The sequence below is a fragment of the Passer montanus genome, unplaced genomic scaffold (assembly GCF_014805655.1).
Source record: "Passer montanus isolate IOZ18808 unplaced genomic scaffold, ASM1480565v1 scaffold3, whole genome shotgun sequence".
Lineage (NCBI taxonomy): Eukaryota > Metazoa > Chordata > Aves > Passeriformes > Passeridae > Passer > Passer montanus.
The window spans coordinates 10,665,004-10,953,361 of record NW_024367707.1 but is presented as its reverse complement, the minus strand read 5'-3'; the positions used below and the strand labels follow the sequence as shown (position 1 = coordinate 10,953,361).

Sequence of the window (288,358 nt, the reverse complement as noted above, 5' to 3'; positions counted from 1 at the left end):
TTCTAAGATGCAAAAAGAAGGAAAGAAAGCAGGGTTTGGGAACAGAGAGCAATAGAGTGACTGTTCCCTTTGATTCAGAAAAGAAAGCTGTAAGAGGCATTTTTCATCTACGAGATGAAGCAGAAGGAACTTTCACCTAAGCATAGCCAAAGGTTTGGGTGAGGACTTTCCCATCTATTGCTGCCAGCAAAAGCCACAGAAGGAGTAACTTTTTTCTGAAATTGAAAATGAAACATACAAGAGAGAGAAAATGCCCTGTATCTGTCTTCACATATGCACAAACCCTCTCCATTTCATGGCTGAGTATGGCTTCTTTCCAGGACTGTCTTTTATCATTGCTTTAGAGAAACTATAAACCATAAAGCTATGTGAATTCCAACCATGTCCACTGAATAGCTCTCATGAATAGCTACTCATCTTACGTGAATATTTCTTTAAAAACTTGAATCTGATCAATCTTCTTTGCTTGTCAACTTCATTTTCTCTCACCGTCCCCACAGGTACATTTCTGAACACCACATCTTACCCAGCTGAGGATTTGTCTCGCTTCTGCAAACACCAAGTCTATCTGGAACAGTCTGCTGGGAGGCCTCCTGCTTCAAAACCACCACCACTTGTCACCTGGACATGAGAAAACAAAGCACTGATTTAACTGTTTCTGTGCATCTCCTGCACCTACACACAATTTCCAGCTGGTAGGAAGGGGATGAAGAGAAGGAAGAATTGCTGAAGTACTGCTTAGGTTACAAAACATGTGGCAGCACGCCTGCCACACACCTCAAGTACAGAGAGGAACTGGGTTTGTTTTGGGAAGAAAAATTTAGGAGAAACCAAATCACTGTACATATACCAACCTATAAATTCAGGCAAAGAATTTTTCACACTTCCAGGAACACAGGTAAATAAATGCAGCTGTACAGTAAAGCCATATTCACACCAGAATGAAAATATTTTGGATAACCGAAATATGTAATTCTGTTTTTAAATCTATCTTTACAGTATAGTACCTGCTCTATTCCTAGAATTTATAAAAAGGCAGAAATTTGTTTCTTTTATTCACCAAGGGACTGCAGTAGCTTTGCATTTGGGAAAAGGAAGGGCGATAGCTACTTTTGTTTGTACCTGTATTCAGATTATTATGTGTGTATTTTTACACCATATTGGTGATGCCCATTTCCCACCTCCCACCTCTGCCCATCTCTTTTCAGTCCACAAAGCTTGGGAGAATATTCTAAAATAACCATCTCAAATGAAACTTCCAGGCCTCTGTGTATGCTCTAGCATTCTATCCTGCAAAACAAGAAAAATATTTTTAAAAAGAAAAAAAGGATAAAAAACCCTAAACCCAGAGGTTTCATGTAACACTGTTGCTTGCTTTCTTGGAAAAAAAATCTGGTTCCTTAAGCTCCCTGACTGCACCGAGAGGGCCCACTGCATCTGTTAAACTCATTGACTGTGACTACTGCCTTCATATGAAGCAGAATTTCAGTTTTATGAACTTTAGTTTGTGTGAAACCCAGCAATAATGTCATCAGAGCCCTGTGGGTATGGCAGGGAGGGCTGACAACAACATGCTGTAGAGTTTGTGGTACCAGCTCCAACAGGGCTTCTGGCTGCATCTGGAACATTGCTGAGCCTCAGCATGATCCAAAATACTTGAGCTGCCAACCACTGGTAAATTTATTAACTGTCAGGCAAAAAAACCCACAGAGAAGTTAGCCATTTATTTTATTATACTTATAGATGTCCATTGTGATGTCAAAACATAGTAGTAGGAAAAAAAATATCTTCCCTTCTCTCTTGAGAGATATTTCCAGATTAGTACAATGGCTTGACTGCTCTTATTTGATAATTTTCATAGTGTGCATGGAGCCACACAGTATATCACATATGAAAACACAGCACGGATTTATGGATTTTTGCATTGGAGGTCTGCTTCAAAAACTCCCCTTGGTCTCCACACAAAAATACAGGGAAAATAAATAATTTCTTCTTTGCTTTTACTACCTCAAGCCCAGAAGATAACTAGTTAATGCATAATTACAGAACCCTACCAGGAAAAATTATGATCCTCTGAGAACCTGATTTTAATTATGCTTCAGCCAATGACTGTTTCCAGCACTGACCTCAGGTGGAGAAGGCACATGACTTGCAGGCTGCATTACCCACACAGATTTTAAGACTAAGATGGGACCTGGAGTGTAGTTAAAGTTCTACCCTTTATTTTTCCAATTAATTCACAATTGTGAATACTAACCTGAAGGGACATTAGATACGTTCATTCTAAATGGCATTTGGATTTTTTCATGATTTGCATGATGAAATTCCAGCAATGAAAGTGATTATCACCTTAAAACAATTTGGTGTGCACTGCTTGGCACACCAAATTGTAAAATCTCTAATTATAGGTCTCAATAAAGAGCTAAATGCTGCTGTAGCAACACAGCCTCCTTTTTGAAAGGTGTAAATATAAAAAACAGACTTTTGTCTGAGCTGTACACAGTGATTGTAAGTGACCAGTGCATTGGGTTTTTGTTTTGTTCTCTAAATCTGTTCACCCAGAGGGCCAAATTCTCCAGTGATTGACACCACTACAACTTAACCAACTTCAAGAGCTCAGGTCCCCTTATTCACATGTGAGAGCAAAACCCGAACAATGGAGGGGTTCAGCTTTCCACACAGAAGAAGCTATCTCTCTCTCATCATCCAGCAGATCTCTTTCTAGCACACTCTAGAAAAGCTTGATCTGCTTCTGATGTACATTTTCATCTAGGTCAGAAAGCTGTCTGGTTCACCAAGCTCAATGAGGTCAATCAAAGCCATTGCTTTTCTGTGTGCTGTAAGCAGGAAATCAGAACATTCAGCTTTAAAAAATATATTCAAGGAAGTATAAACTTCATAGATGAGCAAATTCACACTCCTCCTTTCACTGTTTTTAGATGAGGCAAACCTGAGGCAAATTTTAGGCTCACAGAATTATTTCCCAGAATAACTTCAGTTAAAAAATTCCAACAAGTCTTGCGTTCAGGAAGACAGTAGAAAATGCCTCCTATCTTGGGACCAGCCAAAAAAATTATCTACAAGGCTAATTTTCTTCAGGGTTGAGCTACACGGGACCAAATTTTCTGAAGATTTCTCTTTTCTTCTTTGCATTGTAAGAACTGAATTTTCTGGAGCGTATTGGTTTTTATTCCTTTATGCGATATCCTTCTTGCGGCTGAACTTTCCAGACATCACATTTAAAAATGCCTTTCAGAACCTCCCAGGTAGCCCTGGGCCTTTTGTCCATTTTCTTGCTTTTGCTTTTCTTCTTCTTGTTCAGTGTTCCATGTAGTTTCACATTTGTGCAAATAAAGAAGTTATCTGTGAGGAAAACAGGCAGTGTATTGGGTTTCTGTGGCCACATCTTGGTAGCAGGGTGGGTATAGAGGTGGCTTCCATGAGAAGCTGCCAGGAGGTTCTCCCATATCCAGCAGAGCCAATGGCAGCTGGCTTCAAGACTGATGTGCCAGTGGCCAGTCAGGAATGATGGTAACACCTCTGCGATAACACGCTTAAGAAAGCAAGAAGAGTTATTGCACAGAGGAAATTGTGCTCACAGAAGAGAGAAGGGAGTATGTGAGAGGGACAGCTCTGCAGACACCAATGTCAGTGGGGAAGTAGGGGCAGGAGGTGCTCCAGACACCAGAGCAAAGATTCCTCTGCTGCCTGTGGTGAAGGCCATGGGGAGGCAGCTGTGCTCCTGCAGCACGTGGAGGACCATGCAGAGATCCACCTGCAGCCCATGGAGGAGACCATGCTGGAGCAAGATGCCTAAGAGGTGGCTGTGAGCCCATGGGAAGCCTTTTCTGGAGCAGTGTCCTGGCAGGACCCACAGAGCCATGTAAAGGGGATCCCAAACAGAAGCAGGTTTCCCGGTTACCCTTGTGACCCTTTGGGAGACCCACACTGGAGCAGCCGGTTCTTGGAGGACTGCACCCCTTGGAAAAGACCTGTGTTGGAGCAGATGGTGAAGAACTGCAGCCCTTGGGAAGGATCCATGTTGGAGAAGGTCATGGAGAACTGTCTTCCATGGGAGGAACTACAGCAGCAGGGGAAGGATTCTTCTCCCTGAGCAGTGGCAGAAACAATTTGTGATGAACTGACCATAACCTCCATTCCCCATCTCCTTCCACTGCTGGGGAGAGGAGGTAGAGTTGGGAAGGAGGGAGAGGTGTAGGGAAGACGTTTCTAAGATTTGTTTTACTTCTCATTATCCTGCTTTGATTTTGTTAGTGATAAATTCAATTAATATTCCCAAGTTGAATCTGTTTTGACTGTGATGGTATTCAGTGAGTGATGTCTCCCCACCCTTATCTCAACTCATGAGCCTTTAATTGTATTTTTTCTGCCCTGTCCAGTTGTGGAGGGGGGTGATAGAGTGGCTTCAGTGGGCACTGAGCATCCAGCCAGGGTGAACCCTCCCCAGACAAGAACAGCTGTACAAATCCTGCAAGATATTCACAGAACCTCGATGAAAATTTTGCCCCACGACTCTCTTGACTCAACTACAGTCTCCTGAAACTGAAAATCAAATAACAAATGGGTGCGGACTGATGATCCCTTTCCTACAGTATGATCTTGGGTAATACATGGTTCTCAGATGCAAAACTTTTTACACATATATTTTATTGATTAATATTTTAACAACCACAGATGCCTAAATACTGACTCTTGAATTTTAAGATATTTAGACATACTTTTCAAGCTTTTACTTAGAATAAGTTTTGCTCTGTTTTGATGCGAACAACTAGAACTACAGCAACTGTAAAATCTCTATAAAATGCTTACTTGTCTGTTTTCTTTATAACAGTTAAATTCTGTATTCTGCATTGTAAAATGTAAACCAAGGGAAATATATTTCTTAATCAGACAAATGCATGTATTTTCAGCTTTCAGCCTTCAGACATTGAGCTCTTGACTTGGGCTCTACAGACATAAAAAAGTACTAAATCTGTGCCTAGAAATTGTATATGTCTCTTGCCTTGCTTAAATTAATATTCTAAGATGCTTTTTCAGGCAAAATTCTGCATTTTATAGATGTTATTATGCCACTGGATTTGGTATGCTTCACACAGGATCACTTAGGTTCACTGCAACTTTTGCTTGTGGTTAAGGTAATGCTGTAGTAGCAGAGATCATGAAAGATGTAAGTAGTAACAGAAGAACATGGATTTTTTTTCACCTAACATAAGAGAAAAGAGAAAGAAACAGCGCTAGGGTCTCTGCACCACAGTATGGTCTGAAATGTTCAGCTTTGAAAACAAAATGTGATTTGGTTTCCATACTCATCTTCTTTGGGTCAGTTAGGGATATCTCCTGAGGTTGTTCCTCAGAAGTCTATTCATTTCCAAGAAATTGTAACAGAGAGAATAAATGTTCTGAAATGTACTAAGTCAATATACACAAGTGAAACTGGCTCCAACGTCATCAACTAACAGATTCAGGACTCTGCAAACTCATTTCTTGGGAAGCAACTAGTATGTCCTACAACAGCTATGCATTGATTGTAAAAACGGAACTGAAACTGATGCCTAGCAAGGGAAACCTCAAAACTTAACCAGGACCTGTACAAAGAAGCATGCCACTGCAGAGAAAAAGAATCAGCCATTTCTAAACTTGGCATAACTCAATTAATTTGTCTTGCTTTGGCCTTATACTTTCTCATTCCCACTCACTGCAGCTAGCTCGAGCATTTTTCTTGTCAGATAAGAGCAATAACATTACATGCATTTCAAAGCTTTCAGAAGACTTACTGGTGTGAAGTATCAATCACAAAGTTTGGACAAAAAGCTCGTGTCTCAAGCAAGAAAGGCTCGGTTAGCATAAGCAGAGATTGTCAAACAGTCTCTATGCCATTTAGATACCAGATTCTCAGCCATTACTGTGGTAAAGGATGAAAGTTAAATAATTTAGAATTAAAAAGTTCAATATCCTATCATCAAACTCTTTAGCCAGCACACTATGACACAAGGCTATCCTAAATTCAGCAGCAAACAACTTGCTGCCTTTGTCTGAAAAATAATAAAAGCAAGGAACATAGATTATTTCTATTTAAAAGAGCAAAATCAGCTGATTAAGTCTCAAATATGACTGGCTCAATTACTTTGCGTAAAGGACCTGAAAATCTTTCATTCCCTTTTAAGGTAAACCCCATTTGAATACACATAGCAGTTAAAATGCCTAACAAGATTTATGATCAAAGCAAATGTGAAGTAATTGCTACTGGTTTGTGCAGCAAAGTGCCTCATACAAATAAAGGCAACAATATAAATAGAATCTAATTTGGTGCAAAGTGTAAGGAAACAGACCTTATGGAGGGGAGGGAATAAAAAATGTATACATTCATGTTATTAGATCACAGTTATTTTTAAACTTTCACTGTGAAATGACAGCACCAGCAGAAATTAGCTTTCCTGAACAACTGTGTGCTACTCATAAATGTGATCTGTGTAATCAGGATTTCAGATTCTCTTGGACATATATACAATCCTATAGATGAGTAGAGGACCTAGGGAGGGGTGAGGTTGGGTGCCAGACATGAATACCTGAAAACAAAACGAGGACGTTCACTTCTGGAAGTTAATGTCTAAATTAAAATAAGTCACCTAACTCACCTTAAGTGGCATCACCATTTCTACAAGTTCCCGCTATTGTGATGAAAATGTCTATCTGTTCAAGAAGATGGAATGGCAGGAATTGAATCACCTTATAGTCATGGCCCTTACATGTCTAGAATAACAGCTTCTACATGATTGTCATTTTAGCTTTCTGAAATGCTCTAAACAATGCAAATAATTTCACGATAATGAGAGCAAGATTTGTTTTCCAAAGGTTTGTAGTATTTAATGGATCACATATCTTGAGAGATTCACAGCACAACATTCTCCTTTCTACATTGGAGACAAGGATTTGATGGTTGGACTCTTCAATGGATGAGAAATTGGTTGCACCCAGAAGGTAGAGGTCAATGGCAAAATACCCAGATGCAGATCAGTGACAAGTGTTATCCCTCAGGGGTCCATGCTGGGACCAGCACTGTTTAATATCTTCATGGATGACACAGCAGGACAGAGCACACCCTCAGAAAGTTTGCAGGTGACACCAAGCTGAACGGTGCCACTGACATGCCTGAGGGTTGAGATGCCACCCAGAGGGACCTGGACAGGTAGGCCCATGAGAATCACATGAGGTTCAACAAGGCCAAGAGCAAAGTGCTGCACTTTTGAAGATTTCAGTAAATTTATTGGGGAGGTCATAAATATTTTGCAAGGAAACACAAATGGAAGAACTCATTGTTTGTAAAACTTTGAAAAATTATCTGTACTTCAGGCATCACCTGGATTTAAAGACCAAAGTGTTATAATCTTCATTATTTACATCACAGCATTCACATCTACCAGACCTGAGACACAAAATAGGGTAAAGATCTTTCCTTCACCAAAATTCTTGCCCTCCAACAAATTCCATATAAAGAGTGGTAATTGTGAACATTACTCCATCTACAGGATGAGGGTGAAAGAAATCATGATTCATTGTCACTGACCACTGAACATTCATAGCTTCGCTACTAAGATGGTTCTTCATTACTGACTATCTACTTTTTGGTTCTCTGCTATCCTGTGCAGGAGGAATGATGACCACTGAAATGCTGAGAGTCCTTGAAACACTCAACATGGACAAAAAGAATCATAGCAGATTTCTAAACCCCTGCTTCCTACCCAAAGAGAACAGCCATGTTAGCTTTACTGCAGCGAAAAGCTCACACTTGCTGGCAACTCATAGCCATTCTATACACATCCACTGAAATTTATTACTAAATTTCACAGCATTTACTCACCATAAAAAAAGTCTATCTTTAGGACTCAATTCCATCTATGCATTTTCTAACCTGTGACAGCTGGGAATAACTCCAAACCACACACTTCAATCCCTGAGAAACCACTTCTGGACACCAACTCCCTCCTCTCCAACCTGCCATACCATTCCTAAACGAGCTTGTAGCATAACTAAACAAAGGCCAGCTACAACCTCATCTAACTGATGCTCAAATTCTAAAATTGGAACAGTCTGAAATCATGCCAGAAAACAGAATGGAGCCTTCTTAGCAGCACAGATGATCCCCTATCCACAGAGGGAACACAGAAGATGGTTTCTCATCTGGGGCATATCTGCAGCATTTGACTGTGAGTTACATGGTCTTATGGAGATTATGAGACATTTGCTAAAAGAGATGACAGGAGCAAAAGGTAATTTGCTAAAATGTTTTGAGTCTTTCTGGACTGTATCCATCAAAACCTGATGGGAAAACCTCACTTTTATCTGACATCTATTACTTTGGTGTACCATATGATGGGTTTTCTTTACTAGCTATTATATGGGCTATTTAAATGCTAATAATGTAAATGCCCATAATCTATAATGACACACAGAGATATTGTTCACACATACAACTGTGCTCTTTTGCATAGGGTGAAGTGCTTCAAGGGCAAAGCATGTAGCTGAAGATGAGCCTTAGCACAAAACAAATAGGTAGTGAACAAAAAATGGATGGACATTTTTAAGATTTTTTGGTTCTTCTTAGCCAGTCAGTGAACAAATATAAGTGGGATTTATCTGTCCTAAATAATGCACAGGAGAGAATGGCAGATGTCATTTAAGGATGAGAGTGTCATTCTAAATTCCCTTTACTTATCAATAGTGAGAGGTTCTCGCCTCCTGAGAGCAATTTATTTCATCTACAGGTCACATAAATCATTCTGTGTGTTTCTCTCTTCATAGATTACACCAAAAGAACTTCATTATTAGCCTTGGCTGTGATTTACAATTCAGTAATTTGGGATTTCTCACTAATACTGAAGTGTGTGGTGATGCCATGCTCAAACAAGAGTGTTGTATCAAGTTGTCAAGAAAACTGTGGATCTTTCTAGTGCATGAGACAATTGCAGTAACTCAGCAACACACAACATATCCCAGCACAGAACCCTGGTGCCTGTGGAAATCCATCTAAAACAAAGTGCTGGAGCATGTCTTCAACCACTTAAAACACTATAAACATACAAAACTTTATTCCTCTGTCTATTTTAGCTACCCAGAATATTTGGAATCACAGCTATCTTTGTGGTTGTTGTTGTAAGGATTCTCTAGGTTGCAGGTAACCAGAAAAAAAACACACCTAAAGTTTCAGGATAATTATTTAATATTTCCTCCTTTGCCATAGAAGAATTATCTGTAGCAGAGGCACACAACTCCAGATCTGTGCCACTAGTTAGGTTTACAGCAGAATTGACAGTTTCATGTTCCTCTGGCAGTGACTGTACTCTTGGTCACTGACAAGAAGTAATCCCTTGCTCCCAGAGACAAGTTCTGCCTCTGTAAATGTGGAAGCAATCCTTCTCTTTCTACTCTGTGACTCTCACGAAAATTACTAAGCAGACCTCTGTGGAAGCCAGCAAGCCTCAGAAAGTAACTAATTATTTGTTAGAAAGAATTTAGTAGCTGTGCTCTACAAGGAGGGAAAAGACCATTTCAGGACCTTGTCTATAGTTGTGGATTTTTAAGCAATTATGCACATTCACAACCCCTAGTGCCTTGCAAGCACGAGGCATATTTCTTTGACTTTGCCCTCGCTAACAGTAATGCATAACATACATGTTAAAAAAACACCAGAGATCTTACAAGTACTTCTCTGCCCCACCCAAGGAGCAGATGAGTGCATGACAGATGTGAGTCTTGTTCTTAAGGTGCTACTGGGACTCACTCACATACTATAGTAATGAGCATGGTAGTAGTCATACTCAGAAAAATAAAGCTACCAATTTCAATGCATGTTTTCCACATGCTTTCTATTTCTTATTTCTCATGTCTTGATGGGAGATGAACAGTTAAAAAATGTTCCCAAAGCTCATCGTGTTTAAGCAGCAGAAGTGAAGTAGAAAGAGTAAGGTTGTTATAGAGAGGCCAAGACCTGCCTCATCCCGTAAGGCTTTCTCTTAAGATAAATGAGCCACAAAGGTAAATAAATTATTCCTTGTATTTCAAGGAGCTACAGATCCATACCTACTCCCCACATGTCCTTCGCTGACATAAAATAATGAATTTTTGGTGAAATTATACAAGGAGAAAACTACTAGTTTTTTTTTTGTATCTTCCACTTTTGGACCACAAGAAAGAGTCCAGATTTAGTGAGCAGAAAAAAAAAAATATGTATAAGGTTAAGCTGAGGAACAGCACATGGAAACTTGGAGAAAGACTATTTACAAGGGATGTAGTGACAGGACAAGGGAAATGGCTTCAAACTGAAAAAGAGTAGGTTTAGATTAGGTATTAGGAAGAAATTCTTCACTGTGAGGCACTGGAACAGGTTTCTCAGAGAAGCTGTGGATGCCCCATCTCTGGCACTGTTCAAGGCCAGGCTGGATGGAGTTCTGAATAACCTGGTCCAGGGGAAGGAGTCCCTGTCCACAACAGGTGGGGTGGAAATAGATGATCTTTAAGGTTCCTTTCAATCAAAACCATTCTGTTTTTCTATTATGAAATTATGCCATTTACAGGCTACAGTACTCCATGCTATGGAAAAATAAGTAACAGAAATAAAGTTTTAAGGTTTCTAGGAATTAATTTGAGAAAAGTAACACTGAACAATTCTCCACTTCTGGAAGGAAAATGACACCAGTGATAGTGTTCTGAAGAGGGACTGGGACCAGATAATCTCCAGAAATTGCTTCCAGCCTGAATGATTCCACAACTTTACGTAACAAACTATAAGACAGTCCTAACTAAAGTGAAGGTTGTATTTTTGGTGCAAGGGACCTCTGTAAAACCCTACATAAACCTGTAATTTCATTTCCGTAATACTACTTTTTTTTTTTAATGACAACTTACATTTCCCCAAATTTTTAACAGTCTGAATATTTATTTGAGTTGTCAGGTAACTGTACACCTCTCTACAGTGTGCACGTGTGGTTTTTTTGATGGCATTTTTTGTGCAATTTTTAGAAGCATCTCCTGATTTTCGGGTTTTGTGCTTTTCCTCTCCACTCAATACTAATGTAAAAATGTGCTAGCAAAGTGTTACTTTTAACATTGCCATAATGGAACTTTTTTTTTATTTTATCACTAAGCTACTATGTTGAGGAAAGGTGCTAAAGTCCTGTGAAAAATGTATGCAATAGCTTAAGAAAAAATCTGACATCCAAACTTGTAGTGACAGCTTCTGGAGAATAGATAAGAGTTCATGTTATCTTTGCCTCAAGGGCTCAGAAATATTTATCTTTGGACCTGCTAGCCTTAATGTTAAAATTTGGACAAAGAAACTGGAATGGTCTATTATCGCTCTGACTTAGATCACTGTATTTTCTCAGCTTTCCGCTCCAAACAACATTCTATCCTCTCCTTGGAAGGTATTCAGCATACCTATCTTACATGCACATAATCCTCCCCTGGACCAGTGTAAAAGCACTATCAGTAACAATAGATTTCCCTATTCAAAGGACTGATTTAAGGTATAGTTAATTTCAGATATTTGCCTTCTCATCCTTGCTAGTCTCTAGTAATGAAATTGTTTCCAAATAAAGCAGGTTGCAGACATTATTTTAAGAAAAAGTAATCTAATTTTTCTAAGACTTCATGTGAGTAAACTCAAATTCCATATGGTGATTATTTTTCAGACACAAAGGTTATTGATCTGCAGCAACGCAAGCCTCTGGAACAGTGTGTGCTCATGGCTGCACTGCAGAATGACAAACCAGTCATCTACAGTCTAGGCTTCTGTGTCTTGAATCCTAAGCAGCACCAAATCTGCACATTTTTATGTAACCAGCACTTGCCACAGATTCAAAAATCATCTGTAAAGCACCACTACTCTTGTTGTGCAGAATCTTTATGCTGGTGTGTCTCAGCTAACAGACCTGCTAGAGAATCCAGCAATAAATAAACATGGTAATAAGCTGAGATCTTTGTAAATGTTTCTGAACCAGCACACTGAGAGCTGTCTCTATGAAGTGTCATCTTATACACATCACTCCAGACTGATCAAAGAAAAACATTTTGGCCTGTAAATTTTAAAGTACTGCAAAATGTTTAAAACTGAGATAATGTTTAGCACTTTGCAAACAGTGTTACACAAGATGGTAATGCTTTGAGTCCTTTCACATTGCAATGTACAGAACTTTTCTGAAATGTGAACTTGACACCAGCCATAATTTAGGTGTTTCCTTCTATTTCATACAACCAGCAGAGTGGTTGTGTATCTGGAAGAGGGTTGATTTGAAAAGATTCCATTTGTTTTCAAAGATTCACATCCCTCTGACATGAAGCCTCTGGTTATTTTCTGTCTGTGATTTCTGGAAAGTACATTCACTGTTATGTTTTCCCATTTCTTTGACATAGTCTTTACATTCACTTGGCTTTTCATTTCTTTGAAGAAGACTGGTGGGAGGTTTTTTTCTCTGATATATGAAGGTTCTTGGGTGTCCCTCAGGTATTTCCAGATTTGCTTTAATCAACTGTTATGGAATACACAGCTTTTTATCTGGAAACAACACAATTATTTTTTCAGACAGCATTTTATCTCCTTTTTGATCCTAAGAGTAAAAAGGTTTTTTTCTGCTCTGTAGGTAGAGGTCTCCATGACTGTGCCTATCTTGAGAATTTCAGAGGGCCTGACACAGCAGAGGGAGAAGTTCATGAAGAGCACTGAGATACCATGCTGTGAGACAGACACAGTCTCTCTGTTCCACACCAACCCAGTACCTGGGCATTTATGTATGAACACATATCTACATATATGCATGCACATGCATGTGTGTGTGAATATATGCACATTAGCATGTAGTCTGCTTCCATATTCTGGGGAAAACTTTAGTACAGGCAGATCCAATTTTGAGGCACTAATCTTCTAGCAATTAGCTACACAAGTGCATGTCTTAAGGCTGATGTGTGGTCATTTGCAGTGAGACTTCTGGCATTTAGCTGTCTCCCTCCCAAGCCACTGATGAATAGAGATGCTGGGACTCTTTTTTGATCTTAAGAACAGAGACAGCCTTCATGTCACCCATCACCAGTGGCATCTGCTGATCACTCAGAAGCACAATAACAGAAGGGAGACTTGCAACCAAACATTCTGTGCAATTGCCATCCTCATCGACATCATTGCAAGCAAATCTGTGCTTTCGTCTCTATTTAATTCCTCTTCACTCTCATGTAAATTTATTCCAGAAGCAGCTCCAATGTATTTTCCACCAAATGACACTGTAAGACTGCCAGATTTCCTCCTGCTGTCACAGTGCCTAATATAGATCTCTAGTCCTACCATTAATGTCTAAGAGAGCTCTAGAGAATGAGGCCAGCATTACAGAGAGCCATTCATTTATGATTACAATTATGGCTTTACCAGGATTTCCTAAAAACCTCTGGTTTGGGAGTGGGCAACACAATAGGAAATCTAAACAAGTACATGAGCTGTTTCTAGATACTTTTCTGAGCTGAAATTTTGTATTTTGTATCAAATATTTCACTATGGATAAGGAGTATATAATGTAGCTCAGAATGTAATAAAGACGTGCCAAATTTTCCACAGCTGGATTCTGCATAAAATTGTTGGACCACACTTCCTTGCACAAATAGCACAAGGAGGAGCAGTAGGAGCTAATAGCCTACATGTGCCATGGCCGGCTGCTTTGTGCTGGCCATTTGATGCAGAGTCATTTGCCCTACAACAGAGGACTGGACTCTGCTGTTCTGAATGGGTTTGAAATGCTCACATGTCCCAGGAGACCAGAATGGAGCGTTCCAGTCCATAATGCAGCCTCAGACCTGTGTGCCCCTGGAAACAGCCCCAGTTCAGCAACTGGCTTAGCTGAACTGAAAGGAGGACAACACAAGTGGTTCCAGTATACAAAGGTGTACAAGCAGAGGGAGTATTTCATATATGTATGTAACTATTGTTCTGCATACATCACTCTGCTCTGTACTTTTCACTGAAATGGTGCAAGGTGGGGCTTTTTCCCATATATCTGAAGCCAAGCCTGAACTATATTTTGTATAGCCACTGACTAGGTCTTTTCTGCTATTACAAGGCATATCGAATCTTTGTCAGACATTTACTTAATAAGGGGAACTGTTACAGTTAATAGGGGTTAACTCTGGTAGGAATGGCCACTGGAATTTTTACCAGAATTTGAATATGCACTTTTGTCACCACCAGCCTTAATTTTTAACTACAATGGTAGGACAGATGGGACTTTTGACTCTAAATCATGTCTTCGCACAGGCCATTTGAAAACAAATTAAAAAGTGTTTGAACTTCTCTTCAAATATACCTATTTGAAGACACAACTCAACTGAAAATTTTAAAAGAGAATTGCTTATTTTGTCTCCATTTGCATTTTCATCCTATCACATTTGCACCATACATGCAATAAGAAAAGAGCTATACACTTTCCCAAAAAGGATTTATTATTTCCCAAAATAGATTTAATTATTTAAACACACAGTAGTTCCTCTTTCTATTGAATTCATCCACTGCCTCACAGAAATTTAGGAGCACAAATTCTGCAAATGAGTCGCCTTCAATGCCTGTCTCCTTTTTCCCTGGAGTTTGATGGATGAACTCCAGTATTGATGACTCAACTCTGCTGCACCAGCACTTCCTGCTGAGGGCATGATGGTATCACAGAAAATGACCTTGTCTTTCTCCTGTCACATACATTGTTCACACTGTTACTTTCCATCCTATCGCAGCAAGTCAACATAACATCACCTCAGCATTTACTTATCAGACAACCTGTCAACAGTTTAAAGGAAACATTTCTGTCTGCCAATCCACTATCTGAACCAAATTGTGGTAGGCTGGTGGTGGATCATGCATATCTACAGAAGCAAGTAATTGAAATGATCCATGGGTCAATACTCAGACATGGGAAATTCGAAATTGCAGTGGCTTGTGCAGCACATGTTTTATAGATTAGCCTTTTTTTTCACCTTTGCATGATAAGATTATCATCAAGATGCAGCAGCAATGTCGACATAGTTAAGGATATCCCCGGAGCTTTTTATTTCTGATTGAAAGTAGCTTTTGAAGTTTATTAATATTTCAAGTGGAAGATAGAAAGACCACATTTTGAAGATAACACAATGTCAGTGCTAATGTTAAGACCCATTCTTGTCTAGTACTACACTACTAAGTCAGACAGTCTGTGAAAAGCTGTGTGCAGGAGAAATGTGAAGAAAACCCTCTCATAAAACCCTAAGTACAGAGTGAACAAAAAATGGGAGCTGCAAGTTTAGATGGGTGAATGCAACAGCTGAACTCCAGTCAAGATTACCCTCTCTTCCTAAGTACAAAAATTCTTCTGCTTCTGCAGTTACAAGAAATAACAAAAGAACTCTTTACCTCTATTCATTTTGTTTATAACTCCACTGGGGAGCAACAGCTCTGTAAATAATATCCATACAGGAAGAAAACCTTCTGTCTCTTTTTTCCCCTGACTACATTGTCTCATTTAAGACAAAGAGCCAAGAGGGGTTCAGTTGTCTATGTTATACGTATTTCCAAGTACATACATTCATTTGTTTTATACTTTCAGAGAATTCCAGAAAAGCTTACATTTTGGCCATAAGCCCGCAAGTAAATTCTGGCATTTTTTCTGTCCAAACTGCTGTCACTGAAATTCTTGCAGGCATGAACCTAATTTTAAATTAAGTCTTCTGGGATTTTAGTCAAGATAGAGATGACTTTTCAGTTGCTCAACAATTCACTCAGTTTCTCAGGTGGATTTGCAGCCCAAGATATATCCCACAGAACACATCTAATAGCATTTGTCCAGCTTACTGGGAAAGGACCACTGAAGAAGGAAAATCATTAGACAAGTATCCCAGGCACTAAGCCATAGCTTGGTTCTCTGTCTGAGACTTATAAATTACATAAAGCCAACTGAGAAAGTCCCTCTTGCTTGCAATTCATTTACACACACACACACACATGCCCAGTATGCCATTGGGAAATGAATGACAATCCCTTCTACAGCATTCTGTACTTCTCCCCCACTTTCACTGATGATCCTCCTCTGCTCCCAAGGAAAAGAATACCAAAGAAAACCTTCAATTCACTGTTCTCATGACAACCACTCTGCCTCTGCTTCCCCTTTTCCACAGACCAGACATGAACCTGGACGCATACACGTTGATCTCATATATGGAGGGGGACATGCTGCTCACAAAGCTGTGCCCACCATCACAGTAAACTATGTGATGTAAAGGAAACAACATGAAAGTATCTCTGTTTCTTCCAGTCACTAGGGTTAGCAAAGAGTGCCTTGGCATTTGGGAACAGCTAAGAAGAATTAATATAACCAAAAGTTTGCATGGAAAGGATGTTTTCAACCATACGGAGCTACAATCTCTGTAGACCTCTCCTGCTACACCTACACATTTCAATTTCTAAATTTTTCTACTCTATTTCTAAACCAGCTCTTGCTTCTTGCTTGTAGGAACATGCCAAGAGCATTTCCCCACAGGACACTCACAGTCAGGTACAACCCATTCTGTACCAACAAAACTGCAGTCTCTCTAAGCTACTCTTGAATTTGTTGCAATTTCTGTGATTTGGCTGTCATACCATCAATTACTCCCCGCTCTGTATCTGTGTTTAATTTCATCCTCCTAAATAGAGCTTTTGAGGAGTTTACCTAACTCCATTGCAGTGACTTGAGCCATCTCCCCTATTTTCCAGACATGGTTTTAAATTTGATCTTTCTTCTAAACTGATAATTTAATCTAAGAAATTTACATATTTTAAATATGTGAATTGTTCAATCATGTGTGTTATTAATGTACTTCTTTTTAAAATAACTTATTCCAGAGAAAACTCTGGCAAGATCTCATGCTAAGGATTGATCAGTATTTGTGATAGCACTTCGATAACTCTGCAGAGTAATCTTTTTCCAGCCTGTCTCTCCAAGACTAATTTTCACGAAATCACAGACAAAAATTTCAAGCTGGAATTATCAATAGTCTTCCTGAAGACATGAACCAAACAGACCTATCACAGAATGAAACCAAATTCAACAGACAGGCTCAGAATAGTATCATGAACATATTAAAAGGCAGGTCTACATGATAACATCCAACTGTATCTTGTCAAAATAGTAATCTTCACCTTTCCATGTTTCCCTGTCTCATTCATAACACTCTAATACTGACAATAAATGGGGCTGGCCAGAAGCTTCCTCCAACTCCTTCCCAGTCTTCTGATCTCTCTGCCTCTTCTTTCTCTCACCGTGCATGACAGGCTAACTGGGTATCTTTACCTGATCTCAAAAGTTCATAAATTGTCTGCAATGGCAACCAACAGAACAACACCAAAAGGCTTCATTGTTCTTATCAGGGCTGAAGGGCAGATTTTTTATTTTTTTTTTTTCTGATTCATTCAGTTATAGTGTCTGCCTAAGCCTGGATCTTACACTGAATGGATCATTAATCCACCTAATGCTGCACAGGGGATCTGTTGTTTCCCAGCTGTCTTTAGCTATGCCCATTTCTCCACTCTGTTCTTATAAATAAATGAACCACACTGAGCAAGACAAGAACTGGCACTACAAGCCCTGTATCAACATACTGAGATAAGAATAGATTCAAAGATTAAGCTAACTAAAAGTATGGACAAGTACAACAGATTTTTTTTTAATGTTAAACCCAAAACAATGAGAAACTCTGAGGACAATATGGCAGAAGAAGACCTAACTGGGTGTACCATAGGGCAATGTGATAATTATAGTACTGATTTACATGAACTCCTTATTATAAATTATGTTTGCTTTGTAAGAATGACAGATATAGACTCCACATACAGGCACATAAGCACACACACATAAAGGTCTCCTAAAGCCATTCTGAAAACTGAAAATCAACAGTTAAAAAATTATAATAAATACATGGAGAGAAGTTAGCCCAAATACATACATAATGTATTTGCTATACTCTGAGGGAAAAAACCTTCCCAAATCAATTTTGAAAGCCAAGTCTAAACAATATGAAAGCCTCCAGCAAAGGGGCATTCATCCAAAATCAATCAAATCAAAACACACATAGTTTTAAAAAGTAAGTTAAGAATTTGGCTATCCCAAGATTACCTTATTGTGTGGTTCCTTAAAGAAAATTCATTATTTAATACATCCAAAGAACACTTAGGATTTCATTGCTTCCCGGTCTCCCCACAGATTTCCTTGTTACAAGGTAAATTCTTTCTCAAAACAAAATCTCCACAGTACAAAGGAACCTCACAATTCAATTTCCAAATGAGTCAGTTCAGACAGAAACAGTCTAAGTTAAAAACAAACAATCCAACACAGGAAAAAAAAAAAGGTGTTAAGACTCAAAACTCTCCTGCTGCTGAAAAAGGTTTTTTTCCAAAGCAATAAACAGTCTCAGCTCAAAGAAACCATTAATTCTTAGAGCTATTTAATGGTCTCCAGTGTCATAGGATTAATCAGTCTCTCTGCACACTTATTCTAAAGCCAGTTCTCCAAGTTTGACTGTCTTCCAAAAACAGTTCCTCACTTGAACTGTATTTGCAATAAACATTTCCCCTTCCAGGGTGCACTTCCAACAGATTACTAGGAAATATCCCTGATGTCATTCCAGCAGTTTTGCCACATTGCAAGCCAAATGGATCTTGTACAAACTTGTCAATTCATGAGTGTGAAGCCCTAGGTAATTCAGAAGCAGTGTAATGATCCTTCATAGCATGGGAGGTAAACTGCTGTAGCTCCAATTCCTGCATGGTTTGGGCATGGCCACACTGCTGCCAGGCCAGCAAAGCCTTTACCTACTTGGCAGGTAAGAGCTGCTGTCCATGCAGATTAAAACAAGCTCATGAGTCAGAAAATATGTCATGTCTCCTAAGTCTTTTTACCTGTTCCCTGATCTTGGAAATACCTTCATATGAATATAAAAAAGGCAAGTATTTTAAGCTACCTTTCTTTTTCTTTCCTATAGGAAGCATTTCTATGTAGCAGCAGAATTCCACTCCAGCCATATTCTCAGGCATGAGAGTTTTGCATACCTTGCAAGATTTAAATAAGCTAATATTGCTGTCTATTACAGTTAATATCAATATACCTTTTCTAATATACATAATAGAGACACACCAAAATAATAGAGCTTCAACAGTTGAAGTCTAAGCAGCCCAGCTAGCCAGCTGGCAAATTGTTAATGATTCTGCCCATTTGTAAACACCTTTATGCTTGGATGAGGTGATGCAAAATGGTAGCCAGTATGTGCCTGTCAGGAAGAATCATATCAGATTAAATTAATTCATTTCCTTAAGACCAAAAATAGATTTGTGCTCTCTTCCTCTTCTCACAGTAATTCATTTCCACTCAGTAGCATGATGGAAATCAAATGAATACTTAGGTGAATCTGAAGAGGAAATAGAAAGCAATGAGACTACATTCTCCATTAAATCTGCAGTAGGAGTCAGGTTTATGGGGGAGGATTGTTGTGAAGGGCTGGAACTGTAAAAAATTTAATGGGTCAGAGTGGACAGACTCCTCTTTGCTAATCACGCAGCACATTGTTATTTGCTTACAGACACACAAAGGCTTTTTCTCTGACAGCATGCGCAGGGTCCACAGCTCCACACAGCTGGGATGATCCCAGGAAACTCACTGCAAGCACCAGCTCTTGCCTTCTGCACTGCACGGAACTATCCAGCTCTGCCACAGCAAGGAACATGGACTGCTTGGCTCAGGAGGAAGTTCTTCCAAACCAGATGATTCTCTGATTGTGTCTAAAAATACCTCAAATTGTCATCAAAACACTTCAAGGAATTCCATCATGGTATTTCTTGCAATAACATTATAATTTCATGTAAACTTCTTTTCTCTTGAGTCATTTGGAATATCTGTATACCAGAAGAACATTCAGTGAGCAATACTCCAGTGAGCAAATAATTGCAAATCTTGAACTTGAATACTCACAATCAATGGTTTGCAAAGAAAATAAATGTTATTATCCTTGCTAGGGCATAAGTATCCTTCAGGAATGCTTCAATACTGTGAAGTTTTCAGTCTCAGGAAAATGAAAATGAGCCTATTTTCCTAAACTGTTCCCTTTAAGTGCAAGTAGGGTCATCATGAAATAGTCCTTAGGTCTGGATTTCAAAGTCCAGGTCCATACCTCCATTTTAAATTTCTGTTTCCAAAACCTAAATTTTTGGGTGGTGTTTAAATAAAGTATAGGGTTCCATTTTTTTCTCTACTGACAGAATTATTCAAGTAAGAAAGAATGCTTTATAAAACTGCATTTCTGTTGGGCTATATTGTAAGTAGCTCTAAACTATCCTGAATGTGTATCTGGCTGGCTTGTGTTGTTAAATCTACCTATTTGTTGTTACCAATCTGTGACATACTGCCACTTCCTGAGGGAAAGTCCAAAACTGCACAAAGAGTAGTAAACAAGAAGAAATGTACTGTCAGACAATGCAGGACAGTTGAATATAGGAGATGAAAAAGGAAATTGAATTTTTATATTCTCAAAACATGAAACTCCTGTCGGCACTCAGAGGATACATTCACCTGATAGGAAAAGCTGTTCCCAAGTCAGCATATAGGAAAGACAATGCAGGTGTACCCTTCATCATCCTGCAGCAAAATATAGCAACAAAATTGGGAAAGAAAACTCTTAAAAACTACAGCCAACTACTACTATGAACAGGTTGTGCATTTTCATGTTCAATATAACATTTTCAAAAACCTCTAACAATTTTCAAGCTACCACACTGTAACTAAAATGTAACAACTGAGAAAATTATAATACCCAGATTTTCTTTGAAAATTTTAAGTATTTTTTATTTGCTTGCATTGAAGACAGTGTTGATAAGTCTTCCTGAACACCCTTTAACACCAGTTACATTTTTTTCACTACCCAGAAAATGTGCATTCACATCTTCATGCACATTTAGTCCTTGGCTCAAAAATGAAAAGGCTGCTCATTATTCACTTTGCAATAAGTCTTCCAGCCAGTACAACTGGCAGAGCTATGAGCACAAATGCATAGGATTGCCACTTCCTCTAAAACTCTTAGAAAACAGCAGCACAGCTAAAGAAAATGAGGCCATGGTTAAATGGCACAGAAAACCCCATTTAAGGGTTTGAACACATGTGACATGAAAAGCGCCAAGACAGAATTGCAGACTCATGCAGATTGGGAGTCACCTGGTCCAAGTCCCTGCTCCAAGCAGAGCCAGTTACAACAGCTGATCCAATCCCCTGTCCACCCTTCACTGGACTCACTCCAGTATATCAGTGTTCATTGTACTGGTACAGCCAAAAAGGGACACTGCTCTCCAAGGATGGTTTCAAAAATGTTGAATGGAGGGAAAAAATCACTTGACCTTCTGGCTAAGTTCCTGCAGCCCACAGTGAGGCTGCTCACCTTCTTTCACAAAGTGAACTCATCCAATGAACTTGATACCACCAGGACCATCAAGTCATTTTTTGCAAAGCTGCTCTCAGCCAAACAGTCCCCAGCCAGTACTAGTTCATGAGACTGCTTCATTCCAGACACAGGATTTTCCACTTGGCTTTGTGGAACTTCATTCAGGTCCTCTCAGACCAGACTGACAGGATGTCTCTGAATAGCAACTCCCACTCTCCAGTGTACCAGTGTTAGGAAGTGTTTTCACTCCACACTAAGAAGAAGAGGAGCCTTACAATTTTTAGTACAGAAGGCAGAATAATACAACAAAATAGTGAGAAGTGAAGAAACATAAATTTTCATATAAGTACTACAGCCATCAAGCTATCAGCTATTCCAGCTGTTATGATCAGCAATCCATCGTAGGAAAAAAAAAAAAGAAAACATCTTCAAAAAGACCAATGTATTTCCAGGAAACCATGGATTTCTGCCAAGTGCATTACTGGACAAAACATCATTCACAACTGATGATACTTTATTCTTCAGTGATTATTTAAATGCAAAGTTCTGGAAACCACAATATCCTGGAAATACCTCCTCTTGTGTATGCTACAGCTGTAGAACTCTGTGTGCCACAGGGACCCAGTCTTTATGGTGAAGGAGTTAAACCTGACATATCAGATCTCTCTCTAATGTTACATAGCCTCCCTTAACACAGCCTCTGTTCTGTAAAACTGAATGGGTTTGAGGTCAAAATTCCTATGGAAGTCATCTCATTTTTTTAAAGTACTTGTTTTCTCCTCAGTAAACACAGAGGCATAAATTGTGTTTGCAGCACAATTTATATGCTTTTTTATTAACAAAACAAAAAAACCTTTTGTTTATGCCAACCTCATCCAAAGTGTTTGCAGCACAATTTATATGCTTTTTATTAACAAAACAAAAAAACCTTTTGTTTATGCCAACCTCATCCAAAGTTGCTTTCTGTGACATGACTTGATACACTGGCAGATTCTTTGGAATACCATTTCTTCTTCTATTTTTCTTTTACTGTGTTAGTAAGTTTCCTTTACTATTTCAGTAGGTTTTCTCATGTATTGATTTTTTTTTCCATTTTCAATAGAGCACATTACTAATATTTTTCTACGTGCTTTTTTTCCTTTGGACTCAATGGACAGTATTTTTATTCAGCTTTGCAGGTAATTTTATTGTGTCTTTTTGGCTTGAAAATAAAAAGAGAGAGACAGAGAGAAATCTCTCATCTCTTTTTTAGCTGGCATGCCCAAGAAACATGCCCAGTGTTCCAGACTGCCAGTAGCACTAACATCATAAAAGTATTTCATGTTCATTAATAATTCATCATATTCTGCCTTAAGAGAGTTCAAAAATTCACTAAGTCACAGTTCAGTAAGCTTGTTCCCAAAGCTTCTGGGAAGATTAAAATGCTTATCATAATTATATGAATATAATGTGCAAAAAGGCTCCATGAAGTTGCACAGAATGTTAAATGTGCTAACCTCTTTACATCAAGACATTAACATCTGTATGTTCACACATTGACATATTGCCTTGTATCAAATCATGCAGAGTTTGTAAAGTCTCAGACTTTAGCTCAGGTCTTGCAGCAGGGTCTTGTGGATCTTCTATAAGTACCACTCTAAAAAATTCAGTTTCTGGAATCAGACCAGGTAGCCCATTACAGAGCAAGAGTGATGACAATCTATTTGCATTTCATATGCATTTTCCTAACATATACATTTGAACAATTTGCTTTGACCTATTTTTCTGTTTTTCTAACAGAGGGTATGCTGCTGCTCACACTCTCTTCAGGCAGGGGAGGGAGCATTTTGGAATTGCCACTACTGAGGCAGACCATGCTGCAAATCTCAAGGTTAGCAATTGCATGAGTTTTATCATAACAAAACCCACCGTCTTTGAGCCTCCATGCACGCCTTCCCTTCCTCTTCCAGGCTGTCTGGGGCTTTCTCCAGCAGCAGGGCTGCAGACAGAGCTGGCTCTGTGGCAGAGATGACCTCATCCCACACCACACAGCTGCAGAGGCAAGCTGTGTGCCCCCCATTCCAAACAACAGCTTTCTGGGGAATTTATTTGTTCACACATGAACAGTAAATCAGCGTTCAGCATTTCTACGTTGCAGAGAGGTTTTGCTTTGTGGGAAATGCCTAAGTGTGAGGTTTATATTTCACTGTTAGGAATGAGATATAAAATGCATAATCCATCTAACAAAGATATGTCAGAAACAGCTTAGAGAATCCTGGAATATAAACAGCTCTGCCTGCAGAGTCAGATACTCCACACAGCAGATCATGTACTAGACCTACACATTACAGTTAAAGGGACAAACTTCAGTTCACATAAATAAATGATTTAACTAAAATGACTAAATAAGCTATTATATATTAAAAGCCCTCTGAGACGTGCTATTTTCTCTGTCTCTCTGCTACCCTAAGCCTATCACTAGATCAGCTACAGGACACAACCACATCATCCACCTGCCTGTTTTGAATCACGTCCCTGCGTGCAATGCAAGCCTCCCAGGGCTCACCCCATCCTGCCTAGGGTCCAGGACCCCACACCCATCCCCATGGCCATCAGCCCCTGTCCCAGATCCCCATGGTGGGTGATGGCAGGGCCAGGCAGCCAGGGCCTGTCCCAGCCCAGCCAGCAGCAGGGCATCTGGGGGCATCAAAGCAGCCCCAGCCCCAGCATCAGGCTGGGGACAGGGGCATGCCAAGCCCAGGCTGGAATAAGTGGGCTAAAATTTTTCCTAGGATTAAAGGCAGCCACATATTCCAGAGGATGTGTGGTCCTCCAGAGCTGATTGTGGGAACAGGGTACATGTGGCGTGCCTGCAATGGGAGATCCCACTGGCCCTGGTCCTCTGGGCTCATGTGCCAGCTTCAGCATGCCTGGGCAGCACAGGCAGTCTCAAATCACCCTTTTTCTGAAGCAACCTCTGAACAGAGCAGGAATGACACAGCTATTTCTTGGTTTTCTGTGTAGGAGACACGTCTGAGAGGAAAAAGCTGTTGTAACCTGGCTTTTGTAGATACAAAAAGACAATTTTCCGATTCAGGGAACAGCCCTATGTCAAAATTGCAGCACACAAGACTGAAAAAACTACAGTTGTCCTCCCAGCTGGAGCCTGTCCATCCTCCTGCTGCATGTTAGCTCATACACAGTGTTTTATCAACCCCTCTTCTACATTCGTATTGAAATTTGTTCTTGCTGGAATGTGAGATTTGGGAACTAGACTGCCACTTCAAGTCTCTGCTAGTGATGAAATTACAGAGAGATGAAAATAAGCACTTTCCTACAGTTCTTCCCAACACTGCTTTCCAGTGAGCAGATTCTGGGCCTTTCACATCATGAAGCTGTGATGAATCACCTTTTGTGGAGTTTAATGCACGTACAAAGAACCCTTTTCCTGCTTTTTTTCATTATCATAAACTGCTTTTGATTGCACAATGGCTCTGCTGTGTGGCACAGCCATGCAGGGAACCTGCAGCAGACCTGTGCTTGCTTTGATGAACAGCTGAGCTGCAATTGTTACACCTGCTGTGTAGAAATGGGGAGCAAGGCTAAGGTACCTCCAGCCCCTGACATCACCCCTCACCTCTAACAGCTCTGCACAAGCCCTGCATTGGGGGATGGAAAGAGTAAGAAAACAGTCCTTGAACTATGAAATAAGCTTCAGGTGCTTCAAACACTGACTGGAAAGAGACCTCTGATATTCTGGAGGCACCATCCCAGCACTGCTGACTTTATGAAATGTGGGGAAATTTGCCAAGAAACAGCAGAGTTCACAGCAGGCAGTAGCCTTGAGAATGTACAGTAAAACCTAAACTGATGAAAACGAGTTATACCAACAGAGTTTTCTCCAACTCTGTCACTTGATATAGAGAAAGGGTACAGGTGTTTCAGTGTGATGGAGGTAAGAGAGATGACTGGCAATCATGAAAGTTTTGAAAATCAATGTTTGAGAAGCGTGGGATAGCTGTAGAAATGGCACAGTGCAAAGGGAAAGAGCTGTGAAATAGAGTAGTCAGACACAGATCTACAAATATGATGGATATTTTTAGTTGATGGCAAATCCACTGTGGGAGGAGAAGGGAACGAGGACAGAAAAAGCAGTTGTCACTGAACTGAAAATCCTCTCACTGTTGCACACATCATTTCAATTTTGACTTGGTTTTTTGTTGTTGTTGTTTTTTTTTTTTACTGAAAGCAGAGTTCTAGGCAAGAAATACATTTGAAATAAAAAACCAGGAGTTACATTTTGAAAGTTGAGGGAAAGTATTCAGATTATTTTGGCATGTGTTGGATTTTCTTCAACATGAAATTCAACAAAGTCTCGCAAGTCCATAGACTATTTTCATGCCACTGAATCTGCATCTTTCCATGGAAAATGTTTCAGCTTTAAATATTTATCCAACATCATCAGTAAGAGAGATTTTTTCATGACAGGAATTGCAGCAGAAAGTGTTTGGTATTCTTAACGTCCACCCTTCACAACACATTTTGCATAATACAGATTTTCTTCTGCTATATACTACTACAGTACCATGTGTCTTCACCACAATATAATAAATTTCAAAATAAAGATTACTTGCTGGATCTAATACAGCATAATATTATTTTTTTACCATTCTAGATAAATCAATAGACAGGACCTAAATATTGTGTAGAAAGCATTTGAAAATTAAAGGTTAGGTTCCCTCCAGAGATGCATGCAACTCTAACTGCATCCCAATAGCAACACTGCATTTTTAAACAAAGGCAAATATTAACTCATTTTATTTGAATCACATACTTCCTAACTCCGCATACTGTTGCAGCAATCACAAAATATGCTTGTCTATTTGACAAGATATAAAGTAGTTATGTGAATACAGATAAATTCTGAAACTGTAATGGATTTTTACAGTGTGAGCTGCTCTAAATAAAGACACTCTTACAGGAGAGTAGAAAACCAGGGATACAATGCAGCCAGAGCAGCCCAGTGAGAGGCCTTTGATCTCATTCCTGGAAAAGACTGTGGGCAAGAAAAAACTGTAACCCTCAACTATCAAAAAATAACATCTCAAAGTACCCTGGGATTACTGGATGCCTAGGAAGGTGTCAACATGAAAAAATCATGGCCTGCCCTTTGACATGCTTAAACAGGGTCCTGTAACTGGGAGAAAAGCTCATGGGCTGTCTTGGACCTACAGCAAGACCCTGTCACAGGCAAATGACCACAAAACGTGCCTATCTAGCACAGCCTTCCACAGACACCCAACAAAATTCCAGATTCATCCCTGCTGACTGGCGTGTGTCCTATACAGCAGCCAGAAGCACCTCACTACACGTGTACAGGTGTTCTAGCCCTCACTGCCAATCCAGCTGAAAGCAGGTAGACAGAACAGAGCAGAAGAGAGTGAAACCTGCCCATGATGAAGAATCTCCTACAGCTCTGGTGGTGCGTGTGCCTGCACACACAGGAACAGCCTTGGTTCCTCCAGCCTTTACCCTTCCCTCCAAGAAAGGTCCAAAAGTCAGTCTCATGGGCCTGCTCAGGCCTGACTCTCCTAATTTCAAAAAGGTCCACAGCAGGTTGAAGAAGGGTCTTTCCAAAAGACTTCCTTATGAATTTAATGAACAATCATCTCAGTCTACACAAACCCCAACCTAAAGGGGAGGAAGCAATAATTGGTCTGGCAGGTGGATACACCTCTGTACACAAAGGCACCCACGTAAGTACACATGCAAATATTCATGAGGGGATTTTTGGAAGTCTTTCCAAGGAAGTTTTTCCTCCAGCAAAAATGGAGCAAAAGACATATATAAATAGGGAATTTTAATTCTTATTCTCAATAATATTTTTCTTGAAGCTTGCATTTAATAAGCAGGCTGCAAATATTGAACTACTGACATTAAATAGTGCCCATGCCTATGCTTGTTCATAAAAGTTTTAAAAGCCAAAAAGCCTTTATAAACCTACATCAGTCACCCCACCACCACTAGCGACAAAACAACATCAATGCTGGCACAAAAAAATGAAGCCTCTTCAGAAGACAAGCAAAAACAAACAAACAAAAATCGCCCACAGACATAATCCAGATCTTCATCACCACTTGCTAATGATTTTAACATGCTGCTATATGGATGATGATTGCCCAGCATTCCACTCTCTTTGTTGAGCCCAGTGATTCAGACAACATTGCAAAATTCATTGACCACTACTGACCACCACTGTCTTTTCTGCTAATTGCCAGCTGCCACCCAGCTTGCAGGACAAAGTGCAAGCAGAGACCAACCCTGGAGGAGTCCTGCTGGCCCACCTCTAAGCACTTCTAGAACCTAAAGCAAAGCTGACGTGCTAAACGTGACAGAGGCCACTGCCACCAAGCCACACCATTTGGATCAACTTCCAAATCTGTGGGCATGATGATCAAAAGCAGCAATGGGTTGGTGAGGGCTCACCTGCTCCTGACAGCACAAGACCAGCAAAATGTGTTGCTCTACTTCTACCTCTGCTCACTTATGTCTCCCATTTTTGGACTTGTCCTAACATCTGTCAGTGGAACCCCATTTAACCAATCTTGTGCCTGTGGATGCTTTGCAGAAAACAAGGCAACATCTCTTCCCTCAAAACCAGCCTTGCATCATGCTGAGTGCTGGATGACTGCAGGAAAATTAATTCCCCTTCTGTCAACTTCATCTCATGAGCACTAAGCATAAAGAAGAAAAAACATAGTGCCATTCAAAATGCTGCTTCTTTAGAAGCATAACAGATCCTCTGTGGAGAAAAATTACCAAATTGGTTGATTTGTTCAGAGGGTCATAATGCATACAGAAATGTAAAAAAAGTGTGTGTGTACTATTTTTTGCATTCTTTTCTCAAAGCTGCTGATCGTTTGTATGTGTGTAAATAAAATTTTCACATTCATAACCAACCACCTTCTTTTGCTTCCCTCCTCTCCTGTCTTATTCTTTTCATACTGCTTCAATCATTTGTTAGTAGCAGTAGTTACACAATGAGATTTGCCTGAGAAATTTCAGGAGAATCAAAATGAAAAAAAAAATATTTTCCTCATATTTTCATGAAAGTGTAACATTTCAGGCTCTTTTCCCTCTATGACTGCACACAAATTCACTCTTCTGAAAAATATACATTTAAAATATTGAGGCAAAGGAAATTGGAATGTTTTCCCCAACTATATGAAAATGATAGTAATATTGCAAAGAACAGACTGTAAAACCTCCAAAAGATAAAGAAGAGTGACACAACACTTCCTTTGTATCTCCAAAAGAACTGGGTAACGAACAATTGAAACACAGAAAATATCCAGAGTCAATCATTTTAAAACATTCATAGCTGTTAAAATATCACATGCCTTTTATTTTTCCCTCAGGAAAGATGGTTTAGGAATTAAAAGAGTCCCCAGATCACTCAGTTCTCAGCTGGTAGAGTTCACTGCAGGAATAGCTTGACTCTGCTCCTTCCCCTGTCATCTGTTCACCTATCATCTATATTGTATCCATTAATGTCTAAAACAATCTTTTACTGGTCTTGATTTAGGTCAGACAGGAAGAAGGGTATACTTCTGTTTACATAAAAAGCAGCTTTTTCACTTCTGGTGAAGAAAAACAGAAACAGGAAAGAGGAAAGGAAAATCATAAGGGGGAGGGGGAAATGAAGAAAAATTGGAAGGGACAGAATATGGAGAGCTCCTTTTTTTTTTTTTTGATTTAGCGATACTTCAGATTGGCTTGAAGACTGATGGAAGGCAGAGCTATCTTATAAAATAGAAGTCTTTCCATCAAGCTTTACCAATGTCTTTCAAACTCCAAATCATACTGCAGCCCTCATAACTCATAGTAATTTATGCTCACAAGGTCATAAGGCATTTTTCAGGATATTTAACTTTAGCCTGACTTGAGACTGACAGACTGCAAGTACATAATTGTTCTTTAGATACCCACCAAAGCTGATGTTGAATCAACAATTTTTTTTATGCTAACTTGATTTGTCTTCACAGGCCCCCTAATAAATTTTGAATTAAACTGTGGCATGCAATACATTAAGCATCTCTAGACCTAGAAAAGCCTCAACAACAAACCTTTTAAGTATAATCATGCACTGGTTAAGAGTAATTCAGTTGGATAACTGAATTACATAATAAGATGGCATTTTTAAAGCAAAACTAAAAAGTGATATATTTTCTCCCCAGTCATGGAAAGGTATTTAGACTCATCAATCCCAAATTCACGAGGAATTCTAGAAACTGTGGTTTGGCTAAAAACAGGATTAAATTTTCTGAAACATGATTGGATTACACACTGTTTGTAAAACAAAAGAATCCAGATGTCACTGACCTGGACAACTCATTACTAACACTGCACACAAATTAAGTACATTTTGTGAAACCTTCTTGATAGAATAGTGTGCTTGTGTTTATTGCTATAAGAATTTGTAATCATTATCTGTTAGGCATTTTCCTCCATGCACTTTCCAAACAGTTTCATAGCACAAAAAATCAAAACTAAACCTTTTCCTTGTAATGATTTCATAACTACTACAAGATTTATACATTACCTTAACCCAGAGTGCAGCAGATGGATTGCTAGCAGGAAACCATGAAATTGTCAGGGAGACAGTAAGAAAAGGAAAAAAGGAAAAAATTTCAAAAGCTCTATATACAGCCTTTGAACTTCCATACTACTCATCTGTCATCCTTGTGAATGCTTATTCTCCTGGAAAAGTATATTCTTATCCTAGCAGGAAAGTATAAGGGCTCACACGGCTTCCTTCCCAAACTATGAATAATGGACCTGCAGCAATGCATTGACTCTGACGTGCCTTAATTTTTATTATAGTGCATTAACGTTAACTGAGGTACATCACTATGACCAGAGTAAAAGACAAGCAAGGTAATAGTTCTGTAATTTTTTTTTATTTATTTCCTATTTTTCCATCTTTAGACATGCAGGAAAATATCTACATTGTGCCATGACATAAGAATTTAGCACATTTCCCACAGTATATCCAAGGATTTCTGACAAACTTTTAAGACCCGGACTTACTCTTTTTATATGATTTAGCTAAATCATTCCATTGATGGTACTTATTCTGTGGGAAAAAAACCCATACTGGCTAAATTTTTTTAAAACCCTTCCTGTCTATACTGCTACAAAATAGTAACAAGTAATTACTCCTACCAAACATCAACACAGGGTATGGAGAATACCATTCATTATGAAAAAAGTCCAGACATATAGGGAGGCCATATAAGGGAACAATGAGTAACCGAGAGATGAATCATTAAAAAAAAAAAAAAAAAATAATTAAAATGCTTATTTTGAGAGATGAATCATTGAAAAAAAAAAAAAAAAAAAAAAGAAAGAAAAGAAAGAAAGAAAAGAAAGAAAGAAAAAAAAAGAGTTGACAAGAATTTACAGAAAGAACAGGCTACTTTTTAGAAATATATTAACAGGTGGAGACAAATTATTTTTTTATTGTAGGAATTTTTTTAAGAGAATGAATGGTTTGCATGTTTTATACTGATGGCAAAATATTTTAGTGCATAGTAAAACTATGCACTGCTTCTAACCATTCTGAAGACCTGGTATTCCCATCAGCAATGGTAGAGGTTTCTACACATTATAAACAGCTTATTCTCTCCTGTTATTAAGCATTTGGATGCTTTGCAGGTATAAAAACATATGGCACCTGTGACAACAGCTACAATTGGGCAATTAGGGCAGAATCTCCTCCAGGGCTCCTCACCCTCCCTGACCACACTCAGGAAGGAAGCTGAGGAACAGCAGAAGCCCAGGAGACAGCCAGAGGAAAAGTCGGAGGCACACAGACACCATGACTGTGTCGAGCAGAAGCAGAACAAGTTGCAGAAAGTAAGGGATGATGAGCACTGGCAGAGCCTCCTGACAGCGACAGGAGCGGCAGGAGAAAGCCACAAGTGAGCATGGTTCTTTATGAAACACACAAATGACAAAAGCTCTGCTCCAAAAGGAGCTCAATCTCCTCATTCCTTTCCAACCAGCCAAGCCCAGCTCCTGGAGCCAGATCAGACACCACGCCACATCTCACTGCACCACCTCGGTGTGCTGTTTTCCAAGAGGTAATCTATTTGCCAACTTCTATTTTTGTCAGACCAACCTGTTCCCTGAAGCATAATGAAAACTCCTTGCCAGATCAATTTGTTTCTGAAGTTTCCTGGTTGCCAGCTCCACTCTGAGCTATTTCATTTTGTCTGCATGTCAGAACCATTAGTCTGGCGACTGCTTAAATCTTTCCTTATTGTCAAAGGTTGAGGGGGAGGTACTGGATACTCAAAACAAAGCAAAATGTCTGTCCTGCAGAGACAGCACTCCAAGTGATGTGGCAGCATTAAAAAGTACTAGCAGTGGGTGCTTTCACGGCCCAGTGGGGGAGGTGACGGGTTTGGGGCATTTCTCTGCAGCAGTGCAGGTGGCACAGTGCCGAAGGAAGTGGGAAGGAGCTTTCAGCAGGGCTGGAGCAAGCAAGCAGCTCTTGTAGAGGGCCCTGGGAGACATGGCCGGGACGTACCAGCTCCTGGCTGAAACCTGCCTCTGAGCTGGCGTTGTAATTAGCTGAGTAATCGTACACCAATCTTGGCCTTGAGTGGATTTTTTTTTTTTTGACCCATTGTGATACTTTGTTCTGTCAGGAAGTGAGTGGCAAAGGCCAGTGTCCAAGAAGAGATGAGTCAGGTTATGCAGACAGACAAAGGCATCAGATTTGCAGCTCTGCAAGAGGAGTGTGAGGCTGTCAGCATGTTCAAGAGAGGAACAGGGGGTTTTATGAAAGGCGGTGCTGAGTCATGAATGACAGCGAGGAGACAAAGGGAGATGGAAGGTGAAACAGAGTATACACAGAGAGGATTACCAGGAAAAAGCCTGCATTTCATATTATCCTTTCCATTCTTTAGGGCTTCACAGGAAATTATGTGCCTCGGTTTTTCAAAACAGCTTGCTGCAGAAGCTGTGCGTGCTCTGCTCTTGGTTCATTCTGCATGCTTTGCTGTGAACTAGGGCAGTGCTGATTAGATAGACAGCTCATAACCCTATTCAAGATTTTTCCCCTTAGGAAGGGGAAAAAAAAAAAGAGAGAGAGAAAAAAAAAAAAAAAAGCTGATGTAATTCCCCAGGGCTCCTTCTCTGGCTTTGCAATTGCATAGCTACACAGTCTCCCAGAGTAATTGTCTTGAACAACATCCCAGCCCCCATCTACACTGAGGGACCTTCTGGCTGCGTTTCCTTGCCTGTGTTTTCTGCTTTATGTAAGGAATGAAAGAGGGAGAGTGAAATCAGAAGAATGAAAAAGGTGATGAAATTTTCAGTTCAGACACAGAAGGTACATTCAGTACTGGATGTCAGAGGGAAATCTGAGAAAGAGGCTTCTGCGTTCCAGACTCTGACTTCCCTACGGATGGGGTGACACTGAAGTGGGAGGCAGGGAGCACAGACAGGCTGCTGATCCTCTGCAGCAGAGGCCTTTCCAAACGGCATCAGCCATGCAGACTCCGCTCAGATCTCTGCCTCCCTTTCCAGCACACCACGGCACTGGTTAATTGATTCTGAAAACCTGCTCCTCGATCACACCCACAGGTCTCATAAATGTGCTACGGTGAAAATCATCGTGGCCTGAAGGCTGAAGGATCACATATATAAGCTCTTGTCTGAACCCCCAAAATACAAGACCACAGAAACAACAAAAAATCTGCTTTCAAACAAGAAGGAAAAAAAGGATACGTGAAGGTCTGTTTAAAAGAAGTAAATGCTGCATTCCCCTTAGTCTGTGACCACTCATTCTAAAAATCAACATCTGAGGAATCAAAGGAGATTCTCGGATTTGGAAGGCCAGTCACATTTGAATGTAAATAAGTGTTTATATACTTGTGGAAGGAAATAATTTTACAGTATATTGCAAACCAGCTTGCTGCCTCCGTGTCTCTTTTTCCCACCTGAAAAGTAGGTCAACAATCCTTATGGCTTTGAAAAGCTAAAATGAGGAATTCTTGTTGAAAACAAGCAGGGTTTGTGTTATAAACACAAAGAAATACTAGTTTTATCTTTTGTATGTAAGACTTAAGGATACAGTTAGAAGTCAGGCACCACTGCATGTTGTCTGGCATTCATCCTAAGAGCCCACTGCACCCCAATTTTTCTATACTCTGCTTCATTATCCACACAAGTGGATGAGTTGCAATATACTGCCTGCAGCAACATAAATCAGCACCCCTCTCATAAAGAACAATGGCAAAAAGGGAAAGATGTTCAAAGATGTTTAAAAACAAGGAGTTATTTGGGTAAAGGAAGATGGCAGGGTGGCCAAAGGATCAGATGATTCAGCATATCCCACCATAATTACCAAGAACATTACAGAATAAATGGGATATTAAACTATTTATGGATGCTCACATCATCACAACAAAACCCAAAGGAAAAACAGTAATTACATTTCTTGCCGTCTCTTGGAATAAATATCCACCAAGGTCACTATGGATTTTATGGTCCCAAACCCAGGAAATATAAAAGAACTTGTATTTCCCCCATGACAAAAACATTTCTCAATTAAAAGGAGTAGGAATTGACATAGTTTTAAAAGTGACTGGGAAGGCTTTTGTTTTCTGCTGTCAGGGAATTTTAGCACCCAAAAGTGAAGCACTTGCCTCCTATGGTGTAGCAGGAAAGCTCTCTAGAGACCTAAACATGCTGCACTTAGGCCAGTACATGCTCACATACACATGCATACAAACACAGTTTCATCTGTAACCATGACTGCTGCAGTTGCATATTTTTCTTTTTAGTTCTCCTGACAGCCTACTGAGAGCACTTTATTTTACTTAAACAGAAGAGAACGCCTGAGACCATGTGGTTCTGGCTGCCTCACTTCATTCCATTACACAGTAACTGTTCAGAAAAAAATCCTGGGCAAAAGATGAAGCTTATTGATATTCTAGCTTAAATAAACATGACTGCATATGCATTAGTGAGGCAAACTGAATAATAAAATCCCAAACAACACAGGATGGAATAATTGCATTTTGTTTAGCTATACAATGAATTTTCAATAGCCCTTTAAAAAAAAAAAAGTTATTTTATGACTTAGGTTGAAATTCTAAGCATTGCTGGTGTTTGTAATGTGTCCAGTAATTCTGGTGGATCCTTGTCAAATTGCAGCAGGCTTTCCATTTGGATTCTCTCCATCATTAGGTCTTATTTTCCTGTCAATTTGCCCATTTTGTCATGAGTTTCTTTCAGACAACAGACTGGGAAACATACCTTCAGCAGCAAAGAAATCAAACAATCTATAAAAATAAAAATATGTTTTAATAATTATTTCCAGAAAGATGGTTTATCAAAATGTATAATATGAATGCTAGATTCATAGTAGTCATTTCAAGTCTCTCAAGCATACACAAAACCTTAGCTTTTCCTTATTTTCTTCTAAAACATAGTGGATACACTTGGATTCTATTTAGGACTCTTGAAATCAGCCCAAAAAATGCTAAGTGGTCAAACTCAGCTATGTTGAGAGTTGGGGTTTAAGCTTCATAGCAAGTTCAAGTTAGTGAGAAAAGGGGTAGATGTTAACATTTTTCCACTGGTGCCAGTCTAACAGTCAAAGCTGATTCCAAAAGCTTTTAAATCATACTGGAAACTTCTCAAAGGCAGAACTGATCTTATGTTTATTATGGACACTACTGTAGATTTAAGTAAACATCAGCTTACACCAAGCCTAAACTCTACTGTCCCCTTTACTTGCTTCTGCTGAAATCCTGCTCTTATCGTTCCAGGATCCAAGTCACTTCTTGCATTAATCAGTGTAATTTTCTGAGATTACTGGAAAGGCATTAGATAAAGTCAGCAGAGAAACTGGCTCTCTGCATGTATCCTAATTTTACATCCCCATGAAACACCACATCACTCACACCAATCTGGCGTTCACACTTGGAATGAGTTTCACAGTGCTCTCTCGCAGCACAGCTTCATGCCGTCACTGACTTGGCTGTTTAATCTGTCCCAGGATCCCCAGAGAGACCTCCTGGAGCCTGTTATTTGACACAGCTTTTGTCAGACTGGGGCCTTTTCTTCTTACTTTTCTTTTTACAGTTTGGTGGACATTCAGAAACAGCTTCAAGAAAGAAGAGAGGTGATGTATTGGTATCATTTTGACCAACACTGCAGAGAAGGCTGCAGCTGCATCACTCCCGGGACGTTCTGTGATGCTGGGCAGCTCACTACGCTGCTTCTTCTGCCCTCTCCGTCTGGGCTGACATGGAAGGTCGTGGCACAGACAAGCTGGAGAGGGGTTCGCAGATTTTGGTACCACTGAGCGTAACCCACACAGGAAGGGCAGGTGTTGGTTTGCTGTTCCACACCTCTGTGTCAGGAGTCACCTCAGAGGGTAGTGAGCTACAATCCTTGCCATCACCTAGTCAGGGAAGGACGGAAACTCAACTTGTCCAAATGCTTTTACACTCCCACTGCCTAAAATCCCCAAAATGATCCAGGCAGAACATTCCTGTGAGGGATCTTCCCTGGTAGTGCGAAACTGCAGTCCCTATACACTGGTTGCCATCTAGCATTTGTGGGTTAAGACCTTCCACACCTTCCCTTCCATCCAATGTAGATGCTTAGTTTCAGAGGAGCAGAAAAAGCTGCAAGATACAGAAACACCCAATTCTTTGGTTTGTGTTTGAACCAAAGTAATTCCCAACAGGACAAGAGGACAGTCTTAAGCTGCACCAGGGGAGGCTTAAGTTAGACATTAAGAATTTCTTCACAAGAAGGGTGACTGGGCATTGGAATGGGCTGTCCAGGGAGGCAGTGGAGTCACCGTCCCTAGAGGTGTTTGAGGAAAACCTGGATGTGGCACTTAGTGCTATGGTCTGGTTGACAGGCTGGTGTTCAGCCAAAGGGTGGAGTCCATGATCTCACAGGTCTTTTCCTATCTAATGGATTGTGTGGTTTACAAGGATACAGTAAATCCTTTAAAGCCTGGAGAAGCACCTGGGCTGTGACAAGCCTCTGGGCCCAAACAGCCCCTTTGGTCCCGACAGGCCCAAAGCCTGCGGGGTTTTACAGAAGTAAAGGTTTTCTCCTTTACTGCTGTAAAACCAACCCGGCGGTGCGGGGGTCGCGGGGACACGGGGTTCTGGCCAGCAGTTCCTGGGTTGATGTTGGTGAGATCCCCACTCCGGCCGCAGGAGCGGGAGGGGATCGCTCCCGCCGGGCCGAGCGGGCCCGGGCCCTGTGGGGCCATGGCGGCGGCCGCCCCTCCCGGCCGGGGAACCCGCGCTTTGTGGCGGGGTCAGCTCGGGCCCCGCGCCGCTACCGCCAAGCCTGGAAGAGAGGGGCACTCCGGCCGGGAAGTGTGCGGGCCAGGCCCCGCGTCTGCCCGTGGGAGGCACAGGGGCTCGGCCTCCCCCCTGCGAGGCCTTGGGGGACGGGTGTCACGGCTGCTCAGCAAAACGCCTTGGAGCGAGCGGGACAGCTGCCCCCCGCCCCTGAGGGCATTGCCCCCTTCGCCTTTCTTCTCCTCCTCTGCCTCTGCAGCCCTTCCAGAACTGAAACTGAGGGGGCTTCAAAGTGTAAGCAGAGCGCAGGTAATTGTGTGGCTTCTGTAAGGGAAGGCAGGTAAGGTGAATTCCCCTGGCAGAGGATTCTCCCTGCCCATCTTCCCGGAGAGCAGCACCAGTCAAATGGGATCTCTCGAGGCAGTGCTAAGACCTGACCCACTGGAACCAGCGGAGAAAAAACGCTGTTATATCGATACACAAAGTGCCCTAGTCCCTAATGCTTTCTTTCCCTGTAAGAAAACTTTCTTAGATTTTTCTCTCCTTGCCAGGCTTAATGATCAATTAAATAAATACCAGCTTCAAGTCACCTTTCCTACACCTCCTTTCCCCTCCCGGCCCCAGCCCTCTGGTTGCAGACATCTGTTTGTGGCTGCCAGGGCGAAACCCTTCCCTGGGAGCCAGGAGCCGGGCAGGGAGAGGCGGAGGGGGCGAGAGCCGGGTTCTTGTCCTTTGACCTCTGTTGGGATAAGAAAAGCAGGTTAAAAGGTCAAGGAAAACAATTGCAAGGCTCCTATTGCTTGAATAGCATGCCAAATAAACTTATCCTGGGGATTTGGAATGATCCTTTTATGGGAATTTCTACCTCCCTCGGGACTGTGCAGGCTGATTTTATGGGGCATGCTCAATTATTTTGGGGGAGGGGGTGGCAGTGCTGGAGCTCTGCAGCACCCTTGTTTAAGGACGAAGAAGTACAAGGGAGGAGGAGGAGGGCACTGCAGGCTGGTTTAACTCTTCTTGGGCTGCCCTGAAATTTGTCAGCCGATACATTGACTTCTTCCTTTCTGAATTATTTCTAATCTATAACATCAGCGTATACAACCAAGGAGAAAATACAGGCCTGCTGCGCTTTTTACACAAAGTGCACTACTGTGACTCCATTTACTAATGAAGTTACTGCTGTGTATGAGAGAAGACCTTTTCCTAAGTCTGGATAAAAGAACACTTTGTTATCAATAGCTGCCTGGTAGTCGTGGGGCTAGAATTTTGTTTGAATGGCTTTCTATAGGTAAATTTGGTTGGTTGTGTACTGGTCAAATTTTAGCTGAGTTAAATGGCAAGGTAACCTTCCTTTGAGAAATCAGTTTATTGGAATAAACTTTTTCACATGCCTAGAAATTCTTCAGAGCTTTTAAAATAAAAATAAAGAAAAAATGTATTTAAGAAAAATTAAACAAAATATTTCCCATGTTTAATTTTTTAGAATTTTCTGGCAAGGGACATTCTTCAAAAAACTACAGTTTCTGAGAGTAGAAAGTCATAGGATTTTTTCCAATCAGTTTTTCATCTGAATCTCTATTCTTTTTTCTGTAAGAAATTGTGGACAAACCCTCAAAACCCTGAGGAAACCACTCGTCATTGCAAGGCATTTCCAAGAGACAGCAAGAGTCTTTGATGTCCAACAACAGGGGGAGTGCTGGTGAAAGGGAAGCCCCAGAGCCCCGGCTCTCTCCTTGCTGTGCCATCGCCTTTGCACATGGGTCAGGGCCTCATCTACCACTTGCACTGGTTAGTGGTGGAAAAAGCCCAGCCCATGTGGGCAAGGCTTTGCGTAGGCACAGTTATAGCCCCAAGTCAAAATAGGCAAGTATTCACCAGTCTGGCACATGGAATGTGCCTCTCACATCCTACCACCAGGGATTTCCTGCATTTGCATGTGTAAGGAGTCATACTGGGGTTGTGGGCAATTCCAAAGGGCTGGTAACCCAACAAAGGAAGTCCTTTTGATGTAGGGAATTGCTTAGAAGTCTTGGATGAGAAAAGAACTGGAAAATATTATATATTAAGAAAAAACTGTGCTTAGTTAATGAAAAGGTTTATTAAATCAATGATCTTTTTGGGTAACAGGGAGAATGAAGCAGAAAGTATTTCACTGTATTGGGTGCTGAAGACACCTCTATAGGTGCAGTATAGAGACAGAGCATAGAGGTTACATAAATTGTAATAGATACATTGGTGTTTTTTAGTGAATTTTCCTCTTAAGAAGATAGTTGTTTGCTTGCAAGTGTCAGTACACAGTTTGTGGTAATTGGGGGTGGGGCTGCTTCGGATCCTCATCCCTATGAGCTACAGCTGTGAAAAGCAGGTGACCAATATTGAAAGCAGTGAGACATGGAGTGCAGAGGGGCACTGACCAACCACCAAAGGGACACACAGGTGCAATGCATGAACATTAAGGGTATAAAAGGTTGGGCTAAAGAACAAGAGGTATAGGTGCTTGGGGTCTTCTGAGGTGACGTTGCTCTGTATGGGCAGGTGCTTGAAGCATTCTGAAATTGTGTGGTGATGCTCTGTGTATCATAGCTGTCTCAACGCTGACCTATGTTGTGCCATGTAAGTACTGTGAGATCCTGAGGTATGAGTGGACACACTTTCCTGAAGTGTGGCTCCACAAATTGCTGGTTCTCTGGTTTTAGTTCTTAATGTGTCTGTGTTATAAAATGTTGCTGCACTTGTGTAAAAACCTGTTTTATGTAAAGCTTTCATGATAGCCAGAGAAGTGTGCTAAGCTCTGGGTTGTGCTCATGACTTTTGAAGGCCTGTGATCAGCCATCACAAGGCAACTAAGAAAGATTAGACCAGGGTAGGTCCAGAGAGGTCCAAGTGAGCCATTTCACTTCACCTCTATCCTGGTCCATCATTACTGTTTTTCTATAAAAGCCCATGCACTGCAGGTCTCTGGGGAAGCTGCACACTGCTGACCACAGCAGCAGCGGGGCGGGCTGTGGGATACCCCTGAGTCCCTGCAGAGATATGAAACTCCCTGGGAATATTCTAGTGGCTGGGAGCAAAACTGGTGCTTGTGGGCAGGAGTGAACCCCACCTGGTTAGGCAGGGTTCTGAGGGAGTTTCTATGGGAAGGTAGTCATCAAGCCTCACTGCTGGCCCTATTTGCAATCTAGGATGTATGTGCAGGCAGGCTGTTGTTTCATCATTCTTGTCCCTGAGGGTAAATAGAGCCTCTGTGCCTCTAAAAGAGAAAATAATGTAATAATTTTAGCAGAAAAGTCAGTTATCTCTTTTTGGGGGGCAATAAAATTATTGCTCTTTTGTGAGAAATTGAAAAACAGAGTGGGTTTGCCCAGCACAGCTACCACAGTTGTGTGTCATTGCTGTTCACACAGGGCTGGTAGAAAAATAGTCCCATCTCCTTGCTGTTGCTATGGGAACTTTTTCGGAGTTTTCACAACTCTTCTTTCAAGGCTGTTGGAACAATGAGGAATATTGAGCAAAGAGTATCAACCATCATCCAAAGCACTTTAACAAATACCAAGTTTTATTTAAAACTGCACCACCATCAGCTCTTGCCAACTCTTGCCTAATTACTGTTGTACAAATACAGTGGCTTTCCAAGAACTCTGCTGCAGCTCCCCACAGCTCTGTTGCTCATCCTTTTGGGTCACCTACCAAGTTGCATTTTGCCTTGTGGTAAAGCAAATTCTGTATACATTTTCTTGTGATAGTGTGATTAATTTATTTATTCAAGCAGTTCTCTGAAATATTAGAGTAGAAAGGCATATGGTGTGGCCTACTTGCACAAGTCAGAGTCAATTTGTTATTTTCAGCACTGGTAACTTAATACATTTGATACTTCTCAGTTGATTCACTTTTGGGCCAACTCTGATCTTAATGCAGTAACCTTAAGAAACCTGGATTTTAAGCATATGCATATGTTCTGAAACACCACAATTGACTTCTTGATGCAGCTATCCCTTTACCATAATTTATATTGTGTGGGCCACGTTTTCAACAGCCTGTGTCCAGGAACCTGTTACAGCACAAAAGTCACGATGTCCCTGCGGATAAAAGCTATTAATTTCCGAATATTAATCAGTCACACATTAAAGTCAGGGCATTTCTTAACTTTCACTCAAGGGAAAATTAAAAATTTTTAAAATTATTTTTCCAGGGTCTACCCTGTATGATAGGTCTATGAAAACTTTTTTTGTACAACTGTTTCTTAAGGTTAGAATTACTAATTACATCTAATTTTACGCAACATCATGAACATGCCTAGTGACATTACAGTAGTGACCTGTTGCATTGAAATAGAACTAACTTTCTCTACTACAATTTGGGCATAGGAAAAAGGAAGGGATTTTCTTTAATTTTAACCTCTCTTTAAGGGTGCTTTCTTTTATTAGAAAATGGTGGGAAAAGGAACTAAATCATTATACAAATTGTAAAATAAATAATTAGAGAAGTATTGAAATTGTGGTGCTGCTAACCAGTTTTAGGTGTGCAGGTGAGAAAAAGTTATCAGAATTAAGATGTGTGTGATTATTCTTTAGAAAAATTAGTAAAAATGGAAAACTCTGTATGAAACCATTTCTGTGAGTTTGACCTTAATATTATATGTGGCTTTATGTTGGTGAGTACCTGAGAAAACCGACCTGGTGGGCTACACTCTCTAGGCTCATGTGAAGGGCTGCTGTGAAGATTAGAAAATTACATCCTTTGGCTTTAGTTTGCATAGGTGCACACTCTGTGCACTATTCCTTGGCTTTCTGCCATTCTTAAATCTAGGCAAGGAGTGAAAATATGAGACTCTTCCCTCCCATTGGTTAAGAGGAATAAAGCCCTTAACCCTCACCACATCTGTCTGCTCTGGAGCTGGGAGCTGAATGCCTGCCTGCAGCATGGTGACATAATCCTGTTTGGAGGGAAAATAAAGCTGAAGTTCATGAGGGGATCTTCTATAGCTGAATGAACCAAGAGCTGTTGCAATGTGGAGATGTGTGGTAAGGGTGGGTGGTGTTTGGCTTCAGAGAGCTCCCACAGTGTGGGAAATTGTCTATGGCCACAATGATTCAAGGTGTTCAGGTTGCTCTCCCACCACCCCATACAGCTGATGTGTGTTTCAAACAAACCTTTCTGGTGTACCATGACATAAACAAGGATTTCCTCAGTGCTCTAGCTTCCCGTGAATCCTCATCTCTGGCACCCCCAGTTCTTTTCCCACACTGAGGGATGTGCTGGGTGATAACTGCACACACTTTTAATTACACTTGTGGATGGAGTCAGGCAAACAGCTTGGTTGCTTTTGGTTTGGGATGGGAAGATCAAAATCCTAACAGTTCCCATTCCCACCAAAAATAAAAAGTTGTATGGTTGTAACCATGGCCACAGCTCTACAAGCATGGCTCCCCTCAACAGCCCACCTGCCTCCCTTCTGCTGGGACCCCAGATGTAAGTGGGCAGCAGCTGGCTTTGCCTAAGGAGCCACCTCATGGCTGAGGCGAGGAGAGAAACAGGGACTGCCTGGCACCCTGAGGGGATGAGGTCAAGTCAGAGCTAGCTTAGGGGTGCCAAGCAAAGAGAAAATGAGACTTGATTCACAGTTTCAGCTCAGCTGCATGCATTTTGTGTTGTCAGAGGTGAATATGTGTTCAGTCCAGAGTCTCAGCCTGATGGGCTCTGCTCACAGGGTTTTGCTGAAATGAAGTGAAATGTGTCGTCTGAGGGGCAGGGAGGGAATGACCTGTGAAGCCGAGTTCTAAAAAAAACTCACTCTTGTATCAGAGCAATTGCTGCTGCAAGGTCACACAGCAAAGGAACATTTTCCATCCTGTAGTTTTTATTGTAGAGATGATGTGGATGTTTTCCAGAATCAAGGAGCAGGAGAGGTAAGGGTGATTTCAGGGCACTGTTTTCAGAAGCATGGCTTCAGCTAATCCCACCAGCAAAAGTCCTATCCACTGCAGCAGAAATAAAATTCACCCAGTGCCAAGTGCCTTTGTAAATCCCACTTAAGATGGCATTAATTTCTGTCAGTGTTGATAGTAGCTGCCTGCATATTGATTTTTTTATTTTTTTTTAATTGCAAAATCCTCCTTTGGTCTCTGCTTACTGCTTTTTTTACCAGCAGTCAGTGCTCCCCACCTCATCTAATCCTGCTCTAATTTTCATAGCAATGAATTGAATTTATACAAGCTCAGTGTATTTTTCAGAGTTCATCTATATTTATTGTCACTAGACTTTTTCATCTCTGTTTAAAAAAATGTTTTGAAATGTATTCAAAATTCAATTGGAAAACATCTTGGGAAATGTAGGCATACTCTCAGAATGACATTTTAAAATGCAGTAACTTATAAAAATATTCCTGCAAATTCCATGAAAATGAAAAGCCACAAATTTTTCCATTAATTCTTCACTAGCCACATTGTGGTATCCAGTTCTTGAGCACGTTACATCCCTGCAGGGCATTATTTTTCATAATGTAACTCTGTTTCCAGCAGTAGTGGAGAACAATTTCAAAATTCTCATTTTTTCCAAGGTGAAGAAACTTCTTGCTTTGAGGCTCTGGAGCTCCAGAATAGCTCAGATTACTTGTATTTCTTTTTCCACTCACTGTTAGTACTTTGAGTCAGCAAAACAGGAAACGTCAAGGGATTGCTGAGGTATGCTCCAGGTATAATAAATGGGTAGAAACATATTGTCATCTGTTCTGTGTATTAGGAAATCTCTGCTGGAGTCAGGATACTGCTAAAACTGAAGGACATTTCAGGTGTTGTTGAGATAAAAGAGAGGTCAGAGAGGAAACTAACTCAAGGGCAGACTGATGTTTTCTAAAAGTAAAATACATAGAGGAACATCTTCCCCCGACTGCCAGACTGTGCTTTAGCTGGACTTGAGTTTGCAAAGAGCTCTTTTTTATGATGATCTAAATGCACAAGAAGTCACTAGGCAAAGCAGCTTTTCCAGATGTATCTGTGCTTTGGAGTTGCCGGGTACTGTAGATCTCACAGAAAAGAGTTTAGTTTCTGGTTTTGGCTCAGATTCTCTCATACAGTTATCTCAGAATTAATGTGAAGTCTGTCTACCAGAGGCAAACAAAGCAGACTTACATTGGACTGAGGTCATAATTTGGCTTGTAGTCCCCTATTTAGACTAGTCTGAGGTTTGCTTTAAATAAGAAATGAGGAATTATTAAAGAGAACAGAAAGCATGATCAACAATAACCATAATAAAAATTACTATATTTTCAGGAATGTTTTTAGGAAGCAGAAGGGTTTACAGCACTCATAGCCCTGGAGTATAATTAATGAAGTTATATATCTGCATGTGAATAAGATTTTACAAAAACATAGTATCCAATCTGCACTGTCTGTAGTCATCTGGGCTATAGATCAGCTGTCCATTGTCTGTACCTGATACCATTTTTTACACAACTTTGTATTTGAGGGAAAAGCTGTACCTCAGCTGGGCAGGTCTCTAAAGATTTGAAATATTAGTGGTTATTAAGAATTCATAAAAACAGAAGTTTTCATTTTCTTGTTTACAAGTAAATGTTTACTTAAAATTTGCTGGTTGATTCAAGTGCAGATGGAGATCCAGTTTCATTAAAATCTCTCAATTTTTGTTACATGAATTTGGTAGTATAATGGTGTTTGCTCTGGTCAGCAAGCACTGCAAAAGATGTCTTCTCTTTCTCAGATTTTGTTTTGGTGCCATAATATTAAATATTGACAGTTTTGAAGTTAAAAAGGAAAGGGAAATTATTCTAACTGCTTTTTCCCCACTTTTCTGTTTAGGAGCCTGCAAGCACAGAAGGTAACACCTAGGAGCCAGTCTTGAACTGCAGAAAAGCTGTTCTCTATTCCTGTAGCCATCCTACTGGGTCATCATCCTCAAAGAGCGAAGGTAAAGTGTCTACAGGTTGGTTATCATGCTTCCCTGCATTCACAGAAGACATTCAGGAGCTTCCTCTGCCACTCATTGCCTGTGAGACCTGTAAAGAATTTAACCTTAGCTTCCAGACCTCCTTAGGCATATATATTTCATTTCTTTCAGGGTATGTGTTAAAACAGAAGTACAGAATAAAAATTCCTTTCCAAAGGGACATTTAGACACCAAGGCACAGGCTGTGAATGCTAATGCTACCCTGGCACCTAACTCAGGCCTATACAGAGAGGCTTAAATTCAAGGAGAGGCAGAAAGGACTTCAGTATGTCCTGCTGGGCACCTACCATGTGGTCCGAGTGACTCTTACTCCCAGGCCCTAAGCCATTCAGAAAGACTGTGAGATTCTCACTTTTTATTTATGTTCTGAGTCACCTAAGAATCGTCGTAACTGAATCTTTGAGAACTGAGTTGGAGCATCTCCAGGTTGCATCTAAACTCTACAGCAGATTCATGCCATACAAGAATCGTCATAACTGAATCTTTTTGAGAACTGAGTTGGAGCATCTCCAGGTTGCATCTAAACTCTAGAGCAGATTCATGCCATATGATATGACCTGAAGTTATGCCTTGCAACACTTCCAGACTCATGGATTTGTTGGAGTACTCCATAACTATCTCCCCAGCTAAGCATTCAGAGTTCCTTCCAGTTGGGGGAGGGGAGTTGGAACGGGAAAGAGAATAATGTGTGTTCAAGTCTCAGAGCATTATGTTTTGGGAAGCATCTGAATGGGGAACTGAGAAACTATTCTAGGTTCTTAGTTATACATCCTATTTCTATCTTCTGTGTCTGAAATGAAGAAAATACCATTTTGAATGTGTTCAAACAGAAATTTATCTTATTTATTATATGAGTGTAATTCCTGTGAATACTGCAAAGAAGTCACATGCTGTGAAGTTGGCGTCTATGACTTAGTCTTGAGTGCCATACCAAATTTTGACAGCTTAAATGTGAAGCATAAGGCCTCTTGTCCTGCTTTTCTTCCACCTGCCTGATCTAAGCTAAAGCTGTCACAGGATCCTGTAGACAACTTGTATGCGAAGGAAAGACCTGTAAATCCAGTTCTTCCTTTCAGACCCTTTATCTGATTATTTGGGAATTACTTTTGCTAATAAGTTAATTTTTTTTATACTTTCCAAGTGTAACATTCAGCACAGGAGCAGGATAGCTATCCTCGCATCAGTGGGATTATGTCTTTGTTCAAAATTATAGCTTTTGATTCAGATTTACTGTCAAGATATTTGTCAACTCAAGAGTCTGTATCCCAGTTTAGGCCCATAGGAGCCCAAGAACCAGTCAGTCTGCAAATATACAGCTAAACTGAACAGCAGATACTTTCTGTTGTGTACCTGCAGTCCCATATCATGCCATCTGCAACAGCTGTTGGAGCATGCATAGAAGGAGAGAACAAGGAAGCAGAATGGGGTGGTAAGAGTGCTGGCCCCTTCCAGCGGCCCCTTCCAGTGTGCACACAGGATGCTCACATGCCTGAGCAGTTGGGATCTTTTTATGAGTTCCACAGTTCAGTTGTAGCCTAAGTGTCTCAACACAGGAGGGTTTCTTGTTGAGGTCTTCAGTCTGATGTTCACAATCCTCTCCCGTATGTGAATGTATCCTGTCAAAGGCCAGGAAAACCTGAGAAGAGATGTAAATGAGGAAAACAAGAATCACACATCACTAGAAGTGCTCGTTGCCTTGTCTTACCTTTGGTGGCCCTCTTGTTTTCTTTTTCCATTCTTGTAAGAGGGAGTTGCTCTCTGCCATTTTCACTGTCCTACTGTGTGAGTATCTAGCATATATGTGTCTGCCTCTGCTTGATAATACTGTTCTGAATCTTCCTGGACATCTCCAGCCCGAGTGTGGGATTAAGATTTCCTAGCACATGCAATAGAGAAATACAACTGAAGTGATGACATTCACTCACCTACAGCAATTTAGCTCAAAATGAAAATTTCAAATATGCTTGTAGAAAAGTCTGTCACTTGAAGACTTAGTAAGCTAAAAGCTTACTTGATTTTTTTGAAAAGATCTGTATTTGCAGTGCTTTTCAGCAAACAGCTCAGATCATCCGATTTTCTTTACTTCACTTCAACAAAATGCCACAGGTCAATTACAACATTTCTTTAGGAAGGAAGGCAATAATTCCACAGACTATCTACCTTAATTACGTGGTTTCTGAGCTGCAACACTATGGCTTATAGTTCAGTGCTTGCATAAACTCCCCAGTGGGGAATCTGAACAATATTTAATTAGCCAGGTCCTGCTGTGTGGTATTCCAAACACCTTGTTTACCCAATTAAGAAAAAGGTTGTGTGATCTTAGAGTTAGTAAAGAGTCTCCATATAATTGCAGCTGGAAACTGGAAATGTAGAACATCTCCCTTTGTAACTTTTATTTGTGCCATGTCTAAATAACACAAAGCAGCTAGAGAATAAGAGAGTGAGGAATCCTTTCCAAAACATCTGGTTTAAACATCTGCATGATGCACAGGAGGCTCAGCTAGCAATAGGATTCCGGTTCATGGCATGTTCTGTTGTAATAAAATAAGACAGAGGACATTTGAGATGACAGTTTGAGTCTCTAGGAATATGCCTTTAGAAAGGGATCTTCAAAAACAGTACACTCTGTACCAAAATGCACATGAAGAACTACTGTATATTGAATGTGCTGGAAGCACATGGTGCTAGGAGAGAGAAAGGAAGGAATACACTTGGTGTTCATGTTCTCAGCTTGTTCCAATAAAGTGTTTTTGTCCAAAATTGAATGAGAACATAGAGAATACTCAAATGACATGATGCAGCTTTTGCAAAAACTTCCATTTTATCAATGGTGAAATAATTGCCTCATTCACAAGATAGTCTTCAAAAAGTCTCTACCCTGGGGATCTTCTCATCCAGAAGGGAGGCTGCAGAATGTTGCATTGCCTTGAAGAGCACTGCAAAGTGCAGACTTGCTCTTCTGGCTCTGGTAGACTCTACTGCAGTCTAGTTCCCTGTTGCCAAGGGAGGGTTTTGTTTTCAGCCTCCATCTTGATATTATTATTCCAACTGTGGGCTCCTGATAGCCTCACAAAAATCTAACAATAACCTTCTCTAATGGTTGTTTTAAAGTATGCTTTTCAATATTTAACTCCATAATAAAGTACAGTCTTCATTTTCATACATTGCTTCTAAAATGATGTGAAAGCGGAAAATCTGGGTCCATTTGATTTTTCCAATGAAAAATCAAATTTAAAAAGTCATCAACGTGTAAAATTTCACTTTCCATTAAAAACCTATTTCAAATCAACTCTGATTCTAACACACACACTAGAAATAAAAAGTACGGGGTTTTCTTTAGGTCACAGTGAATTGTGCTTCATCAACACTTACATGGAAGAAAATCTTAAAGGAAAATCCTTGTCCTTTCAGTAAAATGAAAGAGATTTTATGCCTTCAAATTTAATAGGGAAATAGGTAGAAAGTTTTCAAAACAATGTTACAAGCAAAGAATATTTCACAAACTGTATACTTTACCTTTTACTTATTCATGCCAGAAGATACCTGTGATTTTATTCTTTACTTCCCAAGATTTTTCTTAATGTAGATATCTATGGTTAGTTGTGTTTCGTCCCAGAAGTTGCTCTTTTCCAGTGATGGAGAGCAGGTACCATTGTCTGTGTACGTGCATATGTACGTGGGTGGGAACTGTAGTCATTGTTGTCTCGTCACACTAGTTGAAGTCATTTGTAGGAGGTGGAAAGACAGCTAAAACTTAGGTGTTGCCATGGCCATAAGCAACACACATATATTGCTCCAGTCCTTCCTGTGTTGTAATTTCCTTTCATCACACCTTTCATCACAATATTTTGTCTCTAGAATTGCTTTTACATTAAGCTAGAAGCACTCTGGAAGCATTGAAGAGGTTGGGAGTAAGAGCTGAGGCAAGGAGGGGGCTCATTGTCACCAGCATTTGTGGTCTGCAAAAATTGTTTGGCTGGTATTTACCATTTTTATAAGAGAAACTTAAAACTGTCTCTACTAGGTGGGTGTAACACTAGTGATGTGTACAAGGATTGATGACTAAACTAGGAGGATGCAGTAATCCCTAATTTTCATCAAGTAGCCTGAAGTGAAGAAGAGCTAACCAGATTATAAAATCTTGATCCTTTTAAGAATTCAAATGTAAGTACTTTTTAAAGATTTCATTATGCTTTGCATTCTGTAATTGCATATCTAGCACTTACCTGCATAATAGATGAGGAAAACTATGTGAAAAAGATGACTGAAAATTAGTCATTAATCTGTAGGGGTGAAATGATCAGCAAATCTCAAATAGTAGGAGGCAAACCAAAATCATGCTGGCAATAACTTTTACAACCTCACACCAAATCTATCCAAAGAACTTGTAGGAAATCTATTACAGCCTTTTGGGGTTAAATTCAAGATGTGCTGTTAAGCACTGGTTTCCCTTTAAGACATCTAAGGCCGGTATTTAGGCAAAGCCAGCAGTGACAAACTCCAGGCTCAGCTGCTGTCTACCTGGATGCATATGACCACATCCATACAAATAACTTTAACTGTGCCAGGGAAGGATTCCAGGTACTGGAGCTCAAATCTTTTCTTCTTGACATAATCAGCAATCTTCAGCTTCTTCTGGGTTTGGATCCACCATCATCATCCTGAGCATTTCCCTGGCTTAGTTCAGGACTTTGCACAAACCACAGACTGTCTCCACTTGACTTGATGTGGGTGCCCTACTTGGAGGCTAAAAGAGCTTAATGATGTGGATTTGGGTATGGCTGTAGTGTCAAAGGAGGGGTCAGGGAATGTTTAACTTCCTTTTCAGGACACACCCCAGGAATAGAGACAGGAAATTCAGCTGGAAGTGGCCCATCAGTTTCTGTTTCAAGGCATGCGTAAATTTGCACCCAATTCCTGGCAATATTGATCTGGTGAAGAAATGCATGTCCCAGTCCTAGATCAAATATTTTTCTAGGAAAGGAAGAGATTTGGGTCTTTATGCCCTGTAATGCATGTTCTGAAGGTTCTGGCCATCTCAAAGAGCTGACTGCTGGTTGAAGGGATATCAGGCCTCAAACTAGCTGGCTTATCACAGCACAAAGGCTGTAAGTGAAAAGTAAGATTTGAATATGTTTTCAGTTAGATTTCACTTTCCAAACTCAAAATTTATATTAATTGATACTTGAAAATTGTTTTTGCTTTGTTAGTATCTTGATATGTATAGTCAAGACAAAGAAAAGATGTCTCACAGACAGCTCAGAGCATACAGAACATTTATATTCTTTTTCTAAAGGTGGTCTTTTTTCTGCATTTTGGCTTCTGAGGCCACATTTAGTTACAAAAATAAATTGTTTTCCTTTCAAAAATGTTGAGTGCTCTTGAATCCTATGCAGTCATGTTCCCACATATTAAAAATGCTAGGCTGGAAGAATTTCTAAGCACTGCTTAGTAGACAAAAGCCTAAAGGTTTTGTTTACAGACTCTTTCACAAAAGAATAATCAAACTCTGTAGAGAGCTGCTACTCCACTTACTCGCTAGCCTTATTTTGACAGCCATTGCTGTTCTGCACTACTTTGTAAAGGGAGGGTTCATGTGGAAGCCAAAAAAGTGAAATCATATTTACTGTCAAAAAAACCCCCGTGTTTTAATCTTTCATCTGCCACTAGCAAGCAATCAAAGATGGCAGTGGTAGCAGCCCTTGTAGTTAACCCAGTGCGTGTTCATTAAACGGCAGGGGGTACCCAGAGTGTTTATTTCAGTAAAAACAATTAAGCATATATACATTTATTTTTCAGTGTTAATGATTCCCTGTTGACAGAGCTGAAAGGCGAGTGCTTCTTGAGTATCCAGAAGTGATTATTGAAGAGAAATGACTGTCAGTCTTCTAATTTGGGTGAATGCCAAGTAGACCAAAGGTGACAAAAAGGGGAAAAAGAAAAGAAAGAATATTCAAGGCTCATTATCAACATGCTCTGTCTTTTTTATTTTTTTACTTTGTCACAAATGAGCTTCACAGCTTTCACTTCATTATCAAACTGCTGGCCATAATACAGTCACATTTTTTCAATTGCATCATAATGTGGTTCCATATATGCCTGAGACAATTTCTGCTTCTTAATTTCTTTCTTGGAATCATTCATCATTTTCTTTATAAAATATTACCTCTCCTACTGCTGCTTGTCAAACTCATCCCCCATCTGTGGAGAATTTTGCTTGCGCTCAAGTGAGCCATTTCATGGGGGGCGGGGGGGGGGGGGGGGAAGGAATTTTTAAGCTCTCCAAAGCTGTAGAGGGGAAAAAAAAATCAAACCCTGTCATGGTGCCAGCAAAACATACTCTCTGGAAACCATGGTTGTTAGAACCCAGGCTATGAATTGGGTATACAAAAGACAAGAAAAAAGAGGTCATGCTCTCAGCATTGTTCTATAAAGCAAAAATATGGAATGAATAAGTTCAGAGCCCTAAAAAGGTGTGGTGTTCCTAGTAGGTTGGCTCATCCTGTTATTGAGAGTTAGCAAATGTTCATACTCCGTGTCTTTCATATTGCTGCAGACCAAGTTCTGCTGGCTCATCACGATTGTTATCTCTACTGGAAAGCAAGCAAACCTCTCATCTGTGTGAGATCTGATGTGACATTCTGCATTTTAGTCAATTCCAGCTGGCTGCTCCAAAAAAGCAAGCAATGTTTCATAGGTACCACAGCTATTTCTTTCTTCAATCCCCTGAAGCAGTAGCTGTGGGGCTGTACTTACTGTGAGGTAAGGAACTGCAAATTCATATTCTATTATGTATAGATTTTTTTTATCACCTCTTTCACCATCTTTGTAGTAATCCAGCTGCTTTAGGTGATGTGACTAAATGACTCCTTTTTTTATCTGTTTGACAGTCTCCCATTTTTGATACATCTCTGACTGCATTGTATCTCTCTGTTTTAGACTCTAAAACAGACTTCATAATCTGTTTTAGAGCCTAAATTACACACTCCAGCCATACAAACACCATTCCTCTCTGTCTTATTAATTTGTAACTTAGTTAAGACAAGTTAATGAAAGTTTTCATGTGATCATTTTAGGCAGAAATGGGAAGGCAATGCAGAGTAAAAATCCTCTGCTAGCATAAATTCCAACTGCAGTCTGTTTATTTCAGTAGAATTATGGCTGAGGATCAGCTTCCTGGTAGATCATGTTCATTATGTTCATTTATCCTTTCAGGCAGGTGTGTTAGACATATATCTTCCATGAGCACCCTATGATGTAGTGACTATACTATAACCTTTATCAGAAGCCAAAATAGGCTCAGGAATGTACCCTCCACTGAGTCCTATCCAACAGAAAAGAGTGTAAATTTGAAGACAAATTAACATAAGGAGCTAGCCTGAGAAGGAACAAATCAAAAGTGAACGCTTATTTAGTTTGGTTACATGCAGTCATTGGGTAAAAACTAAAGGATTTAGGGTTAAAATAAGTTAATAAGCTCTTTAATGGGGGATGAAAACTTTGGACTGACATGTAACAGCCATGGATTGCCTGTAAATTACAAAGGTGGTTTATTTAACTTGTACAGTATAAAGTGTATTTTATGATATAAAATTTTATAACTTCTGCATTAAATTATTTCTTTGGTTCATAGAAATTAGTCCAGTTGCCATTGCCACACGCTCTGTTGGTGGTAGTGTTGACAAGTCAGTTCAAGGGATATGTTTTGGTCATAGCAGTAAATGTGATGTCCCATGGAAACAGAGACTACCGTCTCATTCAAAATACACAACTTCATAAAATAGTTCTAAGCTGGTCATTTGTTGCTTATCTGAGTCACCAAGAGCTGAAAAGGTTCAGTTTGATGTTATTTGGACCAAGACAGACACACAGAGCTGTTACATAGCCATTCTTCACTAAAGATCAGCAGTAAATTATTCTACCTCTGTGGCCTCCTGGAGAGCAAGGAGGCCCCTGCAAGGTTGCTGCAGCAATCTGTTGGAGCAGCGCAAACAGGTAAGCCAGGTGTCTGGGGATGTTTCTCCATCACCATTTCCTGGCTTTCCCCTCCTTACCTGGCATGCCTCCTCCTAAGCAAAAGCTGTGTTGCCATATGGTTTTGTTTTGCTGAAAAGGAATCCGTCAAACCTACCCACGTTAAGATAACAATTTCCTCCCTGCCAGTCATCACCTCAAGGCTGGCACCACGGAGATGTGGAAAGCCATCGCCCAGTTGGTGAAAACAGCCTCACTGTGTGCAAATCCCCAGCTGAGCTGCAATTGAGCCATAAAAAGGTGAAGGTTGTTCTGTGACTTGGCTGAGAAAAGAACCTGCTACTGCCTGGAACATGTTAATAAGGGGTTTAATGTCCTAATATGGTTGTAATTCTTTCCAGTCTTTTCAGTCTGGAAATTTGAATCTGAGCTTTTAGAATGCATAAATTCCTTAAATGCTTGCATTATAGGATAAATCTCCACACACCTACACATTGGGCCAAATTCCAATGCCATGATGACATTATTTCATAGTAAATCTATTTATGTCAGTAATGACTTCAGAGTTTTATCAGCTTTGCAATAGCTCTGAATTTTGTAAGTGCTTTTTAATTTTTCTTTTATTTAAAAAAATCTTTTATTCAAAACTGATGTTTTTGCATGGGCAGACAGTGATAGGACAAGGGGGAACATATTAAAACTGAAAAGGGAGAGATTTCAATTATCAGAAAATAATTTTTTACTCAGAGGGTGGTGGGTACTGGAAGAGTTTGCCAGTGGATGCCCCATCCCTGAAAGCATTCAGGGCTGGGCTGGATGGGGGGTTGAGTAGTGGAAGATGTCCCTGCCCATGTCAGGGAGGCTGGAAGTACATCTTAAAGTTCTCTTCCAAACCAAACCATTCTGGTTCTACCACAAGATCAGAAATATATAGTTACAGTTAAAATGGAATAGAACTGATCTAAATAAAATGTAAAAGCTATTTTATTAAACTCTGACATATTCTGGCTACAATAGAAACAATGGTACTTGCATTCAAAAAGAAAAACCAAACAGTACTGACCCTTGCTTTTCCTTTTAATTTTTGGGTTAACATTCTACATGCAGTGAAAAACCCCAGGAGTACTTACTTCAAAGTATTACCTTGAAAAGCAGTAGTTACAGATTAACAGATTCCATCCCTTTGTATTTTATCGACTGTGCTGCTTTTTACTGTAGTTTACAATTGAATGAGCTAAATTTAGTGAGCAATGCACTAGTAAAAAAAATAATTATTAACAAAAAATGGCCTTCAGCTGAAGCTGGAATTCTTTGTACTAGTGAAACAAGATATGTTAAATGCTGTAGATGAGGTAGGCTTACTTTTTACTATTGTTATTTGCTTAAGACTGGAATAAAATTTAATATACTCTGAAGATAATGGGAAGTTTCCTCTTTTTGATTGTTACTATTGGATGTTTGATTTCCAGTTTAGTATATGAGACATTACTCATATCTCATGATTGAGCCTCTTGCTTAATGAATAAAATTTTGTCTTCTTTACTTTACATTTTCCTGAGCTGCCCTGCTCTGCTATCCAGAGCGGGTTCAGATGATACAGCTTTGGGCCAGCCTGCACTATGGCAAGATAGTACCATATTTTGGCCATTCATATATTCTTCCCTGGGACCCTGCTGTAGGCTGCTGTCACTGGATACAGTGAAGTTTGTGTCTGATCTTGTCTGCCTATTCCTACCTTCTCTTGAATCCTCTGTTTTTAAACAAGGGAGACCACCTGGCAATCCACCTATGGGCGAGCACTGCAATGCCTCTGTAAGGAGGTAGGATCTCAGAAGAGCACTTATTCCTCTGCTCACAAGGGGTAAATTGCTTTTGTAGGGAAGCACTCTTCAGTTACTCTAGGTTTGCCTAAGAATTTGTTCACAAGTTGTCAGAACTACGTGCAGCTCAAAATGCTAATTAAAGGAGTCTCTGATATCAAAAAATTAAGACTTGAATTTTTGCAGTTTTTTACAGTGCCCTCAGGGAGTCACAATAAACTTTCAGAACAATAGTTTACACTGAGTGTAAAGATTTTTCTTTTAGCTCTATTCTTCCTCTTTTATGGAAAGTAATGTTTTCTCACATTGCACAGACCCTGCAAGTAGGATTGGTTTTAGTCATAGAATCATAGAATGGATTCGGTTGGAAGGGACTTAGAGATCCTCCAGTTCCAATGCCACTGCCGTGGGCAGGGACACCTTCCACCAGACCAAGCTGCTCAAAGCCCTAGCCAACCTGGCCTTCAGATTGTTAATGAGATAATGTCCTTAGTTCTTAACTGATCCAAGACATTTGTTTTATTAGACCTGTCTCCAGAAGGTGCTTGTCCTTTTCTTGTCTAAGACAAAATTTTGCTCCCCTCCTTAAATCGCCTTGCTCTACTTTTTAGCTGCTCTACTTCTTAGACAGTTTGATTTACTAAGTCTCAAGCTTTCCTACTTTGTTTTTCTTTTTGCCTTATTTTTTGCCTCTTACTTTATTCTTTTATATTGTATTAGTAAAAGCACAGAGCCAAACCTGACCTGAAAATTAAACAGAGAAACTTCCAAACATGTTGAGTCTGACTGTGGAAAGTCTCCTGTGCAGGGCTATACTGCAGCAAGGAAATTCTTCAAAGTGTGTTCAGTTTTCACTCTCCTCTAGTGCTGAGTGTTAAGCATTTCTTTTTTCTCTTTTATTTTTTTTTCCCTTTCCCTGTGCTGTGTCATTAGTACTGGCTCTGTTTGATCCGTGAGGAGAGCAAATTTCCTGCTTCTGTCTACAATGCACTTGAGAACCTTTTTACTAGAGCCAGTAAGAATGCTCTTGCAGTAAGGAGAAGAAAGAGGAGCCAGAATAAGAATGCAATTTGTTTCTTCTCAGCACTTTGATATATAAAGTGTAGCAAGCCAAAGCTGCATACCAGGAGGTGTCACAGCAGATTCCTCTCACTGTTTCCCCAGAGGTCACAGCTCAGAGTTGAGAGCTGTGCAGAAACAAGTGCTAAAATTCTGCTACTGCCTTGTGTGAGTTGGTCTCACAAGTTGGTCCCTCTGAAGCTGGTCCATATGTGGTGGTGATGTAAAGGATAGTTTGTATTTTCTCTCTGTTGAGACCTATTGATTTTTCCAAAAAGAGGGGACATGGGCAGTGCAGATGTGTTCTTTGATTTCAGGATGTAAGTCTGTAATTCTTCAGTATTTGGGGGCCTCCTATGAAGTGTGTCTATATCTGAACATTCAAAAACTGTAGCTGACTTCTATTGCATGGTGTTCCCTTAGCCCAGTTTCATGATTCCTGTGTGTTTGCAGAGAGTGTAAGTAAGTCATCTTCTAGCTTGAACCACTGCATTGTGGATGGAGGGTGTAGGTCTACCTCCTTTCACTTCAGGTGTCTACACTTGAGCTAGGCATGGTGGCCTTCCTTTAAAGTCAGTTTTAAAATATAGGCAGGTCTTGGCTGATGTTGATATCTACAGTAGGATGAGATGAGTCACACTGTAGAAATGATAATATTTCTCACTAACCATAAAGGGAATCTGTACAGCAGCTCAGTCATAAATACATGCACTTGGTCACATAACCTTACCTGCAGTGTCCTGAGCTATACTTAATAATGTTCACAAAGAAGCAATTTATAATGTATAGTTGAACAAAGATTTTTGGTTTTGAGGACTCATCATATCAGGAAGCAAGGAGTTTAAGTCCTGGCAGTTCTGCTTCTGCCACCAAAACAGTCTGAGCTGTCTAAACTCACCTCTGAGCACTGCCCTGGGCAGCACCAGCATCCCTTTCATTGCAGGACATGCACACAGGTAATGCACCATTTCATGCGTTAGCATTTCTGCAAAAACACTAGTAGAACTTTATTTCAGTTAAATTTGCTTGGAAAGTTTCACCTAACACAACTCCTTTCTCAAGAATGAAATATGAAGAAATTTATATATATATATATATATATATATAATATGTTTTGACCTCAGTTTCATTGAAAACTGTTGCACTGCTATGCTGTGAAGTGAGTTTAAAAAGTAATGGAAATAGGTGACTGTGACATCTCTGATTGTTTCAATAAAAATGCTGATCTAGCTTGGCTCCATGAAAATTCCCAAACTTTCACTGTAGAAGGTGTGTGTTACAGAGGAGTGTAGCATAAGCACGTTCCCAGAAACTAATTTTTTTTAGCTGTCAACAGGTAATACCACTACTGTGATGCCTAAAGTTGAAACTAAGAGTTGTCTGTTGTGCTTATCAGACCTCTCTGCTTCCGGCAAGTGACTCAGTGGAGGGAGGTGGTGACTTGATTGAATGCAGAGGGAGAGAAACACAGAGTTAAGAACAAAGGAAAAGAATGATGAGGGGCAATGAGAAACTCTGAAGTGGCATCCGGGACAGATATAGGCAGATAACAAGATGAGAGTTAATAGAAGGTTTGTTGGATGCACAAGCCAGATCAAAATGGTGGTGGGGGGGAGAAAGTGAAAAATGAAAGTAGTATGTAGTAGGCTAAGGCAGGAGGCAGAAAAGAAAGCAAGAGTGGCAGGTCCTAAGCAGAAGAGAGAATCATCTCAGATTTCTAGAGCCACAGAACTCGGCATGTGCTGGCCACCAAGCATTTAGGCACACCCTAACATTTTTCTAAGGGATGATTCAGGTTCTTAATAAGTTCTCATCATTTAATACCATTCACTTAAACTTGGTTATCTTGGGCTAACATTGCAATCTCTAGTTTTTTGTGAATAAGTAGTTAACATATAAATGTCTCAGATTTCATTTTCCTTGTGTGTTATTTGATGTAGGAGAATGCAGCCACCAAAACCCTCATCAGCACACAGAACAAGAGCAAACAGGTTTTGTGTGCATTTAAAAGCAGAGAAGTGAGACAAATTCACATATATTAGATGGAAAAGAGGTATAGAAACCTGTGAATAGAAACTGAGATTACATTGGAATTGTGAAACCATAGGTTATTTTATATATTAAGGAGAAATGGAGAAGCTACAAAAGTTTTATCTTTCATTCTCTTTGTAAAGTTCCAGTGCTGCCCTTCACAAGTCTCACTTAATATTTTATTCAAGTGAAAGTAAATTCAGCTTTACTTTACCAGACTATGATGTCTTTGAAAACTGTCTCAGTCCTTCCATACGAAGAGTACATCACCAACAGAGCCAAACTCTTAATAATACATTGCATGACCCCAGACAAAGCACCTATCTTTGATCAAAAATATATATATATATATAATGGCACTCACTAGCTAAGCTCTACTCAAAAATAGAAAATAGCATTTTCTTTCTTCTTGTGCAGTTTCATGTGATCCTGAATGTTTTCTTGTTCCAATATAGCTTCTTCCCTCTGCTTCCTGGAATAAAATCTGAAAAAAAAAAATAGCAACCTGCCTTTTACCTTTCTCCAGCATTCAAACAAAAACACTACAAAGCTCTCCCCTCTCTCAGATGAAAGCTTAGCTTATATTTCCATTTTCTTCTCCCACCATAAAAGATACCCCTCTTGCCTTTTTCCTTTGCACACCTTGCAGCTGAGCTCCAGATGCATCAGTTCAGTAACCTGTTCTTTCCTAACCTGAAGGCTTGCTATGAGAAAGGGGTTATGTTTCCTAACTGAACATCACTTTAGTATTGTCTGGAGAGTTCACTATGACTAGAACTGCTACAGAACTGCTCTGATTTTACAGAAAGCTCCTCGTAGGGAAACGGTGTATCCATAGCTTGTGCTCCACCATCCGGAGTGCAGCCTGCAGACTGTCCTAAGGGGCTTGAACTGTGCAGGGTGTATTCTGCAGAATGGCAGAATACATCACATATCTGGAATCTTGGCAAGGTCTAAAGAAACTATTTGGAGTCTAGATACAGATTGGTCTTCCTAATTCAAGAGTAGTCACATGATTGCATGCCCTACTTAGTAGGGTTGATGTTGAGCAGTGCACAGTAGTATCTCAGTAGTGTTTTGAAATGTGTTGCTAGAGAGATGCCAGAAGTATAATTTAGTAGGTCATTCTTCCACTTAAGTTACTATCCATCTTCTGTTCAGTTCTTGTGTGGGTTGATGCGCAGAGACTATTAAGTGTGTCCAAATTTTGGAGTTTAGGATATCAGGCCTTAAAATTAGTGCCTATCCTCTTTCAAGTGCCCAGTGTGGAAATGACCCCAGCAGCACGTAAGGCCATGGCGGAACTAAAGATCAGGCTGGGGTGGGACGTGGCCCTCGGTGCCCCATGGAGGGGTGGGATGCCTCGGGGTGCTCACAAGTGAAGCTGAGACACAACCTCTAAGTGGAGCTGGGGCTTGGGGTGTCACCTCTTGACCACCCACCCTGCCAGGGCCACCAGCTGACACGTCTGTGATGGTACTAGGGTGTCTGGGCCACCTGGAAGTCCCAGAGCCTGCAGTCTTGGCCCATGGAAAGTGCCCAGGAAATTGAACACAGGAAGAGTTTTATACCCTGCCATCTGCAAGGGAAACACCCATAAGAGTGTATTTGGAAGGAGGATTGGAGAGGGGAAAATTATTTTTATTTTAATAATGTTTAGTATTGGTTTTCCTTTGTTCACTGCTCCTCCTCAACTGTTTGAGCTTTCTACTTTTTAAGGGGAATTTATTGCACGATCATGTATTTTAGTCATGCTCTTTCTCAGGTTGCCAATGCGGAGGAGATAAACATCACAAGTTGTCGATGTTATTCATGGGGCAACTCTGAAGTAAAATTTCACATCTATCATGGGTATTTGTAAATGGGATCAATGCATGTTCAGTAGGAAAAATGAAAGCATGCCCACTTTGGTCTGAATGAGTGCAGCTTCAGGAGTAAAACATTTGTCAGGTGAAGGAGTAGTATGCAAATCAACTGAACTTTTAAAATAAGTTTAAAGGGGCTGAGGAGCTTGATGTAGGAAGCCTCTGTCCATCAGCAGGACTTAGAGGTGACCTTTTAGCAGATGAGGAAAACCAATGTATAGCCAGATGGACACGTATTTGTGCTTTAAACCCTTGAAGCTTACAGCTTTGCCTGCTTTCCTTGCAAGTTTACTCTATATCTTAATAATCACAGAAGTGACAAAAGCTCTGCTTAATACCACCTTTGACTGATATATATTAAGGGAAGTATATTCAGTTACAGTTCTCCTCTGGTCTACTGCATGTCTCTATTTATTACTGAGCTGTTTCCAAGCTAATAAGTCTTATAAAATAAATTTGATTTTTTTTTTAAATAACCTATGAATCTTAAGATTCAATCAGAAGCTTTTGAAGCTTTGCAGCATATAACTGGAGCTGATCTCTTGTTCTTTATTCTTCAGCCTGCAGGTCAAGCAATTATTACTTTCTGTCTCTTACTCTAATTTTGTGCCAGTCTATTTTAGCTTGCCAACTGTCATGTTGGTGGATTGAGCTTTTCCATAGTTCTGCATAATACATTTCCAGCTCAAAGAGTAAAGCATTTTAAAATTAAAATGCATTCTTTTCTATGAAAACTGTTAATATAAAATCAGTATTTAATAAAGCTGTAGTCCTCTCTGATGCTGGTTTCTACTAGCCCAGCTAAAATTAAAGACAACTTTCTGTTGGCTTTAAATCAGAGATCCAGAAATTAAATCCATTTTCTCCATAAACATGTTCCTGAAGTTTTTTTTCAAGAGCAGAATAAATAATTATCTTTTCATTATTAAATTATGTGATGGCTGTAAATGTGGTCACTTGCATGAAGATGGTGATTTAATATGTCTGGCAGTCAAAGAAATAGATTCCCATGCTTAAGTTGCATAGACTTTAAATAGGATAAGGACTGGATTGCCAGGGGTAAATTATGTTTATTGGTTTGTAATCTGCTTTTGTTGCCTGATTTTTGGACAACATCTGGGTAAGAAAGTGTTGAGAAGTAACTGGTGACAGTTGAATAACCTGCTCTTTTTATGTTATGGCTGCCACCTTTTACAGAGCAGGTGCTTTGTTGTGCTGGGTAGATGCTGTGGACTGAAACAGAGTAGGGGGCTGTGTCTCTGTGTCAAGTGCCTGACAGGCAACCTTTCTGTTTTGAACCTTCCATCCTTCTTTTGTGTGTGTGTGTGTGGGCACATGCATCTGTCCTCACCTACATATACATATATGTATGTAAAACATCTGTAGTTATAGCCCCAATGTGTGTAGGGCTCTGAAAGCAGCATTTCAAGTAGCCAGAACAGAAGACAGAGATGTTTTACTTAGAAAACCAGTTTTACTTAGAAAAATAGCCTCACAGCATGAGAGCTCTGCTATGCAAAGTGGAGAGGAAAGATCAGCAAAAACTAACTGGTGACAAAATAAAGATGATCTAATCACTAGGTGGGAATAGAAGGCAACATGGCATTACTTTTCAGCTTGCTCTCATTTATACTGATCTGTAAATTACAGAGTGCCTGAAGCTATGCCAGCACTCTGTAAACAATTTCTGCAAAGAGTATGCAAAACATAAAGACATTGCATAACCAATAGGATTTGCACCAAAGGAATGGTGCAGTAAAAATAATAACAGCAAGACTCAAGCATGGCTCAAGATTTTTGCTTGAAGCAAAATCTCTTCAGGATAGTGCATTAAATAAAACATTGAAGGAGCAAACACCTGTGAAAGAGGAAGCAGGGTAAAGAGTAAGGAATGAACACAAGTGTCTACAGCATAGAAATTGAGATAATGGATAAACATACAACTGGAATTACATGAAAATGCATTCAACAAATTGTGGTGAAATCCAAACTGACAAAGAGAAAGATTTGTAACCAACCTAGCAGCAAAGACAGAATAGTGCTGGGATGGGCCATGGGGCAGAGGACCTTTTTCACAGTGTGGCTCTGTTTCCCACATGAGTTACTACACTGAATTAAAGCACTCCCTGGCTTTAGCTAGACAATTTGACTTAGCCAATTCATGAAGCTTCATTTATTTTTAAGTTAAAGAACATGGTGGCTGTGGTGTACAAGGTATGTCATATAGAACTGAACAAAAGGCAGGAATAAAGTGCTAAAATTAAGCAATGAGTGACAAAGAATTTTAACTGGTGAAATAGGCAGTGTATGGTCTAAATAGAAGTATAGGGGAAAAGGTTAAAAAAGAAGCAATGACTTCACTGGTGAGATTTTTATGAGTACTGTAATGTATGCAGTGGGACAAAGAAAATAGGAGAAATAAAAATAAATGAATCCAGAAAGAATCTGAATATCATATCACCACTGATCAGATTCGACCAAACCGTACTGAAGACACAAAACTTAGCTGCTAAACATAAGGGCTGACTCTTCCAAACACACATAAGTAGATGGAAAGGGGGAGGGAGAAATAACCTTGTCTTGTAAAGGGAATTCTTTGAATCTCCGTGGTAGAAGCTCTATATTGCTCAGACTGTTTTAAAATATATTAGCCAGATGCATATGGAATTTCACACTCTTTACATCATCCCTGCTAAATAAAAGGATAAGAAGGCAGACAGATCTCCCTAACAAAAGACTTCCCATCCTAATGAGGCCACTGTATTTGCCCAGAGCTAGTTATCCTGTATTCACTAGCCTGTTGGACACAAAGATGCTCATTAATAGGTACAGCCAAAGCACATGGTACTTGATCTACTCCCAGCCACCTGATTATCCCCCATGGACAATTTCAGCCCAGGTGCAAATTAGAGCTTCCAAAAAACAGTGGAGTCCCAGAAGAGCAGGTGGGCTTTATGTGTTTAGAAGGGCAAAAAAAGCTGTTAAAATAACACATCTGTGTTTCTGAAGTAGAAGACAATGAGGAAAGCCTTAATCTGTCTTTCAAAGGCAATCAGGATCAAGCCATGGTAAAAGATCTAAGCAACTCCAGATATTTGTGTGCAGAAAGTAAACAGAAAAATTGTATTTATCTGATAATTTGCAGGAAATTAAGCTCAAGAAACTGATGAGGTGTTTTAGGTTTTAGGCAAATTTTACTTCCACTTGAATTACTGGGAACATTTTATTGACTGAAGGGAGATTTAGAATATTAAAAACCAACAGATCACGAAGACATAAAATTCAGAAGTACAACTTTTCAAACATAACATGAAATGTTAATTCTGGGAATACAAGAGAAATTTCTCAGACTTGGGTTTCAAAAACCTGTTGGAAAACCAATTCCAAAGTTCTATTTATCCAAATACTTTTATCCAAACACTATTTTTTTTTCTGTAGTTTTCAGTTTTCTTAGAACTGAAGTAAAAGTCTTTTGCTAGAGCTTCCAGGGCTGCTCTTAGCTCTTTGCATCTGTCAGATCTGAACTGTGCTTTCTAAAACCACATAGCAAGTTTTTCTGGCCTTTTTTTTTTTTTTTTTGGCATGCAAGCTCTTTTCAGTACAAGTTCAACAGAAACATGAGCTAGATGCTGTTACCAATACTGTAGTGCAAAGCCATCAGCTCAAGTAAGAGCAAGTCCTCTGTAAGAGAAGATAAAATTTGAATAAATTTAAAGCACATTTAAAATAATGCAGCCTTGGATTTTGCCATTGCACCACTTTTTGGGGTAAGCAAGGACATTCTCTACTTATTTCTTTTACTTAATCTTCTCTGGGTACTGGATAATTGATAGCTACATCTTGTTATAAAGTCCTTGAAAAAAGGTGAACGCTGAGTATTGAGGAAACAAGTAGCTGTTGTATTTAGTTTTGGCAGAAACACAAATGCATTTTTAATATCGTTTTGTTTCATCTAAATCCATTAAGAGAGCTTTTCCTCTTTTGCCTGCATAAAGTACAGTCTGCATTTTGTGTTATAATAACACAAATTCTACAGAAACTTTACAGTTAGTGTATTTTAGCATTGCTGCAAAATCCCACAGGAGCTGATGATTCTCTTGCTTTGTGGTGATGGCTGGCTAAGCAACTCAAAGCAGAATGGCTCTTAAATCTAAAAATTAAACCTTAAATCAACATAAAGTAAAGTTAGTGCCTTAAGATAAAATGTACCCAAACTTGTAATATTTTCCTTTTTTTTTCTTGATTTTGTGGTGTAGTAAGGGGCCGCCACCTAGCAGAAGCAGGCTGCAGAAGTTACCATTCTCACTTCACATTCCAGGTGCACTGACTGCAGAAAGCTCCCTTTGTTCCTTCCTCAAATGTGAATAAACAGTAACAGCTTTTATAGCCCTGACACAGAGTGTGAGCCATAACAAGAGAAAACATGAAATGCCTGTGTACTCTGAGGCAAAATGTTGCCTTGCAAGGAGATATATATCTTAAAAATATTCATGCAATTTTAAAACTAATCACAGAGTTTTAAACAAAATCAAAATGCCTGTAAAGCTCAAACACACAAGATAAAAGAAAAGAAATTTACAGATTGGGAAAGAAGTAACACAAGATGAGATTAAAAAATAAAACAATCCTCTTGTTGAAAAAAAATTGTACAGATATACTTCCTGCTCTTCCTGCACCCTTTAGGATGTTTAGCTTCTCAGTTCATATAGTCACCAGCTCCTACCTCGTAGTCTAAGCCAATTATCCACATTAAACATGCAAGGCTAAATCCCATGCTCTGCCTGCTGGCACTGCTCTCCTGGCTCCGGTGGCACCGAGCCAGTGACAACATTTGAAGATCCAGCTGAGAGGCAGAGTCCAAGTGCATCAGCTCGAGGTTGGCAGCCACACAGCTTCTCTTCCTTGCAGAGCCGGTGCCCAGGAACAGCACCTGGTTCTGAGAAGGAGGGTGGAAATCAGAGATGGGGAAGCAGCAGCCTCAGATTTCTTGTACTCTTTGTCCATCACCACAAGGTTTTGGGTGTGTACTGTTGTGAGCACTGGATGATGCTAAGTATGTATGTGTGGTGTGCTGAGGTCTGTTCATCTCTTTCCAAATAATTTCCCCACACCTGCCAACCTGCTCTAAAGGAGATACCAAATTATACAACACTTTTTGTCCACTTTCCCCGATCATTATGAAGTTTTAATAAATTGCATTATAATGTTGAATACTGTAAAAAGGCAAATATTTTAAAAAAGCATTACAAGACAAAGACTTTACAACTGAGCTTTCCTTTCAGGCAGTGCTGCAGGTGAAGAAAGGCAATAGAACTTCTGATGCAAAGGAGAATGGGAATGTCACAGGCCTGTTTAAAAATAACTGAGGTCTGTAGGAATGTCAAATAGACTGAAGGTATCCATGTGACTGACAGAGCTAAGGACTAGCCAGGACTGTTGGTTCTCCTCCTTCACCAGGAGCCATAAACACTGCAGGTTTCACAGTCACAATCAGAGCTCAGGAATGTCAAGAGTTCCAGAAATGGTTCATCAAAACTGGAAGCTAGAAACATCATCCAGAACCATGGCAGGTTTTTTTGAGTATGGTTCTCATGAACAGGTTTTTTAGCACCAAGTGACACCCATCCAGTCCTTCCTAAAAAGTTCAGAGTCTTATATATATCTATATATCTATATACCTATACATATATGTACACATATATATGTATGTATGTATACATATACTCCTGTGTGTGTGTATACACATCTCTGTTGGCTTTCCATAACAGTGAACCCTGATGTGAGTCTAACACAGTACTAGTCATGTACTTGCTCAGAGAATAAGGCAGCCATATCAAGAATTCCTTTCTTATAAATTTCAGCTTTTTTAAGTGGCACATGTATGCTTCTGATTTCTCTTTCTAAGCACCAAAATTATTTTATCCTTCCCTTCCCTTCCCTTCCCTTCCCACTCCATATACCGTCCTGAATATCACTTTTCAGTTAAAGAATCAACTAGAGCAGATTATATTTCATTATTGATATTTTTAAAAGAAACATTTACTGCTTTTTCATTTTTAGATTTTGCTTTTCATTTGAAGTGTAATTGCTAGTAGCTTTCTTCAATCTTGTTTTTATAAGAAGACAAAAAACAAGACGCAATACAGAGCTCCTACACTGAGAGAAGGGAGGGTGAGAGGGAGAAATTATGAAGAAAGAAAAATTAGGGAAAGAGTGAATTTAGTTTCCAGAGCTTGAAACTGACAAATAGTTTGTTGCAATTTTAATTTCAGCCCAATCTGATTCAAATTATATGCTTTTTCATTACGTGACTGGTTTGCAATCAAGTGTTTATCTCTGTACCCCTATGTTTTGTATACATGCTGAAGATGAAGTTTTATTCCAATCTTAGCCATCATTGGATTAAGAGATGTGGGCAGGAAGGGTGAAGATGCTTACAGTCAATGTGTTTTGATGACTCATTTTACACTGAAAAGCTGCCAGATATGCATCATTTCCACTCACTGAGAAATGCTGTTTCAGTAAACTGAAACAGTTTTTGATCTAGGGTGGGGGGTCTTCAACCTGCAAGCAAATGGAGCCCAGATGGTAATTATCCTCATGTTGATGCCAAAGTCAAAAATGCTGCTGTTTTTAAAAAAAGCAGCACCAAAAGAAGAGAGGCTGTGCAGTTAGAATCTATTTACATCTGGAGTATAATGAAAGAGATAGCAAAGACCACAAAGTAGCTGGGATGAAACAAGAAAGGTTCATTGACATGAACCTTCTATAAGCATTCAAAACCTAAGTCAAATGTGCTTCAGCACCTGAATGTCAGTACTGTCTGAAGAACAGACATAGTAAGTAGAGCTTTGCAAAGGTAACTTGGATAGCTGGGAAACTGCAGAGCCTTCTGTTTTGGAAGGAACACATGGGTTTTACATAACCTCATTCTTCCCCCTGTATTAGAGAGGAAGATTAGATAGCTGTCAGAGATCTGATTACAATGAATTTCTGAGGTATTTTTATCGCACTACTATTCAAAGAGGTAGAATTGCTAGTGGTTTTATAATGGAAACATTTGCTATTTACAGGCTTTAATTCAATTGCTTAATTGCTGATTCAGAATGCAAAGGACTGGAATTTGAGCCAAGAGTCGTTTTTCCCAAAGAAAATATTTATTAAAAGTAAAGACAAACTTCAGACATATCATGCAAGCTCTAAATTGAAGCAGAGATGGTAGGAAGAAATCTCAACTATTTTTTACCTCTTCAGGGATGCCCATTAATACAGACTTCAAGTTCCTTTGGAAAACACACTTTCTCTTCGTGATTAAGAAAGGGACAAGGAAAAGACTTAGGGTGTTGCCCAAGGTACATACATGCTTAGTGAAATTCAGAAAGAAATCTAAATGGCTGTTTTGCCTAACTTCTTTTGATGTGGTGCCTTGCCTATTAAAAAATACCCAAATACACAGGTAATTCCAGCATATGATTGCACTAATACTCTGAGGGTTATCAGCTAACAAAAAAAAATCTCATACAAATCAGTTCTCAATGCCAGATAATAATTTCTAAGGCACAAATATCATTGTCTAAAAAAAGTCTCCTCTGTTCCTAGATTCCTAGTTTGACAGCTTACATCTGCCTCTACATATTAGAGATAACAGGAGGAAAAAATAGATGTATGGAAATCAGACACGTTGTAGAGTTAAAGCTATCATATTTCACAGGGCTACCTCACTAGATGATCCTTTCTTGGCTCACATCTTGTATGACACATATCCAGCCATAAAGGACTTGAGTTTGAATTCCTGGCATCCTCAGCTGGCAGTGAGCTGAAGAATACAGGTGATTCCAAATAGGTCATTCACTGCTTCTCTTCTTGGGAGAGCTTGGTTTTCAAAGACTTATGGAAGGTTTATCTTCAGTCATGGGGAGCAGAGGCAGTATGTTCACTTAGATTGAAGGAGTATTTAACACACCAATACAAAGTGTTCTGATAATATATTAAGGACTACCTTTGCAATAATAGATTCTATGGAAGAACAAATTGACATTTGAAGAGCCTAGTGGGTCATCTAACCCATCCATGGAATATGCAAAATTAATAACTATGAGCCCTTGGATATCATCCTGAAAATAAGCTTAGGAACAATAAATTATTTATAGTCCATTTGTAGTCACAAGTCTTTCATTCTTACAGATACATTTGGAACTGGAGCAGAATTTAATAGAGCAAGAAGCACAATAAGAACAATAAGCAAAAAAGCTCCTCCTTAGTGTTATCTTTGGACAAAATTGTCTCTACCTAGCTCTGCATAATTCGGCCAATTCTCCCACTTGCACATTCAGGCATGAAGTTCAAATTCTCAGTAGACCATTATAAGCTCTCACTCAAGCTAGTGTAAATCCAGACTAGCTCCTATGATGTCAGTGAGTAAAGTTACTCTGAATTTACTGCTGTATAACTGGGAGTGGATACTGATCTCAGTGACTTTATTTTTTCTGTAAGTAACTATGCCAAATCCTTATGGCCTTACATAGGAAGAACTCCTGTTTGTCACCAGCACATATTCTAAATGAGCAAATGGTGCTGGGTTGTCCTTTAATCTCTTCTTGGTTTCATAGCTTAGCCATGCACTCCTGACAACTCCCTCTGTTGGCTGGTCGCTTCTTTTGGAAACTGTGGCAACAATGGCTGAGGATGTAAACATTATTCAAGTAATTTTCTTGCTGTGTTTACACCAAAACAACAGGGGTTCTTGATAGATCAGTGCCTGCTATGTCACCATTCCACACCTCCCCTAAAGAGCTGAGAAATTTTCTGTTTGATATCAGATCTCTCCTTACCTCAAGAGAAAAATCACCCTTTTTTAGCAACTTAAAACTCAATTTTTCCAACAGAGTTTATCTGCAGCAAGCTGACAGACTGCTGAGCTCCAGCAAGCAACCTGGCCCCTGGCATCAGTAACATGTCCCCTAGCTGCATCCCTCTAAAGCCTTTTTCTCTGGGAAGCAAGCTCTAGTGGCAAAAAGCTTCTCCTCAGTGTTATCTTTGGACACAATTGTCTCTACCTAGCTCTGCATAACTCGGCCAATTCTCCCACTTGCACATTCAGGCATGAAGTTCAAATTCTCAGTAGACCATTATAAGCTCTCACTCAAGCTGGTGTAAATCCAGACTAACTCCTATGATGTCAGTGAGTAAAGTTACTCTGAATTTACTGCTGTATAACTGGGAGTGGATACTGATCTCAGTGACTTTATTTTTTCTGTAAGTAACTATGCCAAATCCTTATGGCCTTACATAGGAAGAACTCCTGTTTGTCACCAGCACATATTCTAAATGAGCAAATGGTGCTGGGTTGTCCTTTAATCTCTTCTTGGTTTCATAGCTTAGCCATGCACTCCTGACAACTCCCTCTGTTGGCTGGTCGCTTCTTTTGGAAACTGTGGCAACAATGGCTGAGGATGTAAACATTATTCAAGTAATTTTCTTGCTGTGTTTACACCAAAACAACAGGGGTTCTTGATAGATCAGTGCCTGCTATGTCACCATTCCACACCTCCCCTAAAGAGCTGAGAAATTTTCTGTTTGATATCAGATCTCTCCTTACCTCAAGAGAAAAATCACCCTTTTTTAGCAACTTAAAACTCAATTTTTCCAACAGAGTTTATCTGCAGCAAGCTGACAGACTGCTGAGCTCCAGCAAGCAACCTGGCCCCTGGCATCAGTAACATGTCCCCTAGCTGCATCCCTCTAAAGCCTTTTTCTCTGGGAAGCAAGCTCTAAATTGCAGTACATCTGAAATGAAATAATAATCTTTGGGCTTATACTCCAAAGTGCTATTACAAGTGTAGGTACTGCAGAATATTTGTTTGATATATTGAAATAATTCTTTTCATGAGAGTTTATGTTGATTTCTTCCACTTCATTGCAATATCAGACGGATCTCTTTTCATTAGTTTTATAACAATAGTTTTATTACTCCACGTTTTTATTAGCTGTAAAATTGCCATAAAATTAAAGATGTTTGCAGTTTCAACATACAGAAAATGGAAATGAAATCTTGAAATTAGCACAAAGAAATGTTATGAAATCTAGCTAGTTACTGTTTGTAAAACATGTAGGTTTGCAACAAGAAAGTAGCACAGGAAAGCAGTGAATCATGAAGGTGAAGCATAGCTAGATATAATGTATGCAGCATTATAATTATCTGAAAAACAGTCAAACCAAGAACACTAACAATTTGCCACAATAGTTTGTCTTTCAGAAGCACTGAAACTATAATTTAACTTTAAAAAAGAAAAATTAATCTTCCTAAAGATGGGCCTGCAACTCTAGTCAGATTCTCACAGCATGCTTAAATTAATCAACTGGCCATAACCCAAACCACTGTGACTGGAGATTTACGGAAACATGGCATAGTTGTTCTTTTTCCTTGCCTAAATTGTGATAATTTGGTGTTGAAAAAATGCCTCTCACTGTGTCTTAAAGTCCATTGCTATAATGATTGATGATTGCAAAATTGTTGATTGCAACATCTCAAATGTTTTATGTTTAGTTTTAAATGTCTCTGAACTAAAGGGCAAAAGAAAGTTTTCTGTGATCTCATGCACTCATGCCTTAGATCTGTGACAAGATGGCCCCAGACAGTGACACAAAGGAGCTTGCACTGTGCTGGACAGGAGAGCCTGCAGAGGCAATCCCACGTGTCAGGAGCATCCGGGCCCTTGGCAGCACCAGGCACCAGGGCAATGGCACCGGCACCGAAACATCTGGGGCTGTGCTGTTTCTGTACAAACACCTGTGATTGTATCAGGATCAAGTGGTGTGCACAGGGGTAGATTGCAGCATGGCTGGGGCCACCCCTGTGCTTTTCCAGCTGTGCCTGGGGGGGTAGATCCCAATTCTGAGGGAGAAAAGCGGCCGCAGTCAGAGCTGCCTGCAAAGACCCCAAAGCATCGCGGTTTGTCACAAGGACAAATGCACCCTCTGGAATCCCTCTGATGCCGATTAAGCATTGCTTAATCCAAAAGAAACTGTTCCTAAGTTTAAAGAAACTTTTGCCTTTTTTTCTTTGCTTTTGACGCTTCAGATGGAGATGATTTTGTTCAACTATCTTCATCAATTATGCAGTGAGACAGAGGGAAAATAAGTCTAGAAGGGACTTGCTGAATTATTTCTTTGTCTTCCTGCTGAGGAAAACCCTTTCCCACACATTACATAGAGGATTGCTCTGCTAGTTTAGATTGTTTGGAAGTTTAGGCCCAGGCTGGTATCAACAGCAGATTACAGCAGCTATCCCAAAAACCCCTTGTGTTTCTTTACAAACTCCTCACTTATGGAAGAAGATTTAAGATTTGCAATTTAACTAGAATGTTACTTATCCTATCTAAGTGACTTATGTGAAGTCAGAGGTGCTGCATTTACAATTGTAGCTTCAAAACAATTGAATTTTGCAAAGCAGAGATAAAGAAGCTGATGCTTGTCTGAAAGTTCCGGATGTTTTCTATTATTTTACTTATGAATCTAATATGTTTTTATAAAATCTGGGTGACAGAAAATACAGAGCTGGCTTTTTAATACCAACACTGAAAGAATACACTGCAGGATTATGGTCTAAATTTATTTCTTGACATCCATTTTATTTAGGGAATGATATATATCTAGCCCACTCAGCACCTGCTGTCTTCAGACACACCAGCCATTTATGTCACTTATTTAGGGTTCCCCCTTAGGGTCTGGAGAGCAGTTCTTCCATTTCAGAATCCCCTTCTGCCATAATTCAGTTTTTATCAGATTCTCACCTCAAAATCCTACCACAGCCAGTTGTGCTGGACAGGTCAAGAAATAAAGAGCAGGCTGCTTTCTGTGCTGGTGAGGGACCCCAGGGAGCTCTAGCTCTGCAATTCAGGCTCTGGAAATGCATCATTCCTTTCATTTCATCACATTGCTGTTTGTTTGATGAAGTGTTCAAAATTCAGTGGCACCAGCAGGCCAAGAGGCTTTACTATATTATAATCTTTGTGAAGGTCTTCATGAATTTGCACACAAAGCCTTTGGAAGTCAAGTTCAAAACTAAAGAAGGACCATATCCTTTTTATTTCTGGAATTTTAGGGGGGAAGTCTTCAAAATTTAAATGGAAAAGCACTTTACCAAAAATGTTTTCATTAACAAAGCAGTAACCATTCCTAGGAACTACAGCAATTTAATAAGAATAGTTTTTTGCAAAGGACCTGGGTGACACTGCTCCATTCATTAAGAGCCACAGGATCTGAGAATTTTTCCTGCTCCTTTGCCATGATGCTGCCAGCTCCCAACTCTACTATCTACAACCAGAGCCACAGGTTTGGGTGCTAAACTCTTCCTGTGGGCTTGTGCTGCAGTTGTGCAGCTTCGGGGTGAGTGCACGCGGTGCCTCAGCTCCTGCTTCTGCTCTAGAGGGGCATTAGTGAGTGGTAAATGCCTGGGGTCAGGGGACAACAGCAGCACAAACACACACACACTCAGGGCAGAGATTGCGATCCTGAAATGTGCTAATAACACAAAGCAGTGCTGTTGTGACTACAGGTAACTTAAGAACATAATTCTGGATTTTTCATGGAGTTGCAAATAGTGGTAATTGCTTTCAAAATGGTTTCTAAAAGAGATATGTCTCTGAAAATGGTATCTTAATGACTATTACTCTACTTGTAGGAAAAAAGGGGCTGTGATCTGCATCAGAGAAGTGCTAAGGGCAGATCTGCCATCAACTCCCTGTGACTGTTGTGCCCAGCAGGCATGTACAGCTGCTGATCCTCAACCAGCTCAGAGTTCTTCTAGCATATTTTTAGATGAGCAGGATGCATAACTTTAAAAATAAAACATTTGCCAGACCACACATCATTTCATTTTTGCAGCCCTTATTTTTAATAAACTATTACTTCTTCCACAACACTGTAATATTTTCCACAACACCACTTTTCCAAAGCATTGTCCAAGCCTCCTCTGGGCTCTGCAGCAGCCAGTACTGAAATTCTCACATGATTTATTTTCCCAGGCACCTTTAGTTCTGTAGTGGATATTAAAAGAGCGAGAGTTTTAAATAAAATAAAGTATTTTTGACAATTACAGGAAAGTCCTATTTGTATTTCTTACATGTGATTCATCATCTTTATTATTATATGAATTATGAAGACAATGTAGTTGTCTGTGTTCCCTCACACAAGAATATGTCTGATTTGCCTTTGATTTCCTACTGAATCCATTCTGCAGTGGGTTTTCAAACAGTAATGATACAAAAATCTGAATTGGTTTCTGGGAAGATCTCCCCATCAAAGATTGACCACATTATGTGGCTCTTTTTCTTCTACTCTGTGGGTAGAAGGATATACAAAGCAAAAATGGAAATACAGATTATGAAAGTACTATGATGGTTCAGCTATTTGAACTGTAAACTTTAATTTTATATACTTTTTAATCTGCATTTATAGGCCAGAAAACCTAGTTCTGGTTTTCAACAAAGCATTAAAAATAACTTTAATATTAAAAACTTTAAAAGACTGTCAAGTATGGCACTTAAAAGTAAAATTTTTATATGTTTAATGTCCAGAATTAGACCTTTTTTTTTTCCTTTAAATTCTAATTTCCAGAGTTTATGAAAACCTGTATGCACCATTCATTCCAGGTATGTACAAAATTTTTGAACACTGTATAAGGAAGCTCCACATAAGTTTGGAGGAAACTGACAATGTTTTGTCGCCAAGGCCTGGATTATTTTATTTGGGAATGTCATGTAAAGTCCTAATTATGTAAGACTAACTTCTGCTTGTGGAGGTTCTGAGTAACAAAAAAAGCACTTCAGTGACTGTACTTGGGTTTGCTGGCTGAGGATGTATACATTTTGAGTAATACTCACAGACGCATAAAAATGTTGGTCACAAGGAACCTCTGGATATTGAGTCCTCCTCCCTGTCACTCAGAGCCAGCCATGACTGTGTTTGATGAAGACAATACAGCACTTCCTCCTAGAAAAGACAAGAACATCTGAAGTTTTGGCCAGGGTGCTTCTCCCTGTCGTGGGCTGAGATCAGCTTCTCTGCATGAGTTCAACATGGCACCACAAACCAGGACAGGAGATGGTTCCACCAGACTGGATTCTGAGACTGACTGCAGTGCTCAGAGCCCATATGTTTGTCAGTTTTATTTCAAATAAATATTTGTCCATTTTTAAGGCCAAGAGATCATCCTGTAGAAAGATCAGACTCTGGCCATAAATTCTTACTGTAAACTCATAATCTGGGACATGACAGATATTTTAGAGAACACTCCAAGTTCTGAAGACTCAATTGTACAGGGGTTAATTCACCTCATTACACAAAAGTGCCTCCAAGTTTTATTCTAAATTCTTCTGGCTTTTGCTCTTCAACACTGCATTTTGCTAAAAATGTGTTTGCTGGAGAAATCCACCATAAGATTTTCATGTTTATGCCCTGACAGTACCAGATAGCAAGATTGCATTTTATGTGCCTTATCTTATGGTCACAGTCCTATTTAAAGTAGAAGATCTGTCTGATTGTGGTTTGTTAGAAAAATGTCCTTCTATCAGATATGTTATCACATAGATCCCCTGCAGTCATATGAGCACCCACATGTGCACGTGCACAGTCACATACACAGAAGTATTTGGTTTCTTGGAATAATTTATGACTTTTAAGGACAGGTTTTTATCATATTGCGATGTCAAATTTCATATTTTATCATTCATGAAAATACAGACGCAAACCACAATAATGGAACAACCAGCAATCACACAGGAGCACTTTTTAAAAAAATCTGTTACCTTTTTTGACCCAATGCACAATTATAGATCAGTTTTCACGGTGCTGACTCAAGTAATTTTCATCTTAGAAGCCAGGTTAATACCCAAATAATTTAAACTAGTATTTTGCTGAAGGAACAATCAACCAACTTGTCTAGCTCTCACTAAAGGAGCCCAGTGGAGATGTTACTTTCAGAACCAGGAATTTTAGGTCTATGTGTATCTTACACCTCCCATCAGGAGCTGTTATAATATGGACACAGGGGAGCTGGGTAACAAATGGGAATGTAATCCACATGCTGCATCACCAGCAAAGCCTATTCTCTATGTCATTGCTGCTAAATCTACTTCCTTCAACACTTTCTTGCTTGTATCAAAAAATGTATGGCCAGCAGGACCAGGACAGTAATTGTTCCCCTGTACTCAGCACTGGTGAGGCCCAAATTTGAGTCCTGTGTCCAGTTCTGGGCCCCTCACTACAAGAAAGGCATTGAGGTGCTGGAGAGTGACCAGAGAAGCACAATGGGGCTGGTGAAGGGTCTGACACGAGTCCTGTGAGGAGCAGCTGAGGGAGCTGGGGTTATTTAGCCTGCAGAAAAGGAGGCTCAGGGGTAACCTTGACTCTACAACCACCCAAAAGGAGGTTAGAGCAAGATGGGGGTCGGCCTCTTCTCCCAGGCAATCAGTGACAGGATGAGAGGAAATGGCCACGTACTGCTCCAGGGGAGATTCAGGCTGGACATCAGGAGCAATTTCTTCACTGAAAGGCTGGTTAAACATTGGAACAGGCTGTCCAGAGAGCTGTGGAATCACCATCTCTGGAGGTGTTTAAGAAATGACTGAATGTGGCACTGAGTGCAGTGGCCTGGTGATTGGTCAAAGGTTGGATTCCATAACCTTGGAGGTCTTTTCCAGCCTTAACAATACTGTGACTTTATGATTCTCTTCAACGATGTCTCCCAGACATGAACGAAATATCACATTGGCTTCATGCCTTTTATTTAGATGCATGCAGATGCTAAGGAGTAAGTTGGATAATGTAAGATACATCTTAACAACATAATAACAGGTATCTCCCTTATTGGCTCAACATTTTGAAATGATTGCTCTGCTAAAATGGAAGGTGGCCTTCTAGCTGGGTCGTACTTTATAAAAAATTCTTGAACACTTCTACAAAAGTTATATTACAAAGGTCAATCCATCCTCAATATATTTCTAAGGAGGGGGTTTTTTAGGAATTTTAACTTAAGTTAAAGGTCTAACTCCTAGCTTTATTTTAACAGGAGGAAAAAAAGACTCCTACCAGTGTGGAAAATTTCATCTTCAGTAGTGAATGTAGTGTTTATGAAGCTCTCTGTATTTCCTTAAAATGTAAAAGACAAACAGCTCTTATAGGATGGTAAAAAACTAGAGGACATGATCAGCCTGGCATTCTGAAGCAAACAGTTGATGGATTGAGCTGAGGTGTGAAATATGCTCTAACAGAAAGAAAGCCAAAAGATTTCCAAACAGTTCTTGTGGTTAGATATTCCTGTAAATGAGTGTTTTAGTTTGGGTGAGTAATGGATTTGTAATAAGATATTATTGTAGGCTACATTATGTTTAGTTTTAGGCTTTTTTATGGCATAAAGAATAATGCTGTGATTCTTGCAGTTGTGTGATCCCTTGCATTAGCTGCTTGGCATGATCATTAGCATAAAATCAGGAAGTGGATAAAGACCAAGGAGGTTTAAATTATGCAGAGATAGTCCTTGGCTTGTTCTTAGCTAAGTTCTTAGCTCAGTCTTATTTGCATCTTCTCTTTTTTTAATCAGCACATGCGGATTTTCTTCCATAAATTAAAATCAAATCTGAAATTGTGGCTGGACATAAATTCCTCATCATTTCTTGAGATGCAAAACCATGATGGCAGAATGGGGCATCCAGTAGAAAGATGATACCAGGAGTTAATAATCTTAATTACATTTTATTCTGATGTTTCATTTCTCAAACTGCACTTCCCAGTGATTAGATTTTATTATGCCTTTATGGAAAGGTCAAAAAGCTCGCAGCCTCAAATAGCTGCTCAGTGTTTAAATCTCTATCCATGGTAATCTTCTCTTCTAAATTTGTAACTAATTCCTTACATGTAATGGAACTTCCCTTGTATTTTTTACTCCGTTTTATTGTATTTTTATCTTTTTCCCAAAATGCCGATTTCCTTCTGAAATGTAACTTTTTCTCTTGGACATAATGTTTTACTCTCAGCATACTCTCAGTATAGATGCAGCCACTTCTCTGCCATGGATCTTATCTCCAAGATGTTTGCAAATGCCTGTGGGAGATTTGCTTTCTTGTCTTTGTAGCTCCTCTGAGCATTCACCTCGAGGCAATTACCACAGATTACTAAATATGCCTCTGTGTGACTGCTTGCCAAGACAGTCTCCCATCCTCAAAGGAGAACTTGCAATTTTGTTCCATATGTATTATTTTCTATTTAGTTTTATTAAAATACATTGTGCTCGTCATGACAACCTAATTAAGCCATTCAGCTTGCACAGCACAGGCAACTTTTCTACCTTATTCACTACCCTGGTCGGTTTCTCTGTCATCTGCACACATGATTAGCACAGATGCAATGTCAGTGTCTAGAATGATCTTTCTTCAGATGGAACCACTCTGTAGTGAGCAGACTAAAATAGGCCAGCCTTTTTTGCATGTTCCTAATTATAACAACTGCATTTTTTATCTATGAGTGACCCAGGCTTCCATCCTTTCCATACTAATTCCCTGTAGTGCAAGCTTTTTAAATAAATCATGATGTGGTTCTAAGTTAATATTGCAATTTCAGATAAAACCCAGCCTTCTGGGAACTGAACTTTCCTATAATTGTTGCGTAGGTGGGAACAAATGGGGATTGATATCACCTTATCCAGCTTTCTCCTTCACTTCCTACTATACAGGTCCAAGAGGAGTATCCTGGCTCAATAGTGGGTCAGGTGTTTGCCATATTTATTTCTTCATGCTAAAGAATGTGTCCTGTCTGTAGTGAACACCCTCAGAATTGAGGAGTTCCTCAATTGTTCTGGTCTGGCAGTGTTCAAAGACACATATATAGTTCCAGTCATTTACTAGAATTTAGTTTTGCATCCTAGTTAGATATTGCTTCAAAATGTGGCAAGAAGTATCAGATGTGCACATGTGCTGTATTATATTATTTCAACAGTAAAAACTGATAAATACTGCAGCTGCAGAGACAGGCCTGAGCATGCTAGGTGCTAAAAAAAAAGAAAACAGAAGTTGTCATCTTCATCCAAAGGGATTTATATAGCCTCAAAACACAGGTCTCTGTCCTTTTATTCCACTTATGCTTTCTGATATTCTCAGCTATTCATAATATTTCTCATTATTAATCTTGCACTTTAATGCATCAGGGTCATTACATGTGAAACTATCCAACAAAATGCAAGACATCAACTTCACTGAAGACAAAGGCTTTGGTATTCTGTAGAGTAAAACATGCTCTGGCCAATTCTGAAAGTCTCTGAGGTGCATTGTTTCCAGTATCTACTCAGGACTTCCAGCATCTCTGAAGAAGTCCTTGAACCCTGCCAGGTGGGGCTCAATGAATAGCTAGCAGGATATTAATTAAAGCACCCTGAGACTGAGAAAGTCTTGGCACAACATGAGCAAACAAGAGCCAAGTACTCACCTAAGGTAAATGGCCATGTTCCCATCAAGTACAATTATGCCAATTTCTACCATTTTGAGATTTATCTATAAATGCTCCTACACCTGTATAGATGCAGAGCTGTATCCACCCTGAGCAGTGCAGTCAGACACAGACATCCAAGGCAGCGGTTTGACTGCAGCAGCAGCAGAGAGCAGCCCCCTGCAGCAGCTGCTGTCTCCAGCTCTGGGAGGGAATAGGCAGGACACCCCACCATGGCAGTCAGGCACACACCTCTACTGCTTTCAGGTACATCACTGTGATTTCCAAGTTTTCAGGCAGACTTGGGAAACAGAGAAATAGAGTTTAAAAGACTACTTGTAATTTTTTTTTCTAAATAATGTTAGGTGAACAGAGTTATGCTGTCAATTAAAACAGTCAGAAGGTGTGTCAGCCTTACAGAAACCATTCAGCTGAAGTATCTGGGTGCTGCCTTCTTGGATCAGTGCAGGCATAAATACTTAATATTCATGAGAAAGGTCATGATAAAAATATTTGGCTTGAAGTCTTGAACATTAGTAGCTTCTCGTGGAGTCCTTACTTCCTTAAATGCAGTCAAACCTAAGAGATTAATTGGGAAAAAATGCGGTGGAACAGGTAGGGTTATCTTAAAGCAACATCAGAGGAGGGAAATTAGAGATTAATGCTAGCTGTTACCTTTGACTTGGAGAACAAATTAAGTGACCTGAGCTACTAGAACATTTGTCAAAGCTAACTGTCAAGTGATCTTTTTAACTACACACCTGTCCTGTTAAATACAGAAATCTTTCATGTTGTGGGTAATACAGCTCAGCAACACAGCTAACAAAGGGGCACTGACATGTTAAAATTGTGCTGCTCTCTGGCTCCTTTAATGTATTTTTACACTGGCTGCTCTGGCAGTAGAGGTGGTGTGGGTATGGACCTCAGCATCAGCAGATTCTGCTCCAAGGGCTAATGAGGCTGGGGGAGAATCCAGGCTTTGGGCTGATGTTCTGGAAGCAAATGCAGCACAGTGGTACATACAAGGTAATGTCAGGGCTGTGGTGGGTTGGGAAGCTGTGATCCATGAGTAGTCTGCCCTCCACTCACCTTGCTGAACTGAGCTTCTCCTCCAGCGTGGGCTGTAACAGCCCTGCTGCCTGTGGCTCTTTGCTAACCCCACACTGTTTGTGTTTAGTTAGCTGTGAAAAGGGACCAAGAGAATAGTTTCTCCTTTGCAAGGTGTTAATGTCAGTCTCCCACACACATCCACTTTGAGGCAAAACTAAATTTCCTTTTAAAGGCTCCTCAACTTAAAGGCGAACAATGTGAATCACTGTTTCACCCAGAGTAGGTGTAATTTCTTTTCACTTGACTTACATGACAGCAACCAAACTCAGGTATCACTAATATCTTCTTGCTCTTCTTTCTATTCAAGTTTAAAAGTTTTATGAAGGCTTTGCTATAAGTTTGAAGCAAGAAGCTGATCTATGAAAGCATTTTGTTAGTTTCCCTTCAGCTGCTACAGCTAACAAAACCTGAATATAGATGGAGTTGTTCAAGCAAAACACGTGTCTTTCAACAACATGTCTTGGTCTGGGGAGATAGTTTAAATCTGCTGGAAAGAGAATTATTGCTGTGGTACAAGAAAAAACCTCCAGCAGCAAGGTTTGTGATTTTAATTTCAATAGCATGTCCCTTCAGGTACAGACTAAGTCCTACTAGCCATTAAGGTTTAATAAAAAAATTAATACACCCTAAAAGTTTAATAAATCCTATATATGAATACATCTGTGTTCAAGGTTTATTAGAGGCTGTCAGTATAAACATTAATTTAAGTGCTGTTAAAAAATTAATGTTATTATGTTTCAGTAGACATTTAAAAAAGGAAAAACACTCATAGAGACAGACAAGGGTAAGAGTTGAAGAGGTCAAGATTTCAACTACTGTAAGTACCATTGCTCCATGTACTGTAAGGGAGAGATAGCAACACACACTTGTTGAAAATCTGGCCTTATATTAAAATTACAGGATCCATTAAATGGGTACATCATTAGGTTGGACACCAGGAAGAGTTCCTTTACTGAAAGGGTTGTTAAACATTGAAACAGACTGACCAGAGAGGCGGCCGAGTCACCCTCCCTTGAAGTGCTCCAGAAACAGCTGCAGATGGGAGTTAGAGCTGTGGTTTAGTTGATAAGGTGGAGATCAGTCAAAGGTTGGAGTCGATGATCTTGGAGGTTCTTTCCAACCTAAATGAGTCTGTGATTCTGTGATCATTAGACTCAAAAGGCAGTGGTGTACAGGGTGAGGCAAGTGACAGACCCCTTTTGTTCCCTCCACTTCCAATCTACTTTAGATCTCACCACTCTGAACAAGAATTATTCTGTTTTTCCTACAACAAAAGAGATATTTTTTTCTTCCCTCCCCCCCACCCTGGTAAAACCCTCAAGTAAACAAATCTTTCTTGGTTTTATCCTAAAATGCTTGGATGAAGTCACCTCTTGCTGTAAAGTTCAGTGCTAGCCTTGAGGTACAGGAAGGTAAACATTCTATTTGACACCATATTTTAGAGCAGGACAATAATGCATCCTGGTTCCCTTGCTTTAAAACAGACATATTTTTGGTAGTAGAGGCACATCACAGTCTGAAAGCAAATCCCACAGCAAATGGACCTTTTGTTATGGCTTGTGAGAATGTATAACACTTCCTAATTTGGGGAAGAAAGTAATAAAAATATGGATGAATGCCCATCCAATTCTATGTTTGTTTGAAAAATCTAGATAAGAGTGTTTTAAAAGACAAACTCTTAATTGGCATGTTTCTCAATAATTTAAGAGGAAGGTTAAATGCATGATAAAATGTATAAGAGGATGGAATTTTCTTATTCATTTTTTCTCCATTAAGCTACCAGGAAAGCTAATTTTCTTATAACTTTGCTCGAGGAGCCATTGGAGACCTCACATGTTCACTTTGAACCTTTTCTACCCTGAAGAAAGACAGAGAGATAAATTTTCTCCTGAGTATTTTTCAGTAATCAAGTTAAAAGTCAAAATCAAACAGTGCAAAACTCACCTTCCCTCTCATTACAGAGGATTTATTTGCATAGATTTTTCTGCTGCCATAATTTCCTCCTCTTCTTTGTCCAGAAATCTGGAAACTCTGAGGAGTCACCTGGGAAAGAGTGATAAGAGATGAATTGTCACTATGACACAAATGTACAGATCCAGAGGTAAATATGTCATCTGATATTTACACTTAAAGACAAGGAAAAAGAACATAAACCAAACTTTCACCTCCTCTTTTCATAATGCATTATTGGCAACAGTACCTTTCTTCTGTAGGGTTCTCACATGTGCCCTTCATTATTCTGAAAGAGTAGCACAAGATTAGTTTGATTTATCATTGACACTGCTCCCTGGCCTTAAAAAAATGTTGTCTTTTAATCCACCCCACTGCAAAAAAATGCTGAATAAACTTCTAAAATGTGGGTGAAATAGTTGCCATAGCCTAAAGGCAGCAACAATGTAAATGCTAACAAGTTATTCTGGTTTTACATGTCTGTTCACCTTTATACAGATTCTACCACCTCTGCGTCTCATACTGCATGTGTTAATGCTTGGGAAGTTCTTTTGGGCCCTATAAACAATCCCATAATACTCTTGAATGTAAACTGAAATAGTTTCCTCTAGTTCTCTGATGCCTATTTAATAAGCATATTCTTGCTCTGCACATTTATGGAGCGCACAGCTTTGCCACCCGTACACACTCTCCCATTTTATGACCTTATTCTTTTTCTTAATTCAGCACAATAGCTTGGATTGTGACAATTGCTTATTCAGTTTTAGAGAAAGTAAAAACACAATGTCCTTCTCTAAGACCAGCCCACATCTTGAATCCATATGTTTGAGTGTGTAAGAAAACTGGATCTGATGCCCCCACCATGAACAAATTAAGGAAGAAAGGGTGACAATGGTGATAGGAAGAGCAAGGAGAAATCCAGTGTATAACTGTACCCTTTAGAGTGGCTTAATCAATGCAAAATTCAGAGAAAAGATGCTCTGTTTCATTGTGACCTGATGGATAGCACATTGTATACCCACATGGATACCCTCTTGTCCAGTTCAAGACAGAATACTCTTATTTAGGGCTGACAAATAAATTTACAATCCAGGCCATTTAGTTCACAACTTGTTGGAGTAAGAAACCTCCCAGAAGTAAGAAAAGCTTTCTGTGAGCTGAAGTACATTTTCACCAAAGCCTCTGGATCTCGACTGGTTCTTACTGAAGTAAAAGCCACAACATCTGCTGTTGTCAGCACCCTGAGGTTTCACCCAGAAGTGAGAAGCCCAGTACCAGCTGCTAGCCACAGCCAAGCCCCTTTGTGCTCAACACCAGGGCACCCTGAGGGCTTCCCCCAGAGCCACCCAGCTCCAGGCAGGTTCCTGCTGTCCAGAGCAGCTGTGGCAGTGCTACCAAAATATTTTCCTTTTTTTTTTTCAGAGGCTAATCAAGTAACAAGCAGATGACAAATTATTCTGGTGTGAAGGGTTGCAGAGAACACAAATGTCAGGGTCTTCCTGTTAGTCATGGTAGCTGCTTGAAAGCCACCAGGGGATCTGAGCTGTTGCAGCTTGCACACAGGTGAGGACAGGCTGGAAAAGGGACACTTAGAAGTTTAATCAAATGACATACTCATCCAGGCAGCTGTGGCCATGCTGGACCCAAAATCTCCACAGAAACCACTTGTTAGTGATCTCACACTAGATTTTAGCATGGGAAGGGACAGATTGCAATTAGAAACATTGAACCTGTTCTTGATCTCTCTCTGCAAAGCAAGAGAGCAGTTCTAGGGCTGCAGTGGCTGGAGAGGGAGGAGCTGGCACTGGAAGATGTGGCTGGTCCCAACCAAGGCTTCATAGGCTCAGGAATGAAAAATAACAAGGGAAAGAACAGGTTTCATGTTAACACAGTAACTGGAATTTGAGCCTGAAAATTTTCAGTGGTTATTTTTCTTTCTATTTTTACAAAATTTATAATGCAAATACAACTGTGTTTTTGTATGCTGTGCCTTTCAGTTCTATTTATAATTTGACCATCATTTTCAATCCTGGCTGATTAATATTAGTCCATTAAAATCATGCTCAGATTTCTAAAGAAACATTCTCCTTTTTTATTGTTGTTGGAAGTGGTGAACTCTTGCCTTCCCCTATGGCATGTGTAGGATGACTTTGCCTTTCAGCAGACTCTTAATGCAAAGTAAAACACTTTCCCATCACATAAGAGTCTCAGAAATTAGGCTTTTGAGGATATCCTGTTGGAATAGAGCTGCTGCTCTTGTCCTGTCTCAATGCTCCAGCAGAGTCAGCCTGTGAACTTGGGATCACGGACTCTTAGTAGTTTGGGTGGAAAGGGGATCATCTGTCCCAGCCCTTGGGCAGAATGGAACCCAGAGCAAAGCTGGGACAATGCCTCCTCCTCCTCCTCTCCATCAGGTATTTGCAGGGAGCCATAGGGTCTCCCCTTGTCTGGGTTGAACCAGCGCTGTGCCCCATCCTCTCCTGGAGCAGAGTGGGCTGCAGCCCCTGGGATGCACCTGTGGACCTGCTCCCATCCCATCCACTCTCTCCTGTCCATCTGGCTTCAGCTGCAGGGGCTTCTTCCAGCCCTGGGACAGCAGCTGCCTGCCAGCACATTGACCATCACTCCATTCCTATCCACTTCACCCCACAGCAGCTCAATCTCCTTGCCTGTTCCACATGCAGGGAGATCAGGAGTGCCACTAAAATCCAAATAATCTTTGCTGAGGACTAAAAGATCCCATCCACATAAGTGAGCTGAGTCTATGCTTCTATAAATTGTTCCCAAATGTTTGCTCATGCCATCCGCTTCCACAGTGACTGCCTACAGACTCACACCACACACACCCTGCTTTCATGTGAGTGATTCACTGTCAGAATGTCCTGGCCAGCACCATGTTCTAACAATGGTCAGAAAAACATCCTTGTATGCATTTGTCACTTTCTCTGTAAGATAATACCCTCACCTTAGTTCAGCTGGATGAGAAGGATGAATGAATTATTAATCTGGGCAATGTTCAGAGCTGGGGGAGGGGAGAAGCACCAACATTTATAAATTATCTTATGAATACAATATAAATTATTCAGCAGCTATACATCCTTCTCACAAAGGAAATCAAATATTTTTTGGCTGTAATAGGCTTGCAGACTCCTAAACAGAGAAGGAAAGATAAATCTTAAAACATAAATGAAAACAAAAAAATTTAAGTAACCCTGATTTTAAAGACCTCATTGGCAAAGTTTACTCGTGTCACATTTACCTGTGACCTTGTCCACCATTTGGGGGACAAAAAAGTGCTTATTTTCTTAAGATAAACACTTGTGAAGCTCTAGTTTTACTTGGGTAAGTTAATTTCATTTTATTTGTTTAATTTTGTGTGTGTGTATGTGTGTGTGTGTTGTAATGAAATCTCATACATTCTGTAATATGCCACCTTTCATTAATTAGAAAAAAAAACAAACCTTTAAGATTAAAATTGTATTCCTGCCTGTGGTAATTTTACCATAAGTTTAACAAAGCCAGAAGTGAACCCTAAAATTTCAGAAATTGGAGGAATGACTATACACAGAATTTTGAACCCACTGGACTTATTGTTTTCCTTTTAGAGCTCACACTCTTTCACAGCTGTAAAGGCTTGTGGTTTAAAACAGAAAGGCAGTTTGTGTGAGTTAGGCAAGTGAGGTCTTTCTGACCAAATTGAATATTTTTTTTCTTTCTTTCTTTATAAACCCTAGGGGGAAAAAATCCCCAAACATTTCTTTCTACTTTATTTGTCGCTGCAGTAGCTCCCACTCATTGGTGTACTTCTGCAAAGAAATTGTTCTGCCAAATGCAAGTAAAGTGTACTGAAAGTACTTAACTGATCTGTTGATGGATGATGTAAATACTCTCTTTAAAGGGGTACTAATTGTAGAGATAATAATAAGCATTTTAAGGGACTCTTTTTTCATTGACAGCATCGCTCAATATTAGCAACCCATTTAATGAGCAATACAATCCTGCAAAGGAAATGCTTACATTCACTGCAAAATAAAAAAGTGCAAAAATCAGTTTACTGGGTGGAAAAGCAAATTAGGTACCACCTACACAATGCCCTTTTCTCTCTCATTCATTCTTTCATACTCTGGGACCATCTCCAGGCAAAATATCAAGCCTGAAACCTGTCCACACCTTCATAATAAAGATCTAAAATTTGCTTTGCATATTCTTCTGCAGAAAGAAAACAAGGGCAAGCCCCTTGGCTGCTGTAAATGGAAACAGCTCCATTGGCTGTAGCAGTGCTCTGCTGCACTGCATTTCTTTTCTGGACATGCTTCCTATGATCTGAAGCATTTCTGATGAAAGGAAAAGGGGAGAGCCTGGGACACCATTTCTCTTGGCTGTCTCTCAGAAGTAATTTTCCATCTCTGGAAAAATACATTGTTTTAATTACATTCATTAGGAACATGATATTTTAAACTATTTTATACCATCATAAATTCTTGTACCTTACCCAAACTCAAGTTTATTTTATCCCTTGTTTAAAGGAAGGCATATTGCTGCAGCTACCTCTATATCATGAAAGTTTTATTTAAAGTGATAATAAGAAAACTAAACCTGTAACCATTCTAGTTCCCAATTCTAGTTAGTTCTAGGCAAGAACTTGTTCACCTTTGCTTGGACATACCTTTGAGGGATGAGTAGAATAACACTTTATCTGAGAGGGGCCTTGTGCTGCTGCATGAGCTCAGGCCCTTGATGGTTGGTCACAAACACCTCCACAGCTGACCTCATGCCAGCCTGCAGAGCAGGGGTTTAGTTTCAGAAGCATAGAACCATTAGAATTAAAAGGTGGGAAAAGACCTTCAAGGTCATAGAATCCAACCTTTGACTGACCACCACTTTGTCAACCAGACCGTGGCACTGACTACCTATTCATTTCTTGAATACCTCCACAGATGGTGACTCCACCACTTCCCGGGTAGCCCATTCCAAAGATTAACAACCCTTTCTCTGAAGAAATTCTTCCTGATGTCCAGCCTGAAAATGCCCTGGCACTGCTTAAGGCAGTCCTTTTATCCTGTTGCTAGTTGCCTTTATTTCATAAATAAGAAGGAAAAATTTCTTCTCTACAATTCTGTCACTACCTCTTCCAAGAAAAAAACAGAAACCTCAAGATAAAACTCATTTGCTACTCTCAAAAAGAAGGAAAAGCATCAAGAAATCATTGTTGCTCTGTTCCTAGGTTTGGGCAGATCAGGGACTGAACACAGATTAATCCTAAGCTTCGAGTTCTGGTTACTACCAGATGGGTAGTAACCTGGATGGGTGTTAATGAGGATCCTAGTAGAGCACTAAGAAAAGACATCTTGCAGTGCATCTGGAACAACACAGCTGTTGTCTTTGAACTGACAGGATGCAGCAAAGGGCTGCTGGCACCTTGGTCCTGATGAATTCAGTGGGGTCTTTGTGAGGGGAAAGGCTAACATGTGAGGTCCAAGGCATGTGGCTTTAAAAGAAGCATGTTTGTGTATCGTGTCTGTGTGTTTCTCCTGCAAATGCATACACATAAAAACACACTTAGGTTGTGAGCCCTCACACACTACTGGAAAGTAAGTAATTTCAAGGGTTTGTTTTGGCTGATAAATCTGATGATTGCTGTGTTGGTTTACAGCAATTTGTAGACTTAGTAATAGAAGATAACACCAAAGTTAACAATCACCCCACCAGAAAGATTCAGGCAGTTGATGCCTTTGCAAGCCATTGGGAAACTTCCATGGAAGCTCATCCTTGTACAACACAAGCTGGTTAGCTTCTCCTGGCACTGGGCAAATGGAAGAGGTAAAAAGTAATTATATTATTTTCAGTAACCACACTCCAGTTGCATTGATGCCTTTGCAAGCCATCAGAAAGCTTGTATCCTTATAGAACACAAGCTGGTTAGCTTGTCCTGGCACTGGGCAAATGGAAGAGGTAAAAAGTAATTATATTATTTTCAGTAACCACACTCCAGTTGCAAATGCTCACATGGCTCTGGCTTGCAGATAAATCTTTCTAGCTGGACTACTCATTACTCTTACAAAAGTAAACATAAACACTGATGAATGCAAACATAGACTGCTACGGAAATTCTGTGGTATCTGAAAATCTTGCAGCTGCTCTAATTCCCAAGTAAGTCCAAGTTCATCTGGAGGGACTAGAATTTGTAGAACTGAGAGTCCAAAAGAATAAAAAAAAAACCCAAAAAAAAAAAAAAACCCAAAAAAAAAAAAAAAAACCAAAAAAAACCTAGCCAGTGTTTTCTCTATCTGGAAAGTACAGAGCAATCACCTTGAAAAAATACAGGCTCTCTCACTTAATCTTGAAGCTGATTCTGTGAACACTTAGTGCTGAAATTAGACACTATTTTAGGTGGTACCTTTTTAACCTGATGGGATCCCTGTGTTGCAAAAATCCTTTGCATATTGGTTGCAGTATTTTTGCCTCAGGGTAATTTCACTATCTTGCCCTTTATGTTCTGGTAGGGAAGCAAGTGAACAAATGTACAAATATGCCATGGTAAATATGTAAAGGCACTTCTTCTACTCTTACCACAGAGGGATTGATCTAAATTCATTAACATACAGACATGGAAAGCTTGATTGAAAAACTAATTGAAAAAGAAATTGCAAATAGCATTACACTCGAAGTCTTGTAAAAGTGTTGGTTTTCCACATAACCTTTCTTTCAAAAGCATTTAATTTTTGATAATGCATAAATGTTTACATTCAAATATTTTTTTTCTTTAAAAAGAAGAAGAAACAGTAAATTTAATAACTATAAATGCAAGTGTACTTTCAGTTCCACTTTTTTTTTATATTTATGAAAATTTTGGGCTCACCTTGCATATCTCAGTTATGTTTTCTTTAGTGTTTCACGGTTGACCGAGTTAGAGATTTATTTTAGATAAGTTAGATAGCATTAGAGGATTAGCAGCCTTAATTTAAAAAAAAAATCATAAAACCCACACAAAACCAAAAAAGGTTAAGCTAAACTTAAACCTTAAGCTTAGGGCTGACATGTTAATTCCATTCTAAGGGTAAATAACGAAATATTTTACAATGAGGAATTTTATGTAAATTATTCAAAATATTTGAAGTTGACTCACAGTTTTTCATCCTTCATTGCAAAGTTTTAATTTAACGAAAATGAAACATTTACAGTCTTGAAAATAAAAGAACAAAAGATTCTAGTACAGAAAAATACTAAACAATGTAATCAGTTATGTTCTTTTAATATTTCCTCTCTTAATCAAGAAAAAAGAAAGGAAAAAAGCCAACAGCCTACATAGAGCAAATTACACAGAAAAATCATAAGCAACTGCAGCATGTGAAATATTTCCAGTCACAAATTTACCATGACACAGTGCAGGGGAAGCTATAGTTTGAAGCCCAAGCTGTCAAATCTGAATTTGGAAGTCTCAAAATATGTAGTTAAACTTAGTGACATTAGGAAGATATCCAAGGGAGATGGCCAAGAGGCACCCAGGCACTACCTCATTCCTATTTTCCTCTATAATTTGTGTTTCTAATACAAACATCAAAGGAACTGCTGAAATCAGTGAGGAAAAACCCAACACTGTAGGATTCAATGAAAAGGAGGATCCGTGGTGTGAGGGAGAAAAGAGGGGAGGGAGGGAGGGAGGGAGGGAAGGGAGGAAGGAAGGAAGGAAGGAAGGAAGGAAGGAAGGAAGGATACTTGATTTGAGAATAAGGAGAGTTGGCCTGGTGAAGAATGAAAGAATAGTTTTTTGTTGTAATGAAGGTTTGTTCTGATTTATTGAACCTGTTTCTCCCTTGCTGCTTAGTCTTTCAAATTACTTTCTGTGTTACTTAGGAACTGCAACAGTAAAAAAAAAAAAAAACACAACAACGCCAACAAAAAACAAACCACACACAAAAAAACCCCAAAAAAACAACAACAACAAAAAAACTGAAAACCTCCCCAAAAAACCTAACAAACAACCAAAAAAAAACCCCCAAAACACCCCCCACCACCCCCAAACTATTACTCACTAGGGTTGCATTCATCCCTACTGCATACAGTGTTTTTCCGGTAGTTATAAGGTATTGAAAATTAAGGGTCTTATTTTGTTCCCAAGGAAGTAGTGGCAAATCCACTTTTGGTTTCGAGAGGAACAAGACAGAAACTAAAAATTGATTTTATACCTGAATGTCTTAGTTTAAATACTCAGTTTTTAAACATAGTTGGCCAAAGCATGGAATTAAGAAGTATATTTTCAAAAATTAAATATTATTTTTTATTTCATTTTGCATATCATCATAATCGTATTTTAAACATCTCCTAGTACTTTATTTTTAATTTAATAATAAAAAATGAACCAACTCTCCTCTCCCTCTAGTGCATTTTCATTTGTGCCCATGTGGAGCACTGGCCTCATGAAGAGAGCCTCTGAATTGTACCAGGTCAACTACAGCCATATAGAAATTAGGACTGAAAGGCAGGCTTGATTCATTGCCTGTGTAATAGTTTGGCTTACTGCTAGAGCAAAGGGTTTGGTGATTAACCTTGGTATCTCCTCTTTCTTAAATAAGGCTCTAGGAAAAACTTTTGGAATATGGAAAAAACCCCTAAGCCATAAACTTCAGAGAAAGTGTTTGTTTTATATAAAACTATTCCTGTTAGAAATAGAAACACAGTCCTCTTCACACACACCTGCAGAAGCAACACAGGTGCAAACTGGGGTGGCAAAGTAAAACTTCTTTGTTGTCAGGGTATTGACGACATGTTTCATGAAAATTTGTATCAAATAACCAATATGTAAATATTTATCCAATCACACTTTGGTTTCTCAGAGGTCTGCGCTTGAAGGTCTGCCAGAAAGCACCATTGTGATGGTTTGCTCTAAGCATATCATGTCATAATGTGGACATTAGGACTTCTTGCTGCCTTTTGAGGTCAGTAGTTGTGCTTACTTTAAGATTCCAGTCAAAGGACATCCCCACCAGCTGCTTCACTGGTTGATTTCCTTAAAAACCTGCTACTTGCCTGTAACTTTGAGCTGTAGATCTGCCTATGTTTGTGGGATGGACTGAGAAGTTCTCTGATAGCTCGTGTTCCTTCTTCCAGAGGGTTGAGTTACTTCATTGATAAGTTAAATGGATCACTTCTTTAAAAATAAGACAATCCTTTTGTCTTTATCAGTACTCTTCTCTGTAGTTCCTCCATCATCCTTCTTGAAGTACAGATAATTGAATGGGACTACTTCAGCAGACATCACACCACCATTGCCAAGCAGAGATCGAGATCGTTCAGCCTCTGTTCTCCTTCCTGACATATCCATTTCTGTGTACCCAATCCATTTCTGTGTACAGCAGCTCTTTGGGCCATGGCACCACACGAGGTTAATTTTCTTCCAGCATTACCATCACATATGTGAATTTCTTCAGAATCCTTTTCCTCTCTATTCATTGTTCCCCAAAAAGGGCAGTTTGCATCTAGAAATGATACAGCATACCTTGTGTGTCTCAGTAGCCATAGAGATTGTGTAAAGAAAAACTATTTTAGAATTCTTGAACCAAAAATTTTGCATTTGGCAAGGGAAGCAATCCATATGTCTTACATTTTGCAACAGTGAATCATGCTTTAAATCCTGAGTAATCCTAGTGAATTAAGTGAAACCTTTTAAAGTGTAAAATATTATACAATGCAATGTCAATATAAACAGGGAAGTGTCGCAGGCTGCATCTACACCACTCTCAGTCTAAAACAGGAGTGCTCTTCTGAAACTGATCTCCCGACTCTCTCCCCATGCTGAGCTTTGGGACACAGACCAGAGAGGTTTCTAAGCATGAGAACTGCTTTCCCTTTGGGTAAAACCTGCGCAAGCAGTGCACCTCGAGAGCATGTCCAAGGTGCTCCTGTCAGGCAGCCTGCAGGACCAGCCTCTGCCTGGACAGCCCAGGAGGCACCCAGATGCTGATGTTGGTGCAATGCAGACACTTGGTCCTCACATCCCTGCTTCATCCTGTCCTCTGCCCACAGACAGGCCTGTGTCTTGTTTATTTGCTCCTCTGCATGCACACTCCTCATGAGAGGGATTGGGATCTCCCTCTCCCCTGGGGCTTGTCCTAACAAAGTCCACCCTGGGGACCAAAGTCCAGTATTAACAAGAATTCTTCGGGAAGATTAGGCCTTACCAAGGGTAGACTCCTGGTTCCCACCTCACTTTAGCCACTTTGAGAAGTGTGTGAGCAGAGCTGCTCCTGCTGCTGGCCTCAGAGGGTCAGATAATCCTCACAGGACCAGGGGAGATATCTGACAGCACTCTCACAACACTCGGGACTCATCACCCCCCAGAAACCCAGAGCAGCTAGGGGTGATGATGCACAGTTAGCACCTCTCACATCCATAGCACAGCCTCCTGCTGAGTCTGGCTTCTCTGCAGGAGAACTGATCCTGCTCACTCTCTAGGTGTTTCACTCTCTTGCAGCCAGCTCCTAGGTAGAGGAGCTTTCTCTTCTAAAATCTTTCATGGGAGGAAAAAAAGGTTTGAAATTATAAACTGTCCCAGACATTAATTCAGTACAGCTGGGGCCATGCAACACTGCATGGATGAGGAAAGACAAGAAAAGAGATCATCACCCCTCTCTTCTTTCTATTCCAGACTGGCAGGAGGCCAAACTGGCTCTAAGAGTAAATTAGAGCAACATAAAAAATCTCTGTTCCATCTGAGGATCCTAAGGGACCCATACTGCTAGCTCAGCCCTTCGTGTCAGCCCACTAAATAGATCAGAGGAGTGTAGATTACACACATCAAAGTTTCTGATTTATTTTACCTTAAGTAATAACAAGTACGTGTTCAACATACTAAATGTCTTCCATATAATAGATAGGAGTGTTGCTGTAACTTATGTAGATTTTTGAAGGAATCACCAAATCTGTTCTTATTATCTTATAGAAAGAAGCAAAAACATATTTGGTGTGATGCCTACCTAATAGGCAGTGTTCCTGAGCAGCAGATATGCACTGGTTGTATAATGGCATGGGGAAGGAACTAGGAATGGTGCATCCCTCTTTGCAACCTCTGCAACAGAGTAACAGCATCAAAATTCTTTTCAGAGGTTACTAGATTGGATTGAATTCCTGATAAAGCCTGAGGAATCTAAATCTTCACATCTCAGTGGTGAATTAAAAATGATCACTAGAAAGTGCAGGTATTACAGGCCACATGAATCAATCTATAGAGAGAAATATGATAGAAAAAGGATCAGACCATGCTTCCTTTGCAAAATCAAAAAGTTTTGACAGATTTATCTTCCAGAAACTTTGAAACAAGGTCTTCCACTTTACTTTTTTATTTCTGATAATAGCATTTTACTCAAGAGGTCTACTTTCACAAGTGGTCATGATCTTTCAGTCTAATCCAAATATGTCAATAAAGTAAAAAGTGAAGAAAAAACCCAAACAGTGATGGTCTCAATTCCTGAAAATATCTTAGTCAATCAGAATTTCCTTCTAAAATTGAAACTCTTGGTATTAACAAGTGGCTAAACGAGAAACCATTTCTCGGTGCTGCGAAGCAGTTGCTTACATGAGTGACTCCATCAGAACATTTACCTGAAGAGACGGATGCTCACAAAATAGAAGTCAAAGCTTGCTGCTACAGAAGTGCTAAATAATGATAATAACGTGCTAAAAGTCTTTACTTTCCCTCCACCCATAGTTTGGCAGGACACCTCATAAGAGGAAAGCTTGGGTTTAACATATTTGTAAGTGTGACAGAGCAAGGGCCTACCATGTCACATTTCCATGTATAGAATATCTACCTCCTGCAATGTGAGACTGGCATAGTGCCCCTCTGTCTCTATTTAAGTTCAGTTTTCACTACCTAAAGTTTGCATATGAATTTGTCTTAAAAACTTAAATTAGCAGATACTCTTTTTTTCAGTCCATAACAGGAGTAAATAATTAATCTGCATTTCAGAAGTTTTTTTGTTTGTTTTTTGCAAGAATTATTTAACTGCAGTAATGTAACAGAAGAAGCAATTATTTATTTTGTAATTATTCACCTTTTCAAGAGAACTTACTTTTATTTACAAAATGGAAAACATGGGATGAGGAGAAAACATAGTTACCAATGCAGTACAAGATGATGAAGCACTAGAAAAATAACAATGGGTTTAATCTCATAAAATACAAAATATTTTGCCTTATGATCCCATTATCTCCCCAGTAGGCCAACCCTGCTGGCCCTTGGTTTTGATTGTTTTCAGGTTAGGGTTTCCATTTTAATGAGGGTAAGAAACCTCAGCTCTGGCTCCCTTCATTTGGAGCTGCAGGGCTGTGGCACTGCTGCTGATCACCATCGCAGCATCACGCGCTAGGAAACTGAAAAAAAAGGCTCTTAAAAAATTGTGATTTCTTTACACATGGTCACTTGGGGGTCTTCTCTTACGCAAAGGCCAAAATTATTGCAATGGCCAGAGTAGTGATTCACTCTTTTATCCTTTACCATCACTTTATAGTTGTTTTTGGGTTTTTTTTCATTTTACCTGGAAAAAACCCAAATCTTTATCATGAGTCTGTGCAGCTCCTCTTAGCCAAGCACAGCCTGAAAGAAGTGCCTTCCTTGATAACCTTCATTTGAAGTTCTCGGCAAGGATTACGTCAATATTTAGCCCCATTCCCGGGGGATGGCTGCCGGCTGCCCAATGCAGGGCTCCGGGCTGCCCACAGCACCGGCCCGGAACGCGAGGGGCAGGCGGTGCAGCCTCCCGGCTTGTCTGCTCCCGGCAGGACTGACCGAAACCCCGCCACACACAGGCTGTGCCCAGTCAGAAAAGAGGAAAAGGCATTTCCTTGTATGACGTTGCAAATTTAATTCCCTTGCCATGACAATGCTTTCGGTTGCCCACCAAGCTTTCCTTGCCTGGCCGCTCAGCAGAGCATGTGGCCGGGCCTGGCCCGGCTGGGTCCAGCTGTCCGAGGGCCCGGCCGGGACGCGGTGGTGTCTCGGCTGGAGGCTGCTACACTGCGGTAGGTCCAGGGGCAGGCAGCGCAGGATGAGCGTGTGCTGCTCCTCAGCACAGGGCCGGGAAGGCTGCCAGCACAGACCTGCAGCGCTGCCCTCACCCGAGCCTGCGGCTCCGGGCATGCCGGCCTCCCGCTGCCCTCAGCACGCAGCCCTCCTGCTTGGTGGGGACAAGGACATGGCACCGCCGAGCCACCTCCTTGGTGTGGGGACAAGGACATGGCACACCCAAGCCACCTGCTTGGTGTGGGGACAAGGACATGGCACCGCTCCCCCGAGTGCACGAGGAGTGAGTCTCAGCTTCCTTGCTGGGAATCGCACCTTGGAAGCTCTGCAAGTCTTGACTAAGGACCATTTCTGATGAGTTTACCTCATTGCAAGCCCACAGCACTTTAAAAGCAAGCAAGCAAACAAAAAAGCACAGGAGCTAAAAATTTTGGCCCATCTCACCATGAATCTGGAGGGTGTTTTTTGTTTGTTTACATTGCCGAGTAATAAAAACGTAATGTGGGTTTTGCATTTGGAGAAAAAGAAGGCGAATGGGAGCTTACTTAGAGAGGGAGACACGTGTCTGCCTGTCTGTCTGGGCGCAGATGGCCTTGCACTGCAGTCTCGAGGCTCTGAATATGAAAATGAATCACATCAGCCCACAACATTTCCCAGTGTTTCGAGAGTTCTGCTTTCAACACAGATATGAATGTATGTAGCAATGATCTTTATTGTCCTGACTTGAGTGATGTCATATTTTTCCATCAGGATACTGGGTGACAGCACATTTGTAGGCTTTGGGCTAAATGTATAACAAGCATGAAATTCCTTTTAATGTCAAAATAAGACCAAAAGAGAAAAACAGAGTGGAAAGGTCATATGGAAAAAACCTCCAATAATAAATATGACTTTTGCGGCCGCCTGAGTCTGGCTGTCACCGTGATGAGCCCACCGAGGCAGACACCCCGGCAACATCCCGATAATCTTATTATTTGCATGACATTAGCCATGAGGCCGGGGGGTGGGGAGGGGTGGGGGGGGGCCGGGGGGGCCGGGCGCGGATCGGCGTGCGCAGCTACTCGCGGCGGTGCGGTAGCGGCGCGCGGGGCCCTGCGGAGCGCGGTAATGATGTCAACTTGTTATTTACTTTCCAGCGCCGGGTGACGGCGCAGCGCGAAAGGAGAATCAATCAGCCGCCGGGTGACCCGCCAGGCGCAAAAAAAAAAAAAACCGGGAGCCGGGCGGGGGAGGGGAAGCACATGGAGCCGCGTTGCATCATCCGCCCGGGGGTGGGGGGGACACGGGCGGGACGCGGGGACACGCGTGGGACGGGCGCGCTGGAGGCTAAAGAGTCGCAGCGCTGCCGCCCGCGGGTGTCGCGCCCAGCGAGATGCGCTAAAGCTCGTTTGTGCTGATTCACAGCCCGCCCGGCCCCCGCGCCCCGGGGCGCTGACTGGGCACCGCCGCCCGCCCCGCACCGGGGCAGCGGGGGCGGCGCGGGGGCCGAGCGTGCGGGGCACAGAGGGCGGCCGCGGGCACCGCGCGCCGGGCCGGCACCAGGGAGCGCGGCGGGAGGGGGAGGGGAGAGCAGGGCTGCCCTCCGTTTGTGTGTGTGCCTGGTTTGTCACCGGGTTTCAGTTGCGGGGGGGGTGTCAAAGCACAACATAACCACAGGCGGGGCGAGGGCTGGCGGCACCCCGGGGCATCCCCGGGGGCGTTGGCGGCGGCGCCTCCTCGAGCCGCGCGTCCCGGCGTGCGGGACCGACGCAGGTGGGGGAGGGCGCGGCCGGTTCGCCCCCCAGCCGCCCCGGCCCTCCCGGTGCGCCCCCTCCCCCGCCGTCCCCACCCTCGCTCCCGCCCGGTGGCGGCGGCCCCGGGCGCGGCTGTGGCTCCCCCTCGGCGCTGCTCCCGCCGCCGCCGCGCGTCCGCACCGGCACCGCCAGCCCCCCCTCACCGCCATTCCGCCCCAAAACTTTCCGTTTCCCCCATCCCACTCTCCGGGACTTCCTTGTGCCGCCCGTGCGCGCGGAGGGGGGGGAGGAGGCGTGTGCGGCGGCGGCGAGGGGGGATTCGCAGCCTCCTGGCAGGCTGGCCGGGACCCCGGGGGAAGAGGAGTTGCACCATGCGCGGCAAGTGAGGGAAAGTCTCCGCCAGCAGCAGCGCCGCCGCCCCCCGCAGAAGTTGGGGCTCTCCCCGCCCGCGGGAGCGGGAGCTGTGCCTTTAACGCCCGCTGCGCCGCGAGGTGAGTTCCCGAGGCGGATTATTCATCCCGGGGACCCTGTTGTGGTTTCTTTTTCCCCCGTCTTTTTTTTTTTTTTTTTCATTTCCCCCTTTTCTTAGGCTTGTCCTTCCCGGCGCAGCCCCCCGAGCCCAGCCCAGCCCGGGGCCCGCTGCCCCCCGGCGTCCCCTCTGCAGCCTGACCCGCCCGGGGGGGAGGGGGTCGCTCAACCGCCGCTTGTTGTGACGAAGTTTTTTGAACCCGGACGTTTTGGGTTCTCTTTGGGGGTTTTGGGGGTGTTTTCTTTGGGCCGAGGTGATGTGTGTGTGTGTGTGGGGCTGCCGTACCCTTGGCGGGTGTTTGCAGCTGCCCCCGGGCAGAGCGACCCCCGGGCGTGGGGGAGGGGAGGGGGCAGTTTCTCCCTACTTCTGAGACAGTATTTTAATGTATGGGGGTTTATTAAAAAAATAAAAAATGCTCGGGGAGTGGGGGAGAGAAATGCGAGGTATTCACGCTCCAGTGTGGAGTTTGCAGAGCCTGGGTGGGGGAGGGGATCCCATTCATCGCCAGGGCTTGAATCAGCAGCGGGCGGAGGGGCCGGTCGCTCCCCTACATCGAAGTTTACTTCCAAGTAGGTAAACAAGTTCGCTCCTCGCCCCCCGCCCCGGGCCCAGCCCCCCGCAGCCGCGCTGCGGAGCTGCGGGGCCGCCGACCTGTTGCACGTCCCGGGCCGGCGAGCCCAGCCCCGGGGCGGCGGGGCGGGCGGCCTGCCTGCCCCCGGCGCTGTCACCGCGCCGGGCAGGGTCCCCGTTTTGCGGTGCGCGTTCAGTCTCGGCGGTGGGGCTGATAGATGGGTTCGGTGCGCGGCCGAATATCGGCGTGGTGTGATGTAAAGCGAATGACCCTTGACCTATTTAATGGTGTGTTGCTGGGTTCTCGGGCAGGCATCCTGCGCGGCGCAACAAGGGGCAAAAACACCAAGCCACACCCTAAAAGTTCGGCTCGCATATTAATTCCTCAAAGTCGGCGTTTAGACGGAATAAAGGCTGCCCTTTATGTGTTGCCTTAACATGCCTCTTTGCTGTTCTCCACGAGGATTCGTACGGCGTTTCTCCCTTCCTGACGCACGAGCCTTGGAGTGTGGATGTGGATGTGTGCGGTGGGGGAGGGGAGGCGCGCTGTTCGGCGGGGCTCACCCACCGCCTCCTCCAGAAAAAGAAAATATTGCAGCATAATGTGGCAGAAACCTAAAATATTCAATTGAAAAGACCGATGATTTCAAATAAAATGGAGTGTAAAGTTAAAATTTCAGGAGTAGTGTTTTAGGCAAATAGTATGAAAATAAACATGTTGTGCCAGAGGGAGATCTGATTGTAGGTAATAAATGCAAGGTCTTTACTCTTGACAAATAAAATGTCATATCTTTCTTCCTTACCCCATTTATTTGTGGTCTTTTAACCAAGACTGCTTGTGTGGTGTATAAGGTTGAACATCATCTACCTTGTGTACCATGTGACTGCACATTCTGGGTTTAGGCCTCTCCCTGTCCTGCAGTCAGTGTTCTGTCATGTACAGAGACATTGGGCAGGTTCTAAATTAAATATATCCATTCTGTGATAGCAGATGTTGTTGGCAAAGAGAGCCAGATTTGTCCTAGTGTGTGTTTTGGCGTTGTTGTTTTTTTTTGTTTGGCTTTTTTTGAAACAATTACAGATAATAATTGCAACATCTCAGCAGCAGCAATAGTAAAACAGGGAAGCTTTCCCACAGAAGATTTGTAGAGGAGGTGGGAGGAAAAAGGAAAGCAAGAGGGGGAGGATGCTATCACATTAAAAATGCGTTAAAGCTCTCTTGTGCTCTATGTAATAATGGTAAAAACAGGGGAGATTTGAGTGGAGCTGCTGTAGTTGTGTCAGTGTTTAACACCTTCAGTGTTAATAACCAGGGGCAGGGCAGCTCTGGATGTACAGACTGGGGAAAGAGAGGCTGGAGAGCAGTGCCAGGAAAGGGACCTGGGGGCCCTGATGGATGAGCCAGCAGTGCCCTGGCTGCCGGGGGAGCCAGCCCTGTCCTGGGGCATCAGGCACAGCATGGCCAGCTGGGCAAGGGAGGGGATTGTCCTGCTCTGCTCTGAGCTGGGGTGGCCTCACCTCCAGTGCTGGGGGCAGTTTTGGTATACAATATATAGAAGACATTCAGCTGTTAGAGAGTCTCCAAAGGAGGATCGTGAAGGTGTGAATGGCCTTGAGAGGAAGCCGTGTGAGGAGTGGCTGAAGTCCCTTGGCTTGTTCATTTTTAAGGAGACTAAGTGGAGATCTTATTGCAGTCTACAGCTTCCTCACCAGGGGAAGCAGAAGGGCAGACACTCTTCTCTGTGGTGACCAGTGGCAGGACCTGAGGAAGTGGCCTGCAGCTGTGTGTGCACAAGTTTAGGTTGGATGTTAAGAAAAGACTCTCCACTCAGAGGGTGGTTGGGCACTGGAGCAGGCTCCCAGCACCTGGGAAGAGATCACAGCACCAAGCCTGATAGGATTCAAGAAGCATTTGGACAGTGCTCTTGGGCACATGGTGCAATTCTTGGGATGTCCCGTGCAGGGACAGGAGTTGGACTTGATGATGCTTGTAGACCCCTTCCAACTCGGTATATTCCATAATTTTAAGGCTGTTTTTTTCTCCCCGTGAGATGAAAAAGCATGTCTCAGAAGCAAAGAGGATTAAAAATTACACATACATGTAAAGACTGGCAACTGCACAACTGTCCAGGTTTCTTAGGACATAAAAAAGCCCTCAGGAGATAAGTTGGCATATAAATACATCTTCACCCACCCAAATGAGTAAGATGACTCCACTGTTCTCTGCTATGTCAACTGCTGTGAGTTATGCTACTGCTTATTTTTTTAATAATTATTGCAGATATTCTCCACAATAAGTGTCTAAAAAAGCAAAAATAAGTCAAATCATTGCTAGGGAAGGGACACCTAGAATTGTCAGATTTCTGCCCCACCAGTTTGCCCAGTTTTCACCAAATCATAGAATATGCTGAGTTAGAAGGGACTGAGTCCAGCTCCTGATCATGTGCAGGACAGCCTCAAGAATCCCACCATATTTTGAACTCTTATCAGACTTAGTGCTGTGATCTCTTCCCTGGGCAACCTGTTCCAGTGCCCAGCCACTCTTGGAGTAAAAAACCTTTGCCTGGTACCTTACCTAAACCTCCCCTCATTCAGTTTCATGCTGTTTTGGTCCTGTCACTGATTGTCAGATGGGCTTTTCTCATTTTTGTGATGACAGGGACCAGAAGTAGACGTGCTGTCTGCTTGGTATGTCTGATGTGCCATGGCTCCTGGAAGAGCTTCCTGAATGGAGAGTCGTCCTCTGGCAGCAGCAGCTGTTGAAGGCCTGTCATCCCTTTTCTTGGAAGGAGTAGAGGAGAATGTCTCTCAGTGTGGATGGGATCTTGTTTCTCAGTAGCTGAGATAAGTCAGCAGTGGATTGGACAGTGTGCAGGGATGAGGCTGGAAAAGCCATCCCGGGTTTTAGGTTTAGGTTGCTGGGTGATTGCCGCAGGTGGCAGGGTCGGTGCCGCTAGCCCTTGCTCTTTGCTGCTGCTAGGAGTCCAGAGTTAGAATTCATCTTGTATTAAACTGATGCTGTTTGTATTTTAGTAGTGCCAAGGGGCCCCCTTTCAAATCAGGGCCATTTGGGGAACATTGTAGACCGTGTTTTCACCCTAAACAGGTTGTAATGTAAGTGAGGGAAACAAAAAGCCAGGAGGGTAAATGCTGGAAAAAACTGACTCAGGGGAACAGCAGCTGATTGTAGTGCCTTTTCTGCAGGACCACGGTGTGATCTCCGCTGGTAGGAGAGAGGAGAGTTGTTAACACCTGGCAGCACTGCTGCTGGTAAATCTGTCTGCTCTGCCCGAAGAGGGGTGGGTGTCATAACGTGATCCATATCCTGGATTCCCTTTACTACTGCTCTTTTAATTCCTAGTATTTTAGATTACGTACACCAGCCTGCATATAAAGTGATCCAGGTTTTGTAACTCTTGGGACAACTTCTTTTTTTTTATAATCTTCATTATGAGGCAAGATGGAAGTAATTTTGTAAACTCTTTTTTCAGCTGCTAAATTAAAACTGCACTCCCTCTTCCCCTCCCTCATCTTGACTATTTTTAGTTAGGAGGAAATAGCTGACCTCTTTACAGCAAGAACCCAGACCCCCTGGGTGCCATTTATAGGTTTCTACCAAATGGCCTACTTGGACAAGTTGGTTGAAATTAAACAAAAACATTGGAACTACGGCTGTATGTAGGAATAGCAGCCTTCCTGTCAGTACAAAATCTGTCATTTTAATGACACTGAAACAAGCCTACAAAGGTGAAAAGTACAGTTTAGGTTATTTTTCTGCAGTGTACAAGAGAATATTTTAAAGGCTTTTTCTTTGTTGTTGCTGTGATCATTCATATAATGGAATTTCATTTAAGGATGACTGATAGTGTTTTGTTTTGCAGTCACAGGAAGTCCCCCAAAGTTAGGGCTGTGTAAAAGCTAGTCAAAGCTAGAAGCAGTCAAAGAAAGTTGTTAATTAAGAAAACACCATTGTTTCTTACCAGTTGTCTTCATAAATATAGATTTTGTCCTAGACAGAGATTTATAAATTATAGTTAATAATGTTTGATAATTCAGTAGAAATATAAGTTTGCTTCTGCTAGTTTAACCAAAAGCAAGTTTAACTCCACAATGACTATGTGACAGGTTTTGAAGGTAAAGGTGCACAGTGCCTTTTATGCTGCTTTTCTTGAACTGTTTTTCCTATATTTGTGTTTATTTTTAAGTGATACTAAAAATACTGGCCTGTAGCAATAGTTATTACATCTCTTCATTTGTTGTTTGAGAAGAATATATTGCCTCTGTCACCTTCTGTTGGGGTCCGTCCCAGCCACCAGTCCCTTTCTGTACTTTGAGGCAGCTTGGGGTTGGGTGCGTCTGAGGATGTGGTTTCCATCTTTATAATCCTGTCTACTTTATGGAATTAAAGGGGCATCGTGATGTTTAACCTCATTTGTTGACTGTCTCTATTGTTAATGTAAATAACTAATATGTGTCCTGTTTAAACTGGAGTGCTTGTAAAACATCATAATTTTGTGTGAAGTTACAGTGGAAATTTCTGCCAAGAACCCTGTGCTATTCATGCAGTACAAAATCATTATGATAGTACTGTAGAATGAAGAAACAATTAATTTGATATTTTAGCTAAGTGCATTGCATAACTGTATTTTGGCTTGGGTGTTGAACTGTAGTCATTTGCTAGGCAAAGTTACACAGCACACTGAACATGTGGTTGAACTGTGCTTTGATGCTTAGATGACACGACTTATGGCCTGTTCCTGAGCAGATGAGTAGTACTAATAATGTCTAATAATTCTCTATATATGCGTATCAAAATACTCTCATCTAATTAAGTAGGCAGTTTGTTTGACCCCTTGCTATTGGAAGGTGAAACAAGACGGGTGTTCTCCATTAGAATGTAACAGTTGCTCTATACATCACTCCAGTGCCATTCAGTGTGATTGCATTTACTGACCTAAGTTTCATTTAAGCTGCTAATTCTTAGTTACAGTTTAACCTCTTACCACTGTGTAGAGACATTAGAAGGTGTTCTGTTACATAAAATCATAACTCTATTAAATGAAAAAATGTAGTAACATGATTTCATATGTTTTTTCCTATTGAAACACAACTTTCCCACACCTCCAATAAATTACTGATAGAGCAAAAAAGCAACATTTTCCCCTTAGACATTTAAATTACTTGGAAAATATGCTTTGACATTGTCTTCAAGAAAACAAAGAGGATTTTACTTTGGTGGATAGATTCCTTGTGTCATTCTGCAGCATAATGCATTTGTTGTACTCCTTTTTGAAGGCAGCAAACTGCACTGGATGTACACTGACAAACTTTTGACTTCTGCTATATTTTGCTGTGTAGCACCATCAGTTCTTCATTAATCCTTTGTCATTGAATGGAGACCTTGCAGAATATTCTCTAGTTCAAGTGTGAAGCCAAGTATTTATGATTTATATTTCCAAATCAAAGTCATGTTAGAGAGGCCCTGCTGAAAGGGAGCAGTTGCATTGGTGTGATTGACATGTATACAGTGTTGTTGTGCTTCGTGCTTAGAAGTGTCCACTGCTGAGTTTGTGCTAATTTGAACACAACCCCATAGCCTACAGCAAAATAATTGGAAATATGTTCTTCCAAAATAATTGACTGTCACAGTGTGCGGTTAATAAATAAAGGAGATTTTTGTAAAGTGAAGTAAAAATACGGATTTTTTTCTTTTGTAAACTCATGTGTGTTGGTAGCAGAATGAGGAATTGTTATAACAACATGATAGTTTCAGTGTCATTTAGCAGCTACAAGTTGCTTGTGCACTGTATCAGTGGTTTTAGTCTGGTTGCTATTGGCAGAGGACATGTGTGTGTCCAGAGACCCATTTGTATTAAGACTTGTGTTAGCACATAGTCTCAGCTGGGATTGTTGAATCAGTTTCACAAATATTAATTGTTTCAAATGAACTACATTAATTGTTTTATGTGAGTGTATGCATATGCACGTATATACACATACATGGATAGCCTTAAGGTAGTCCAAAAAATAGTTTTGGAGAAAAAAAGGTGTAACCCTGATGCTGGAGAGTGGTGGCAGCATGCAGTGGTTTGACTCACAGCCTGAACTAGGATGTGCTCAGGTCAGCAGCACCTGAGGTGTTGCAGAGCCAGTGAAATGACTGTAGGCTGGGCCAGGCTGGATGTCAGGTTTTGGGAGAAGGCAGAGGTGCAGCAGCCTTTAATTACGTGCTTGTTGAGATGTGGCAAGGTCAGGAGTGCATACTGTGCTTGTACCTCTGAGCCTGGTGAGACGAGGAGGCAACAGCTGGGGCTGGGACATGCATTCAAACATCAGAATTATGTAATCTTCATTTTTTCCTCCTTTTAATTTTGTTTTTTATTTTTTAGTTTTTGGTTGCTCTTAGAAGTAAAATTTAAACCCTGATCTTGACAGAGAAATTGAGGTAAAATTGCCCTCCTCCATAGTGTTCTCCACAGATAGGGAGAGCTTTGCTGACAAGTTAGGGCTGGGAATCCAAGCACAGACAGTGCCGGTTCATATTGGGGGGATTAGTTTCCAAGGATATTTATCTGTTGCTTTTTACAGTCACAAAACAAACTTTAACCCTTTTCATGCCTGTTTTACATGCACACGAGTTAGACCTCTAAGAATTTAGATATAGAATTGGTTGAAACACATGAAATATTTTCTATATATTTCAGAAGATATTGGTAATGCTGCTAATTATGTGGACTCAAATATCTCTCCTTGTATCTTAACTTTCCTCTTTGGTTTTGTTTTGACTTTTTGGGTGTTTTTGTTGGGTTTTTTTTTATTTTTTGGCTTTAGTCTTGTCTTTTTTTTAATGTAAGAGCTTCTGTAGTTTGTACAGTTTACTTTTTCAGTTGGTGACTTTTAAACTAAAATACTGTAATCTGGGAGGCACAGATAAAAGGCATGCCTGAGGATTATTCTAATGAGGAAAACATCTTCTTTCCTATGCCAGTTCTCAAAAAATGAAAGCAAGGAGCAGAAACAAGTACATTTTTAGTAACATCGCATGGTGCTCACAAGACAGATTTTATATCATTCTGTGAAAACTATTCAAGGTTCCTTTATTTTCATTTTGACTACTACTGTGTTTGTTTGGGTTGCTGGTGTTGTAACTCAATAACAATGCTAATTTGTATTTGGAAGAATCTGGTTTTGTACTAAAAAGCCCAAACACTCTCAGTTCTGATACTTCTGCTAGTATCAGTAAATGTCTTACATAATCAGTTAATTTAAATGAGCCAATTAGTTCAAAATTAGTGCATGACAGTGTATCATAAAAATTCATCCAGCTTCATTCTCACAGGATTGGATGTGCTTGGGAAAAAAAACCCCTGAAGTTGAAAGGATGGTCCAAAATGTAGTATTGGAGTGGAAGGAAAGAACCTATTTATTACATACAGCTCAAATTTACTAAAGCATTAACATAATGGTTTCCTTCACTGCTCATGAATTAAAATTACTTTTCTGGGAGACCACCATCCTGTCTTTACTACCTTGTCTGGCAGTGCTGGGTAGAGGTTAGAAAAAATGTGGAATGTAGCTTAAGCCCTCATGGGCAATTTACAAGGAAGAGGAAGATGAGTGGGAGTAGGCTACCTCAAAAGCTAGGATTCACTGTTTTTAACCTGCTGACCATCAACTGTTTGTGGACAACTGTTTTGGTTTTTTGGGGTTTTTTTTTGCTTGGCTAAGATGGCATGTTTTCAAAACACTTATTCCTGTGCATTTCTTCAGTGTTATGATGGTAGTATAATGGCATTATATGTGGGTACTTTATAATATGTTATTTTGTGGTTACAGAAATGGCTTTTTGTGCATGCCTGGTTTTTGTAATGTTTTACGTATTTGTATGCATATGTGCCTCACTGTGGATTAAATCTTTTATTTTAAATTTTGCTTAGGCCAAGTGATAAATTCTTCATGGAATCTAGTATGTTATCAGCAGCATGTATTTTCAGTTTAAAAACCACTTAAAACATGGAAGGGTTCTGTGTTCTCTAATGACAACATGTTAAATTTGATGTCAGTTTGATCATGTGAACTGAATGATGGCTTTGTAGATAAGATTTGTTGTGCACAGCAGATGTTTGTGTATATGGAGTCCAGTGTGAAAGAAATTTAATTTCCTCTTACTAAAAATAATATAGTGACCTGCATCTTCTACCTGTTTAAAACATGCTCAGATAATTGTAGTGAATGATTTTATAGTTGTTTGCTCCTGTATTCATTTTGCCATGAGCTTTTGAAGGACAACAATTTTCCTCTTTTTTTAATGTAAATTTGAATATATATATATATGAAAAGAAAAAAAAAATACCTCTTCCTTTAACAACCTCACAAAGCAATTGATAGGGCACACCTTTTCACAGATGGGTAAATCATTTACATTCAACTTATAGTGCAATGTTGTACTACAGAATTACTGTGAAGACTTTATGAATGACTGCTTTTGAACAATTTTAAACAGCAAAACACATTGTCAGTTTATTTTGTTGCTAGTTTATTAAAACATGTGGATGTAAAGTTCTATTTAATCAAGTATAATCCCATTTTTCCATCAGCTTATCCATTGGGCTAGCCAAGTATCAAAAGAAAATTATGGAACAAAAGGTTTTTTCTCCCTTTCAGTGTTCAGTTTAGAGTTAGAAGTAATGATTGCTTTAATTTGTTAATCTTCTATTAATCCGTAAGTTAGTTTCCTGGCTAACAGAGTTGGGTTTAGGGTATTAGTTTGCCTTGGAACAAGCCTTTGTTGTTTTTTTTTTTTTCCTTCAAAATTTTGTAATTGCTTTTAAACCTTTCTTTTAATTACCTCCCTCCATAGCAAAAGAAAAAAAAATCTATTGAGGTTTGCAGTGGAATGTAGGAGGTTTCATTTTAATGGATATTTTCTGTGTGATACCATCTTTAACTCCAGCAAGGACAGAGTTGATGATACATTTGTGTTCTGAACATTCAACAAAGCCCATTCTATCTGTGGCCTGATGTTGCAAAAATGTGTTTGGCTTTTGCAGGAGATTTCTAGGGTCAGGCCTTATATGATGGCAGCAACAGATTCTTGACAGATCAAGTAAACATTTCTGAGCCTTTTTTTATAGCAGCAGATGATATGTGTGATTTTAGCTTCAGTGTGGACAGGCAGCGTTCCTGTAATGAAGTGGGGATTGTAGTGTCCCTCTCCTTTCCCCTTGCCCACATAAGTATTTTTTTTGTACGGCATAACTTCCGTGGTCTGTTTTGAGTACTGTTCTTATCTGAATCTTCTCCATGTTTTTGGACGTTTCTGTGGCAGGCGTGAAGTTGAGATTTAGAGCCTGGTTTCTTCAAAATGTGCAGGAGCTGTGTTGGCTATGTCAAAATTTACTGGGCTTAGTATTTTGCAGTATAAAGTGGAAGACTTGGTTGCAAACATATACATTGAAGAGTGACCTGCAGAGATGGATGGTTGGAACCTGTGACCTTTTCTCAGTGAAGTGCCCTTAGTTTTTCAGGCAAGGCCACATCACGAGGTTTAACAAACTCTGGCAGTGACTGGCAAGCACTGGCAGGATGGTCTCATGGCCTGTCTGGATCATGGGTAGTCTCAAAACTGTTCTGCCAAATGTGATCTACCACATACAAAGCCCAACACTTCGGGACTGGTGCTGGATGTTGGTCTTGTGTGAAGGCTTGTAAGCACCACAGCCTCTGTGGAGAGGATGTATCATCCTTTTTTATTCCAATTTACTGTTTTTCTCTGGGGTGGTTGTTCTGTGTTTGGCTGCAGTAGATCAGGAAAATTACACAGAAGGAGCATGACATTTATATTTTTCATTTTAAAAATAAATTTTCTAACTTTTTTTCATTTGATGACTCAAACATCCTACAAATAGTTGTCTTAAATATTTAGCTACTTATGCTATTAGCATTGTCTTAATTGTTATTTTTGTCTTTGGAAGTACATATGGTACATTCTGGTGTTTCAAGTGGAGCCAATGTCTTGCCAGCCTATTTAAAGTGCTAACGTATGTGAGAAAGTGTGCCCTGTGGCCTGAAACATCATTCATGTATTTGCCAATTGCCTCAGTCTTTTAATTTCTGTTTGTATGCATTGCATTTGGTTAGGTTGAATTTATTATTGATTTCAACTGTTTGCAAATAGTCTACTGACAGAGCATTTGCTCATGTCTCCTTTGAGCCAGCATTTCACCCTCATTAGTCTATGGATGTGTTCTTTTGAATGTTTGCCAAATGTGTTCATAAAACCGGTGAAATTAATAGAAGGAAAAGTGTGAGTGCTGTGTGACCTGTTATTTGTAAACAACATTATGAGACTGCCTTTCAGTGTTTGACCATAGACCACTACATTTGTTTTTTCTTCCCATGTTTTCCCTTTTTATTCATTCAAGTTTTATGAGCTTCCCATCATATATAGCCATTTGCTCAGCAATGTTTGTTACCTTTTTTTTTTGGCATGTTTTGGTTTGATTTGGTTTTGAAGAGGAAAGCTACTGAGTAAATAACAACAGTAATATTTACCAGTTCTGTAATTCTGTAGTTTTAAATCATGGCTTGCAAGCTACTAGGATACACAGGATTGTTTTTATAGAGAGCTGTGAGGTTAAAAAAAAGAAGGAAGTCTCTTGTCATTGTTCAGTTTTACTGTGCAGAGTATCTTTATTGGTCCACAAATATAAAGAGTTTTAAAAAAATGGTCTAATTATATTGTAAACTTCTTTAGGATGTGATGATATCTATTTTTATGACTTACTGCTTTGTGGGTGTATATATCATTATGCAAGTAATGATCCTTGTTTTCACAGAAGATAATTTATACCAACATTACATTTTGGCATCAGTTTGGTTACGTTGTGTAGATATTTATGAAAATATCCCTTCTCTTATGTAGGACTGTGAACTGTATTTTCTCTGATAGAATATAGATCTGGCTGATCCTTAATTGCACAAAGAATAATCTGTAGAGAAGCATTTGGATTCCCTTAGTTTGTGTTTACCAGGTCTGTTATATAGGAAGCCAGCTCAAGTTATCTTTATTTTCAGGGTCTCGTGCAGTACTGGTTTTGTTTTTAGACTACAGCTATTTATATGGCAACATCTGATTTCAGTAAATCCAAATTCTTGCATCTTAAAATGTCAAGAATTTTGTGACTTGATGTTACTACATTTGTGTTCTCTCCTTTGCTTGAGAGCAGTACTCCTTGCTAATGTTAGGAGGGGTGAGGTAGAGGAGGTGTGCATGGTGAGAGTGGGGGTGGGAAGTAAAACAGGCTCTGGCTGTTTACACATTCCAGACAACCATAGATCTGCTCTCTTTGAGGCCTGAAATATTTTCCGTTTCACTATCAGTCTTGCAGATCTAGGGTATTTGGGCACATTGCCAATAAAAGTAAATAGTAATGTGTTAATCTCTTAGATGGAAATGTAATAAACTGTTTTAGCTTTTTGTGTGTGTGCATTAGAAGAAAATATTAACTGCACTTTATAATTACTATGTTACATTTCTAGAAATACTGGAAGTTAGGACTATTGCTATAATTTCTTCAAGAGTTGCCTATAAAAGGACAAAATAAATTTGACTCCTTTCATCCTGCTAGTTTATTCCAAAGGGAAAGTTGCCCAATCAAAGTATTTTTGCTAACTAGATTTTCTATTTTCAGCATGATAATCATTGGGTCAAGGAGCTGAGGATGACTCCCTTTTTCTCATTTCCTTGTAATGCGTGTATAGACATGCATTTAAAATTTTTTTTTGTGGTAGGCTTAATCTGTTTTGTAGTCTTTCATTTGATCATTCTGGTTTCCAGCACTTATATTTCAGAGTCCTGATGAAATCAGATACAGAAAGCTATCCACCTGCATGTCTTTTTTTTTTTTTTTTCCCAGTATTGGAAATTATTTCCTGCAGCCTGCGCTGAAATAGACTGAGCAGGCAAGCAGATGAATAATGATTTCTTCCAGGTTCTGCATAATGTAATGAACAGACCTTCTGTTTATTATTATTTATTATCAATATTTGTATACATGCCATTTCCTTCCCTGAAGTTTGCTTTCTTGGATTTCTTAAAGCTGTATGCTGTGTGTGAAATTCTTGCTTTATTCCAAGTGGTGCAGTAATGCCACTTTGTCACTCCAGCAACTCGCTTTGTCACTAGGACTTGACATGGCTCAACTTCTTGTTGTAAATGCTTTCCAAACGTGTTGCCCTCCAGAAATATTACCATATCATAGTGAAAAGCACAAAAAGACAGTCCCACTGAGGTAACAGCTGTTACCTTCAATCTTAGGACCATTCTAGTACATACAGTGCAAAAGATAATTTAGACCTTACAGTTGGGATATTTTCCAAAGGCAGCCAATTGCTTAAAACTCTCTTGCATAGCTGTGGCTGCCATCTAATATGCATTTAGCGGCATTAAACTGCTTTTGGAAAAGCTGTGGGCTTCTTCAGCTACATCACCAGCAAATTGGATAAACTGGTGATGTTTCTCTTGACTATGGTTTTAGGAAAAAAGTGCTGTTCTCATCCTGTGGCGACCTGGACCATTGCTTTGGCCACCTAAAGTCAGAGGGTTTTTTGGGTTGCTGTCAGGCGAGATCAAGCTGTTGAGTTTAACCTAAATGGAAGTAAACATGAACGTTACCTGCACCTCATTATTTCTGTGCTTTTATGACAGACACTCGAGACTGTTTGTATAGTGGCTATGGCTCATGCTGATTATGTTGTTAATAATTGGTGTCGTAGCATGTGTACTGGCTGCGTGATTTAGAAGCCAACATTTTTGAATATAAATACCTAAATAAGTGGCTTGTTTATCAGAAGCCTTGGGTAGGTACAGCTCCATTTGAAATCAGAAGAATTGGTACTGCTTAGTGCCTGGGTAAATAATTTCTTAGTACAGGGATGCCTCATAACATTCTGACAACAAAAGATCACCTCCATCTTTTTACCCTATGTTAAATAAAGCATTATGTTAAAAAATATTTTAAAGAAAAAATTCCTACCAAGTGACTACTATCAGTCTTATGTAGATTTTTTCCCATGTGCATAAGTTTATTGAGAGGGAAAAACTTGACACTGATTCTCAGCAGCAGCTTCTCACATTTAATATATGGGTGATTGTGCAGGTGGTGTATGGTTTGTTTAGAGGTTGGAGGGTCTCTTGTAAATTGGTACCAAGTTTGTTTACCGTATGTGTTTAGTTTCATTTAATGTAACATTTGATGCAGTGAGAAGATGTATTATTACTATTATGGTAGTGATTCTGTTTACTATTTGTTACAAATATTTCTGAACTAAAAAACAATGAGAACTTGTTTTGTGGTTGAAATAGGAACTGGGAATCTTCTTCTTCTTTAAATAAACAATATGAGGTATAATGACATAATTAAAAATAATAAAGACCCAAATGCTTCTTAAAATTAGACATATTTACTTATTAATTATATGTATAAATATATAGAAATCAACAGTATCAATTATGAACTGTACTATGTAAGAATTACATGCAAATTACACTGGCTTGGATGTTTCTTCATTTTTCTCTAGCTTACAAGTGTGGTTAAGCTGGTTGAGAATTTAGTGTAAGGTATTTATTGGAAGTAATTTGTGTGAAGAACACAGTGTGGTGTACTGTTCTGGTCCACAGTGGAGTTCAGGAGCTATGAGATAATAGCTTAGATTTCTCTTTTTTTTTTTTTTTTCCTCTTTTTTGTAGGTTGAGAATATTGGCCTGTATGAAGCATACTGTAGGCTGTTTAAATATTTACCATTAATTTCAAGCCACAGAAACTATGAAATGAAAATTTAGGCATACATTTAAAGGTTTAATTTTCATCCTTTTTTGAGGGTAACAAGTCTTTAACAGCCAAAATCAATATAACAAATTTGCATTGTTGACCTAGCAAAATAGTTGGTTAATTGTTCAAATTGTACAACCTGATAGTTTTCTCTAGAATTACTATTTAGTCCTTTTTTTTAAAATTCATAATATTTCACAGAAATCTTAGTTATGAGTGTGGATGATGCAGTGAAAAACCTGCAGTCACAAGGGCAGCTTGTAGTGGAAAGAGGCTGCTATAGTACTTAATTTGTTTCTTCAGCTCTAGTGATGGAAACATAAGAACACTTCTAATACATCAGCAAGCTACTGTTTCAAGAGACCTTTCATAGGGAAATGATAAGAAGTAAACCATAATAATTTATAGAAAAGGAGCACAATCTGGGCCTTGCAGGAGGAACCCTCACCTATCTGGCAGATTTCTGTTGATCTTAGGCAATTGTTGTTTCCAGAAGGTTTCTCTCAGCGTTGGTTTCACAGTTTTTGAGCCTGATAGTTTCAAAGTCTATTCTCAGCTAGGGCGCTTCCTGTGAAAAGTGGTGTTTGGTGAGGTGTTCATGTGTGCCACATCACGCTGCTGAGAAGTAAATTGTTTTCATCCTGCAGTTCTTGCTTCACTTACTACAATTTAATGTTTCTTTTGGAGGAGAGGGAGCGAGAGAGAGTGAAGCAAACAACAGTGCTGATGTTGTGTGGTTTTATTGGACAGAGAGGCATTCATGCCAGCTTTTCCCAGGTTTGATCTCCCTGATTCTTATCCATGGTAGGTTTGATTGAAGCTGGTGGCAAAACAGTAGCTTAAAGAGGCTGATCCTGTGAAGGTAAGAATTTACACAGCACCAATTTCAGCCTTTAATTGAGAACTGGCCTTTCTGAAAGAGAAAATTGGTTCTGCAAGCATTCATACATTACTACAAATTGTTCTGTTGATGAGTTTTTAAATAAAACCCCATGAAAATACACGAGAACAAAATAAAATTACAAGAAAAAAAAACTCAAAACCAACCAACCAGCCAAAAAAAAACCAAACCAAAACCAACCCTCCAAAAACCCCAAACAAACAAAAAAACCAAGCCCCAACATCCCCCCCAAAACAAAGTTAAGCAGGTGACATACCTGTCAATTGAGCACTGATAGGTTGCCTTAGGACATAGGTGCTTACATTTTGAATTGATTCTCAATTGTCAACTTGATGTGTGTGGGAAGTAAAGTGAACTTTTCATGAAAAACATTCTCATAAGAACAGTTGCTATTCGTGGTTCTTCTGGTACATGTAGGTGTATGTTTGGGGAGACGGGAAATCACATATTAGTATTTTCACATCCAAATCGAAGAGTTGCCTCACTTATCTTAAGCAGTGCAGTCTTTAGATCATACTCAGTTGTTTGTCTGCTGGACAGATATACTTAGTTTTCCAATAAAAAAAAGCTTTCTTATTTAAAAAAAAAACACTTTAATTTTGTCATTGTAATTGCAGTCACATTAATTAAAATGCTGGTGATAAAAAGAATATTTATGTAAAGGAACGGATTATGCCTAATGTACCAGAATTAAACTAAAATTTTTACATTATCTGTCATGCTTCCTTGCATCAACGTATATGCCTTTATTCTAGTTCTTTCTGCAGTACTTTGCAGACTCTTTTGGCTGTTGTGTGATCATCAGTACAAGTTGACACTGATCTAAAAAGGTTCTGTGTTTATCGCTGAGAACTGATCTTTTTGCCAGTTACAAATGTCTTTTTCCTCCTTGAACTTACTTCAGTGTAGAAGTTAATTTAATAAAGTAATTTCCCCCTTAATATCTAGACTTTCAGTTCTTAAACATTAAAACCAAAGTGCTGTTAGCTGTATTTTGGTAGACAGAGATGTTCAGGACTGGGTTGAATGGGGCTCTTGAGTAACCTGGTCTAGTGGGAGGTATGTCCCTGGCCATGGCAGAGAGGTTGGATCAAGATGATCTGTAAGATCCTTTCCAACCCAAATCATTCTATGATTCTGTGAATATATGAGGTTGAATTTTAAATAGTTTGACTTAAAAAAAAAAAATAAAACCCCAGAAAGGGAGATCTCTTACAAATGTATTTAAGTACTTAATATTTCATTGAAATATGTGTCTTTATTGTAGACCAGACATTTCCTTCTTATAGGATGTGGCTGTAGGTGTCAATATTTATGTCTGTGCTTAACTGCATACACAATGGTTTCACAGGAATAAACAACAGCAGTTGTGTGCAGAAAGCTTTGTGTGTGTGTATATCTTTAGGACCTGACCTTCATTGCTAGTTTATAATTCCTAAGAATTTCCTGTCTGAAGTTGAAATGTTTTAAAATCCATCTTCTACTTTGTAGATTTTAAAACCAGTACCAGGTAACTAAGAGCTTTCCATAGGCAGTGAACAGCTACTTGTTGAACCTTCTGGTTTGTCTTTGTGGTTCATGTTTAATCTTTGGGTACCCCCAGCCCCCTCTCAGTGAAGGCTGGGCGGAGCGAATGTTTGACTGCTGCCCACAATGATCTTAGGGAAGAACAAGTCTGTGAGACTTGTATGTAAATTACACAGCATTTAGTAATGAGAAAGTGAGCAACTCTCTTAATTGCTCATGAGACATACCTGTGTAGAATTGTGCTTTGAAATTTTCTTTCAAGTTATCTCTGTATCTCCGGTCTGAATTTTATATCCACCAGCAATGCCGCCTTATTCTGCAACTAAGTGAAAGAAGTGTACATTTCAAACATTGTCTAGTCACGGTTAGTTCCTCATGTTACAATTCTTAGAGAAGTTAATGCTCCCTTCTGAGATGAAGGAGGCCTGTCGCCAAAGGAATGGAATAAATTACAGTGGTATTCAAAGGGCAGAATGAAAAGACAGGTGTTGGGATTGCAGATGTAGCTTTAGTCAGATGAAGGAAATGGTTGTAAACATGCAGTCTGGTTCATAATGTAGGAAAAAGGGGACTCGTGGAGTTCCCAGACAGTGTATATGTAGGGTTTGGGTAGTTTATAAATGTTTGATGTGCTTTTTCCTGCTTGTGTGAAACAGGATTTTTCAAAAGCTTTCTGTCTAAGGCAGGCACTAGGCTCCATTTTGAGAAACAAGGTGAATGCCTTTTGCATTGTTAAAGGACGTGGTTTGCAGTATTTTCCAGGATTGCTGCGAGGTCAGCCTGTGGGGCTGTGTCAGCCGTGTGTCCCCAGTGCTGGGGACCAGCCTCCTGGCCTGGCAGGTCTGTGCTGGCTGCCGGGCACTGCGGGCACTGCTCTGTGCCGTGCCGGGCTCCTCCGGCAGGCTGCTGCTCACTCTTCTCCCCTGACCCGGGTGAGCCATCTCCTGGGACAGTGTAACACGTTTGGGGGAGCCTCTGTGCCTCTCCCCCGGGAATATGAGAAGGAAAGCTTTGCCGGGGGTGTTTGTGGCAGAAGGCATCAGCCAGCAGGCGTTGTGGGAAGCCAGGGAGGAGGTGAACAGCAGCAGTGAGAGCAGCAAGGCCGAATGGCCTGGCACTGCCATATGGCTGCTGAAATATTACTGCCAAATCTCTTCTTGCTGGTGGGCGAGAGGGCCGGGGTTGCAGGAGACATGAGCTGGAGGAGGGGTGGATGACAGCCTTCCCTGGGTGCTAGGGGCTGTAGGATGTGCTCTCCTCCTCTCCTGCCCACTGGCAAGGCCGTCCATCATTTGTGGCTATTGTTTGATGCAATTAGTTTTTATTGACCAAGACGACCTTAATAGATAGGTTTCATTTATGTATCTTGGTTTTATTGCAGTTTAGCCCTCTAAATACCCATGAGGCTCTTAAAATAACAAGGATACTATTAATTAGAAGCTAAGGGTTTTAAGCTTAAAACAATACATACTTTCTTCATTTATAACTACCTGTAGGTATTTAAAAATAGACTTTCACTAAAAATGTTTTGGTAAGTGATAGCTGATTAATAAAAGAAAGCAATCTATGTAATTTCCTTTTTTTTTTCCTTCCCTTTTTGTCTCTTGATTATTTGAGACACTGTTGTCACATTCAATGTCATTGCAGTCCTATCCTACAAGGTCACTGTTTTCCCCATCTAGTCTGTTGAGTGTTTTACCCCATGGTGAAAGTATTTTTTAAATAGTAACATGAAATAATTTTCAAATCCATGAAAGCAAACATAAGAATTACAATTGATTTAACCTGTGAAACTACCCTACTTGTTTGAATTTGAGAGATTTCACAGAGACGGTGTCTCTTAAAATGGAGGGAAAGGGAGAGAAAACAAGTGGCAATAGCTACATGAAAGACCTTAGAGCTAAAAGCCTAATGTGTAATAGAGTATTTTCATGCCATTTTTCAGTCAGCAACAAAATAAAGCAAATACATTGAACTAGAAGCTGAAGTCTTCTACTGTGAAATGGAAATTTATCTGGTATATTGTACTTTTAAAAATATATTGTTTGTTTTTCTGCTAATGAGTGCATGCCAGATTATTGTTTACCAGTTACCATTCTAGTCCAAATCAGAATTGCAGTTGGCAGAACATAAAGGAAATTTTGAGGCAGCTAAATATCATCATCCGGAGCTTCATTTACTGTATGTGTTTGTAACTCCAAAATACGATACATCGAGGAATAGGCATATTAGTCACCAGCACAGCTCAGTTCAAATAACTTTATTTTTATGAATTCCTCCTATTTAAGAATTGATTAAAATATCAGTATTACTGCATTTAGGATTAAAAAGCCAGTTGTCTATTGAGAATAGAGCTGCTTAGACTGGAATACCACACTGGAATACAGTACTCTTGTGTAACTGGGAAGTGCATGTAAAGCACCATGCTTTTCCCTGCTGAAGTGGCTTGCCAGGCTTGGGCAGTGTTTTGCTACCGAGGTGTTCTGCTCTGCTGACAAGTAGAGCCATTTCACTGGATCTTAGGCTCACTGCCTGAAAGTAAGAGTATGAAAAGGCTGAGAGGAAGAAGAAACTGAAGGAAACAGCTTGTGTACTGTGGGGACATTAACAGCTACAGCTAGAGTGACTTCTGTCTGATTTCTGCTTTTGCCAACCAAATCCAGAGTTTATATGGTAAAATCTAAAAGGTGAGTCAGCCCACAAACTTGCCTTGGGTAGTATAAACTGGGAGCTCAGGCATCTTGGGTAGGTGTATATCACCTGTCTAGAGCATTATCGAGGTTTTCCTAAGAAACAAAATCCATAGTTTGGATTTATAAAATCATAGAATATCTCAAGTGTAAAGGGGTCCAGAAGGGGTCTAACTCTTGATCCTCACAGGAGTGCCTAAAACTAAACGGTAGATTTAAGAGCCTCATCCAAGATGCCTCCTCCAGCAGATGTGGTGCTGTGACCATTTCCCTGGTCACATTTCTCTGGTAGCTGTTCCAGTGCCCAGCTCCCTCCAGGTGAAGAACCTTTTCCTAATGTGCAAATTGGCATTGTCTGTCACTCCATTCCTCCCAGAATAGAGCACTTGGTTCTGTTAAACATCAGCCACATTCCACAGTGGTAATGTGCTCAAAGATAAGGAATTCCTCCAGGTGTTGTAAGGATTAGTGGCTGAGGGGGTAAAGGAGACCAAAGTCATGCCACTCCCTCCCACAATGGGAAGAGCTCCTGGCTAGTTCCATGGGGCAGCACTGGCTGGCCAGGTAGCACATGGATCCTCTGGAAATAGCAGGAGTTTGTGAGGCCCTTCAGCAGGCCTCGTGTATGAAAGTGTCAAAGCCCAGATTCTTTTAGTTCTGCTGCTTATATATAGAACAACGTATTTATTTGTTATGTGAGCTGCAGTCTGGTATGAACCTAATTCAAAGCCCGTTGCAAATGCCTATTTGTGGAAGGGGCATGAACTTACTCTTTTTAAAATATGTTTTTGAGTGTAATTGTGAAATTCAGATAAAGTTATAAATCCATCAGCAAACTGACTATTTTAAGGCCATCTAGTCATGTTTCCAGAGATTAGATTTTTACAAATATGATATTTTTAGCTGGATGAAAATGAGCATATACCACATGCTGGAGGTATGAAGCAGCTTTGTAAGCTGTAAGTTTAAAACCTTCTGGTTTTCATATGATGTTTTTAAATCTAATGGTGTACAGTATTTGTCAAATGCTATATTATTATAGTGTAGCACAATTCTGAATGTCTGCAGAATCATCGTATAAATTTATTATTTATTATGCAGAGCTAGAGAATTTACGCTGATAATTAAGATTTCTTAATTATTTCTTAAGATTTCTTAGTTAATTTCTGTGACACACAAGGACTTTTTGTTACTATGCTATGTAAAAAAGCTTGTATAAATTTGTTTTGTGATATTGGGCTGTGATGTGTAATAGATAAAAGCTAATTTATTTTTAGACCATATTTTCACCTTAACTTACAATAGGAATGTGGATTTTCATTACATTTTAATTGGTTATTTTTGATTATGGCCCAGCTGACATTTCAAAATATAGCTTATATGTAACAAAATGCCTACCTCTGTCAGTATATACATTTCTTGAAATTAGTTGTACAGTTCTCATCCAGACTGATCCTAGGAGAGCATCAAACAGCAACACCAGCCACTCAAAAGAGGTGATTTGCCCTCTGTGTTCAGCATTGGTTCAGCTTTACCTTGAGCACTGTGTACTCTTGTGGGCCCAAAATCTAACAAGGATGGGAAGGTCCTTGAATGTGTCTAGAGGGAGTCTCACCAAATGTGGTGAAAAGGGCTGGAAAGCATGTCCTGAGAGGAGCAGCTAAAGACTTGGGGTTTGGAGAGAAGGAGCCTAGCAAGCAACCTCATTGCTCTGGACGGCTTCCTAAGGAGGGAAAGCAGAGGGGGTGCTGATCTCTTCTCCCTGGAAGGCAATGAAAGGATGTGTGGGAATGTCTCAGAGCTGCACCAGGCTAAGTTTGGACTTGGTATTAGGACACATTACCGAGAGGGTGGTCAAACACTGAAACAGGCTTCCTAGAGTGGTGGTCAACGCCCCAAGGCTGACAGTGCTTGGGCATTTACAATATGCTTTAACTCTTGGCTCATCCTGAACTGGTCAGGTTGGGACTAGTGAGAGTTGTAGGTCCCTCCCAACTGAAATCTGTTCTGTTCTGTTCTATCCTTTAGCTGTGAAGCTCCTCTTATTTATGTTACTATACCTGTAGAGCTTATTATCTCACAGAACATACATCCTGTAACCATGCAAAATAGAAGGGAAAAAAGTATCCAGGCATTCATTTATATTTGGACTTCATGAAAAACCTGCTCTGAGTATGGATTCAGTTATTTTGGAACGTCCACTCTGGAGAGTCAAGTAAAAGATTTGTTACAGTCTTTTCTTGATGCTGTATCCCAGTAGTGATGTCAGTGTAAAAACCAGTGCAATATCCCAGTACCACCTGTGTAGGTGGAGGCATTCTGCTAAAAGTGCTGCCGTGTTTTTTTTTAATTTTTTTTCAATAATTCTGTTGTAACCTGTGTAAACCTTAGTCCATTTATCTATCCCTTTGCTGTAACCCAGCAAGTATCAAGTGGTTTGAACTGCATTATATTAGATTATAAGACCCTTCTGTAATAATGAGGTGCTTATTCTCAGCAGTGATTACAGAAAATGTAATAGATACAAATATGACTTTATGGAAAACAGGGAGAAAGGACTTGTGAAATGGCAGTAGAGTGGATGACTGAGCTGCTATGTATATTCCATTTTGGCATAATAAGCAGAGCATTCTGAAAACATGCAGATTTTCTATCAGAAAATTTGCCAATTCTTTATTTTGGAGGAAACAGATTATATTGGTAATTGGAAGACAGCTCAAGAGAAATATTGGTTTTTCAGGGTTAAACTCACCATGTTGGATGATGATTTTTCCTGGACTGACACATCCAGGGTATGATCAGTACTTGCTTTTGTTTTCTCATTATGCTGAGATTTAATTGCCTTCATTTAGAACAAAATCCCCTGAAACTGGAAACCATTTACATTACTTTGCACTGTTTTTTAAATGATACACCCACAATAAGTCACTTCGCTCTTGCTAGTTATAGCTGTGAAGAAGTGGTGCTTTAAGGGAGGGACCTCACTATGGGTTGGATGGGATGAGGTACTTGGATGCAATGGTTAAAACTTGAAGCCTGCCTTCACCTGCTTTTGTTCTGTACATTCTACTGAGAAATTATTAACAGGTGCTGAACGCATGAGTGCTGCCTGCCCTGAACTCTCAATGCACAAAGAAAGATCAAACATACTTTTTTTTAATATATAAAAGGAAACCACTGGAGTTGCAGTTGTTTTGAATGAGGACTAACCTGACAATACTTACCGAATTTTTAGTGACAGTGAAATGTAATTATTAATAACCACATTGACTGTTCTTTTTCAATCTGTTTTTCATGTCCTACCACAGGGAGGACACTAGCAGAATGAGGAGGGATCAAGAAATTATTTTAATCAAACGTTAAAACACTGAGGGAGGTATGGCTGGGGGGTGCCATGCTCAGAAAAAGGAGGATCAAGAAGTTATTTTAATCAAACGTTAAAACACTATTGAGGGAGGTATGGCTGGGGGGTGCCATGCTCAGAAAAAGGTAAAGACACCCTTCAAAAATAAGTAAGATTATTTTCCTCTCCTTCTTTGCTTTGTATTAGTGCCCAGCCCATCCTCCACATCATGTTTGTTAGCCTGTAGATTTTGAAAAGATAACATTTGCTTTCTCTCCATATCAAGATCTCAATCCCATTTGCGTTGACATTTTAGCTTTATGAGGGAGAATGCATTATGTAAAGTTTCCATTAGCCTGCAAAATATTAAATTAAGTGTTGAAAACATGAGTTGTTTGTGGTGAGTGAAGCAGAGCAAGCCATGGAGATGATTTGTACTCGTCAAAATTAGATAAAGCTGTTGGTTTGGTTTTTTTAGGTTAGACAGAATGTAGCCTACCTCTAACTTTCCTTTCCACCTTTTTACCTTTGTTTAGAAAATTAAATAGTCAGAACAAAGGCCAAGTTCTTAATAACACAAGTGAAAGCATAACTCTAATTTGTAGTGGAAATACTGTGAGTAGCATTTGTGGCCATACGTTCCTTTGGCAAGATGTTACATTCTCCTTGAACATGTAATTATGTATCATTGCTTAATAAGGAGAGAACTTCTTTGTCAAACATTTCTCTGCACTGTTAAGCTTTCAAACTGCATGTTGTAATAGAATGTTTTGGAAAGTATCAGAAGATTAAATTGCTGCATTTTTTTTTTCCTGGTGGGAGATAACACTGCTGCAGCATTAACTGTAGTCTAAAATGGGTAAAAGTGTAATATGCAGTGGTGTATTTTTGCATAAGTAGTACAGGAATATAAATGAAATCAGTCTCAACATGCACTCATGATAACATTCTTCCAGTTTGTTTACAAAATGAAAGAATATCTGTCTCTGGTAGAAAATTCTGTGTTTAAAACAGTGTCTCACTATCCTTTGAAGTGTTAAATCCTCCTGGGTTTCATTTTTTTTGGCACAAGAGTAGTGGATGTTTAAGAAGCCAACAACATTAGCTTGCACAGGAGCATTCCTGTCTTATTTTTGTTTCTAGGTCTGTTTCCTGTGTTGGGGGAAGGGCAATGAGAGCACAGCTGCTCCCAAAGTTCAAGATGAAGCTGCTTCTTCAGTGTGTTTTAAGCAAGCCTTGGTCACTGTTTCTTACTGGAAGTCTTTAAATGAGCTTTAGGCTGATCTTCAATTGTGCTTTTATAGGCGTGAAATCTCCCTCCTTCCCCCCTCTCTTCCCTGACCCTCCATCCCAGTCCCCAGCAACCAAACCCACTCACTAATAAAACAAAACTCCTGATTATCTGCAACATAAATATCGAAGAGGACCCTCAAAAGGAGAGCATTTTTGATGTTTCTGAGTTTAGCATCTGCTTGACAGAGCAACTGATCAATATTTGTTCTGAGAATTTTTTTCCTTCATTTTTAAAATGTTGATGCAAGCTAGCACAAAAGATTGATTACTTTGGATACCAAAGTTGCTCCATTTGAACCTTTATTTCCTCAGATAAGCTGAAATATCACAGAGAATAGGAGATTAATTTTCTGCCTGTTTTTTATGGTACCTCCAGTAATTCACATGAAAAAGTAACAACCTCTTCCTCTCTTACATTGCCTTATACATATTTTAAACAAAGTCTTCTCTCTGAATTTTTCCGATGTATATTCCTTGAGCAGAAACACTTCTAACTTTTCATAGTTTTACAAACATATTACAGCACCTCTTTCTTCCATTTGTCCAGCTAACATTTTTATTGTGTTATGTTGCAATCATATGTATATAGAAGGAATAAACCAAGCCTGCAGTGGCAAGAATGTCATTGTTGCAGTTATTCTCTTCTCATGCAGTGATAGGACTTTCTTTTGAGGTACCTTTGCTTATATGGACTGCTTAGGTGAGAAAGAAAATCACATATTGTTGATTGTATTTGAGTTTCCTGCTTGAGAGCAGATTGATGGTTGTATAGGAAGGGTGTGTTTTGTTTAAAATGCAGAATAATGTGGAAAAAAAAATTGTTGCCTCCCAGAGGTACACAGTCTGGGACAGCAGGAACTTAGATGGACGTCCAGTTTTCAGTGTGGCTTTTTCAAAGTCTGAAGATAGTTTAATCCAAACAGAGCTGACAAAGAAGTTAATGGTGGACTCTCACTGTTGATTTACAAAAGTGTTGGCAGATCAGGAGGACAGGAGAAACTTGCTGAGCACCAGTATAGCAGACTAGATAACTGAGGTAGTTACAAGCCCAGATTATGATCCAGGTAAAATGATGGAATAACTGATGTAGGGCTTGGTAAATAAAGGACAGAGGAGAATCACAGGATATTGCTAATGTTTGTCGTCTTGAGTTTTTTTAAAATAGGCCCTGTAACGCTAACTACTGTTCTATATTTTTAAGTTGCTTATATATACATTGGGCTATTGACGAGGAAGAAATGTAAAAATCCAAGTTTTCCATAAGTTTACTCCCTTGGTGCTCTTTGGCATTTTCGTGAAGAGTCAAGAATGATGCACGGTGAGAAGGACACACAGTAGATGAATTAGACCTAAGGGAAAATTTTGGTGGTCCTTGAGTGTCTGTGTGTACCAGTCCTCCACACTTGAACATTTTTATGGGCCCACATTAAGGTAATCACTTAAGAAGTTTATGGACTACTCAAAGATGAAGAAAATAATAATGAATAGAGCAAATCAACGAGTGATTGTGCTTGTCGAACTGGGCAAAACAAGGTCTTTGCTTTAACACAGCAAATGAACATGAAGGGGCAAGGACGTAGAGCTTCTTTTGGAGCAGTAGACTCCATCCTGTGTAAAACATCTACGGCTGAGGGGTGGCAGGAGCTCTGGGTATGTAAGCTGGGAAGTGTGGGAATGGGAAGGGAGGTGATTCTCTGACTCTGCGAGTAGTGACTACAAATAAAGGAGAAAATAGATGAAAGTTCAAAGAGGAGTTGCAAGATTAAAGGGTGGAAAGAAGCCTTAAGTAAAAAGGTTCTTTGAGTTTAAGGTATTGAGCTTAAGAAAAAGCTAAAATGTATTCTCTTTGAGCCTTCTTAATGTGTTAATCTCTGAACTTCTGTGTTTATTTCTAAATGGGTGAATTGTGGAGCCCCTCTTTTCTGATTCCAGTTCTGTCATGTCCTGACAGTTTTAAAGGCTTCACAAATTTTTTATATAAAAGGGGCATGAGAGTATTCAGTAAGTAGTTAAATATAATTACCTGATTTTATAGATGGAGAAATTGGAATAATGTCACATGTTTTAGTTCTGCCTCTGGATTTTTTGTGGAGTACGTTTACAGAAACCTCAAAGCAGGGCTATTCTGTAATTGTATTGTCCTTTGCATTGGTTCTGTGAATTTTCCAAATTCAGGATATTGACCTTTTTTTAAAAGAATTTCCATTTGTTACCTGAGCTCTGATCTTGAGGAATTGTGTTAGTACCTGCAATCCTAAAACTGAAATTAGGTGGAAACTAAGACTGAAAGTTAGGGGATTTGGTAATTATAACTGCAAAAAGGGAACAGTGGCATAATGAAAAATATATTGAATACTTTTTTTTAATAATCCAATGAAACACAAGCATATTCATTTATGGACTACTCGGGAAAAATCAAATATGTGAGACTTGTGTGAGCTGTAGCACTTTCTGGAGAAAGACTGAAGTCAAGAAATTTGTGATAGAGTGAAACATACTGGAAATAGACTAAAGGAAGAACAAGTAGTCTTGCTCTTCACTTTAAAAAATGCATCAACTTACTTATGGAATCGGTAAAATATCCTATGTATGTATATAGAAATACATATGTGTGTGTGTGTGTGTATATATATATATATTTTGAAATGTTATTTCTGTGGAAATTAAAATATTTTTTTCTGTATTAAGAAGTGCCATATGCTGATACTGGAGAAAAGAAGTTTTAGTGCCATTTCTTACCATTACAATATATATTAAAGAAGAAGTAATACAAGCTCCAAATTATTATTGTATATTTTGCATAAATCTTCGTTATGCACTGTCTTTTCCTATATTAGTAGCAGCAGGCAGATAGTGAACTAAGTAATGAATATGCTACACAATATCGTGTTTTCAAGCAAAGTGCTTATAGTTACACAAAACAAGAAAAACATAAAAGCGATACAAAAATGTGGAGGAGATAAAAAACTGAAACCAAAGGAACAGGGCATGGAAATAGGATCTGAAAGTTCACAAGTGAGTAGTTTTCATATTAATATATAAATAAATATACATATGCATCTAAACAGAGTTTGACTAATCCTTCTCAATTTGAATTTTCTCAAGGATAGCTGCATACTTGCTATCCTATATCAAATGAATTATTTTTCAGGTATAAACTTGTCAGCAGTTGTTCTAAGGTTCTAGTCTTCCACCCTCATGATGTGTTGGGGTGTGGTGCTTCAAAACTTGGCTGCTCTATAGCTGGGAAGAGTGATTCAACTTTAATTAGGTCAGTCTTTCAATGTCAAAACCCTCAAGCCTTCCACCATCCCAACAGATGCAGGACAAGAAATTGAACCCACAAATCACAGTGCTGTGTGTGTATACACGAACTCTTGGAGCTTCAGTGCTGTGAGAACTGTGAAACCAGAATTGTTTATGCTACCAGCTAACAAATAACACCAGGTCCTGCCTTCAGCCTGTTCTGAACTCTTAATAACCAAGCAAAAACGTTCCAAGTGGATTATGAATGGTGGTAGTCTGGAAAATTATGAGAATAGGAGATAGTGTGGTTATAGAAGGTGTTGGGCAGATGTTCGGAGTCAGGGCTGAAGGGCTCAGCCTGCAGCTGGACACAGAAATTGTGGCTGATTCAACCTGAACTGACTCAGCTACCAGGTCAGAATTGTGTCATTGCTCAGAGCCTCTTCAGCTTGTCCCAGGTGAAACAAGGCTCCACTTCTCATGTCTAGCCATTGTTGTTTTAGAGAACAAACTCAAAATAGGAACTGTACATTAGTGTTGTTGTCTGATGTGATCAACAGGAGATTTTCCTCACGTGTAGTCATGTATAGATGGTGGATGATCATCACCTGTGTGTTTTTAGGACTTGGCTGAATTTTTTCTCTAAATATTGTGTATATTGTGCATTTATCACAACAGTCAGTGTTCATTAGTGTTATAGTGAATAGAGGTAGAACATGTAAATACATCTGTAGCTGTGGTTGTACTAGTCTGTTCTAAAATGCCATTTAGTTGTGTAATACTTCTGACTTAATATGACTTTTTTTTTCCGCTCAGAAGCATTTTTTTTACACCTGAACAATATAAACAAAAAATCCACAGATTTTTAAATTGAATGTTACCAGAAAGGTTCCTCAGAGTCTGTATCATTATTTGAAGGAAAGGGGAGGGAAAGAAAAAATCCAGAAAGAAATCAGCTTTTTCTCCATCTTTTTTTTTTTTTTTTTTGTGTGTTCTCAGATCACAGCAGAGTTTAGTGCATAAATAATACTTTTGGTGGTGTATTTATCTTGAAAAAATGTTTCTCATATGCAGGTATATTTTAATGTTGGCAGCTGTGTTTCTCTCCCACCTCAGTTCAGCACTAACCTGTCTCTTTCAGTCTGCATCCTCCTGGGAAATGTGTGTTTGGGTGAAGGGAGCGCGATGTTCTCAACTCTCCTGTGATTTATAGCAGTATGTGAAGAAAATGGTGAGATCCAATGATACTGCATCATATGTAATTACTGTTGTCCTTCCTCTTGGCATACTTTCCCTTCCATTTTTCCTCTTGGTGTTTTCTGGGTCACAGTTCAGGTGTTAGTCTAATTCTGCCTCTGTAATCTGGCTATCCTCACAGATGTAATGAATTCCATCTTTAACCTAAGCTGTTTTCTTGAAGACTCTATCCTAAATTTCAACGTGCTTGGATTAAATTATTTTTATAAGAGCATGTAGTCACAGAGCAAGGGGGAACAGGTTCAGATTGGAAGAGAGTAGGTTTAGATTAGACATTAGTAAAAATTCTTTGCTGTGTGATGACACATGGGAACAAGTGGCCCAGGGAAGTTGTGGGTTTCCCATCCCTGGAGATGTTCAGGGCCAGGCTGGATGGGGCTCTGAGCAGCCTGGTCTATTGGAAGGAGTCTGTGCCTGTGGCAGGGAGTTGGAAGAAAGTGAAGTTCAAGGTCCCTTTCCAGCCCAAACCGTCCTGTGAGCCGGTTGGGGACAAGGTTTGTAATGCCCTGTCCCCAGCCTGTATTTTAAAATGTAAGTGTTTCAATCAGACACCAGCAATGTGGAATACTAACCTTTTGTGCTGTTTTTTTTTAAATTAATATGAATTGAAATGTAGAGATGGTATTTTAAAATTCAGTGCTAAAAAGGAGGCAACCAAAATGCTTCATTTTTAGTCAAGTTAGCAGTCTCAATTGTCATGTTGATTAGTTTGGCCGTTTCTGCAGTATTAAGCATGTATGGTACTAATTTAAAGGAAATTATTAAAAATATAATATGTTTTTTAACATAAATTTCAGCTTGATTTCCATTGTACACCTTTGTAATTGTTTCTGTATTTCTTCCATCACATTTCTGCAGGATATGTTCCAAAATGTGTTTAGCCTATGTATTTATGGAAAATGTTCTTCCATCAAATTTTCTTTTCAGGTGTACTTGGAGTTCTTTTAAAAGCAAAATAATTTCATCTTTTGGACATTTGAATAACTACTTTGCATTGATACCAGGAATAATAATAATTATAATAAATATTCCTGGCAGCAAAAGATACCACACATTATCCATCTTTATACCTTTTCCTAAAACCTGTCTGTTTCCATTGCAGGCTGAGATGCCATGGAACCTCTTAATATGTTTATGAGTGGTATAGATAAGTGTTCACAAAAAATACAAAGCTGCCCTAAGATTTCCATGTGTTCCACATGTTAAAGTGCATAACAGAGAAAAATAGAGAGTTTTGTGTTATATGGTTGACTTCCACAGAACTGTGGATCTTATTGTTGTGGGCAGCTCTTTAAAAAGTGTGACTTCTGATTTTATTTGTCTCATCTTATGCACCCTGTTCTCTGTGCCCAGTGGATTGAACAGTGAACTGTATGAATTTTGGAAGTGGTTTTGGGCCATTCATCCTTGCTGGTTTTATAGGTGGTGTTCAGTTATCAGGAATCACTTGGAAAATAATTCCTGCTTTTCTGCTTTTTCACAAATTTGTCAGATCCTTCTGGCAGGTGCTCCTGTTAAAGAACAGAGAGCTAATATAAAAGAACTTGCTAAGAAATGTAGTGTGGCAATGGTAAAGCATTTTAAGCTTCTGATTGCTAATTTTGTGCCTCCAAAGTCCAAGTTAAAGTATCTCACTTATGTCAGAATACACCAGTGCTTTACAACTGAATATATAGTCATATTCTGTAATTTACTGGCTGATTCCTCAAAAAGTCGTTTGACTTAATAGCATAAAAATCTTTGATCATACCAATATGTAAGAATTTCATAGTTATGACATGGAAAGCTCCTTTTTGAATTTGGAGGTATTAGTAAGTGTTGCATAACACAGGCCACCAGAGTCTGGCTGTTACAGAAACCTAAAGCTTCCCGTACTCAAGATCCATTCATTACAAAAAGGAGAATAACATGCCTTACATTCATCCTTGCATAGCAGTGGTAATGAGGGCTGAACTGCTTTCAGCACAGTGGCATCCTCTTGAGTGCTGAAGAAAACTGTCACAGGCAGAACAGGTTTAAGTGCTCATAAAGAACTTGATCTTTCTGGTGTTTGGATTTACCTGTAAAAAGACTACTTACTGTATGTGGTCATCTGCACATATGTGGGAGATACTTTTGGCATTTTTTTGCATTGCTTTCACAAAAGGAATTTTGAATGAAGTTGTACTATCACACACAGAAAAAGAAATATGCTTATATCAAGTTGTTTTGCATCCATGAATACAGAAATTAGTTGAGTAGAATGTTTAACTCACTGAAAGATGCATGGACATCAGTATTACCCTGTTGGTGAACTATCACGTGTTGCTTTTTGGCAGTCTTGCGGTAATTCCAGATTCTTCAGGCTTCCTGTTAATTTTTGCCATTCCTAGAGGTGGAGGAAGAACAATGGAGGTGCCTCTCTGGTTTAGCTATTATGTCACATTTGTTCACAGACTAAAAGGAGAACAGCTGATCTAAGCTACTTCAGAAAATGGTGCTCTTAGTCTTTCTTCTCATAGAAAAAAATAAGTATCTTCATTTCTGCTTCCTTCTCCTTTCCCCATCTGATCCTTAAGCCTGATTGCAGGTGTAGGATGGTAAATAAAGCCTTGGACCTGTGTTATGCCTCACCTCCATCTTTCACATCTAGAAAGGAGAAGTTGACCTTACTTTGTCTGTCCTTGTTTGGAAAAAAGAGGGCTTGGGTAGACTTTGCTATGGCATGAGGAACAGAAATGGTCTGAGGGGCAGGAGGTGCAGTTAGCTGACAGTCTGAGCTACAGGCAGCTGTAAGGCTGGCAAAACAGATACCTAGTGTGAAATTTGGAGAGTTACAGGGAGCTCTGCTGCACTTCTGGGTAACCAGAGTGCAGCTGCAGCAGGAAGCAAGGTTCCTGTGCGCAGCTGTAAAATGGCAGCCCTGCAGCTGCTCCGTGCGCTGCAGAGGCGTAGGAAGAGTTCAGAAGTCAAGGAGGGCTAGGAGAAAACTGAGTGCATTCCTACAAAAAAAGCTATTTTTTAAGTCAGTTATTTCTGGTCTTTGAATAGTTGGCACTTCAAGAGAAAGATTGTGCACATGTTTAATGGTAAGTAAATGGCTCAGTGTTTTAACAAACATGATTTTTTCACCTGTTGTTGGTTTGCTCATTGCTGATGAGAATTGTGTTTATCTTTGGTTAAGGTAGAAAAGATACTAGATTTGCTTGGGTGACATTGTGGTGGTGTGATCTGCTCTATTTACTTTGGGCATGATCACTCGGTTGTATTTTTGATTAAGATGGGAACACATCACAGTTACAGTGGGTTTTCATTTCTGGGCAAACCAAGATAAAAACAGGTGATGAAGAAAGAAAAGCCTGGAAAAAAATTGCTAATACTATTTGTGTCTTGATCTTTGAAACTCTTTGAAAGTTTTTTTGATTTTTTTTTTGTTTGTTTTGGGTTTTTTTTTCCCAAGAAAAGCCTATCAGCAGCAGGATACTCAGAACATTTATTGAAAATTTTATGCATATTTTCCAATATAAATACTCTATAACAGTTCTACCTAAATATTTTAGGCATTAGTGTTTACTATTTTGGCCAAATACATTTAAATTCATATAAGCTGTTGAAATTTAGAAAATTTGTCAGTTTAATAGAAGTCCCTCATTGATAAAAAATAAGAACGTTTGATAAAACAAACTCATCTGTAGTGCAGCCTGATCTTACAGAATTTTGAGGGCTTCTCCCAGTTAGTTTTATATTGCAAAAATATAGTTCCAGGAGAGACCATGTATTCAGAAGTCTCTGGAAAAATGAATATTTAGGACCTAAATGGTAACAATGAAAACCTGTATAGCAAAGGAAAGGATTTCTGGAGCAGCAAAAATGCAGCAGTGCTAATATCCTAATAGATGGATAATGTTCACAAACCACTTAAAAATATTTCTATGAGAATATGTGTTACAACTGCCAGTGCTATTCTGTAATCTTAACAGTTATGCAAATACTAGTGTGAAAAATAAAACCAAAAATAAAGGCACAGTTTTTTTCCCCGTGTGCTCAGTGGCCCGAGCCCTGGCGCTGCCGTAGCGGTGTGCGGGGCACGAGCTGCCAGGGACCTACAGCACCTGCCTGTGCTGCCTGTGGAGCTCTGCTCTGCTAGGGAGTCAATATTGAGCTTCCTAGTTCCAGTAAAATTGGAGGCAGTAAACCTTCCTCCTATCTCCAGAAAAGATACAAATCACATCTTAATAAAAGAAATAGCAGGATGATTCATGGAAACTATTTTCCTCCTCTTTTGGAGGTCATTTACAGTTGCTAAGCTCTAGCTATATGCCAGTTATATCAGCTGTTTAACTCAATTTTCCCTTTTTTTGGGTGGATAATTTAGCAACAAGATATCCCAGTGAAAATAGGACCAAAAATATCATTAAAATAGCAATGAAGACATTTTGCAGTTATTACAATGATCTTGATTATTGCTAAGACCACAAAGGGTTTGGTTTTTCTAACACTTCCCTTCAATAGGAAGGGCTCTGTGAGGTCAGGCAGTGTTGGTAATGCTGTTTGTTTCAGAGCTCTGCTCATTCTGTAAAGTTTTTCTCATGCTGTTGATAGAATAGGTTTGAAGGTGTGGTGGAATATATGGACAGTATAATTTTATTCCATTGCTGCTCTAGAACATAATGCCTCTCATTCCCATAATTAGAAACTTTTTATCCAGAAAAAAAATCTTCTGTCAACTCCCCAGGAGATAAACCAGAAATAGGTCCAGTTGCAATTCTCTGGTTTGAAGAGAATCAAAGAAGGTTTCTCATACAAGGCACTAGTAATCAACATCTGAGAAGAATTTAGGAACAATACTTGTCTTGACCAGTTTGGGTTGCTAGCTGGAAACACTCCCCAGTGTATTTCCCCATGTTTTAACTTGGGTGAGTCATTTTAGGTTGGACAGTCTTCCTTTGCTTCTCCTCAGCTTTCATCTCCATCCTGCACTGTGGACTTCCCCTGGGAACTGCGGAGTGGTGCTGTAGGTGTCTGCCCACAGCTCTCTGGGTGAGCTCTCCAGCAGCTCCTGGGCTCCCTTGGTAGGTTGTTTTCCTCTACAAAAAGCCACGAGAGGAAATGGTGGAAAGGGCCAGACAGCCCAAAATCCCAAGGCAAAAGGCTGGGCTGTGTGTCTAATACCTCTCACTAATAATGCTTCAGATCTATTATTTATTTTTCTAGGATTTTTTGAATAGTCTGATGTGAACGTTTGCTGTACTGTGTTAGTCTGAATCTTGTTGAATATGGAAGTTCTGTATTTTTACCAAATTTGCTGTGAATACTTAAAATTTGTTTTTCCCTTCTGCCATTTTGGTGTGTTGGGGTGAGTGGGAAGACAAAAGTTCATGCTTTTCTATAATGTTTTTGAGTCTCTGTTTCTTGTTGTTTGAAGTATGTTCTGGAGAGAATGCACCATATTTTATTTTTATTCTAAGCTGTTTTAAATGATTGGTCAGAGATGTTTTGTATACACACACAAACACATGTGTGCACATGTACATGCAGACTCATGTACGTGCACGCACACACATAAACATATAAAAGCACCCTAGACCAAACTCTTTAAGAGACTGTTTTTCTTCTGTATTCTCTTCCTGCTTTGCTCTCTAAAATGTAGTAGCTTCAAAGATTTTAACTGGTATTCTGCATTCTCATCAAATACAGTATTTGGCTAAGTGTTAAAGTGTCAGCTTGCCCTATTTCCTCTTCACAGAAGCATTCTTCACACCTGCAGCTTTCTTCTGTTTTTCATACCAGAAATACTTGCATCAGTCTTAAACCTTTGCCAAGTCACTGCTGACACATATTTCTGTAGCTCTTTATTTACAGTATGGTTCTCTTTCTTGTTATGAGACGTCAACATCTGTACTGGACAGGTTAATTTATTTGGAGAAGGTCATGACATCACTTAAAGAAAAGCCAGGCCTTCAGCTGAGAAAAAGGTTTAACATAATCCTTACCTGTTATGATTATGCTGAAAGTAAGCTTGTTGTAATGAAAACAGTATGTCAAACTGAATTAAATATTATCTCTGCTATAGGGAGGAATTTGGCCGCATAAAAAATTTGGCACATTATGGGGTTTTTTTCTTTCTTCTGAGACAGAAATAAATATTGCAATAAACAGAAGAATGTTGCTTCAAATAAAAAATTAAGGTAGTTGAGTAGGAGTGCATTAACTCTTTATGTGACACATTTACATTTCATTAGATCTGATAAAATGCTGTTGTGGTTTTTGGCCTTTTAAATACATGATAAATAATACTTACATGTAGTGCTGCTTTACATCACCTGATCATACTGAAATCAGTTCTGTGCAAAGAAACTCATAAGTGGGTGTTCCACTTGAAGAATAGTTGAAGAAACTGTCCAATACAGAGGTGCTTGTTTTGGTCTGGCAAAGCTCATGGACCACATAGTGCTAATTAGTCCCTCTGGTGTGCTGGAATGCTGAGCTTGTAATACCTCGCTGCTTGTAACAAAACTATGGTGTTTAGGAGGAGGTAGAAAGTGCTGAATGTATAGTCTTCATTTGTAATTACACCAGGCATATAAACATTCAGGTTTTTAGTCTTTTTTGCATGCCTTGGTGGTTTTTTCCCCTTTTGTCAAATAGTTGTTAATGAGTCTTTCTAAAATTCCCTTCATCTCCTTTGATCATCAGGCTGCATTGACAGCAATTGGTTCAGAAGTTTAATCTCTTATGCATTATAGGGTGACAAAATGAGGTAGTAAATATGGTAGCCACTGCAGTTTCTTCCTTGTGATGGTTAAGCATATTGCAAGAAAAACCTCCTTGATTTTTTTAAATTTGTTGGTAACTAACTTGGTTTTTCAGTTTTTGCACTCTTGCTCTCTGAGTCATGGAGGAATAGTTGTTTACTTTTCATGAGTGAGAGGCAGTGAGAATTGAGGTGAGCTACTGCCTGTGTAGGCTTGGTGGGAAAAGGGGTGCCTGGAGGATGTTCGTTGCCATGGTCTTCAGACAATGCAAAAACATATTTTTGGCAACCCCTAGCAGCATTAGCTGTTCAAGATTTTCTGACCTTGTTGCTCTCCCAAAAAGGAAAAAAAATGGGCAACAGGCTCACAAATACTTTCATTAACAACTAATTTCTGTATTACTTCTAATTTACATTGTAGTTCTGACACATAAAATATTACCCTTATTTGATAAGGCAGGCATGCCATATTTTGAGGTGCAGGGAAACTGTATCATCATCCCTTGCCAGAAATTAAGTTTGTGTTCAGAGAAAGTTGCACATTTGCTTTTTGCATGTTATGTAAGGTCTCCTTTGAACTTGCTGTATGTGATATTTCTCAGGAGCACTGCAATAGTGTTACTTTTCAGAATGCACCATCAGACAATGCAAATACTGTCAGTTTTCAAGATCCCAGTTTATGGGAATGTGATATTTTCTGAAATATGTTATTGTAAAAATTATGATCAAGTGATGACAAAAATCAGTAAAGCTAGGGGATTTTCAAAGCAGGGACAAGTCTGAAACATCTCTGCTTCGTTCTTCCTGTTGTGCACTGGTACTGGCTTCTGCTCAAACCTTAGGTTTAGTGTCAGTTCTAATTCTTCTGAATTTATCTGGCAGATTTATCTCTGTCAACCACAGGATTTGTATGCCATCTCATACTGTAGTTTCTGATGCCTGTACTTAACTGATTTGTTTCCTATCTGCCTTGTTCATCTTTTCATTTTTGGCAAACTGGATTTATCATGTTTTTATGATTAAATGGAAGGAGTTGCTAAGGAATGAGATCTGGATCCTTTATTACATTTTAGCATTGTTCCTTGGAAACCTGATTATATCTTGTAAATTAGAGTAACATTTCAAAGGTAATAAATCCTGCATAGCTTGTTAAATATCTCATTTTTTACTTATAGATTCTTACTGAAGCAGAATAATATTATTTCAAACTTTGCCAAGTGTAAAGTCTTCTGCTGTTGCTCTGTTTGTTCAGTAGTAACTAAACATTTGCCATGCTAGAACAGAATTACTTTGTCTCAAAGACTTTACATTCCAAGTACGATTTTATAACTGTCAGTTAAATAATGGCTTTTTTTCTAATAATATTTAAATATTTATCACTTCTCAAACCATTGTGATAAAGCAAGGGACAAATTATCTAGACAAATTCAAATCCATGTGTGTTAAGCCTTTGTTTGTCTTCAATTTTCAACTACATGGCTGATATCTGGCTTTTGTTATTTGATGGGCTATAAAATTTGTTTTTTGTGTCTGATGCATTGAAAATGTGCAGCATATACATATATTTTGTTACTGCTGATAATTGGATTAGAGTCTTGCCAGTCATATTTGCTTTTAAGAGTTTATCGTATAGATCCATTTGCATTTATGAAATTATTTTAATTGGTGTTTCTAGCTGGAAGTGTTCACAGTATGTGTGTGTGTGTGTGTTTTCCTGTCCTGGCATCTGAATACATTACAGTTTTACTCATGTGGGTAGCTTTCATTCATAAAGAATTATTTGACAGTCTCTGCTCTGAGACGTTTCTTGACATTTTTCAGTATTCTTCTCTGGTGAAAATCTTGTTGCTGATGACAATGAGACACCGAAATGGAGACAGTGCAGAGAGCTAATTGACTTAGTATCAGATGCCCTTAGGCACAATGCATTTTCAGTCATCTCTAGATGAAAACCTTAAAAACAAGTGTGTTGAGTTTTGTCTTCTAAAATCCCCCTCTTCCCCACCCCATCGCACATTTGGGCTTCTTATCGTTGGTAATGATGCAAGTGATTACTTTTGGAAGGTAAATATATTATGTGATTGCCTCTGACAGGACTTGCAGTGACTGAAAAGGACTGTTTCTTCAGCAAATCAAATTTTCTATGGTGCTTACTTGAAATATGTGCTTTTGATGGAAGCTAAAAGCAGTGATCAGGAATAATCGCACCTGTGGGCAAGGAACGGGAAACCAACGTGATGGATTAAAGAGTCCAGTTAAGAAGCTAGACCAAAAAAAAAAGAAGTGTATTTGGGGAGAAAACAGGAGTGAAACTATGAGTAAAGGGAGCACTTAAGCATTTCCTATAAAGGAAATCCCTGCAATGATGCAGTGGGCTCAGGAGTACTTCCATTTCTGCTCCTGGAGAATGCCAGAGTCGGAGAAGGCTGCTTTGTCAGCTTGTTAAAAGTGTTCCTGGGCTATAGCAAGGGTCATCTTGCAGGTGGAATAATTTCTATTTGCCTGTTTGCCTGAAAAATCTGTCCATTTATATGTTATTCGAACTCATTATGAGGTCATATTTCATTTCAGCCCTGGAGGGCTGGCCATTTCGGTATTGCTCCTTCACTTCAGGGGGTTGTGGGTATATTCTGTCAGCTCTTACTGTTCTCAAATTGTGTGCTGTTGGTCCATTGGTAGTTGCTAATTAGAGAAGATAGGTTGATAAACCTCATGTGTGTGTTTCAGTTTCCAAGATTCCCTGAACCCTTGGCATATACTTCATTACCAAAATAATTGAGAGCCTGCACTCAGAGTGACAGGGTAGTATTATAATGGCTTTGTCAAGGCTTGTACTAGGAAAAGAAAGAAAAGGATCAAATGATGGAAAGAGGAAAACTCATTTCCTCCCCTTCTGCGCTATGGCTTCCTTTGGTTTATTTTTATGCCAAGGGCGAGAAAATTATTCATTCATGGACGATATTTACCTGCTTCTTTTAACCTCTGTTACATAAAATTGCTAAATACAGGAATGCACATGCAGTATTTAGGTTGCTGTGAGACAAAGATATGCTCTTAACTTGGCCTGATCTGAAAACAAAAGCTCTTTGGGTCAGTCACTATCACTTTTATGAAGTCTATAATCATTATGCTACCGCCTGTAGTGTTAATGATGTTTACCTCTTGTTTCCCTTTCCATTTGGAATTAAACTGGTTCTGTATAAACACATACCATGTCTTGATCAACAATGTCACTGAAATATGTAAAGCAGTGCTCATTTCCTGTATAATGTTAACAGTACCACTTTGTTTTTTGTGAGGTTGCCTTTCTCGGTAAACTTTTGGTTCTTAATTCATGACCATTGTGACTGAATCTGCATTTTTTCTCCAGATACTTTCCTGGGCTGTACTTCTGTTCTGAAGAGCTGCTGGGTAATGAATGGCAATTCATTCAGTGTTTTGCAGGGCTCAGCCACCTGCTGTCAGAGTAGGTCAGAGGATAAACTGTGGCTCATTGCAAGAGAGTTCATCTCAACTGGTGGCCACAGTGAGACCTGAAGTCACTGGAGTTACGCAGCAGCTCTGGAGAGGGATTTAACAGACAAAGACTTTATGCAGTACTGACAAAAATGTGTGGAAAGCTGAGCATAAGAAATCATGGGAAATTCTCCATTTCTATTTGCTCTCAAAGGGCAAGAACATTCTTTGAGGTGAAGAAGATCACCTTGTGTTTTCAAAACTGGTTATACTTTTCTGTCTTCCATTTGACTTTTGCAGGCATAGTTAGATGCTTGACTTTTGCGTTGCATGAAAGTCAACTCACTTCTTCTTTCCTTCAAAAAAAGGGACATTGCACTGGGTCAATGTGACTGTTAAATCGCAAATATTTGGTGCTCTAAAATACTAAAAAGTTTTGAAAGAAGTAATTTAAATGGAAAAACCATCATGTTGTTGGTGATTGCTTTTACTTCAGTAAGTTTCCCTTGAAAAATTCCAGTGTTCTGGGTACGTTGAAATGCGTGGGTATCCTGCTGTAATTCAGAGTGGAGTCTTTTTGCTCTTTCATATTTGCCTTTCCCAATCTCAAGAGGGTGTACCCCAAAACAGTACATTGACTCATTTTCCTACTCTCTTTTGGTACTACAGTGGACTAACCTTGACTTAGTACTGGACTGAGTGGAATTGACTCAGAGCAGTGTCAGGCTGCTGGTCACTGGTACAGGTCATGTTTCAGGGAAATTGGAATGCTCTCCTTTTTAATGCTCCCTGGGGCTATCTGGAGTTATTTACCAACGTTTTCAGTGAACTTAATACCTGTAAGAAATGTTTTACTGTTATTGTATGGAGTCATAGCTCTTTCAGATAGCACAGATTGTTTTATTGTTATATTGATATTTAGGATAATTGGGATTTAAACTTTATTTAACAGGCTTGATCATCAGGAAGGCATAGAGGTCTTTAAGTAAATACTAGTATCTTGCATAATTTTCCTGTTGCTCTGAGTAGACAACATAATCTTTTCTGGCCTTTTTTTTCTTTTTTTTTTTAAGAGGAATTTGACTCATATGTCAGGTAGCTGCAAACAAAAAATCTAATTCTGCAAAGACCAAAGCATGCAAGAAATTTTCTCAGATAAGCATTTTTACTGACATCGAGATTGCTGAGGTGAATATTAGTTCACTGCATGTAGTACGAAATCCTTGAGTGGCATCATTGGCTCTTAGAAGTATGAAGGTGTCTGACAGCTGTCAGCTTTCAAATATTTTTTATCTTTATATAAAAAATTACTTCAATTAAAGCACTCCCATGTGTATTATCAGAGAAGATAAGAATTCTCTGAAGTGTTTCTTTTAAAAGCCTTTCTCAGAGGTCTTACTATGCAAAATACAAATCTTCTTGTATCTAGACCAATTTTCAGAGGCTTTGACTATTCAGTTTAGTCTGATATGCACCATACGAGTCTATTGAATAAAATATACATAGATTAAAATTTCTATGATACTACCTTTAAAAAAAAATTCTTCATCAGTAGGTCCTGCAGGAATAGTATAAAATTGTATCACAATAATGTTTTTTCTTCCACACTGATACTTTTTGTAGTAGCCTAGTTTAACACTTGACACCATTTGGCTCAGTAATAGTATCAGGTATTTAGGTCCAGCCAGTTCATATTAGGAGTTACTCAGTTTCTACAATGCAAATATTTCTACAGATCTTTCAACAAAGCTGTAACTTAGTATCTCAACAACCAACTTTATGTGCTAAATATGGGGTACTCTCTTCTATGGAGAATCCCCTGTACTTTGAGTATATTTCCTTGTACTCAGCTATTTTGTGTTCCTAAGAGACTGAGTCTTCTTGGTGTAGAGGTTCAGCATGGTTTGGTTTCAAACTCTGGGTGTGGGAAACCTTGCCACGTGTCACCTGTGACAACCTGGAACAAGTGGTGCCTCAGTGTAAATAATAGTGTCCCACAAGGTTCAGTGTTGTTTAACTTGTTCATCAGTGACTTGGATGAGAGGGCAGATTCCTCCTCAGCAAGTTCACTGACAACACAAAGCTGTGAGGAGTGGCTGATACTCCCTGTGAGGAGTGCTGTGCAGCCCTTCAGAAGGATCTGGACAGGCTGGAGAGATGGGCAGGGAAGAACTGCCTGAAATTCAGGAAAGGCAGGGTCCTGCACCTGGGGAAGAACAAGCAGAGAAAGCAGCTCTGTGAACCTGGGTGTGCTGATGGACAACCATCTGTCCATGAGCCAGCAGTGTGTCCTAGTGGCCAAGAAGGCCAATGGGATCCTGGGGGGCATTAGGGAGAACATTGCCAGCGGTGAGGTGATCCTGCCCCTCTGCTCAGCCCTGGTGAGGCCACAGCTGGAGTGCTGGGTCCAGCTCTGGGATCCTCAGCACAGGAGAGATATGGAGCTCCTGGAGCTGGTCCAATGGAGGGCAACAAAGATGACTGAGAGACTGAAGTCTCTTATGAAGAAAGGCTGAGAGAGCTGTATCTGCTCAGCCTTGAGGAGAGACAATTGGCACGGGACCTAAACAATGTCTATCAGTATCTGCAGAGAGGTGTCAAGAGGATGGAGCCAGGCTCTGCTTGGTGGTGCCAAGCAATAGGACAAGAGGCATTGCAGGGAGGTGTCAAGAGGACGGAGCCAGGCTCTGCTTGGTGGTGCCAAGCAATAGGACAAGAGGCAATGGGCAGAAAATGAAGCACAGGAAGTTCCGCCTGAACATGAGGAAGAACTTTGCTGTGCGAGTGACCACACAACTGGAACAGGTGGCCCAGAGAGGTTGTGGAGTCTCCTTCATGGGAGATATTCAAGAACCATTTGGACACAATCCTGTTGGATCAGATGTCCCTACCAGTGGTCCCTTCCAACCTTACCTATTGTGTGATGAATTTACTTGATAACATTGAATAATTTCACTAGGATATCCTAAAAATGATGGGAGATCTAGTTGATAGGCCACTGCTCAGTGTCTGAGTGGCCAGCTGGTTACTTTGTGTGGAGAACTTCAGTGGGTCTTTATGGAATGAGTAGTATCAGGAAATTTTAATTGCTGTGCTGCTGCTTTGATGCAAAATTCAGGAGAGTAAACTGAAGGAAGTAATTTTGGTCTTGTGTGTTTTGCTTTTGATCTTCTGAATAAATTTAAGTTTACTGTAAATTTATCAAAGTTAGGAAGCTCAAGCCAAAATCATTACTGAAGTCATGCCCCTGGCAAACCTGGTAAAATACCACTCATAACATTTTTGAGTGCTCCTCCTGTAGTTTCTTTCTTCCTTTTTATAGCCATATTGTTCCTGGTTTTTGGATTATTATCCCACCTGACATCTGCATATGCTGAGACCTTTTCCTGTATTAGTTGTATACTTTCATATCATGCATGTATATGCATACTGCATTTACAACGTACATTAATCACAAGATACTCTTCAGTGTTAGAAAGGAGTGTGCTGTAGATAAACATGTTTAGGAGCTTTAGATTCCCCGGATTTGAAGGGCATTGGGCTTGCTAATGTAGGCATAGGCTCTGTGTTGGGCTTATGCTTCTTTTTTTCTTTTTTTTTGACAATTTGGATATAAAGGCTAAAAAGTAAAGTTGCAAGGTTAGTCAGAAGGAATGAGTGGGACCTAGTGACTAGAAATAGAAGTATTGATGAGAATTTGTCCAAGTGTGTTGTGGTTTCAGAAACCTCTTTCTTTCATGCTAACATCAAAACCACTGCTCAGATATAGATAATTTAGTATTCTTGAGACTGAAAAACCTCTTTCTTTCATGCTAACATCAAAAACACTGCTCAGATATAGATAATTCAGTATTCTTGAGATATTAATTGAAAGATCAAGCACCATAAGGCAGCAATGCAAACTTCCTTAATTTAGTCTCATAACTGTGTATTATCCCTGGCCAGTAAAGGTAATTTACTGTAAATCACTGTGATTCTTGTGCTTCCTGATAACACCATATCACATTGTCAGTTTGAAACACTGCCTGCTCATTTTGCTTGCAAACTGTGATGCTTCTTTTTTGTACATATACATACAAAGATCTCAGTATCTGTTTGTATACATGCAAACTGTATGCCTTATTTGCAAATGTGTCTTGACAAATGTATTTTCCAATTAACAATGTGAGTGCATTTTACTGGTGGGACTTTATAAGAGGTACATACATTTGTGTTCAGATAGAAGTGAAATTTTGAATTCTTCTGGATATGCTGCTAGTTTTCTGCATGAGATTCCATATTGGAAGTAAAAAGTAGTATCTCTTAGTATAGATAGTAAGATGTATCCATGTTAATGTCTGTTAGGATGAATGGCTAGTATTAGTAGTGTCTGTTGTATGGAAACTGAAATTTTGATACATAAATATAATGTACATAGACCCCAATTTCAAAGACCAGGAAATAGTCGTCCTGGTTTGCAGATTCCTTACTTTTTGTCAGTATAAGTCAAGCATGAACTCAGTCGAAAGTATGTGTATTTTATATTCCAGGTGTCATAGACCTCACCAGAATTGTGCCTGATATTTATCTGCAATTTCAGGGAAGCATAGCCTTTTCCATTATCAGAGACCAAAGGGCCAAATTTATACATTCAGATCATGATAATGAGCACAGAGGACAGAAAACCATCTTTGCAAGCTGGGACAAATTACACTAATGCAGTTTATTAGAATGCTGAGTGGTGCTGCAGTTTTGTGTGAGATAGGTCATGATCAGCCTTGGGAGAACTGGGTGTAGGATGGATTTTCATCACTTCTGTTGTAAAATGAAACCTAAGCCAGCATGAACAGGTTTTCCCCTCACTGCTGCTGGGCAGTGAGGTAGCTGGGAAGAGTATCTACCTCTTCCTGTAGCTGACTCAGCTCAGCTGGCCAGCAGTAATGTGCTGGGTCATGCCAGTTCAGTTGCTTCTGGTCCATACCTTCCTTCAGCAATGCATGAAAGTGCTCTGAAAACTTAAATATCTAGAAGGTGCATATTTCATCTGTGGAAGCAGTGTAGAGAGTTGTCTACAATTTCTGTGAGGTAGTGCACAGCTGCAGTATTTAGTTTTATAAGCACTGAATTCTACACCATGGGCTATTAGCAGAAATTATCCTGTCTGCCTTAGCTATTTCTGAGCTGTTTCCAGTACCAGTAATGGGTTACTCTGTGAAGTTGAATCTGAACAGGAAATGGTTAAGCTATATATGTGATAATGAGTGAAAAGGAGAAATCAAGTTTGAGCGTAGCTAAGATACTTATTTTCTGAGAAGGAAGTGTTCTGCTTGACTAGAATGCTTGCTTTATTTATAGAAAAAAGCTCCTATGGCCTTAGCTCACAGGACAGTTCTGGCTCTGCTAGTTGCTTGGTAAGAAAAAATACTTTTTGGAATGCGTCTGCAAAACATTCATGGCATTTCTTGGCAAATAAAAGATCCTGAGCATTAAGGGAAAGTAGTTCTTGTTTTGTCTAGTTCTAGTAATGTTCGTGTTTTGGGCAAACTTTCCACAAAGATAGGATTTTTTTGGGAGTATTTGATTGTAATAGTGAAACTAACACTATGGTGTGAGTAGCTAAAACCTACTGACTTGTGTAGACACCACCAAGCTGTTGGGCAACCAACCAGTTAGTTCCTTTGTCCATCATGATTCTTTGACTTTGTGCTCCTGCAATTTTAGATTTTCTGTGCCTTTTTCTTGTGAAACCAGGAGACTGACATTTCCAGTATGATCTAAATTTTTGAACAAAAAGAGCATTCAAGTTATAAACTCAGAATCCTGTATACATTTTTCAGGAGAATATATCAGTGTTGATGTGAACTTCTGTAGAAGTGGTTATCATTGGGCAGCTTTTGCTCTGGCAGCTAAGAGCAAGTATGTGTGCGAGGGGGTGGTCTAGCACCTAGTGACTTGTCTGGGTGGAATTGCCACAAAAAGGCACTTTCGGTGCTGGCTGAAGGCATAGAAACAAAGTGGGTGGAGGTTTGGCCTTTCTGGGTGTCTTCTGTGTGGCTCCTGAGCAGGCTGATGTGGTAGACAAGTGGCCATACAGAACCACCCATTTAGCAATTATTTTTGAGTGCAAGCACAGGCATTTGGTGTGGAGTATCAAGAGTGCTTGTTACTGTGCACTGTGTAGTTCATCTGCTTGCTGCTAGGGGTTCAGAGGTGTATATTTAGGATTAAGAATCTGAAAGTCTCAGTTGCTAATTCAGCTCTGCAAGCCCTCAGTGCCTTGTCTGAGACAGGTCACACTTATCTGTATCTCAATATGCAAATATCTAAAATGAGGAGAACATCTGTTAAGATCATAGGAGGTTGTGTAGATGATTTAATGGTTGTAGCAGTCTGAATTAGGTAAAGTGCTGTGATAATGCCACTAAGATGGCTCTAAGCCACCGGTGTGATGCTGCTGTGAGTCTAATGTGCTTCTGCAATGCATTAGACATGATACTTTTGGAGAGAGAGAGAGAAATGCTAATAGCATTTCCTAAAGCCTCCCTGAAACCTCATTTGTAATGTTGTGTCTGGTGATCTTTGCAGTGAGCAGAAAGATGGACTTAGATTGGAGCAGGTGCAAAGACAGTTTAATAAGCTACACAGATTTATTCTGGAATGACAGTAGAAAGTTAAGTTATTACATGTGTCTTTGGATTTGAAGTATTGAGGTCTCCAAGGGGTCTGAAGGGAGACTGAAACTGCTTGTTTTGATTATATTTATTTGGCATTAACAACATGCTTCAGTCTTTTCAGTGGTTGCTAGTGGATAAGAGAAGCATGCTATTTCTGCTCTTCTTCCAAACCCTTTAATAACAACGTATTTTACTTGTCCCCTGTTGTAGTCCCCACCTTCTAACATCCATCATGGAACCAATTACTAGATCTGGGGTCAGGAATGAATAGAACATACAATTTTTGTTCTTTTTTTGTTGTGTTAACCAAGGTCCACTTACCATGATCATTTAGGAGAAGTTTCTACTTTGCAATTACTAAAAACATGCATCGCTATTGCAAAGACATAAAATAGCGAGTTGTAAAGCTGTAGTATAATTGTAGCCTTTCCTATAGCTATTTTGCCTTTTGTAGGATATTGAGAAGCATTTTGTGGGGTTTAGAGACACAGTGGAAACTGCAGAACTGAACATTGATCATGTGGTTGCCTACAGTTACATGTTCATCCCGAAAGGGTCATCCTGTGTCTCTGAGCTGTGCTGGGACACAGTGGAATGTCCAGCATTCCTTCTGCTACTCAAACTGGACTGTTTGGTGCAGTCTGTTTGGTGCAGAGAAGTTTCTCAGTCATCTGTCACCTCCTGTACCCCAGAAGAACCGTTCTCAATAAGTGATGTTTTGCAGTTTGGTTATCACTCTGCCTTTGCATTTTTGGCCTTTCTGTGAGAAACTAGACTTGCAGGGAAGTCAGCATATCATCAATGACCTCAGATTCAGGGAGAGAATTACAGAAGCAAAATGAGATGCGAAATTCTTTCAAAAGCTCTAAATTTGGTATTAGGTAACCAGAATGTGGGCAGGAAGCAAAGAAAAATAAGTGCTTCCATTAGGTTGTCTTGTTTTTTTCAGAAAGCTGCAGCCTGAGAGGGACATAGTATTTATAACATATTCATGGCATAGCTGCTTCCTGGTAAGTGTGCAACAGGAGGAAGTGTTGTTCTTAAATTAGTAAGTGAAAAAGTGGCTGATAAAGGATGGGCTACAGATTTCTAGATTTTATTCCAGACGGGACTTAAAGAGAAAGTTTCATTTCAGTGTCTAATTGGAGGACCAGACAGAAAAGTAAAATATAATTTCCTGTGTTGATAGGCTCAGGCTACCATCAAACATTCAGTTGGCTGTGAAAAGGCTCTATGCTTTATGTGATTATTGTCATTAAAAAAATATTTTAGGGAATGGCTATAATGTAAGCCTTGAGTATTTGTAACATACCTTGTTAGGCAGTGGTGTAATCTCAAGGAAGAGAACTAGTAAAGTAGATATAACTTCCTGTGTTGATAGGCTCGGGCTACCATCAAACATTCAGTTGACTGTGAAAAGGGTCTATACTTTATGTGATTATTGTCATTAAAAAATATTTAAGGGAATGGCTATAATGTAAGCCTTGAGTATTTGTAACATACCTTGTTAGGCAGTGGTGTAATCTCAAGGAAGAGAACTAGTAAAGTAGGATATTGTTCCTGCTTCTTCTAGTAACTTGCCATGTGGTTTTACACATATTTCAGAAGAAGACAAATAACTTTCAGTAGATAATGTTATAATTGAGGCCAGTTGAACATCACTTTTATTTTTTAACATAAAGCAGTAGCTCCCATTCAGGATGAATTTCCTTTCAAAAATGAACTGAGTTCAGAAGACTGTACTTCTACTTGGCTGACTAAATATAATAGCAAATCTTTCAAAAATTCTGGCCGTAACATTTACATTAGACTGTTAAAATGGATCTGACTTATAATTTACTTTGAGATCAAATAAAAAAAATGTGCTAGGGATTATGTTTTAATTGAAGGGACTTGTACTGTGGAAAATTTCTTTCTTTCAACACCTTACAGATCATTAATCTGGGTGGAAGAATGCACTGAAACCTTTCATGGACAATAGTGTGACAGCAACTGCACTGTTTATATTTAAACATCTCTATTACTTTCTAGCAATGCCCTTCACGATGAATTCCTGTAATTAGTGGTTCCTGAAAGTATCAACACCTCCTCTCTCCCTCAGCTCTCTGAAGTGTGAAGCTCAAGGATCAAAGAAATGTTAACTATTTTGGCTGTAGGCTTGTATAAAGTATAATCCCAGATCACTTGTTTGCTGGAATGTTCTAGGACTTACCTGTGTAACCAAGTTAACTAGCAGCAGCCAGACTATGACAACTATAGGGATGATGCTGAAATCTTCTAGAGCAATCTGAGCTTGCTCTAGAAAGAGATGTTCTGAGGTGAGCTGGGATTCTTTTGGATGAAGATTGTTAAGCAAAAAACCTTTTTATTGCCAAACACTCCCCACCAGACCCTTTAATGGAAGATTTAAACTAGTTCATTGTATGATTCTGTCATCATTACAATGGTAAATTTTCCATGTCAGGAAACCATTAGATGGTAAGAATCATTATTTTCCTTCTTCTTGCAGGCTTTGGGGAGGCACAGGCACTTTTGATTTTGACAAAGTGGGGAAAGGGGTGATTCTTGTCTTCATACTTGTGGGTTTTTGGGGAAAATGATGGACCTTCATTTGTAAATTATTGTCTTGATCTTTCTGGCAAGGACCTGTGTGTGGGTGTGAACTAAGTGTATTTTTCATGTCACTGGTGATGGAAACTAGAATATAAACATCGTGGTACAAGGGATGCCAGGAACTTGTGAGGAAGGGAAAGAATCAGAGTAGAAAGATTTCCTAAAATAAAAGGAGGCAAGTAGTTAGAGTTGTTCTCTCTATGGCTTTTTGATCAGTTTACCAGTGATTTTTTTTTTTTTTTTTTTTGAGGGGTTTCATGTTATGCATGTGTTAGGTTTTTTGTATTTATTTAATTCAGAATCAATCTACTACTAATAACTGTGTTATTAATTTCCTGTTCTCCTAGCTAGCAAACCCATTTGACTGTACTGATTAATAGGATACTCAGAGTGCACCTATGGCTTTTTGATCCGTTTACCAGTGATTTTTTATTTTTTTTATTTTGAGGGGTTTCATGTTATGTATGTGTTAGGTTTTTTGTATTTATTTAATTCAGAATCAATCTACTACTAATAACTGTGTTATTAATTTCCTGTTCTCCTAGCTAGCAAACCCATTTGACTGTACTGATTAATAGGATACTCAGAGTGCCAACTTTGGAGTAATGCCTCAGATCACAAGTGATAATTGGCTTCTGTATGAGTTGTAGTCATTGCATTAGTTAGGTTTTGAAGCCCAGTTCCCAGAGCATGATTCATATTGACTGTCCTCCTTTCTCCATGGGAAGTGACAGTGGTGAATTTCCAGGCAATACTGGGGATGGGAGTCAGGATAACTAAATCTCTTCCTGCCCTCAACACCAGCAGGAAATATAAGTAGTGGAAGAACGAGCAGTTCTATGAATTAAATATATTTATGTGACTGTTTGAGGCCTCTTCAGAAGATATAAGAAATCTTACATTATCCTAACACATATGTTTCGATGTTGAGTGCTTTTCAGCAAGATCCAAGTATTTTGAACATTTTTATTTCCCTGTTGCATTTGGGATCAAATAAAGATAATTAGATACCACTTTAGCATGAAAGTGTACTTAATGCAATGTGGCTCAACAGAGGAATGAGTGATTTATTTGTAAATACTATGTTGATTAATGATATTAAATTTATACTTTTTTTTTGGACACAAAAAGGGTTGTGGGAAGGTTATGTTGTTGTAGTGTACCTAAATATTTTTGATAATTTGCTATTTAAATAGAAAAAAATAACTACTCTATGGGATTTTTTTTCAGTTGAATCAGGGAGATATTTTTTATTTTTAGATTCAATGTTGGAAGAACCAAAATGTAATAGAAATTTCTCTTCAGCAGAAAACTTCTAGCACTGAATCATTCATCTGTACTCATGAAGTGTGCTCTGATTAAATGGCCACAGTAGCAGTAATACAGTAGTAGCATAGGAAGGATCTGTCCATATTCCAGGAGTGCAGCACAGGCTGCACAGGCATCTATCTACCCACCCAGCTCCATGGAAAGGGACGTGGGTGTTCTGGGGGGCAGCAGGTTCCATGGGGATCTGTCCATATTCCACGAGTGCAGCACAGGCACTCTATCTACCTACCCACCCAGCTCCATGGAAAGGGACGTGGGTGTTCTGGGGGGCAGCAGGTTCCATGTGAGAGAGCAGTGTGCTGCTGTGGCAAGGGATGCCAGCAGGATGCTGGGCTGCAGCAACAGGGGAATCACCAGCAGAGATGGCTTAAGGGTCATTGTCCCACTCTGCTCCGTGCTTGCCAGGCCACACCGGGAGTGCTGCGCTCACTTTTGGTCCCTGCTGTGCAAAAACGTGAGCACAGGCTGGGGAGGGTCCAGAGAGGGGCCACAAAGATGAGCAAAGGACTGGGAACCTGCCACGTGAGGCAGGGCTGAGAGAATGGAGTGGGTCCAGTCTTGTGCAAAGAAGGCTCAGTGGCTACAGGGATGGTGGAAACTCCCTTTTTACCAGGAGTGCCATGGAAAAGATGAAGGGTAATGATTAAAAGTTACTCTTGCTTAGATGCTGATGGAACACAAGAGGAAAAATTTTCATAATGGGAGCAATCAGCCGTGAGAATAATGTTCCCAGGGAAGCTGTGGATTCCTCAGCATTGGACCCTTCTAAGATTTGTCTGGACAGGGTGCTGGGCCTTCTTACCTAGACTGTGCTTCTGCCATGGAAGGTTGGATCAGATGATTCAAGAGGTCACTTCCAACCTGGTATTCTGTAATATTCTAAAATCGTCTTAAATTCAGCCTAAATTAACCTAAGCACTCACACCAAAGACAGGGAAGTTTGAAACAGAATAGGAAGATGTCTTGGGTTAACTCATACTTTGTGGCAAAAGTAGATGAAGGTATGCTACAGTCTACTTTCTTCTGTAGAATAATAATAAGAACTTTACACTTGGTAAATAGTGCCAAGAAAACCTTGTTTTTAATTAAATCCCCTTTTCCCCTCCCCCATAGTACTTACTATATTTGGCTGAATCAAGGGCTGTTTTCTCTTTGGAAAAAATGTTTTTAAAAAGTGTAAGTACTTGCTGTTAAGTTAGATGTAGATTGAGTTTAGGTTGAGACAGACTCTAAGTAACTTCATTGTGGTTCATTGTAGAAGTATTTTGTTTTTAAATTTAAAAGCATGGATGGTGTTAATCTAACAGCAAGACAGAGGTAGCTACAGTCCACAAAGCCTTCATACAGGTGTCTTGACATCTAAGTATATTGGAGTCTGTAGTGAGGTATTTAAATGCCTAAAATTCTATTTCTGCACTGCTGGTTTGGCTTTTCTTCTGCCCCAGTTCTGGGGTCCTGAAATTGTGTTGCTGCTCATTAGCCCTTCTACGGATCTCTTTAACACCCGTCATTAGAAGGGAGGGAGTTCTGCACAAAGCGTAGCAGCCATGGCTGTGGCATGCTAATCACAAAGACTGCGTAGGAACCAGGAAAACACGTGGACTTAGCTGTTGAGAAGAAATTTGGAAACTGCCAGGGCAGGAGGGAAGCACAGGAAGTGAGTGGGGGAGTAAAGAAGTGGGAAAAACATTGGAAGGTGAAAAGTGATATGGAAAAACCAAGAGATCTGTGAAGGGTGCAGAAAGCTGAGAGATTAAAAGGAATGCTGGTACAGGAGAGCTGGAAGCTCATGGGACTCTGGTTACAGGGTGGGAGCAATATATAGTGTAATGGAGTTGTTGAGAATGAAGTGGTCACTGAAATGAGGCAGGACTGGGATCCCAAATAGGAAACTGAGCCTAAAGACAGGAGTGGATGGAGGCAGTAGCACATGTCCACAGGACTGGCAATAATGAGGCTTGGATGAGAAGTTTTGAGGGAGACTGAATATCTGTATTGAGCAAGACAGAGCTACTCCATTTCAATGGCTACTGTCTTTAAAAAACCAAGCTCAGAAAGCTGCCTTGAGTAAAGAGCTACAAAGAGCAAGTCCTGCAAAGCTGGGAAAGCACAGAATTTAGATTGTCTAAAATATGTTAACTGAGCTCCCCTGGACATTTGCATTATGATACAGTTTTAAATTCTATGATCTCAGGATTGTATGGTCTTTCCAAGTGGAACAGATGTGTATGAAGACTGCAGCAAAGAAGGACAGGTCTCTGGAAACCTGCTTTTATTTGTTGTAGAAACCCTAAGACAGGTAGTGAATGGGGCAGCTCACAAGTGAGGGGAGACATGTGTCACCTTAACTAAGGAAACTAGGTGGATGCAGCTTCTCCAGCAAATTAGTTAAGGTATTATAGAAAGCTAAATACTCTGAAAAAGAGTTTTAGGAACCTGGTTGAACAGCAAAGTTTGTAATGCTCCTGATTCTGAAGTTTTCTTGTCTCTGGGATCACATGATGCCCTTGGCAGGGGTGTGTTGTTACCTGGCAGCACCGAAGGGAGCTCTGTCCAAGAAAGGGCATTTCTGTCCTCAGAGTGCTGTTCTGGAAAGCACAGGGTAGCCTGGAGCAGTGAGTGTGTAGAGCTGTGTGACCATGTGGAATGCAGCCACTGGGTAGAGTTTCACATCTCTCTTCTAGCTACTGTATTCACTGAATAAGCCTGGAGTTCTGTGGGAAGAAAACCTGTGTGTTATCACCTAATATAAAGTCAGTCAAACTAGATTTGAGCAAGGGTGCCCAATTAACTGCAAATCCTTGGGGGAAAAAAAAAAAAAAAAAAAAACAACAACAAAAAAAAAACACCCAAAAAAAACCAACCAAAAAACCAGAAAAAGCTTCTGAAGAGCTTACCTAAAGAATTTGTTAGTTTCCACATCATTGGATACCTATCTTCTATTAGGATTTTATTTAAGAGTGTTGATGTGTGTATATAACTTGTTGACTTCTGTTTCTTTAATTGGCATGCTTTCTGTACATTTCTTGTGGGAAAATATGTGCAGAAAACCTAGGAAATTCTGGGAAGTATGGTTACAGTCAGTTTTTTAATTTCTGTTGACTTCTGATAAAATTTTCTTTGAAAAATTGTACCTTGCTTAATTTCCCAATTATATATTTACTTGCATGATGGAGAAGATGAAAAATTATTTTCTTTTGATCTGATGTAATTGGAGCTGTATTTTAGGGGAGCTAATTCAATCTTATCTGATTATATCCTTACCATGGTCAAAAGTAAGGCTGCAATTGCTATTTAAGGAGACTGGTTACAGAGGTTGTGTCATATCAAATACATTGCTTTTCTACTCTCTTACTGTTAAATGGGCTGCTCTAAATTAGATGGTCTAATTCTGGAAAATCTGAATACGTGCAGGTGGACTTTTGTGTCAGCAAAGCCACACTTATTTAATTGGCGCTCCATATGGCTGCAAAAATTGATTCCATATGGTTGAATGGCACATTTTGAAAATGTTTTTAAAATTCATACTAGTGCCAGGAGAAAGAATAACTCTATTTTTTGAGCTCCTTAACTGACAGTGCACCTGTACACGAACCTTCTTTCAATTTTTAAAGCGGTAATTGAATATGTGGGATTTGCTTGTCACATGTTAACAGCTTTAAGGTAGTTTAAATATATAGCTAACAAAGGCTTAACTGTGTGTTCTCTGTTTATACTCCTGAAAACAAGGAAAACAAGTGATGAAATATACCTAAACCATGCAATCCCACCATCTATTAGGCTGAATTTACATGAATTTTCTTACAGAAAACTCTTTCATTTAGGGTCATGGTAAATTTAAATATATATATATATACACTGGTCAAATAATCACCATTTTTTTTACATGGGGAAAACAGCTTTGAGTTTGCTTCAGGTTAACCATATTGATGGGAAATAATCCCGTGGGAAAAACTGGAGATCTGAATTTTTAAATTTGGGCCATAAGAGTTGATATAATCAAGAGATGAACTTATGAGGAGTAATGTAGATTAATGTTTTATTTGTTTCTTTTTATTGTGCACAGGTACCTAAGGATAACACTGGCCTGAAGGGAAAATCTGGGGCAAACTGGGGACCTGGACTGTTCTTGCACCTGAGTAAGTGAATACTTAGTGGAAATCAGCTTTACATAATGTTAAGACTGTGAAATATTTTTCAGCATCTCCATGCCTAATTGCAGTTGTAAATTCAGACAATAGTTTGGCTTTTGAACTGACAAAGACCAGAAGTGGTAGGGTACCTGCAAGGGAGGGAATGTGCTATAGAGCCTTCAGTGCTTTGTGGTACATTTTGTTTTTATTGCTGCCCTTGAAGTCTCTATAGAATGAAACATAGCTTATAAACAGGATTTCTTGGTATTTTGATGTTTTGTCTTTGCAGTTATTTATTTTCAGACTAATGTCTGAGTTTCTTAAAGCTTAACTTGATCTTGCTGGTTTGTAATCATCGTAAGGAACTGAGACTCAGCAGAACTGCAGGTCAGGCCAGGTTCAATATGAGGTCATCAGAGGGTGAAGGCTGAGAAGATGACCTCGTGGAAGGTTGTCTTGGAAAGGATGAATGCTCATTTCATGAGGGGTGTTTTTTGAGACAAAAACTATTGTCATGATTGGGGTTTGCTTTCACTATAACAGGACAGGGACAGCTTTTCTTCATCAGCTTGGATGGGGCATGTGGTAGACATTCTTTGGCATGTGGAGTCGCCCAGTCCCAAACCCAGCCTACACAGTTTTCTGAAAGGCAGGAAGAGTAATTTCCATTTATCCACATAGCTTTCTTTCCGGGCAACCCGAGCATTATTCTCGTTGCAAAAAATTATTTTACATGTTGAAAAGGTACGTTGATGTGTTACTTATTATTTAATGCATTTATTTAATCATACCTATTCATATATGAAATGTCTGTAATATTAATAAGCAGATAAATTTTTGATAGCATGAAACATCTTTCTATTGGTAACATATTTTTTTTAAAATGGGCAAGTTAATTGAGTTTTCTAAAACAGTTGCTAGAGTGGAGCCTTTCTTCCTGCTGGCATTTCTCATGCTAAAAGAATTATCTTTGGTTTTAGAGAGCTTTACTAAGCTGAATATCCTTACTGGTATCTACATTAAATTTTGAAAAAAATACTTACCAGCTGAAAGTCTTTCAATTTAATCTGGTCTAAACTTGTTACCAGTGCTGTTTTTTCCAAATCTGTGACATGGTTTATTCATATTCTTCTACTTAATTCATGAACTTACAAATTGATATCCATCACATCACTGCATAAAAAAGTGCATTTCATTTTGCTAGAGTATTTATTGTGTTTATCCCTGCAGTAGAGTAGTAGACAAAAACATCTCTCATTGCTTTCAGTATTAAAGAGAATTAAATATGTAACCTAAAAATCTGCCAGGCTTTGTGAGCTATGCACACATAAGACTTTTAATTCATTGAGAAGTACATCATGGTAGCATTTAGCATTATCATTGTTTTATTTGTAAGTTAGGTGAATTACAAATAATGCCTGAGACTGTATTATAGGTAACTGGTTGCTTTCCTGTGCATTAGCACTTCTCATTGAAGTTCTGGTTCCTTGCCTTGCACTTGCTGTGTATGTTTTAGGAATTAAGTCTCTGGACTAGTGAACAGGTGTAAGGTTTATTAAAGAAGAGAAGTTCAGTGTTCCTAAATGATAGTGGCATGTTTTGAAATCCCAGTTGGCTCAACAGCTCTGTTTTAAATCCAGCAGGGACCTTTGAGAGAGGTTTTTGCCTTGTTTCTTTTAACTTCTATACTAACATGAAGCAAATGTTTTCATTTATTTCCTGTGTTATCAGTCCTACTCTGCATATTATAGTTTATTGCTTTTGACAGTGATGAAAGACAGCTATTTCCCAACCTTTTGTATTTTGGGTGCTACATAAGCTCAGCTGTTCATTTTGGGAATATTTCTTCTCCTGATTTGTTCCTGTTTCCTCATTTGAAAGGCAGCACTAGAAATTCCAGATACAATTGCAGTCTTCTTGGAATTGTAATTTAGATTTTGTGCCTATGTACATGAGACAGGAACTTGCCCATACAAAACAAAGGCAGTCATTCTGCTGGACTGGAGGACCTGTAGGTATGGAGACAAAGATACTGTGTCAGTGTTGTGTTACTTTGTACTTGAAAATTGTTCGTAAGTGTTGTCTGATAAGGTAGAAGTCAAAACTAGTGAACTAAGAAATGGAGATAATCCAATTGAACTGTGTAGTGTGTTCCTTCATGAATATAGGATTGATCTCTAGGTGTTTTACCCAGTTTATTATTTGCCAGTTACTGTACTTACTGCATCACCTACAGATTTTCTCATTCAGACTCGAAATTGAGTGCCTTGGGGCAAGATTTTCTCTGTTAAGCATGAAAATGAACTGGCCTTGGTTTTGAGAGCATCCTGTGTGCAGCAGTTCTGAAAGATCAACTGGTTTTGTGCAAATCTGCATCTGGGTGTGATAAATAAATGTATCAGTGGTGTAACCCTCGTTCTGCTGCCTTCTGTTCTTTTCCAGGGATTGGTAGGAATTAGTCTGTGCTGTACTTAGAGGTTGAAGTGAAGCTGACTGGTGCTGTTCTGTAGCCTATTAATACCATAGGATGAAGCTTTTCAACTTCTATTAGCAGTTAATTTCAATAGAGATTGCTATTATTTTTGTAAATCACAGTGTATGGTTTCTGACAGCTTTTAAAGATGTTTATGCTCTGCTGTTTATAGTGTAGAAGTCTCTGGGTTTTAAAACTTCCTCTACAGTATCTCTCTCAAAGAGATCAATTAAATTTCTAATTAAAGTTTTATCAACCTACCATCTATTGAAATCCTAAAAATGTTGGTGTTTGTTGAGATAAACATAGGAGGTTTTCTAATTAGAACCTCATGAGAAAATTTTTGTTGAGAATTGTTGGGGTTTTTTTATATTTTTGAGTGTTTCTTTGTTGTTCACAGAGTGGTGTTTGAATAATGACAAGCTTTAGTAGCTGAAATTTTTAATGAAAAGAAGCCAAACAAATTTATTTAAACAATTTTATTGATTAAAATAGCTTGTTCTCAGCTAACAAAACTGTATTTTTGTAATCCTTCCCCATTCTTTTTGTCTTTGAAAGAATACTTATTTTGATCAGACCTAAAATGTTGATGACAATTATATCTCTTTGTTTCACCTGAAGCCTTTCTGTCATGTTTGGAAAGTTGTATATCACTATGTATGAAAGGTCCCAAAGTCCTGAAGCGGGTCTCAGCATTAAAATATATAGACACTTTTGCTGTATGAGGCTGTAAACCAGATAATTCATCACTACTGACAACCTGGAAGTAGATGTGGGCTTTTAAAGAACAATATGTTATATTACAAATTCCTTAGGAGGGGGAGTGCTTGTTTTTAGGAATTCCTGGAGAGTGGAAGCCTATTAGAATGATATTGTACATGTAATAAATCATGTCCTTGGCGTAAGTTGTTTTTTTTTTCATTTTTCTTTTAAGGTTTAAGACCATTTAAACATTTTGTCATAATCATAATAATAATTAGTAGTATCCTCTCTGCAAACACAGGAGAGAGGAGGAAGCTTTTTTTTTTATTTTTGCAGTATAATATTCTCAGTATCTATATAAATAAATGATAGTGTGTGGCATGATTCACATGAATAGCAATGCAGCTGTATTGCTGCTGTCTGCCCAAATAACAAGAAATGAGAGGGAAAGAGGAGGTGACAGGGGGAATAGGAATGGGAGAGGAGCATTGTGGTATGAATAAATTGACACTGTGCTTTTTCGGGAGGGGGGACACTCATTACTGGAGGCTTCATCTGTTTGCTGCTTTCCCATATTTAGAAAGCATCTTTAGTGATCCTTTTTGCAAACAGCTCATGCAGTAACTGGCAAAACAGAAGCAATTAGTGGTGTAATCTCAAAGGGAATCTCAAGCTTCACTTTAAGTGCAATGATTAAATCCACTAGAATGATAACCATTGCTGCCAAGAACTCATGTAATTGGCCACTAATGTATTTTGTTGTAGCAGTCGATAACTACTGCATTTCATGCACATAATTAGTAATGCATACACGTTTGGTCAGGAAAATTGAAATTCCTGATAACTGAGGGTAGAGGGGGTGCAAGGAGCACAGAGCTGGAGAACTGAAATACTGCTCTGTTGATAGTACCTAACTAGAACTGTGTGCTTCAACAAAACAAGTGTCCTACTGTGCTGGAATACAAATGGGCTGTCTGTGGCAGGATATAGCAAAGACATTTGGCAGAGAGGGATTTGAAAGCTTCTGGCATAATGTAATTGAATTGGCCATTTCTTTAAAGATACAGCAAATTGTTTGCTGCAGCATTCATCATCATAAGGAAGGTCAGACAGCTTGCCAAACATATGATACTCATAATAAAAAGTAAAACGGTGACGCTTATATTTAAACACAAATCATGTTATCATGTTTGTAAAAGCTGGAGAAATGAATGGGAATATTTTTGGTGGTGCTGAGCATTAGTAATCTAAGTAAGACTGTAATTCAAGAGGGGCACAGCTTCTAAGCAGAGAAAAGATCCGCAGGGAAATTCAGCTACTGAGCAACATATGATCCCTCTGATTTGAGAGGGCAGTAGGTGTTTTGGCAGGATTATTGCTGACTCTCTTCTGATCACTTAAAGGAAGATAAACTTGTATGATCCTCTTTTTTGCCTTTTAAGAAAACAAAGGGAAAATAACAAAGAGGAAAGGACTTGAGTCTTTAAAAAGAGACAAAATTTGAACAAAGCGTTGCTGGGGGATTTTTTGTCAGTTATGCTGTGACAAAATAAGATGATGCAACAACCTGTAGCATATCTGAAATGTTATATGAAATACTCTGTATTGGTGTGCTGGGAAACCCCTCTCGACTCACATCCAGAACCCTGAATGTAAATTGCCTGGTGACAGGGGCTTTGGGCCATGCAGTGATGCCTCTGCAAATGAGTAGCTGTTAGCTTTTAGGTTCTAACACATTCAGGAGACTGGCATTTTGATTTCTTGCACCACTGCACCACTGATAGGCTTGGAAATGGGAATCAAAATAATTAGATTGGATATATAGATCCCAGCAAACCAGCCAAGAAAGCGGCTGGGCTGGGGAGGGCTGCTCTGAATTCTAAAATGTGCCAGTGCTGTTTTTATGAGAGCGTGAGGATGGAAGGAGTAAACTAGAGTGCAGATGCTCACCATTTATATTCAAAGCATGTAATAAAATAATTGAATGTATGCTTCCTCCTATTAAAGCCTGTTAAAATCAGTAATAAAGTACATTACTGTTGTATTAAAAAGAGAGCACAAATTTTCAGGTAATATATCTTAGTTGTATGCATAGTGTACAGATAAGCAGACTGGGAAGTGGTTTTTTACATTATCCAAGGCATTCCTCCTTCTGATACAGGACTGTTCCCATCAGTTCGTTTTCTGTTAATCAGCAGTATCTTTGCAGTATTCCCTCTGACAGTTTTTTTACAGGCCAACAGTCATTCCCCCCCCAAAAGCCTTTCCTTCTAGTTCCTCGATATTTTTATGTAAAAAAAAACAACAAAAACAAACCACCAAAAAAGTCCCCACTTTCCAAGTACTCCTTCTTGAGTTTCCATAGCTGTTAGAAAATATCATCATTTTTCTATGCACATCCTTTTCTTTTAGGTATTTATGAACGATTATACCACTATCTCTTTACCCACCTTACCATTTTTCACCTGTAAAAAATTATCTTTCTTTACTCAAACGTCAGTTCTTCACCTTTTTGCTTTTGAGAGACCCGCCTTCATTTAATCAGGAGTCCAGGTTCTCCTAAAATTGTAGAGAATATATATTTTTTAAAATTATCATGATTCCTGTTGCCTTTCTTTTTTAAAATTCTACTCTCTGGATTGACTGCTTGTATTACCGCTTACATCATTTATGTCTCAGTGCACTCTTTCCCTTCCTTCCCTACTTTTCTTATTACTGACCTGAGTTTTTTTCATACCAGACATGTTATGTCTTGCATTTTCCCAAGCCATGCATTGATTTCCATTTCTATTTCTACTTTTTGCTTTTCATTGCATTAAATTCCAAGTCCTTGTGTCTGCAGCTTCATATCTATCAAGTCAATGTTAAGCATCCATCCAAAACAGTCTGTTGGCTTGTGTGCATGCCTGCCATGAGGAAGGCAGTGGTTGCAGCATCCCCTCTGCTTTGAAGGATGCACAGGGCCATGTCTCTGGTAATTCTGTATGACAATAACACATGGGAAGTACTTGCCTACTTTTGCAGAAGCCTGTCCTGCATGCTGTCTCTAAAATACCGACTGAATCCATAAGCAAATACAGCAGTTACTGGCTCCAGTTGTAGTCACTGGAAAAAGATATGCTGAGCTGTTTTCTCAGCTAAATATCAGCATTTTGTTCCTGTTTCCCTGCTTTGGTCTCCAGGAGGTCTTAGGTGTTGGTTTTCTTATTTTCTTACTGTGCTCTTAATCCATTCATTATTTCACATTACCCTACTCAGCTGTGAAGATAGTGATGAGGAGTAGCAAGGTGATGTCTTGTTGTTTTAATCTGTGCAAGCCCATAATATCTGAAGCTCCTTCAGCAGTTGTCATTTTTGTATCCTGAAGGTGCACTGTGGCCATAGTGCACAGCATGCACGTAAGTCTCCCAATCAGTGATTCAATGTTTTCATGTAAGATTACAAGACTAACAAATAAAAAGTGTGTTTGCTGTCCATGTGGAATGGAGGATATTTAGCTGGTATGGGTGTGCAGTGTGGATGAGTGGTACTCATATCAGGAGCTCTGAGAATATGCTTTTATTGCAGAAATAGTTTGGTGGTTCTGCAGGAGCTGATTTTTATAGTAGAAAACATAAAATCCAATCTTTTTTGTTAAAAGAAGACTGAAATTATGAGTTGGCCTTCATCTGGTAATAACCATGTGAAGATTTATGATATGAGAAGGCTCTTTTTGTTTGGATGCCATGGAAATAAAAAGATGCACTGGAAATAAGAAAAAGAAGAATTCAAACAGGAAACAGATTTTGTTATTCCCCCAATATTCATTGAAGTTGAGACAAGGAATTAGCTGAAATTTTTACACCCAGCTCAGATGAATTTCAAAAATACAATTTCTTTTGGTGTTTGAACATGGTGTTTAATGCAAGAATTGCATTTTTGAGTTTCAAAACATGTGCTTTTGTGGAAACCCAGCAGAGGTAGGAGGTTACTTGTGTCTCTTGTTGGATTCGTGCTTATTGAGGCCTTCAGTTAGGGTTTGGGCTTTCATCCAGGCTGGTTATTTCGTTCAGATGTCACAGGTTTCGGGAGGGCACTTGCAACACAGCAGTTGCTGTGCAAGAAACAGCTCAGTAATGCTCCAAAGGCTAGCTCTTAAAAACACACAGCTCACTTACAAGCCCATTAAGGATTGACCTATGTTGGGAGTTTGTTTAAATGCTTGGCACTGTTCTTTAATATAGGGAGTTTGGGAAAAAAATTGTTACTTTGTTTTTTAATAAATTTTTTCTTGACCTTTATCTGCAGCAAAATTGGCTGGCAGTCTCACAGCAGGTCTAAACACAACATTTTATTTATGGCATTAATTTTATAGAAGAACAAATGGAGTTTGGAGACAAGAAGAAATGAAAGACTCCTTAGCTTTTTTAGATTAATAACTTGCTGAATGTGAATGAATGCAAATGTCACTGACTCGAACAAAGAGATCAAATTAAATACCTTATGCAGGTTACACAATGTCTGTCTAAGGGGACTGCAACACTTGATCCCTGTGTTCTGTCTACTGCCATTTGAGACAACAGTATAGCAGTGTATTACACAGGTAACATTTTCTGCACCTTTTAGGGTGTTAACTGCTATTACATATTTCCTGTTCCAATGTATAAATAACCTTCTATGATATGAATTCTAGGTAATAAAAACACCTTGCATATTTCAGCACCACAGTATAGCATGTGTTTTATTTAGGAGACCTGCAGATGTATTTAATCTTCTATTGTTGATTTATTAAAATAGTACAATATAAACATTGGAATGTGTTGTACAACTGACTTGAATATGCTGTAACTCAGGACAAACTGGCCTGTTTCTTCCTTGCCTGGAAGACTTTTCTATGCTTGCCTTATCCTTGGTTATTGGAACTGAGTTTATTCCCTTCTTCTGCAATAATCTTCAGAACTAAGGATGTGCAGTGAGTATCCTACCCCTTGCAACTTTTCACTGATAATGCACATTTTATGGGATGATTTCTTTTGCTGCACAGCTAATAACTCAGTATGTTATTCTGTGTTCACTTGGCTTTTGAAGATCGTCTTAAAAATATGCAAAAGAATATTCAAATTACTTTCCTTTTTCTGATCTCTTATGCAAACACTTAGAAACATGGTGAATGGTCACATCTTGTGAGGTAGTATATAATCAAGGATTTTTTTGGATTCTTTCTGAACTGGTAAAGCAGTTTCATTTACACACAAACTGAGCTGTAAAACGATTAATATATTTAGTTATTTAAAAAGATAAGTATTGCGGCTGTGTAGGACTGAAATATACCAAAGTATGTGGAAAATATTTTTCTATTTCTGAAAAAAGAAAAAAAAAACATTGTTTTTATGGGTTCTTAGGGGAATATGGTTTGAATCTTGCTTTGTTACAGTAGCAAGTTTTTTAGATTTTCAAAGTATTAGTCCTTAAATGAATAATATCCTTCTGCCACCCATGCATTGTTTGGGAAAATTTAATTTGTTTAGGAAATGATAAGTGACAACACTGATATCTTAGCTCCTTGTCTTGGGAAGTGCTCCCCTTATTTTCCTTTTCTGTGCCCCTCTCCAGGAACAAAAGCAATACAAGAATGCAGATGTTGAAAGGCACGAAAATGTGCTTAAAGTATTTTCCTTCTGTCTTAGAACAATGGCTGCTGACAGCAGAAGGCTTGCTTGCTTGTTAAAATTAGATTTGAATCATCAGTGTAATAGCAGTAGGAAATTGTAGGATGGAAAGGTGCCAGGAAGCCTATCTATATCTGTCCTTTTGGAGAGAGGGGGGCCTGCAGTGACTTGAGCTGTCCTCAGCTGAGTGAGCCTGCCCTATATGACAAGTACTGCTTTAAGCATCCCTAAAACAAAATTGTCCTTGAGCTGAAACCATTGAGGTGGGATCCTGAGAACAGACAAAAGCACAACAGTGCAAGACAGCTGTTGCAACTTAGGTTTCTGAAGAGTTTGTCTCTTGTTGGTTCCTTACATCACATTTAATTCGGCCCACTTCCATTACTTCCCACCATTTTCCTGCACTAGGACAAAAAAAATTAAATCTATGGTTTGGGACTTGTTTTTGTGGTTTTTGTGGGTTGTTTTTTTTGTGTGTTTTTTAAAATTTTTTATTTATGACTGTAAAACACTGGGAAGTTTTCATAAGTTGTGAGTAAATTAGTGGATGATGCTTGCTCTGAAGCTGCATCAGAGTCAGCATCATTCTGGCTTATTCTGTTTCTCTTCAGTTGTTTTAAGGCAGTCCAGTGCCCAGTTACACTTCTTTTATGTAGTCATTATCTGTTGGCTTTGCAGTAACCCAATCTATGGAACACAGTGACCTCTCTATGCACCTTAAAACCATTCACAGAAATGTTTGCAATTCTGCTGATGCACAATGCAGCTGCCCATTTAAATCTCTTTTTCTTACAGAGGGGATGGTTATGTCTCTGCTGTGTACTGTTTAATTTCGAGTGCAGTTTTTACACTACTTCCATAAGCAGCTTAGTCCTTGATTACTTCAGGGAGTGCTTTGTGTGATACAACAGTAATTGATATCAGCTGAAGTGCTAAATCTACCAGTCCCCTCATTTAAATTAGTGCCAGTTGGAGATGGGAGAGCCAAAAGCAGTCCTGGGAGAGGACTCTTGCTTTTGGAAATTATTTAGTTTGCTCTCATAACAGAGTAAGAATTTTCTGACCTTCTGGTTATGAGGTTGTTCTTGTCATGGGGTGGCAAAATAATATCAAAGTGGTTGTGTAGGGATGATCAAGGAGGAATTTTAGTTTAAGTGTTTAATGACATTTAGTGCATTACTATTGTCTTCATCAGTGATATGAGCACAATCAGATATGTTTAAAAATAAATCTACATAAATAACTGGGAAATGCAGCATTGGTTTATATATTATCATTTGTTTGCATTTACTCCATTTGACACTGTTTTGTGTGCTTGTGTATCCATATATCTGTGTATATCTAGCATTTTTATATATAGCGTTCATTTGTTTCGTGGAGAAATACACAATTCTGTAGCTGGCCTGTACTGTTCATAGGTATTATTTAATTATTGCCAAATATTTAGAAGGCACAGTACCACCATAGTTTAATGAGACTGCTGTAGCAAATTTGATGATGCACAAGAAAAACCTGAAAGCAGTGCCTGAGCATCAGTGGCCATCTTGACTTGACCTGCTTGTGTGTCCAGCTTTTAGACCACAATCCCTACTCCTGCACGTGTACCAACTGGGAGAAGAGTGTGTTATGTGGAAGATTTTGCTGGAAGTTGCTGATATATTTGTGATTGAACAAGTGGGTAGGATTTGATCTACCTTTTTCCCCCAGGGTCCTTACAGGCCAGTAGAGAGAAGTAGTGTGAGGTAGGCCTCAGGTTGCTCAGATGATGGTGGTTTGTACTTGTTCTTTTCTGTAGTGAGTCAATTATTTATTGTTATATGTGTCCTGTAATCCTCTATCATATTTGTAGACAGTTATTTGCCAGTTTCTCAAGACAGCAACACAAGCCATTCCCTTAAATAGGCCAGATACTTGTGTTATATAGAACCTTTTCCTAAGTGTTCTTCCTGTTTGTCTGGTAGGTGTCTATAAAAGTATGTAAATGTAATCTATAATATTAAGGGGTTTATGGCATTAGTACTTACATTTCAGTTTCATGCAGTGCATTGTGAGATTGCATGTACTCTTAATCATATTGTTAGCCATTATCATCTTTAAGCATATTTTATATCCCTTGGGTGTCCACCTACCATCTGTTACTTTATCCCATTAGATTTCCACCAGATTTCTCATTTTTTCTCAAGCATACTGTGCTGAAAAAAAAGCCCTCCTAATAGTTTCCCTCATTGATTTCCCAGTTTAGTCTTAATTACACAGCTAATCAGATTATGATGACTCTCTTTATTTCTTACCTCCCTGTGCTTTCTGGTATGACCAAAAGCATGTGCTTCATTTCTGCATGTGGGTATGTATGTGCATGCAGAATATACAAGATTCCTCTAAGCACTGCTTTCTGTTCCACTCCTTATGCATGGAGGGTATGAAGACACCTAATTCTTCACAGCTTCATCAGCTGCTCGGCTTCCACTTCCTCCTGTGGACCAAGGGAATCCAACTCTTAGCAGCTGACCTGAGCCAATTCAAAAGCAGTGTCCTCCTGCCCTCCTTCTCTTCTCCTTGAGCTGTGCTCCCATTCCATGCTCCCAGGGTACTGTCAGCCCTGTTGTGCTGCTGCCTGGAGCTGAAAGATGCGCAAGGAGCTTCCAGCCAGCTCGGCAGTCTGTCCCTGACACATGGAGCCACAGGCTCTTCAGTAAGCTTAGGCTGGCTATTAATGCACAGTGCTGAGTCACTGCTGCGATGCTTTACTTTGCTGTGCACCTTTTGTAAAACAGGCCACGGCCAGATCAGGGGTGCCTAGGACAGGCACTGCCTAGCACAGCTCACTGCCCCGGGCCATTAAACAATTGTGACTCAGCCATTTGTGTGGAGAGGCGGGGAATGCATCTGTGGAACATCACCCCTGCAGGTGTCTGCAGCCATTCTACTCTGCTTGAGCATCACTGCTTAAACTAAAACCTGGGAAAATACTCTCCACACACAGAAAGCGTCTTTCTGTTTCCTTTAAAACCTGTGAGAAATGTAGTATTATGGGAAGATGCATGAGGATCATTTACAAACCTGGTGACAATTCCAAACAACTGAGAGAGCCTGTTTACTGTTAACTGACATTCCTGCATGGGGAACCATTGTTGTATAGGGCAGGAAGGGTTCATCCATTCACTGCTCATTTTTTTTATTGCAAGCTTGTCTGATAAAACAGCATGTTTTCATAGCTAATGAGCTCAGTCAGTCCTGAGTTTCTACCCATGTACTACAGGAAATAAACCGTATGGAATATTACTGTGGAATATTTAGGTTCATTTATAAATACAAACATTCATGTGTACAAATTGGCTTCACTTTTAATTGATTTAGAATACTTGATTAGACAACACAGCTGAGCCAGTGTAACTCTTGCTGCCACTGAGAGGGGTGGTTCAGCTCTCACTTTTGTCTTCCCGTCCCTTCTAGCCATATGGTGCTTGTCTGACTCCTCAATCCAGTGCTGAACTCCTTCCTTCCTGGAAGAGATCAAGCCATTTTATCTGGTTTGATGGTATGAAACAGGTGTAGGGAACTGTGTGTTTCGTTTCTGGAAATGATCTTTCAGCATGAGGGTTGCAGGTCTAGTGAGAAACCTCTAGTGAGAAGCCAAGAGGTGTATGAGCTAGATCAGCATGGGCTCATTTCTACTTGCTATTTGGATTAAGAAAATGAGTAGTCTGGTTTACATATGTCTTCTGTGATATATTTTTAGACGTTACCACCTGCACATGATATAATAGTCTTGTGGCAAAAAAAAAAGGCATTTTTAGCCCAGATGACATGATTGATAGAGCTGTGGGTTTACATACTTTGAATTTTAGTGGAGTGAGGAGACTTTCTACTCTAAACCTTTAGCTATCTTGCATTTCAAAATAAAATATATTTTAAAAAATGCCTTGATGCATCAATACTTGGCAGAAAAACAAGACTTATTACTTTACCCAGTAAAAATCAATGGCCACAGAACAAACATGTTCTTCACCAGCTAATCATGTAGAACAGGGCTATATTGCAGTAGTTTTAATGACTGATGAGGGTATCACGTTTTAAGTACTGGTGATCTACTTGTGTTTATTCTGACATTTTGTCGTAAAAAGCTGGCCAGAATCATCTCTGGTGTACAGCCATCATTTACATTAGGCTGGTTGCAAACCCATGTAGCAACTTTGGGAAACGGTTACAAAAATTTGCAGCATTAGGGATGATGTTTTGGGAACCATTTTTATTTAACATCCTTAGTGAACATGTGTGAAATTGCAAATGCAGAGTTTTCAGGGGCAAACTTAACACTTGTGCTCAAGAGCTGGAGCAGGTAGTGGGGCACAAAATGTCTTGTTAGTGTTGCTGAGTTCAGCTGCTGCTGTTTGCCCAGCGTGCAAGCAGCAGCAGGTGGTGGGGGGAGCTGCTGGTGGCCCAGGGAGGCAGGCAATAGGAAGGGAGAGGTCAGAGCAAGACTCTGCTTCTGTCTGGGAAAAGCAAAGGACAGGCAGTGTATAGGGTTTGCAACTTAGGTGTGCTTTTCTCACATTTAGGTTTTCTACAGTGTTAATAGCATTATCATTTGTGTGCCATCTCCTTGGCTGTTCTCCTGTTTTCTGTAGAGAAAGGAAACTTCCTAGGTGTAGTGCTTAGAACATATAGTATTGACAGCAGTCCTAGTTTAGGTATTCCTGGCCACTGATAGCCTCTGGTAGACTAAGACAAAATTGCTTAAAGCTGACCAGAGGGATTGCCTTAGGTAATGGGATTCTGCTGCTATCTCTTGAGGACCAGCCACTGGAAAGAGATGTCCGAGCTGGATGTAATGAATTAAATGTGCCTTTGCACCTGCAGAGCCAAGCCAGGCACGTACACCAGAGCCTGTGTGGGTTGAACTGAGCCCGAGGCCTGGAGACTTGAATGGCTTCAGGGAATCACATCTGTTTGTGTCACCATCCAGGCACAGGGATCCCAGTGCAATCAGGCCAGCCAAAGCAGCAGCCATCGGGAGTGGCCGGATGGGGACATGTACCCCACTTCCTGGACTTCTTCAGGCCTGCCTGGCTGGCTGGCCTGCCTGCTGGGGTCCTGGCTTTGTGTTGAAAAGAAGAGCCAGGGCTGGGCAGGCAGCATGCAGAGGGTAGTGGGGGACTTCAGCAGATGGATTTTAGTAGTCTCTGTTGACATAACTTACGTGGGAATTTTTTTTCCCATCAGATTTGAGCATAGCTAAGGCTGAACATATTTTGCTGAGACTGAAATGGCATCTCCCAGGATTTTTTGCTGCCCAGTTTCAAAACACTCTTATAAAATAGCGAGCTTTACAAAAATTACAAGAAACTGGGTTATAGTAGAAGACAGAAGTAAGCTTAAGTATAGGTGCCATGGCTTGTTGCTTTACATCTAGAGACAGACCTTTCTATTCTCAAGCTATTGTTTTGATTGTCCCAATCTGTATGCTGTACAGAGTTGGGGTGCTCACTGTTTTTGACAGTCTGGTTCCCAAAAAAGCTATTTCAGTGAGGTTACTTACATGTGAGAGAAGTTGCCAGGTTGCCTATGGAAATTGCATCATGTATGTGTGTGCATGTATACCTGCACTAAATGCAATTAAAATCACTCTTCTGTAAGGACCACAAGGTTTGGAGGCTTTTTCCACACAGGGCAGTATCTCACAGACACAGGTTCTGTAAAAGCCAAATATTTTCTCACAGTGGCAGTGTATTTTTGGAAACACAAAACCATGAGCAAGCAGCAATGTGTCACACATCCATAAGGTTTTGCACAGACATAGGATTGCACAGCCCAGGAATATGGATGTGTTCACATCCTGGTCTCCCCATCCAACCATCCATCCATCCATCCCCCCTTCCCTCCCTCCCTGCCCAGCCCCTCTGTGCCTGCTCAGGCTCAGCAGGAGCGCAGAGATGGCTGTGGTTGTACCTGTCTGTGGGTGATGGGTTGTTTTTGCCCTCGATCGCTGCAGGAAGAGAGCAGCAGCTTATCGAGCACTTCAATCTGGTTTGCTGAGTGTAACAGTTTATGAGAAAATGGCTGCCTTGTTTTCCAGCCGTGTCCCAGGGATGGCCACGCAGGAGAAAATGAGGATCTGAGCTTGAGGAATCTCTTAGCAGTTTCCCCTGCCATTTAACATTTATAAATATGCTATGAAGGCTCCTTTTTCTCTCCAGGTAGCTGCCTTGCAGCACGGTGGGAGGAGGGGAGGGAAGGAGCCTTTCCAGACCCTCACCAGCGCTCCTAGGGAGCCCTTCCCTAGACAGGGGTGCATGCACACATCTCTCTATATATGCAAATAAATGCAGGTATGTACAAGGTGCGACTTAAGGCTTGAAATTTGTCTTCTGAGGTAATCTAATCACTTGCTTTTTAGTGATTATATTAATGAAATGTTGTTTCCTTAAATATTTAGTGCTTCTAAAAATTACTTTCTTCATTTTCTCATGGTTTGAGTGACATAGCATTGCATTATGAGCAGACATTATGTGCCTTGAAATAGCAATGCATACATCCCTTACATTGAAGTAACTTGAGAAAGGTTCTAATATTAATACAGAAATGATCTGTACAAAACAATTCCTCCTGACTAACCCACTAGAAAATTCTCTGCTGTTCGAGTGTATTATTCCATTACTAAGTGGGATAATGAAAACAATTTTTAGTAAATTGTTCTAGCTTTCTGCAGCAGTTTGTTTCCTTCAATTTTTCAAATGATCTTGATGTTTTAATGAATTAATTCCCTCAGTATCCCGTTGGAAAAGGCAGAGTGGCATAAGGAATTATAAACTCTTAAGAGAGTAAGAAAGCCACTTAGAATATAATGAAAGTCTTTTAAAAGGAATGATTAGCTTCTTTGGTGTGTGGACCTTTAACATAAACTACTGTCTCATAAAGGCTGGTAGATTTAGCTGTGCTGGTTTAAGATGTGACAATTACCCTTTGTACTCATCTGCTGGGCTTAATCCTTCATCAGCTGCTCAAGAAAATGCAATCCAGCCTGTGAGCCCTGTGGAAGCAGTGGCTTGAGATCATGTAACCCTTTCTGCCTGGCCCTGCCTGGAGAATTTCTGGACTGAAACTACCAGGGCTCTTCACAGCTAGGTTCTTAATCATCTGCATCTGTTTATGGTAATAAGGGAGAGGAGAAAAGAGCAGGGAAACAACCCTACAAAACAACCAAACAAAAATTCCAGTCAGAGCCAGGCACCTGGCCTTTAGCTGTGGACTTTCCTACCAGCTTCCAAGGAGTGTTTCCAGAGTGTTGTTTTCAGGTAGCTATTAGCTACCAGTTTTGTGGCACTGATGTACATAGGTTTCTTGTATTCCCTTGAGTAGGCTTTTCTTCTTCCCTGCCATCCCTTTAAAACAATAAGCAATGAGCTTTTTCTATGGGACCTCTGTTGCTTTTGAGCATAATCTCGATATATGCAGTCCACGTTAGTGCTAAAGACAAAAAGTTCTGTTACTCTGTTCATTTTGTAATAGAAGCACAGAATGTTAAAGGGTTGGAATAGACCTTAGGTGAGCTAGTCCCAACCCCCACTGCTATGGGCAGGGACACTTCTCACCAGTCCAGCTTGCTCAAGACCTTGTCCAGCCTGGCCTTGAACACTGCCAGGCTTGGGGCTCCCTTTTTCTGAGTTAAACAAAGCACTGTCCCCTATGCTGGAACAGCTCTCTTTCTGTGACTGCTACACTGCACATGGGTTGGAAACATGAGAGTGCCCATGTAGCTGTTTCCCTCTTCCAGAGGTCAGCTGTGCTGCTTCAGTGTCACTGCAAGCCCAGGGAAAACACTTCACACTGCAGCTGTACCAATACCAAACAAAGGATGTGTTCTTGTGAATCAAACTCTCACTGTCTTCTCTTTGTATTTTCTAGAGCTGTCCAGATAGCCTTTTTTTTTGTACTGGTCAAAGAAAGGCTTTTTCAAAGAACTGCACATTCAAAATGTAAGTGTGCCAAAGGAATAGGAGGAATGCTATTTGTAGGAGATGCTGCTGTTTGATTCACATTTATTCTCCTGCCACTGTCATTTCTTTTTTAACAACTGGAGCAGAAGAGTCTGAAAAGGGAACTGGAAAGGTTTTGTTTTGTAAAGCCCTTTGGAAAGAATACCTGTTTCATACTGCTGTTCCAGCATGGAAGCTCTCTGAGCAAGGCTCCACTGCAGTGCTTTTTGGAGCAGGCTTGTTGCCTGACTGGTTGCTTTCATTATGTCCCTCATTTTGGACAATCCCACAAGGTCTGCGATAACGTGAGTGTGGGCAGAGTGCCACAGGATGATCAGGTGCCTCTAGGAGGTATCTGCTTTAAAAAAAAGAACAAATTATTGCATTGAAAGTGCTAAGCAGTGTTTGTTTATCAGCTGTAACAGCACTGCACAGGGCTGGGGGTGTGCAGAAGCCCAAGTTAGCATGGTAAACAAAACACCTTCTTTAGGGCAATTCTTTACCTGGACCAGTCATACTTTACTACAGGAAAAACTGTGGAGTGTAGCATGTCCTGCAGTACTCAAGCTACTATGGGTACGTCTTCTGCAGTGTGGCCTGGAAATGCATTCATTGTTTTGTTATGCTTTTCATCTAATAGAATCTATCCTGTAGCTCTGATTTTATTCTTAAATTATAACTTCTGGGGACAAGAACTATTTTTTTCTCTCTCTTTTCATCTGGATTTTTATAGATTTTAACATAATCTTCCATGTAAGAATCACAATTAGCATTTCTAAGCAGCAATTTAGTACAGATAATGATATTTTATTATTGATCAAGGTTTTCTGTCTCCTGCTGTATCTTGAAAACTGTTGGCTGGATTCTATGTTTCTGAGCTTCTTTATACTGTTTTTCACTGGCTTGTAATTCTGAAGAGAATAATAAATAATTTACATGAGGCTAGGAGGTTTTGTTTATCCTTTTAAAAAATGTTGCAACAAAATGGTTTGAGTGTTAGGCCATATAATGCAATTCCAAATATTTTTAAAATAGAAAACTTAGGAGATAATGTTATTGATGTTCTATCTTGCTAAATAAATATTTCAGTGGACTGATGATGTAGAGCTGCTTTGGGGGGATTTCTGCTGACATTATTGTTACACAGTGTGATTGCTATGCTACTGATGTTAGGCACCAAACCTTACTCACTGCAAAATGTTTACAGTTTTGCATTTTCGCTGTTCTAAAAATGGAGCAGCTTTCACAGTCTTTTATTCTCATATAACTTCTCCCTTTCCATGCAATCATACCTAGAAATCAGCAGCTTGCGTTGCTGGGCTCACATGCATGCTGCTTTATTTTTCAATTTCATCAGTAATAGGCTTTTTCTAGCTTGTAATGCTGCTCCACTGACACAATGATGGTTATTCCTTATTCACACAAAAAAAATCAAATGAAGTCTCAAAAGATTTCAGTCTTTATGGTGGCGTTATTAAAACAGATAAAATTATTCCGATTAATAGCTTTAATTTTTCAGCACTTTGTTCTATTTTTTCTTGAAATAGAGTATACATTTGTAATACTACTCTAGGATGTATGGAGTCTGATACTTCCTCTGGCCTCTGTGTTAGCTGGGCTTTGAAGTGATAGTATATTGTGTGTGTTCAGACTTCCATAGATGGGGGAAGAGGAAAATAAAACTCTCTTCAGGCTTTGTAAACCCTCTTCAAAAGAATGAGGTCCAGAAATAATGTCAGCAAGAGGCCATGTCTGCCAAACTGGCTGCTTCTGCTTGTGTACCTAGTGGTGTTTGGGAAGGCAGTGGGTCCATGATGGCGAGGCAATGCTGCCTACTTGTGTGCATCTCTGCTGGGCCAGAAGCAGCTTTCTAATGGACACAGATCCTCAGATCTGAAGGCCAGACCTACTGAGACTCTGGCCCCCTGACTTTAAGCTGAAGTGGGCGTGTTGTTTGTCCTTGCCTGTTTTACTGGTGAAGTACCATCTATCTTCATCATTTGCTTTAGTGGCAACTATTTTGCACAGCTGATACCTCTTCAAGGCTAAATGTTCTTAAAACGTTTTGGCCCTGGTGGCACACTCCAGTGCCTGGTGCTGTTTAGCAGCAGATAGCTAAAGGCTTTTTGATTTGTATGGTTGTACTTTCAGGTAGGACCAGGCTTTATGATATTGTTTATGTACAAGTTCAGAAAGCTTTGTTTCAAAAGGCAGTGTAAATCTAAGCAAAAATAGGCCAGTTTCTTAAAATGTAGCCACTCAGCGTGCTGCATTAATGCATGCACTTGGGAGAAGTTTTGTTGGTTGGTATTTCTGTTAGTTCTGAATTAATGAGGAAATAAAACTGACCCAGAAAAAAACCCAGTTCATAGAGTTTTAAACTAAGGACCTTGGGAAGGAACACCTAGGAACACCTAAGAAGGGAGCATCAAGTAGATGCTTGGTGGTTGAAAGGAATGACAGAAGTCAGAGGCTCTGCAAAAGCTGACAAAGTTGTGTTAGTAAATTACACACCTGGCATGGAAATTGGTGCTCATTATTCCCTTATCTCCAGATATAAACACATGGCAGTGGGTGTGGATAAAGGGTTAGGCCACAAGGGAAGAGAGAATGACAGAGATTAATTAAAGAGGGGGATGTAAAGAAGGAATAGAGAGATCACCAGTCCTGGTTCCAGCATTGATCCAGCTGATGGTAGGGTCAGGATCCTGGGCTGCATATGTTCCTAGGCTTTGTTGGGTGTTTTTTTAATGATAGGATTCTCCCCTCTGGAGATAAATTTCTCCCTTTCTATGCAAATTAGCTATCATGTGCAATTTGTTCTTCTAGACCTTTCTGGAAATGTGTCAGAGAGCTTCAGGCATCTTTGGCAGTCTTGATCCCCCACTACTGTCCATGCCTTCTTCTCAATCTCATCCCTGTGCTTGTGCTGTTATATGTTTTGTTTATGTCCTCAAGCCAGAACAAGGACGTTTCTCCAGGAAAGTGCTGCCCTATCTCTGTGTGGCCCCCTTCTCCAGCCACATCCTGTTCATTCTCGCAGTGTTATGGCCAACAATCCTTGGTTGTTGTCACACCAATCCTTGGCTGGCTCCACAGCTATCAGTGCCTGAGACATACAATAAACATCAGCCCCTTATCTTCTACAGGAGCACGTGAGCACTTTACTGGGGCTGAAAAGTTAGTTCATGTTGAGGAAAGTGCTGAGTTAATTGGTGTTACTTTTTATGTGCTATGAGCTTAGAATATCTGCATAAATACACCTCTTTCTTTTTACAGGTAGTAAGTAACAGAACCTAGTCTTAAAATGCAATTCTGTCTTGAGAACCAACATAAGGAACCATATTACTGTCAGTGATAATAACAGTCATACCCATGCACTAAAGCTAAAGCCCTTATGATTCCCAGTTGTGATAAGGAGCAGGATGAAGTACATTGTCATGGATGTTCTGAAGAAAGGTATTAGCCTGGCTTTCTGATAAAGTTGGCCATTAAAAAATTTGTTTTATTGTTGAATTGGACAAATTTGATCTGGAAGTAGCAGAGCACAGAAAGTAACAGACACAATAATGAAAACTAGAATCAGTTTTCACTTTTTAAGACTCGCGGACCTTGGTTTGGACCTGAGATTCACCAATGGAAATCTGGAATAGCTTAATCTGTAACTCATTTGAGTCTCTCCAGGCATACTTTGGTGGAATTGAGTGCAGCCTCAGCCAACCCACTCCAGGCTAAATTGTTCACCTGTTTATTCACCTATGAACACATGCATCAACTCACCCACTGACACAGTTTCCTATGAAGCCAAAAGACAGGGGCACATTTTATAAAAGCAAGGAAATATTGAAATTCATAACATTTGACAGCCATGACAAATAAGCAACCGTATCCATTACCAGTCCCCGGAGTTATCTAGTATCCTTTCTTTATGTAATTTCTTACACTACTTTTTTTTTTACATCAATCTTCTTATCACTTGTTATTTATTATTCATAGCATTAATAAGAGTTCACTACTTCCTTTTTAGTTTCATTGGTGTCTTGAATATTTTAACACAGTAACTGTGCTTGCTTTGTTTCTGTGCTGTGGATTTTTTCGTGCTTTTTTTTCATCTTGTGTTTTCTAGTTTTATCATCTGGAAATATTATTAAAGACATTATATACCTTTTCTTCATCCGAAGACGTGGTGCATCTGTTGACCTTCAGGGCATATTGCCGGGGCCATCTGGTTTTCAAGGGAAGTGGGGGTTGGCAAGGAATGGGGAAGGATTTAAGGCAGAAGGAGATATTAGGTTACTTATTTATTATTTGATTAAGGTTTTCCTTTGTTGAAGGGTAAGACTGATCGGTACTTTGTTACAGTGTTTGTCTTTTTATAGTCTGGTTCTTCTTGTGGTTTTTTTGGTCATTGTTGTTGTTTTGAGGTGGTGCTGGGCTGAGGAAGCTCTTGTGTACATGTGCTTGTCTTCATCAAAATAAACACAACAATATGGTCCCAAACTGCTGTGAGGCGTTAACCAGTGTTGTTGTGGTCTGCTAGTGCCAGGATTAAATGACACCATTTCAGACCTTGCTCATCTCTCAGTTGAAGCAAGTGTTCGTGACCTGTGAGAAATTAACAGGACAAAGTACCAACCCCATTTCAACCTGAGAAAAGTTGTATTTAGAAGAAGTTTGGGTTCTAGAATTCTTTCCCCAGTTTTTCAGAGGGAGCCTGATAGCTTTTTTCTAGTGAATTCACAGCATACATTTAATTTCTACTATTATCCTTCCAGAATAAAGGAGTCTGACATGTGACTCCTTTATTCTGGAAGGATATAAAACCTGCACAGGTGCAGGTTTTAGTGGGGCTGGAGACAGAGCAGGAAAATAGGGAATTTTATCAACTCTGGATGCTCCCTATTTCAATATGGCCACAGCAATTGCTGTTCAGTGGTTTTGATACACCTTTGCTTTATTATCTTTTTCTCTTAGTACCATTAAGAAACCACTGGTTGGCCATATAGGATATAAATTGGTAATTTTTCTTACAGTTTGTAAATGTTTGTCATATATCATATTGTGACATACACTGCAGTGCATAAAAAGCTTTGATTTTCTTGTGCTAAAAGCTGTTACAATTCAGTTACCCAAAGTCTTGTACATGAACTGAAAATATGGTGCACACTTTCTTAGGAGAAGAAAGAGGAATTCTTTTAAGTAAAGCTACAGAATAAAGTATTTGTTTTAACTGAAAATAGGAAACAGCCTGGTTGTAAGAGAAAAGTTTAAGCTCACATGTTAGAAATCATCTTGTCTAAATTAAGAAGGGGCTAATTTCAGTTAAAGCAGAATGTGTCTTCATGTGTGTAAGTGACCTGTTTAAAACTCAGAACAAGCATCCCAGGAGGAGGGTGAGTGCTTGTGTGTGTGTGTCCCGGTGCTTCTCCTCATTGTTTAATCTCCGTAACTGACCCCCAGTAAAACAAAATCTCCCCCCAGTCCAACAGCTCCTGCCCATGCACAAGCTTTCTTAGAACCTGTAGCAAACCAAGTGTCTGGGTTACAGTTTGACAATATGATGATCTTGTCATATGCTTTTGTATTTAATAATGTCCAGAACACTTAATTATTCAGTTTATTGTCAGTTTTCTCAATGGATTTGTTTCTCCATCTTGACCAGTGTATTTTAGGAAGACAAAAGCCAGTTGAGTTATACACTTATCTTACCAATAAACCAGTATGTATGATGAGAAAAGAGTAGAAGAAACAATGCATTTTTGTAGTGTTTCATCCTTTCTGCCTGAATTTGGAGAAGGGGACAGATAGCGGGGTGGGGTAGGGGGTGGGGACTCTTAACTCTTGTGAAGAAAGAGGAAACTAAGTAACTTCATTAGGAAAGTCTCCTTAATCCATTGTGATTTGGGGATATTTCATTATTAAGTGTATCATTTGAGGTGTCACTCCAGTCTTGCTCTTAGCTTTTTCTCCAGTTTCTTTTAAATAAGCGGTAAAGTTGAGAGTAAGGCAGATGAGCTTATGGAAGCACAGTTAAAAGCTTGCTTTGATGCTTGCCTTGTGACCTAATGAAAGCATTGCAGAAGCTTACTTAAATAAAACTGATAGGGACCTGGTCCCCTGTCCTTATTTTGTTTGTTTGTTTGGAGTTTTTTATTTTGTTTTTTGGAGGAGGATTGGTTAGCTGATCTTAATTTTGAGGAATAGCAGAGGACAAAAAGACAGGCTACTGTCTTTTCCAATGGCCATGATCAAAAGTGTTCTCACAAAGTCACACATGGGTTTGTGGAAATTCCACGCAAGGCTCGTAGCTGCCTGCATTGGCTTTCAAGACTGTGTAGCTTTTCCTAGGAAAATACGTAAAAACATAAAACATTTGTCAGAAGAACTTTTTTTTATGAACCACGCCTTGGAATTCCTGCCTTGCTGGTAGTGAGTTTGTTTAAATGTGAAATAACCAAGAGTAGTGTAATCTGATTTCAGCAGCTCGGTGGGTTATGAAGGTGTTGGAAAGACCAGGCTTTCAGAGAGATTCATGGTGCCATAAAACATAAAACTTTGATATAATTACAGGTTTTGCTTTTTTAACAACATACAGTAAAATCAGGCACAGTAAGAACATGAGCAAGCAAGGAATCATGTTGTTTTCAGGTGAGCATGCAGTACAAAAAGTTAAAGACTGAAAATTTTATTTTACAAAACTGAAAGCCTGTACTCCAGATTAATTTGTTCAAATCTTATTCTGTGGATCATGTCCCCACTTCCTTTATGTTTTAATTCAGGGTTCCTGTCTGCTGCATTTTTATTCATGCAGAAGTGCTTATGGAATTGTAAATGAAATTGTTTTCTGAATCAGACACCAACTAGGTCATTAATTAAATTCCAAGTATAGAGCCAAACCATATCCTGGCTGCCTCTGTAATGTTGATGGAATTAAAACAGGTGTGGTGACAAAAAGTTTTATGTGGAAAATCATGATTACTTTGGTTAGACATAACAGGGTAAGTCTGTTTGACTTTCAAATCATGAATGAATTTGCAAGATGTGAATCTGGAATAACAGTGGTAGGCTGAACAGATTCAGTGACAAGTGACTGGAGTCCCTTAACTACAGCCATTCTTCCCATGCATTTTTGTAGGCATATCTGAAGAAATAAAACATCTGTAAGTTCTGTTTGAATTTAAGAAGTGATTTTTTTTCTCATTAGAATATAATATTTTAGTTTCCTTACCAAAGCAATGTTTTTAATAGAAAACGTTCGTCTTTTCTAATGATCTGAAGAATGTGAAGTAGCTTGATGGATGTTTATAGGAAACATTTTCCCAATAGAAAAGAAAGCATGAAAAGAATGTGCAGATTACCATTTGGTAATGTAGCAAGTGAACAAGGGCACTAGCATGGAAGTGAGATAAAGAAGGTTGAAAAGGGTTATAAAGGACATTAAAAAAATGTCCTGGAACAGGTTGTCCAGAGAAGCTGTGGATGCCCCATGCCTGAAAGTGTGGAAGACCAGAATGGATAAGGCCTTGAGCAACCTGGTCTAGTGGGAAGTGTCCCTGTCCATGGCAGGGATTTGGAACAAGATGATCTTGAGGATCCCCTTCAATCCAAGCTATTCTATGATTCTATAGAAAAATAAAGTTGCTTACATAAATCTGGAGATTTTTCCAAATGTACAGGTTAAGTAGTGTTATCAAGGATTACAAGTCGGTGTGACAAATAAGATGAATCTGAGGTTGACAGTGCTTAAGAATAGAAGTCATGTGGCAAGAAGGGCTGCAGAGCAAATGGAGAAAGAGTGTTCAGAATAATTCTGGAGAATAATCACATTAGAAATAGGTAAGAATTCTAGCCTTCAGTGTAAAAGAGGTAAGTCTGGAGCACAGAGTATCTGTTCATAAGTGATAATCAAAATCATTAGCATGGAGAATAGGAGAGTCAAAGACAGAGCTCCATGGATTCCCCAAATGAGGTGTAAAATGCAATTAACAGTGAATAGAAACTTCCAAAACAAAAAGTAATTCCATATACTGTAAGAAGAAATGTAAAAAATGAGCAGTTTCTTTTTCAGTTGAAGCCATTCACGTTTCAGTCATGGGTTACTTTTGGTTTCTTTAATGAAGAACTGAATTCACAAGTAGAAAAATCAGTATACTAGAGTAGTTGAGGATGTGCTAGGTGTTGAGTGAAAAGCCCTTCTGTCTTCTGATAGACATTTTACATCTGCAGTTTCTGTGGATTGTAAAAGAAAAACCTGTCATTTTGCCATTTATTAAGTGATACGCTGGATGGAATTAAATCTGTTGAACAGGAAGAAATTTTGAACAAATCAGTGTATTTATATGAAAATTTAGATTAAACCCCGTGGGTAAATAAACTGTGTAAACATGGAAGATGAATTTGGATTTTCAGAGCGATGCTGCCTAACTCCTATTCTTTGAAAAAAACCCCAACAAAACACACACACACATACATACATGAGAAAAGAACGTACAAGTGTATATTTCTAGTCTAGAGCATCTGTTCTTTTGGGTGGGATCATCTCACCTAACGTTTTACGTTGATGTCAGGTAACAGAGGTGTCTCTGCTTTCCAGCCATCCCTGTTGCAGGTTTAGGTGCTCCCAGCACATGGTCTCTCTCCTCGTGAGGAAGTCTCACCCATCAGGTGTATCATGCCCCAGAAGTGCCACCTGTCTCCTGAGGTGGAGAGGAGCTGCCCTTGGCACATGTCTATATTGTATCTGTCAAAAAGACATCAACCCAATTATTAGCTTCTGCTACATTTCACTGTCCTAAATAATTACTCCTTACTGGCCCCCAAATACTTAAGTTTAAAATATAGCTGAGCTTGCATTAATTTTATATGTTTTTTTAATCAGCTATGCCTTCTGGACAAGGTTTATTTTTTTGTCCTAATTCATATCTGATGTTATCCTCTTTCTGAAGTTAAAATAACTTGCTATAAGGTATTTGCTAAGAGAAGAAAACTAAGGTAAAATTTTTAAAGCAGAGAGAAGACACATAAATAAGAGCATGGGTTCACTGTTAAAGATGTGCCAAAGCAAACAATGCTCGAAGGGTATTGAGTGAGGTCAGTAGGGAGGAGCTGAGTAGCTCCAGGCATGTGTATAACTAATTTTTGAAATACTACAAGTGTAACTCACATTATAAATAACCATATGTTCATTAAGTAACTGAAGAAGGAAAATCTGGGAAAAGTTTGTCCAGACATTTATAACTTTTTTAAGGGCAGTTGATTTTTTCCATATGATTTTCAGATTAAGAAGTGATTTTCATCTCTTGAGACTGTTCATTGTGGAGAGCTGCAGTAAAGGAAAAGAGTGAAGTTATCATCCAAGCTTAAATGCAAAACATGAAAACCTTTGGGATTTAAGCTGGCTGTTGGTTTCTTGATATAGCTTTTATTTTATGGCAGAGGTGTATAGCAGATCTTCACCAAAAACTTAGATTAGCTTTTTTTCCTAAAGTCCAAAGTGGTGATTGAATGCCTGAACAGCAAGACAGGAATACTCCTTCTGCCAATCAAAATGAAGATGTTCAGTACATATTATGCAATTCATCTGCATCATAAAAAATGTACTGTTTCTCTATTTCTAATTTCATATTCAGCCATAATTTAACTGTAAACAAAAAAGGATAACCTTTATATGATGAGTATACAAAGAAAGTGAATTTATAAACTAAGAGCAAGGGCAGTTCATAGTGGAAAAAATGGAATAGAGACAGGTTACTCTGCAGACACTATTGTAAATGTCAAGTAGATTTTGACAGCTGGTAAGTTGGAGACATAATTTAAAAAAACTTCCATATATGTACAGACTGCCTTTTAGTGTGAAGAATTGGCACACAGTGAAATGAGAGGGTGAGTAGCATATGGGGGATTAAGGCAGCTGAGTTCTAGTGGAATCTGGAAGCAAACAAACAGACCTTCAAGACAAAGGCAACTATAGTGGTCACACTGGTGTTATGTCTTTGTTAATTTGTGGTTTAGCAATCTACCCTAGTAAAAGGAAGGTTCATCTCATGCAGTTTTCCATCCCAGAGAGAACCTCTGTGATACAGAAAAGAGGAAGGTGCTACAGGAAAACTTGTGTGGAGTGCTGAAGGTTTCTCTTCAACAGACTGGTCTCTGTGGCAGCCTGTGTTGATGGAAGCTCTTTGTACACTCACCTAAATTGTTACACATTGTGGTCAGTTGGATTAAATAAAGGCATTTAGGGGAGATCCAAATTTAAGCAAGCATTGGTTTTTCTATTAAACATAGTTTCCAAAAAATTACTTTGGATTTAGATATCTCTTAAAGTTTTCATAGAAAATCAATTACATGTATACTTGTGCACTTTAAATGTTACTTTGGTATATATTTTGTTTTGGCTTCAGTTTAAATTACAATTAGAAGGACACTTGGCTGTGACCCTACAGAGGGAGAGATTAGTTAGGTAATGCAAACTATTTCAGGAACTGAGCTGTAAATTTTTATCTGTATCTTTTAGTCTTTTGCTTGGATTTGTGTGGATGCTTTCTTTATAGTTGTGCTTACCACTCCATTTTTTTAAACATGGTTTTTAAGCAAGGTTCTGCAAGTCTAGCAGTACTGGTTGACACAGGGCTTCCACTCCATGCAATTGCTGCCTCAGGAGGAGATTCTGCTGAATCACAACTCAGTATGAACAGCTTAAAAAGAAAATATTTGAATGTTTGATAGAAACCAAACAGATTTTTTTTTAATTTACCTTGAAATACAAAATCATGACCTTTAAATTGGGACCTACTGACAAATGAATTATTATTTACATTGATCTAGTGAAAGTATACTTGGTATTTGCTGCTGGAATTTTAGAGAAGGTCATCAGCTCAGCCGTGAGAAGACTTAACCATGTACCTGGATCTAGCCAAGGTAGTAAACCCCCATCTGGCAAATGCAACATTTCCAGGAGGTTTTCTTCATTTCTGCTTATCAATTTAGAGAAAAGCTCGAAGATGAGAAACTGCTTGGGAGATTACTAGTCAGGAAAGTCCCTACTTTCTCCCAGTTAGTAATTTCATTAGAAAACTAAGAAAGAAGGGCTGAGATCTGTTGGTTTTGAAATCTTGGAGGGCATAGGGACCAGAAATACTCAGTTTCTCTAATTATAGATAATTTCTTTTGTATGTATCGACTTGGTTCAAAATGTAGAACAGTATACAGGGTCATGCATGTTTTGCATAAACCTTTATTAACTGGTAAAACACTGCTTGAAAAGATCCTATTGTGTTTAAAACATGGATTTTTCTCTTTCTTTTCCATTTTAATTGAAGTTTAATTTCTATTAAAAAAAATTATGGCCCTGTATGTAAGAAGGGGTCATTCATTATTTTCCAGCTAAATGGTGTGTAAGAGTAGTAAATGTAGGTTAGCACACATTCTTCCTTAGGTATGTGTGTGACACAGCTTCACAGTAAGCAAGTTGCAGTAGCGACTTGGTGTAAAGATTGTATTTCATTATAGGGTAATCAGTGTGTAGTAAGAAACACTGAAACACGGAAAAGAATAATGAAAATATCAGTGTTATAAATGGCTGTGCAGCTCCAGGATATTTTGGCCAAGATCCACAAAACATATGTAGGGTGTTGGCTGAATCGAAGTGGGTGAGCTCTGGGAGGGCAAGATAAGAGCAGCAGGGCAGGGTTTGCACCCTCCAGAAGGGGTGGGTGGCACTGGGCACTGAGCTGCAGCCGTGGCCATCCCTCCTGCCCAGGGCTGCCCTGGCCCTGCTGCTGCCTCCCAGGGGCTGCCAGCCTTCCTGGGGCTGAGCACTCCCAGGGAAGGCGCTGGAGAAGCTGGAAGAGCGCAGGTTGGTTGGAAGCTGGTTTGCTGTTCTTTCTGTGATTCGAGGGTGTGGAATATGTGTTGTGGGTCGCTTTGAGGGAGGTGCCAACTGAAGCACGCTTTCTAAAGCTTGAAGCAAATCTTGGTGAGACAGAAAACAATTGAAATGAGTAATAAATTGGATATAAAACATGTATGTTCTTTTTATGTTACCAGTAGGGTTGGAGGGAAAATACTGTTCTTGTTTTTTCCAAAATTGAATTTCAGTGAGCTGCTTCAGAAAGTAAAGTATCAAGAATAATCAGTCACTTTGTAAGCTTTTTCCATTTGAATTGCTGACTATTCGTCTTTACTCAGAGTATTTTACAATGTGCATGGCTTAAAGTTGAATTAGTGTGTTTTATAAATACCAGGTCTTTAAACATAAAATATCTGAGGCCACCCGTAGCAGAGGAGTGTAAAGAGTACGTGAAGTCTTCCACCTCTATGTCAATGGCTTGATGGTGTCATAATAATTATTAATTAATTAATTACCACCTGAAATTGACCTGTTTGACTTTTGAGTTAATTTCCTGGTCTTGTAGGAAGTGTGCAGTATTTCTAAATTCAATACTGGTGTATTTAATCAGAAAGGAAGAGTTGTTGAAGAAACTTGGGACCTCTGTCATCTTTTGTCTGGGAAGAGTTGAGCACCAAGCAGGGCAGCATGGGGAAAATTTACACCCCTTCATGTGAATCTTTTGTTGGTTACTCTCACTCCTAAGGTTGATCTTAATAACCTATTGGTTCATTGCAGAGCAGGAATATAATGAAAAAAGTGATAACTTGTGGGCAGTTTTTAGAGATTCTAGAAAAATTATTCCTCAAACTGTTGGAAACATAAGTCTTCCTAAATATTTTGCAATGAGCAGAATTGAGATAGTGTTTATTAAATGTCTGTTGTTTATTTTTTCTGTCTTCAAGCATATGGTAGAATCCTCAGAACTGGTTCCATGCAGTTAAATTCTCCCTATAAACTGAGTACTTTAAATATGCTGGTGTTGAGAGGTTTTTTTTTTCAAAAACATGTGGAGAAGGGAATTTAGGAAAGACTGGAAGAAGTGACTGTTGATTGCCATTTTGCCATAACAAATCTCTGAGATTAATTTGGATTCCCCCATATCTGTATGTGTATTGTCTATTCTCAAGTCTTGAAAATACAGAAAATTAGTCTTCTGTGTGAAAGAGGAGATCTCTCTCCATCTTGTGTTATCCATCCTGCCTTGTGCAACAGTTGCCTAAGCCTAATTCCCTTTTATGTGATATTGATTAACAGCCATGCTGAGTCTAGGACTGTCACAAGGACTACAGGGTGTTTAATTATTCAGCTCCAATAAAGTGGAAGACAGCATAGCAGCAGCAGCAGCTGTAACATTATTCACTGGTACTTCATCTCCAAAACATAAGAGTTGTTCAGTAATAACACAGCAATTCTCTCTTCCTGGCTTGAAGGAAATTCATAGAAATCTAAAGACTGAATATTTGGAGAATTTGCGAGTGATGGGCTTTTCCTTGAGATAACTCCATTCTTTGGGTATGTTCTTAGGCACAATGGCAAGTGATTGTACTCACATGAAAAGAACACCATTTTACCAGAGGCACAATGTTCCTAAAGTCAGATTTTCAAAAAGGAAGACATGGAAGAGTATTCTTCTGGTTATTTGTTTACAATAATCATATGGATGTACATGAATATTTCTAATTTGTCTAGAGGTACATGAATATTTCACATTTGTTGTGAAAATCCCCAGTTCTCATTAATAGCTTCAGTGTGCATATTGATTGTGGAAATATTTACATGTTTGTATGGTTTTGGATTTGGGCTGTGTTCAAAAGAACGAGTTGATGGAATCTTTTTCAAGCTTGGAACAAGACATAGAAAAATTAAGGACACTGTTGTATTTAGCAAATAGAGCTGAGATCCCTAAAATCACAGGTACTTTGTGCCATAGCATGCTAATGAAGCCTTCCACAAATTTGCAGCATTATTCTGCATTAGTGTTCATCTAAAAGATGTGTTGGTGTATCTCAGTACTGGGACCACGGGGAGATCCCAGAGCTGCAGGCTGTTGGGGCTGGGGTAATACCGCTGTGTCTGCTTCATTCATACATTCTTCCTTAAGTAGCTACTTTTGTCATAGTTAAAGAAGAGATACTGGCCAAAGTGGATGTTTGACTTCATGTAGTACGTCTGTTTAATTTTTAATTTGTATTTAAAATAATTTTAAATATTGTGTATGTTGTGCAGGATTGTGTTTTGTGAGAAACCTATAATCTTTAAAATGCTTCATAAGATGTGTAAATTGGAGCATAAATAAGACATCTTCTAATATGAGATTATGAGTTACATTTTGTCTGGACTAAACTATAAGAAACATCTTAATAGAATGTGATTTCTTAAATCAGAAAGTAACAATAGCCTTGTTTGGATTTTTAATAACATTCTGTAGTCTAGCATTGGGAGCAATGGCAGTCTGTCCCAGAGCAGTATGCTTCTGTCTGTAAAACACAAGAGCTTGGGTGTTGCTAATGAACACAAAAACACCAGTGTGCTGGTTTTTAAAGGGTTTTGGTTTTATTTATGTTCATACTCAGTTTTCAATTATGAATAGATTATTTTCCCTTGTTTGTGGGAAGTAGGGTAGAAAAGACAGGAAAAGAGGATACAGTAGCTTGTTTTCAGGTTTTAAAATTACTATTATTATTATCTTTGTCTTTAAAAATAATTCCTCTTTACAGATTAAGATTCATCGGAGCAGAATGAAGATGTCAGAATGAAACAAGTGCTGTGCTTTCTTGTAAAACAGTTTATTGCCCAGTCTTTCCACCTCATTAGTAGACCTTCACATCTTTTATTCTCAGTTGCGTTAATTCTTTGGCGGTTTTAGGAATGTAGATGGAAGGCAGCTCCCTGCAGCAGGGTTAAATCGGATCAGACTGTGTAGTCACAAGGCAGAGCGAAAAGAGAGCGAGTTTATGGGGAAAATCAATTGTTGGTATGTGAGTACAAATTAAAGCCAGCTTGCCTCGCTGTTTATTTAAGAGATGAACTTTGCTGTGACTGGCAAATGGATCAGGAACCTAAATAATGTCATTGTTTTACTCATTAAAGCTGGAGCAGCGAAATAAACTAGCACAGCTCATGTCTGTGCAGGGTCTCTTCAGAATGAGATCAGGTAGTGCTGTTAGAAAAAATAAATTATTTTAAATTAATTCTTTGTTGCTTCCACAGACCTTAATTAATTGGTACATGATCAGGATAGCAGAGACTGCTACATCTTTAGAGTGGCTGATTTTCTGCTCTGTCCTGTGCTGTCAAGTCCTTTAATATTTATCGATGGATAAATGGATATATATGGTCTGCATGGATATTTCAAAACTGATACTGCACCCCCAGTCCAGGGTGTCATTTCACAAGCATTGTCTGGTTGTAGAATAAGGTATATAAACCTCTACATTTCATTTGTATTGGATAGTATTTTCAGAATAACAGTTAGAAAAAGTTTCTCAATGGTATATTTGCATTAATAACAGTCACTAAGTGCACAGACACTTGGTTCCATGTATATATTCCATATTGTACTAAAAATAAGTCCCCCAGTGCTGTGCATTCAGTTTGATTATTATTGCATTTATTGAATGGCTGGGGTTACTCAGCCTTTGGCCTTGAGCAGTTGGCATGCCTCAGGTGGTAAGCAAATTGCATACAAAATGCACTGCTTGTCATGTCTTGCTGCTTAATTTGTTCTTTGGAACAAGTTGGTCTCGTAATAGGCAGGTATATCACAAAGCAAAAAAAGCATTGGAGAAAGAGGAAATATTGGCCTTGTAAAACCCTTCCCAATATTCACTTATCTTTCATGGAAAGTAATAAATATTGAAATTAATAGCATGCTTCTGCTTTACAGAATTTGTCAGAATGTTTGCATCTGTCAGCAGACTCCTAATGAAGTGCCCCTTCACTTGCCCTGTGGTGGGTCTGCATTGTCATCTGATAATAATATTTAAGCACCCTTTTCACAGGAAGGCAGGGAAATGCATTGATGGAAGAATTCCTGTACCCAGAAAACTGATCTCGCATTAATTAGAACAGATTCATTGCCTTTAATGGTAGTGACAGTCTGTAGTACATTTTTGGGGTCACAGAGTCAATACAGTGCTATTTTTATGATGGTTTATTTTTAATGTGCTGATTCTGAAAAGTCCCATCAGTGCCTCCTTTGGAACAAAGAGTTACATAGTTCTGAATAGCCCAGCAGCTCACAGAAATAATAAAGGACAAACAACATATCATTTCACTTTTGTGTAATGAAGAACTTTGCATTGCAGTGAATACTCTGGAAGAACAGAGTATACATTGCAGAGCACACAACAGAAAATTACTAAGATATCAACCATGGTGTATATTGCTAGAACCTCATAATAGTATTTTTTAGTGATAGATAGTAGGATATATTGCTCTACTTGTATCAGTTTTTGTTAAGTTTCAGTGTATCTCACACTTATTTGGTGCACCACGTCAGGTTTTAGAAAGAATTGTCATTTTGGGTGGCTTGGTATTTATCTATTGGCTTTTAATCAGACTATGTTGTGCTATTATATCTTGCTACATTCAGTAAACCCAAAATGTATTTATAGGGCTGTGTGCCTGGCAATTTCTATGGATGATGGATTCAATCTTATTAGACAGTCACTTTGATTTCTTTGATAAATTTTTAATACTTTATGCCCAGAATGGCAAAGGGTAGTTTTCACTGTTTTTTGATGACCAAGCCTGGACTACTAGAACATGCTATCTAAATAAATGAGGCAGCATCAAGATTCTTCAAGCCTGGCATATAATCTTTTCAATTTAGTGATGAACTGGAACATTTTTCCAAGTTTATCATGCTTTTGGGTATTCTTTATATCATAGCATGAAAACTTGGATGAGTTTTTATCTTGTAAAATGTGAGTCAGTAGTGTCTGAACCCAGCTGAGTTTATGGACTAATTTCCAGCCTTAAAGTGTGACAAAAATAGTGGAGTATTTTATTTGTTCCATTTGCAGTATTACATCACAAGTCCATCCTGTCTGCTTTTGCACATTGAATAGCCTGTGAGAATAAAGAGAAAGGATTTGTCACTTGCAGTCCCCTTTGGGACTGGGATTCACTGTTTGGGATTCACAGCATGTTTTAAGGACGCCCATTGGGTGTTTGTGGAATGGTGACTTTCATATTTCATATTGTGGCCATTAGCAACCACAGATAAATTTAATCATACCACTCAAAGAATACAAAAAGCTGTACAGAATACTAATAATGTGAATCATGAATTTTCAAGCTTTCAGAGGATGCTCTAAAAAGAAATTGATTAATCACTGTGCTAAAATAATACAACACCTCGAAATACTTTTACTTGTGTGAACATCATAAGATAGTGGTTTAGTGTCAATACCTGATAGCAGTGGTCTCCATAAAGCAGGTCTGGCTCAGTAATGAGCTTGCAGGTATGTTAATTACTTTAGAATCGCTTAGGATTTCTCTAATGTTCATCTTCTGCTTAACTTGGTGCACCTACACTTGTGTACACACTCAGCACATGAAACCCGTTCCTGAATTTGATGGAGTTTTGGTTCGTTCACTCATCCGTGTTAAGATAACAAAACCAACCCACTCAGTGAGCAAGGTTGGTGTTGAGACATTTCTCCAGATCATACCACAGTTTTCTTTCTACCTAGGGGCAAAGTGTAACATTTCACATGTTGGTACAAAAGGGTTGTGTGGAGTTTTAGAAGGTTCAGCACTAGGAACTAGGGCATATCCTCCAGAAATCCTGGCACTGCAGCCAGCGGGCCCAGAAACACAAGCATGCTTTTGCAGCACAGCCTTTGTCATGAAAGCTACTCCATCACTCAAGTAAATCTTGAGCCATCTTGCTGTGGAAAACTGTCAATTTATTGATTTTTCTAGTTCTCCCTTTTTTTTTTCACACTTCCACCCTGCAAAAAATATGCAGTAGGGAAAATGGTAGCAAAGCAATTGGTAATTCTTTATGACAAATGGCATAGAAGCAGCAGGATACACGAGATGCTTACTAGAACTACAGGTTAAAAATAAACATTATATGTGAGCATAATATTTAAGGGTTCAAAACAGGTTAACATAATAAGCGGCACTAAACATATTTAAACTAACTAAAGGATAAAAGTAAAATAAATATTGTAGCATCTTAATCAAAATTAGATTTCACAGCATACAGGGGGGTAGAACTGTGAAGTCTGATTGCTTCTATTTGCTGTTAATGTTCAGCTCTCATGCACTGGGTTTTCTGCCTTGAAAGAAAAATATGAGTTCTCTAGAATAATCCAGCTTTTCATTCTATTTTGCAGCCTTGTCTAAGCAGATGAATCTGATAATTCCTTAAATGGGAAATTTGCCAGCTGAGAGAAACCTAGAGGGCAACAAATGGGCAGTGATGACAGAATGTCTTGAATGCTGAGAATGTTGTTTTGATTCCATGTGGTTTAAAAATATATTTGTCTAGTGGAAGGTAAAATTTTACACAGGCAGATAACACAGGAGATTTCTGAGGCATTACACACATATATACACACATGCACACACAGTATTTGTTTGGATTTTTTTTTTTCTGTAGGCTTAACCCAGATAAATTAAATTACAAAAGCTCTCCAAAAAAAAGAAAAAAGGGAGGGGGTGGGGAGGAGGCAGGGCACAAAGCAGTGAAATCAAAGCAGCTCTGCCTTAAGGCTGCAGAGATTTCCTTATCTTATCCTGCTGTTTCTAGGTATTGCAAAACATATGGCTCACCTTTAGGGGCAGTCCCCAAACAGTGGGAGATGTTGCATCCCATCTGTGCTGCAGCAACTGGAGGTGCAATAACAAGGTGAATTGAGGACGCCAAGATGACTGTGTTTAAACTCATTGCTGGTTTACTGAGGTGGGGGGAGGGTGGTGGGGCACATTTAGTTTGGGTGAGTTTTTTTACCTACCATGTGGATGTGCCTTACAAGTCTGAACACAGGTTCTGCTGGAGAAAAATTGTTTTGAGGAAACTTGGCAGCCTGAATCAGGAGTAAAAATTTCAGGATCTTAGATAATGGGAAAAGCAAAGAAAGAAAGAAAAGCTAAGCATGAAAGCATTTCTCTGTCTCCCACACTTTATTCTGGCAGCAGCTGAACTGGCTGAATAGGCTCCCATCCCCCACTGTTCAAAACTGTTCAGTGTTGCTCCCACGAGATTTGGTTGATCATGTAGTCACTCTCTAACCTGATTCGTTCACTATAATCTAGCTTAGTTTGAACACTTTTTAACATTAACTCTCTGAACTCTTTAATAAGAATCTTTTGGACATGAGCAGTTCTTCCAGAGACACTGAGGGGCAGCCATGTTCAGCAGGAATGTAAGGGGAGAGTGATTACGAGGAACAAGGGAATAATGCTACACCAGTGAAGCTTCTCTCAGAACAAGAAGCATAATGACAGACTGAAATTGCACACTGCAGTGGATAGAATGGAGAATATAGCTGGACTTACCCTGATGAAAATTAACATTTTCATACCTGTCCCCCAAAATTTCTAAGTCAAGCTTCTAAGCCTCTAAGCTTATGCTGAAGAGTTTTCCTAAATGATTTCAAAGGCCAGGGCAAAAAGTGGCTTAACACCTTTGCATCTTACTAAAAGACTTTAATGTAAACAAAAACTGTAAACTGAGATGCAAAAGGTCTCTTAATGGTCTTTTTTTTTTTTTTTTTGCTTCTATCATTGCTATAATTATTCTTTTACTTCAATGAGTCTTTTGCTATTAGGTCCTTCTTTTCCTGCTACTGTAATACAAGAAAAACACTTATTATAATGAAGACTGAATATTCATACCCAGCTTTAGGCATCAGCATCCATATACATAAATTGGAATCAAAGTTAAGTGGTATGAACATCCCAGACATGTTCTGTCATGATATAAAAAGGATCTTTTTCATTTATTACAGCAAATAAAACTAGCTATCTTCCTGTGCAAATACTTGGTCTCATTTTTCATTGTCCTCAATTTGCAGAAGGAGAGTTTAGCTTGCAAGATGAAAAGACTGACAGGTTTCCAGAACTGCAGGCTACTTACCTTTTGTTTTGAAGTCAATGGCAGTTGTACTTCTGAGACCCTGGGAAAAATCACCTTTTAATGCTGATTAAAAGTAACATCACATACTATCTGCATAAAGTTCAGTGATATAAATGTACATGAAGGTGTAGTACTGTATTAGGGCATGCATGATATACCAAATATGAATAGCATTGCAATTTGAATTATTGTCCTGATCTGTATGACTTTCAGGTGTATTTATTAGTTAGCATTTCAAAAAACAGACCTACTATTCATTGAACAGACCTAAATGTATTTATTTAATAACATTAGTGCACAGGTAAGCATTAAATGCTGTGGGATACTTCACCTTGATGGAGGTAATAAAAGCTTTTTCCCCTTTTCACTTCTGAGCTCCTTGTAAAGTCGTTGCAAGTTTTCAAGAAATGACATTTGCAGCAACAGGATCTGTGCCTTTGGATCCTAATGCTGGAGTAGCAATGCTGAGGAAGCTTCTGGGAGAAGGAAAGCAACTTAACTTTGCAGCTTTCTGCGTTTCAAAAGTCCTTCTCCCTCCTCAGCAAGTTTAACTAATTAGTTGAATTTTCAGAATTCGGTGTGGTTTTGTTTTGTTGTGTGATTTGATATTATCAGAGTTTTGAAACTTGATGCAGATTATTTTCATTGTAGCTTTGGAAAATACTTGAGGAGCTTTACTCTATGTGAACATACCATGAAGCAGAACGATGTATTGACTGAATGGCTTGGATAACTAGTTGCTAATACTGAGATATTGAGTGTGCTTTCTCTGTGTCCCTTCAATGAAGTAGTCTAAAGAATCATTGTAAATCTGTGAGCTTCATTAGCTAAATACCTCTTGAAGCAGATAGAAAATTGAAATCAAAGATGAATAGATCATACCATTTATGGTGTCAGAATTGCATTAAAGCACAGAACATAGATATATTGAGAGATAATCTTTTATTGAAGTCATTAAAGGGATTTATCCTAATCTTTTTACATAAACAAACTTTTCTAACATGTATATTGGTCAAATTTGTCCTATATGCTATCAAATTAGGTGAATTTTGTCTCAGTATAGAGATGTGGATACCCATGTACTCCTGTATGGCTTATAATGATGAGACAGCTACTATCACCCATCAGATTAATCAGAGTAACAAATCAACAGGACCAAAATTTATATAAGTTATTTCCTCTAACATGCAGGTGGTAATTTTGAAGGGTTTTTTTCCCTGAAATTTCACTTCTGCTGCTGACTCTTAAAATGTTTTGTTAAAAAGTTTCAATGTGTTGAAATTACCTGTGTTACTGACCAAGTCCAAGGACTGGGCTCCTCAGACCAGTGCTCTTTACCACCAAGTCTGTGATGTTCATTAACCTGTTACTTCATCCACATATTTTGAAATGTTCATTTTTTTCACAGCCATGTTTACTGCAGATGATTTCATATTCCTGCCCTTTTTTTTATTTAGTGTATTTCTCTAGCCAGTATTCTCAGCTGCATTTTTCATATTCAGACAGTATAACCTATTAATCTGTCATGCATTTTAATTGGGGGTAGATTAAAATTCACATACATACCACTAAACTGTAATTTAATTTCATATAAATAGTTTTTACTCCTATATCTCTACAATTACTTAGGTAAAAGGAAAAGGTAATGTTGAAAGACAATCTGCAGTGTAACAAAAGCATTCTGTATCTTTAATCATCAATCTCAGCTTTATTATAGTTGCTTAGCTAGCATAAGCTTTATATGATCAGAAGGAATGCCTCACATTTGGTATCTGTAAGATCTTGGATCTGTCTGGATTCAATATTCAAGTTAGTGCCCTGGTGTTTTTTATTAAACTCCTTGTTTTCTATGTAAATAGCACAACAATCATGTGTAATTTTAGTGTGGAGAGATTCTTACTATAGGATCCTATAATAATTCACGACTTTAGAAGGTCCAACACCCAGGTGAAAACAGGGCCAGCTTTGGGGTTAGTTATGGCTAGTCTAGGTCTGATCTAGTCAGGAGTCCAAAAACAGAGACAGCACAGAAATTGTCTTTCAATAAAATTCATTATCTTTCCAATGCTAAAGACAATAATTACTGAATATAAAAATAATTTTTCAAGTGCATATTAGAAAGGGTGCTCCTTTTGTAGATCAATGTGTTAGGTCACTTCTACCATGCTTTTTTAATTTAAAAAAGACAGTTATTTACACTCCTAAAATGCTCTGCATTTTTGCATTTGACTGCTTAACATGACACATCCTTCCAAGTGTACACTTCCTACCATGCAAAGTATGGATGTTAGTGGACGGTGGCTCCAGCTGTTTCATTCTCAGATGATTCCTCTTTTCCCCAAACACTTCTTTACTGCATCTACTAAAAGACCTTGAGAATTCAGAGCAGCTATTTAAATATAAAGCTGCTGTACATTTGCCCCTGATTTATAGGGAAGAATCTGTATATATGATAATTTTGACAGTGCTTTAAAGAGATACTGTTTACCTCAAGAATTTAAAAATTGTCTCAGAGTTAGTACCCAGGAAATTCAGCTTTTCTTCATAAAGCACACAAATGAAGGCAATGTTTCATTCTTTGCCTGGCAAAGACAGTTTCCTAGTTAGGAAATTCAGAAACATGATCTGTTTTTTTGAAGTTGACTAAAAACAGGATAATTTTTTTTTTTACATTTTTTACAGCAGAATGTTCTTTTGATTAGATCTGATGTTTGCTCTGCTCAGTACCACTGCATTTCAAAGGAGTATGTGTTAACAGGAGTGTGAAATTCTGCATTTCATGTGGAAGTGTGACTGACAAGTGTTGAGGTTCGTATGGTTTGGGGCAACCCTTGCTCAGGATACTATCTGCCCTTTGTGGGAGTGGAAAATACACTAAACAGAGAGGATGAGGCTGGGAGGGAAGGGGTTGTCTTTGAATGACAGGCAAGTTGACTGGCTGATGTGCAAGTGTCAGCGTCTCTGGGATGAGTTTTCCAGTTTCAGGCCGGAGGGAAGGAGTGGGTGGAGAGTTCATGTGAAACTGAGATTTCTGCTCTGGGGTTCACATGAAGAAATCTCAAGCAGCTCAGTATTTAATAACCTGCTTAGTGCTTTACCAGGTGGTATAAAGACCTGTAATTGCATTTTTGAAAATCGAGTAATGTCCAAGTAGCTGCTGTTCTTTCTGGCCTTGTTCTGAGGTTGGTGCTGCTCCCAAGAGCTGCTGGCTGTAGCTCATCCTGCTGCTGCTGCTTGATTCACCAGCTAAGTCAGTTTACATCACTGAATATATTTTACTTATCTATTTCATTGTTAAAAATTCAAGTATAGCTTTTCTATTCACTCTTTGAATTCAGACTGATGTCCACGAGTTAACTTTAACTTGTGGTACTACTTTTAAGAGAATTTTTGTATGTTGACTTTACTACAAGCACATTGTTTAGGCTTATGTGGAGTACAAGTTTCTTGTTTTATTGTTTTTCAACATAAGTATTTTCTGTGTCCATGATGAGAACATCAAGAGGAAATAAACAATGAAACAATGCTATTACTCTAGATGGATCCTGTGGTTCCAAGCCAGAATGGGGATTATTGACCACAATATAATGGATCTAGAAGAAGGGCATCTTTTAAAACCCTCTTTCTTACTGGTCATTACCAGCTTTGCCACTTTTTGTTTCCTGTCCCACAACTTCTTAGAAAGGAAGCACAAGCATATAATGTCCTAGAGTAATTTTTAAAATAATTTTAAAGAATTTTATGAGAATTTAGCATTTTTACAATTACTTCATTTCCACAGTGTGGCACAGTTTGGAAGACCTTGACTCCCTATAATTTCAGCCTCTGCAGAGGTCCACTTATTGAAATCTGTCTGGAATTAAAAGTCATATGGATAAAATGGATTTCAGTACAACATTAGAAAATTCTGCCCAAGAAATTAAATAAATGGTTTTTGTTCTTTTATGAGAATTCTCTAGCAGCTTGCAAAATGTATAGATTTGTGGCAGTGTAATGTTCAGTTCATGTTTATTCAATATAACTCTAGACAGCTTTAAAATGTCTTTTGTCACCTATTGTTCAGAAAGATGTACAAGAAGTAAGTAGTATGAAGAAATTTTAGCTCGACAGCTGTAGTTGGGCCATCCTCAGGGGGATATGCTGAAAATTGTCCACTTATACAAACTTCTCTTGAAATTCAGAATGGCTGGAAAACTTCCAAAAGTCTTTTCAATATTTTTGTGTTTCCCTATTATTTTTGGCATCGTATAGTTCCATAATGTATACATTGAATTTTCATTTTCTGTCTGATAGCTCCAGCATTTTATACTTAGGGGGCTAATCAAACAAATAACATTGGTCAGTACTGGGAAGAGATGAGTGAGTTATATGTCTGCTTCTCTCCCCACTCTTAACACTGGTTTTTCCTTTGCAAAAATGTACCCAATAAAGCACAAACCAGAATGTGGGCTTGAGAAATATTATTAGTAGAATGGGTCCAGAGCGCCAGTGATTCAGTCATCTGTCAGCCTGATAAATGGATTAGTGTAAGAGGTGTTCCAGTGGGGAAATGAAGCCCATAGGGCTTCCAGCTAATTATATTTAAGTTGTTTAGTACTGCTGGGAAGCAGCATCCAGGCAATTACTGAAAGCTTTGATGCAGTGTGCACTATTAGAGTGTGGGTTCAGAAACTCATTACCCTTTCGTGCTTGTGTTGGATGGATTCTAGGAAACTGACATGAAACAGAGAGCAGGAATCAATAACTAGAAAGGCATTTTAGTTCGCTTCTGATCCAATTTCTGATTCAGCAACTTCTAGCCTAGAGCATTTCATACAATTGCTATAATGTAAGGGGGAAAATGTGACTTAAATTTATTAATTACCACATATATATACATCTTGGTACAGTGATGTGTAGCTGAGGTTCCACCCAAAATGAAGTTTCAAAAGGTCTTTTAGGGACAAGCTGCTCCTCTAACGCCATGCCACATGTCCAAAGTGCCTGCCATCTCTGCTCCTCCAAAGCTGATTGCAGTAATTTCTCCTAAAGCCTGACCTTGCAGTGTTTATTGATGCCTCTGCAACATCAAGATTGTATTACCATGGTGCCCATGGTATCCCACCTTCAAAATCTCTTGGAAACTACAGCAAACCCCAAACAAAGCTGATTACATTGGCTACACATATTAAACCTTGTTTAAGAGAATTGTACTGGCTCTGTCTTTGCTGTGGGCTGCAATTTGCGTTACCTGGGAAAACTCTGCAAGCTTTGGGTCATTCAGACGTGGCAAACAGCAAATCCTTTCACTGTAGTGCTCTGCAGTTGGGCACCTCCAAGGTGTGCATGCTGAAAGCAGTGCAGTATTTGTGCAGCTGGGGCCAAAGACTTGGAAGTTCATTCCTTACGTTAGGCTGATGGATCTGGTCAGGGCAAAAGTTACATGAATTAATCAAAATTGTGGGGTTTTCTTTTTAAGCTTGCACTCACTTTTAAATCCAGTAATGGTGACTGCTATGGCAGTGCTGAGCATGCTGCATTTCTTCTTTCCTGTTTCTTCCTCTGTGCTTTTGCCTTAAGTAGAGCTAAATAGCCAAATAAGAGTATTACAGTTCAATGCTTCTGAAAGGGATTCTTTCTCACCTACCTGCACTATCACAAAATTAAACTCCTTTCTTTATGTTTCATCACAACAGTCCTAGACTGTGGTTTTGTTTCATGTTTAAAAAGTTCAGCAGAAATCTCATGAGTTACTGTGAAGATAAAAGTTTGGGGCTTTGGTTTTTTTTTAAATCTGGACTTGTTAATTAGAAAAATGGCATTTGGTTTGCCTGAGGGCTGGTAAAATAAATCTTGTTCTATTTGATATCTTTCTGATAAAAAGAGTATCAGAATTGCTGTGTTGTCGGCCGCAGCACCCATGAATCTGTCCACATACTGCAAAAGGTTCTCTTACAGTAGTAAGCATTTCCAGTCTTGGTACCAGGTTTGGTTGCTGACAGCTAAGCTTTTCATAAATCCATTATTATCACTGAAAGTTCTAGCCTATTAAATAATGGTAGATAACTCATGTATCTCCTATGAAACTATTACATATGGTAGAGAAAATATCTTCTACACTCAAATACACAGCTGAAGCAGAAAAAAGCTAAAGTTGTCAAAGTGTCTGTGCAGGCAAAGTGCTGACAGTGGTACATGATTTTGAGAATTGATGCTGTCAATTCCATTCTGGCTCCAAGACTGGTTGGATTGAATCACTGCTTGGGCTGCTAAGAGTTAATTTGTCTTGGGAGGGACCTGTGTAAAAGGGGTAGCATAACATAGCCAAGTTAACCAGACAGTGCTTCTGAAATTCTTAAATTCATGATGTCACTAGCTTCGACAGAGTTAGTTAAGATGAAACTTGAGAAGAGTTCCCACCTGCTGTTTTGTTTTCCCTTGAGAGACTTGCTTCAAAGGGGCAGCCCAGGTTCTGTGAGTTGCACCTGAGGAGAGGCTTTCAAAGCTTAAGTATTTTAAGTTTTTGTTGGAAGATGTGGGTTATTTCTGAGGGTATTTCTGTTGCTTTGTCTTAGAAGCTTTTTTGCACCAGTACTATAATGAATATTTATTTCAACATTGATTTTCAGATTTTTAACTGACTTGTGACTTCATCAAATCTGGGCATTCATCTATGGTATATTTAAAATAAAAAACATCTCATAGCTTCCTTTAGAGGAAGCAGCTGTGGGGCAGTAATAGATACATTAGTGTCTACAGTGGGAATTTTTTATGATAGCAAGACATAAACTGGTGTTTATTTACTCGATAAGACCTTAGGGCAAATTCATTAATATTCAGAGATTGTGTGGGTTTTTCTGAACAGATATTGCAGTTCCAGTGCATAGGTACTAGTTGGAAGCATGATCAAGCAACCCAGCACGTTGTGTTGTGCTGGAAAACGATGGTCCTGCTTTCTGCTCCATGTGTCTGCAGTGTTATCCACGATCCTTGTACACACTAATTGCTGGTCATGCCCCATGGGAACCACAGCTGTGATTATTCTGCTGTGATTATATTTATACATTATGTTAATCCATAAAGAAACTAAAACCTCAGCACATCACCAGGAGTTTGGCAAATGCTGAAATAGTCTCGTCACTGACTTGTACACTTTTTAGAAATTGCTTTAGAAAATGCATTTTAGGTTATTTTTTGCAGAAGGGTTGCAAATCTGTTAGAATCTTCTATGTAGTCATGGTATATTTCCATATAGCATAGTATAGTATACTCCACCAGGGATAGTTTGAAAATATTGAAGCTGTTTATCAAATTGAAAGAAAGCAAAATATCGTGCACTAGGTATCCTGCATTTCTTTCCCAGAGAGTAATGCAATCCCTGCTTTTGTAATTCAGTGTCTTTTGAAGATGGCGTATTTAGCATTTAAACTTTCCTGTGCCTTTTAAGGCCAGAAGGGAGAGGGATAATAAATTAGTTACCCAGTTAATGTTTTTTTCATTATGAAAGAGTTAAGAGAAATAAGCTGAAACAGGATAGTAATGGCAGTGGTTTGGTTTCTCCTCATCTGTATTGTTTAGTAAAAAGAAATGAAATTATTTATCTGAAACTATGCAGAAATAGTACTTTAAAGTTTAAATCAAGAATAAAACTGCTGTACTGTTCATGTGCCCTTACCCCAGCCACCTGCCCAGACAGTAATTTCAAGTGCCTCCTATAAATTTGGCCCCCAGTTTCAGTTTCCTGAAGTCCCTCAGGTGCCTGCAAAAGGAAATCTGCACATGAAGCAGAGGGTAAATGCACTGTTTGGTCTGTGGCCCAGAAAGGGCGGCACCAAATTGAGCCCTCCTTTAAGGAGCATCCCTTCATTGACTTCTCAGTGCAAATGGTGCTGTGCAGTTTGTCCCTGGCACGGGGCTTGTCCTCTGCCCTGCCCTGGCCAGGGCAGGAAAGGCCTCAGAGCTTCTCTTTACGTTAGGCTGGCACTGGGGACAGTCACAGGGGCTTGGTGACTTACTCATTCATCAACTGCCCACATGGGAGGTGGTGCCAGGGTTTTCCATGGATTTGCTTCATAGAAGTTGTGTCCAATGGAGGAGCTGAGGGATAAGGAGATCAATGGAATTGTTTGCATGGATTGACTAATGTGTTTTCTAACATAGCGCAAATCCAAAGTCAAACCTTGTGTACCACATGTACAATTAGTAGAAAGGAAAGAATTTGTTTAACTTTTATTTCTGGTTGATATTTAAACATGGTTACATTTCTTGACACTTAGCAGCCCAAGGCATTAGTAACAGCACCGATGTTAGCTAAATTAAGACATCCAAAAAACTTTCCTATCTTTTGCTAAAGAGGTGAAATTTTTAAGCTTGCTCACTGTGACACCAGTGTAGCCTTTAGGCCATAACTTGCTTTTATTTCCTTTTCTTCTTCCTTTGTCCCTGTGCAAGAAGCCCTTGTTACCTGTGTGCCCGAGTGAGGCTGCTGTTGCAGGGAGAGAGCTGTGAGCAGACTGCTGTGAGGCCATTCCTGGATGCTAGCTGAGGCAGGGAGCTGCTTGGCTAACCCACTGAAATAGCCTACTAAGAAGGTTTTTCTGCCCAGAAAGCTTAATGTCCACAGGGACAGGACTGGCAAGTAGTTAATAATGTGAAGCACTCTGTTTATTGCTCCATGTACAGGTTCAGAGAGCACAATTTGTATTGCCTGCCTTCAGTCATCTGACTGATGCCCCAAGTGACCCTTGTGAAGAGAGCTCCTGCTACCACTCTCCTGTGTCTGAGTCCTTTTGGCTCATGGGGGACAGAGTAAGCTTCCTAAATTAGAAGTCAGAGTATTATTCCAGCAGAATTTAGTCCATCTGTCTCTGGAAGGACAGCAGTAGCTGTGTGGCTCCACGTGGCTTGCACACTCACTCCCCCTCTCACTGTATGTGTGTATGTATGCACATGTATGTCACTAAACATTTGCTGGCACCAGCAGCTCAGCATGCACAGTGCTCATCACCACCCAGTGCTCTAATTACAAAACCAGACAATTGGTTTTGATCATAATTATTTAATTTATGAGCAGGAAAGGATGGCTACAGCACCTTATACCCCTTTCTCTGTATTGCAGACTTGGTCTATCTGTATAAAACAGAGTAACTTTTGTATGACTGCAGGACGTCTTGAGTTTTCAAAAAATTTCACCTTTTGGGAAAGTTCCACTAAAGCTTGGCATGAACAAATGGAGAATCTCTCCGTTCTCCTTTGGATAGTTGCACTAATGGTTAATCACAGGTGATGGAAAGCATGTGCTTTATTTCTCATTTGAATTTCTTGTCAACTTCCAGATGCTGATTTGTTTTCTGCAAACCCTTTGCTAAATTAACAAGCCAGTTGGTACTTAGTATATTCTCCCAATGAAAATACTTAGGTGCTGTAATTAGGTCATCTGTTTTTTTGTTTTGGGGGGTTTTTTGGTTTGTAGTCTTTTGGGGTTTTTTTGGTTGTTGTTTTGTTTTGGTTTGTTTTTGTTTTTTGGTGTTTTTTTGTTATAAACTATACCAATGGAACTCTCCAGATATTTCATATTAAAGTACTTTCTACACTGCTCTAATCACTTTTGCAGCTGTATTCTGTGATCTCTGGTGACGGATTGTTTTTCAATTTCTTTATAAATTGTGAAGACCTTATCCTACTGTAAGTAATTATAAGTTATAATGCTAATATTACAAATGAATGTTTAAAGGAACATTTTTGTCTTTGCCTACTGTTTATTTCAAATCTCATATTAGTATTTACTTCTGTATGAAATTGGATTTGAAGAAACTCTCATTGTTGAGTAAAACGTTGTGGGTAGGGCCATATGATACCATATGATTATTGCAGTCATCAGTACCTGTAGGTTCTCACCCAATCATAAGGGAAATATATGTAACTTTTAAGCTTCACTGACGCTTACAGGTAATAAAATTATAATAATCATATCTTTTCGCCTCTAATATATCTCTTTCATTTTACTTTTCAATTTTTTATTAGAGAGCTGGTATTTGCCAAAAAGTTGTCTTGCAAGGTAACCAAAGCTGGCCTTACAAAGGATGTGATTAGCTCTTGCAGCCTGTGTTACCAGTGCTGCCTGCACTGCTGCCTCCTGCCTCTGCAGCATTGTGGCAAGATGAATAGCCTTAGAGTGATTCTGTCACTGATAGAAACCACCCGTGGTCCAGTTTGTAAGATCTGTAACAGAACAAATGAAAACATGACCCAACCAGTTTATGAGTATCATTATGACAGAAAGCATTAATAGAATTTCTTCAATAACCCTGATTCATCCACAGTGTTACAGTAGGAGTATCTGGTATTCTACATGTCCTTTAAACTTCATGAATCTTGCAGAAGCCTTCATTCCAGATGAGCCAGTTATTTCCCTGGTATTTGACGTGAGAACAGCCTCAGTACATCTTAGTTACTGTTGCATAGCATAATGTAGCAGTACTGAATAGAGATAATTTTAGTATAATAATGCTCTTAACAATTTTCCCATAAGACATGGGAAATCCTCTAATTGTTGCTTGGATTTTTAGGTTTTATATTTACGCAAATATGTTTACACACATTTATGCTTCTTGAGTATATTGTATTTTGTATAAATGCAACATGCTTCAGAGGAAAAATGGGATGGGAGACAAGTTGTTGATGCTGCAACCTTGGCAGGGCTCAAGACCAGGTTGGATGGGGCTTTGAACAACCTGGTCTAGTGGGAGGTGGCCCTGCCCATGGCAGGAGGGTTGGAACAAGATAATCTTTAAGTCTGTTCAAGCCATAACTAGTTGATTCTATAATAAGAAAAGAAAAGAAAAGAAAAGAAAAAGATGAGATGTGCTTCAAGCCATAACTAGTTGATTCTATAATTAAAAAAGAAAAGAAAAGAAAAAAAAAAGATGAGATGTGAGAACAGTCAACTCAGAATGCCATCTGAGAATTAGGTGGTTAGGTTAGATATGTAGCCATATAGATGAAGATTTATATGCATTCAGTAGACTAACTCAGAAAAACTGTGGATGTCCAGCTGATGCATTGCTAATAGTTTGGGATGCTTCAGTAGGCAAGTGTTGTTCCTTGTGTGGTCATTCACCTCTGATTAGGATAGATGTAACTCTTTCTGAAGTGAGTGGTTGTATTTGGTTAGATGGTGTATTTGTGTCACTAAGTACCACACAGCCACTCACTCCACCCCCCTCCTCACCCCAGTGGGATGGGGAGGAAAAAAGCAAAACCCATGTGTTGAGATAAGATGAGTTAAATAATGGAAATAAGTAAAATATAATATTAATTATAATATTAATAAAGAGAATAATGATTGAAAGGGGGATAACAAACCAAGAGAGAGAAATAAAGCCCATAAAAGGACAAGTGGTGCACAGTACAATTACTGGCTGTGACATCACGTGGCATGGATTGGCCAGACCATGACAGCTATCCCAGCCATGCTCCCCGCAGCTTCTTGGGAACCTGGAACCTGCTCACTGGCAGAGCATGGGAAACTGAATATCCCTGACTCAGTGTGAGCACTGCTCACCAACAGCTAAAACATCACTGTGTTACTAACATTACTGTCATACTGAATCCAAAATACAGCACTGTACCAGCTGCTAGGAAGAAAATGAGTTCTATCCCAGACAAAACCAGGACAATAGTTTTAAAAGCTGTCAGACATTTGTTTGGAAGAGGATAATTAATTTTAAAAGTCTCCAGTGACTCCTCATTTCACTTTACAGCACTTAATTATTAAATTATGTCAGCAAAAATTGAGCATAAGACTTGGCTTGAAACAGAAGAATAAGAAACTAGTCAATATCCATGGTGCTCAGATGGCAAAGGCAATAAGAAATCAGGCTTTACTCATCATGCTTGTTGGCAGGCTTGGAAAAGTCTCCAGATAGGTTTATTATTGCAGATGAATGCCAGGCTGTCTTTCATGTTTGATTTTCATAAATGCTTGCCTTCAGCCTTGCCCCAAAAAACATTCAAGAAGGTGACTTACTTTGCCTACGTATTTCTTGCACAGAGGTGATGCTCAGTCAGTTTCCCACTGGAGGCTCTCTGGGAGAGGACTTTAGTGTGTCCCACCATTCTGAGGCAGCTGCCGTTCCAGTCCTGTGCTCAGCAGTGGCTCTGGGTGGATTCCTTGCTGTTGTTACACTTGACCAGAGAGGCTGAAAATTGTTGAGTCAAGCTCATGGTATACTAGGATCCTTCCAAGCTCCTGGAAAAGTGCATGACTTTCCAAAGTGCTCAAATACTGTGTGTCACAGGGGATTGCCCTCACCTTTCTAATTCTTTTGATGATGGGTGCTGGGTTGTTTCCCTTTACAGTTTAGCTAAAGCTCCTAATCTGGGAGCTCAGACCTTGGTGAATGCCAAAAGCAAAGGGAGTCAAGTGCTTGTGTTTTGCTGAGGTGATGCACACTGGTTTGACGGGTACCTCTGTCTCTCCTTGCAGCCCCCTCATCTGTCAGATGCAGTGATCTCCATGGTAACTCAAACCCCCAGACTCTTGACAGCAGCCTGCGAGGAGCAGCATTCAGCAGCTCAAGGGTCTCACGACCAGGTAAGCCAAAAGAAATCAACAAATAAGAGCTCACCTCCATGTGCCACTTCGTGTCCTGTCAGGTTTTTCCTTGGTGAAGTCACCCAGGCAGTCAGGCCCTGTGCACATAGGTGATGATGACTCCTACCAGTGTTGTCACTTAAGGCTGTGGCAGTCCAGCTCTCTTGAGCAGAAGCATTTGACAAAAAGTCTGCATTTGTTCAGGGTTGTTTTTTAAGATTCAGATTGAAGAAGCAAAACAAAGAAGTACTGTACAATTCTTCTAAGTGGCTTTGGTCTTAAGTAATTGCTGTAGTAGGAAATAACCCCAAAACACTTGAACAGTAAGGTGTGTCTTGCAACTGTACCTGCTCCACCATCAGTACTGCCCAAGCTGTACCTTCAGGCCTGAGTAATCTTATTTTCCTACAGTGGATCAGAGATAGCTTCTTGTTCATATAACATTCATTGGTTCTGTGGAGCATTTTCAAATTGCTGCTGTGCTCTCTTCCACATGATTTTCTGTGCTAATAGCCGCATGTGGGGCGTTCTGGTTAACGTCTTAAGAAGGTACAGAATTCTTCCTCTTTTTTTGTGAATAATGGAGAAAGAACAAGATGTTTGCCATTTTGGGAAAACAGTGCAGTCGCTGTATAGCTGTATTCACTTCTCCAGTACTGCTAGTCCTGTGGGCTAGGGTAGTATCACTGGTCTTAAGCACTTACATGTATGGGAAGTTGATTACTCCCTTTTATTGTCAGGCTTCACTGTCATTTGTATTAAGTTGTTTCTGTGCCATTAAGATTGTATGTATTTTGTAAGTCTGTGGCTTCTGTGTACTATTTTCTGGGTATTACCTGCATTGTTTCTTGTTTGCTACATAAGCCCTCTTGGCTGTAGTATACTGTCCCCATCATACAAAGAAATCCATATTATTCTGGATAACAATTCTGCTACCTTTACTCACCAGTTTGACAATTTTTGTGCCATTACTGCCATCAACAGTATTTACTTCTGTATCATTGATGATACCCTTAAACAGTGTTGAGTAAGTACGGGATGATTTTGTTGGAGAAATGTAGAGCACTTTTTCAATTATTATTTCCTGGTAACAGCTACTTTTTCATATGTATATCTTAATCACATTTGATGATACTGATAATAATTTCTTAGTCTGAGTTTTGTGTGGCTGTAAGGTAAATGCCATTCAAAAGTCTATGTGTTTCATTTATGGAATAACATCTGCTGAACAGAGTTTGTAATTTTATCAGATGATTAAATAAAATTCTCTATTTAGCAAATTTCTGTATAATGGCATTGACTGGCATCAGTTTTGTTCATGTAATTTCCCAGTGAATTTATCCTTTTTAAGTTCAGTGGTTATTTTGCCTGAGATTAGTAATGGCATAGAGCTCTGTAATTACTGAGCTCATACTGCTTACCATCCTTAACCATTAGCAGAAAATGCTAGCAGTCTTACTGAACTTCTCTGGTGCTCCAAAATTTATTGAAAATTAGCATAATTGAAATTATCATCTCACAAACATTTTGAAGACTCTTAAGGCACAAACTATTGCAGTGCACTAATTTGAAGTTGTCTTTTAACATTCGTTTTGGTTACTAACAGCCTCCTTATCCCTAAAAATGCTTTTCTTCTTAGAAGAAGAAAATATGTGTTGCTTGTTTGGGTTTTTTTGTGTAGCAAGTTTATATTCCCTTAGAACATGAATCCCAAGTTGGAGGTCTTGTGCTGTTTCAGTTAGCCAGATTTTCCTATTAGAATTAATTTCATTGGGTTTTCAAGTAATCTGTATTTCAAGCTAATTACACCCTTAACCCAGAATGGGAGTATGATTTTTTTTTTGCCACAGGTTGCCTTTTTTAGGCTGTTTAATCATTACCTTTGGTCCCTGGTGGCAGTGGGGTAGGTGAGAACTCTGCACATTTTTACCCTTGTACTTTCTCCCAAGTGCAAATTTTTCCCTAGTTTACTGGGCTAATGAACTTCCATGCTTGCTATTAACTAAACTGTTTCAAATACCAAAATTGTAATTACACTCTGGGCCTGTGCATTCAATATGCATTCTAGCAATTAAATTTGGGAATGCCTGATGAGATACTACTGACTGCATGGCATTTGCAGCTTACTTCTCTCAGATGAATGAGAGTCACAGTTCTTTTTGTGTTTCACAAACACATATTTAAGCAGATCATCCAGTTCTGTGATACAGTTTGGTGGTTTGCTTTATCTCACATTACAAGAGTATATCCTTCTGGGCTCTGCTAGCATGTTGTCTCTATGAGTTTAAGGCTTTGACATCCTGAATTATCAGTAATTTTGGGGGAAAATGGTGCTAATAATGTAGAGTACCATCTTCTATACCTTTGTCTGGATCTTAGTGGAGATGTCCCCAGCAGTTAGAATGATAGCTATTGATAACTGTTGTTGGTATGATGGGTGTGACAGTGGTAAGAGGTCAGCTTTGTCAGGATCATGTGGGATGTGTTGTATGAATGCACAGGGAATGGCAGTATTTTGACTAGAAAACCTTGTAAAAAGCAAAATAAAGTGAAGAGATGAGGCAAAATTAGATGTCAAAAAATGAAATGTTGGGGAAGTTCACTTGAAAAAGTAGGAAAAGTAGGTGTATGCACATGATACCTAGGAAGAAACAGGTCATTTTTTTCCCTAGTTTTATGTTTCTTGTATGAATTAGCTACTTTGAATTTAAGAATAAAAAGGATAGGATGTAGTGGAAGGTACTTCAAATGTATCAGCATATCAACAGATTTCTCTTGTTCAAAGACTTTGGAGTAAGTGCAGTTTAGGAATGTCACAAATGAACAAATGAAATGGGGTAGTGCAAAGTTGTGACTGATGGCAGAAGTGCAGAGGCACAGATTAATATGAGAAAATACTCTTTTTTATTTTTTAAGTTTCCAGAACAGTATTTTTTCAGAAGCATTTATTTGGTATGATTGAGAAGAACATAACATTATCCATAAGTTAGCACCAACATACTCTATTGAGGAAATACGTACTTCTTTTTACATAAAAACAAACTTTCAAAGAAAAATTTTTTATACAAATTTCTTTGTATAAAACTGCATTATATACAAAGAAATTAAGAGAAACTATAAACAAAAAGTTTGCTTGCAAATGCATGATTTGGAAAAGAACTATATTACCCCCATGCATATTGTTCTGTAACAGCTTTTATAATTTTTTTTACAGTTACTAATTTGTAATGATTTTTTAAAAATTTATTTAGAGCTTCATGAGTGATATTGCACAGGCATAGGGTACAGAGACTTTCTATTTGTTAACTAAAGTTACTGTTGGCACCTGATCCCACCAAATAATTTTATTGGTCAGTTAGATTTATGGACTAGAAAATTTAACTGCTTTTAAACCATATCCTTCATAATTCTGAGGTTTAATTAATGAACTCTGTATTGATTTTGTTTTCTAGCAACATTTTTCAAGTCCTGCCATCAAATAATATTGCACCTGAGGGTGTACACATGAACTATTCATAGAGTGGTTATTCTTAAAAGTCTAATGGCATCATAACTGTTCACTGAAAAATAGTTAACTGCTGTAATAATATTTTTTAAATAAGCATATGATCATGAACATTCTTTAAATTTGCAACTGTTTTATGGCTGAAGTAGAGTTTTATTTGTATATTCCCTGGTATTTCTCTTGCTACTTGGTGAATCTTGGTTAACTAAACTCTGATTTTATTAATGAAATAATTATTAGTACTTTATGGGCTGTCAACTAAGTCAGAAAAAAGTAAATGTAGCTAGAACATGGACCCATATATTTACATTGTGGTAGAGAGATGAAACTACTATTACAATCATGGCTAACTTCTTAAATACTTGTTTTGAGCCTTTCTCTTACACAGTACAGTTTTAAACTACTGCTAGTGGAATAAAATTACTGTGCTGCTTTTTTTTTTTAGATCTTTTGTCTTTAAAACAGCTATGGTTTCAAGGAAGGTTTTCAGTGATAGTAAAGAGGATGCTAGCATTGCAAAATGCCTTATCCTTTGATTTTTCAACTAAGCTGGTGATTATTTAAGGCATAGCTCAGACCTTGTAGGACTGAACTGTGATAATCCCATACTCTGCTATTTGATTTGCAGAGCACATGATGATACCACTTTCACTGTGCCAGCCAGTTGGAAATGCCAATAAGAGATGTGCAAAGTGGGAAAAGGCAGTTTTTGTTGTAGTCATTAATAAATATATATTTAGTTCAGCTGGAGTGCCAGCTGCAGTGAAAGGTTCATACCTATGAGCAGACACCCTGCCAAAGGAGGGGGAAATGGAGCTGTGCCTTGCCCAGAGCTGCTCCTCTGAGTTTGCCCAGCAAAGACTTCACGCAGCTCAACAATGCGTTTTCATCCACCCAAAGTCTGCGTAGCTTGTCTGGGCAGAGCTGCAGAAATAGGCCTGGGTCAGTGAATCCAGCTCAGGCTGCAGCCTCTGGGCAAGCTCAGGTGTTTGTCTTTGGACAGGCTCTGGGCACACTCTGAGTGTGTTACACGTTCCAGACACATGGTGCCTTCTGCAGCCTGCCTGTAATGAGGGGACTGTGTGAGTGCTGCTTCCCAAACACAGCCAGGACAGTTTTCCTCTGAAGATAAACAGGATTTTCTGCTTTTTAAGGGTTAATTCAAATAAAGCATTTATTTTAAACTGAATTATTTTATCTCATCATGGTGTAGAAATAGAATTACTACAGGCAGTCTAGTCAAACATGCTCCTGAATAATTTGAATGTCTCATGCAGCCAACCCACATGGAAACAGGACAGGTAATATAATTGTTTTTTCAATAAGTTAATTAAGCCTTCAAGATGTACAGGATCTGTATTTCCATTTACATTTTTGTGTGACCTTGTTCCTATCTGAACTGCTTTGATTTAATGGAAGGTAAATGTAATTGATGGATAAGCATGCTGTTATATACATAGTAGATGCTAAAAATTTGTGCCCAATATACAGATTAATATCAGTTAATTTCAGAAGAAATTCCATCTTCAAGCAGCTTGTGAACATTTTCACCTGATATTTCCCTGTCTAGTTGTCACACTAAATGCTGTAAATGAAGAGAAATAATTTTTTTTTCTTCTCAAAAGTTTGCTTAATGTAGTGGTGAAAGTTAAGTGTAGTTCTTCAGTGTAAACTGGAGATATTCCAGATATAATTAATAAAAATGGATTTGCACACATGATTATCACTGATACTGTGTTTTTACTTACTCACTGAGGTCACTGGTTCACACTTGGCTTTGTAATCAAGGACCTTGGTAAAAGTTGATTTTTTCCACAAATGTGAATACAATGATTAGGAAAGTAGCTGTAATGGCAGATTTGGAGAGTGAGTGATCACCACAGAAAAAGCTGAGGTGATGTAAGGTGTCTCAGAGCCCACACCTGAGCTCCAAAGCAGAGCACTCAAGTCCCCTGACTGTTTTAGTGCAAAGTCCATTTCCAGCCAGCTCTCAGTGAAATATCTCAAAATGACCAGGAAGTTCTAACTTTAAAGAATGCAATGAGAGATCAGTCAGTAGCTCTGGTTCAGCTGTCAGGGACAGTGAACTCCAGGTAAGGAGCAGAGGCAAACAGCTGCAGCACGCCTGGTTTTACACCAGTACCACCATTTGTGCAGTGGGTCTCAAAACACTCTTTTATTGACTTGCCAATAGCCTTTAAATAATCTCTGCTGTGTTCAGACCTTCACATGGGAGATGGCTAGCCAGGGTTGTATAGTGCTGTATCTTCTAATAAATGGTTCTGGAGATTGGGTTAATATGGAGATCGAGCACCTACTCAGAAAATATTGGGGGAACAGGGAAGGCACTCTCCAGAACATCTCTGTTGTAACAAAACAAAGTGGGTTTGTGATTTTTGTTATGTCTGAAATGGTTAACATTTTTATTGGTTGCTCTGTGAGCTACAATGTGATTTAGCAAGCATCCCAAATGTCTCTAACATGAATTGTGTTTATCGTCAACCTAAATCAGTTTAAATAAGATTAGTTCAACTGATGCATGCACAAATTAATTTTCCTTTTATCTAAGCAGCTTGCAGTCCTAATAAACAGAATAATCAATCATAGCTGCCTTCATCTATAGCGTGATTGTATATCTCTGATCAAGGAAATGTAGAATAATTTCTCTCTAGTCCCTACTTAGTTCCCCCTGTAATCAAGGTTTCTGGTTATAATGATTCACCTTAATAATTTTTATATTCCTTGATAGAATTTTTTTTTCGTTTGTATGTTTAAAGGAAGATTACATTCAACATTGTAAAACTAATTTTAAAAGTATATCTACTTTTTAAAGTATGTATAAAAGTATATCTGCTTTTTAATTACTAAATATCTTATACTTTTAAAAGCATAAGATATTTTTGTTTCTCTGCTACACAAAAGAATGCCAGTCTGACTCACTCCTTGTAAACACAATGGCAATGATACCGTGCTTTGAACAGTTTGTACTGTGTACTCATCCTTTTTAGTAATAGCTGGTTTGAGGCCACTGGCATCTTTCTCACTGATTGAAGTGAGTCCAGGACTCTGGCTAGACATTTTCTCTCTTCATTGAATTATAAAGTGCCAAGCAAAACCTGAGGTTAGCTTTGTGTGAGACGCTAGAAAAAGCTGAAACAATTAAAACTTCCCTTTAGGTCACTGGCCTTCAAATAGTTCTTTCACTTTTATGCTGAACTATTTACACTATATATCAGATGTCTTTAATCTTTTAATTTTATACATATGTAGTATATCACACATTTAGCTGTACTTATGTCTAGATAAGCAATCATGAAAAATATATGCTATGCAAAACATGACATTTATTTACAGTCGCATTTAACAGCTTCATGGTGCAATTTTCCCTTTGGTAACCAATTCTGCCTCTTGGAACTGCAAAATGCATCAAGGAAACCTTATGTTTTTGGTGGTTTATCTCAAAATGTGTGTTTAGAATATGTCCCATTGAGGCAGTTGATAATATTAGGAAAACAGCAGTCTGTATGAAGAAATATCCCTACTGTAGTTGGTATTGGCAGTTTTTGGACTGCTAGTTTAGAAATACTGTTCAGGTCGAAGTACAGCAAGGAGCTGACATTGAGATTAATGTTTTCCTCTATATTAGAGTATCATTATACAAAAATAATTCTTTTACTGGGACAAAAGAAGGGTGAAGTGCACCTTTTTGAATAAACATTGTAATATGGCCTTAAACAACAGTGTGTCTTCTTGCTCATTATGTGATTCCATTCCATGAATACAGATATCTTTGGCCATTTCAGGCTCAATAAGTTGCTTCAAAATTTGACCTCAAATGTAAATTAATCTCATGTTTAAAAATAAATTACATCAGGTTTTAGAACAATAACCTCATTTTACACTTCTCGTTTCATGCCTTTTGGTTGTTTTTTTTTTTGCAAATTCTTTATTTTTTAAGTCAAAAGTTCAGCTGTGTTAAAATATGGCTAAGTCTAAACTTAGTATCTGAAATTACATGAGGTCTTTCCAGCCGTGTTTTCACAAAACATTGCCTCTAAGATTTCCAGATAAATTATTTCATTCAAATATTTTGTTTATTTCCTTCTTTTAAAGAACTCCAGGTTTATGTCAAGCTATTAATCAAAGCTGGATGACTCTGTTTTAAACAATTTGAGTTGATAAATCCTTGTTTAGTAGTAAACTGGAGAAGCTGTTTTTCCTTGTCATGTACGCATGCATTTGATTTCTCTCTAGAAATTGATAGGTCTTTGTAAATTATCTGCTTAAGAGTAAGCCCAAATCTTTTGAATTTAACCTAATTAGATAATGTTTTGGAAGTCTGTTAATGTATACAGTCTTTGCAAGCTCAAAGAATAAAAAATTCTCCCCATTAAGCACATGTTTAAAATTATGCAAAGATCATTAAAAACAAAAAGTAACAAATACTGTATCAGATTTTAAAATAATAACCCTAGGAGAGAGCAGCAAAAGTTAAGGAAGCAAAGCTATTTGTGGTACCATCAATGTGAAAATTGTGCTCCAAGGAATGAAATCGGTGGATGCACTTGGGTCAGGAACTTAAGTGAAAGAGGAGGAGGGAATGGTCTGACAGCCCTGGCTGGGAGGTCTAAGCCTGGGGATCCTCTGAATTTCTCTTCCCCATAGATGTTTGATTAGCTAGTGTGGCCAAAATCAAAACATGGAGGAAAAAAGTCTGGGTATTAAGCTTGCTTTAGTGCCTATTACCAGTTGCATATAAATATAAATTTGTCAGCTGTTCTCCCTCTTTTTTTCCTATAAATTAACCATCTTTCTTTATATTATATGAACTTTTTTCCATCAAAATTATGGTTTGGGTATTTGCAAAATCTCCTTGCACAGTTTCCATTTATCTTGTGGATATTATTTCAGTCCTTCCCCAAAGCTTTTGTGGTGCCACGTCTCTCAGAGCTCTCCTCTTGCTTCGGTCATCTGTCCTATAATCAGTACATGCTCTTGTCTGCATACAGCAGCTCAGATAAAGAGTATGTCAGCTTTGTTGGAGTCCAGCCTCTTGGCACATGTTTTCTCTTGACTCTTAAGTCTGGTTTGGGGGTTGGGATTTCACAGGAGAGTGAGCATTAAGAACTCATTGATAGGTAGTGGATCTGCATCATTATGTTTTGTTTCCCTAACATTTTGACACAAGAATACTGGAGACAAATGAGATTGCATTTGTATTGATTTAAACTACTGTTGCTATGCAGCAGAAGAATTGTATGTGCCTTTGAAAGAGAAGGCAAAATAGGAGTGGCCTTGTTTTTACAGAGATGGAGGAAATAAAATTTCTGGTACTGTGGCAAGTCTGTTACTCCTGCAGTGGATTTGTTGATGAAATCTTTCAGGTGTATGGTTTTTGCTTTGGCTTTGTCCCAGTTGCTCAAGTTAACTACTAAAGTCAGCCTCAGGGCTTGTTTAGATAATTGTAATAAAGCTTTCCAGTGACTCTGGAGAGAGTTTACACGGCAGGTTTTATTCACTGTGGGATTTCTTAGTCTTCTGGAAACTTGCATCATTCTCTTTACTGAACTTTTATTTTGTCTTGAGAAGATACCAGAAGCTTAGAATGGGTGATTTTCCTAAAACCCTTGCAGACCCAGCAGCTGTCAGTCTCCTGTGAAGGTGTCACCTTGGAGGGCAGGTGCAGAGCTGTTTACCACAGTCAGACGTGATCGCCCTGTTCCAAATTAAATCTGCCCGAGATGGTTAGCAGGGAGCTAATCAAATCACTGGCACCATTTGATCTGCTCCCATTGCCTTTCGTTATCAAAGCTCATTTAAACTGCTTTAAACTAGAACTGAACTGATAAAACAGATAAATTCATACATCTCTGATCAATTTTCCTGCTCTTGTTTTTTTGTATTATCTGAGCCTAAAAGCTAGGCATGAAACAGCTTCGTACACTGCACCTTGTCATCTGAGCAGTTCTATTAATTTAGCCATTCTTAGTTTGGTTTTGAACAATGCAGAATAGCTTTTCATTACCCTGTAGTATTTTTAAGTAATATAGCAGATAAAAATTAACATTCTGCCCTTAGAATTACCTCATTTCCTTATATAGACACTATATAAGAAGTTATTGAGGCATTGCTTTAAAAGCACTGTTATTTTTTTTCCCATAGTAATTAAACACTTGAAAACAAAAGTAATTTCCTGTGAATGGTGTGTAATCTCTACATAATTAATAGGCTTTTCAGCCCAGTATTGTAATGAAACCAGTCAATACTGTGTTCCCCCATCCCCAGTTGTATTACACCCAATCAGTACAGTGGATATTAACCAAACAGACCTGGAAGCAGAAAAGAAATGGGCTATTAGGAGAATTCTTATGAACCTTTTTCTTCCCCTGCACATTTGAAAAGCTGTCGTTTTTTTGTTTTGGTTTATTCATCAGTGATATTCAATTGTCAATAATTCATCCTCAGGTTTGAATTGTGCTGTTGAGCCTGTGCAATCTGCAATACCTTTGATCTGGCAGCTACAGAAATTAGGCAATTGAAAGTGAAGTAATCACTGGGACTTGATTCCTGATTTGTTTTGCAGGCATTTTTAATGCTTTTTCATCTAATTAGTAAATCACTACTTAAATTAGGCCCACCAAGCTGAAACAGAGGTAAAAGGATGTAGTCAAGACTTAAAGCAAGATGTGGTTGCTTACTGTACATAGTACAGATAGAACTGGATTTTGCAGAAGCCTGGTCTTGGGAAGGGGTTGACAAGGTGCCTCCTTTCCAAGTGAAATTACTTACCTCTTGAAGCTGGCAGAATGGTTGAAGTATTTCTGAATACATAAAGAATTGGGAGGAAGGAGAGCAATTGCAAGATGGTTTTCTGTGTGCTCTGCTTAATGGTGAACTATCTTTGGAAAGATTAAATTGAATGTTGAGCATATTGACACAAACTTACTTCCCTCATGTTTAAAGGGTATTTGATTACATTAAAGGCTAAATTATGGCTTTGAATTTGCATACAGATTTTGGAAAATAGCAGCATAGCATCCAGCTGAGATATCTTTCATATATGAGTGTCTTCCCTCAAATACTGGTGCTAGTGCACATGGCAACAAGGAAGTGTTTGCTGCATTTTTGGCTATTAATCATAGTCCGTGCTGATAAAAGACAGTCAGATCTAACTCACCTTCCCTGTGAAACTGACAAATGGTTGAGTAAGTTTTGGTCAGATATAGCTGTTCGTATCTATGGCAACAACACTGCAAAAAGGGGTACTGAAGCACTATCCCTGAAAATTAGAGTTAATTTCAGTTTGACAGAACTTCTTATTAGCAGTAGTGTGCAAGAAAAAAAACTGCAGCAGGTTGACCTTTGGTTTCCTGAAGTCAATTTTATTCCCACTGGCTATGGCAGTAGTACAATGAAGAGCAATATAAAATCCCAAGTCTCTAATACCATTTGTTCAAAAGGCTTTCCAGGCCATACAGCAAGAAGTGCAAAACCTGGCCAGCAAGGCCACAGTGCTGTATTAAATCTGCCCAGCTATGGCTGAGCTCCCACAGTGGAGTTCTACCATTCCATAAGTGTCCTGCAGCCTCCTGGGGTCCCCTGCCCTGTGGTGACAGCTGGGACACTCCAGCCTTCCAGCTTCTGGCTGTCAGGTTCCACAGGGCTTTCAGCAAGGAACAAATTACAAGGCATATGAATACCATTATTGTACACTTGGACTTCATGATCCTAAAGGTCTTTTCCAATCTAAATGATTCTTTTATTTCACATCCTGCTTTTAGCTCCAGATTTTCTATTGCCTACATTACCTGCAAAAATGGAGTACGAATTTTTGTGTATTTTTTATGCTACAGATATTTCCAGATTTTACCATTCACTCTTTCGATGGTAATGGTAAAAAGTGACTGCTATCAAAAGTATGATGGCAGTGATGATCACATCTTTTCCTTTTTTTCTCTTCTTTTATTTTACTGTCAGTTATCTAATTAATGCTATTTGGGGTAGAGTAAGTCAGGTATTTATTTCAGCAGACACTGTAAATGTTGCCAAGTTTAGTCAGCTGTGTCTTAGAAATAGAAAACTGCAAATTTCCCAGTGTAAAGATAACTTTCATTCTGAATACGCCAAAAACTAAGGAGGAATAAAGTTTTAAAAGCATGACAAAGAAATTAGAAAAGGCAAAGATAATTTTGGGATGTGACATAAGAAAGAGTGAGCTTAGAAAGTGGATAAACCCATTTTTTTGTGCGCTTACATGTAACCCCCTGCATCCCTCCTCTTTGTCCTTGTAAACTGTGCCTTCCTTAGAGCTGAAAGCAGTGAGGTTCTCTGAGTACCTTGGGATCACTGACATGCCCCTGCTTCACTTGAGAGCCATAAAGTCTTATCCTTTACTTTAATAGTTCCACTGGGCTTAGTCAAGGGCTCTAATGGAGGTTCCTTGGGAAAGAGGCTTTGGCTTTACATCTCCTGTCAGAGGGACTTGCCATATTGTGCAGCAGTTCAAAAATAACTGCTAATACCAGCAGTGAAAACAAAGAGGGTAAAAAAGAAAAGAATGTGTGTTTCTGCAGTTGTTGGGAAATGCATTATACTTTTGGCACTTCATTCTCATCTACTAAGGCAGTGCTTCTGCTCTTATTTTGTTGCTTTTCTGGAAGATGAACAGAGGGAATACGGAGATAAGCAATTGTAAAGGGAATTTTTGGTTGTCTAAGCACATGCACAAATTAAATTTTCCCTCCCCTGCTTCTTCTGGCTATCTGCCAATTAATAATTTGAATTAACAGGATCTGGAAGCTTGTGAGTGTGATGAAATTCAATCAACCTTGAATTCAAAGTCAAGGCTGTTTTTTTATGTAGAGGGTGAAGTGTCTTGAAGAGAATTTTGAAAGTGAAGATATGTGTAGTTTGATAAAGTTTTTTTATTATTTTGGGATTTTGTTTCATTTTTTCTGTGTATTTTGTCCAGCTAATTACCACAAAACAGTGGTAAGATCCATGAATCCTAAATGAACTATTCTAAAGCAGTTTACAGTGAGATCTTAGTAAAAAGTTTTATTTCCCAAGGTTGCAGAATTGGAATTGAGAATCAAATGTAATCTTTGGGAATAAGTCTTCAGCCTAAACTGTGTGGTTTTAATCATTATTTTTAATTACAAAACACATGTCATTAAGACAATATGAAACAAGTTTGAAATGTTTCAGTGCTCAAAGGACAGTCTTATTTACAATTTCCAGTGCTGCAGGTGTTTTTCTTTCTCTTAGCACAAAATGGCTTAGAGAGTGTAGAAGACCAAACATATGACTTGGTAGCAAAGGATGATATCTCTGGATAAGACTTTTTCTCTACGAGTGCTGGTGGCTTCTTACAAAATTTTGTTATATTTCAAGCGTTTAAGGCAAGAATGATTTTAAAACCCATAAGATTTTTTTTCTAAAAAGGATTTCTCTTTACTTAAGTACAGAAAAATAATTTAGTGCATGTAGATCTCTTAATATATCATTCAGTTTATTTCTTTAATTATTAGATACAGCTTACACCTGCATTGCTGCCTGTGCACTGTTGACAGTGAGGTGCTCAGACTTGGCAGCTGAGGAGTGACACCAGGGGCCCTGGGGAGGCCAATCCCCAGCCAGAACGGACTGACTTGTCACAGCTCCTTGTGTGGCACAACCTGCACCAGCATCCATCCCTGCCCAAAGCAGGTCAGAGCTGAGGAGAAAGAGCAAAGATCTGCAGCAAAGCTCCCATCTCCTTCCTGGTTGGTAGCGAGCACATACCTGGGGACGTCATTCTGCCTTCAGCCCTGGTCTCTGTAGCTAAGCCAACCAAAACATGTGTCTGTGGCTCCAGTAATAGTTTACAGGCACACTTCAGCTATCCAAGAGTGGCATTTTCTCTCTTAGTGTGTTATGGGGCATTTATTTTCCTTGGTTGTGAGGTCAGAGAGATTAATGTATGACTGTATCAAATACCAGATGTACTTTTAAAACCGTGTAGAGTTTTGAGCATAGTGAAGGACAATGTCAATTCTCTGTCAAAGTATAGACCAAGGAATTTAATACTGGTTTGGACTTCATACAGAGCAGTTTTCCCATGAGTCCCTAACAGAGACAGAAAACAATGTTCTTTAGTGAATTTTGCTACACCACTGTACTAAAGTTATAAAGTTGTTCCAAGTGAGAGAAAAAAAGGCATGTTGCATCTTTTTTGTGCGTGTCCCTTGGCTTTTTGTGTCACTTTTTTGCTGTATTTGCAGCTCCATAAAATGTTTCTCATCTTCCATATATAAAAGTATTTGAAACCAGCATTCCATTCATCATCAACGACATCCTCTCTTTAAGATGTTGTAAGTTGATGCAATGTCCAGAGCAGGAGCAGAATATGAAAACCAGTCTAGCAAGTTGCTGGAATAGCTGTTGTACAGAAGTTGTATTTGCTGCCTTAGTTACAAGTCCAAGTCCTCAGGCATTTTCTGTCATGTGTCAGTGCCCCTGTTGATGTGTAGTTTGGTTTCAGTTGTGGCCTGGAGCTACACAGTAATGAGCCAAAGAGGGCAGCTGAAGTACCAAGGGCACCTCAGGTTCTTTCCCAGTCTGATATTCTTGGGTAGATAAACTCTTTACTTCTGTAGCTTGGGCTTCACCTTCTCTGTGGTCTCCCCAAGCACAGTTGTGCTTTGCTGAACTTCACTGTGGGAGGAGCCTTCAGAGGCTACCAGCATCTTGGCAGTGTCAAAATTGTTTTGTTGCACCTACTAACACCATGTACGTCCACTTACATGAATTGCTGTACAGGTGGTAAGTTACCCATTTTGCTAAGCAGCAGTCTATATGAATAACTGGTTTTCCTCAAAAAGGAAGGTAATTCGTGGTTTCTGTTGACTTTCCTAGAGGTATTTGATTGTTATGTTTTAGTCAGGTAGTTTTAATAATGCTGAGGTCAAATATTTGAGTGTGGATTTTTTTCTCACTACTTCCAAGACTATATGAAGGCAACCTCAAGGGAATTTCTTGGAGGATTTTATTCAGATGCTGCCTGTCAATAGTATCTTCAGTATAATTTCAGAAAAGGGTGATAACGGCTAAGTGTTTGCTGTCGAAATAGAGCTGGGGTCAAAAGTACTGTTCAACTCCTGAATGCAAATGCCGCGTCACATTTCCCTTTGGAAGCAGCAGATAACTAGACTGAACTGAAACTGAAGAGAGTGTGTTTTTTATGACACAAATTGAACTCCTGCCAGTGACAAATTTCAAGGTACATTGTGAAAATGAAGCGCTGCAGTGCTAGCTGAAGTGCATGACATAACTATGAATAGATGTACCCGTGTGTACGACACAGCTCCTACCTCTGTGTACTTGGGGAAAACAGTTTCACATGCACCAAGGTCGACAGAGTGGTTGTATCCTGCGAAGCTCATGTCATGCATGAAAGTACATAAAGACCATCTGGGAACGATAAAAATAGCCTGTCCTGGCTGGATGATTTGTGTGGTGGCCAAGGACTGATACACTCATTCAGGAAACGGCAAAACAATGTCAAACTTGTTGGGAAATAACCAGGCTTATTTTCATCCTTGGGAATGGCCTGGTATCTCATGGAGCAAAATACACAAGGAGACTTTCAGCCACATGGTTCCTGAAGGAATCCATGTGAACTGAAGTGGTTCAGTGCAGGCAGTGGGAAATGTTAGGATTATTCTTAATACTGTAAAATTTTAGGTTTGGTACATCTGAGGAAGATTGAGAGCAATAGTAGAGTTTTACTCATATATAATTTTTTTAAGAGTTTTTATACTTTTAAAAGGACTTTTAAAAGTTTTTAGATGATATATCAATTCATCATACAAAAAAAAGCTGACCATATGCTGGTCAGCTTTATTCAGCTATCTCCAAATGGTTTATATAATGATCTTGTGTGATAGTTTATAAAGCAGGACTGAAATTTTTTAATTGACCTACATGAATGCAAGACATATATCTTAAATCTGGCCAGATTTTTTTTTAAGCTCAGTCTTGGCAGGATGATTCTAAACTAACAGACATATCTGTAAACAGTAAAACTCAATTTCAGCCTTTCTATGAAGCAGAAGAAATAGAGATATTAGTGATGACTGTTTTTCTGATGAGCATTTAATGTGTCACAGGTGTCACAATAGCAGCTTCTGAACACAGTTTTAATGAGGTTATCATACCAAAATTGCATCTGTAGAAGCCCTTAACCTGAACACTGTAACCTGTGACAAGTCTATCTCCTGGTTTTTATTGTTAATGGATAAAGATAAATAAGATAAATAGATAAAGCTGTGTTTTCCAGCCACATCAGGCAGTCCAGGCACTATTTTAAATGCTGTTAGGAACTCTAGGAGATGCTATTAAGAGAATAGCTGTAAGCCACCTCCCTGGCCTGATTTTACATTGAGCATCTAATTATTGCCATACATTTCAAAACTGCCATTTTATATTGAAGACAACGTAATAGTCTGAAGGACCTGGATGTGTTTCTGTTAAATGGATTGTGAGTCCTCTAATGGCTTTTTCTGTCACTTATTTATATTACCTACCAGCCGAGTGGTGTGTACAGACAGGGATTTCTGCTGTGCCCCATTAATTGAGCAAAAGCTAACTACAGTTGTGTTTTCTTTCACACTTTTGGCTAAACTTGGATTGAGATTGAAGATTTGAAAGGGCCAGGCCTTTGTGTCCCTAGTGCCTGCACTAGTAAATCTTGTTAATTTACGCCAGACTCAGCCAAAATTTAATCTGATCTGTGGGAAATAGGAACAGCTGTAGACTTCAGAGGAAATTTGATTTCTGCATTAACACAAGATTTGAGATGTACTCACAGCTCTTTGGTCTCCTGATTGTTTTGGGGTTTTTTTTCATTGTAATTATATAAAGAGGAATGATGCACTTCTTTTGAATGTGGAAGAACATACAGGATATACTTGGTACCATGAGAAACTTGGTTTTTTTCTACTTTTCCAGAGATATAAGAGGATTTAGTGTGGAAGAATCTGTTCTTTCTTTGTACAGGGATAGTTTGATCTTGTATCTGAATGAAGGCAAAATCTTCAGAATAGTTTTTTCACATTTAATATTAGTTATATTTCAGATCTTGTCTTGGGAATACTTACTTACACTGTAGTTTTTCATTTTTCTCTTTGTAATCCCTTACTTCTGAAAGTGACATGAGTGAGTATTCTGCTTATTCCCAAAGAAAATGGATGATTTCTTGAATGACAAAAATAATTTTGCATAAGAGGTATAAGAGGTACAGTTACAGGCACCCGTTCCCCTGGTGAAAAAATTTAACACATTTATGCCATTTGCTGAATACAAGTCTTCATTCATGCGTGATTTTGCAGGGAAGGAGAAATTGAAGCTGGGTTTTTTCCCAGGTTTCTTGAGTGGTTTCAAGTGAGGGAATGTAGTGTGGGTGTTCCAGGAGTTGTGAAATCTTTGGAATACCAGCTTGAAGCAGAAGCAGTTGTGCAACTTCCCTGTTTTATAGCCTCACCTGTAATCAAAGTAAATGGTTTCCTAAATACCATTAGAGGGTGCAATTAAACAGCAGGAATTAAATAGGAAAGCACTTCTTTGCTCTTGGAATGGAGCCTCTCTCTTCAGCTGGCATTCTCATCCACCACAGCTTGCACTGGGCCACATCCCACACCTGGCAGCCTCCTCCTTCTTCGCTGTGCCTGTGTCCTTGCCTTGTCATTGAAGCTTTTCTCCGACGTCCCCAGGATGCACATCCATGTGCTCAGTTCTGCCCATCAGCTCTCTCCCCATGCAGTTTGCCACCAGACTCCTGAATTTAAGCCCTACAGTTCGAGTTTGGCTCAGACCTTTTCCCATGTGCAAGTTCACGGTGTCTCTCTCATCCTCAGCTGTGTGGTTCCAGGGAGAAGCTCAGGAATGGATTTTGCCTTGGCAGGAGAGAAAGTGACTCCAGCAACAGGCAGCAGGAGAGGTCAAACCAGTTGGTGGCTTTGCAACTTTAACATTCCCATTGTGAGATACTTGATGATGTGTTATGTCTCTGTGGTAATTTGTGTGTTATATGGTTCTGTGTCCTATGGATTTGTGAATGTAGGCATCAAGTGCAAATGGCTTACCCCTCCAGCTTCACTTCATAGGCATTTTAGCAACTGGATTTTAAATTACTTCATATAAGCACAAAAATTAAATGGAATTGTCTTTATAAGCAAAAAGGACCCTTATAAAAATTAAATAAATGTTGTGATTTCACTTTATATAAGCTAATTGCCCCAGTTTAAAAATATACCTGCTGCAACATAGTATTTATTTAGAAAAGTGATTATAAGAGTTGAGACATTATATTATTCTCTCACTGGTTAGCTCACATGAAGTAAAATAACTTTAAGGGTCTCATTTGATATCCATTGCATCTTAGTGACTTCATATGTCTTACAGAATTGGTTGCAAATTTAATAATATAAAGAACTGGACCATACTTAGTGATGGAGTTACAGCAACACTGTGCATGCATTTATGGTGCTATGAGACTCATTCTAACTCATTTTAAGTCAGTGATTTGTTTGTTATTTACTTCTGCCTCCACACTCATAGAAATATATTGGACTTCTTGTCCCCAGGCTTTTCTTTCCTCCACTTCTGCTTTATTTTTATAGTAAAAAATAGGAACTCAGTCAAGAGGTCAGTCATCAGAAGATGACTGAGCACTTGAACCATCACCATGAGCATGTCAGCCACTCTCTGCAGAAATTAAGAGCTTTGTGGAAGTTCAGTGGAGAGGATGGATGCAGCTCTGCTGGTTGCTGCTGCTGTAACCAAGACAGAGCCAGGAGGAGCTGAAAGTTCAGTTAAAGCGGGACTGGGGAGGCAGGTGAGCAGCTGACACGTGGGTGAATGTTTCTGATCTTTTTTTTGGTCAGAAGCATTAAGAGCTATTCTTACACAGTGGCATTATTAGGCATGTGGCCTAATTTGAGGTGGAACTAGAAAGGCAGTTGTTAGTTTTGCTTTTTGAGGAACAGTAGAAATGATTTTGTTCTTGTTACTAACAGCTGAAATCATCAGAGAGGCTAGAGATAGGAATTTATGAAATATGCTTTATATTTATGTTGACATTATGTTGACATCACAAATGCAGTGTTGTCCTCCCCTTTGGAAGGGAATGGATGTGGTGCCTTTACAACCATAATGGTTGAGCTGTTAATGACACATCCTGAGAGCCTCTGTGTAACGCCAAAACCTATGTAAAAACATTTAAAATGTATTTGTTAATGTTAATGTTTTAAGTGTTCTTTCAAAATACAGTAAAACAGTAGAACAGTAAAAACTCATTAATGGTGACGCTGTGAGCTCCTGAGGTGGGAGATTCATCTCTTAATGTGAAAATTGGCATTTGCACGTGCATAAAACTATAGTTCTCTTAGACTATCATTATTGATTTTATACAAAAACCCCATATTGTTTTATTTTGCTACATTTTATATTGTATTCCTTCCAAAAGGAATGCAAAGTTTATTACTAACTATAAGCAGTTTTCTTTGTTAGTGAAATGTACCTGAACTCCTGCCCTCCCCCAAAAAAAGTCTTAATTGCTTGATCTAGGTGTATGATAAATGCTCCATTGGAGTGTCCATGTCAGGTCTTAAAATCAGAAAGCCAAGAATTTAAAAAGAGACATGCTACAATCCTTTTACTAGTTAGATCACACAAAGTTAAACCATTTAAGGTTGTTTGTTTAACAGGTCTCCATTGCATTTTAGTGACTATATGTCCTAGAGAGTATTTTGCAGTTTTAATAGTCATGGAAGATTTGTGCATAGGGTAGGGCTTAAAAGTGTCAGTTCCTAAAAAGAAAAATTTCTTAAGGAATACCTGTGGTAGTATTATCCTTTTTTCCAGTCTTATTTTCCTTTCCCCAGAAAGAACAAAAGGCTATTACTCAGTCAGGTAACAGTGATGTATTAGTATGAAATGTAGAAAAGGTGAAACCTTCTCTGTTTTTAAGATTTCTTCCACAAGGTTTTTGACCGGAAGGAGGATCATCTTCATCAGTGTATTTGATGTGGCAAACCTGTCTTTTGGACCTGAGGGATTGTAAACATTCGTAAACATCAGGTTAAATTCTGAGGCATTTATTTTAAAAGGAGCGAAAGAAATAAATTCTTGTATAATTGTGACTCTTATGGTTTCCTTTGCAGGCATTAGGGTTTAGAACATCCCTTTTCTCAGGAACTCCAGGCCAGCACTGTACAAGTTGGTAGTCAGTAAAAACTTAAGTGATGGCTCTTCACTGATGGATTTTGTTTGATGGCCTTTTTCTAGTTTGTAGTACCAAAATATTGCTCACTGACAGCAGAGCCATGTTGAAAGTGGCATTGGCAAGAACAACTTTTGTTTCTTTTCTTTGACTGCAGTCCCTAAGAATAAGTATGCATTGAACAGTGTTTGTGTTCATTTCTTTTGGGCAAAGGAGTTGATTAATATTAGCAGTTTACTAAGAGTTAAAAATTTCAGCAATTTTCAAATTAAATTTGATCCAAGTGAAATATAAGTCCTTGTAAGCAAAAAGCTATGCTATTAAAGTCTGTGCTTAACTGAGAAAGAAACAAATGGGAGAAGGAAAAAAAAAATCTTACTCTATGTTTTTTAAATTATACTTTTCAATTTTTTAAAATAGTTCTATAAACTAACTAAGTCTTAAAATCGAGTGCCTAGGAGAAAAATCCTTGACTCATAAAAATAATAAAAGTAAGATGTAAATAAATAGAGCTGCAGGGCATTAAAGATCATCCAGTCTAGATCTGCAGGAATAAGTGACTGATAAAAATTAGTCTAGACAGCAGAGACATTTAAAAATCATATTTTGATTATAATATTTTTTCCTCTGACATACTTATTGGGAAGAAGGTGTTCTCTGCTATTTGGTGAGATGAGACACCTGAGGCTACCATCTCAGCTGTCCATAATCCTGTGGCCACGATGCCCTTTGCCCTTCCCAGTGCGTCACCCTTTCCCAGGCATCAGCCTGTGGCTGCTTTCCCCTGTATAAAAAGACTCTGATCTGACAGGAGCCTTTGTCAGAGGTAGCACTGCCTTCCTGAGCAGGAAGCAAAGTTAATACAAGGAAAATATTTTGATAATTGAGTTATAGCCCCTAACAAACCTGTGCAATGTGTATTCAAGTAGTATTTTCAGAAGGCTCTATTTTAGTCAAATTTGCACGGATTTTCAGTGTGACAACAAAGGCTCTGCCATGAGAGCAGCCTTCTTGTTCCAAAATAAAGAGGCACTGGAAATTCTCATCGAAACACTGAAACTGTGTAAATAGTGGCAAAATTCAGTTTTTCCCACCTTCACTCTGAAACGACTGAACTATTTTTGCTTTTGCCTTCCAGAAAAAAAAAATTGCCTAAGGCAAAGACTCACTGTGGAGCATTACAATCCAAATAGTTAAAATGGAGTCGAATTATAAATGATAGTGTAAGCTTATAATATGTCATGCTTAAATATAGATGTTGATGTCTGCTCCTTGCATAATACTACAAAGGCCCTTGAGTCTCTGTAGAAATGAGGAGACCAACTTTATCTTCTCTTATTAAGGAAATGTAAAACATGCTTAAAAAAGAGTGCTGAAGAGTGGAAAAAATGAAAGAAAATTTATCTTTGGAAAACACTTGTATTTAAATAAATTTTTCATTGATGCTGAAAAATATTGAAATGTATGTGATTCATACATTCATACAGCCAGATACTTGCAATAAACAAGTGATTTATTAATTAAGAGTGGTTACAGATCCTTGCTGCTTTTCCTGGTCCTTCCAAGTCTCTCAATTCTTTGCTCTATAGTGGTTTTGTTTCAGCAACCTGTAACCAGGTGTAAAGTGTGCTCTCCTGGGAGCTGGAAAATGCAAGTTTGAACCCGCTAATTCTTCAGTGAATACTTTAATCTTCAGTCTCTTAAATCTGTTATACCACTTCCACTGCCACCTTTCTCCTTTTTTTTTTTTTTCCCCTTTTCAAATAAATGTTCTGAGTCAGTTCTCCACAGCCAAAAATACAAATCGGAGCCTGGATTTGGAGCGGAAATTTGAAGCAATGAATCCCAGTCTCAGACAAGTGTCTAATCCACGTCTACAGGAAAACACATAAATCTTAGAAACAGGCACATAACTCTCCCTATTCCTTGTAGAGGGAATTTCATAGCTAACTAGTCTTGGAGAATTATGTTCCAGGAGCTGGATGACTAAAATACCCACTTGGTTACAGTATCCTTAGAAGATCTAATAGGCATGACAGCATGGAGTGTTACCCTATCTACCTTCCTGCATGTCTTTTCCAAATAAAATTTCTTTTTTCCAAATAAAATTAGTAAAGAGGACAATGAGTAAGATTGTTCCAGTTTGGAAAAATTGCTTCCCTTGAATTTGTGCTGGTACTGATGTTATTTTAAAGTCATGTGGAGGTTTTGTCTCTTTATAGCCCTGGCGTAATTTCTTTTTGTGTGAACTGCAAGGCACCAATAATGTGGGCAGTGTGAGTGGGAGCGCAGCCAGTTGATCAAGGAAGGGATTGTCCCTGTCTGTGTGACTCGTGTCAGACCACATCCACACACTGCATCTGGTTTTGTCACCGGACACAGGAAAGATGTGGACAAGCTGGAGGGTGCTTGGGAGGACACAGGGCTGGGGCACTGGCACCATGAGGAGGGAGTGGGGGAGAAGGGGCAACCTGGAGAAGGGATGGCTTTGGAGCACCTGGCAGCCCCCAGCGCCCACAGGGAGTCCCTGGGATGGAGCTGGGCCCCTCACGGCAGCACAGCCTGGCAGGGTGAGAGACAGGAGGAACAAATTGCAACACGTTTGGGCTGGGTTTAAGGAGAAGCTTTTCCCAAGGTGTTCCCATGGGGAGCGAGGCAGAGGAGCAGGTCACCCCAAGAATCTGTGCCATCCCTGTCCGAGGAGGGTTTTGAGCTCTGTTGAGCCTGGTCTGACCTCAGAGCTGACCCTTCTTTGGGCAGGGGGTGGCACCTGAGACCTCCTGAGATCCCCTCCAGCCTGTGACCCTCAAACCTGTAGGTACCCAAAGTCCTACTGGTGTTCAGCAGCTTTTATAGTATTTCTGTAATAGCAAGCATGTGATTGACATCTACTTCAACCTTCCTGATCACCTCTAGCTTCCCTGGAGTCCTCCCTAGAGAGAAGGCCAAAAATGTAGAATCATTTTATTCTCTGATAAAGTGATTCTTGTCCAGGGATTAAAACCTTTAAAAGCTTCTCAAACTCTCTATGTATGGATTTAAGGCTTCAGTTCTCTGTATCTTGATTTTTTAAAGCAGGGGAGTGCTTTTTTTATTTAATCTGAGCTAACTAATAGCTGTGTCATAATATATTAAAATCCTTCCTGAGAAGTATTTAACTGAATTTTTTTATGAAAACCTTAGATTATGTCATGTCTGTCTCTGACTCCCAAAGGATTTTTTAGTTCATTTTAGTTTCTAGGCCGTTTAGCTTTTTCAAAAAGGAGGTTAGAAAGCTTTCCTCTTAGCATTGCTTTTAATCTGTAGACTTTGCTATTTATATTAAGGCTGTGTAGGACTTCATGATGCTGCCACCAGAAATGTGATTCTCTGTCATTTTGTGGTGTTCATTCTTCACCCAAAAAGGCCAGGAAAGTCCGAAATGACAAACAGACTGCCTCACCCCTCTTGGCTATTACAGCATGTAAAAGGGGGAGGATGGATGAAAAGGCAGATAATGTATGTGAGTGTTGTACAACTTGGATTATATTACTGGATACGCTGTGTGTGAATTTTTCTTAGCTATTTAAATCCTGATTATAGAACATCAAGAGGAAAAGTTAAAAGAAAGATAAATCAGTGTCTGAAATTGGTGGTTGAGGTAGTTTTTATTACTCAGAAATTTCTCACCATTAATTCTTTGATTTTTCATGGGAAGTTTCTCTGTAAAATATTTAGCAATGTGAATGCAGAAGAATAATCTAGAAACAAGCTTTTTACTTTAGTGATAGCTTAGAAGTTTCTGCAGCCATTCTTTAAAAGCAAATTATTTCCCTCCATCCATCTTCCTTCCCTCTCCACCTTCCAACAAGGAAAATAGTATTATAACTTCCATAAAATTAAGACATTTAATAACCCTTCTCCAGAGCTCAAACCACTACAAGCTGTATGGTTATGTAAAAAAAAAAATTCCACTAAGAACTAAATACACAGCAGTGATATGTGCTGAATTTATGTATATATTTTTCTATTCCACTATGCCACCCTATGTAATCTTTGTCCTTGCAGCTTTTAACATTGACATTCTCTTCGGATTATTCAAGGGAAAACATGAAGTATTTATAGCCATAGTTAAAAATTTTATAAATAGTTTATAATAGGAACTGCCATAATAAAAGTTTAAAATAGTTTCCATTATAGTTCTTTGTTTTTATATATTCTAAAATTTGCAAAATACTTCTTTTGGGGAGGGGGTTAAATTTTCCATGCTGTGAGTCTGAAAAGTACTTTTCCTCATTAATTTGGAGTACAATCCTTTCAGCTATTTTGGAATTACAGACAAATGGAGGAAATGCTTTTTCCTTTTGTACAGTAATAATAATAAAAATAAAGAAAATATTCAGGTACATTTTTGACAATACTACAGGGAGAACAAGTGAAGGTTGAAATATGTGGCAAGATATACTCCCTTTGCTTTCTGAGAGGCAAAAAACCATTGAAAATGATGGAAAAATAACATCAAACTCTTTCCAGTAACATCTGCTGAGCTTATTAGCAGAAGCTAATAAAAACACACCCCCTTAATGACATCCCTCCCTGCACATTCCCTTTGCCTGAGACCATCCAGACATGAGCTGGCTGAGCTGCTGCAGCTCCCTGCTGCTCTCTAGACCTTGGTGGCTCTCTCTTACTGGGCAGATCCCAGAATGGGAGGTGTCAGGGATGTGCCCATCTCCTACATGAGATGGACAACACTGGTCCTTCTCCTGTCCTTTACTGCTTGGGACCTGCAGCCTTGTGGGGCCAGCCTGCATGGCTAGAGAGCTGTAGGTTGGTTAGCCTAGAAAGATTTGTGATGGTTCATCTCAAGCAGAGCTTTGCAAAGTCCAAGAGAAGACTTTATCATGCGAGTTACCAGTGTTGTCATGAGACAGTAGTACCAGAATGGTTTTCACTCTTAGTTTCTCTCCAACTGTACTTGTGTCAGGCTGTCCTGAAAGATGCTAAGCAAGGATGAAATTCATATAGGCATGGAATTGAAACAGGTTTTCCTGGGTACCTGGGTCCTATGGAGGATGTAGCACACAAACCTGTGGACGAACAGGCCCTCCTGCATGGTGGCGGTGCTGTGTCTGTGCTGCCACTTGCCTGGAGAGCTCTGGGATTGCCTCACAGCTGTGGGACAAAGGGACAAGGTGCAGGACCAAGTCTCAAAGCCCTTTGCACTCACTCCTCTGCATGCACATCCATGATCTGGCAGTGCTCAGGCCACCTGTGTGTAGCATGTTGGGTACTGGAGGTGCCTACCACTGTATTGGGCACTGACACCACTGCAACCAGTAAGGTGGTAGTGGTCTGGTTTTTGTAATGAGAATTTGCCCTCAGGGTGGCATGGGAAACAGTTTGTGTGAAAAAACCACACATGGATGTTTTATCCTTACCTCGCTCTTCAAAAATAAGGTGCACAATCAAGACACAGCCCAGTTCTTCAGTCGAGTGCTCAGATGTGTTTGGAGAAATCAGGATTTTAACCCCAGCTACCAGTTTTACCATTTTTAGCAGCAAAGATAAAAATCAGAAATAATGAAAAACGCCTTATTCAGGTATTCTGTCTTTTGGGCAAATCCTTCAGACCGTCTCTCATTTGTCCTTCCAGGCCTATCACTCTTTGTGTTCCTTGTCCTGCAATTGCTTAATTTACCATGGGTGCCATGGCTGGTAATCCCCACTGGCCATACAGCAGATGGTTGAGCCTTTTGGAGGTTTCTGGAAGCTTTTTTTGTGTCCCAGCAACATGGTGTCACCTCAAAGCCATTGTTTCCTGTACTAGGCCGTGGCCGGTCTCATCACAGTTGATGCCTGGCAGTGCTCATTCTTACAGACCAGCTCAGAACTCAAGATACTTCACATCTACTTCAGTGTATATTTACTACTAAGTGTCAGCTGAAAAAGAAACTGCACTTTGTCCTAGCTTTTTGGAGGGAATGCTCATTCTGAAAATTCAGCTGTGTTATTTTACTCACATCTGAATCAGGTACAGCCATTTCTGACAGGAACTCATGTCATCACATTCATTTCACCTCAAAACTCTGAATGTGAAGTAAAGATGAAAAATTTAAATGCTTATGTTTTGTTTTGTCGAGGTTTTACTGAAAATCCAGATATATTAAGTGAAAAGTTAAATTTGAGATAATATTAATATATTTGCCCTCTCGCCAAAATTAAAGAAAATGGGATATCATTAGAGAAATTGTGCCATCTTTTTAAAGTTGCAATCTTCCTTAACATTTTTGAACATGTAGCACTGCTTGTAAGATTTAAAGCACATTTTTGTTGTATGACGTGCGTGGAAACGCACACAGACCATCAGTTGCCACACCATCAGACAATCATGTATTTTGGCCTAATTGGTTTGAAATGAGTGGACACATACCATTGTCCCTGGGTTTGTCCTAATTGCAATTTTGTGCTCATGTAAGGAAGAAAATCCTTGGTTCTGTTTAGTGGCAGCATTCCCAATTGACTTCAGTTGTTCCAAGACTGATGAGGTATCTTGGTTCTCAAACTAAATCCAATCATGTGTTTTGATTTCTCAAGCCTTTGTAATTCCTTCTTTTCTTATTTTAAAACAACTATTTTAATTTCATTTGCAGGCTCTAGGTCTACTGTCAGCATTGCTTTCCCATTAGTCTTTCTTTGGCTTCGCAGAGCTTTCCATATAATATATTCATGTAAAGAACATTTCTGTTTTTTAAAAAGTTGAAGGTGCCTCATCTTGGAACAAAGCTATGAAAGAGGTGAAACACAATTGCACTAATTAGGAAGAGTGGTTGTGGGTTTTTTTTTTCCTTTTTTCCCCTTAGCAAAGAGACAAAAAGGAAAAATCAATACTGGAAAACCCATTTCTTTTTGCAGCAAAGGTAGTTGGAAAAGATCCACTTGAACTCTTAGAACTGAAATGTTGGAAGCTGATGTAATTAAGTAAACCAGCTGAGAACTGAAAAACAACCTGATCAAACTAAGGGATTATAACTATGAAAGATCTGATGCACTGTTCAGAATCTTTTGATAGAGGAAGTAAACTTTGCTGGGAATTTAGTGATTAAAGGCTTATCTTCTGTTGATGATTAGCTATTTTGCTCTGGGAATTGTTGATTAATTGAAAAATGTTTGAATAGCACTTACAAATTGTTGGAATATCTCTTGTTGCCCTTTCTTTAGATGTGGGTTTGGTTCCAAATGGCTCTTCAGTTTCCAGTGTAGTAATTCATAATTTATTGAGAAGTAGTATTCATGCAGAAATAAAGTTTCTGCAATTATGTTCACCAAAATGTTTAACCGGCCAAATTATTTTTATAAATATCTTTGTGATACTTTTTTTCCTTTATTTTCTGATCATTTACTGTGTGATGTGTTATTTTGTTAACACTTTTTCCAGGACGGGGCAACAATTTTGATAATTCATTGCAGATTTTTAGAATAATAAATACAGTAGGAACAATTACAGTTTAAAAAAAGGTTCATCTGTTAAAAGACAACTCTTTATAGATATTGCACAGTAAACAAACCTTCTCATTGAACAACATTTTGATTTTATTAAAATGCAAACCTCATTTTTGCCAGGTTTGCCCATACAGCATTTGATTCATCAAGAGTGACCTCTTGAAGACAGAATTGCAGGTTAATTGATCACTACCACATCTGTAGATGGTGTTCCTCCTTTTTCTCTGATTGCCACCAGATTTGGAACACTGATATGGTTGGCTCACTGGCTAATAGAATGAGATACCCTAATGTGTCAGGACCCAAGGTAGGCTTTTATGATATCCATGCCATTATTTTTTCTGAACCACAGGTTTAGTGGTTACAACTTTTCATCTGAGTGTGGTCTTACAGGCAGCAGTGAATGAGCTGTGGCTCCCTGGATTTCTTTTGGTTTAGTGGGGTCTTTTAAAAATCAGCAGAAGGTCACTGTAAATAAATAGACTTAAAACCAAAATAAGTGCCAGGCTTAACATGTGTCAGTGCAGGGTTTTTGACAGGCCTGTTGCCTTCTACCATTGAGGTCCCTGTCCTTACTGGTGTGCTATAAACATGGGTGACAGACATCTGAGTGAGATAGTGCATACTGCACAACTCAGTAACCATTCCCAAAGGAAATCACTCTGTTCTGGGGAATCTCAGCTTTTGTTTTCCCCAAAACAACAAATATGCTACTGCTCTTGTAAAGAAAGCTTCAAAATATTACGAGTATTAGTGATGCAAAGACATCTGTGAGCATCTGTAACAAGCATAGTACAATAGATCTGAGATATTTTTATCGCCTCATTTTTGTCACTAAATGGTTTGAGTGACATGTGGTTATCATTTACAGAGTGAAGATAGTTGACATATTTGTGTCCCCATTAAGAAAGGCCAGGGAAATACGGTGCCACTCTTATCGGGAGCACATCTTCATTTGCTTTCTTTAGTGCCAGGTCTGTAGAATGGGCAAATGTTTATATTTAGACTTGACGGTGCCGAAGCAACGTGTCTTGATCAAGCCTTGCAAGGAGGAGTCAGGAAGTCATGCTTGCTCAAACTGCATTTTGAACAGGGTTCACTATTAGTGGAGTTAGGAAAGAACATTCTTCTGTGCTCTATACCTTGTAATCAAGAGTGTGATGGTCTCAATTCCATTGTCAGGATACTTGTGAAGAAAAGATATTTTGCTCTTTAGATTCATGAAGTGGCAGGCAAGACTGTGAGGGGAGAAGAAGCAGAGTTTGCTCTTTTCCTCTCCCAGAAGTTTGGTTTGGCATTTTGAGAAAGCAGCATGCTGGAGTTTCTCCATGAGCAGAGGCAGCTGTGATAAAAGCCAAGACTGAGGAATGCATTGGTGAGGGCCAAGCAGAGCTCGTTTGCCTTTGGGGAAGAGCTGCTGGCTACTGCCTCTGTTCTGGCTCTACAGTAAGACACATCCCAGAAATACAGAAGTGTGGGGCTCATTGAAAGTTTCTGATGAAAGTATTTTTCAACAGAAAACACAGAGATTGCCTAAATGACTCATTTTGTGAGAAGTGGCTTCTGGCTTTGGGAAATGTTTTTCATTAAACTATGGAGCATATACAAAACAGTAACACATTGATTTGGCTGTGCTGTCATGGTGCCTTCCTAGAGTCTGTTTTAGTAATTGCATTCACATTCTCTTCTCTGAGATGGGGACACTGTCTTAGGGCCTGAGAGATGCACTTTGGTTCACAGATCCGTCTTGGGTGAGAAAATGGGAACATAAATGTGTGAACTCTGGTTCCCATGCAGCAGGGCATCAAGTGGACAACATTAAATCTTTGAATTTTCTGGAATGTTTTCATTTTTATGGAGCCTCTGCTTTTCGCCTTTTTTTTCCCCAAAGCAAACACACCGTTTCACTTTACTTCCCTATCATTTCAATGACAATGTTGTTGTCATCATTAAAATTTCCGTTGTGAGAAGACATTTTGGTCTCTGCAGGAGATAAATTAAAATTTGAGTGTTTCAGCTGGAGTTTGGAGGTGAGGAGGGCGTGGGGGAAGAAGGGGACAGTGTTTATTTTACCATAATGACCCAAAAAAAAAATCTCTCCCAAGAAGCTGACAATGCTCAGCATTCAGTTAAAGCAGACTGGAGCTTGCAGAAATTTTGAAGGCGTAAGATGAGAGCCCGACCAGCCATCTGATAAATTTCTGTTAGCAGGGCTGGATGCACAAATGGGAAGTGCCCAAGTTCCTATTTAAGTTTCAGGTTTATGTTTTAGTTTAGGTGTTTTCCCTAAATGTCTGACCTGTTTCTGCCTTCCTGAGGGGAAGATTGACTGGTAATTCCCAGTCTCTATGGATGGCATGCTGGTTCAAGTAGCAAATGTAAGCTCATTTCCCAAAATAGCCTCTGCTGTCCCCTACCCCAGGATTGGCCTGGAGGACAGGACATGGTCCTGGAGGGGACCCAGTGACCATCGTTTAGAAAAGAGGCAGAAGAGTTGCTGTTTCAAAATTGAAAAGATCATTTTCCCTTGATTCTTCAGCCAGATCTCCCATATTTATGGCAGCAGTGCTAAAATATGCCTGGCAAAGGAAGAGCAATCCTTTTGAGCAAGGGGATGATGGGATGTGAATAAACTGTTCTTAGCTGACCTGGCCATCACTGTGCTGAACCACAGCTATATGTCAGGCTGCCTTCTCCAGAGCCACTTGCATGGCCCATTAGCCGGATTCCCAGTGCTCCAGGAAGGTTTAATTCGAGAGCAGTGCTATGTGGGTGCACAGAGGCAGGTCAGGTGCTGTGGTTACTCTGGGAAGCAGGCTGGCCTGGCTGCCCGGAGCGCAGGGAGGCGTGCTGCACTTCCAGCTCCACCGGAGCAGCTCAGCGCCAGGTGAAGCATTTGGTTCAGCAAAAGACAAGCAGCCCTAGAAGCACAATGGTGGTATTTGAGGTAATAGCCCAGATTTTCAACCCTGTATGGGAAGCATTTCTGCAAACCTGGCTGATAGAGCTAAGAGTTGTTTATTTAAAATAAGTGTTACATTTAATTTTGAATGATCTTGACAATCCATCCATCCGCTGATGGGGTTTATATGTTTTGCATCCATTATACTTGGGGAAGTCTTAATTGGCTCAGGTCACATTTTTGGGCATTCTCACATATCTACAGATCACAAGCCAGATTTTTAGAGGTTGAAGTAAATAGAACTTCCCATTACATGTAGTTGGCTGCAGGAGAAAGTGTTTCAAGTAAAGAAAGTTCAAACACGTTTGAATTCTTTTTGTTAATCCTCTTGACATTTTGAAGAATTAAGATGTTATTGCTGGTTTAAATGTAAAATGTCTCCAAAGGCACATCAGTATCGTTTATAAACTGCACTTCATTTCTTTTAAAAACTATTAATCTAGGTAATGCCAGTTGTCAGTAACAAAAGGAGGCCATCAATTAAGAGAAATAAATTTATCACAGTGGTGACTGAAAGTTTTTGTGATTTGCTACAGAAGTTTACATTTCTACATTTAAAAAATATAATGAGAGAGAGGCTATTTGTTTGTTCCTTATGAGTCAGTCTCAGAGATACACAAAACACAAGGATGTTCCTCTCCTTCCCACCATGTATTTTTTAGCTACTTTTATTTGTGCTGTTTATTTGCAGAGAAGAAGGGAATCAAAAAGAGCATTAATGAAATTGAGTGTGGTCAGCCAGATTTCTAATGAATAGATTTCTCTGGGTAAAAGGCAAATTCTGTGTCTTGCTTTGGACGGGTAAAAGCTTTACAGTTGTGTATCTGACTGCTACGCTGACATCTGTGGGAGAGAAGAAACCTTAAATATATGAGTGGAGATCATCTGGTTATTTGTGGCATGGGCAGTGTGTGTATAAAGATATGATCTGACACATGTGTCAAAGTAATTTGTGTTGACTGACTTCAGAGAAAATGCATTGTAAATTCAACTATTACTTGGTGTACGTGGAATTCTCATACAAAGGTAGCAGCTGTAGAGAGGGTTTTTTTCTGGAGCTGGGAGACTATTTTGCAATTACACTGATTTTCTTTGATTTTAATTAATTTAAGAAAAGTAATCTTTAGAAAAACAAACAAAACCCAGCATTCTTCCTTTCCCTTGCCTCCCCTTTCCCAAAGCAACCTTCTGCATGTGGGAAATACCATGTTAATATCTAAAATTGCCAGGATGCACCCAGAAATGGCATTTGAAGGTTTTGATTTTTTTTTTAATAAAGTTCATCTTACCACAGAGTACGTCATTGCTGAAACTGAATTTTTGTAAGCGGTTTCATCTTTACCAACTTTCCTACCACCAAACTCTGAAGCAGCTATTTTTAAAATGCTTTTAAAAGTGGTTGTTTTTTTTTTTTCTTTCAACACAGAGCGATCAAATAATCTTGATTTATTACTATCATGGCCATAGCAACGATACAGATGTATTTTAAGCACTTGGAGGTGAAAATGGTCTTAACTGTTGCTGTGAGTGTCTGTCCTGTTCTTCATTGTACAGCAATGATTATGCAAAAAGGGCACAGGAGGTTATTAATTATGCAGGTCCAAGCCTGTTTATCTGGAAGAAGTGTGTAAGAAGTTATACTGAAAGTGGTGCTTTCACTGCATGAGGTTGCCAACTTTGGTAACTTCAGTCCTAACCACTCTCCATGCTTCGTCTCATAATCGTGTGGCAGAGAAGTTTGAGCTCATTTTACTGATGAGGGATTGAGGAAAAAAGAGATTGAGTGGCTTCCCAGGGCAATACGTGGCATGTGTGACAGGAATGGATGTTGGATACAACTGGTGCTGTCTTCAGCCAGAATCTTAGCAGAAAGCATTCATCCTTTCCAAAGGAGATGAAATTTTCCTTACACAGACGGAATGATTTTCAGTACTTTGTTTCTTCTTGTTCTCCATGAAATGTAAACTGTAACAATTAAGACTCAAGTATTTGAGGAAGATGTCCGCCAAATTAGCAAGCTATGGTTTCATAAGAAAGACCAGCATCCAAGCTATTGATGAAATACAGCCCGGGATAATCAGAGGCTTACCAGGGTTCGAAAGACCTGCATTTACATAAATATGCAAAGACATCTGTTACAGTCTTGAGTGACCTGCTGGTTTAAACCATCAGCAGGGGAAGCGTCGTCGATCCCCATCGCCTGCAGTAGCAGGTGCTACTTTAGGCAGCAGGAATTACTGAAGAGGTTTTCAGTGAACAAAGACGACCTTTCCACTTGCCAAGAAGAGGCATAGGGGAAATCAAAACACCCGGCACACGCCTACGGTGTGTTTCATTTGTAGCGCGCGGAGAGAGCCCCGCGTGCGCCTCTGCGGCCAAAGCTGTGTGTGATCACTCACAGGTATGGTGTGGCTGACACAGCTGAAAAGTTTATGTCTGAGGAGTACTTAGGTCTTTTAAAACCAAACTACTTAAGTCAGATTCCCAAACAGGAATGAATCATCAAGATTTAATGGAAAGCGTTCAAAACAAATTTATCATCTAAACCCAGTGTTTTTATTACCAGAGTATGTGCCCAAAATAGTAATGTAAAACATCATCCTAAAGGTTGCAATTACTTAAATGAAAAATTGGAGTTTAAGTCTTGCTCAAGAGAAATGAACAGAGACATTATAATATTATAGCTTTATATAATGCAAGGGTATTTGTCTTTCTTGTTGGCTCAAGGTATATGGTGTTCTCTCTCTTTCTCTTCCCCTCCGGCCCCATTCATTGCATAACACAGTTTTGTAAGGAAAGAATCTGTCTTCAGTGGATGAACAACTGGACAAAAAGCTGGATTACAAATTCAGAGCTGCAAAAATACTATAATTTGGTGTGTTATACATTACTGTAATTGCCAGCAATTCTGAAAACGCTCACATGGTAAAGAGGAGTCTCCGAAGACCCTATAGTAAAGCACACAGCTAAAGGAGTTGACATTGGAAAAGCCTTCCAATATTTAAAATGCTCCCTCTGACTCTCTCATGTATGTTAAATACTTCTCCTGAATTGTACTAAAAGGTGCAGTACAGCCTGAGGTCTTGATTGACAATATTTAATGGATGCCTCACATTGGGACATTATATCTCTAATCACTTTATGATATCTTTAAATACCTTAACAATTCCCACCCCTGTTTTGATAACACATTTCATAGTAAATTAAGATAAAACAAAACCTGTTCTTTTCTCTCCCTTTGAACAGAGCGTGGATCACACTTCTCGTAAACCTCATCATATTGAGGTTGGGCTAAGATGAGCATAACCAGTGACGAAGTGAATTTCTTGGTGTATCGCTATCTCCAGGAATCGGGTAAATTCTCTGTCTTTCTTCATAACTTCTGGTCATAAATGGAATTAGGAAATTGCCTTTTTGCATGATATTGCTGTAGGGATGTTGCCTCGAGTGTTTCAGACTGGTAGACAAATATTTCTTGCACAAATGCCTGTTTCTTTGAAATTATGGTCTAGAACATAATAAAAGTGCAAACATGCACAGGTACAAAATAAACTTTGCAGTTTAGCGAAACAAGAAGTAAATAACATTATGTTAACAAATGCTTTGGTAGTGGTGTCATGTCAGCCAACATAATTTTTGCCAGCACAGGCAAAAAGCACATGTATCTTGTACCTTTTCTTTCTTAGGTATTTGAAATTGTTTACATTGGGTTTATGGGGTTTAGACCATTCTTAGGATAATTATGTGTGTAAACTGAGCTGCACAAGTGTCATCATGGCTCTGTCTCCATACTACTTCCACCTCTAGCTGTTTTCATATTGGAAAATACCACAGGGCTTCAAAATCTTTTAAAAAATAAATTGAAATGTACATTTTGGGTTTATTTTATATATGTGGTCTTCTTTCCACTCTTTGACTGCAAGAAGTAGAAAGCCTCTTAGCTAATGGAAAACGTTCTGTTACTGTAGAGATGATAGGGGAGCTGAGAAACATTGGCAGAGGATTTGTAACCAGCATCACCAACATTTTACTTGGTACTGACCCTCTGTTTTGTGTTGGTAAAAGTAGAATTGACTAAAAATATTTCAAGTTTCACATGCTGAAACAAACAAACAAATCTGTGGAAAATAGATGTCATCCTGTCAGAAGACTTGAAGCCAGTTTTAGAATAAGCCCTCATGGCCCAAGAGATGTCTTGTACAGAGAACCAGAATCCCAGCAGGTAGAAGGCACTGCCTTAGCCTGCTTCCCTTGGTCACTATAACTGGTGTTCATTAGATGCATTATTTTGAGTTGTTTCTTCCACTTGCAAGACTATTTCAGTCCCAGGAAACTGAATCCCTATGCAAAGACTCTCCACTGAAATTAAGAAGGTTTATCATACTTTTTTAGGGTTTGTTTTTTTAAAACAGTTCTATGAGAGTCCATTGTTAGCCTGCATTAGCTGCTGTCTCACACTCTCTAATAATGGAGTTTATAAAAAGTCTTCTAGGTCTGGTGTGCAAACAGATGAAAGGAAAAGAGGAAGTAACAAAACTAAAATTTCATCCAGACAAAGTTTACTTTTGAAAACAAGTGATTTTGTACTGCACTGGAGAGAGCTCTTAGACATTATAGCAATGCACCAATGGAGGTAACCAAAGATAATGAATCCTGGAGTTACTTTACACTGTTATGTTTGGGTTGTAAGAAATTCTGCATAACAGTGTATTAAAACAGTAGCTTTTCCTGATGTGGAAAAACCCAACCCTTTTTATCCCTCTTGTTACACTGGGAGGTGAGTTAGTGTTGTGTAGTGATTCAGGAGACTTTACAAGTCAGTCAAGAATGGTGGAATCAGCCAAATATGAGGAAAAAGTCACTCTAGGTAACATCTCCCCCAAGCAAGCAATCACTTTTGCCATTTTACAGGGAACTTAACATGCAAATTTACATGTTAATGTCAAGTTGTACTGCTTTTACATTCTTATCTAGAGGGTCAAAAATTTTTATTATTTGATCCACACATACTGAAGACTTATACACAAAAACATTGTATTTTCACTGTTGTATCTTATACACATTAAGAGAGTGGAAACTGAGGTTAAATATTTGAAGAAATATTCCAATATGCTTCAAACTGAGCATATTGAAGTCTAGATGCTAGATATGGATGTAGTAGATATACCTGGCAGCTTGTTAGGGATTCCATTCAGCAAACTAGAACTGTAACCAGTGATGAATCCACTAATCTGTTAAAAAAGCTTCTTACATTAGGTTTGAACCTTTTTTACTACTGTCATTGGGTTTTTTTCCAAAAATTTTTTATATCTGTACTTTCAGATGAAGTAAGGAAACTGTGATTCAGCATTTTGGCTTTCCACCCGCTACTATAAATGCCATAAGATGCAACAGCAAATGAAAGCTATTTAATCCACAGCTTCAGAAATAATTCTGGCCAGATTTAAAGGGCTAGTGTTTAAATAGAGTCTGAGTTCAAACCCCTACAGTTTAAGGAGTTTGCCAAAAGCAGGGTTATTACACTGATTATTTGTTAACATTAGCTGAACCCAAAGCTTCTAAAAGTTTTATCAGACACAACCATGAATATTGCTTAAGCGACCGTACAAAAGTTCACGTCTTTTTTTATGGGTATTTGTCCTTTAATCTTATCATGTAAAACTTCCAGGCTTTCCCATAAAATGTAGGCACATGATGGGAGGAAGAGAGAAATAACAAAGGAGCAAAAAAAATAAGGCAAATAATATTTCATGTATTTTGCATCTGTGAGGTACAGAAACACTTGAGATTCTTTGAAGCATTGTAGCAAAGATGCTGGAGGGGACTCTACTGTTCATTATGAAAATGCTAGCAGGTGATTCTAGTAGGAGTTCAGCTCTTGTAAACTTGAAGTTAGAAGTGAAATTCAGTAACTATATATTTCCTCTTTAATTTTCTGTCAAATGAGAAACCTTGCACAGGAGAGTATTAATAGAGTTGAACTGTCTAAACCATTATTGTTGCTTTTTAACAAATCTTGGCAATACTGAGGAGAGTTTCAGTGAACTGGAAAAAGCAAATATTGTGCCAGAATTTTTAAAGGTTAAATAAGATGATCCAGGTAACTATAGGTCAAGGACAATCATTGGAATGCTGAGACTAAATATCTCCAAAAAATCTGAAGAGATGACATCATGCCAAATGCCAGCCAGCAAGTTTTTATTTTATTGCCAAACATACTTGATACTGCTTTTTTCCAAGATCAGAAATGAAGTTGACAGAGATAGCTGTGCTGACATTAATACACTTAGACTACTTTATGACATTTATTTAGTCTTGTTGACATGGTGGTTAAAACCAAAATGAAATAACAGTGAGTAAAATCAGTGTAATCCAGAGTTACCAAATGGATTAAAAATGGGATAACAGAAACATCTTGAAAAGTGATTATACTTTTCAAGGGGAGTATTCATCTCAAGGGTTACTTCTAATGGGAACTCACAGGAATCTCTTCTTGGCATAATGCTGTTCATCAGCTTTATTGGTTACCTGGAAGGAAATATAAAATGATTACCAAGTACATCTGCAGATGGAATGAAACAGTGAGTTGTGGCATTTGGTGAGTCATACTGACTGATAATGGGGTTTAACAGAAACAAGTACAGCCAGGGAGACTGCTTGGAGTTGCCTGATGCTGGAGGAGCAGGCTGGAGAGGATGCTTGGTCCAGGGGCAGTGTAGTCAATTCTCTCCCTTACAAGATAGGATGGGACAAGTTAAGGCTCTAAATGTTTAGCTGTATTAAAATAAGTAAGTAAATAGTTGCCTCTTCACACAGGTGACTGTCTCAGTGCTTATCTATGCCCAGAAAATGAAAGCAGTATTTTGTAATTTCCATTTATGCTCCATGGCTTAATGCCATAGGAGATTCACCATGAAGGTGACTAGGTGTCAAACACTTCCACAGTAAGACCATGAATGCCCCTTTCTTGAGATACAAAGAGAAGAAGTGTTTATTTTCAATTCAAGGTTATCTCTTGCTATCCAAAATCAAGTCTTGCAGTGTCTAGTTTCCTCCTTTTTTATTAGAAACTTTTTTGGTGCACAATTTAAAGGGGTCATTCTTAAAAGTGCTGGGGCCTTTTAACCATTGTTTATCTCAGGAGTCAAACCTCTTTAACTCAAGCTATGTTTATTTGTTGGTGTCTTGATACAAATGAAAAGTTGGCCCCAGTTAGGTACATCTACGCTAAGAGTGTACAACCAGTGTGGAGATAGGAGCACACAAAATATTCCTCTGGTGGATGCAGTAAGGTCAACAAAGCAGGTGCATTGGTGAAAGTGAAACAAGCTATACCAAAGTAGCCACGATTCTGGCGTCCAAATTATGTTAATTACAATTAATAGTAGATAATATGAAGACTAACATAATATTAAAATAATATTATTAGTTGTATTAATTTTGCTCCTCTTTAAACACCTGAGAAGAATGCTTTTGCTAGCAGGCATCTTCATTGCTGACATAGACTTTCTATTGGGTTTCTTCAGTTTCTGCAAAAAAAAATGTTGAATTCATAATGTAGAATTTTCTGTTCCATATTTTTCCAAAACAGAGACAGGTAATTATTTGTCTTTTGGAATGAAAGTCAGAGTAGTACAATGCAATGAGGAGTGATAAGGATCCCAAGGAAATTTCTAAGCGTTGAGGGAGGATGGCAAAACCAAAGGGAAATCAAATGTCTCACATACTTTTTAATCTTAAAATGTGTTGCCATCTGTTGTGAGTGCAAATCCTATCTGTCCAAATGCTACAATAAATTACCTTCCCTACCCAGCCCAATATGTCAATTCAGTTATTAAAGCTTTTCCAAATGGAGTATTTTTGATGCATTGATCATTTAACAGTGTTCCTTTTCTAGCATTTATATGCATGCTGCAGTCTGGAATTCTTGTCTGAAAATCAGGTCCCCAGTTGCCTGTGGCTTACACTGTTCTCTAGTAGAACACTTACTGTGACGAATGTCTTGCAATGACTGGTTAGAGAGAGGTTAAGATTGTGTAAGTTTCCATTTTCACTCAAATTTTTACTTTTTGATTTGAATTTTTCCATGTTTTATGACACATCCTTGATAACTGTTCCCCAGTGTACAATCTGCACCATGTACAATCTGTACCACATTTAAGACAATAAAAATAGTAGCTAGATGCTTTTGCTAAAAAAGATGTCAATGACATTTTTAGATGCTGACTTGGGACAATTTACCATTTTACTTTGGAATTTTCATTTGTTTTCTTCCCAAACATAAAAAACTAAGACAGATAACAAAAAAGGTTTTTCCCCTCTTAAAATTCAGGATTTTAGCAGCACATTGGTCTGCCTGGTTCGTAGTTGACAGATTTTCCTTGTTTTCCTAGAGAAGAAGATTTTCTCTCCAGTTTTAAGCATCAATTCAAGGGCACAGAGCAAAGGGTTTCTGTGAATCACAAAACACTTTGTAGTTAGGCATGTACAAATATGGGCCTTTCCTGTTAACCACGTCCAAGGCATTTTGCTGTCATTTTGCCTTCAGAAATTATGAGCGAATCCAAAATGTGGATATTATAATGTTTCTGGGATTTCATCCTTGTGATGAAATGAAATACTAACAGTTGGAATAGTACTAAATTACTTTTTTTTCCCAGTGACATTTGCAATTTTTTGAGAAGGAAGCAACAAAATTTGAAGGAAGCTACCTTTTTTATTGAATTGTTCTCTTTTTCAACCTAGAAATTTTACAGAAAATGTAAATATCACAGTTTGCTTGTGTAAGTTCTCAGGCAGTAGGGAATGACTGAAGATCAGTATTCTGTTCTTTTGAATTGGTGCCTGATGCAACAGTTTTTACTTACATAAGCCTGTGTAATTTTTCTCTGAAGTCCATACTTTGCCTGCATGAGGTATGTTTAGAGTCTTTTTTGAACAACTGTGTGTGGCACAGAGTCCCTGAGTCACAGACGAGAGACGTGTATGTTGAAAATAATTCAGATTAAGCAAAGCATAAAAGATTGGCATATATAGGTCAGCTAAATTTGCTTCAAAGCTAACTGCTTCCTTTGTGTAGGAAGACTGCTGCGAGGTAGAAGAGGAATACACAGTGCATGTTTTTTTCTTAAATTATTAAAATTTAAACCTTGAAGAATAACTCATTAGAAGAATGAATCACTTGGTCAATAAAGGCAATTGTCCAGTGTGGCAGTAAAAGCAATAGTGTGCACTGATGGTGGAATCATTGGATAATGATTCTTCTTTTGCCTTTTTTTATGTTTTCTTGCAATTTGCCTCATTAGGATTCGTAGGAGGGCTCAGTCTGGATAGTATCTCAGGAGATGGCAGAATCAGAGAATAGCTCAGCTTGGCAGGGGCCGTTAGAGATCATCTAATCCATCTCCCCTGCTCACAGCGGGGTTGGCTGCAGCAGGTTGCCCGGGCTGTGTATGGTTGGGTTTTGAATATCTCCTAAGGATCAAGAGTCCACAGCTTCACTGGACAGCCAGTTCCAGTGCTTTTATCTCCCCCACAGTAAAAAATGACTTGGTTGTGTTTCAGGGGAATGTCATGTGTTTCATTTTGTGCTGATTGCCTTGTATCACAGGGCACCACTGGAAAAAGTGTCCATCCTCTTTGCACCTCCCTCAGGTATTTTTGCACAGAGGATACATCATCCGTCAGCCATCTCTTCTCCAGGCGGAGCAGTCCCAGCTCTCTCAGCCTTTCCTTGTATGGCAGATGCACCAGTCCATTGATTATCTTTATGGTTATGGATTATCTTCACAGGGCTCTCTCCAGTGCATCCCTGTCTCTCTTGTATGGGGAGCCCAGGCATGGATACAGAGCTCCAGGCCTGTCTCACCAGCGCTGAGCAGAGGGGTGAGGATCCCCTCCAGTGACCTTCTGGCAGTGCTTTTTGTAGTACAGCTCAGCTTGTTCTTGGCTTTCTGTGCTGCAAGGGCAGATCGCTGGCTCATGTTCAAGTAGTCCAACCTCCTGCTCAGCACTGGAGAGCCTCAAAGATCCTTTAAACAACCTATGGAGAAGGGTTTGCAGGGCAGTCACTGCAGTATTCCCAAGCTCTGTACGCAGCTGTGCTCTAAAGGCAGCGATGAAGGGAGACCTTTTGTTTGCATCCTTGAAATGACAGCCTGCCAGGCAAAGATAAAACACACATTTTAGTGTTGATTCAGTAGCAATCTGTGGCTGCACTATTTGTGTCGACATGCGTGTTGCCACAGTCTCTTGGGCCTGGTGTGTCCTGCCTGCAGCACAGGGTGACTGCAGCTCACAGGGTAAGGACACTTCTGACCTTCCCTGTGCACAGCTACCTCTGTGCTGCTGTCGCTGGGTGCTGACCAGGCATTACTGAGTAAATGAAGTGATACATTTTTCAAGGGCATAAATGAAAACTGAGTGTTTATACCTCACCCTAAAGTTTCTGTCCCTCAATTTTCCTGTTTGAAAGCAAAGCTAATACTGAACAGTACTTCAGCAGATGTTGAATGTTTATAGGCCTAAAATATACAGAAATCCTCTGAGTAAAAAGTATTACATGGGTGCTGGGACAATATTTAACATTATTTTTCAATTATTTCAGAGTGCTGTTTATGAACTTATGCGTGAATATATATCCCTAAAAGCAGGATGAATGAGATACTAACTGTATTTTTCAGGAACTGGTTGTTAGAACTTATACCTTTACCGGTGTTAAAACTCAAGGCAGGGATTCTTTCAGCTCTTCAGCCGTACAATAGTGAGACTTCTGAGCAAAACAAACACTAATTTTAATTTTCATGATTTAGCACAAACCTGATTTGTGGGCATGCAGTCCTATTTATATGATGCATTATCCCTTTTAGGCCAGCCTACTTAATTAAAATAAAATAACTTAAGGTTTTGATCCAGATCCGTGATTTATTGAAAGTTGGCTGTAGAACCAGCCAAGAACCATAGAACCAAAAGTCACAAGAGTTTTCATGAATTATTTTAGATAAATAAGGCCGCAGTGTTGTTCCAGGAGTACAATACATGTTAAGTGACTGTTGGATAAGAACAATTAAGAAATTTGACCCAAAAAATGGTTTACTTTAATTTTCGTAAAAGTCACCTTAGAATCAATGTTCTTATATGACATGAAACGATCTGTAACAACACATTTAATATAATATTTATATATATAAATAAAAATAGTGTATTATCCAAAGGGTAGATAAGGGATTTTAATAAACCATTACCCCTTTTTTTTTAGTATCTCTTCTACTTTTTGTATTTCATTTAAACTGGGAAGGTAGTTGCTATATGGTTCCAGAAGCAGTGAGCTTGACTCTGAATTTGAAATTTTACTTCATTGTTTGATAATGGATTATGCTGAAAAGACAAATTAATTTCTAAAATAAGAACTTTATTATTATGTGCAGTTACTTCTCCGTTAGTAAAGATTTATTCTCTTTGTAAACAATAAATACATTTTAAGAAATGTATTTAAGAAAATCAGGGTCAACATTAGAAGGCAACAACCTTTGTTGAGCTGCAATTCCCAAAGCATTTTCGTTTAAACTTAACAAAGCTACAGATCTTGGTAGGGTTGAAGCTGAGCAACTGTGCGAGTCAAAACCAAATTGGACACTTTTTTCATAGAGCAGTAAATACGTAGTAGCACTATTTGATGGTTGGCTTCACAAAATCCAAATTCTGTGACGGTGAGGAAGAAATATTTTTACAGATAAAGAGGTTATTGGGTTTGTCCTACTTTGTTCTGGTAAATTTTCAAAAGAATTTAGTAGCTCCTTTAGTATGAGACCCATTTTTATGGTTTTATATGCACAGACTTTTGTGACCAGATATATTTTTATATACAAATGTATAAACAGTATTTTCAAATGTTTTGTAGTGCAGTTCAAGAAGTCTGTTTGAAAATTTCTTTCTATTTACCCTGCTTTATAATCGGTGCAGAATTTTTAACTTCATGTGAAGGAAAGAAATAGACTGTATCTTGGGGTTTTGCCATTTGCAAAAGCCTGCTTACCTCATATTTCCTTCTAGGTCTCTTCACAGTTTTTTAAAATTGGCTATTTCAATTTTTCTTTGGCCTCAAAGTTGCCGTACAGGGTTGGATCTCGCACACTGAGCAAACACAGTGATTTTTAAGTTACACAAACATAAACAATTGCACCTTTACAAATTTATTCCATGGCACAAATTTTGGTTCTGATCACTTCATGTCCTGTTTTTTAAAACTTGCAAAAACACAGTATTTTTAAGGTATTAAGTATGTGGGGTAGAAGACAGATGTCTAAAGGTCAAGATGACTTTGCTGGTAAAACCAGTGCAGTCCTACACATTTCTCACTTTACTGCTTTTCAGTTTGAGTCCTCAGGCCCAGTGGAGCTTTGCAGGTTTTGCTAATAACCTCTGTGCTGAGAATGTTCTGCCTGCAGAGCCATGGCACTAACAGACCACCCCTCCTCACACGCATCCTGTGTTAGGGCTCCCTTTGTAGTCACCAGCCACAGACCCTTTCCTGGTGTCAGGTTCCTGAATGTCCCCTGAGTGTCAGCTGAGGTGCCCTACTTGCCACCACTTAGAGGTGTGTGTTAGAGCAGAGAGAAGAACATAGCTTAAGGAAAGGATGTACAACTGTGGAAGTCTGCTCTATAAACATGATCCCTAAATTGATATGTGTCTCTTTCTTTGGATGTTTGGTTGCTCAGACAGGGCTAAAAGATAACAGCATGCCATTAATTCAGAAGGAAAAGATTATTTTCATCCTTGTGGTCTTCGTAAGCCGTTTCAAATTTTGCCCATAGTTGCAATAAACCGCTAGATCTGTACTGATACTTATTTGCAGTTTTCATTCTCATTTACACAGAGTGAGTGAAACAGGATTACTTCAGACGTTGTTTTCAAGAGACTTTTATAAGTTCCTCTTTCCATTGCTTGTGCTCTGTTTTCTGTCTGTATCGTGTTTCTCTCTTTGTTAATTTGCAGCCCTCAGAAAGGCTTAAACAGTGAGTGCCAAGTACCACTCATCAAAAGATCATTTCCAAGTTGTGTTAATCTTTTCCAACATACTTTCCTGCATGAAAAAGAAAAAAAAAGTACCTGCCAAAAACATTCTTTGGCACATAATAAAATAATTTTGGGTAGCAGACATTTACTCTGAATTCTTGGCAGAATGTGAACAGGTCCAATATCCAAGAAAAAAGGGTGTAACGTTTAATATTAGTGAATAATCACGACTGTAAAACTTTGGGTAACTAGACATACTGTAATTTTACCTACAGCTAGGAATCCTTTCTTTATATTTCCCAGTGACTATGAAAGAGCTTGTGATACTGAACACATTTCCCAGGGTTCTGGAAATAATTTTAATCATTTAGCAATCCTAATCATGAAACAAATGTGCAAGCCCTATTGTTCAGCTGATTTTTCTAAAAATATATTTCAATTGCAGTTCTCTATTTTAAATTGCTAATGTGTGTCCTTGTTAAGCCATTATGTAATTGCAAAGGTAAGTCTTCAAAATAAGCCGACACTGCCAAAAACAGATACTCTGGGATGTATTGTTGAGAAACAAAACCCTCAACTAAGAGAAGAATCTCAGTCTGCTGTGAATAACAAGATCTGACGTAGGATTATTGTCCACCATTATTTTTTGTAATTGTTAGTAGAATCTGACCAGTGGCTTAAGGCACCAGACACTTACTGTGCCCAAACACATTTCAAAGAAACCAGTTGCCCTTTTTGTAAAGCCTACACATATATGTACACTGGGAGTTTATGACCATATTTTTATGGATACATAATTCAGTTTAGAGAAAAATCTAAGGATAAGCAAGGATAGGGATCCATGTTGCATTCTCAGTTCTCACTCAGTGCCTCATATAGAAGAGAAAAGACTAGGCTAAATGGCAGCTGCAGTCAAGTACAGTGAAGAGTATCACTGTATTCTCTCAGGCAATGGAAAGAAATTACATCACTTGCCTCAGGAACTGGATTAGCATGTGCTAGGCCCTGAATTAAGAAAATACAGTTGCTCTAACTTAAGTTGTTTGCTCCTGGTTTGTCATACAGAAATTGCATTCAAATCTGCCCTTAGTGATGCATGTGCCTTGCTTCTCTACAGTGATAAATCTAGACCTACCGAAGTCTTCAGTTAATTTAACATTGACTTTATTGTTCGTACATCATTAGTTTTTGGAGGAAATTATTTTGTTCTTGGTCATATTTCACTGGGAGCTTTTTTCAGACATTTTTTAACTGCTGTGACGGGGCTCCAATTTATTTCAGAACACCACACTGCGCCACTCTGCCCTTCTTGCCTTACTGCTTACATGGCACTCCCAGGACCCAGACGTCAAACTTGGGATGAATGTTTTTCCACTGCTTGCATCTGGTTTCTTTGGCAAGCAGTTGTGCAGGCAGCTCTTGAGTTACTTGGGTTTGGTAACACGGGAGAGCAGCTGATGGGATTGTGTGTGGACGTCTGCTCCTCCTGCGCGTGATTTTCTTTTGACTCATGATGCAGTGGAATATTTCTGCTTGAAGTGTCTGAATCTCCTGGGAATTTTGCCCATATATCCATTTATGGTCATAAAGATGACTTTTCTTTGCCCCTCGAAAACTTTTTTTTTTTTTGCCCTGCAGCCTATATAGCTATAATCAGCTCTTACAGGCCTTCCATTCTTGTATGAATTGTCCTTTGGTCAAAGTCTCAGCAGCAGTGCCAAGTGCAAGACTTATCTTAAAGAAAACAGGCTCTTCTGCAGCCAGAAAATTGAGATTGCTGGTGGATTGCATTATAGCAGCTTCAGGTCGATTCTGCTGAGCCAGTAGTTTTAATAATTTCTAAAGCCTTGCTCATTTTTGTCTCCTCTACCTGCCAAATACTTTGAAGAGGAACACTGTGTTACTTCAGACGTGAGGACTGGAGGAGCTTGTATTGGAAATTTCAAAAAAGAAAGACAACACAATGGCAGAGAAATCAATTAAACAAGAAGTGCTGGTTATTTCCATGTGGAGATGATTGTTAAATTGTTGGGGAAAAAAAAGGAATTGTCAGATAGTTTATTCCTTTTCTTTTGTTTTTATTCTCTCTTTCTTTTAAAGTAATAACTTCACTAATTTAGTGGTTTCCAGAAGTTGAAGTTAAGATCTTTGTATATGCAAAGCTCAGTCTGGATTGCTTGAGTTAAAGAAATAGGAAAATTTATTGAAGGAAATGACACAGATCTCCATATGAAATGTCACTATTTTCCAGAAAAGAGGCCCACACTGGGCACTAGTTATACAAAGATTTGTAGGAATGGCTTGTTACTTGTGTTGTTACAGTGTTGGGATAGGGGCTGTTCATCATTAAGATGCCCCATGTGTATGAAAAAAGCAGTTTGATTTTCATAATTCTTTATTTTCTGTTTCGTTGTACAGTAGCAAATGTTTCAGTGAAGGATCTTGCAGTGTGAGTAATTGAACCAAGCTATTAGCAAATAACTGAAAAACACCTGGGGTTTAAAAATTATTTGTACAGCAAACTATTTAGGTTAACCAGAAAAAGCTAAGTCCACTTAGCTCACAATCAGAAAACTTTGTTCAACAGATCACTTTTCTATTGCTTATCAGGGCATCCCCAAATTAACTCCCAAGTAACCAGTAAGGACTGAAAGAGTTCAAAGGTCTTTGCTTCCACAGACCCCTCTTTGTCATTCCCCTCACCTGTACAAATACAGCAGGAGGTACTGTAGCTGCTACAATTCAAGCCTGCAGTTTACAAAGACATGCTTTTTGTGGTGCTAAAGAGATTGGGAAATGAAAGGGACGCTTGGTAGATGTCAATTTTAGTTGGAGCTGTGAGTGCCAAATGAGCCAGCTTGGGGAATACTCAGCATCACCCCAGGTGTGAGTCTAAAAGGAGGAATGCTTTGCTCCCAGAAGAGATGAGACACATCACTGGAGAAGAAAAGCCATTCCTTGGGCTGCGTGGCTCCCCAGTTGCCTTTTCTACACCTACGTTTGACAGGCATTTCTGATGTGAGCCAGGCATACTGTAAACAATTAAAACTATGTAGCCTTCAGATCAAACAAGCATGCAACAAGCATCATTATGTTCATTAAATAAAACCTTGTCATTTTATGATCAATGACAAATCTAGCTTCAAAGGGAAGCCATTTTTAACTGAAAAAGGAACAGCCAAAGGAAAAACCCTCCATCATCTCCGTTTTTGCAGTTATAGCAAAACCTATCAGTGAAATTTTGCAAAACACAGTCCTACATATGCATTTTTTGGCACTGCCTAGGGCAAGAATTCCCAAACGGCTGTGTATGTACCACTGAGAGTATATACAGACACCTCAGTGTGGGAAAAGATATAGCACAGAACCAGGACCTGTTACCACTGTCAGTACAAAAAAAGTGTGGGAATCTCTCAATTAGGAATTTCAGTCAGTTTTCAAGTCTGTTTCTGACTTGTGTAATAATTTTTGAGATTGGGGGGTTATTTAAGTAATTGTTTTCTGCATTCATTATTTCTTCTCTGCTTTTATTGCTCTGTGAAATACTTCAAGTCCAACTATTCCACAGCTGATAAATCACCTCCATTCATACCAAGATCATCCCAAGATGAATTTTTTCTGCACAATATTTTTTTCTGCACTGTTCCTTTGGGTATATTTTTCATTTATGATAATGTATTTACAGATTATGCAGAGCTTGATGGATTCTGTTTTCCCATCTTTTTTGAGGCAGAAAAAACCTGGAAGCCATTCTCTCAAGTCTGCTGAATGATGTCATTTAGAGCACTGGTCATGTCACAGCAATAGCAACTGCTTCACTGCTATGAAACCTGTTCAGTGTGTGGCAGTGCTTTCTCCTCTTCAGCCCTTTGTGTTAGTGCTTTTAACCTTAAAAGCTCATCGTCTCACTGCATATGTCTTCAAAGGGTATATTGCACTAAGAATTTGTTTACTGGTGCTATTTGAACAGAAATTATTGTTTTGTAGAGTGATTATTGCAGTCACCAGTGACAGAATTTATGAGAAGGAATGCAGACATGGATTTGCAACTTTCATTCATTTCACTGCTGCCACGGCATTTTCAGTTTGTCTACTGTAATTTCTTGTCACCCCCACCACATCCTTCCTTCATATCCCCACTTGCAGAGCTCCTTCTGTCTCTGCTCACACTCCCCAACTGCCTTGACAGACTGGAGTGGGGGTGGTGCTTATGTCTTGGCTTTGTGTCCCCAGTGTATTTCAGGATCTCAGAAAGAAAATTTAAATTTTTTTTTTTAAATTGCCTTTGTTTAACGTAATCACCTTTTCGTAAGACTAAACTATGGAGCTGCAGCTTTACTGTGTAATTTAGTGTAGTTCAATGCAGAGCCCTGAAGAGAAGTGATGACATCTGGTAACTATAAAAGTAAAGCTCAGGTGATTCTTCAGTGTTATCAGAAACCCCATATAGGTACAGCTTCATTGAGGGTTTTGTTGACTGTGTGAGGTGGTTTTAAAACCATTTATTTTCAAATGAGCCTTATATAACTGCTGTAGTAATACAAGAAATCAGGAGGGAATTAGCTATCTGTTGGAGGACTGGTTGGCATATTTCTGGTTTTTGTTGCTTTTTTTTTTTTAACTACAGTTGTATTGGGTGCATTTTTTCAAGAGGTGTGAGGAGCAGTATGTCCAGCAGCATTCACTTTAACAGTTTTGTGCCATTAATTTTTGTTAATCGGATCGTGTCTGATAAAATCTTAGGAAAGTTTCTCACAGGTTCTGGAGGTGTGTGAGTGAGATTGCTCCTCAGAGACAGTGTACCAGGAGTTTTGTGTTTCCTCATCTTAACAGGTGCTTTGGTGATAGTTTCTCAGCATCCAGAGAAACAGTAAGATAACAAGTTTCATTGCAAAAAAACCTGACTTTTGTACTGAAAAGTTTCTTCTCTCACATGCTGTGAGGTGAGTTGTGTTGCTCTCTGGGGAACAGGACTGAACAAAGAGGTTTAGCTGTGTGCACAATCATCTGTCTCCTGGCATAGATGGGGCTTGAGATATGCTAGCAGCCAACTAAAAAGTCTGTAAGATACAAAATGCAATAATGAGATGTAAATTTTATACTTAAGATTTATGCCTGACATAGATCCACAGTCATGGTTTTCCACTTCTTTACTTTTTCCCTCCATGTTTGTTGGTTGCCATTTTTATGCCATCCACCTGTTGTTTCAATCAGAGACCACGTTACAATTTTCTGAGCTTGGAAACTAGCTGCTGGGTATTTTAGCAGTCACCTTTAGTGCTCTTGAACAACAGCTCAATTTTCTCATTCTTATGTAGATTTACCAATTTATCTGTCATGTATTTTTAAGTTCATTCTGTTTTAAGAAAGTTGTGTTACCCTTGTTGATTAACTCAAATACACATAAATATAAATTAAGAGGTATCTGTTTCTCTAATTCTGGTTAGTTTTATGCCATGTATTTATAGATACATAGAGGTTTCAGTGTTCAGTGATTAGGCCCTAGACCTCTCACATGCAGGCTGTGTATGCTCAGTGCTTGATTTCTTCCTCATTGTGGTTCCCAGTAATGTGCTTAGATGTCCAACAAGACTAATAACCAGGGAAAAACACTGCCCTGCAGATCTTACAGTCCATTTCACAGCAGGAGGTCCAGCAGCTCATAAACTAGACCAGGACATAAAGAGCAATACAGAATAAGAAATTGGCCTAGGGATTACATAAATGATACTGCAGTTTTTCAGTGGGGTTTTTTTATCTGTCCTTTTATGCCTTGTGATCCTATGGAATTCTGTTCATAGGTAGACCTGCCATTTCCTAAAAAGTGTCCAAAGCATCCTAAGCATCCCCCAAAGCTGGGAGAGCTCCAGGAAGTGAAATTATGGTGGGAGGGGAGAGAGTGGAAGCTGTTAGCAGGAAAAAAAGAAAAACAGCAGCAAAATAAAATGTGTAGGGGGAAGGGGAGAATCAGAGAAATACATACCTTGGTTTCAAACGTGGGAGGATTCTGTTTCTCAGCTTGTTTTTGCTAGCTATCTGTGTTAATAATTGAGCTAGCTGGGAAAAGCATCTTGAAAAGAGAGAAAGAAAGCACTACTGTCAAGCGAGCCCAAAATCACATCCCCAGCCTGCACACAATTGGACATTGTAGTGATATAGGGGAAATCCCTTAACGGACAAAACTATAAATGAAACTAGTGTTGACAAGGGGAAGAGGCACAGCTATATTTAACGGAAGTATTTTCATTTGAAAGCTGCTTTCTTTTTCTTTTTTGGGGGGTTTGTTGTTTGTTGTTTTTTCTTGTCTGGTTGGTGGAGATGATGAGATCTCTTCCTGTTTGAGACAGTGCATGGGTGGTTTCCCCAAGGCTTTTAATGTTAGATTAATGCTCTGGAGACAGTGTGATGATAAATGGGTTCCTACAGTTATATCTACATCCTGTTCCCCCTCCCCCCTCCCACAGCTGCCCCTCTGTACAGTCTCTCTGCAGTGCTCGCCTCCATACCCAGCAACAGTTCTGAGCAGCTTCAGCCAGAATTTAAGGCAGCCCTCTTTAAAATTTGTCTGCCAAAATTGTTTAATTTTCAGTGCTGTTGCCTTCAATGCCACTTACTTACTCAATGACAAAAATGAAACAGGGAAGAGAAAGACTTCTGGCTGAAGTACAGGCCACCTCACTAGCTTGTCATCTGCTGTGTGGCAGATCCCAGTTAATTACTTTTGCTATTGCTGTTCACATACAGAAAATAGGTTTACAGGGGTGGCCTTTCTGTAGTTTCACATTTTAACGGCAGTGCTCTGCCCATCATATTGTACTAAGCAATAAATGAGCAGTGGACTTGAAATATTTTCTCTGGTATAAGGGAATGGCTCCTCTGTGTCAGCTGCATCTATGATTTTATACAGCTTGCATGCTGGTAGGGATTTAAGTGCACAGCTTCAGCAAACACCCAGCACTGAAATTCAGCAAGGGAAATGGAGATTTGAGGCACTTTTTTTAGCTGGACCTGCCCTTGTGGCGATTGCTGGTGTTGACGTGTTTTGGGGGGTTTTGTTTCGGTTAGTGCAGTTATTTTTCTCTGCATGTATTTCCATTTCTGTATGGCTTCCCCTGGGTGTGGGGGGAGGGGGGATGGGCAGTCAGGGTGCCTCAGGTTGACCTGCCCAGCTCCGAGCAGCCAGCCCACACCCTTCTGCTTACACGGCAGCGTCTCTTAGATCTCAAGACAGAATTATTTTTAGACCGTGAAGGTGTATCTGACTGGTGCATTTAGATTTCATATCATGGCTTCCTTTTCCTGCTCTCAGGTTTCTCCCACTCGGCCTTTACCTTCGGTATCGAGAGCCACATCAGCCAGTCCAACATCAACGGAACACTAGTGCCACCTGCCGCACTCATCTCCATCCTCCAGAAGGGGCTCCAGTATGTGGAGGCCGAGATCAGCATCAACGAAGTAAGTGCCACCGCTGCCAGCTGCCACTGCTGCCCCCACTGTCACTGCTGCCACTGCTGCCACTGCTGGGACGTGCCGAGCAGCACACCCCAGAAGCCCCCGCACGAGCCGCTGCCCCGCTGCTCCTCCTCTGGTTTAGTTTTATTCCTTGTACTTTGCGCCATCCCAGCAGAGAGCGAGGAAGCTCTGAGATGGAGACGTGTTTCTGGTTTTTTAGCTGTGGCAGGGAGGCATTCTCTGCGCTGCTTACGTGGTGGTTCTGCTACCCCATCCAACAAATCCAGGGTGCACAGGTTCCTGCGGCAAACAGGAAAAAGTGCCTGTGCTTACAGCCTTGAGTTTTCAAGGTCGTAGCAGAATTTGGCAGGAAAAATCTGCAGCGTAGGTTAAAACTTCACTCCCTGACACCTCTTACCAGGCAGCACTCTTCACAAGCCATGAAAGCCTGATCAAAAATCCACAGAGGTCACTGGAGAGTGATTTTGGTGACTTTGGCCTAGATCATATGAGATGAGGCATCACGTTCATTGTGAAATAGTTGCATGTAAATTCTCGGTGTGGCTGGGGTGCAAGTTTTCTGTAGATACTGTATGAACAGCCACAGACTGTTCTCCTTGAGCTGACAGTAGAAATAAAGAAAGGATGTGGGAAAACCCAGTGGTTTTGCCCTGCCAACCTTAAAGACGTGGTGCTTTGAGAGGGAATGAAGCGTGACAGATAAGCAAGTGCTGCATTACAAGATTTTTATAACATGTATTTCTGATTGACAAACATCTGTAATAAATATTAATACAGAGAAGCTACTGCTTTTTCCTCTATATGTGAATGTAGCATGTGAACAGTATGGGTGAGAACAAAGGAATATAACACAGAGAAAGGCTGTGTTGTTTGCAATGTGTAGTTTGGAAACTCTTTTGGTTTTTTTCAAACATTCTGTGTGTTTTTTCTTTTTGTGACTCAATACCATATATAAGATTTGTATATGTGTTATTTTGTAATTGACATTTGACATTCACGCCAAGCTGCACTTTGATGCAGTTGTAATAACAAACCAGTGTTAGGAAGCTGTCTCAATTTGCTGCTACTTAACATTTTGCCCCGTGCCTGAAATTGGATCTACACAGTCAGAAAGTTCCAGCTCTGAAGCACTTAGGTCAGGTTGTAGGGACCTGCACTTACCCAGCTTCCAGACTTGCCCTAAAATGAGAGAATAATCTGAAATAATGCCTGTTTTCACCATTAAGATTTATGTTGCTCTATCATCCTGGTTTGAGTCAGGTTGAACAGGGCGCTGAGCAACCTGGTCTAGTGGAAGGTGTCCTTGCCTGTGACAGGGATGTTGGAACTGTATGGCCTTTAAGGTCCTTTCCACCCCAAGCCATTCTATGATTCTGCTCAAATACATACTGTTGAGTATGTTGCAGCAAAGCAAAGGCCATTCATGCTACATCTGAATCCTAGGAAGGGCTGCCATAGATGCTTCCTATGTGTTACTTTTCTATGTGTTACTTAAGAGTGACAAGTAATCAGTGAGTCTCTAAACTAGTATGTATAAAATTATTCTTTGTGATCTATTAAAGGGCAGTCCTGTAAATAGTCCAGTGAGCACACTTACAGATGAAAATGTAAGATGTCAGGATCTGTTGGCAAACATTTTGTTTATTGTGTAGCAAGAATTTGAGTCAAGATTCAAATAAATTTTGGTAGACACTTAAAAAATGCTGAGGAGAAAGAAATTATGGTTTCTTCTCTAATGACTATCTCCTCCTTTTTCTTCCCCATGAGAAAACAAATCCTAATATTGTAATTATAAGGGGTAATACAACAACTAGGTCAGCAGAAACATACCAGTCAGGCAAGCAACTATTTTTTCTATATTAGCTGTTCTCACCTGTGGAAGATTATATTGTCTATCAGCTGCATTATCTATCTGTATCCTATTCTTACTTGTTCTTTCTCAAGAGCAAATCTTTCACCACCAGATTATTATTATTGCAGACAATTGAAGGGAGTTTGCAGAAGATTCGCAAAATTGCACTTTACAAAGTCTACTAAAATCTTTCCCCTACATTTTAGATAATAGGGAAGTGAAAGTGAAGAAAAGCTAAGTCAATATAGTCTGTATTAAGTCTTCAACAGCCCCTAAAAGTTTACTCAATTGGTTGTTGAAGCTGAAGCCTAATTTACAGAAATCAAAATGAAAGTTGTAACTATTATGAATAATATAGTGGAATAAAAGAAAAATAATGGTAAGGCGTTCTTATTTGATCAGCTACAACTGGTGATGCTGGGCTGAAAAACCCTGCGTAAGAAACCAGTGAATTTATGCATACATCATGTTTTGGCTGAGGTTCATTATGCATCATCCACTTCCATTCCATTCCTATGCTCCTGCAAGTGTAGGAAAACAAACAGTTTCACCAACGTCTGTTTGCCTTTATCATGGCTTTAGCCATGACTCTGTTCCAAATAGAAAACAAAGTGAAACTTTCTGTCATTGGTCAGACATGTTTTTTAACACAGCTTGACTCCTATTGGATCTATAAACCATTTATATGGTAAAACTTTCTATAAAATTCCAACAAATTACTTTCTGACTGATCAGATTTCTGAGTGGACCATGAGTGCCACCACCACAGATCTGAGAGAGAGGCAGTCCATAGTCCTGTGGCACTGTTGGTTAAGTCAAAGTGTACTATCTTCACACAGCCTCGTTTTGTGATTCTTTGCCACTGAGTGGTGAAGATCCTAATCCTGGGATTTCCCTTCTGCTCATTTTCCCTGCAGGATGGTACAGTATTTGACGGCAGGCCAATAGAGTCCCTGTCTCTGATAGACGCGGTGATGCCTGATGTCGTTCAGACCCGGCAGCAAGCCTTCAGAGAGAAGCTAGCACAGCAACAAGCCAGCGCCGCGGCAGCGGCGGCAGCCACGGCGGCCACAGCGGGAGCCACGACGACTGCTGTTTCCCAGCAGAACACACCAAAGAACGGAGAAGCCACTGTGAATGGAGAGGAGAATGGGGCACATGCAATAAGTAAGCCAACGTGCAGCTGCCTGCCGCTGCTGGGCAGTTTGTTTTTCAGTAATATTCTCGTACTTAGTGCAGGGTGGGGTGCAAGGTGTGCTTTCTGCACAGTGGTAGAACTAAGGGTAGTTATTCCAGGAGGGTGGGGCGTTTCTAAAAAGGCTGCTGAGTAAAAATTATGTTTCACCTCACGTGTTGTGTTCTACCTGTCTCTGACAATCTGAAAACATCAGATATGTTCAGAATTGCAAGTTGAACACAGAATCAAGAAGTGGAGCTGTATGTTCTCTCCATGGAGCAGGCTACCCAGACTTCACTATCAGCCTTCCAGATGCTTTTAGATACTGGATAAAAGCTGGGCTGTAACCAAAGCTTGTCATTTTGGCCAGGCCAGGAGAGAGATGGGTTGAGAAGCTGGGACCTTGTCTTGGTTTGAAAGACAGGTGTCTGCCCAGGGAGGCAGGAACCTCCCTTGGAATAGAGAATGTGACCCCCTTGCCTTCAAACTATTATGACCGAAATTAAGGGGCTTTCAGACAAAGATATGGGAAAAGGAGTAGCAGTTCTTTACTGGTATGTATGTGTATAACAAGGCAAAACAACCAACCACGCCAGCAGCAGGCACAGGCAGAGCCACAGACCCAGTGCCAGCCCTCTCCGCTGTCAGGCGCCTTCCCCTGGGGTGCAGTTCCGGGCACGGCCGGCAGGGGCGCTGCTGGCTCACGGCCGGGCAGGGCGGGTGCGATGGTTCCCCCGCGGCCGCAGGGGGCGCTGTGGCGCCAGCTCCGCCGCCTCCCCACACGGCAATGGCAGCTCAGCCGGCAGAGGGGTGGGAAAGGGAGCTTGGTTTTCAAACCCACAGGAGCAGTAGGTGCCGTGCCTCTTTGGAGAGCAAAATGAGCTGTAACAGCAACCTTGGAAGCAGCAAGGGTAGGAGAAGACAGCAGGAGATGGAGCCTCACAGTGGGAGTTTATTCTCCCCACAGTGATCACAGTCTGTTTCCCCTCCAGTGCAGGCAAATGAGAGAGCGAGGAGCTGCACTCAGCCCCTTCCCCCAGCCCAAATCTCCCCTATCTCTGCCCCTCCAAGAGAAACCACTCAGCTAATAGAGTAGCCAGCCACAGCCTTCCCCTGTACTGTGACAACTTCTTTTGTCCCTCTTAAGTATCTGTTGTTATTGTCCCTTAGCAATATGTGGGAGAAAATTCCCTGAGAGAAAGAAAACAAAAGGAGTAATCCTAACCTCCAACAGACCTGCAAACCCTATCTGTATAGTTGTTGTGCGACCAGTGCATAGCCTTGTGCAGTAGCTGTCCTGTGATGATCCATAGCCTTGGCATGGTCCTTGGCCCAGTTTGGCGTGTTCCAGCTTCCATTTTTGTCATTTGTGGCCGAGTACAGAATCATCCATAGCCTTCCTGTCATGGTTACTAGCCCAGTTTGGACTATACCAACTATCCATTCCTGGACAGCATTGCCAAACACATGTGCCAAGGATCATTCCCAACAAACAGCTTGGATGCAGCCAACCTGTCTTGAAGGCACAGAGCAAAATTGTTCCTTGGCCTTTTATTTAATAGCATGTGCTTATTCATACAGTCCACTGCAAGTATCCAATTGAAGGTCCCACCTTCCTGAGATTTCCTTAGTCTTTGGGAACAGCCGGTTCTCAAGAGTGCTGAATTCCCCTTTGTTCATGGGTGACTAAGGGAAACTGCACTTATGTATTAATCATCCAAAGTCAGACATTTCCAACACAGAGTGGGACCTATCTGCTTGTGTAACTAGATCCTGATGACTGTGCTAGCACTGTGGGGCAGATGGGATTACAGGTTCTGGTTTCTGTGTGCAAGGCCCATTGTGTACTGGCTGACTCCTGAAACCAGCCCATACTGCCCAGTTGTCTCACAAGAAAACTCTAGAGGAACATGCATGGCAGGTTTTGTGGGAAGTCCTAACAGCTCTTTGGCTTAGACAAGGTCAGAACTGTAATCATGTAACAGATTTTATTAGTTCTGCAGTGTAGATACCTTTATCAGTCTCCACCTTCTCTTTGATCTGAATAGATTCCTCTGTGGGTCAGTGAGAAAACACTTTCAAAACAGGTTTTTCTTCAGAGAATTCCAGTTAGACGGGTTAGTTTCCCCCAGTAAAACTGCAGTTATTTAAATAACATTTTTATTTGAGAAAGCAAATGTAAAAAAGATCTGAATATTTTAAAAATATTAATCTGTTTTTAGACTATGGATTGCATATGTTTTACTTTCAACTAACCCTCTGCTTTGAAACTTTACTCATTTCATATGTGAAGGGATGCAAACAGAAATTAAAGTGCTGTTAAATATATCAAACGCTGACATTTTGTTTGTTGACACATTTTCAGCTGACATGTGAAAATTTTAGGGGAATGGTTCACTGTCTCAGGCCCAGAAAAAAACAAATTCTTAAGGCAGAAAACTGATCATCAGTTCATCACTAAAAGAGAACCACTCAGATGTATTTCCTTCTGATCCAAAGAGATATACCTACTATTGTATTCACAAAAGGAAAGCTTTAAAGATCAGTTCATGTTTATAGCCAGACAGCTTTAATGTCTCAAATATGACATTTTCTAATTTAAAAAATAATAATTCTCACAGCTAATTTTAATAGAGGGATTTTCACAAACGGTTGCAGACCTCTTCTAGGAATGTTGAGAAGGACTTTTCCTGGGAGAAAGAAATAGTCCTGGGAGACCTACTGAATAGAAAAGATTGCTGATATGAAAACTGTGAGAAACTTTCCAAACCTTAATTTTTACTGTTGTTGTATTGCACAGACCTGGCATATATTGGCACAGGTGTAAATAATGTGCCAGTCCTTAGTCATAGCCTGGAACTCACCCAAATACCAGGCTTTCAAAAAAGGTAGAATGGGTTGAGCAGGAGGAAGATACGTCTTTGAGAAATTATCTAGTTTGCATTTATTCTGGCGTGGAGTTCTCCCTGACACTCTTAAGTCTTTCCAAAAAGGTTTTAAAATATTTAATATTATATGATAAGTTTTTGTATGTGGCATTACCAATACAATATGATAGATTTAAGAAAGAGAGGAGACAGAAAACAATAACAGTAGTTTGAAGTGCAGATTCAAATACTAAATTTAAAAAGTCACTGCCTTGTCTTGTTGCTTCCCAAGTAATGTTCTCAGTTTTAAGTCACTTTAAATGTTACAGGAAAAAATAAAAGTCAGCATGTAGAAATGGAGCCAAACTTTGGATTGTTTTCCAACACAAATATTTTTAGTGTCATTTGTTTCATTATATTTGCAAGGGTTGGCTTAGGTTTACAAAAAATAAAGCTCTGGAAAGAGGACTAAGCCCTGTTTCTTTATTAAAACTACAGCCATAAAGAACAATTTTAGTGAAAGGCCTCTTAAATATTAAAGTAAAAAGAAAAAGAGAAAATATATTTCCTGAGAAAAGACAGGGTTAGCCCTCATAAGATCTCAAAAATATCTATTTTTTTTCTTTGGAGGAAATAGTTAGTATTACTTACCAGTGTGTTAGAATTTTTCTTTTTACACTTAAACCCCTCAGTCTTAATACTTTGGGGTAATATAACTTCTAATTTCCAGTCATTTGGCATTTTTTATACATTTGAGGAAAGTAATTATAATGTAGACTATAACCAAAGATCCCCTGGCCTTTAGAAAATGTTTTGTGTTCACATTTGGGCAGAGTCCTTCCCTATGTGACCTGCAGACTTAGGTTTTTCACCTGAGGCTCTGCTGCAGTTATGAAATGCTTTCTTTTTCAGAGAACCTCCCCAGGGCAATTTTGTGCAAATAAGATCTTAACAGAAAGCTTTCTGCTTGGAAGGCACTTTAGAACAAAAGAAGCCTGTTCTTGATGGTTACTGCATCTCACTTATCTGTTCATTCTCATTCCCCATGCACACATTGTAGCTGCATCCATAGGAAAGCCAAATTTCCAGGTGAGACCAGGGCTCCCAAAAGCTGGTTTTGGGTAAGGAATAACTTGTCGCTCTTGAGAGGGTGCCCCTTTGTGCTCAGGGGTTTCTGCAGTTTTTTGTTGTTACCATGATTGTATCAGTCATACACTGCAAGTGTCTATGTGAATGTGATAGGAGCCTGAGGCACTATCACAGGGGCATGAACTGTCCTGTTTGTTCAATGGGGCGTTTTAAGTTTAGTGCTGAACAGTAACACTCTAAATATGAATGTTCCCGACTACTGATGCAAATAGGAAGAAAACACATAAAATGTGAACAGTTGCAAATTATTTTTGAAAGGCTTTTCATCCTTCCCTCTCTTTTCTCATAAACCACCAAAACAGTTCTGTAAAAATCATTGCAGGAAGATACAATACAAAATAGTTTTGCAGGTATTTCATTGCTCCCAGAGGCCGGTTGGTCTTGCATGTACTAATCCAGGTATCAGCTAATCAAGGTTTCTTTTTCACAGCATGACTATTCGTGGAGGTTTTTTTTACAGCAATTAATAGCATTCAAAGTGTGTGTCTAGGTTTTTCCATTTGGCCACATACAAACAAAAAATATTCCTGAGTATCTGATAGCTACTGTTGACTCTGGGACCTTGGAGTAATGCTGCTCCCCAGCTGTTATTTGGTTTTAATCGAGAGCAAAAAGCAGCCCTGCCCTTAGAGCCAGGCAGGTAACAGTAGGATCCAATGTCGTAAGCATAGCATCTCATTTAAATTTTTCAAGGTAAAGTGCTTGAAATATCTTCTTGATTTACCCCCAGCTTCCAGCTCACAGTGTGAAGAGGGCACAGATGAATGCATAGCCATTGTCATGCTGCTGTTTTTCTCACGAAAATATGATTTAAGCATAGTAAATCTGTACTGTGCTGAGCAATAGAAGATTGTGATTTCTAGGCGTGTATTTTCTGGTGGGTTTTAATAGTGTTTTACTCTTCAGTACCTCACTGCTTGGAATATCAAAGATCCCAGCTGCTGGTGTCAGGCTAAATCTTGAGTATTGGTATATCTCAACAGTATTCAGTTTAGTAGTTGTACACCTAGGGAATGTCAAGGACAATGCTTAACATAGAGACTCAGCATAGGTATAGATTTTACAAACAGGCATTTCCAGTGTTTATGCAGCAAGTCTATAGGTAATAAGTGTAGCCAAAATACAGATATTTTTCATTAGAAATAAGCTGTCAACTCCTGTTAGTTGTTTCCTGATTTTAATACTTGATTCCATGTGACTCATGTAGATTCCATCCCATCTGTGGCATAGATATGGCACAGACATAGGTTTAGGGTACTAACCAAATACACAATGAGAAGTGCTATTTATGTGACTCAGCATAAGTTAGGCAGAGCCAAACCAGGTATGTGAAAGCCCAGGTAAGGATAGAAGTCTGGAGATCTTCCTCCCGATGGCACTTGTGCAGTGTCACAGTCTGTTTCACCAGCTGATGGGCAACAGCTTAGCAGAGCTGAAGTATCAGGACAGATGGCTGATTTTAAATGCCATAAGCATGCAGCAATAAGGGAGCATAATTATTCTACTTGCAAACCTATGGATCTTCATATGTGATTGAAGAATGACTAACTGAAGGACTTAACCCAGAAAGAGAACTTGCATTTTGATCAGTCAGAGCTGATCAGCTGGCCAAAGCATTGGTTAGGTAACAGGAGGCTGCCAGCTACCTGCTCTTGGATGTGCTTTCTGCAAAATGGGCCACACTTGTGTGTGTAGTAGCATCTGCTGTATGCTGTTTCAGTGTGTCACCTGTCCTTGGATGGTGTCTTGTTTGCAGAGAATAATAATCTTGTAATGCTGCCAGGAAGTGTAGCTAGAGCTTAATGAGGAAGATTTATACAGAAGCAAAGGAAGTCTGGAGTAAAAAACACGTTTCATGATGCAAGTTGGAATGAATTGTTGTTACTAAGAGAAATCCATCATTTTAAATTCAGTTTTTTTGCTTAAGACAATAAAGGAACCTTCTAAAAATGATGTTACTTAGACCACAGTCTAAAGAACCACAGAGTTACAGCACGCAGGTTAAGTATATCTATGACTCATTTGGTACCTTTGTATGTATTACAATATCCTTGAGAAGGTGATCATTCACCCTTTTCCCTGATGTGCTCCAGGAATGAAGCATAAAATATAGGAATGAAGGAATGAACATGAAATATACTCGGTATATTTTTTGTCTGTTAGTAGCACAGATATTACTGATAGGAGACTGTGTAAGAAAATATAAATGCTTTATGTTATTTTTTTATTATTTTTATAAATCTGTAAGTCATTTTTAATGAGGCCAGCTTCAAAAGAAAAACTACACTAAACTAAATCCTGAGTTTTTGGGGGATGAAAAACTATGTAGATTTATACAAAATGTTTTGGAAAGCTCTACATTTTGAAGAAATATCAGAAATTTGAATGGCCAGAGAGAAGCAACTAGAGTAATATTGTCAGTGACCCAGCACAGAGTTTTAATTTTGGTGTATATGCTGCTGTAAACTACAGGCCTTGGGAAGCTAACATGATTTTGAACCAGACCTAACTGCATCTTGTAAACTATTTATTCTGCTGTATCTCCTTACAGATAATCATTCAAAGCCAATGGAAATTGACGGGGATGTTGAAATTCCTCCGAACAAAGCAACAGTCCTTCGGGGCCATGAATCAGAAGTGTTCATCTGTGCCTGGAACCCTGTCAGTGACCTGCTAGCATCTGGGTAAGACAGCATTGACTCAAACCAGCTGCTGCAATTAGAGAATATTTAGAGATGCAAGAACTTGCAAGTGTATTTGGGATGTGAATGAGTATTCTGTGGGCTGTTTTCTCAGCCTGCAGCAGTGTTTTTTTCAACAGTACCATCCCTGTATAACTGCTAAATAGTTATAAAGTGATGACAGATATGAAGAGTTTGTTCATTTAAGATGTAAATTCTGTGGCCCTAAATACACAAAAAATTTTAGAATTTTTTTTAATATTTCTGGATAGTTTCTCAGAATATTTGGAGATGATGTAATCTAGTGCTCTTAGTTATTGACTGGGGTCTCAGAAAGTTGTTGGCATCCACTGGGTTTTTTCAAAAGTATGGAGATGGGGGTGTTTCAGACTGGACCGAAGTTTGTTCAGTGAGCTGAACAATAAGCAGTGGTTTAAGGGAATGTTGTGCTTTTATTGTCATTGGAAGGGAGTGCAGTTTATCCTCTGCAGGACTGCTCTGCAATGACCACCAGAGCATCCTAAGTGGAACAAGCAGGAGACTGACTTACAAAAGCACTTCTAATTCAAACAAAATCACGATTGTAAGTTATATGCAGGCACTGGAGGAATCTGTGTTCATGCTTGAAGTTAAACCTTTACACGAAGACTAAATGTAAGAAATCTAACTGGGAACATGGAGTAAAGCTGATCATAGTTTGAGGAGGAAAATCACTCAGAGTTAGCAGTATTAGGATACTTTTCTAACAAGGAAGAGGAAAGTCCTTCTTTTGTTTCTAGCTTTTTTGCAAGATTATCAGAATTGTCTTCTTACTTACTTTGCTTAGTACATGAAAACAAGGAATTACAGTATAAATAGAAAAGAAAAATACAATAAATTCCATGTTGGATGAATAACAGAGATCTCCAAAAGAGTGAAGATAGAAATTTCAAAAAAGTAATTTCAGACAACAAATTGGGATTTTTGGGAACTAGAATCCTGCTGAGTATGCTTTTTTTTTCCTGGAATATCTAAGTCTGATAGTACTTTTAGCATCTGTAGTACTAAGTATCTTCATTTATCAATTTTAAGCAAGTCAGTGCTTGCCACAGTGGACTGCTTAGCTAGGATCCATGGTGCACAGTCCTAGTGTGCATAATTTAAATGGTGGAGCATTTCATAAATCAGATTATGTGTTGCAGTGTGTGTTTAACTTTGCCTCAGGGTGCTAAGCATTGGTGGACAGATCCCTGGATTGTGATATCTTACAGGTAAACCTGTAGCTTCAGGTAAACCTGGAGGATGATAATCAGAACTATTAGTCAGATACCTGAGCCAGAGGAATACCCTCTCACTAGCCATTCCATTAAGCTTTACCCTTCAGTGTAATAGTGAGCTTTACCCTTCAGTGTAATAATGAGCTTTGGTAGTGACTGTGGAGGCACATAAATACACACGTTGAACACGTGGTTACAAAGTACAATTGTGTGCTTTAGTCAGACTAATAGCAGTGCAATGACAATGCAAATAATTTAGATCCATGTGCATCGAGGTCAGATTTTAGCCTGCTTGTAAGAAATGAGGTAGGGATGCAGCTGGAATTGGGGTAATGCAGCAGCCAGTTCCTGGTGAAGCTCAGTGCCTGAAATGGCAGAGAATGCCCAGAAGAAAGTGAAACTGAAGGAAGAGAGCTGAGTGAGTGATTGTGCCACTGCACAAAGAAGCCTTTGTCTGGTATAATAACAGTGCAAGCTTTCATCTACAGGTAAACTCCATGTTACAGCACCAGTTAAGCAAGGGAGAGAAATTCCCTGAGATCCACAGTATGCTGCAGTTCTGTTTTAATCATTACAAAGTAATGATTAAAAGAAGAACACCGCAGTTAGTCTGATGTGTGAGTGTCAGATTGTTAGATTCTGTAACAGCCATATTGCGCTGCCCAGTCAATACTTGTCTTTGAGTTTCCCATCTGCTTGGTTGTACCCATCTTAAAAAACACAATTCAAAACCTAGCTATTAAATAGAGGAAATAATAACATATTTGTTTTGTTTATAAAGTGACGAATTGAATCTCAGTTAATGGCAAAGTATTTTCCTGAAGCCTTGTTACACAGGCAATAGATTTTTCTAGCAGCTAGCAGCAGCAGTTTAGACAGCAACCTGATGTAGTCCTCAACTAAAAGAATAATGCAGGTTCAGAACCTAATCTGAAGCAAGCTGTTTAAAAGTGTAGAATGAATCAGCCAAAACTAGAGCACTGGCTTCCAGATTTAGTGACTGTCCCACTGAGAGAAAGGGATTTTTATATTTAATGTCATATCTACTCCACTGCTGTTTTCCTAGTGTGTGGAGACTAGCATGGTAATATATACTCTCTGGGCTTTGCAAACAGCTATTTCAAAATATAACAGAGAGACAGGAATTTCTCTGGTCAAATAGCTAGAAAAACATATTCTGCAGCTGCTCTTCCCCCTCCACCACACATAACCCTTAAAGCTGAGGATGGGGGAGATTAGAAATACCAGTAAACGCTTATCAAAGGCATGACTGTCACCAGATGCCTATGAAAAGAATGCTTAGATGTTATGAGCAGAAGCATTATAATAATAGAGTGAGTGAAGTGTGTGCATACAGCCATGGAAGATGATTAACTACACTTTATGAAGGAAGTCAACATTCCAAAGCAAATAATTGCATAGAGTGTTTTGGACAGGTGAAAAAATACCGAAAAAAACAGGTGCTTGGTTAAATCTCAAGATTTGGCCATTCCCAGCAATAAACTCAAAGACTGGTATCTTCTGCTAGTTATCTTTCAATATCTTAAGTTTTAATTTCATGACACATTTAAATTGTTGCAGATGGTTATGTTCCCTGTGTAGTGCAGAAATCCATTACAGCTGCATCCACATTAGTAAACTAGCTGTGCCTGGGAATATTGCTGGGCACTGAGGCCAGCTGGCACAGAACGGCTGCTGTCTGTGCTAGCAAACTGCCCTGGCTGCCAAACAAACTGCACACTGGGAATCATCTCTGGACATTGTAACCACCAAGCCATGCCCAGGAGCTATTCAGAGAGAACATCACAGACCCAAGCAAGAGTGCTAATTAAAACAAGCCAAAATCTGGCCAGGGAATATCCTGTCAGTTTGCTTGCGCAGGTCATCATGGTCCTGTGACACAGAGTGTTCTGAACGTGCTTGAATTTCCCAGTGTGGAAGTGGATGGACTCTGAATGTAAAGGCTGCTAGAGCCTTGAGTTCCAAAACCTTTTCCAGTTGAACTTAGGATGTTTTTGTCATTGTGTTCCACTGCTGCTTCTGTTCTGTGACATCCAGCCATGCCCTTCAAGTAATAACACAGCCGTGAAGCAGAGGGACCTGGCCTCAGTTCCAAAACCAACAGTAGGTTTCTTTGCTTATCAGCTAGTCTATGCCAGCCTCTCTCACACGGAGAGGCTGCGCCTTGTCTCTTCCAAACCACTCTGTGCACCTTTTGCTCTCCCTAGTCAGCAAAGTAATTATCCATAAAAGCTGCTGTCCGAGATCTTTCAGTCTGGCTGTGTCTCTTGGAAGCAAGAGAAGATGATTCTAGGCCATCTGCTGCCATAGTTTCTGGGTTTTATATATATAGTACTTCAGGTTACTGTACTCCTCATGTCAGTGGTTTAGGATGCACTATAAATTACCTTTCAGTATAATCCTTTTGACTTACCAGGTTGAGGGTGTTAATTTCAGACACCAGCCCTCAATGTCAGGGCCACATATTAATTCTGCTAACTCTTAAGTGCTTATTTGTTGGCAGGGGACTGTTTGGACTGGCTTCCTCAGTGCATCAATCCATGAAAGCAAAGTGGTCAGCTACTAGGGGAGGTCGACTTGAATAACCTGTAGCAGGGAATAATGTTGTAGAATCAGTGGGGCAGAGATCTTAATCAGGACACCTCTGAGGCACTTCTTCTCCTAACTGCCTAGGAAGAGACCTGCTTCATTAAGGAAATGTTAGGTGTCAAAAAAAAAAGAGAGGAATTTCCTTCCCATAATTCTTTTAATAAAATCTCTTAAAATAAAATAGTAAAAGCTCTATCCTGTTAGAGACAGAAGTAATAAATACACATTAGCAATATTGCATCTCAAAATAACGGTGATTTTAAGCGTTGTAGCTGAAGATCAACCATCTTGCAAAATTCTTTACCATGCTGCAGGACTTGCAACCTCTGTGCTCCCAGTTACAGAATGGTGATTTTATATGTCACAAATTAAATTCCACAAACATTTGTCCACCTTGATTCATGAACATACTGGGGCAGGAGAGCATGAAATAAAATCCTTTCAGAATTAGCCTTCCTAAAATTTGGCAGTGCTCTTCCACAGTGCAGAAGGAGTATACCTATTACTCAAGTGTTCATGACTTGCATGTTGGAATGAGCTGCTTTATCATGTAGATAGAAATGCTTCTGTGGGCAAAGGAGATTAAATATCTTTCTGAATTGTGCTTGAACTGTGCTCCTCTAATAAGGCAGGGTTCACTGAATCGTTCAACAGAAATCAGAATGCTTTCCAGAGCATTCTCTGGACTCTTTTTTTTTTTCCCCTCCAGCAACAAAAGGGAAGACACACAAATACCCTTGCTGCACACTGCTAGGCTTATAAAGCCTCTCTGCAGGGACACATAATAGCTTATGTAGCTTTGGGAGAAGAAAAGGGAAAAACAAAATTAAAATACTGGAAAATGAGATTGCCTGTGCCTTGCCAGAAAACTGACTAAATAAAACTGTTGAAAAACAAAACATAACCCTTTTAGAACTAGCAAATAGGATATTGTATTTGATGGCCAAGTGACTGAGTACTTTATTCACAGGGTCCAATAACAAACTGAATTATTACAATGAAGGCAGGACGGTCCTGCAGTCTTATATAGGAGAGAAGCCAGCTCTGAAGGAATTTCCTACTTAGCATGTTAACCAATGAAGCAGTCCTTTAAAGACTTATATTCCCATCATTGTTAATTACCACTTTTAAAAATGTTCCTTAACTTCTGAGCCTCATGATTAACTCGGTTAATTTTCTAGCCAACATATGCAAAAATGTCAGTTTTCCAGACCTTTGAAGAAGTAAGGGTATATATTACAGTCACAGCTGTGTGGTGGCAAAAATTACCCTGATCTGAATTATTTCTTAATCACTGATGTGAAAGATATGTCTTGAAAATTAAAGAGTGGCTTTACAGGAGTAGCTGGGTTCAAAACCCTGGCCAGCCATCACACCTCAGCTTGGCACAAAAGGTTCACAGGAGATGGGGCACATTCCCCAGACATGCCATAACCCAGAAGAGCTCAGAGCTACTGGTACATGTAGAGAGGTGTTTGCTTTTACAGTTGAAATGTTTGTGTAAAATTAGGCTAAATTATTAGTAAAATAATACGCAGAGATCAATGGAGTTGGATAATTGCTTGGTCAATATTTGTATTTGAAGATATGTCAAGTGTTGAAAATTTCCCTGGTATTCATACTATCAGTAATTTAAATGCTTTACTAGTAGACCAAAAGAAAAAATTAGTATTCTCTTGTGGTGGATTTCTTTTTCAGTAAAACATGGTTTATCAAAGCAAAAATGGATCTCAGGTAGATCCATTTCTTCAAAAATCAGTCTTTGAAGAAAGACTTTTTCTCCTGGATAGTGTATCAGAAATAAAGTTCTTTGTCAGTACTTTTTTAAAAAGCAAAAGCTAACACATCAGATGTATCAGCAATGAAATTTCATCTACACTGTATGAATTCTTGCAAGTATGAGAGAGATGCTAACTCTGCTCCAAGTTTGTACTTACTGCATGTAAATGAAAATTGCTTTCTGGACAGAACAGGCAATCCAGGAAACTTGGTTTTGGTTGTTGTTTTAAAAAATTAAGGAGAGGGAGTGTGGAAAGAAATCCCAGTAAACTTTTAAAGTGGAATATCTCCCACTCCATGGCAAATTGATCTCTGTACCTCAGAGACATTTTTTCTGTAGAATAAAGGTTTATGCAAAGTCAAAATAAATATATTATTTACAAGTAGATAATGATACACTTTTCCTCCTCAAAACCTTTTCTAAGCAGAATCAGGGTTTCAGCCTGCATTAAAATCACCTCTGTAGAAAATAATTGGTCTATAAAATAAATCAAAATCCTGATTCTCTCTATCTTGTTCTACTATGGCAGTACTTATTTTGCCACTTTTTCAGACAGCATGATGGAAGCACCAAGCTACAGACAGTTACTGTAAGGTGCCCCAGACTAACTCAGCTATGACAGCTTTAGGTATGTAGTGCAAGATGTAGACAGCAAGTTTATGTGAAAGTTTTAGACAAAACTTCCCTGAATAAACAATATTATTATGACAGGTATAATTTAAATATGTGTTAGCATTTTTAGAAAAGCACACGGAGTACAGAAAGAGTTGGAAAGAAAAAATTACTTCTTAAAGGCTTGTAATGCCCTGATCCATTCAGCAGGTTTAGGGAAAGGTGGTTGGATCTACTCTGGGCAGTGCACAGGAGAAACATCAAAATTCTCAGGAGATACAAAACAACTTCTACTTGCAAATATTGGAACATTTCAGTAAAATAGGACCCTCTCCTAGGCGAACTTCTGCTAATTCCAGCACCAAAGTCTTACACCTGTGTTTTGCCCAGAGCCAGAAGGTTCCCAGCAGCCCCGTGCAGTCAGACACTCTGTTACAGTACAGGCCAGTGGCTCTTGTTCCTCCAGTCTCCTGCAAGGCTCTAATTCTCTCTCTGTGAAAACAGAAATACAGGCTTTTACACAGTTTGCTAGGCCAACATGAGGAGTTTTCAACTTATTTGCATAATTGCTTTATAGATCCGGAGACTCAACGGCCAGGATATGGAATCTCAACGAAAACAGCAACAGCGGTTCCACTCAACTCGTCTTGAGGCACTGCATAAGAGAAGGAGGACATGATGTCCCCAGCAATAAGGATGTGACTTCATTGGACTGGAATGTAAGCTAACTTCTAAGACTCTTCATGGTTTATAACTGTCTAAATTTAATTCCAAGGCAATTACAGTTGCTGCTCCATATCTTTCATATCTGAGGTGATCAGAAGCTCTGTCCTAACCTACTGACCTCTTGTTTCAAATACTCATAATAGGCTGAACTTTCTCCTACATGCTGTAATTTTCCAGGACTGTTGCCATCTTCGAGCTTAACAATGATATATTTATATCTCTATTTTAGGAGCATGAGTAAAAATAAACTCAGCTAGCTTTAAGAAGAAAGATTAAACAAACAATCTATGTAATACTGAAGCCTCATTAATAATGTATTTGTATCTCATAGTTACTTTGTTTTGGCATGTAAGGACATAAAAGCACTAGTGAAGCTTTTTCTGAGGTTGGACTCTCCAGATCCTCTCATTTGATTTATGCTGTGCACAGCAAAATGTGTTCACATTATTTTCTTTGTCTTGATAGGAGCATGTGTGGTTATTCTGTCCTTACCTTCTGGATGAAACTGTCTTGCCTGATCCCTTTTTTACTTTCATCCTGCAAAACCTCCTATCTTATATAATGTGCTTCTGCACAAAGAATACTGAAGTGAGCAGAGAGGACAGGTATTGTTGAGAATCCCCAGTCTCTGGGCAGTGCCCTTGACAGCTCTAATTATTGCCAAAAAAACTTACAAGACCCTGCAGAAACCTTAATTACTTCAAGCTAATTTTCATTCTGCCTGTTTTGCTGATATTAGCACAGACAGAGTGATCACATTAGTCTTGTTTTCATAGGAAAACAGATTAATTAAGTACCAGAAAGGATTTTTAGCAGTTAGATACAGTCTCAGTTGCTGGCCAGAGATCAAGTTTCGATTAATCTTTACTGCAGTATTGTTCTTCAGGTGAGCTAGGTGCTTCACAAAGTAAAAGATAAGGCCACTGCACAAGTCACCTTTCCCCTGGGTATTTTATATTTGCACAATGTAAGAAGTTGGTGAATAGTACAGAAAGTAGAGGTAGGTCAAGGAAACAAATAAAACTCAAGCTTATGTTCATTACTTGTTTCCTGTGGATATTAGAGTGAAGAAAAACAGTTGTGAAAAAAATGCATCTAGGAGTAAGAAAAGAGAAATTGAAAGAGGGAAACATGCAATGACTGCAGAACAGTTAGGAGAAAATTTGTCCAAAACCCTCTAGTGTTTCCTGTAGTAGTTCCTTACCTTCCAGACTTCATTGGTACTTCACTTGCATTGTACTAGTACTTAAGGTAGGGAAATGTTACTAATTCAAATACTTCAAGTGCTTCCAACTTACTTTGAGTTTCCCAAAGAATGTGAATTACCAGCCACGAATTAGGATAAACTGTATATCTAAGTTCCTGAACTTTTCTTTTTCTCTTTTTGCCCTTTATCACCTTTCTTCTCATCTCTGGTCCAGAGCAGTGTACATCACAGTGACTTCACTTAGGTTATGATTTTTTCTCCCCTACATTATTATATATATGAGTTAAATTTACAAGTGTTCTCAGTCAATGTTTTTGGAGGATTAGAGTGGGCATATGTTTCAAAGGATTACTTCATGCATTTTTCTAATTTTCTATTCATCAAGCTAGAAATGCCATCTGCCTTTATTGTTTATTTAGAACCATAATATTAATCATATTTCCCTGTGAAATATTCACACTGGTAGTATTGAATAAGTTCTTCTCTGGTTTATGTGACTTCCTATAAAGGTTATAGGAGAGGTTATTTCTGGAGGCCATGTTCAGATCATGACCTTTGATACCATGGGTAGGCTTCATCTCCTGTAGGTTTGACCATCTAAGCTAATCCTCTAGACTCACCTTAAGTCAGCAGAAATGGAGACATCTGCCTTCATATTGGGCATAATCTAAAGCAAACGAGTTCATGAGTTACACTTCAGGGCTGTAGTTACATGATGCTGTTAGCAATGAAGGGAGACTAGATGGCACTCCTGGACTAACTCCTAACTTCTGCATGTTAGGGATGAATCTCACTCTTAATCCAGGTTCTGAAATGTTAAAAAACTAAATACCCTGCTTCAACAGTGTCACCAGATAGCAGAGTTAAGTTCTATTTTAGTTATTCTGGCCCAATCAGACCAGCCCCACTGGCTGCACAGGACATATCCTTCTATGAAAGGTTCCTTCCAGAATACATGTGACCTGCTGATTAGATTCATGGGCTTTTTTCCTCCTAATTGGGACCCATCAATCCATTTTTTCATCAAGATATTGTGCCCTTGAGCACATGTGGGAGTCTTTGTTCAGACAAGTGGAAAGCAGTTCCTTGGTGGTAGATAATATTTGAGATGTTCACTGAGTGTGTGTGGCTTAGGGCCTTCTTTCAAGTAGAGGTGCCTGAGTTTCAGTAAACTGGGATTTAGACTAGGCTTAGGTCATCTGTTGATGTTTTGTAGGTCCTTTATGTCTAAGAAGTAGTATCTGTTTGTTAAGTGGAAGAAGCCCATAGAATTTGTTCTATCTTGTTTTCTTTTTCTAATTTTTTTATTAAATAGCTCATATCTGATGGTATAGCCCAGTATTTCAGTGTATGTTAGAGGATTTTATTTCCTCTGTGCTGTCTGAAATAATAACCTTTAGTTCAAATCATACCATCATTTGTCTCAATGAGTGGACTCAGAATCATAAATCACAATTAGCAAACCTTTAAAAAGAAAGAAAAAGGTTGGTTGAAACAGATTTTATCTCATATATCCACCTTTGCCATTTTTATATATTCCAACAGAGTGATGGAACACTATTGGCTACAGGCTCATATGATGGTTTTGCAAGAATATGGACAGAAGATGGTAAGTCAAACATTTCTTGTTCTTAAGCATCAAACAGCAGTGAGCTGTAATTTGACCAATTTGTAAAGAAAATGTAATAATAACCTGTTCTTTATTCCAGGTAACCTTGCAAGCACCTTAGGTCAACATAAAGGTCCAATATTTGCCCTGAAATGGAACAAAAAGGGGAATTATATATTAAGTGCTGGTGTTGATAAAGTGAGTTTTAAAAATACATTATTCTAACATATAAGTATGCTGATGAGTGAGCTTGTGCTGCTAAATTGCTTAAGATTATTTTCTTCTTCTCCAGGCACCCTGGAGAGTTTGGTTTTTTAAAATATATTTTAGTGCATGTTGATTACATTTTTGAGGCTGCATAAATGTATACTATTTTCATGGAAAATACTTAACTTTAAAAAAAATAGTGTAAAATTACATCTTGAGTGTGTCTCTTTTAAGGAAGGAATAGCTTCCAGTACTTATATTTGTAGTTTTATCAGCTATTTACGGGAAGAAAGTGGTCTTAAAGATACAACACCTTTTAGCTCATCTAACTGTTGAAACACTTTTATTTGACTAAAATTTATATGGCTTCCTCTGGAAATATGCAAAGAAAAAAAATTAGTTCTGAACTGAAAATCAAGCAAAACACAGTAGTTACAGCTAAATGCACATTAGAGATTAAAATTAACAGCTGACTGATGATCCATTATAACTGAAACTGGAAAGTACATCAGCATTCATCTTGCCTAACTTTCAATGTCTAAAACTTAGATGCGTGTGTCATCCTTGGCTTCCTTTATAAAATTCAGAGAGAAAACTGACACTTCCAAGGGATAGGCTGCATGGCCTGTGTTCCAGTGAGATGCACTGACAGTGCTTCTCTCCAGCTGAGGGGAGTCCAGCTGAGATTTGTGCCTTTGTAAGCTCAGTGAAACCCTGTATTTTTATATCCTTGTGAAAATGGAAGCTTTAATACTGGCTTATATTCAGCTACACTGATCTCCCAATTGTAATTCCATTACTCCAGCCAACTTACACTCTCAATAAAAGCAGCATTTCTTTAGGTGATCCATTATCAGCAAGATGATGCATCCTTAATTTATTTTCTGGAAGTATATTCTCCCAGTAAATTGACAATTCCCTCAGGTGGTATTGAGCTCTCCAGGGGACACACTCACGTGTGCTGTGAGGATGGATTAAACCTGTAGTAAGCCAATTACACCAGAGTCTGTCCCACCTCAGAGGCAAGAAGTGTTGTGTACTCTGCTGATAGAAAAACATTTCACTTATTGGTTTGTTACAAATGGGGTTCAGCATCGTTTTGAAGTAGAATTCAACTTGCATCTTTTGAAAAGGGAAAGTGTTCTTTAAAGATCATAACTGAAACTTTTTGTCAATATGCTTATTAAAAATGTATAGTGTTGTCCTCTAGCATTATTCAGAGAGACTATGCTCATTCTTCATAGTTATATTATTTCTTCTGTGGGCATGATACTTCCTTATCTACACTTAGATTATTATTCTTCAATACCTAGAAGTAATTTCTGGTTTTGCCACTGTTTAGCACACAAGGCTCTCTGTAGTCAATAATTTTATCAGTTCATCATTTAGAATTGCTACTTAGTGAGGGTGCTATTTGGGGTTTTTTCTCTGAGCTGAACAGTCACTAATCTTTTTTTTTTCCACCCTTTCTTTGGATGCAGACAACAATAATTTGGGATGCTCACACAGGAGAAGCTAAACAGCAATTTCCTTTCCATTCAGGTACTTTTTGCATAACTCTTGTTAGGAAAATGAAATGCAGTTTATAATTCTGTCAATGTACTTTATGCATATCTGCCAGAGTTTCAATCAAGTTTTTCTGTGCTTTAACTATCTTGAGTATCATGGCTTGTGGGTTTATTCTCATTTCAGAAAGACCCAGCTCTGTGAGAATCAGCTTTGAAAGCTGATTTTAGGAGAGGGTTTGTACACCAGTCATGTCTACCTAACTGAGCAGTCCTGTTGTTATCTATGTGCTTGAATAGTACCAGGTGGTGATTCATGAAGAGAACTTTCAGTGGAGGTGTTTGGGATCTTTTCAGTTCTCTCTGCTCCTGTTTCAATGAAGCTGATTTGAGGCAGAATCAGGCAGATTTGTCATGCACCTTGCATTCACCACTGCACTCACAAACATCCTCAGAAGTTCTTAGCTTTCAATTTTAACTTGAATTTCTTCAATATTTGCTTTCTTTGATTATTGAAAATCAGTTGCCAGCCTTGAGTTTCAAAACCTTGCTGCACCAAAATGCTATTAGGATGGTTACTTGTAGAACTGTTTTAAGAAGACAGGAGATGTCACAAATACTAAATAATCTTGAATAACAGACAGTCATTGACATATTCTGAAATTCACCTGAGACCAGGCTTGTAAGATGATGGCTGAATTCATGATCTGAAGTGGTTATATTTTCATAGTGAAGAATTTTAAGGGGTATAGTAAAACTGAGTTTAAAACCATGAGAGCGTTCTGGATTCTGATGCTAGAGGTGTTCATCTTCCTAGTTCGCTGTAACTAATCCATTTTTAAATACAAGAAGCTTTCACAATGGTGTTTAAAAGCATATTTCAGTACTAATTTTAAAACATTATTTTGCACATGCTTTTCAACTGAAACTGTGCTTATTCTCACATTTACACTGATGTGAATAATATGCAGTAGCAATCTAAATGGTTATTCAGCAGTAGACAAAAAGTATGTCCATGGGCACAGCAAATCCATACTCTGCATTTTTGTCACTCGTCTCCTCGTTTATTAATGCAGCTGTTGGTTTAGAGGAGTTGGTGTCTGCTGACAGATTTTCTCACATTTATTTTCTGGCATATTTTCTGGCATTTATTTATCTACCATAACTGTTCCATAACAGCAAACTGTGCACATAAAGTGATTTTAATGAGACTTTTAATCCTCTGATCCCTAACTAGTAATCTAAATAGTTGTGGATTCAGAACTTGGTTGGCCCTTCAGAATCGTGTTCACTGACACATAAGCTGTCTTAGCAGTGATGTGCATCAAGGACAAATCACCCCATCCTCTTCTTAGCAAGTTGAAAACTCATCTATATCTGCCAATACAGTATGTCCATGTGCATGAAAAGATTTTTTACAAAATTCTTGCTACACATGCTGTTTATCTTTGGAACATGAGACACAACTGAAGTGTACATGTGGAAAAGCTAATATTTTAAAATTTTTTTCGCTCTTTCATATATGTTTTCATAAGGAAGTAAAGCAGTTATTAAGGAAATGCTGTTGAAGAAATTTTTGATTGTAGAAAGCATATATGCTACAAAACCTTCTTAAAATCAGCCAGACTCTGTACTCACTTTGTTCTCACAAGTCTAAAGCCACAAAGACCTCACCTTGTCCTCTTTGCATCACCAGGACAAAGTAACAGCAAATTCCTTTCCATATCTGGAATCTGAAAACCTTGTCTACACTAGGATTAAAGGTGGCATTTTAGCAATTAAAAGTCTAGTCTAGGCAGGATACACCTCCCTTAACACATACTTCTTTGAAGTCTGGAGGTAGTTGGCCTGGAAAAAAAATAAGGTTTTTTTACTGTCTGCTTCTTTATAACAACTGGTTTAGTTTACACAGCACGGACAAAACTGCCATCTTAAAATATGTAAGGAAAAGTCCTTTGTCTGGGTGTTGAAGGCCTTCATGTCATTGGTGTTCCCATGTAATTTTTCAGGTTTTTTGTTCAAAATATGCAATTATGCAGATAAGTAGCTTCTAGGGCTTCATTATTTTTTGCAAAACTATGAATCATCATAGGGCATTTGATCAAAATACATATTCACAAAACTTACTTATTTAAAAAGGAGCTAAATAATCCAATTTTGACTTTTACTGATAGATACAGACTGATGTCTATGCTTGCAGGAACAAGTTGTTAGATTGACACCAAAAGAGGTATTTGTGTGGCCCAGTTTTAACCCTCTAGTTGTGTAGTGACAGGACAGGGGGTGAATGGATTCAAACTGAAAGACAGAAGGTTTAGATTGGCTTTCAGGAAGAAATTCTGCACTGTGAGTGGGGTGAGGCACTGGATCAGGCTGCCCAGAGCAGCCCAGGTTGGATGGAGCTCTGAGTGATCTGGTCTAGTAAAAAATGTCCCTGTCCACAGCAGGGGGGCTGGAACTAGGTGTTCTTTAGGGTCCCTTCCAACCTAACCCATTCTATGATTCTGTGGTCTAAGTGTCTGAATCTTGCTTAAATTTGTTCTGAAAAAGTCTAAATTACCAGATAATTATTGTAACACTTTCATTTTTGGTTTTTATTTTAGCTGCATTTTATGAGGATTTGTTGCTGCTTTTATTATGATATGTTATGATATTCTAATTGTTGTTATGCAATTGGCTGGTATCCTGTTGTTTTGGAAATGCTTTGGCAGTTTGATTATTTCCTTCAGGAACCACGTTTGATTTTTTTCAAATGTTTTTATGTAGTTACATATCCAGTAAACATATGACTGAGTACACCAATAAATGAATCAGTATTAATTATCAGCATTTTATGATTCAAATTATGCTGCAATGTAAATCCATAGCTTTAGGTGCTAATAGCTCTCTGAAAATTAGTTTTGACTTGTACATGTCATACTAGATATAGGCCCTGAAGGCATATTGTTATTAATAGTGATTTTTTTTGTTTGCTTTGAAATAGTAATACAAAGCTTGTAGCATAAAAAGAAAGACAAACATGCAGTTGAAGGATCTTTAATTGTTTCCTGATCCTCATTCATGTTCATTGGAAAGCTCAAAAGTAGTCTGCCTTCCTCACATGAATTTCCTTTATGTTTCTGCAAGGTCATAATTCCTTACCTGTTGTACAGAATTACTGAGCTTTTGCATTAATACTGAAAAAAACCCTTGTTTATGAAACAGTGTCCGTCTTTCTCATTTAGGCAGCTTCCTGATGATTCAGTTAGTGATATGGATCTATTTTGTTTTGCAGTTCATAACAATTATAATAGGAAAAACATATTTAAATGTAACAGACTTGTCAGAACAGATGTCTTTTCACCTCTGTATTACCAAAGTATCTTTCTAAACACATTTCAGTAAGGAATTTCTTGGTTTAATTACAAATTTGCATTGTATCTTTGCCAGGAGGAGATTCAACTTGGTTTCCTATATGCTGGTCTGATTCTAGCACATTTGCTTCTCACAAGAGTGTGCTGAGAATGAAGATTTCTATATTTTAGCAAGTCTTATGTCATCCTCTGGAGGGCAGCTAAACTCTATCCTGAGGGAAAAAGCCTGAGCAGCAATCATAGAAACACAAGCAAGCTGTTTGTCAGGAGCTTCCTCCTGCTCCTGCTTGAACTCTGCAGTTACATGCTGGAAGAGTTGTTTGGGGATTTTTTCCCATTCTTTTGTAAACTCTGTGTGTGTGTGTGTGTGTCAGTGTATGTCTGAGTGTGTGTGTGTGTGTGCTGCACATGGGCACTATTTACATGCTCACATGCTCTCTGTGCACAGAGTTTTGTTAGTTCAGTGCTAGTTAATGCCAAACCTTCAGAAACTCTTCCTCTCATTTCAGATGAGGCTGATCAATGTACCTATCTAAAACCAGTCCCCAAGCAAATTAAACCGAATTTTAGTCTTATTAATCCATGTGCCTGCACCAAATGATAGGTTGGTATCAAAGGGTGCATAAAGCTCTAGTGCAAAGAGACACAGCCACCTGCTCCTCCACCTTCCCATGTGTTGTGTCTAGCATTCACAGGAACATGCTTGTCTAACCCAGATGGAATTACCCACATTTTTTCTGGGTTAGTTTTCTTTCAGTTTCTTCACTGAACTGGGTTACAGAGGATGAATGCTAGACATAACCCATGATATGCATAGCTGGGAGCAGAGAGGGTGGAGGTAGTGTTTTGCCCCCTCTTATGTAACTTGACCCAAAAGATTCTCATAAGTAGATGCCATGCAAAGTATCCAGATTATCCACTGGAATAGAAAAAATACTTTGTGCCCTTCAGACAGTCCCTGTCAACCCTGTAACTGGCAGCAGGTGACAGACCAAGAACTAGCCTGTAGTCTGTTTCATGCAGATAGATGATGGGAGGAAAATTATTTGGGATAGCTGTTTCTTTGTCGTGATCCCTGATATTCCTTCTGTTTTTTATGTTCACAGCTCCTGCTCTGGATGTAGACTGGCAGAACAACACTACTTTTGCCTCCTGCAGTACTGACATGTGCATCCATGTATGCAGACTTGGCTGTGATCGTCCCGTTAAAACCTTTCAAGGACACACAGTAAGTTTAAGAAGTCCAAAATGTTAGTGGTGAAGTCACAGCAACATGTTATCTCATAGCAGATGGTGGGTTTGCAGAGTATGTTCTAGCAGCAAAGGGGTTACACCCCGTTGTTTCCCTGAAGGTATATTCCTTGGGAGTGAGGGATTCACTGCCTGTGAGAAGGGATAAAATGTTCTGTATCAGCACAGGAGGCAACACCTCTGGCTTAAGCAGTGAGAGTGTTTCTAGGTAGCATGAGCTGCAGAGTAAAGGCACATTCATAAACAAGATTCTGTTTTCCACTGGCTTAATTTCCTTTACTAAATGAGAGCTATGAATAAGGAGAGAACAGTTTGCTTCCCATCATTGTTCAGTTTTAGAATCAATTTAATCTAATAAGTTATATTAAAGATGTATTTCCCTACTCTTTTCTTGATGGAATTTAATGACTGTCAAAGGTTACTTTTTCTAGGTTTCATTTGTGAGAAAAACTGTGATCATTTACTGACCCATAATTCAGATGTTAGCTTCCAGAATTGTGTATTTGGAGACCTTTATCTTAGTCTGTGGTTAAACTGATATTTTGTGACAGGTTGTACATTCCTAAAATAGACTGGTACTTTTTATAATTATATGAACTGCACTGTTTTGTATGCGATCCAAACTTTCACTTCAAATATATCCATACTTGTTTTTAATTATTACTGAAACTTGTAAAATGTATAAAGAAAAATTTAAATACATTCCAGGATTGTTTTCACTGAGACCCTGGGCCAATTTATATTTTTAAGAAAACAGTCTTTCCCTTTTTATAAAACACTTTTTTTCTCTTTACCTATAGCTGTGGAGGAGCAGGGTAAACTTACTCATTACCAAGGGGATACACGAGGCTTAGTTAATTACAAAGTACTAGAAAGACTGATAGAGGAAGCATCCTAGACTGTTTCACATTCCAGCATGGAATTCATTTACACATAAACCTCTCTTTAGAGAGACCAGCATTGTTTTAGAGCTACAATATGAAGAATTATCAAGTCCACAAAACAAAACACCCCACCAGTATCATTATTTTCTGTTGAAAATTTGTAGCACCAAGTCTACAGAACATTAATGACAGAAATGCCCCAGTTTTAAAAAGAAGGTAATGCTGTATCATCAATCTGTCTGGGTTTATTTAAATCCTAGGAAATGACAAAAGGATAGGAGCAACTTTGAGCCAGAACACACATCAGAAGATTGTTTGTGTGTATTGTTCACGAGCACAGGATGGTTCCATTCCAAAATGCCACTTAAATAGCATGTTGGGGAGGCAGCAGCACCAGCCCTGTAATTTGTGGGTGAACTTGTTCCATGCATAAACCTTGAGTGCCCTCTGCTGAGTGCCCAGTACAATGCAGTAACTGGAATATTTGCTTAATAATATCATTCTTGATTTCAGAACGAGGTGAATGCAATCAAATGGGACCCATCTGGCATGCTGCTAGCATCTTGTTCCGATGACATGACATTAAAGGTAAAACAATTTCCATTCCTGTTTCTCAAGAAGTGAGGACAAAAAACTATGTCTCTTTTTCAGTCTCCTTCAGAATGATGGTAGTGTATCACTTCAAATTCTACATGAACAGAGTTCCATTTTGTCCCATATTTCTTGAAGCAAATGAAAAATTGAAGAAGAAGAGAAGCGAACACTGGGGAAATTAAGGCATCCTGTCCAAATAAGTGTTACATGACTGATCTGCCATTGTCACAAAAAAGTCATAGTTTAAGTATAGATAATATAGAGCTTGAGCAGCCCAAAAACCCTTTCTCATTTTTCTTTTCCAGCCACATCAAATGAAGGCTGTCTGTGTAGGAGTAGCTGTATGATGTTATAACAAAGCCCACCTGCTGGACTGTTGATTTACGCTAGTTCCTTGAAGAAAGCAAATATCCCAGGAAGGATTTGGTTTTGTGGCTAGAATTGTACCAGTAATAGTCAGTTTCCTCGCAGTATGGTTGTGTTAAGACTCAGATCTCTTTGCACTGCTGATTGACACAGCTGAAGCTTGGGATGTTTCTAGCATGAAACTGAGACAGCAGCAGAATTTGCAGATGGGAGCTAAGAGAATGTCAGCATTATGAATATTTCCTGTTCATAGGTAGACTGACTTCTGCTCTGTGTTTGCCACATGCCCACTGAGGTTTTCATCATTCTGGATTCCAAATGTGTTATTGCAGGCTAGTGACAGAGCTGGAAATTTACAAAAAACAAGGGCAAAAGGGAGCAGCTTTCCTGTCACGCTGCCACAAAGCAGTATTGCATAACTGTTCTTGTTCTGCTTAAACACCCTGACCCAGTGGTGGCACATCTTTTTGGTGCCCAGTTGAATGCTGTGTTTTAAAAACCACCATGGTTCAGTGGTGTTGTTACCAGTTCAAGTTCCTGGCCGTTTAATTTGGCACAAGAGCTAGTGGTTTGCTAAGCCTGGCCTCACCTGTTTATAAAAACCTTCAGTGACAGAGATGGCAAATGCTCCAAATTAAGGCAATTATTCTTCCTTTGTAGATCAGTCCTCTCCAACTTCTTTCTTCTCTTATTTTTGGAATTCACAAGCTTTTCCTATAATTTCGTGGAACGTGCTGCCTGTCAGCCATAGAACATGGCTGAGCTTTGTGTAGCATTTCCAAAAGCAGTCTCAGGTACTGGTGGGAATTCAGCATAAGAGCACATCATTCTCTTGGTCAGACTTACAACAGCTGAGTTAAATCATTACTACATTTTCAGTATCTCTCTGAAATTGACTGACTAAATTTGAGTTATTTTCCCTGCTGGGAATTCCTTCGTCTTACTTTCTCAGTTAGCTGAGAAAAAAAAGGTTCTAAATTACCTGTCATCTCTATTGAGTATATTCTTCATCTTACACTGAAGTATTTGACCATGTAACACTACAGAAACAGCTGACTGTCTTCCATCTTCTGTACTGTTAAAAATAGGAGGGAGACAAATGGAGTTCAGGAGGAAAAGGAAAATTATACTAGCATAAGAGAAAATTGCTGTGTTCTAAGCAGTTGCTGCAATTTTCTTCTCATTCTTTAAAAAGCCTGCTATTGCAATGTATAAATAAAATTCGGGTTAAACTACTTCAAATAGATAAATTTCTGTGTGAAAATAGTTACAAACTTTTGGAAGTACAGCAATTCTTGAGTTCTTAACTATTAAATAAGTACTATTAACTGTGTAACTCTTCTCCCTACTGGAGTTATTTTAATGTATGTGCCAAATTGCTGCATTAATAAATTATATTTATGTCTATTCAGGTGAGTCAAGATCACAAATAAACAAATGGTAAAATAACACAGAACTGAAATAATTCAGTTGAGAAGAGATTAATAATGTTGCCATTTTCCTCCTTCATTATTTCTCTGATTAGATATGGAGTATGAAGCAAGATACCTGTGTACATGATCTTCAGGCTCACAGCAAAGAGATTTACACTATCAAATGGAGCCCTACAGGACCAGGCACCAGCAATCCAAACTCCAACATCATGTTAGCAAGGTAAAAAGTAAACCTCTTTTTCTTGCCTGCCAAGAAGAAGAATCATCTTTCTGACATGTAACCATACTGTGACTTTGCCATCAATCTTCCTGCAGACAATTCCACTAAAAAGTATCTGTGTATGTAAGTCAGGAGGATGGATACAAAGGGAAGGGGTTTGTATTTGAAAGATGAGGAACAAAGGAAGAAAATTGAGTCATGTGGTGTTTTAACTCTCCAGCTGCCTTGATGAAATGGTTGTAAATTTGGCATTGCACTTTCACATCCAGCACTGTGTTGTTAGGAGTTACAATCTTGAGGCAGGTGCTCTCAAGATTCAGGCAGCTGGAATCGTTTCTAACTGGAGTCATGCAACGCACCTGGGCAGTTAGAGAAAATGTTTGTAGCCTTCTTAGCTAATAGAGAAAAGCTTGGATAGTCTTTGAAGTTTCACTTGAAAATCTGTGCAAAATTCTTCTTTGAGCTTAGGAGATACATTTACTGGAGAGTGCCAGTTGATGGTAGTATGGTGGGTTTGTCAGATCAGCTCTTGGCATGTGCAGTGTGGGGAGAAGCTGTATCAAAACTCCTTAGTCTGGGAGTGGACATGGAAGAACCTCACTTTCCTGGACTTATTCTTTTAATGTTATTTTTAATGCAGATTTTTTCCTTTGCCTTTCTCCAAGCCCACAGTTTGGGATTTAAATGGAATGTAGCAAAAATATCACCAAAGCAAAGTGAAGAGAGTTCTAGAGAATTATAAAATGCTAATTCATTAAACAGGGTGAATCCATTAGGAGTAAGATCTCTCTCAACCCATTTATCTTATTAATGACAAGATATAGTTGACCTTCCTGAATAACAGGAGGTAGAATCTCAAAAGTGGGGAGCTTGGCCTTCTTAGGGCTACATAGAGCACACCTACATAGGCCCTAAGGGTCCTCATACAAGAATTCAGTTCTATAGCTGTAGTTCTTAAGATAAAAAACATGCAGGTGGTACATTTTAGCTTTTCTGTTTGAAACATTATGTCTTGCTTAGCCAAGGGAAAAAAAACCTTTGGTATTCTCTTATAACATCTACGGTATCACAGTGCAAGTTGACTAACGCCCAGATTATGACACTGTTGTGTTTGAATGCTTCTTGCAGTGCTTCGTTTGATTCCACAGTTCGGCTGTGGGACGTGGACCGAGGAGTCTGCATCCATACATTAACAAAGCATCAAGAGCCTGTCTACAGTGTAGCTTTTAGTCCTGACGGAAAATATCTAGCCAGTGGGTCCTTTGACAAATGTGTCCATATATGGAATACTCAGGTACTGTTTTGCCTCACATGAAGCACATCTGGTTTAGATGACACATTAATAGCAAAGGCTTAAATGGAAAACGTGTGTACCTAGGTCATGCATGACCTGCGTGCCAGGGTGAACCTGCTTGTATTGGCTGGCACAAATCCATGGCAGTTGAGTCACTCAGGTGCAGTGAGGTGACTGCCCAGAACAGTTCTGCTCAGTCTGCTTTGTATGCTAAAACAAGTAGCATGCATGAAAATAGGTATGTTGCTTTGGGTCATCAGCTTTGTGAAGCAAAAGTGTAGATTAGAATTAAGGAATACTTTTTATTTAGTTACAAACTGAGTTCAGCTGTGAATCTGATGATCCTTGCTTAGATGTTGTGAAAAGGAGTTATAGATACAAAGATGTACAGGCAAGGGACTGGTGATATTCCAGAGAAAAGTGGAATGTCATAGTTCCACAGATGTAATTCTGGATACTGGTAGCTCACAACCTGAATTAGCAGCAAACTTTAGAGAAGAACGCATCAGCCTAACTCCCCAGGTCTTTACTGTTACAGAGTTGACAAAAACAGATGTCTTGAGTCCTACTGTTTCTGGAGGAGCCTGTTGCTCTTCATTGCAAGGACCAGTTTCCTGTTTCTTAACAAGATTCCATCACAATATGGAGGTGGCCATAGATACGGAGGTGGTCATAGCTGGGTGATCTGAATAGCTCCCCCTTTTCACGTAGAGCCACATGACAGAGGAAAAGAAGGGGAACTTCTGTATCCAATGTCTGCATGCTGTTTTGCTTTGTAGAGTGGAACTCTAGTACATAGCTACAGAGGCACCGGGGGCATCTTTGAAGTCTGCTGGAACGCTAGAGGAGACAAAGTGGGAGCAAGCGCGTCAGACGGATCGGTAAGGATCATCAAACAGTGCAAAGGTTGGGTGGAGATTTCTTTTCTGGGAGCATCAACAAAAACCAGGATGTTATATTTGCTTCCTAGGGACACAACCGAACACAGAGGCAGCTCAAGACACAAATAAGTAGCTCTGTGTAGTGTATTAAAAACGCTTGTGCTTTGAAAGGTTGAATACTAGGAGGTGGTATTCCTGTCAGAAATTAAGAATTGTGGAATAGGTGAATACTCCTGAAGATGAGAATGACTTCTAAGTACATATTTGACAAGAACAACAGTTGTGTTGTTTCTGTCGTTATCTGTCAGCATAATGAAGAGCAGATCACAGCAGTCAACTATGTAACAAACACCCTGGGGCTTTCAGTTTGATTTGATACTCAAAGATTTTGTCATGTGGTAGAGGAGAAATATTGCCATGGATACTGATTATCTTTACTATTTTTTGCTGTTAATGTTACTTCTAAAAAAATTCAATTGTAGCATGATCAGCTTGTGCAGGACACACCTGGCTGGCTGGCATAACTACTTTGGAAAGTATTTTTAAACTGGTTTTAACAAAGAGAACACCTATGACATAATTCAGTTGTTTGAGCTTAGTTGTTCCATCTCAGACAGTGCCATGCCTGGCCCCAACAGCTGTTCCCAATGGGCACATGTCCACATATCATGCTTGCAAAGCCTGCATCTGTTTTGGATATATTTCAGAAGTGGAAGTGGACATGATATTTGGGAACTGAATAGATCCCAAAATCTTATGAGATGTGCCACCAAAATGTTTGTTTGTAAAACCATGAAAGCCCAGCTTAAGTGTTAAATGTGTGGGTTTCACTTGGGCTTTCTGCCATGTCAGTTTGTCCCTGCAATGTCAGTTTGTGTGCTGATTTGAAGCTGGGGAGTGTAACATCCAGCTGGCTGGTCCACCTGTGTACAGGGTGCATGAGTGGAATTTCCACATCACCTTCACAAATGGTTCTTAACGCGGGCTCTTCTCTCCGCAGGTTTGTGTCCTAGATCTGCGGAAGTAAAAGTGAAATGTTTTAGAGGAAATTTCAAATGGACCAGCAGTGAATGTGTGGGGAGAAGCACTCTTCAAAACTATTCTTAACAGCTCCAGAACTGTACAAACTTGAACAAAGTTAGAGTGTACCATGAAACCGACTCTCCCTGGCCACAGGTGACTTGTATTTTGTCCGTAACCTTCATCAAGGAGTAAAAACGCAGTCACTTCAGAGGGGGAGGGAATGGTTTCCACCTGGATCATTCAGCCTTGGAAGCATGAAGCCACCAGCTAGGCATTGCACTGTTTGGTTTGCATCTGAGAACTTGCTCTGATGGCTGGGGAAAAAAAAAGCTGTGCCAAAAAAATTAATAAAAAGGAAAAAAAAAAAAAAAAGAAAAAAAAAAGAAAAATGCTGTGATAAACCAAAAGGGAAAAAAATCCTCCTCAATGCGGTGTTGTATTTTTTCCTTCCAATTTGGACACTACAGTTGCTCTCCCAAAGGACGTTCAAAGACCAGTTTGTACTGATGAAATGCTCAACTTTGTAATCACAACACTTTCTATTTTCTAGACTACTTTTTTTGTTCAGTGGTTTTTCTATCAGCTGGAATATTACAGCCTGGAGGATCCCAGGCTTAGGATGATACTTTTGTTTTCCTTATTTCTCCCTTCCACTCCCAACTTCTCCTTCCTTTTTTTTCTCCTCTTTCTTTTTGCTCCCCCTTTTTTTTTTTTCCCTGTATGCCCATAGTAGATGCAGCCAGGTGGACATGACAATGAAAATTTTTGACAGACTGCTTCTCCTCTCTTCTATAACTTCCTTTTCCTTTCTTTCTCTTCATTTAAAAGAAAAAAAAATCCTCCATGCTTCAGATCTTAGCGTCTAAGGGCACTTTCAGCAAATTGTGTAATAAGTGCTTTATATAAGAATGCAGTGCTGGGGAAGATTTTTACAGGAGAAAGATGACTTTTAACAGAAAGAACCCAGTGTATTTTTGGAAAAAAAATATTTTTTATGTTAAACAGTTTTAAAAGCCTAAAATGGCCACAAAATGTAGACCAGTTGTGTAATTCAAGCAAAAAAGAATGACACAGAGTCCAGGGAACATGAAAGGCGCAGTATCCTTTTTCTCTCCTCTCTCAGAAAGTGCTGTAAGAAAAAATGGTGTTTGATACAAGAAATACCAGTCCTTTACTAAAGTCCTTTTCCAGCAGCCAGCCATTTACATAGTCTCATTCCATTTTTTATGGCTGTTTGATGATGTAAACTTATTCAAAGAGATTCAGAAGCCTGAGACTATAAATATAACATTCATTTTCTCTAGTCTGTATTTTTGTTTGTTTTCAGTAACCAGGAGGAAATGCTTGTGTATCTTCTTTCCTCTAGAGATAGTTCAGATCTTGACAGAATATGGATTTGGCTGCCTGTGGCCTTGCTGAGCAGTGCTGTCTTCCATATTCATTGTTCCAGTCAGTCAGTGGGGTTTTACCACTGACTAAATGAGACCAGGTGAGCTGAAATATATTGACTGCATCTGTCACTGTTGAAGAATGGACTCTGGCCAAGCTCCTGTCCATCCATGGACCACACACACCAAGAAGAAGGCTCTGCCATTGCAGTGGTGGTGCTGCTGTCACCACAGGTGTGCTGCATCCTGCAGGGAAAGCTCTGGGTCTGCACTTGGAGGTTCACTGTCTGCCCTTGAGCTTTGGCCTCGAGGGTGTCCTCAGCATGGTGCTCAGAAGCAGTGAATTCATTAGGTTATGACATCATGTGTAAGTTCCATCTCAACATGTAAACCACTGAAAAGTTGTGGGAGTGAAATGATCAGAACAGCAATGGAGAGTTCCAAAGCACCACCTATCCACTTTGGACAAGGTTTCCTCACTGCAGCCGTGACACCTGCACAGATGGCAGCTGAAGACTCCACTACTCTAATTGAGGAAATGACAAATGCAAAGAAGGACACATAGACAGAGTTTACTGGAAGTGCTGTAAACTGTAAGGCAGCCTTGGGGTGGTGTCAGGCATGACTTTGACAGATCCTCAGAACTGGCTGAGTCATGCAGGTATCTTCTCCACAGCCTAGGCTAGGATCTGTAGGAGAGAGTAAACAGGCCACAAACCTCTTAACAAATGTAGAGCTTCGTGGCCCGAAGTCTCTGTAACACAGCATCTTCCCCTTGGTTTGACCAGAGCTGCTGGAGGTGAGATTTGATCTGAGCAGATCCAGAGCCCTCGGGCTGAACTGGTGGTGTGAGACCTGCTGAGCTCCGGGGCATCATTGTGGAATCTGAGCACCATCTTTTCCCTGGAGTTTTCTTCTCTGTATGCTTGCATCTGTAGGGGATCTTAGTCCTTCTAGTGGAACTAGACACTGCAGCTTCAGCTGCATTTCTTAAAGATACACCTTTGAAAAGGAGAAAAGAACAGAAGGAAGCAACTGCTTAAAAGAATGGAAAGAAGTAACTGCTAAAAGTATTAGTCCTGAGTTGAAAACAGTTATGTGGAATTATGGTTACTAGTGATAGTTAGGGTTGTTTGTAATTTATCTCAAATAATTGGATGCCAGGCAGTATCAAGGATTATTTTTGGTGTTAAATGCTTTTATTGCTTTTATGTGCTGGTTTTAGTTTTTTTGCACCAAGAGCATGGCTGTAGATCACCATGTGGCAGTTTTGCACTCTTTTCTAATAACCACATGTACCTGCTAATTGAAAGTCACTACTTTTTTTTTTTAAGAGGACTTGCTCAAAGAGCCTTGAACTTGAATACAAAGGCGTAATGTGGTTTTATGAAGCATTGTTGGACAATGATTTGCTTGCAGTCATTGCATGTAAACGGTTAAATTCCTACACTGCTTTTTGGTGGCATTTCTGAGGATGACAAGCAGAAGTTGCCGGTCTGTGGGAGGGCAACGCTGATGGGGCTCTGGCCTTGCCTCTGTCCCTTGAGTGACACCTGAATAGGCCAGACCTCAGGATTTGAAGAGATTAATTTGCTCAGTGCTCCATGACTGGCTGGCTCCACAGCCCGTGTTTCATAGTTGTTCCCAGGATAGCTACTGTAGATAACAGGGCAGTGTCCGTGACACCTGTTCCTTTTTATCCTTTCTTTTAAATTAGTCAGAACACCGCTTTGCTTGCCTACATGGAGATAAGAAGCCAAGAGAAACAAAATTTGAATATCAATTGGTTTGCAAAGTTCACGTGTGAGAGAGGCTGCTGCTCCAGAAAGTTTTCTATATGGACAATCAGAGTTAAAAGCAGTGTATGTGAGGAGCTAAGAAAATTCGCTTTTCTTACCATCCACAAAATCCTAAAGACTGGACAGATGCTGTAGTAGATCGTTTTCAACTGAAATGAGAGCTGTTATGGAAGGCAGGAGGTGTAGTTGCAAAGGTTGATCTTAACCTAAGGACATGGTTTCTCCAGGACGGGAGCAGTGGGGGAGAGAGCCTTTTCCAGGCTGTGGTTCAAGGTGGGTGTCTCAGCCCAGAGCTGCAGCTCTGTGCTCCTGGGAGCTCTCCCTCCCCTCCAGCATTCCCCAGCTGGCAGAGCCTCTCCCTGAGTCCCCTGCAACAGAACTGCACAAAGCAACAGCCCAGGGGACTTAGTTAGATTTCTTCCTAGAATTCTGTTTAGAGCTCTTTGTAACAGAAGAGAAATGGAAAAACCTAAGTGACCAAACAGGATTGTGAAACCATCCAGAGACTTGCTGGATTTTTATTATTGCTGGCTGTCTGGAACTGGCCTGGGAGTGAAAAAACCCCAGTTTCTGAAAAACCACTATATTCTGTGGGTTAGAAGGATACTGAATCTTTTATGTAGGAAACACTGGGTCCCTTATGGGGCAATAAAGGGCCTGACTTACAGGGTTATACACACATTAACCCCATGCTACATCTTAGAAATTTCCTTTTAATTTGTTTAAAAAAAAAAAAAAAGAAAAAAATAGCTAATTTTAGAGCCAAGTGAAGTGCACTTTGTCAAATGTAAGGGTCTGCTTTGTTTTTGGGTTTCTTTTTCTTTTTCCCTTTTTAATTTTTCCTCCTTTTTTTTTCCTCTTACTGCCTTTTTAAAAGATGTGGTTCTTTGTCAATTGCAGAAATGTTCTTTCAGCCACTCACTGAAATTCTGAATTCTGGCTTCTGCAGTTTTTATTGTCTGTGTCAGACTTGCAGCCAGACTTGGTTCTCATTTAAGCATTTCCCAGGTTCTGTTGAAACAACATCAACTCTTATTTTGTTTCTCCCCCACCCACACTTTCTTCAAATTCACCTTGTGTATTGTAGCTCATTTGTTTTAAGGAGAGAATCAACAGATCATATTCAGTGTCTTGAATAAATTGCTATATTTTGATATTAGAGAATTCTGTGCGTGTTGTTCCTTATTCTTTTCTGGCTGTTTTGCATCCTGTGTGTAAGAGCTGGGGTTGAGTGACAACATTGCAATGTGGGGTCACATTGTGGGGTCACAGCTTAAGTTGTGATGTGCTGTCACTGGCCTGTGGATGTGTAAAGACCTTGACTATGGGTTCATAGGTTTTTGTAATACTCAGGGCATGGACACTTTAGCCTCTAATTTTCTTTACTTTATTACAGATTGCCACAAATGTCACAACTCACCATCAGCAAGTAGACCTATAACAAATAAAGCAAATATATCTATATGTGTATACATATATAGTTATTACAGGGTAGTATCTGCAGCGTTGGTATAGCAACAATCAGTGATACAGCAGCAATAAATTTATAGCAACAATCAAATATAGCAGCACCCAATAGTAATAGCAATTAAGTGTGTGTACATATATCAATTACAGGTTGTTACTACTGGAACTTGGCAGTAATACAACAGCAGATGCACTTAGGATAAGTTAATTACACGTGTAGATTAGACACCAAGCTGTAGATCTCAGAAGGGGCCCAGCCATCCCAGAGGGGAGAGGATAAAAGAGGCCAGCCCCAGACCTGAGTGAGTGAGGGAGCAGTAGAACAGGCAGGATCTCCCTCCAGGTACAATCCATGTCACAGAGTTTGGAGTCAGCAAGGCTTCCCCAACAATGGCCCAAGGTCTTGCAGACCTGTGTAGGAAAGGAACAAGGATGTGCAGTGCAGGAAGAGAAAGAGAAGCTGATTTGGATAGAAAATCATTTCTCTATCACAGACACATAAGAGGGTACAGGACACCACCACTTTGCGCAGCCAATCCATGCAATTAATTTCTGGTTTTCACCTGGGACACCTGACAGATTATGATTTCTGTTCTGGTTTAGAACTTGTCCTGCTCTTACAGCTGAAATACCCAGTGGAAATTACCAATACATTCTTTCTCAGGATGTTATCCCCTTTTTCCAGACTATTTTTCAGCTTTTCAGATTATGTTCCTATTACGGTTCCTTGGACTTGCACTTTCTGAAGGTATCTCAGGATGTCTCTGGTACCCAGCTGCATTTCTCAGTGCTGCACTTCTCAAAAATGCTTCTGGTCCCCAGGCTCACATCTCCTAGGCTGGCCAGCAATTTCTCTCCCAGAATTTTGGCAGACTTCTCCTGTTGAGTACTTTTTCCCTCTGAATCAAGTCACCTTTATGGCTGTTCACATCACATGTTTACAGTTTGATTTTATTTCCTCCCCTGCTGTATTTATTGGAAATTTATACAGCTGGTAAGGCACCAATTTGAGTAAGATTGGGTTGAAGTACTTTTAAAAGTTTCCCTCAAACTTTAAAATAAGTTTCCTGAAAAGGACATTTCTCCATATAAAATAAATTGGACTCTAGTTCTGCTCAAGGTAAATTGTTAATTTTTCTTTACCCAGGCTAAAATTCAACCTTGCTTAAGCAGTTGGAAGTTTTTGAAGAACTTCACAT

The 288,358-nt window shown here is 39.4% G+C and overlaps 1 protein-coding gene across 2 annotated transcripts; it reads left to right on the top strand.

The window, feature by feature from the left end:
- Window positions 1-95,642: 95,642 nt before the first annotated feature.
- On the top strand, window positions 95,643-286,850 carry TBL1X (transducin beta like 1 X-linked). Of its 2 annotated transcripts, XM_039714192.1 has the most exons (17): window positions 95,643-96,296; window positions 149,844-149,916; window positions 199,161-199,268; window positions 232,725-232,832; window positions 249,805-249,950; window positions 252,738-252,987; window positions 259,565-259,697; window positions 266,530-266,671; window positions 269,431-269,494; window positions 269,595-269,692; window positions 271,183-271,243; window positions 275,666-275,787; window positions 277,208-277,282; window positions 279,180-279,307; window positions 280,436-280,601; window positions 281,381-281,482; window positions 282,483-286,451. In XM_039714192.1, the coding sequence occupies exons 4-17, from the start codon at window positions 232,775-232,777 to the stop codon at window positions 282,507-282,509; spliced, it is 1,572 nt and encodes a 523-aa protein (XP_039570126.1). In that variant the 5' UTR covers window positions 95,643-96,296; window positions 149,844-149,916; window positions 199,161-199,268; window positions 232,725-232,774; the 3' UTR covers window positions 282,510-286,451. The 2 variants fall into 2 exon arrangements, with proteins under 2 accessions (XP_039570126.1, XP_039570127.1); XM_039714193.1 differs by lacking the exons at window positions 95,643-96,296; window positions 149,844-149,916 and adding an exon at window positions 178,431-178,563 and having other exon boundaries at window positions 282,483-286,850.
- The last annotated feature ends 1,508 nt before the right edge of the window (window positions 286,851-288,358 follow it).

What these genes read in the sequence shown, in the direction of transcription:
- TBL1X (XM_039714193.1), top strand. Translation starts at nt 232,775, where the DNA reads ATGAGCATAACCAGTGACGAAGTGAATTTCTTGGTGTATCGCTATCTC. An exon ending in TAAGTGCTGGTGTTGATAAA is followed by an intron (nt 269,693 to 271,182) that starts GTGAGTTTTAAA and finishes CTTTGGATGCAG; the next exon opens with ACAACAATAATTTGGGATGC. An exon ending in GCAATTTCCTTTCCATTCAG is followed by an intron (nt 271,244 to 275,665) that starts GTACTTTTTGCA and finishes TTATGTTCACAG; the next exon opens with CTCCTGCTCTGGATGTAGAC.